This window comes from Choristoneura fumiferana, chromosome 23 (assembly GCF_025370935.1).
Source record: "Choristoneura fumiferana chromosome 23, NRCan_CFum_1, whole genome shotgun sequence".
NCBI lineage: Eukaryota > Metazoa > Arthropoda > Insecta > Lepidoptera > Tortricidae > Choristoneura > Choristoneura fumiferana.
In genome coordinates, this window is record NC_133494.1 from 4,408,393 (window position 1) to 4,627,794 (window position 219,402).

General features: G+C 38.4%; 15 protein-coding genes across 17 annotated transcripts in view; 7 read left to right on the forward strand and 8 right to left on the reverse strand.

The window, feature by feature from the left end:
* LOC141441371 (uncharacterized) overlaps nucleotides 1–4,049 on the reverse strand; it is a 7,720-nt gene extending 3,671 nt beyond the window's left edge. The window contains exons 1-2 of one of the 2 annotated variants that reach the window (XM_074106096.1): nucleotides 3,876–4,049; nucleotides 3,525–3,587 (exon numbers count right to left, since the gene is read on the reverse strand). In XM_074106096.1, coding sequence (XP_073962197.1) covers nucleotides 3,525–3,546 — 22 coding nt within the window. In that variant the 5' untranslated portion in view covers nucleotides 3,547–3,587; nucleotides 3,876–4,049. Of the gene's footprint in view, nucleotides 212–3,524; nucleotides 3,588–3,875 lie in introns of those variants that run through there. The other variant, XM_074106095.1, reaches the window with a different exon arrangement.
* A 136-nt stretch (nucleotides 4,050–4,185) lies between these two features.
* papi (tudor and KH domain containing protein papi) lies at nucleotides 4,186–21,187 on the forward strand. Of its 2 annotated transcripts, none has more exons than XM_074106078.1 (13): nucleotides 4,186–4,383; nucleotides 5,371–5,557; nucleotides 7,940–8,158; nucleotides 9,904–10,058; nucleotides 11,203–11,344; nucleotides 15,004–15,161; nucleotides 16,025–16,138; nucleotides 16,790–16,888; nucleotides 17,553–17,684; nucleotides 17,854–17,968; nucleotides 18,796–18,913; nucleotides 19,634–19,722; nucleotides 20,512–21,187. In XM_074106078.1, the coding sequence occupies exons 2-13, from the start codon at nucleotides 5,374–5,376 to the stop codon at nucleotides 20,808–20,810; spliced, it is 1,824 nt and encodes a 607-aa protein (XP_073962179.1). In that variant the 5' UTR covers nucleotides 4,186–4,383; nucleotides 5,371–5,373; the 3' UTR covers nucleotides 20,811–21,187. The 2 variants fall into 2 exon arrangements, with proteins under 2 accessions (XP_073962179.1, XP_073962180.1); XM_074106079.1 differs by having other exon boundaries at nucleotides 11,203–11,311.
* Nucleotides 21,188–38,198: 17,011 nt separating this feature from the next.
* Nucleotides 38,199–50,339, forward strand: LOC141441374 (uncharacterized). Its single transcript, XM_074106100.1, has 3 exons — nucleotides 38,199–38,261; nucleotides 43,395–43,611; nucleotides 45,114–50,339. Exons 1-3 carry the CDS (start codon nucleotides 38,259–38,261, stop codon nucleotides 45,326–45,328), a joined length of 435 nt encoding a protein of 144 aa, XP_073962201.1. The 5' UTR covers nucleotides 38,199–38,258; the 3' UTR covers nucleotides 45,329–50,339.
* Nucleotides 50,340–55,885: 5,546 nt separating this feature from the next.
* On the reverse strand, nucleotides 55,886–75,209 carry LOC141441193 (uncharacterized). Its single transcript, XM_074105869.1, is given in 16 exon segments — nucleotides 55,886–59,265; nucleotides 60,139–60,240; nucleotides 60,310–60,411; nucleotides 60,481–60,582; nucleotides 60,654–60,755; nucleotides 60,825–60,945; nucleotides 66,810–66,935; nucleotides 68,016–68,107; nucleotides 68,872–68,980; nucleotides 69,586–69,724; nucleotides 70,861–70,971; nucleotides 70,973–71,030; nucleotides 71,736–72,355; nucleotides 72,533–72,707; nucleotides 73,644–74,729; nucleotides 74,807–75,209. Coding segments are annotated over 15 exon segments (3,120 nt in total). The 5' UTR covers nucleotides 74,612–74,729; nucleotides 74,807–75,209; the 3' UTR covers nucleotides 55,886–59,072.
* Nucleotides 75,210–75,339: 130 nt separating this feature from the next.
* l(2)10685 (5-methylcytosine rRNA methyltransferase l(2)10685) lies at nucleotides 75,340–85,316 on the forward strand. The gene is made up of 10 exons (XM_074106083.1): nucleotides 75,340–75,522; nucleotides 75,603–75,789; nucleotides 76,072–76,315; nucleotides 76,564–76,742; nucleotides 76,965–77,093; nucleotides 77,537–77,720; nucleotides 82,167–82,287; nucleotides 82,703–82,827; nucleotides 83,656–83,793; nucleotides 84,561–85,316. The coding sequence occupies exons 1-10, from the start codon at nucleotides 75,433–75,435 to the stop codon at nucleotides 84,706–84,708; spliced, it is 1,545 nt and encodes a 514-aa protein (XP_073962184.1). The 5' UTR covers nucleotides 75,340–75,432; the 3' UTR covers nucleotides 84,709–85,316.
* A 1,691-nt stretch (nucleotides 85,317–87,007) lies between these two features.
* MFS3 (major facilitator superfamily transporter 3) lies at nucleotides 87,008–105,804 on the reverse strand. The gene is made up of 11 exons (XM_074106084.1): nucleotides 105,368–105,804; nucleotides 98,644–98,858; nucleotides 96,902–96,992; nucleotides 95,790–95,938; nucleotides 94,807–94,954; nucleotides 93,938–94,104; nucleotides 93,175–93,324; nucleotides 92,071–92,203; nucleotides 91,415–91,570; nucleotides 90,298–90,383; nucleotides 87,008–88,657 (listed from the first exon to the last, which is right to left on the reverse strand). The coding sequence occupies exons 1-11, from the start codon at nucleotides 105,399–105,401 to the stop codon at nucleotides 88,472–88,474; spliced, it is 1,515 nt and encodes a 504-aa protein (XP_073962185.1). The 5' UTR covers nucleotides 105,402–105,804; the 3' UTR covers nucleotides 87,008–88,471.
* A 483-nt stretch (nucleotides 105,805–106,287) lies between these two features.
* On the forward strand, nucleotides 106,288–130,055 carry LOC141441369 (solute carrier family 25 member 16-like). Its single transcript, XM_074106093.1, has 6 exons — nucleotides 106,288–106,915; nucleotides 107,405–107,631; nucleotides 118,566–118,754; nucleotides 119,624–119,780; nucleotides 121,498–121,639; nucleotides 124,497–130,055. Exons 1-6 carry the CDS (start codon nucleotides 106,852–106,854, stop codon nucleotides 124,672–124,674), a joined length of 957 nt encoding a protein of 318 aa, XP_073962194.1. The 5' UTR covers nucleotides 106,288–106,851; the 3' UTR covers nucleotides 124,675–130,055.
* Nucleotides 130,056–131,242: 1,187 nt separating this feature from the next.
* Nucleotides 131,243–154,851, reverse strand: mts (protein phosphatase 2 catalytic subunit mts). Its single transcript, XM_074106094.1, has 7 exons — nucleotides 154,594–154,851; nucleotides 147,602–147,811; nucleotides 141,544–141,848; nucleotides 138,096–138,281; nucleotides 136,573–136,626; nucleotides 136,059–136,138; nucleotides 131,243–134,439 (listed from the first exon to the last, which is right to left on the reverse strand). Exons 1-6 carry the CDS (start codon nucleotides 154,693–154,695, stop codon nucleotides 136,066–136,068), a joined length of 930 nt encoding a protein of 309 aa, XP_073962195.1. The 5' UTR covers nucleotides 154,696–154,851; the 3' UTR covers nucleotides 131,243–134,439; nucleotides 136,059–136,065.
* Nucleotides 154,852–161,583: 6,732 nt separating this feature from the next.
* LOC141441368 (small ribosomal subunit protein RACK1-like) lies at nucleotides 161,584–163,853 on the forward strand. Its single transcript, XM_074106091.1, is given in 7 exon segments — nucleotides 161,584–161,786; nucleotides 162,039–162,247; nucleotides 162,623–162,674; nucleotides 162,677–162,769; nucleotides 162,772–162,827; nucleotides 163,040–163,291; nucleotides 163,601–163,853. Coding segments are annotated over 7 exon segments (954 nt in total). The 5' UTR covers nucleotides 161,584–161,677; the 3' UTR covers nucleotides 163,784–163,853.
* Nucleotides 163,854–164,083: 230 nt separating this feature from the next.
* On the reverse strand, nucleotides 164,084–165,812 carry Mvd (mevalonate diphosphate decarboxylase). The gene has a single exon (XM_074106088.1). It carries the CDS (start codon nucleotides 165,380–165,382, stop codon nucleotides 164,204–164,206), a length of 1,179 nt encoding a protein of 392 aa, XP_073962189.1. The 5' UTR covers nucleotides 165,383–165,812; the 3' UTR covers nucleotides 164,084–164,203.
* A 1,280-nt stretch (nucleotides 165,813–167,092) lies between these two features.
* On the reverse strand, nucleotides 167,093–168,374 carry LOC141441367 (uncharacterized). The gene is made up of 2 exons (XM_074106090.1): nucleotides 168,197–168,374; nucleotides 167,093–168,102 (listed from the first exon to the last, which is right to left on the reverse strand). Exons 1-2 carry the CDS (start codon nucleotides 168,266–168,268, stop codon nucleotides 167,110–167,112), a joined length of 1,065 nt encoding a protein of 354 aa, XP_073962191.1. The 5' UTR covers nucleotides 168,269–168,374; the 3' UTR covers nucleotides 167,093–167,109.
* A 1,480-nt stretch (nucleotides 168,375–169,854) lies between these two features.
* On the forward strand, nucleotides 169,855–205,577 carry SCAR (wiskott-Aldrich syndrome protein family member 3 SCAR). Its single transcript, XM_074106082.1, has 10 exons — nucleotides 169,855–170,079; nucleotides 193,855–194,006; nucleotides 195,929–196,080; nucleotides 196,566–196,834; nucleotides 201,149–201,347; nucleotides 201,656–201,787; nucleotides 202,963–203,110; nucleotides 203,972–204,093; nucleotides 204,664–204,897; nucleotides 205,371–205,577. Exons 2-10 carry the CDS (start codon nucleotides 193,885–193,887, stop codon nucleotides 205,568–205,570), a joined length of 1,578 nt encoding a protein of 525 aa, XP_073962183.1. The 5' UTR covers nucleotides 169,855–170,079; nucleotides 193,855–193,884; the 3' UTR covers nucleotides 205,571–205,577.
* On the reverse strand, nucleotides 177,261–179,830 carry LOC141441373 (15-hydroxyprostaglandin dehydrogenase [NAD(+)]-like). The gene is made up of 5 exons (XM_074106099.1): nucleotides 179,674–179,830; nucleotides 179,358–179,594; nucleotides 179,084–179,257; nucleotides 178,839–178,993; nucleotides 177,261–177,463 (listed from the first exon to the last, which is right to left on the reverse strand). Exons 1-5 carry the CDS (start codon nucleotides 179,776–179,778, stop codon nucleotides 177,310–177,312), a joined length of 825 nt encoding a protein of 274 aa, XP_073962200.1. The 5' UTR covers nucleotides 179,779–179,830; the 3' UTR covers nucleotides 177,261–177,309.
* On the reverse strand, nucleotides 186,231–188,467 carry LOC141440796 (15-hydroxyprostaglandin dehydrogenase [NAD(+)]-like). Its single transcript, XM_074105340.1, has 5 exons — nucleotides 188,304–188,467; nucleotides 187,830–188,066; nucleotides 187,566–187,739; nucleotides 187,336–187,475; nucleotides 186,231–186,427 (listed from the first exon to the last, which is right to left on the reverse strand). Exons 1-5 carry the CDS (start codon nucleotides 188,406–188,408, stop codon nucleotides 186,274–186,276), a joined length of 810 nt encoding a protein of 269 aa, XP_073961441.1. The 5' UTR covers nucleotides 188,409–188,467; the 3' UTR covers nucleotides 186,231–186,273.
* Nucleotides 205,578–211,640: 6,063 nt separating the features above from the next.
* Ing5 (inhibitor of growth protein 5) lies at nucleotides 211,641–214,559 on the forward strand. The gene has a single exon (XM_074105321.1). The coding sequence runs from the start codon at nucleotides 211,916–211,918 to the stop codon at nucleotides 212,738–212,740; it is 825 nt and encodes a 274-aa protein (XP_073961422.1). The 5' UTR covers nucleotides 211,641–211,915; the 3' UTR covers nucleotides 212,741–214,559.
* Nucleotides 214,560–219,402: the final 4,843 nt, after the last annotated feature.

A 219,402-nucleotide genomic window follows, 5' to 3' on the forward strand; every position in this document is an offset into this window, starting at 1 on the left:
TACTCGCAAACTTTGACAAGAACGAATATAAATTAAATTGGATCACAGACATTCACACACATATGATAACCCAAGATTCAAACGTACCTAATGCTACCCAATGCCAAACAAGGGCTTAAAGTAATAGGTACAAGGTAGGGTACAGGGCCTGTCCCGCTGACGCTATTATTATTTTCTCCAACTTGCTCGAAAATGTTCTCTTTCACGTTGAAAAATTCGACCGGGTAGTCCATCGTTATAATGCGTTGATGCGATCATAAATTAAAAAAAAGTGGCATTACTTCCCGGACATGTCCGGGAAGTGTTTAATATTGTGCAGGTTTTTTACTTTTAATTTAATCAAAGATCGTAAATTCCAGCCAGCCAATTGTCCCATAGTCACGTACAAAACCGAGATTTAAAAAAAACTTTGTTTTCTGCGTTTAGCCAATGCCAATAATGATTGTGTCCAAAGTCATAATAAGGTATATTTAGACTTAATTATCTTCTCGGACTGCTAAATATTTTGTAACAAAGATATGTTTTTTTTTATGTTGTGAGTTTAGGAATTGCCGCTTTAACTAAAAGTAAAAATGTATAATATTTATATTTACTAATCCTATAAGTTTTCTTTTAATTTATTTTTGAGTACTAATATTGTATGTGGAACCTCTTATTATACGCATATATGTATTTAACAATCTACGTACAATATAAACAAAATTAACACTTTAATAGTATGAAATTTACTTCCTGGAAAGTAACGGGTTTCTTTAAAAATTTGTAAACAGTCATAAACAGCGCGCGGACCGAGCGGCAGTGTTGGGTGTAGTTAACTAGTATTTTGAAATGGGTCCATGTCATCACTATCATCATCATCATCACCGTCATCATCGTCACCATCTCAACCAACCATCATCATCACCATCAACGACCATTATCATCATCATCATCATCAAAATCATCATTAACAACCATCATCATCATCACCGTCAACGAACACCGTCCTCACCATCACTAACAATCATCATCGTCATCATCATCACCATCAACCACCGTCATCATCAATTCATCATCAGCGTTATCATCAAAATATTTATTGCCAACCATCATCATCATCACTACCATCATCATCATTATCACCACCATCAACTATCATGAATCATCAACATAATGATCACCATCACCATCATCATCACTATGAGGCGTCTTTACCTATAGTGCAGGGTGTGCGTTGCACATGGGCGCAGCGGTGTTAGAGGCGCCGGCCGCGGCACTTTGAACTTATTCCATTTTGACCACGCGCTTCCTAGATGGCGCTAAAGTAATAATTGCACAGGGCGCTTCATTGGCTAAGCCGCTGTCACTATCATCATCATCATCACTATCATCATCATCATCCTCACCATCATCATAATCCCATCACAATCACCGTCATATCATTATCACCATCATCATCATTTTTGAGAAAAGCGCTATACAAGCTTCGACCAGTAATCGCCATCCTGACCTCGTATCATTGATGGCCTCATCTGATGGTTCGGCCATTAATCATCTACTCGTCCAGGTTGGCTTACATAACTGGTCTCTACAGTAATGTTACATTTGAGTCTGTTGGATTCCCAGATGAAGCAAGCACTTTTAAAGCTTTACATAACATCTCTAAAAAATACCCTACTTATTATCGAGGCCTATACCTACCTACTTACATTTAAATGATTAACTTGCATCCTCGTATCTACTTTATCATGGTCCCTGTTGCAAATCGTGTATTCAAATATGAAGCAACATTTTTATGGAAATGGGAAAATAGCATGGTGAAAAGGAAAGGTCATGGATACTTACATGATTGATATGACTTGCCAATGAATAAAATAAATTTAGATAATTCAGATACAAATGATCTTTTCACTTCTCATGCTTGTAAAGTTCGTGTTTGTGCTAGATCTAGGTGACATAAAAATTGTATCTACACCCATATAGTAAATCCTCAATTATGCGTTCAAAAACCAATGACCAGCATTACGACATTGGATTCTATTATGAACACGGCTGTATCGTAATGAGATTTCATACATCATTACAGCACGGGCACGAGCAGCAACACATCGCGCGCGCAGCGGGCGCAGTTCGTGGGGCAGACATACCTACCTAGTTCTCGTTAATGCAGGTCATTCTCAATGGTTCTTGAATACATGATAGAGGATTTAATATATGGATATGGATAAAATATTGTATGCAACTGTACGTAATTAGGCCTTAAAACACTCATGTGACCCTTTTATGAAACTCGGCTACGTCTCGTTTCATAAACCCACACTCGTGTTTTAAGGACCCCTATTACGATACAGTTGCATAAAATACTATTATGCTCTAGTGCATAAAGTAAAATCTTCGTCTAAGACCAAGGTAATCAGGTGTCAACAGCCACAAACATAATAGTTTCTATATATTTTTTTTAAATATTTTTTTATTTAAATATAAAACTAACAATCAATCAAATAAATAAATAAAACTAAAAAAATCTAATTATGTAGTAAAGCATAAAAAATAAAAGGTACATAGTAAGTGAACAATGGGGAATGTCTGAAAAATTTAGGAACGCTTGAAATTTTTATATCAATAAGAATAAATAACCTTTCTAATTAACAGAAAAAATATCAGATTTTTAAGTAGCATCAATTAATTAAAAAAAATGAAAGAGTTTTCTTTACCACCAAATTACGACAGTCCGGTCGGTTACGGTTTGTTCCATAGTCCAGAATAAAAAACATTAAAAAAATAATTTATGTCTTTTGACTCGATCGTTTTGACAGGTGACACTTTACCGGGCCGAATAATTCTTTTGTAATGTTTTTTATTCTGGCTGGACTATGGAACAACCCGTAACCGACCGGACTGTCGTAATTTGGCGGTAAAGAAAACATTCACTTTTTAAAATTAATTCATCCTACATAAAAATCGAATATTTTTTTCTGTTAAAGAGAAGCCGTGGTGGCCTAGTGGTTTGACCTATCGCCTCTCAAGCAGAGGGTCGTGGGTTCAAACCCCGGCTCGCACCTCTGAGTTTTTCCAAATTCATGTGCGGAATTACATTTGAAATTTATCACGAGCTTTGCGGTGAAGGAAAACATCGTGAGGAAACCTGCACAAACCTGCGAAGCAATTCAATGGTGCGTGTGAAGTTCCCAATCCGCACTGGGCCCGCGTGGGCACTACGGCCCAAGCCCTCTTGTTCTGAGAGGAGGCCTGTGCCCAGCAGTGGGACGTATATAGGCTGGGATGATGATGAATTAGAAAGGTTATTCGTATCGATAAAAGAGTTTCAAGCGTTTCTAAAATGTTCATCCATTCCCCATTGTTTCCACTGTTGCTATACATTTCCTCGCAATAGAAGTGAAAAGCAGTGTAAAACGCGAGTATTAAACCCACTTTCCCCTCGACATGTCTATCCACTCTCGCCGTACCGGCTCGGGTGGCTATATGAACATCTTGGATAAAATGACTCGTTTTATGCTCTTGTTGTACAATCTACTATTATTTACCTAATGTAACGTCCCAGGTCATTTTTTGGTTGGAATTCTTCTGTTGATTTTAATACATAATAACTGAAAGAAAAAATATTTATGTTCAAATTAATAGGTAGGTACATTGGAAAACAAAAGGAAGGATCGTGAGAAAGCCAAAGCTGCAAAAACAAATTGGCCAAATTAAATTACAAATGCGGAGACTGTTATTCACAGCCAAATTAAGAATAGATAGGTACATTCTTAGTCACGCAAACGTCCAAGGTTATTTTATTTTGGAATTTAGTCATAGCTCAACGAAAAACTTAACATTATGTAGAAATGCTGAAGCTGAATCAATTTGAGATGTAAATTGTTTAAATAGCATACCTTCCATGGAGTTTTCCTGTAAAATTTAGAGGTAAAGATTAAAAATTGAGAAACGAGCAAATTATTTTTATAAATCAAGTTGTAAACCAATTTGTAAACAGTTAAAATGACAATGATTGGTACTCTGTGTGACGTATTGATAATCATGCTAATCGAACCGAAAATTTTGCGTGTTATATTTCAAATTTGCCGCTCAGACTCAAACGCCCTTCATTGTCACAATCGAGGTTGTGTTAAAAACGCCCAGACAATATTACTTCATTGTCTGTCAGTCAGAGAACGAACGAAACGAAACAACGAAACGAAATTACTTTTGCTCTTCTTTTGCTTGCAAGCAAACAACCAACGAAACGCACAAGCGCTATTGAAAGTTGCGCCTTTTTTATTTCATATCAAAGACTATAGTATCTCAGTATATATAGTTTCATTCAATCTATTTACGATTTTCATGTGGTGGTGTGTTATGATAAGGATAAGTTGAACTAGTCGCAAAACTTGAAAGTCAACGGTAAGAAAGTTTTACTGTTCTATAATATATTATCTTTCAAAAGTGTGATGATTATTGAGTTTGGCTTATTGCGGGTGTCACATTACTTTCTATGAAGTAATTTTTCGCTGTTATTATGTCATAGCTAGTAATAGAATACCGAAGTAATATCCTAGCTTCTGTAATAATTTAATTTTTATTGCTGTTGAGTACAAAAAAGTTAATGTTTTGTTAGGTGAGAAAAATCCTATGAGTAGGTACATTCACATTGTAATGTCCAAGCCTTTGATTGACATATTTTGGAAACACTACACTTACTATTTGGTTTCTAGTTTACAGTGAAACTAATATGTATTGACGTGCAGTGTTTCTGGTAATGTGTTACCAATTACAAGGCTATTTCTTACTTAGGTTATAATAAGCCTTGAGACAAGCTTTTGTCACTGAAAGGCTCTATTGTGGTAACAACTTCACCAGCCATGCTTTGAATTTTCATTTGATTTAGAAAACTTTTCTCCACTAGTACACACTTGCATTGTCCAAAAGTTTTATATTCACTTAAAGTTAATCATGATACAATTTTTCTACTAACCTTCTTGCCATGTGATGTATAAATAAAAAGCAAAATAACTAGACTAGTAGTTATGTTTATTTGTATGAAACGAATCTTGAGCATTGGTGAATTCATTTATAAATTAACCCTTTTCCAGGCCTTGCTAATTAAGATATGCTATTACAAAATTAATCTTAGTTTTATATTGTTTACCTATGAGAAATCATTTAAAAATGAATAATGTTTTATAGCATATTGTTAATGTAGCAAGCTAATATTTATGTACATTTACCTATGTGGTTGTGGTTTATTTTAACATTTTAAACTTAATGGTAAAATTTGGACTAATGGTAAAATTGTGTTAACTTCTATAATAAAAACATAATAAATACTGCTAATAAATTTACGAAGTATAATCCTATGGATATTTTTAATAATAAAGACTTTTCTTCCAGAAAATGCCTGCCGCTGCTAAGCTGATATTGCCAATTGGTCTTGGCCTTTCCTTAGTAACAGTTACAGCCTTTGTGGTGTACTATGTCTTCAAGAAAGATGAAGAGAAGGAGGACAGGCCCATTGCAACTTCAAGATTCAACACCATTGAAGTTAAAGTTCCTAAGAGCCTGGTCCCTGCATTAATTGGTATGAAATTTACAGCCGTTTGTTATGTTATGTGATTGATAACTGTATGTTTTCTTCATACTGCCTTCTTTGTTTATTTTGTTCAATTAAACCGAGACAATATTACAGTTATTAATTATTCAGGTAAAATATCAGGAAATTACTAGAGCATCATGATACGGGGAGGCACAGAACGTTAAAATGTAATACAGATTAATAGAAAAAAGTTAATTTCGCGACGCGGCGCGGTACGCACGGTATCTTTTTGGTAAATAGTAGGGAGAATTAATTAACCCTTTTCCAGGCATAGTGCATATAAATACATAAATGTACACAAAATATTCAACCTTGCTAAGTTTACAATATGGTACAAATTGAATAGAAGTTGTTAAAAATATTATTCATTCATGACAACTGGATAGCCAAGTGTCTGGAGAACCTGACTACGAAGCTTGAGGTCCCGGGTTCGATTCCCGGCCGGGGCAAATATTTGTGTGAATAACACAAATGTTTGTTCTCGGGTTTTTTATGTTTTATAAGTATGTTAATCCATTGCCTAGTATCCATAGTACAAGCTTTGCTTAGTTTGGGACTAGGTCAATTGGTGTCAAGTGTCTCATGATATTTATTTATATTTATTTTTAAATTAATCCCTCATTGTACAAAACTATGATTAATTTTGTAGCAGCATATCTAAATCAGCGTGGCCGGGAAAGGGTTAGAAATGATAGGTTAGAAAGGGTAGAATTAATAATAACGAACATTAACAAGTCCCATCCAATTATTCAATCCATGAATCAAAATGTTAACTTAGTTAATTAGCAATTAATGGATAAACAGTCTTGTGACGAGAAGCCGTATTGTTGAACATGCTGGTGTTTGCAATCGTCTTATACCGTGTGACAGACAGGAGTGGTGAAAACAATGGTCATTCCAAGTTCGTTATATAATAAGGCCTCAGCTCTGGCTATATGTCAACAACTAGAGCTATAATCATTAGTGTTGTTGGCACTCATGTAAAGCGCACCTTTTGACGCTATGACATCTCAGATATAAGTAGAACTGACTAATATCTTAGTCATAAATATTTTAGCATCATTACTTCAATGGACTTATGAAAAAAATCCACTTATCTATGCCATAAAGTACACTTATCCTTGGAGATAACTGTCCGAAATAACTAATATGATTACATATTAATAACTGATGTTAATACTTATTTATATTATTAAGATTTGATATTGAGGACAATTGTTTTTTTTTATTCAACTGGATGGCAAACAAGCAAGTGGGTCTCCTGATTGTAAGAGATCACCACCGCCCATAAACATCTGCAACACAAGGGGTATTGCAGATGCGTTGCCAACCTAGAGGCCTAAGATGGGATACCTCAAGTGCCAGTAATTTCACTGGCTGTCTTACTCTCCACGCCGAAACACAACAATGCAAGCTGCTTTACGGCAGGATTAGCAAGCAAGATGGTGGTAGCAATCTGGGCAATTAGAGTCAAAATGTATTTATTAATAATTTAGATTTTTTTTCTATTTTTTGTCTGGGCTTGATTTATGGTTTTTAGGGTTCCGTAGCCAAAATGCTAAAAACGGAACCCTTATAGTTTCGCCATGTCTTCCTGTCTGTCAATCCGCGGCTTTGCTCAGAGACTATCAATGCTAGAAAGCTGTAGTTTTGCACGAATATATATGTAAACTATGCCGACAAAATGGTACAAAAAAAATTCAAAATCATTTTTTTTTAGAGTAAGTACCTCCCATAGACGTAAAGGGGGTGATTTTTTTTCTCATCCAATCTTGAACTTTGGGATATCGTTGGATAGGTCTTTTAAAACCATTAGGGGGTTGCTACAACGATTTTTCGATTCAGTGATTTTTTTGCAAAATATTCAACTTTAAAGTGCAAATATTCATTAAAATTGAGCGTCCTCCGCCCCTCTAAAATCTAAATTCAGGATGGTAGTAAGTATATCAAACTTACAACGAAAACTATAACGGTTAAGTTTTCTTGAGAATTATTAGTAGTTTAAGAGTAAATAGCAGCCTAAGGTATAAAATATACCTAAACTTAGATTCCGTATAAAATACGAAATCCTTAGAAAAATATTACTTAACTTTTTCGAAATGGCTACGGAACCCTATTTCGGGCGTGTCCGACACGCTCTTGGCCGGTTTTATGGAAGCTGTGATTGCCGCGTCGTCCCGACTTGATTGACGATAAAGTTAATTTTGCCTTTTTAGATGAAATTTGCTACTTTGAAAAATCCCTTAGTACCGCGAATTCCCTCAAAATTTGACGCGAAATCATAATCTTAAATCTTTGCCTTCAACAAGACTTTGTTTAGTTTTATCATTCTTCCAATAGGGTTGATGTTTTATCTCATCCACGCAGGCCGCAGCGGATGCAACATAAAGGAAATAGAAGCCAAGTCGGGCGCGAAGATCAACTTCAAGAAGTTCAGCGACAAAGACTACGACGTGTGCGTGATACGGGGGGAGAGCCACACCTCGCAGACAGCCGAGAACCTGATACATGACTTCATGAAGCAGCAGCCTGTCATTGTAGAGGACACCTTGGTTGTTCCCAATTGGGCTTGCGGACGCATTATTGGTAAGTCTCTAATACACTAACCAGTTTTTTTTTCATGGATGCATTTTTGCCTCTGATGGGAATTACAGCTTAATAGGAGAGAGTGTGAGCTGCCAAACAAAGGGAAATTGTAAACTTAGGATGCCTTATGGGAACCTATTGATTGAGCCGACCCACATATATTAAAGGTGGGGTGGTAGATGGCTAATGGCTAGGTCGAAAGTTAAAAATAAGTAAATTTTGCCCCCTCTAATTATTTTGCCGCTCTGGGCAAATGCCCGGCCTGCCCTCCCTTAGATCAGGCCCTGCTGTCAATAGCGATGCGAAAGGTTCGCCAAAAACGTGAATGGTAAACAATAGTGGTTTCATTATCACATGTTTGTCTCGAACGCTTGATTGATTGAGTGGTAATCTAATATAGTGAAGTGCAGGATCATTAAAAATGTGATACGGATATGGATTATCTCTAGATCCGCGGAAGTGAATATCGATACGGATATTTTTTTTTACTTAATCACGCTCATTGTGACCGTGAACAGGGAAAGATGTGAAATATGCATTAGTTTTATTTAAATACATGAGATTAGAAAATATTAGCAGGTAACTTAAATTTAAACGTCATATTGCATGAAAACACATGTGTCGCACAAAAATAGCTGTTTTAAACACATATACATATATGGTACATTAAAAATGCAAACATTGAATATTTCACATCTTCAGCTTATCAGCAAGGCCATAAGAGCGAAACTTAATAGTAACTTAGTTAGTTAATAGAAACTTAGTAGTTAAACATTCCACATAGATGCTTATTTAATTACAGGTAACCACAAGTCATTTTTGTAACATTGAACATACCTACTCGTATTATGTTTAAAATGAACAAAAAGTGTAAACGGAGAATTTGTATTTAGCTAGATTTAGCATCGGTATTGTCCTTAGTTTTCATAAAAATGTAACCCTGAGCATCATCTCTTAATAATACTTTCCGAAACGGCAATGACGATAAAAACGTCGCAAAACACGGAATATTTACATTAATAATTCACATTACATTAATATTTTTATTTACATTAACAATAAGGGTAAACGCGAAATATTTAAATGAACTAAAATAATTTCCTTGCTCACCCGCGACCTTACGATAGCTAAGCTTATGCAAAATATGCGTGTTCATGCAGTTCCGCAGCAGCGAAATATTTACCCTTATTCTTAATGTAAACAAAAGTATATTCTAATAAATAAACCTATGTTTTCTACCACTACTTACTTGTTTTATTTTTACAAAGTAAGTATGGACCTGAGTTTCTTGCGGCGCATTCTTCTTGGCAATGATGGTCTTTCCGAAAGCGCTGGTAGTTTAAAAAATAACGTGTAAAAGTACCCATTGCGGCCTATTTACTGAATAAATGATTAGAATTTTAAATTTGCATTTTTGAGCCCACGACAGTAAAACCTAGTTTTTTTATAATTCAAACAATTTTTTTTATAATTCTTAATTCAATGCATTAAAAGTAAAGATCTCTACCCACTACACCGTATCAAACCATGACCGTAATAGGAAAGTGTCAGACACGTTATGTAACGCGCATACATGACACTCGACGGCGACGGTAGGTTAAGAAACGTGCTAGTGGGCATAGTCTCAAACTTTTAAATATAAAGAGTATATTTTTGCCCGTCACGTTGCTATTACGGTCATGGTATGATACGTTGTAATGGGTAGAGAAGTTAACCTTCGTATCAATTTGCTATTGTTTTTGAAGGTGCAGGAGGCGACAACATAAACGACATCAGCCACCGCAGCGGCGCGCGCGTCAAGGTGGAGGGCGGACCCGGCGATTCCGGCCTGCAGCGGCACATCAGCTTCCGCGGGACGCGCGAACAGATCGCCGTCGCCAAGGGACTGGTCGAGAGCTGCGTGAGTGAGCACTAATACTGTATCACAAAATACACGTCACACACAATCGACGATTTATTGGAACCTATTAACTGATAGCGAGCTCGCAATAGCGCGCATTTGTAAGCTCAAGTCTCGAACTAGCAAACGCGCACTGTTGCGAGTTCTCTATCAGTAAGGTAATAGGTCGACGATGTCACAACTCTTCTCTGTCACAACTCACCTCGGTCTCCCTTACTTACAGGTCGATTCACAGGAGCTGGCATGAACGGATTGAACGAAAGTAATGTTACTTAGATATTTTTGTAGGAAAATGACAGATGTATGACATTTTCATGTTTGTGTGAAGTGTATTCAAATAGGTAACACAGATACTATCATTCGATCACTCATTCAATCCATTCGTGCCAGCTCTCTTGTATCAACCAGTAACGTATATAGTATATGCACTTAAACTAGTTTGCAAATGTTGTACGGGTCTTTGTCTTTTTCAAAATCAACGAGTCCCGAGCGACTTTAACATTCTACTTGTATTGTATTGTCACATGATTGTCACCTGTATTAATATCTGCCATAGCGGAGCGTGCAAAAATATCTGACACGTCCTGCCGGCCCTACCGGCCGTATCAGATATGCACGCTTTGTTGTGTCAGATCAATATCTGAATAGCACCAAGTCAAACAAACTGATTAATGTGCCAGGGTGGAGCCTTTTAATAATTAATTTCACTATGATCGCCTTGAAAAATGTAAACCATAACATCTACATACATACATAACATCATTATGATTGGTTTTTTGGAGTCTTTTTGTATTTTTTGTTTCAACTCCAAATTCCAGCAGTGGTGTAGGGGTTATAGCACGCAGCACGGATTGCTGAGGACCTGGGTTCGATTCCCAGTGCTGGTCTCTTTTTCTGGTTTTTCTGTGCATCCATGTCTCAGTTTGTATTTTCGATATACATAACATCATAACAAACACTCTAATCTAGTAAATAATATGATTCAGATTGTTCGACTGTGCATTACTCCAACTGTCACATATATTGCTATAGAAACTGTCATCCTAGACTTTGTATTATAAGTTTGGTATTCTTTCGCCTCTGCCTACACCAAAACAATACAAGTAGGCGAAATACCATAGTCATATTTCCTCATGATTGCCAGGTCGCCCAAGAGAAATGCCGGCGCGAAATCGAGCAGTCAAAGCGCAGTCCGCGTCACGTGCCGTACGCGCCCGCGTCTGCGCCCGCGCCGGTCGCCGACGACGCGCCAGGTGACCCCAAACGCGTCAAGTATAAGCGGCCTGGTAAGACTTGCTAACCGCATGGTGTGCTTGTGATGTTTATGTGTAGCCTGGGTAAAATAAGATCCGCGAAACTTCAACTCGAGCCCTTTCATGTAAAGTGAGAATGATTTATTGGTCTGCCCACTGCTATTGAACTTATTACAGCACAACCAGAATGTTAATTTCGCTCGGGACGGGACTCGTCGGTTTTCTTTCGTTCGTTCGTTTTCCTAAAGGTTCGAATGAGACAAAAAAAACGATCTTTTGTTTCGAGTACCGAACAATATTAGCAAACTGGTTTAAGTGTGAAGTTGTGTATAGTCGCCTTGACCAACTGCCACGTTGTCAAGTGTCTGTTGACTTCCTGTTATCATGCTACTGTGTCACGACTATGTACAAACTTACTGACCGAATCAAAACGTGACATAGTGTATGAATGATCAGGTTTGAAATTCGGCTGCTTTACCTGTTTCTTTGCGTTGCAAACAGCGCTTTTGATTAGAAACCCGGTAAAAATTTACCCTGGCTACACATACAAGTGGTGTATTTATTAACTATAACTATATAAAAATCAAATAAAAGCTATCTTAAAATCGTTTCAGAATATTTTTGGATTCAAAGTATACTTAGCCACCCCTTTGTTACACTTTGAATGTCGATCAATGATAAGAAATATTTGTCGGCCACAATAAAATTGCAGGTGGTAGGACCTTGTGGAAGGTCCGCCCGGATTGCTACCACCATCTTGCTTGCTAATCCTGCCGTGAAGCAGCAGTGCTTGCACTGTTGTGTTTCGGCGTGGAGAGTAAGACAGCCGGTGAAATCACTGGCACTTGAGGTATCCCATCTTAGGCCTCTAGGTTGGCAACGCATCTGCAATACCCCTGGTGTTGCAGATGTTTATGGGCGGTGGTGATCTCTTACCATCAGGCGTACCCACTTGCTCGTTTGCCATCCAGTTGAATAAAAAAAAAAACGAAATAAATTACGGGGGTATTTAGTTCAACTAACCGAACCAACTGCTGGAATATTCTGGTACAATCTCAAGTTCTAAGTATAATAAGATTTATTTATATAAAAAAATATGAACGTTTTTTTAAATAATGTCACAGTCAATAGTTAACATTTTCGTTGTAATATTTGAATAGTAATCTTTTTTTTATTGTAGAACATTTACAATGATACGTTACGTAAGGGACACCGTTATTCTTGTTCCACGATTAACAAATTTGCCTGTTTTATTTGTTCGTCCAACATTTGTGTACTGTTACAATATTACCTCACTCAGACGTGCTAATTTGTTCTACTGAGTCACGCATTTTTACTCAGGGACATTAAACAAGACAAATTGTTATACAATGGATCAAATTTTATGTATTTTTAAAAAATAAAGTTGTGTTAAATACTTGTGATGTATAGATACCATTTAATAATATTGTAAATCTGTTTAAAAAAAATACCTTGTTGAGTTTCTTGCCGGATTCTTCTCGACAGAGGTTTATCCGAACCAGTGGTAGATTTTTCTTGACATTCATAAGTGCTTGTTATAGCCTAATATGAATAAAGATATTTTGACTTTGAATGCCATTGCTGTGTTACAGTCGAGGGCGTAAATACTCGTATTTATACAGCCATAGCATCAAATATCAACATCAAATATACTTTAACCTTATGGTTAGTGGCATAAAGGTGTATAGATATTTTTAACGTATTGGTAACATACATAAAATATAGTTATGCCCGTTCCCGTTACTGTACAACATAATCTCAGTAAGTTCTCTATAATGCTCTAAAGCGTTTGCACTCGTAAGCTTATACGTATTAACTAGCAAATTCCTACCCGCTCTCATCTGTAGGTATAGACTGGATAAGCGGCAAAAGCATGTGAACGAAAAATGTTTACTCTGTCTGTATACTTTCTGGATTTTAGTAAAATATTGCATTTCGTGCCATTTGCAAATCAGGCCATAGCCCAGGTTTTTATATTTGTTTGTCAGTTCGAAGCAATTGAGTAAGTTATATGTTAACCCCTGTTGTGTTGTCCCAGTGTTGTGACGTCTTAACTTCTCCTGATTGATTTTGCGGTTTTGTGGTAACATTTTGAAGAAGTATTTTATTGGTTAGTGGGGCATTGATAGGGTGATTTGTGGTACTCGTAGATATCGCGATAAGGTTCTACAGCGGGATTGAAATTTGAATGTTAGTTGGTGGTGTTGGTTGATAAATCTTAAGGTTTTTTTTCGTTGTTTGTTGTGTGTGTTCTTGTTTTGAAAAATAGCTTGCGTGGTTATGCATGATAATTTCAAAACAATACATTTAAAAAATCAAAAAACCCGACTGCCTAAAAAATACTAAAAAGAAGAAAACAAGTCTAGTGGGCTAGAACTTTGTTAAGTAGCTAACTTGAAGTTCAACAGTCGGGACCCATTAGGTAAGAATTGTTGAGCGTCACGATTTAAATGGGTCCCGACTGTTGAACTTCAAGTTAGCTACTTAACAAAGTTCCAGCCCACTAGACTTGTTTTCTTCTTTTTGTATTTTTTAAGGCAGTCGGGTTTTTTGATTTTTTAAATTTATTGTTTTATTTCACACTTTTCTGTGAAAATGGTAGGTATATTAAAACGGTATAAAATATATTTTTAGAATGGGCTAATTATTAGCTTTCATTTGACACCCCACTCGATAGGTTTAAATAAAAATCATATTCGCCAAAAATCCGCCATATTGATTTTTGAAGAATTTCATGTAGCCAGTGTCACTCGCGTCATTAAGACAGATGAATTCAATGACGTATCATTTATCAAAATCGGTTCAGCCGTTGAGTAGTTACGAGAGGACATACGAATAGACATATATATACATACATACTTATATACATACATACGCGTCAAACACATAACCCTCCTTCTTCGCAGTCGGGTAAAAAATGGTTAAACAGGGTATGCGAAGTTTTGATAGCAGGTATTTAGCGTGAATCATAGTTGACAAGTAAGGATATTATGACGACCTATTTTAGTCGATAGTTATTTTCTCCGTGAGCGATATTGTGGGATCAACTAGTTTATTTGATTGACTATATGCTGCAATGTACACACATCATAATATCTGGGGATACTCATTATTTTGATTGCTATTTAAATGTATTATATTTGTTTTGAGAAAGTTGTAGCGTCAGCTAATACCTAATAAATGAGGCGGTGAACAGCAAGCACTAATTTGTAAATTAATCAAAGAACAAGATCTTCACAAAATTAGATGTTCAACTCAAGATTATAATAAGTCAGGAACAGTCCGACAAGTTTCGATATTTCCGGAAGATCTTTCTTTTATCAAATATGTCTTACAACAGCTTAAATAATATTATTATTATATTATAACAAAATCCTCTTTTGTCACAAAATGAAACGGAAACGATAGCTAATTACAGAAAAGGGGTAGAAAAAGTGGAAAGAAAGTAAAGAATCAAAGCAGCTGACATAACATTTACAAAGCACCAGTTTTGAGCAATACAAGACAGTGACAGGCAAACAAAATGCTTCTTAATAAAAAGCAACTTCAAAGAACACAATCATAGACAATATAAAATAACTATTTACAACTCTAACACAAAAAGATATACATTGTATTAAAATAAAATCAATGAGTTCTAGATTCCCTTGACTGTATTAACATGTACACAGAAGCGGCGAGCTCCAGTATCGAAGTGTACGTATCAGCCGTGTCGTCCCCGGGCCGCTTCTGGGTGCAGCTCGTCGGGCCGCAGGTGGCGCAGCTGGACGACCTGGTGGGACACATGACGGAATATTACGGGAACAAGGACAACCGACACGCGCACAAGGTCAGTGACACACCCATCATCATCATCATCATCAGCTTACCTTAATCCACTGCTGGACAAAGGCCTCTCCAACTGCATGCCACTGAGCACGATACTAGGCCGCTCATCCTGTTCATGCCAGCCACCTTGCGAAGATCATCGCTGCACCTAGTCTGAGAAATCATTTGTATGATCTGCTAACTCTATCCTTCACGACGAAGGTAAAAATTAATTAGAAAGGCACTATGCACGGTTCATAGTTCATAGCTATGAATTACTAGCCTACCTATATATGTACAAAAGTGGATGAGCGGCTACGGTGCTCAAAATGATCTATATACGTCTCTACTGCCAAGGCAATAAGAGAGTGCTTAGATCATTTTGAGCATCACAACTGCTCACCTACTTCTGCTGCTGACTGTACAAAAGATTATACTGAAATAACTAAAATTCAAGCAAAATTTGCGATTATCGCGAGTGGCGTGCATTGGGTCGATTCCAGGGTAAGCAGCGCGAAAAAACATCAGTTTTTCTTTTACAAATATACAATTTTACTCGCAAATGTGATGAAAAACATTGTATGTCGCACGGGCGGTACTAGAATTACGAACATCGACTCATTAAAGCCCTCAGTCTTCGACTTCGGGCTTCTAATAGAATCTCGTTCGTAATTCCTTGTTTACCGCCCTTAAGACACAATGTACTATTACCGCAGAAGTGTCGATCGCTGCGCGCTGCCATTAATGGCCGCTACAAGCTGCAGTAATTATAAATTGTTAATGTTGAAAAAAATCAGCAGTGTGAATCGAAACAAGCCTTTATAAATAAGGCTATATTGCCAGCAACTTGTCAGTGTTTGAAGTCGTATTATATTCTGTTGCCAGCTATCTTCAGTGAGCGTGGGGCAGGTGGTGGCGGCGGTGTTCCGGCACGACGGGCGCTGGTACCGTGCTCGCGTGCACGCCATACGACCCAACGAGTTCGACGCCACCAAACAGGTACCTGCAGACATAGGCCAAGCGCGCACTACGTTTTTTTGTCGTGCGATAATTTTGTCGCAAAAATGCAACGTATGTGTTTATAAATGTAAATGCGAAAAAAAAATCGCAGCGATTTTCTGCGATTACCTATTACAGCGCGATTCTAAAATCGTGTCGCAAAAATTAAAATCGTAGTGCGCTCTTGGCCATAGGTACAGTAAAATTTAGATCAGCCAGTATGGGAAAATCTGAAACTATAAGATATACGAAGATCTGTTATTGGGAACTATGTCATCTATTTTAGTAAAAAGAAAAACTGCATTCATACAATAAAAAAAAACTTGTACTCAGCTCAGGAATCGAACCCGGACGTTTTGAAAAATGAAACTTACATTATTAAAGAATATGAAATACAATGAATTTTATTCTTTCTAGATATCGTGTTTCATAGTAACATTTTTTGCTTATGATTATGACCTACACTATCGATATCCAAATAAAAATATAATGTGAGTTTTAATTATTAAAACGACCGGGTTCGTCCCTTTAGTGCAAGTCTTCTAGTAAGATATTGCTAATATTGAACATCGAGTAACCAACTACCACTTCTTCCTAGTCTGAAAAATAGCGAGTTGAAAGCACATTGTACATTGATTAAATAACTTTCAGGTGGCAGACGTGTTTTACCTGGACTACGGCGACAGCGAGTACGTGGCGACTCACGAGCTGTGCGAGCTGCGAGCTGACCTGCTGAGACTGCGGTTCCAGGTTCATATTTTATATTTACGTGAACAGAAAATACTTTAAACCGTGCTCTTCTAAGTTCATTTTTGGGCAGGTATGTACCGTCACTTGTATTAGTCTCCCACAGTGGAGCGTGCAAAAATATCTGACATATATCCTACCGGCCGTGGAAATAGAGTCGTATCAAATATTTATGCACGCTTTATTTTGTCAGATATTGGTGCTGGCGTCTATACTATCAAAGTCGTAGCATTTGTAATGAAAGTGAATATTATGGTTCTCTATCGTTTGCCCGAATTTCATATGCCCGAATGTATCGCTTTCTAGAATTTTCATTTGCCATAAAGTAATTTATTTCTGAAATAGTAATTTCTTCAGAGTTGATATTAAACTAACCTAACCTATCCTACTGCATTCTAAATGATGACATTAAAAAAAAATCTGAAAACAGCACGGTTCTATATATTTCATGGCAAACGTTGGTATGGCAAGTGAAATTCGGGCAAGTAAAGGTAAACGGAATATTATACTTAGCAAACTAATAGGTCCTCAATGGCGCGATCTATAAGAAGTACCGACCCGTCGTCTTTAATATTGATCGAAGCAGGTAGCTGTTCAATAATATACATAGACCTTAGTTTTATTATAGTACATCATCAAGTGTACCCTAATATTTGTTTTGTAACAGGCCATGGAGTGCTTCTTGGCTGGAGTGCGGCCAGCGGGGAAAGAGGAAGACGTGGTGCGAGTGACAGCTACTGGCCAGCGTTGGGACCACTGGCCCGCGGCCGCCGTTGAGCGGTTCGAGCAGCTCGCACAGGTCAGTGCCGGAGCGGGCGAGTGACAGCTGCTGGCCAAGGCGTGAACCAGTGGGTCAATTATCAAATTTGTAACAGAAGATGACGATCGACAACACCTGCTTTTTATCTAAAAACATTACTGACTAAAAACTGACTTAGCTTGAAAATAATTCTGATGTTTAATCACAGGTGGCTCGATGGAAATCTCTAGTGTCGAAGACGTGTTCGTATAAAAAGACCGCGACGGAAGACGGCCAGAAGGAGAAGGAAATACCTGGGATAAAGTTGTACGACGTAACTGAAGGTAAAAATTGGTATTTCGAACACAAATGTACTAAAACCACCTACATGTACATTCATTAGCGGTATTTATTATGTTTTTAGTATAGAAGTGAACACAATTTTAACTAGTTTCGTTGTTTCATTTAAAGGCTGACCATAATTATAAAAAACCTCGCCCTATTGCGGAAAACCAAAATTGGTAACACTAAATTCAAATGTCATCTGTCTATTGCTGTCAAAGTTTAACGTTGTTTGCGCGTGGTATTTTAAAGTGTTATTTGTGTTTTTGTGCGTTAAATTGCCGAAGATTATCTTTGCTTTGGAAGGAAAATAATTCACAATGTATAAAAGTATTTGTCATAGAAAAAGTCTGAGGGATTAGAAAATATTCCTTTAAATAACATCACCGACACCGTTGTCAATATGACTGATAGGTATAGCATAGTAAGTGTAAAGAATGTTGCAATAATATAAAACGTAGAAGTGCTGCCCTCGCGTCAGGTTTTTATATTCCTGGTCAGTCTAGAACGTGTGCAAATTTTACCGTTAAGTTTCAAATGTTAAAATACATGGAGTATATATATTTTTAATTGAATCTAATTTCAATTTGTTTTTGTTTGTTGATTCCATTTTAGATTTTTGAGATAAGTATAGGTAGTTACTCGCCCTCGCCTCGCCCAGAACAGCAATTGCTAGCTTTGTATTATTTTTAAACCAATACTCGGCTAACAATTGCTTACTTCCAGGCCTAAGCATTAAAGTGCTATTAACAGTCCATTGGGGATTATGGGGGAGGCTTACAGTGGACGTCCTACGGCTGAGATGATGATGAACCGTCGATTGTTACAGAGGGTGAGCTGGACATCGGCGCGGTGCTGATAGCGGAGGGCTTGGCCGTGGCAGCGCCGCCCTCCCCCCGCAACTCGCCGCCCCGCGCCGCGCCCTTCGGCGACCTCGGCAACTCCAGGTGACAACATAACGCAGTCCTGTCGCAGTTAATACTTGACTAACTCTTCAACTGCTGGCTTCAACAGCCAACTACGACCGGGTTTCAGCTTACTAGATAATTAGATAGCTTCCTGCTACGATTCAAAATGGTAATAACGAAAAAGGCTTATAAAAAAACAAGTAACATTATGGTGGTGTACAAAAACAGACTATGTCATCTGTTTTTTAAATTACTGATTTAAAATGGTCAACTCACTCCACCTGTCGTGCTTTTGTTTTTGACATGCTGCATGCAGGAAAAAGACAAGTAAGCAATTTTTGTATAATAACCCTCCTTGAAACAATTAATTATCAATTTGAATGTCAATCACCTGGATCTCATTACAAGTGTCACGGGACACACTGTGCTCTGTGACACAGTGTCTATGATGTATATAACACTAAGGGGCTGTTTCACCATCCATTGATTAGCGTTAACCAACGGTTAAATGTGATGCCGTCTCCGTCTATTCGAACAAAACAAATAGAGACGGCATCACACCTAACCGCTAGTTAACACTAATCAATGGATGGTGAAACAGCCCCTAAGACTCAAATAAGGATATTCAGTATATCAAGATTAAGGTGAATTTGTTTAGCTGTTTCACCACTCATTGATAAATTTGAAGCGACAGATATCTGGTCTCCGTTTGTTTTGTCCGAATAAAGCATGAGTCATGAAGATTAAATTTTTATACAGGGTGCTCGGGATGGTAGAGGGCCGCGCCTCCTCGCTCCCCAAGGACCACAAGGACGATGGTGGCGACTGCCCCAACTCGCACGCCACAGGTAAACACACACATTATAAGCAACATCGGATTTTTTTTGCTTGACTTTTAACCCCCGACGCAAAAAGAGGGGTGTTATAAGTTTGACCGCTATGTGTGTCAGTCTGTGGCACCGTAGCTCTTAAACGAGTGGACCGATTTGAATGCGGTTTTTTTTTGAAAGCAGGTTTTCTAGCGATGGTTCTTAGACTTGTTTTATCAAAATCGGTTCAGCCGTTTCAAGATTATCAGCTATTTTGTTCGCTGCGGTAGAAATCTTAGACGCATAATGGGTATTTAGTATAAGTACCTAGTAATATTTTTTTTATCTAAGCGTCGTCGGTGTCGGGGGGACCGCTAAGGTAATACTTTAAAAAATACAACATATGTACTTTAGTTTCCTGTTAACCTTAGCGGTCCCCCGACACCGACGACGCTTAGATAAAAAAATATATTACTAGGTACTTATACTAAATTAACTTGGCTAATTTTGCGGGAAATCAGCATTCCCCGCGGGATAGGGATAAAGGAATTCTTCGCAGATAAGGTCGCGGGCAACAGCTAGGTAGTGCATAATTATTTTTTACTTTTTAGTTATCTTTTTTTGGCGGCGTTTTTTTTTCGTGTGTCGGGGGTTTTTTAATTTTTTTTTATTTCATCTATGTCGATAGTTATTTTATTAGTTAGTCGATACAAAACGGTCTACAAAATTAAAAATATGGCTATGGGAAAAACCGAGCAAAATGTGCCAGTGGGGCAATTTAAGATTGTTTACCGACATAGAGTTTTCTAACTAAACCTTGTATTTCAGCTAACGTCCTACCCACATCACAATCTCTATCCGGCGGGCTCGACGCACCCCAAAAGCCTGTAGCGGTCAGCAACTTCGACCTGAGCGAACCCACGCCGAAGCCAGTCAATGGTTCTCACGACTTTCTCGACAACGAGCGACGGATGCAGGACGGCAGCGCGAGTAACGAGACAATAGTACCGCACCCACACACGCCCGACCTGTCGAAATCCCCATTAGACGATTTCAAAGCTAATATCAATAGGATTGGCTCACATCACAGCAATCTGGAGGCTCTGGACAGATTGCACGAGTTATAGTTCTTTGTTTAATGTGCAGCAGCTGTACTTTAAAACGTCAATTAATATTTGATCGTCAAGCTCAGTTTAGAACTGCAACAAAAATCATGCAAGTTACGAGATGGAAGTGGTCAATCGAGAGCCGCAGTGTAATGCAACTTGCACGACTTTTCTTGCAGATATAAACTGGTCTTTAGTCGAGTATTTTTTATGAAGTTAAGTATTTAAGTTAATTGCTTTAAGTACGGCGACAGTTTAAATCCTTCCCTAGTAGCGGTTTTCTATGACAAATCGTTACAAGCGAACGACAAACAACTTATGTAATAACTCCACGACAAGAGATTTATCACAGGGAATATGTTTCGTCAATACATTGAAAAAAGTTTTTTTTCTATCACCAAGCCAATGAGTGCACAACAATGCTGTCACATGTCAACTACGTATATCCGTCTCTTTCTCCTGTTGCTATGATGCTGAGACAAATGTAGTAAAAGTTTTGCTAACAAGCGCACAGTATTTAACTTGTCGTTCTGTGTGTCTTTTACTGATATGATATGTTATGCGCGTATTATTCATAGATCGATAAATCGACTCGACTTTTTGATCGATAAATAAGTAAATATTTAAGTCTAATCACAATTTTCTAATTTGTGTTGTGAATAACTTGGTGAAAAAAAATTCTTTCGACGATGTTTTGAAATCTTCTCTTGTAAACTTTAAACTCGAAACTTATTGTAGCTTTAAAAATAACCTACCGAATTAAAAGAGATCGCGAATAAGATTTTTTTCGTCTTTATGTATCGTAGAACAATAAAAATGGCGTTTTAGGGAGTTGTATTAAATAGTATCTTTGCTAACCCCGTGAATTAAGGGTTAATCGACCCACTGAAACCTTTTCATAGATAATGTCAGTGATATTGCATTGGCTGCAAAGGAAAATAATTATGACGTTTACTGTGAAAACGTTCTAGGCGGGTCAGGAGTCATATGGTTCGAAAGTACATTTTATGTCGATTTGCTAATGCTGTAAGGCAAACTGGACAGTAGGTATCCTATCCTGTTCCTAATAATTTAAATAAATATTATTTAATAAACAGGTGAAATATGGATCTTAAAACTATTTAATTTCTAGGTACCTAGTAAAAACAACGTATGTACTAAAATAGTATTTACACTATAATGTGTCCATATATTTTAATATACTCGTATATGTACTCTACATCTACAATGTTTCGCAAGTGAAAAACAATTTGTACCTACCCACATTGATTATGTATATTCACGAATTAAAATTAAACGTAGAAACGTATCTACTTTCAATTAACTAACAATAAACAAGTATTTTAAGAATAATATCACCGAATTGCGATTTTACTGATGTAGTATTTTAGGGTGGTATTCCACTTATAAAGGGCTTTGTTTCATTCATCAAAAATTAAATGATTTCAAAGATGAGCTAGTCTGGTCTTTTATCTTATTGTACTTAATTGAAATTGCTTTTTGAGAAGTCGAATACTTACTGTAAGCTATACGTGAAGATATGCAAAGGATAGTTAGGGGTCATCCATAAATGATGTCACACATTTAGGGGGGTTAAGCGGTTTATGACACAGGAACAATATTTTTGCAATTTTCCTAACAATACGTGTGAGGGTTGGAATGAAGGGGCTGGACTTTACATGGTTGAAATAGGTGTAGCATACTTCTTAGATGGTCCCAGTGTGTTATCCGATATTAATCTGTGATTTTGATGGTTGATGTCCGTAGGCTGTAACTCGCTGCTTCATAGATTCCTTAGCTTATACCGGGTGGGCCCTGTAACAGGAGCAAAATGAAAACACAGGTTCTGCTACTCAAATGCAACTACTTTAGTTCTGCAACTTTCAAAAATTAAGTAATTTTATCATTATGTTTATTCCAAACAAATTAAATGGCATTTTCACTGTACGGCATCCAATAGCCTAAATGACATCGCCTGTCACGTAACAAAATGCAATTTTCGCTATGCGTTGCTTGTCCAATTAAACTTTAAACTATATTAAAATTCATAATACAAGTTATTTTCAAAAATTGTGGAACTAAATTAGCTCAAGATTAAGAGTGGAAGCTGTGGTTTCATTTTTTGCTCCTGTTGCAGGGCCCACCTTGTATAAGATTTTGCTTTTGTATCTTGTTAAAGCATTTGTGTATATGTATTATTACATTTATTTCTCACCGGTGCTTAGAATAAAAAAAAAGGATGCATGGTTGTAAAATATTTGTAATCTATGTACTCTGGGAGTGTTTATAGTAGCTTTGTATTATAATTGTTTAAAATTTATAAAAATGCAATTTGTTGCATGAATGTTAAAAGGGGCAGTCAATCGTCTCACGCTGCAAATTCCAATATAAAACTAAGCTTTGTATTATAGCAGCCTAAGACCGGAAATCTACTGTCAAATGTTTTGTATGACGCGTACGCTGCCAAGCTATCGCTCCTACCATCAACTAAGAATAATATGCAAACGCCTTTAAACTTCAACAGAAAAGAGCATCTTAAATGTAGTGCAATCTGTTCAGGCATAAAAGTTGTCAAATCATTTTTGCGTCTTTCCTGTGCAATAAAGCAATTTTCCGGGATAAAAAGTATTCTATTCAGAGGCCTTATTATCTGACGCACTCAGAATTATAATCGTTTTCACCGCCTCTTTCTGTCCCTTGGTGTAAGGTGAAGGTAGAAAGAGACTTTGAATGTAATCATGAGCGCCTGCGCGTTAGACTGTGTGCCAAGTTTCCTCCAAATCTGTCCAGCGGTTTAAGCGTGACACAGTAACAAACACACCCTCACAAACTTTTTCATTTGTATTATAAGGATGAAAGTTCAATAATAAGCAAATTACATTGTAAAAAAATGAATTATGTAGGCAATAAGTATTGTCTAAGTCTAAATATTAAGATGATCTTAAACCAGAATCTGGTTGAAAGACGAATTAATGATGTTGAAGGTGGAGGACGATTGACAGTTGACTTCTCTTCGTGGTCTTAGGCCTTATGTATATTTACCCCCTATTTCACCACCCATTGATTAATTTTATTTGGTGGATAAATGTGATGCCGTCTCTGTTTGTTTTGTTCGAATAGACGGAGATGGCATCAATTTTATCCACCAAATAAAATTAATCAATGGGTGGTGAAACAGCCCCTAAATGTACATAATGTTCTTCCTTAACTTGGTTTGTTCAATATTTCGCAAAAAAAGTAGAATACCATACAGCACATTCGAAACAATTTGTTTATAACGTGATCAAATTTAGAAGTTGTTAAAAACGTCCCGCGTTTTATTGTTATGTGCCCTTTAAATTTTGTTTATTTTTTTATAAAATAGCAACAACTTAAAAGTAACGTTATAGAAATGAACAGGTGCTAAAAATAACTATATATGCATTGTACTGTCAATTTTACTGTAATTGTAAGTTGTTTCAATATTATCGTAAATGTTTTTATTTTTATTTTAAGATTTATTAGTCCTTGTTCGTAGAGGTCTTGTTTTTTAAACGCGATTCTTACTTGTACATAAATTATATTGTTTTTGGTGCCATAACCTTCAGTACAAATTTTATTTCGAAGAAGTTTTCATGCTGTTATTTTTTGTTATAATTTTTTCGTTCAATATTAAAAATTATGTTTTGACATCCGTTCAAATTGTGACCCAGCATACGACCGACACAGTGAGTCGTCCCTGTACTATAAAGCCACTGTGACTTTATTAAAAGGTTCTACTGCGGGTCTCATTTAGAAATTTCTGTTAAAACTGTATGTAGAAATAATTCTGTTTATGTGTAGACATTTATCGGATGTTAATTCTTATAGATATTATACTATGAGTCTCAAATGACTACACGAACGTACGTGTAGTTTCACTATTTGTAGTCATTTGTCTGAATAAAGCAGTATCAGTAGATATTCTTTTATTTTGTTAATGGAAATTTATTTATTAAGCGCCATACTTTTATTAACTCTTCCAGGCATAGTGCATATAGCAACCACATACATAAATGTAGGTACACAAATATTCGACCTTACTAAATATACAATATGGTACAAAATATTTGAATTCGTCAAAAATATTATTCCTTTTTAAATTAATCCCTCGTAGTTAAACAACCTAAAACTATGATTTATTTTGTGGTAGAACATTTTATGAACATTAAATGCGCGGGGCCTGGAAAAGGGCTAAGCACTGTTATAGTTATGACGTCTTACGCAAATATTCTAAAAAATTACAATTAAGTAGCCTTGCATTAAAAATGAATCAGATTATTACCCTCTACTTGAAATCAACAACTGCATAACCAGTGTTACGTACAAAGCAGTAAAAGTAGAGTTCCCATCGGCAATTAAAACTAGCTCAGCGACGAAACTTAGCTTAGTGCAATTTGCAAACAATCGAAACGCGTAAACAATGGTTTGACGCGGTTCGGCCTCGGAGCGTCGCAGAAAGCGGCTCTCTCCGCCTAAATTATAATACTGTCCACAAGACTTCACCTGCAGACCTATACCTAGCATTAGATTTAGCGCATTACTAGACGAGCGAAGCGAGGTTCTGTTCAGTGGTGCGAGTCCGCGCTTGGATGTTCGGTGATACTGAAAGTTGTCCTTAATCTCAGCTCCATGAGTTTTGTACAGAGTAGTTGAGGCAAAATTACTTTTCTTCCAACTATGATTTAATTTCATCATAACCGTACTAAATACCCAGCACAAAGCGGGACTTTTCTGCTCTAGAGCAATATATGAAAATTGCATTGTTTTAGTTTTTTTTTAATTGCACAGAAGAGGTAAACAAGTATATAAAGTAAAATCTTTATTTGTAAACACAAGAATGCTATACATGCAAAAAAAGTACATACAAAAACAAGTTTTAACTTTAACTGCACCACAAAGAGGTAACAAGTATTTGCTATAAAATTAATATGTACTTAAATCTAAGGTTGGTACTGGCGGTCTAATGAAATTTGACAGATTGCGTACAAAAAATCGTTGCTAACAATCATATCAAAAATAGTAAGTAGCCGTATTAAAAAAAAACTTTGTGTGTTTGGTTGGCCAACCTGGCGCCCATACGAAATTTGACAGATCGCGGGAAAAAATATCTAACTACTAACACTGCCAAAAAAATTAAGAAATTAAAAAAAAAAACAAATTGGCGGGAACCTTCTGAATTTTCCGTGGTCATTTTTTGAGTAAACTTACAAAAATCGCTAACGCTCGGGCTCCAAATCGGCACTCGGTGCAATAATAAATAACTTTCTGCTTGGTGCAACAATCTTCTATTTTCACTTCTCATGCTCGTAAAATTCGTGTTTATGCTGGATCTAGGCGACATCAAATGACTTTTTATGCTCTACTGCATAAAGTAAAATCTTCGTCTAAGACCAAGGTAATCAAGTGTCAACAGCCACAAACAAAAAACAATTCAAACAAACCAAACAACAACAAACAAACAAAACAATTGTTTGATCCCCTGTTGACATCTATGGACGTTAAAAGCCTAATAATAAATGATTTTTATTTTATTTATTTAAAAAAGTTTCTACATATTTTATTTATTTATATACAACTAAAAATCAATCAAAATAAATCAATAAAACTAAAAAATAATAATTCTATTATCTATAATGTCATTATCATGACAAATAAAAGTTACATAGAAAGTGAACAATAGTTTCCACTGTTGCTATTTCATTTCCTCACAATCTAAGTGAAAAGCAGAGTATAAAACTCGAGCATTAAACCCAATTTCCCCTCGACGTGTCTATCCACCCTCGCCGTACCGGCTTGGGTGACTATATGAACGTTCTGGGTAAAATGGCTCGTTTTATGCTCTTGTTGTACAATCTACTATTTCACACCTCTCATTCAAAAAAGTAACTTTTCCTCCCTAAATGTTTCTTTGCAAATGCAATTTTTTGAAGTTGATAATTGTAAAACCACGCCATTTTCTATGCTGGTTGCTTTTTATAATTATATTTAGAATTGTTTTATTTCAATTTTCGTCATACTCGGTGTGAAAAGTTGTATGAGTCACTTGGGAGACAAATTATTTTCATGTTAGGCGTTAACACTTGACTCGCTCATTACGCTCAGGATTCTTCTTTAGAATCCCACGCTACGCTCAGGATTCTATTGTAGAATCCTTTCGCTACATTCTGGATTCAATGTGCCGCCCTCGCTGTAAATAAGTACATCATTTTGCTCCCTTGTGACAAATAACTATTTATTGTCTAGTTACCAAAATCTAAAGCTTGTTTTGCTTTTTCAATGTAACGTGACCTCGTGGTCACCTATGCGGAGTAGAATAAAAATCGAGTGAGGGTTGAAGCTTAGAAACATAGGTACCTACCTAAAGCAAAGTTTAGACTGGCAAAAATAATCGTGCAAGTTGTGCTACATCGCGAGGCCACAAAGCTTACGAGATTCAAGGGGTTAATCGAGCGCTGCAATGTAATCAGCGGCGGCCTTACCCATTGCGAGGCTCCTGGCGGCAGCAGGTCTTTGCGAGGCCCTTTGTCCTTCGTAAAAAGTATGTGATGTGATGCGAAAATATAGTTAAAAAATCTATATTTTTTTAAAATTTGCTTGGGTTGTTGCGCGAGGCCCCTGCAAGAGCGAGGCCCCGGGCGATTGCCCTGTTCGCCACCCCCTAAGGCCGCCACTGAATGTAATGCAATTTGCATGATTTTTCTTGCAGGCATAAACTGCGCTTGAGGATGGGTCCATATTTGTGTAATTTTCTCATATCGAATCTCCGTCGCGTAGCACTGACTATTATCGTTAGTCAGGACGCTTGAATCACACGGCGAGTTGCATCATGGCGTATCCTTTCACGTAAAATCTAACGATCATGCATGAAACTCGACGGTGCTTAGCGACAAACAAATGTGAAGAAATGTAAAACATCACCGCTCTGGTGGAAACGGCTGAGCGGAGCCAGGCGGCGAGGTAAATGAAGCGTTCCTATTGGTCCATGGAAAAGTTGAAAAACACATTCTTCGCTACACATGCACGCACACCTCTTGTTGAAACGCAGAACTAGACTCAACTATACAACAGCCCTTACGTATTCGAGCGTACTTGCAACAACAAATCATCGGCACGATAAATTGTCGCAACGAGACGAATCGCTAGAAAGCGTTATGCAAAACAGGCCCGTCAAATGCAATCTTCCACTGGCTGGCTCTCGCACAAAGCCGTCCAGCCGCCTGGCCCGGACCCCGACTGCAATTAGCCCCTCGGTTCCGTATTATGATCTGTGGCGTAACAGTCTGTCTCAGTTTCATTTCACCGTATAGTTTTTGTCTGAAAATAAAATAAAAAATATTCAGAGAATTACTTTTTAATACATACTGTTCTGGCGTAATTGGGGTCTCGCGTAATAAACTAGAAGGCAAGTAAATTGCTTTGCGAATCGTCAAGGCACCTACCTACTTCCTTTAAATTTTTTATCCTCAGTCGCTCCGTTTTCACTGACTGCAGTGACAGAAAGTTAACAGGTCCACAGTCCCGAAGCAATGTGTCAGCCTTCTTTCGACACGTCCCCATAGTAATTTACTATTTAACGACATTAAACGCTAATAAAGCTTCGTATTAAGATACGTTATTGCCATGAGGACTCCTCATTAAGGAACTGTGCCGCATGGACGTACCTACCTACCTACCAGTGAAACCACCCATGAGCATATGTCTCATTGGACTGTGAGCCTGTTAACTAGATACTTCTGTGCATCGAAAAAATACCAAGTTGAAAACCCTAGGGCATTGAATAAGCAATACTAGATACACGTCCTAAAGTGTTCCGAAAAATACAAATAGGTTTCAACAGCGCACGTCACTGGCTCTCGTACCGTCTCGTGCATCACGACATCAAACTTTAGAAGACTAGAATACCTACATGTTGTGTTGCAAGAAATATACGCAAGTTGCGTTACATTTCCGCGCATTACTTATAAATCCGCAGCGCCGCGGTCCCGCATTGTAACCCAACCACCACCAAAGACCACACTATCACACAGATTAATCTAATAGTCCAGAACTTCAGTAAGTTCAAAGACAGGTCAACAGCCGGTCTATGACCCAGCCCTACCTCGTGTTACGTGTAAAGCCGGCTAGGTTTCCTGGCGGTAATTATACTTCACGGTATCAGACATTATAATTTATCTTGAGCTGTAGAAATCGAGAGTTAAAGTCAGTAACACTTGTAACCTAAGTTTCCCTTCACGCCCTGTAGAATTACATAAACAGCCGAGGAACCTGAATAGCTTCAGGGTGGAACCTTTTCTCTGCAAATGTTATGTTGACATTCGCCAAATAAATGATCGTGGAAAGGTTCATCCAATACGCATTTCAGTTTCCTCGACGTAGTTATCAAAAAAGTAATTTTAACAAATGCTACCTTATTTGTGTTAACCATGCAGTAATAGTAAATTGTGTCTTAAGGGCGGTAAATAAGGAATTACGAATGAGAGTCGATTAGAAAGATGCTTTTGAGTCTATGTTCGTAATTCTAGTACCGCCCGTGCGACATACAATGTTTTTCATTACATTTGCGAGTAAAATTGTATATTTGTAAAAGAAAAACCAATATTTTTTCTAAAATTGCCGATACCTATATATCTCAGATTGCCGACTACGCTCTTGGCAGCGCCAGCCCCCCTCCGCCCAAGCTACAGCTACCAGCTACACGCCATATCGGCTCTGAGCTAGAAATGCGGCAACAACTTACGAAAGCTAGACCGATTGAGTGTAACCAGTAACCACGCAGGCGATAACATGAAACATATCTCTTTAAACACCGAATGCAGCCATTTTACACAGAGCTCTAGTGTTTTTAAAAAAAAAATTTTAAACGCTAAAATAAAAGTTACATAATGAAATTGAAACTTACCCGCAACTGCTCGGTTTAATGCATCGTTTATTACAGATTGAGAATTATGTAACTACTTAAAGGTAGGTACAGTCAAGTGCAAAGATATCGACACGGACACAGTTACAAAAATATGTATACACGACCTTAATGTTTAAGTACATAAAGTCGTGTATACATATTTTTGCAACTCCGGCCATGTCGATATCTTTGCACTTGGCTGTACTTTAACCAGCACGCGATTTTACGCTGCAAAGTGTCTCGGAGTGTCGGAGTCGTGAAAAATAGATAGGTAGGTACCTACTAGGTATATTACGGAACCGTGGCAAAAGCGAACTTCCCGTGACTAAATGTTCAATGGGTACGCATAATTAGAATGTAGGTACGTAGGTTTGTCTTAGGAATCAAAAAACTTAGCATTTGATACAGCTTTGAAGCTGCGGCACGAGTTAGTGATTCCAAATTAAAATTCTATTGTGTAACTTTAAGAGAATAAGATGTATATAACGGCGAGGCGAAGATTTGGCCGTAACTTTTCCACTGCTAAATTATAATGCAGTGCCTAATTTATGCTTTTTTGACTGTGAATAGGGAAGTACTTTTTGAACTAATTTATTTTAGTTTGCATTTCGTCAATCAAAATGGTCTTTCGATAAAATGACAAACATCTCTAACATCAGGCCCTATACCACGAAATGCAAAACTCGAACTTCGTATGTTGCCGTCCCGCTGACGCTTATGTCATTTAATACGCGAGTGAAAGGGACAATGCGATACGAACTTCGATTTGCGAGTTTTGTGGTAGCCCTACTGGAGTCTAATGGTGATTATGATTGGTTTTTTGGAGTCTTTTTGTACTTATTTTTTATATTTCAACTCCAAATTTGTTACTTTTACGGGTATCCCGTGAAACCATATCGAAAATACAAACTGAGACATGGATGCACAGAAAAACCAGAAAAAGAGACCAGCGCTGGGAATCGAACCCAGGTCCTCAGCAATCCGTGTCTAATGGTGATGGTAAACGGTTATGTTGCTCCGAAGATGAGCTCTGGTTGAGTTCGAAACGCGTCAGTGTAGTGTGGTGGTGGTCATAGATGGGTTTGTGTGATTTGTGTGTGTTCTTACAGTGCGGAGGTGGAGGAACTGCAAGAGCACACATTTCTTGCATAAACGTAGCTATCATAAGGTAGCGGGTGAGCCAAGTAATTAATTGTTTGAGTTCATTAAAATTAGAACACTTTCTTCTGAGTAAAACTCGCTACACTTTTGACGAAGTAAGTGGACGTGATTGTTAGTCGAAGATAATTTTTATGTAGGTACATTTTCTTTTTCCTCTTCCCTTCCACACCGTTGTTGGAGTGTGGAGTTCGTCGAAGTTGGCAACAGTGTTGCTGTCCACTCTAACGTAGATTGAGTCCCGAGGAAGGACATCTATAGGATAGTTTTTATCCCGGACGATAGAATATTATAGTTCCTTCGGGATAGAGATAAACGAAGTCTACGCGGGCGGAGTCGCGGTCAACAGCAGTATTAAATAATTTTGTTTCTGTATTCGCAGTGATTGACGCAAATGTCCCGATGAAGTGGTGGCTTAGGAAGCAAATTGAATGACTGTACCTTACCTTCATTATGCAGGGAACCCTAGACAACACAACTATGCTGCAAAATGTATGAGCTGGTGGCCACAAATAGCTACATCCCAACCCATCCCACTAATATTATAAATGCGAAAGTTTGTAAGTCTGTTTGTTTGTTTGTTACTTCATCACTTCTAAAACACTGAACCGATTTAGATGAAATTCGGTATACAGATAGTTTGAATCCCGGAGAAGAACATAGGATAGTTTTTATCCCGGAAAATTGCGTAGTTCCCGCGGGACAGCGATAAACGAATTTTGTGTGAACGGAGTCGCGGGTAACGGTCGCGGTTTAATCATAATTTAAAATATTACTTTGTTTCTCATTGAAAATGGCATCACGATTTTCCCAGAGAAGCTTAATAAGGCGTTCGCCGCAATCCAAACCTCATACATACCAGTTTTTAGTCGAAGAGCAATTTTGCGGTCGTCATACACGACACCATAACTCGCGCCATACTTAGTCTATTGCGTCACGGATTTGCGGAACCCTGTCGGCATTCCGGTGATTTACAATGGTCAATTGCTGTCTGATAAATCCTTGCCTAATTTTCGATTGATTGAAAACGGATCCAAGAGTTTAAAAAAAGTAAGCTATTGTGTAGAGTTAAAGCAAGTGGATTCAAATTGGTAGGCATTTAAATCAACCCAGCCGCCGTTCTCGATATTAATCCACTTGAATTGCGTATTTAAAATGTTGGCTATATAAAATACTCTAAAACAGATAAACGCAATTTTAACCTCGTAAGTCCTCGCGAGTTACTTCAAAGGGTACAAATCAATTGTAATAATAACTGCCGAATGTACTAGGTGGAGTAATTTCTTTTAAATGAAATTAGAACTTAAAAATTTTTGAAATCATTTTCAAAATTATAAAACTGTGACTTCTTGGCTCAGTCTGTACATATATAGGCATGTAAAAAAAGTCAGGACTTACGAAGTTTATAATGTGAAATGTTTATGACGCCACGGAGTAAGTATAACTTTATCTTGATAAATAAGATCCGTCGTAAGTCGCAGCGGCGAACTTTCAGTAGGTACTTTCACATGCGTTGGATTAATTGTATTGTATTGTATCATTTGTAGAGGTGATTTAATTAATTGTTGCAGGAATAAGAAAATAAGTAATAAACTCGTGAACCAATTAATTATATAATTTTATCAACATTCTTATAAATTTAAAGTGTCGAAAGTCTAAACTAAAATTTTAAGTCTGTTTTTCTTTGCGCTGAATGTACACCGTAGGTAGCACATATTTGTTTTTAAGACCTAAGTAGTTGCAAAAGATTTTGGTTTTACAAAGGAACAACTTTTGAGCTTTTTGCAGCATATGTACCTACTCGGTTTTTGTAAGAGACTGCCTAAAAAATAAGACTATTATTCAAACCTTATACCTAAACATAAATTTATTTAACTGAGTATTTTTTGATTCATATCAAGGGCGACGCTAAAGGAGCGCATGGAGGAAAAGCTGATCCCTAGAGATTCTGACTGATTTAGACTGTACAGTCAAAGGCAAAGATATCGACACGGCCAAAGTTACAAAAATATGTATACACGACCTTAATGTTCAGTGCATAAAGTCGTGTATACATATTTTTGTAACTTTGGCCGTGTCGATATCTTTGCCTTTGACTGTACAGTCTAAATCAGTCAGAATCTCTAGGGATCAGCTTTTCCTCCATGCGCTCCTTTAGCGTCGCCCTTGACTGTACCATCAATTTATACTTTTTCCATCATCCATATATCAACATGCCCCTACCTCAACCATCGGCCGAGTCGGCCGACGATGCCCTACACACTTGTACTTGTATATCTATTAAGTATATTTATATTCCTAAAAGCAACCTACGTGCCTTCATCTTCGATTTCCCTTTTTCTCTCGCCTATTGAACCAAAACAGACAAACCCAAAAAGGTAACAATTTATTCCATAGTAGAAAATTGTGAAAGAACAATTTGTTGGTATTCATAGCGTGTGGTGCTGCGGTTGCGGCGGCCGGCGGCCGGCGAGCCAAGTATTGCGTGGATTAGAACCAAATGTATCTATCTCACATTTACAGTGGGTAATCTCAGTGTTGCGGAACGAAAACAAACAACGTAGAACTTGTAAATCAACGAGATTTACACATAGGAAAACGTTTTGCACTTTGGCTAGATTTTAATCTACATACCTATCGGCGTAGTATAAGGTAGTTTACTAAAACTCTAAACTATATTTTTTTCTTTGGACTTTTAGAATTAAGCTTTTAGACAAACTTTTAAATGCATAATATCTGAATCAATTTGGATAGTTAGCCTGCAATTGGTTTGTAATATTCTACTCGAGTATCTTTCAGATCTTACAGCGTTACTTCGTTTAGCTGACTTATTAATATTAAATGATATTGTAACGGATAACTCACGTTTTAAATGGAGCAGAGCGGTGGCGCGTAGTGCGCGGTTTGCGGCAGCCTTTGAGTCGCGTGCTCCTATGAAGAAGGGCTACGAAATAGCCCGAAACATGTCGAGCTAATTTAATATGAGTGAGTCTCAAGGTAGTTTCATGTTCAAAATGACTTGTTAATCTAGTAATTTAGCTACTCTACTTATTAAGCTGAACTGAAAGTCTCCTCGCGACTGTCATCCGAATGTCTGCGCAGGGTTCTTGAATACTTTAGCCACATTGCAAGGAAAGACGGTGACAACCGTAAAGTGGATGGGAAGAGGCCTCGTGGTCGCATCCAATGCGTTGGTCTGACCAGATTCGCACCGCTCTTGCATGACTCTACAGTTCATAACGCCCACCACACCGCCAAAGACTGAAATAGATGGAAAAAGTTCGTGCGAGAGAAAGTGATTCAGAAGGGTGGTCACGACCCTAATTAAATTACTGAGGAATACGACACAAGGAGGAGGAGGACTTAAGCTACTCCTTAGTACCTACAGTGGCGAGGCGTCGTAACAACTTAATTCCCACCGGGTTGCCCAAATTTTTTACATGACGTGTTCTGACGTGAGAGTGATTCTGAGAGGCTTGTGCCCAGCTCTGGGTACGTACAGTCGTCATCAGATATAACACGGCCAAGGTGATCAAAAATATGGATACATGAACTCTAATACCTTAATAATAGATTGCCTGTTCCGATAATTTTGACTACCTTAGCCGCTCCGAAATATCTCATAGCAGCTTTACCTATACAGGTTTGGATGATGATGATGAGAATTAGAAGTGGGAGATCCAACCGAGATTATATCTAAAGCATATTGCCGAGGGGCAAATTTCGATGAGAGTAAAGTCATTAGACAGTACCTAAGCAATTAACTTGTTATGATAACATAACATAGCGTTGTTTACTGATGGTATAATATACGGATAGCCCGTGTCCATAGGCTGTGTATGCGCATAAAATAATAATAATGCCTCGGTACTCAAAATGTATTTCTAAGAACCGCTGGGTAGTGACGGTTTCTAAAACATAATAGAGCGATAATATGCTAATATGAATTAATCAAAGCATAATAAACAGGACCAGACCGGACGGTGGTATAAGGCTGTGTTTCCACCAGAGATGTGCGAGGAATGTGTTTTTTATGAACCAATAGAAACGCTTTACTTAACTATACTCAAGATTGGTTTTTTGGAATCTTTTTGTATTTTTTATTTCAATTCCAAATTAAAAAAAAATGTATGCATCTATATTTCAGTTTGTATTTTCGATATGGGTTTTACGGGTGACCGTAAAAGTAACAAAAAATTTGGAATTGAAATAAAAAATACAAAAAGATTCCAAAAACCAATCTTAATTTGATTGCTTAAAACGACATCTCTTGTCCGGGTGAGCGGTTAGTTCCAATGGGGTGCTGAAAGTTTCTCGATGAGGGCTACAGCATAGATGTCGCTAGTGTCGCTGCTTAAGTGACTAAGTAAGAAAACAAACAAGCTGAGATATGTGGTTCATAGGAGAAATTCGTGTCTGTATCACTGCCCACTGGTGGTGTAGTGGTATAGCACGTGGCACGGAATGTCGAGAACCTGGGTTCGATTCCCAGCGCTGGTCTCATTTTTCTGATTTTTCTATGCATCTATATATTTCAGTTTGTATTTTAGATTTAACTATACTCGCTCAGCGCAGCTCTGGTGGAAACAGAAGGGCTACTACGAAACTCGCAAATCGAAGTTCGTATCGCACCGTCCCTTTCACTCGCGTATTAAATGACATAAGCGTCAGCGGGACGGCAATATACGAAGTTCCAGTTTTGCACTTCGTGGTATAGGGCCAGATCAGCGGAGCGAGGTTTTTGCATATATAAGTACAAAACAAGGGAAGTATGAGTGCGAGGAATGTGTTGAGAAGTACTCAGTTCGCCTCACCGCAACCAGTGGCCCATTTCACGAAGCTACAAGTTAAGTACATTTTACAAGCGGAAGTCTGTTTTCAATGCATACTCTTAAGAGCGTTTATACCTGCTGAGCTGGCAACGTTGCATTTTTGTTAGTTTTCTCAATGATTCCATAAAAATTGAATGAAAATAGAAATATTTTCTGATAGAACACTTCTTAATATATAAGTTAATGTGTATAAGTACTCCAATAATTATTCGTGATAGACTTTTATATTCCTTAAAAACGAATTAATGTTTATGACTGGTTTTTAAAGAAAATAAAAGTCTACAACGAATAATTATTCGAGTAGACACATTAACGTACATATTAAGAAGTGTTCTATCAGACAACATTATTAATTTTCATTCAATTTTTATGGAATAATCGAGAAAAACTAACAAAAATGCTCCGCTCAGCTACCTCGTAAATCTCTGGTGGAAACGCATCCTAAACGTAGAAAAGCGACAGCCGGCATTTACATCAGAAAACTCCCTTTTTCCCGTAGTGCCACCAACTCGTTCCGCCAGCAGCACGAGAAGGAATTATTGTCGTTCCTCATCGTACCACTGAATGCAGATACTTGCAGTGAAGGAGCTCTACAGGGATTTAATTTACTGAAAACTACAGTCAAGCTCAAAACTAGTTAACCCTATATAGTTAGTACTTACTTTGTCATGACTATTACTGGGACAGTTTCAAATAGTGACAAAGTACAAAAGGGTTCAACTACTTTTATTTTGACTATACAGCAGGGGTCCCGTATCCGGTTACCTCCTTCCTCCTTGTGTACCTAGGAGCTGCTCTCCTCTAGACTCGTTTAGGTGATAGCATTTACTTGAGTCCGTGCACCCTGGGTGTCTATGGAATATGATCAGTTTGTAAAATGCGAACAAAAATTAATTGAAGTGCTAGGGGATAAGTTGTCATTGTAATTTCAAACGATTTTTCTCGCATTTTGCGATCCCTGAATATCATTGGCGTATAGCTTTTAACCACACATGGGGACTATTAACGTTATGCCTTTTTATTCGACACGTTTCTTTGCTTCTATCTAAATGTGCATAAGCTTTTATTTAATTTGTCGCGTAGGTTAGTTGATTAGTATGTAGTGTTCAAATTTTGCAAGTCATCCGTATTGACTTGAAATTTTAAAATTTCATGTAAGTACAGTCAACAAAAACTACAGACAGCAAAAGGAGGATTATTTAATTCAGAATGAAATTCTTAGTGGTTTGGTTACTTATGTAATTAAAATTACATCCGAGTGTCTCTGTAATGAAATAAATACATAAAAATTACTTAATTAAAATTTGGCATATTATTTTACTTCGACTGCACTATTTCCTAAATGATATCAGAATGAAGTCACACGCAATCAGCCTTACAAAATAAATTAAACAAAATACATACTTTAGCAATGAAATAGCACATTGTACACAGCATAGGTATAGATCGAGCAATATAGCAGTGCTGGTGATGAAACTACTATAATAAGCCATTAATTAATTATTGTATGATAAAGCATGCTCTAGTTCTTCCAATGGCGCTTGATGCTGATTGCGTTATGATTGTGAGACTTGGTGACAGATGTATTAAAGCTTGAGCTGAGAAACAACTAAGCTAAGCTAAGAAGCGAAACAAAACTGGCCAAGTGCGAGTCTGACTGACTCTAATCTAATCTAATCTAAGAGAGTAGAGAACATCGTGTATAGGTTTCATAGAACCATGTGTACAAACTATGGCAATTGTGCTCCTTTATATTGTGCCCCTTTGGTCATAGGTATGCGCGCTATGTAGCTCTATATTACTCTTCTACTATTGAGTAGAAAACAAGTGGTAATATAGTGGTAGTACCAATGTGTTATTTCGAGCAACTATAAAGAGCCGCCGAGTGATAAATGTCATTGCCAAAGCAGACTGTAAGAGTTATAGTGTGCTCTATCGCTAATTTTTAAGGTCGTGGTAGAGCTATAGAATTTTAATGCTACATATATGTGCGACACATATATTAACATACAGAACCCGCCCTCCTCTTCCACACAAAACTATACATATTTCTCACAGGCCTAACTATCCCGAACATCACACAAATCCACAGATCCGTGTGCTTGGGTGTATATTAAGCTTTAATAATGAACCCGTGAAGGGTTTAAAACGCGAAGATGCAGTTGTGGTGCACGGTGAGTAGCTGAAAAGAAGGGTAAAAGTCTTAGAGCCGAAAAAATATAAGCAAATGCTTATATATACTCTAAGGGTAAAAGTACTTATTGCAGTTCATTTATATCATACTAGCAAGCAAGCAAGCAAGCAAGCAGGCAGGCATGGCAAGCATGACATTTCTGAGGGCGCCTGTCCGGGTCGGACACACCCGGGGGTAAAACCTTTGTTTACCTTTAAAGGCAGCAGCACGGCGCCCGTAAAAAGTGGATCATGTTCGACCGGACCCAAGTAGAAAGTGAAACTGCTTCGAAAAGGTTGCTATAAAAATTGTAGCAGCCGCTATAGCGAGCTCAGTCGAGGCGAGCGCGCCCCAAGTGACGTAGTGCCAACGTAGCGGTGAAAACAATGGTCAGTTACACTTTCGATTGTTTGATTTTTTAAATAGATTGATTTTAGTGATGTAATTTTGTAACGTTTTTTGTTTGTGAGTTACACCGGTGATTCGTTTTTTAGTTTTTGCCGTTTCCTTTTATTGTAAGTAGGAGATGTAATCGCAGTTGCTTATTTTTTTAATATTCCAGATTTTTGGAAACAGCACAGTTCTCTTTTCAAAAGAGCAAACTAGTTAACAGTAAACGTAGGAGGTTGTTTATTCGTCTCTACGTATCTACTGATTTTTTTGAATTATGTTTGGTAGATACTGAATTTTGTCGAGGTCTAATTGAAATATTAATAAACATATTCAATTGGTAGAGTTTGTCAATGTTAAAAAAATACCATTAGATTAATGTGAAGGTATTGCACGTATTTTATAATTTAATCTATGTCTAATTAACTAGTTTATCTCGCGATTTCCTCCTCTCAGAATTATAATTTAATATCTTTCGCATCGAACTAAGTAAAAATTAGTCTCTTGGTTTTTTCAGTCAAATAGATCAAAGCGTTTTAAAAATTTTCAACGACTGTAAACGGTTCAAGAAAACTTTATTCAACATTCTAATTTATTTCACCATTCCTAAGGGTTGATTTTACATAATCGCTAAAACTATTTATTTATTACCTTTTAATTCTTTATCGAACATTTTTATTTTACTTTCATAATTTCAGAAACAAGAGTTTTGGCATATGAACTTGCACCTCTATGGGCCAGTACAGACAGACTGCATTCCAACTAACCGCAACTGCCGACTGCCCATACATTTTTCGTTGCAGTTCGATTGCAGTCAGCACAACTGCACTCTGACTGCAATTAGTTACGTTGCAGTGGGAATGCAGTCCGTCTGTACTGGCCCTAATTTCTTCCGCTTATTACTTGTTCAGGAGTGGATTATGTTTTCTTAGGAAATAAAATAATACGTTATTAGTCTTGACTATATTCCTGAGAAGGCAAGTCAGCGGCTTATGAAAGTACAGTTACCAGCACCAATATCTGACACAACGAAGCGCGCATAAATATCTAATATCTGGGGGAAATCGAAGTTCGTATCGTACCGTCCCTATCACTCTCGTATTAAATAATGTAAGCGTCAGTAGGATGGCAAGATACGAACGAACTTTGCACTTCGTAGTTCAGATCTGCAGGGCTACTACGAAACTCGAAACTCGAAGTTCGTATCGTACCGTCCCTCTCGCTCTCGTATTAAACAGTATAAATGTCAGAGGGACCGCACGACACGAACTTCGAGTTTCGAGTTTCATAGTAGCCCTGCAGGCCCTATTACAACTGTAGTACTGTATTTCTACGGCCAATAGCCACGTGTCGGATATTTTTGCACGCTCCGCTGTGACAGACAAGTCTTATGATTGAATACATGCTTATGATATGAATAGCATAGCACTAATGAGTAAACCAATTAAGTAAACCAACGTTTCGCACAGGAAAAATGCGTAATTATGAAAACATATTGTTTGACAACGGCCGGGAAAATGCAGCGGCCAGCAAAGTTGTGCAAAGTGTTAAATTACGGCGGCCTTGCCCGACCACGCTCTACTGACTGACTAATTACCGCGCTTTGTAATAAGTAATTAGAACAATGCAACGGTAATTAATTTAAATATGGAATCGGGTTATTGTGTTTAATTTAATGATTAAAGGATACGTTTACACTTGGCTTCTCAGGAATATACCTAATACGGACTGTATTATTTTATTTTATGGTAAATGACTACGTATACCTTTTGAATATTTAATTATAGACCTGGCTGTAGGTAGGTATAGACGATATTTGCAAGTAAAATAGATTCTCATAAATAAAGTTAATGTCATGCATAATGTTAAGTAGTTACGTAATGTATTATATTGCTATTAATTTGTACAAGGTCAAAGTTGCAGCTTGGTTAAGTCAGTGAAATTTATTCATCCGATCATCCGATATCATACTACCTACTTACTGTACATTTGATAGCAGTATTTCCGGAGCGGTACAACTTAGGGATCTTTAAAAAACGAGCTTATCAGTCTCTCAAAGGGCCGGCAACGCACCTGTGATACCCCTCGTGTTGACAGGTGTTCATGGGAGGCGGTGATTGCTTCCCATCAGGTGACCCTCATGCTCGTTTGACCCCACTTATATAAAAATAAAAAACTTCTATGCATGGTTAATAGTTAATATAATTATGGTATAACTTAACCATTATAAGTAGCTAATTTTTGTAACATAGAAAAAGTAATTTAATTTTAAAATGATAACTTTGGGCTAAAACTTATTTCTCATGGGTTAATTTATCAGTAATAGCACAATCGAAATTAAAACCACAATTCGATTCCTTTATTAGGCACGATGGCTGAAACCTTCATTTCGTTCAAGTAAATTGAACTTTTTACAAGATTCGTTCCACAATGATATGGCCTTGATTGTTATTATTTTACTGGTGATATTGCTTGGCATTGAGCCCTTTCACTCGGAACTGCTCGAAGGCGAGCGGGAACGGGCGTTGGCTGCTGAAAGCCGAGCGTACCCATTGTATACCTACATTTATGCAGTAGGCACATTTGAAAGGTAACTGGTTGTGAGCCGATTAATTTATACTCGCGAGCCAACGCAAAAAGTAAGGTCAAGTTCTAGGATATATACATACGAGACAGCTCCTTATATTGGTTTAAGGTCAGATCAGCTGTCTCAATTTTAACTTCTTTGAAGAAAATTAAATTAAATTTTCAAACAAAGATATCAAATAGGTAGAATGTAGATACTTTAGTAGACGAAACTATAAAATAATTGAAATACATCAGTCGTTTAAATGAGTAGTACCTAGTCCTTATCAATCAAGTAGGTAGGTAGTGACGTAAAACCTCTACAAATAAGAGTCACAGGTACAAAATGCAAAATTTGCAAAAACCATAATAAACTAAATGGTCATTTGGCCTTGCTACATTGACACGAATCATTTACCAGTACTTATTTCAATTCCGGCCACTTATCCGCACCATGAAATCGAATTTACATTTACTTACTTTCTAAAAGCAAATATCATTGTGTTGCCACATTTTAACAGTAACAGCATGGCGGAGTTTTGGCGCCAAATCAGCCGTGATCTGTTCGTTACGTAACGCAATTTCGCTTTTAAAGAGACAGTTTGAAAGCAAAAAGCGAGTGACTTGCAATTGAACGATATTATTCGAAACTCGTAAAACGTGTTGCGCGTTAGGATAAGTTTAAACAAACGATTTATTTGGTGCAAGGATACATTTAATGCAAGGTTACGTACTAAATGTTTTGTAAAAATAACAATAGTTGGTTTAATACCTACCTACCTAAATACATATGACAAAACGACCTAAAATAAGATGATTGATGCAGGCTCGTGGAGGTATATGTCAATGAAATACGTCAATACAATATTTTTACCTTGTTTCCCGCAACCAAATGCTTTGATTTACTAAAATGAGATGTACCTATCGTTTGCAGAGTCTGCCCAGTCGACTAAAAGCATAATATATTACTATTCTATTTAACTAGTTAAAAACTTGCATAAAAGTTTGTCGTTCTCGTGACCAGATAAATAATTAGTTTTATGTTCTTTGTTCTACTTTATGTGTAGGCGGAAAATACCTTCGCTCTCGATTGCCATTAAAACCGTATAGTTGGGAAACTGAAAGGGCTGTGTAGGCGCCGCGGCCATACGTATAACTCCCACGCCGTGTTTACAATTTTATATTTACGTAGGTATCTATTTGGTGGGAGTCTACTGTAAAGCGGACAAATAATATTATGGTGACTGGCTCTTACGTCACTGTGCATTCTAATCTCCAACGTAAAATACTAATTATTTATAAACATTAACCCATGGAATTGTCCTCGCCATCAATACTTTTTTTTGGGCCGGAGGTTACCTCATAATAAACTCACTCAAACACGCTATTAAAAAATAAGTATAACGGCCATAGAAGCGACTCTTTTTGGATTTTGTGTGTAGTATAAATAGACGTTTTTTTTTAATGAATTAGTTTTATTTTATTAAAGCCCACGACTAGTGATGAGAAATCACAGTTGAAATTGACTCATGAGCGTGAAAGTACGTGCGTTCGCACCATTTCCAACCAAATCAGCCATCAATTATGAATGTCACAGTCCATATGAACGCGTAACGTAATGTAACAGCTTCTCTGCGATCCAATTGCGTATAGTTGCGCAAGCGACACTGCGACGTAAATGTAAGACAGTTTGCTGTGACGCCTAACCACGACAATTTAAACAAGAATTAATACTGCTACACTCCGAGTCGGGATTTATCCAGTCCTTTATTGGTGACGATTTTCTGTTAAAAGTTGCCTTGGAAATTCAATGCTCATTGACTTCTTTAGTTCTTTCTTACTATAGAGAAGATCAATCATACGAAAAATAGACCTTCGCTTTAATAACATCGTCAGATGTACATATAATTGTAATTTTAATTTGTTGTGTGCAATAAATACATAAATAATAAATCGGAAGCATAAAATATGGAAATCATCTTAAAAATTATAGAGGCATAACTCTATTTTTTAAGGATGCGAAGTCACTTATTGCGTACGAAGCTGGTGGTACATTCACTAAACACCTACCTAAGGATGAAACTAATAAGGAAATAAAAAATATCTACACATATTAAAATGAAATATTTCCGTAGGTTCTAAAATATTTTCGACTCTACATATTCCAAGATGCAAACACAATACATATTTCCGCGTTGCGATTATAAAAAAAGAAAATAGAAACAAAGAATAACACAACCATCTATTTAACTCGCTCGCTAGGTATATCTTACCGGTGTGTTTGTTCCGACGTGGAGAGTGAGACAGCCGGTGAAATTTCTATCTTACTTATCTTAGAGTATTCTATCTTAATATTTAACAGGCTGACTACGCATCTGCCATCTTCTGGTGTTACAAGTGTCCACGGATGGTGGTGTTCACCATCCAATGACCCATGTGCTCTTTGCCATTCTACTTCAAAAAAAATGTATTCAATCATCACACTGTCTAAGGACCTAACTAAAATACCAGAATAAGTGTGATATTTTAAAACCTCCGCCAAAACTAAACCTTCCAATCTTCCACAGCACGCCCTAATCCTCTTAGCCGCCGCAGCGACCGCCACAGCCATGCCGTCCTTCATAGCGGTGCCAGCAGACCAGATAGCGTTCGTGGATCTGTCAGCGCTGCGCGTGCGCCGCGTACCGCGACAGACGCTCACACCACCGCCGCCGCCGCCGTCGCTACCACAAGTGCTCTACAGGGAAGAGTACGCGCCTGCCCCGATCCAGTACCAGCACCAACGTAAGTAGATCGGCTGTGCTGGCTGGACCAGTCGCTCTACGCTTCAGTCAGATGGCAAGGGGCGCCAAATATGGTGTGTGACAAGTGGCGCTGAAAGCAATTTATACCTACGGCAGTTTTGAAACACCGCGCTATATTTCAGACGAACTCCTTAATCAAAGAACATCCTAACTCTGTCCCAACCAAAGACGCGACCGGTGCTACCATGACAGCGCTCAATAAAATTTTAAATTATAAATAGAGATTTGTTAGGGGTGACTCGTATAGGCCAGATTTAATTTCTATGGTAATTTATTGAAACTATGATCTTCTTCATTATAAAAACATGGGTGTGTACTGAGAATATTACGCCTTTGGGGTGTAAGTTTATTACTGCGGTGTAGCTGACTAAGGCTTCTAAATCATAACGACTACTCAGGTTACTATTTGTGGTTAGGTTGCGTTGATTTGATACAATATGTTCTCATCATGTGAGCTGACTACCGAGGTTATTTGATTCTTCTTCCCGCAAAAGTAACGTAAGATACGTAACGTCATTAAAATAATAACGGTTACACGGTTGTCGCACTGCTGTTACGAATTTTACTTACTCGAACCAACTAAACAACACAAGTTTCTCTTCCGAAATCATTTATTAACTACTTAAAGTATTCGTACCTACCTACTCGTAAAAAAAATACAATATTGATTTCAAAACTTGCAAAACTCTCGCGACGATTCTTATGACTTAATTTGTTTCGATTATCTATAACATTGTAGTTTCAATTCGACTGTTTTGAGGTTAATCTGTGATGACGTCATGGTAAGGCGTAAATCGCTTGATAACTAGAAACTTTTGCATAAATCGCACACAACGAAAAGTATAGCGAAAAGGCCACGCATGCACTTCCAGATGCACAATTCACTTTCGAAATTCGCAAACTTCATCTAACCGAAGCCAAATGTCAAAGTCATCGAGTTGAACGGATGATCTGCTCTCTGTCTGTCAAGATATCATTGTGACCTCCACTTTCACTGCATTACAAAGGATTAAAGGCACTTTCTAGAACACCGATACCGTAGCGTAATTAACTTGTTCCACACTCAATAGCTGCTTACTGACTTCATTACCATTACGTGAAACTTTTGAAGTCGTTTCAAAATGAACAAAGGCGAGTTCTCGCTTTGAAGTTCGCTTTCTTCCATTGTTACCTTTGAACGATAGCATCAAACCACTAAACATCTTACGCAATGGTCTAAGTTATGTACGCATGCAAATTACTTAGATTTGCTAAATATGCTAAAACATTGTTTCCGGTAGTGAAAATGGTTTAGGTAAATTTCGCGTCCTAAATTGTGATAGGTGTCTGTCTACTATGAGGTAATGTTAACTGATCGGGACAAAATAATTGTTAAATGATTGTTACATAAATTAAACGCAAGTGCCAACTACTCTGAAAATATGGTAGAAATAGGCATACAATTCCCTCACCTGTATTCAATAGCTTCTATGTCAATTCCAGCTATACAATTGGCCCCAGAACCAGAAGCTCCTGCGAGGATAGTACAAATACAAGGGCAGCCCGACGCAGCAAGCTCAGCCTCAGCATTAGCCGAAAGACCACCAGACTTTGGAGAATACGTTGACTTCGGCGCTCACACCGGAGACAACGGAGCCTTCGGATGGTACGCTGACTACCCTATCAACAATCACGATGATTCTAGCTACAGGAAGTAGCCATAAGTAAAAACCCGACTGCGACAAAGTTTGTAAGTTAGGACCACAATAGCATTTACTTTATTTTGTTAGTAGAATGAATCCCACATTATGTGAAAACTTGCAATTTTGCGCGCAGTCTGGTAAAAGCCTGCCGTAGTGTGCTTGCCACTTTAATTAGCACTGCTACTGCTACGTTATTTAAATTTTGTAGGATTATTGCCAAAGACAGTATTCATTCAAAGTGATATTATGTTAGATTAGTTAGAGCCGAATTACCGCACATTTGTTTCAAACGGTTAATTCCGCGTTGCACTTATTAATGTTCAATGATAGTTTCGTTGTTAGCTTAAGATTTTTGAAGAACACTGTGATACGTACCAACTTAGTACTTAACTATTATTGCTTCCTTCTCTTTTTTATTTGCGTTTTCTTCATCTATGCTTTTCCTTAATCTTTTTTCTCTATATTTCGCTTAAATTCTTCATCTATCTTCTTGCTTCTTTTCCTCATTCTAATATTTTATTGACTTTATCAATCCTTCACATCACTTCTGTTTAAAATATTTCCAATACTCTATCTAAGCTCATTTTCATGCAACTCTTTATAAAATTGAATTTTCTTCTGACTTAAGCAAAGTAAATTTATTGTTTGTCAATCTGTTGTTCGATCTATTTCCATCAACTTTTTTGTTTGGGTATTTCTTTTCTATACTTATTTTGTTTAAACTTCACATCACTTATCTGGATAAACCCTTTTGTTTATGCTTGTTCATATTCATTTCTTATTTTTTATAATTTATTTCTTACATATTTTTTTTCTTAATTATTACTGTATAACAGACGCTGTTCATTTTAATCTAATATCTTTCCATACTGTCTTTCATTCTTTTAGAAACTATTTTAATTTCTTGTGTACTTTAATTATTTTTACTTCTTTGTTCTCACAATTACTTTACTTTTGTAACTTACTATATTATTCATCTTAATTTCTTTCAATTACTTCAGTTTCACTGGTTTACGTTAGTATAATTTCACGCTATTTTTCATTTATATTCATCACAATGTCTTGTAAAAAATATTTTCTCTGTACTACTTCGTCTAGAATCTTTCTCTTCGTTCTTATATCTAATAACTTTCTGCAATTTCACTGTATTACATAATTTCCATCTTACACTGTCTTTCATTATTGTCTTACTTCAACTTTATTTCTTTCTAGTTATTATTATTACTGTATCTAGTACTATCTTTATTACTTAATGCTCTTACTTACAATTTATATCTTACTTCTACTTCACCAGTCACATTTCATGCATAATTTATCTCATCTGTCTCATCGCACACGCAAAAAAATGTACTTTCTTAATATCTGACTTGATTTTACTCATCTCACTATTATTTTTCACTTTGCACTTTTCAGTGTCATACAGCATTAAAAAAAACATTTTTCGGACGTGAGGTACTAAACCACGTTTATAAACATGTCATATTATTATATTATTATTCGTAGTTTGGTACTTCTACATTATACAGTTATATTCCTTTTACTTTTCTTCTTTTCTTTCTACCTAAATTTGTTGTTTCATCTTTTACCTTTTTCCCTTTATCAATACTATATTATGTTTCTTTCTGTTCTTTCCTACTAAGTTCATACTTGACAATTATTTTTCTTTCTTAAAGGACCTACTATATCAGCAGAAAATATAAAATAATTATTGTTTCTCATTCAATGTTTTCACCGCATTTTCTTCATAACTTTTTTAGTATCCTATATAGAGATTATTCATACTTTCTTTTCTTTCATTTAATATTCTATAATGTTCTATTTTCTTACTTAACTTGTAAAATTTCCTAAGTTTCGCTATTTCTTCGTTTTCTTCTTGTCTTCTTATGTATGTAGGTATTTAAACTCTTTATTGTACAAAAGAAAAGAAACCAAATACAGTATTCCTTCGTATTTTTCCTAATTATTAATTCTTATTTTTCTTCCTTGTATTGTTTCCATTCTAGTTTTTTAATTGTATTCTTATTTTCTTCTTATCTTAATACTTTTACACATATTTTTACTTTTCCTATCTCATGTTTTTAATACTTCACTTCACGTTCTTCTAAAACCTGTGAAATATTTTTGACTATCTTTTTGCTCTTCCTATTACTTTCTCCTTTTTTATCATATGAGAGCCCTTTTTATTATTTCCTCTTTCTCTTAACTGTCGAACTATTCAACCGAGGGAAACAAGGAAGAAGCTTTCCAAACAACGCGTATATTTTTTTACTTGACTACCTAAACTATACCGTACTCTCATATCTAAGTAAACACTAAATTTCAAGTCCTCTATCTTCTTGTACACATCTCTTTCACGTTCACTGAGTTTAAAAAAATCTAACCTTCAATTAATTTCTTTATTCCTTCTTCAGTCATATATCTAATTCTTTCATGCCCTTACACTTTTTTCAATACTTTCTATATCACATTCTTCTTCTTTAAATATAACACTAAACTTTGGATGGTCGTTGTGCAGTTTCCATTTTCAATATTTAAGACATGAATTTTTGAAATGAATGTGCAAACATATTTTCTATAAGTGTGGTCGTAAATTTGCGAAAAAGTTAACAGGACATCAGGTAGAATGACCTTAACTCTTAGTGTAAAAGCGATATGAAATTATTCTTGTGTGTGTGCATAAAACGTACCTGCATAATTGTTCTTGTTGTTCTGCATAATCTGAGCTTAACTTAATCATCTTACTTTTAATTTCATTTCATAGTAAATTCGTGTTCTGTATGCTACTTTCAACTCAAAGCAAAAATTATTTTTCACATTTGAGCGTCATTCTTCAATTACTTCTTATTTTCTTTTACTTGTTTTATCTATCACTTTACTTGTTTTCAACGTCTTACTTGTTTTCATATTTCTTTTCTATTTACTTCAAACTACATTAAATATTCTAAATCCGTTGCTCACAATTCATCATTTACACTTCAATTTTCTTTTTCATAAAATTAACTACCAATTTTTTTACGTATGAATCTTCAGTTTTTCTTCCTAGGCTCTCATTTTCAATTGTTGTTTAATATTTATAATACTATTAATTAATCATTCCAATTTGTTTTTCTACACTCTTATTGTCGAACTGTTATAGAATTCAAGTTTAAAATCTTTTTCTTGTGACATGGGTTTGTCGTTTTCTCTTTTTCTTTGCGATGCCCGTGTTTTTTGTCTTAAATCTATTTACAAATCTTCTTCAGTTATCACTTTTCTGTTTTCTTTTTCGTTTAACTTTGAGTTCTTCTACACTCTCAAATTTAATATATCTTAGAAATTTACCAAGATTCACTTATCCGCTGTTTAATTTATTTGCATTAGGTAGGTACCTAGTATTTCTAACTACAATTGCTTGCTATCTTGCTTATTTTCTTATTTATTTATTTTTCTTGTTGTGCCGAATTTTGGCAAATGAATTTATTTCCTTCTGTTCTTTCTTATTTCACTTTAGCTTTTCTATTCTTTTTACTCTCACATATCTTTTACAAGTTAGTCCACTTTCGTCTTATTTTACTTTCTGTCTTATTTCGCTATAAGTAGTTATTATTATTACTGGTATCTATACAAGTATTAGTTCTACTACTTCCACTATCCTTCAACAATATCGACAGTTTCTTAATTTATTTTCGTATTTCTATTTTCTTTTTCTACTTTCATGCATATTTTACATTATCTACAACTTCATCTTTGTTTCTTCAAATTTTTCTTTCCGCCTTAATATTTCTTCTATAGAATAAGTACTTATACTTTTTATTAACATAAAATTATCATTAAATACCTTTTTTGTTACCTACATATTTTCTCTACATTAGTTTCTCAAAATTCTTCAATATTTCTGCTTCTTCATAACAGCGAATCACGTCTTGTCTTTCTCTTCTCTGTCTGTGTTTTAATGATTTTCTATTGTGGTTCTCTTAAAAAAATGTTCTTTGATTATTTTTCAATTAAGTTTATTTTCAGTTTATATTTGCTAACTATTACTCTTACTTTACTCTATTTTTTCTTTTTCACATACTTTTTTCTAGTTCTCATGGATTTAATTACAGGAATGTATGTATTTTTCCTATTATTGATCCATCCTCGATTTAATTTATTCTTCACTATTTGTTTAGCTACATTCTTGAACAAAAAATAGATCGATATTTATTATTAGTAGTACTTTAATTTCCTATTTTAATCTACTTACTCCTTTCTTCATTTTCTCTTTAATTCCTTACCGCTTCTTTGTTAATTACCTCTTGTTTGATGGAATCACGAGTAAAAATTATAAAGCACATCTACATTGAGTTACCATCTTATGTTTTATCTTCTTATTTTCTTTGCGTTTTTTCATCTTTTTCATATTTTATTCAATACTTTAATTTGAAAAGCATACCTACATTTAGTTACCGTCTTCTTGTTTTATCTTATCTTCTTTCTTTGCGTTTTTTCTTCTTTTGCATATTTTCTTCAATACTTTTATTTGAAAAGCATACCTACATTGAGTTACCGTCTTGTTTTATCTTCTTATTTTTTTTCTTTGCGCTTTTTCTTCTTTTACTTATTTTCTTCAATACTTTTATTTGAAAACCATACCTACATTGAATTACCGTCTTAGGTTTTATCTTCTTATTTTCTTTCTTTGCGTTTTTTCTTCTTTTTCATATTTTGTTCAATACTTTAATTTGAAGTTTTTTGTTCATTTCCTTCTTGTCACCGATTTTCAATCACTGTGAAAGGGATAAGTAACTGGAAGAAATCCAATATTCAATAAAGAGTTATGATATAATAAAATACAATGCAATACTTTTCTTCCTCTTCTATTTTCGTTTTACTATTTATGATATACTACTATCACTTTAATCTTCTCTATTTTCTGATCTGTTCTTCCTTTTCTTTTTTTTTCTTCGACTTGGTTGGTACACTTTAGAGAAATAAAATATACGCACAGTATTGTTATTGCTATTTTGATTTGTTTAAATGTTCAATAAAAATATTTTGTTGTTAATGTGACATTATTATTTTCCAATAAACCCAATCCTGAAAATCAATCAAATAATTTACGAGAAGAATGACTACATCCAGACCTTTCTCCAGCTATGGGACAGGACAATAGCTAAAATATGGACTATGGAGTAAAAATTATAAAAACGTTTTTTAATGTGAATTTTAGGTTTTATTCTCATACAGATAGATAACATATACTTCGTACAATGATATTTAAAATAGATTTCTTTAAATCTCGTCAACAGTACACAGTTTACAGAATAGGTATGTACTACTGGGCACCGGTCTACTGTAATAAATATAGGTAAGTAGGTACTTAGTAGGTACAAGTATACTTAACTGGTACACACCCATACATACATATACAATCATAGTTGAAGTATTAGAGCCGAAGAAATCTAAGCTTTAGAAGGTAGGCGCACTCCATACATCGTTGGTAGGTACAGTCAGCGTACGTATAGTACGTACCGTACGCCAATTCAAGCCATATTTAAAAGGAAATCCGTTAATCCGGAATTTTGACATGTAAATAAAAATTTGAAAAAAGCCTCCAGTCAGGCTCCAAATGAAAGAGACGAACGATCACTGACAAGTTGGTACTCTTTTCGGTGATTGTCAAAAACAAAAAGTCGAATCTTATGACGTGTTAATTTATTTCGCACTCAACTCGAGATTAAACCTTAAACCTTTTACATAAAGCTCAGTTTTCTAGTGTGTCCCATACTTTTGGATATTATGGCTGCTACGCTACCAGTGGTGATGTGCGTGCTCCGATTTATTTGTACACGATGGATGCCCTGAGCAATTTGATCGCTTTGATTGGGTCAATGTTAATGACTATTTGGATGTTTCCAAGTATTTGGTTATCTTAACTGCTACGTACTATATGACGCTGACTGTACATGGGTAGGTAGGTACTTGTGTATAAATCATCCAATTATTTGAAAGCTAAGTATGGCAGAGTTTTTTTACGATGATTCCTTTAACCAATACGTAAATCTTCATCAAAAAATACCGTCGACTTTAGACATCACTCTATAAGAGCCACATGTATGTGCCACAGAGTCACAGAGAACAACATAAAATCACCTACTCTACCATAGTAATTCCTACTTTTTATTTTACACAAGTAGCAACACCTTGTATTTACTACGCACACGTTTTCTATTCAGAAGAGCATATGTTCTTAAACAAAACTTTTTATTAACGTTTGGCAACCTATATGGATATAAAGGACAAGGTATTAAAATACGAACCCAAAGACAATTAAAGTTTATCGTTAGGTGCACGACCAAAATACACCTCGGCCAGGTGCGTCCTATCGCACCCAATGCTATTATATTAACAAAGATATTTGAACATTTAATTTCATTGACAAATAGCCAAGTTGTTTGGCACATTTTGATGAACACTAATTTGGAAACAAATCCGCTATAACATTAAACATGAAATACATTCAAGAATTTAATTTTCTTAATCAATTTTGTTCATCATTAATTTAGGTAGGTACAAGAGACTTTTGGTTTTACTTTTAATACAATTAAGCATAGATTTCTTTCTCCGGCCATTCTAGTTTACAATTATTTATTTAACAGCTGCAAATAATACAACCTTAGAAGCGAAACACAACCACTGTTGCAATAAAAGTGTATAAATATAAATATTTAAGTTAAGAGGCCAAAGTTGCATATTTAGTACCAGCTTATTTACATAATACTAATTACGTAGATATTATATGTATATTGTGCACTGAACACATTTAAAAATATAATGTTGATACACTAATACCTTAAAGAAAACAACAAAAACATTTAAAAGATTATAAATTATAAATGAGATCAACAATAAAATCACATGAAAATAATACTGAACTAATGAACAAGTTTATCCTCTTACTAGTATTCAAATACGTTTGAAGGTCTTGCTTTAAAACACATTTATAACTTTAACACAACACCACAGTTATTACCACACTTTAACACGGCTGAAAACAAGCTAAATATAAATAAATATGGGCAAATAACTTTTCCCGAAGTATCACATCCCAAAATATTTTACTCAAATTATCATTTGGCAAAAAATAATTTGCTAAAACAACTTATCGCAATTTTACAGTTAGTAAATTTTTGTTTGGCAAATTATTGTTTCATAAATAATTACTTAGTCATATTTCATACTTCCAAGTATTATTTAGTCAAATGTATCGTATCGTATATTGGCTTAATAACCTACTTTTCTGGTCGCAGTTCGTTTCTGTGGCGGACGCAATTCTAACCTAACCAAACCTACTTTTCTGATAGCAGTTTGTTTCTGTGGGGGAAGCAGTTCTAACCTAACCTAACCAACTTTTCTGGTAGCAGTTGGTTTTTGAGGATGGTTCGTGTGCGAAGTGTCATTTTGAACAAACATTTTGTTTGGAATAAAATATTAGCCATAAGAAAACGTTTGCTTAATAAACTTTTGTCGTAATAAAACTTGACAAAGTAAAATTAAGCTAAATGATAATTTGACCGAATGAATAAAATGCGAAATGTAAATATGCTAAAGATTCGTTTGGGAAATGAAACTACTGCGATAAGTTTTTTGAGAAGTGAAACTTGGCGAATAATATTTTGCCGAAACGACAGTACACCGGTAAATATAAATAAATACCTATTTATATTCCCTATCTCCATTAAGTATATTAATGTAAATTAAAAACATTAATTGGGTAGCTTAAGTTTTCTGGTATGATCTATATTATATTTTTATCGATAGTAGACTTATAATGTAGCTCACTTCTGTACATAGATATTTTTTTTTACTTTCCATTTTTTTGTAAAAATAAATTGAAACTTTATTTCGGCAAACTGCACGAAAAAATTACTTAGTTTTTTCGTAATGGCTACGGAACCCTATTTCGGGCGTGTCCAACACGCTCTAGGCCGGTTTTTTAAATGAAACAGACCAAGGCACAAAACCTGTTAATCCCACAAAACGTGTGGTTTGCCGATAGTTTCCAATTTATTTTTACAAAAAAAAACGGCAAGTGAAAAAAATCTATCTACATTAGTGAGCTCCATTATAAGTCTACTATCGTTAAAAAATATAATATGGATCATCCCAGAAAACTTAATAGGTACCTACCTACCCAATTGTCAAACAAAATTTAGGAGCAGGCTTCCCCACTTTGACTAGGTTACTAAAATACGTTCCAAAAACGATTCCATGCAATTAAATACGAACTTTGTCTTCAAATCCGTACCTACGTTCATTTCAAAGAATCCTATTTAAATTAGTATTAATAATTCAGTGGAATTCTGACAACTGACATAATCAGACGTTTCAGGTGTAACAAACATTTTGGTACTGGACTAATTATTAGGATACCTACCGTCCTTTCTTTAATCAAACATCAAACTTGCTAGGACATTCTTATTTAAAATTATTTCGATCAAAAAATTACATCACAACACTTTCTATAAATAAATAAAACAAAAGTTTTGAATATCCTTTATTCACGATCTAGACTGGTGATGGATGTTGCTTCTTCGTTTTTATTGTATTTTGCTTAACCTTTACTATGTAGATTAGGTATGCCAAAATATATTAAGTTATAACTTTAGTATTAAGGTTTGTAATATATGATAATTGTTGAAGTAATTTATTTTCGTATTATTTTAAAGTTTAAACCAAATACTAGGTAGGCGATATTAGAATACAGTATACGCAAAAAAAAATAGTTAAGTACTTATTTCAACTGCAATACTTATTTTTCTTTACATTGCTCACCACATTTTGTATGGAACTTTTTTGTCAGGTTTTGCGAAATGTCAGGTTTCCATAGAATTACTAATAAGTTATAATCAGTGGAATTATAATATTTTAAGGACTTTTTAATTAGGAATCTCTTGGTTGTTTCTCTTTACTGCCTGACGTTACCTCTATCCAGGATCCTATATCTATTCTAATAAGACACTGTCACACAATCACATCGTGTTTCCATTTTACATTCCATTGCAATTCCTAACACGCTTCTACGAATACTACAGTCGCCATGAGTGGCGTGATCCTATAAACGAACCACGTCCACGGATTCATTGCTGCGCTCGGTAGACAGTTATAACTAGACCTTTTGGCTAGCAGGCATATAAGGAGTCATTGCAGCACTCAATATTAAGAGCGTTTATATGAGCTGGCAACGTTGCAATTTTGTTAGTTTTTCTCGATTATTCCATAAAAATTTAATGAAAATTAAAAATGTGGTCTGATAGAACTGTTCTTAATATACATATAAGTTAATGTGTCTACTCCAATAATTATGCGTGATAGACTTTTATTTTCTTTATAAACCGTCGTAAATAAACATTTGTTCGTTTTTAGGGGTTCGTAGCCAAAATGGCAAAAACGGAACCCTTATAGTTTCGCCATGTCTGTCCATCCGCGGCTTTGCTCAGGGACTGTCAATGCTAGAAAGCTGTAATTTTGCACGAATATATATGTAAACTACCTCCCATAGACGTAAAGTGGGGGTGATAAGTCTTTTAAAAAGTTATCTATTGTTTGCCCGAAAGTTTTATGCTATAATTTCATTTGCCCGAACTTCATTTGCCCGAATATTTCGTTTACAAGAAAATTTATTTGATATATTCTTATTTTCCCGAAAATTAGATGCTATAATGATACGGATGCAATACGTACCTATTGTTTTCCATGTTATTAAGTGCAATAATATTATTTAATAGAATATTCAAACGCCATACTAAATAGTAGCCCTCTTGTTCAGAGAGGAGGCCTGTGCCCAGCAGTGGGACGTATATAGGCTGGGATGGATACTAAATAGTGTTATTAACAACTTACATTACGATTATTGATTAAAATTGTTTTTTTCTATTACTAATCTATTTTTTTATTATCCGAGCTGCTATAAAAAAAAACCTAACATCGAAGGCTACGCTCCGCTTTGGTCCCGCCTTAGCCTTCTGAAACTAACCTATCCGAGTCGCTTCTGCTCTGGACCGTCTAGCTTGCTCGCTTCGCTCGCTCGCACAAATCAAATGTTGCAATTCTAACCTAACCTAACCTATGCGTGGGTAAAATTTACCTGATTCAAAGGCTTGTTTGACGTATGGGATTTATCAGTAGGGATATAGTATCGATAATCACTATTTACATGGATGGCAAATGACAATATGGCATGTGATACTTATAGATTACAATGATTATAAAAAATTAAATTATAGAAATTAATATTATGGGAAACAAAGATTCTCTCATTTGATTAATATGGTAAACAATGTGTAGTGCAAATGAATTTCTAAGAAACAATATTATGGCGGTTGAATATTATAGCACATGAAATTCGGGCAAGTAAAGGTGTAACCCTTTTAAAACCAGTCGGGGGTTGCTAAAACGATTTTTCGATTCAGTGATTTGTTTGCAAAATATTCAACTTTAAGGTGCACATTTTTATTAAAATCGAGCGTACCCTCTAAAATCTAAACGAGTTGGAGGAATTAAAAAAAAAATCAGGATGGTAGTTAGTATATCAAACTTACAAGGAATTTTTTCGTAATGGCTACGGAACCCTATTTCGGGCGTGTCCAATACGCTCTTGGCCGGTTTGTTAAAGAATATAAAAGTCTATCACGAATAATTTTTGGAGTAGACACATTAACTTATATACTTACTTATTAATAACAGTTCTATCAGACCACATTTTAATTTTTCATTAGATTTTTATGGAATAATCGAGAAAAACTAACAAAAACGCAACGTTGCCTGCTCAGCAGGTATAAACGCCCTTAATGTCCGTGAAAGACCAATGCAGAGTCAGCCCTAGGCGTAATCGCCGTGGGCCGCGGCCTACGGCATCGCGGTCTAAGAGGCCGCGCGCCTCGAAATTTTTTCGTTTCTTCGCTCATTTGAAAATCCGTCTTCTAATGTGCGACGAATGGCGCCCGCGGACCGGGAGACGAGTTGTCGGCAGGCCTCCAACAAGATGGAGCGACGACCTGGTTAAGATCGCGGGATCGTGGTGGATGCGGAAAGCACAAGACCGGTCTGAGTGGACGTCTTTCGGCTGACATGATGATAAATGTGCGGCTTGCCATCATAAAATCGAGTTCCTGCGCAGGAACTGGACGCCTGGTTACGTATAATGCCTTCAAGCGAACGGTTCAAGTTATGATTGTCTGCCGTGCCGATCAATGGAGGAAAGTTACACGCCAGTTACCCGAATAAGATGCATAAGGCTACGTACGCACTATGCGGTTAGCCGCGCAGTCTCATCGTGCCGTCCCTCTTCAAAGTATCGCTTGAGAAAGAGACAGCGCGTTCAACCGCATTGTTAGCCGCAATGCGTACGTAGCATAAGAGGGTTTTTTTTTTCTTTTGCTTTTCTGTGTTTTACTACGCATCTTATTAAGGGTTTCAGATAGTAATTAATTATATTGGAGCGGTGAAAATGCACAAAACTCTATGAACATGTTCAAATACTCTTGATCAAATTTATTGGTCCGACGCTGTTGCGTTGCGACTGTACACTTAACGGACATTCTTAGCGCATGTTCCAGAAAATATGTGTAACTGCAGATATAACAGTTGCACTCTCTAGCTAGTAACATATTGTCGACAGATATGTTCACGTAACACACCACCCTAGCTTGAGCCAAGCATAATACTTCGTATACTTACAAACTCGAATAATACTGGCATGATGGCAAAAAACGCTGCACGCTTAATTAAAAAAAGAAATAAATTAAAAAATAAAATTTCTACGCTTTTTACAAGACTAGGTGCTAGTTCAAGGTTATTCGAGATCATTTTGTGTAAATATGTTGCTAATATACACTATACATAAAATACACTTGTAAAGGCCGCTAATTTAAAACAATATACATATCTGCTTATACACATGACTATACATTTATATTTTCATTATGATATGCGGTAGAAGTATAAGTAAAAAAAATGTGTACAATATTATAAGAAAATTAATATCTGCTAAAAAGTTTATTGTGGTCCAAATATGTTTTGTGTGCGAAATAAAAACATGCCTACTCAGTAAAGAGCTCAGAAAATATTGCTTTTATGAATGAAGCAAATATAAAAGTAATTAGGCTAAAAGTAGAGCACCATAAGTAATTTAGAAAATTGTGAGCAATATTTATACAAACATATACATTATGTTTACAAAATATATTAGATAAGTACGTATGATACCAGAGATCCGTAGACTTTGTAATCATAAATATTTCCTTCAAAAATCTCTATCACCTGTATATTGAAGAAATATAAAGGCAAGAGATATAATGGAAAGCTTGCCACTCAGGCATATATTTATACACACGTACTATGCATATAACTAGCCTACAATCGTTACGTTGAACACACATTTACAATCAATTTTAAACAATCTATATTTAGGAACAGGGTGTAAAGTACCTTATAATATTTTCTTTCCGACACTTGATTAGGTATAATAGGCCTAACATATATCATCTACGTACTAATACGAGTATGTTAAAATTTGAACTTTTTTGAAAAATGAAGTCTTTGAAAACTTGCTTGATAAATCGAGTCTGGAACGGTTCACATTAATATAATAACATATGCTATGGCCACATATAGTTAAATGGGAGATGGTAGGACAATACAACAAAACAACATATACATCTGAACATCCAACTAATGTCTATGCCATACATAATACTGAAGTACGGAATAATGTCCGAAGCCGTACAAACACGTAAAACAACATGTAGGTCGTAATTGTAAACATCAAAGTCTAAAACTAACATTAAGTTGTATATCATTTGGGTCTGAATTTCACACGTGTAATAATAAGACGTATGTTGTTTTGCTTCACTACGCTACGTTTACTTGATCACACTATAAGTTGAATCACCAATTATGGTTTGAGCCGGATTATAATTATACCATATTTTAAAAATTAGAGAAAATGTCTTCAATTGATTATCGTATATTTAACATTAATTTCAATCTAATACTCACTTTAATACTTTTCTTTAGGACAATTTCTTATGTTAAAGATCCCCCTTAAAAGCACGGATGACTTAGCAATCATATTTTCATTTACACTAAAATAAAATGCTTTTAATACAATTTCAATTGTCACTTAGTAAACCCGACTCATGGACTTTCGCGTACAATTCAAACACGCTGGGCGATCTACACGTTTATCGAATCATATTGACGTAGGTAATTTATCGATTTTAGTCATCGACGATTTTTTTTTTCACCACGGGCATTGAACATAGCCTGCTGAGCTGGCCCCATTGGGCATCATAAAGTACAAGAGTCGTTTTATAACTCTTTCGAAAGGGGACTCACCCCTCCAAATATTCCCTCATACCTAAGTAGGCCATTAAAACCGCTCATAACAAACGCATTGACCGCTGTCAGCTTCTTTTATCTTCACACGGCACATCACACCGCACCCGAGGCTTTTACGCTCCTACAAGGACCCGTGTACAGCTCTTTCGAATCCCCTTCCTCCCAAATATCGACGGTTAAAATCTAAAAATGCGATAATTTCAAGCCAATGTCCTTGGTGAAGGACCGGAAGTAACGTCCGGCGTTTATATCACACCACTGCCATAGACGTGCACTGTCAATTTCAGGGTAGCTAGCGTTAGTTTGCGCCGCAACACCGCCCCCCCCCCACTCCTCTGCTGTCTACTCAAATCACGAAATTGAACACTGCCCATAACAATCATGTTTTAAGCCGTACCTAGTTGGCCCAGGCCATGACGACTTTAGTGAAGGGCAGGAAGAGCGCGGTGTGGTCGGGCGGCGCCAGGAAGTACCGGCGGGCGCGGTGCGTGCCGTCGTTGCGCGGCAGCCCGGGGTACTGCGCGCGGGGGAACTCCGCGCCCACCATCACCGCGCTGGACGCCGCCGACCCGCCCGCTATGCCCACGTACCTGGTTGATCAATCACAATCATTAATAGGGATGTTGACACCACCAATCAACTGACGTACTTTTTATGAGCTGTCAAAACACAATTCTCCCATAGAGTGTCATCATAAGTCGCTATTTGTTCGCCAACTCTATCAACTAACTATTTATTTGTTTTAAAGCAACAAAAAATCTAATTTTACAGTAAATCGAATATTAATCTGGTTTTCAGGGCTAAAATAAAGCGTTTTTTACTGGAGTCGTGCCTTCGAATTATTTTTTAATGGCGTCAACATCCCTATTAACAATACATAATGAAATAATCAATCATGATAATTAAGTAATAAATAATACATAATTAATTATTCAAGCATAGCATAATTATCAATTAATCGTAATAATTAACGGATAATAATCAATAAAAAATAAAAATAGGTATGTTTTTTGTATGCAAATTTGGTTATTTACCTACTGCAATGCTCTAATTTTTTATTGATACATAAATAACAATAAATGCCTTTAAAAAAAAGTAACACTACTGACTGCAGATAAAGTAATAATAATAACTCATTTCAGACATATTCCATAGCGGGTTAGTTACAGTGATATACCTATAATCTTACTAAGAGTTAGTTACACAGAACAAATATTAAATAATAGTAATAAAAACAAACCCTAAACTACTAGAGTTATAGAGTTAAAATCTGACGGACACATTCCATGAGGATAATCGAGATTTACAGAAATCTGTACCTAAATTCGGTACCGTTGACGACGTGTCCGAGGCGCAGCTGCCGCGACTCGCTCGGGATGCACGGAGGCGCTCCTCTAGACACATTAGTATAGTCTTGTGGCTGACCTAGGTGTGACACTGTGAGCCAGGGGTAGTCAACTCACCGCACGCGGCCGACGGCGATGCGTCCGTGCGGCGCGATCACCTTGACGACGTGTCCGAGGCGCAGCTGCCGCGACTCGCTCGGGATGCACGGAGGCGCTCCTCTAGACACATTAGTATAGTCTTGTGGCTGACCTAGGTGTGACACTGTGAGCCAGGGGTAGTCAACTCACCGCACGCGGCCGACGGCGATGCGTCCGTGCGGCGCGATCACCTTGACGACGTGTCCGAGGCGCAGCTGCCGCGACTCGCTCGGGATGCACGGAGGCGCTCCTCTAGACACATTAGTATAGTCTTGTGGCTGACCTAGGTGTGACACTGTGAGCCAGGGGTAGTCAACTCACCGCACGCGGCCGACGGCGATGCGTCCGTGCGGCGCGATCACCTTGACGACGTGTCCGGGGCGCAGCTGCCGCGACTCGCTCGGAATGCACGGACGCGCTCCTCTAGACACATTAGTATAGTCTTGTGGCTGACCTAGGTGTGACACTGTGAGCCAGTAGGGTAGTCAACTCACCGCACGCGGCCGACGGCGATGCGTCCGTGCGGCGCGATCACCTTGACGACGTGTCCGAGGCGCAGCTGCCGCGACTCGCTCGGGATGCACGGAGGCGCTCCTCTAGACACATTAGTATAGTCTTGTGGCTGACCTAGGTGTGACACTGTGAGCCAGGGGTAGTCAACTCACCGCACGCGGCCGACGGCGATGCGTCCGTGCGGCGCGATCACCTTGACGACGTGTCCGAGGCGCAGCTGCCGCGGCTCGCTCGGAATGTACGGACGTCCCGCCTGTTGCGCCGCGCGCTCCTCTAAACACAAAAATATACAGAGTTCATGATTTCCGCCAAGACGTATCCGTCGCGTCGACGGTGAGCCCTTCCACGAACGAAGTTGGTATTTTTCGCTTAGTGTCACAATCTTCAAAATGAGCTATTTCGAAGCGCTCAGTTGACTATTTTACGGCACTGCGCTAGTCAGATCGGCAATGCGTAAGCTCTTCCCAACCATCACACGGTATATTACAAGATTTTAAATGACGTTTTAGAACATCCTTGTAACGTAAAAACTGCCTTCTGGACTTGCACTTTGATTAATATCTTTCAACTTTTGATCACCGATTAAAAATCATAGTCAACTTTTTCTTGTTTGTTATTCTGTCCCGTTTTCCAAGAGACAACAGTGACAGAGTTTCTTCAAAAAAACTGTTATATGTAAGAAAGAAAGAAAGAAAGAAAATACATTTATTCACAACACAAGACACAACAATAGTATTAAGTACAAATAGACAACACGTAGGAAAGTATGTGTCATTGCGGTTGTGAATCGGACACTGGCTCAGCATAATGCTGAAGCGTTAATAATAAACACCCCAGCGCTGATTTTCAGCCAGCACCGTTGGTGACCCTCGGACCGCTACAAAGATATACTACACAGTTTTATTACTATACATAAGACTACATAAATAGAAAATTTGTAAACAATGAAACATATTATTATTTTATGGCTTTGAAAGACATTAACATTAGTACATAAACATAATTATTATAACTATTATACACTCACTTGCCAAATATACAACACCGTTAGGTACGCGAGCTAAAAGGAAACATGAAATTAACAACCGAAACAAAAAGAAGTTTTGTGTAATAGTGCTGGAAGGGAGAGGAATTAATGGAATTATAGCTTTTGAAATGCCAACAAATAGCCTTTAAGCTTTCGCCCAAAGGTGTACCTGCTAGTCACTCCGAGTATAGGAGGAGGTATGTCATTCCAGCACTTAGACGCCGCGAATCTGAAACTACCTCGAAACGCCGCCGTCCTGTGCGGAGGCACAATAGCCTTAAATCTGCGCACACTTTTTGACCATGTGATTTTTTCAAAAAGGTACGAAGGTGTCTTGTGCCGCACTAAACCGAACAAAAGGGTCGCAAGGTGCAAGCGCCTGCGAGCGTGCATTTTTAACAGATCAGCAGCATTCAAGTACGGAGTGACATGGGACCGAGGAGGGACTTTGAAACAAAAACGAGCACATGCGTTTTGAACTCGTTGAATCAATCTCCTAGAACTACCAAGTATACAACCATCATAAACGACATCGCAATAGTTCAATCTAGACAATACGAGTGACTCACACAGTTGGACACGCAAATCCACACTGAGGTAGTCACGAATATTGTAAAGAATCCGGAGGCGATAGAAGCAGCTGCTAACTGATTGAGTTATATGGCTCTCGAAGCGTAACTCACCATCCATAGTTAGCCCAAGATTTCTTGCTACATCTACCCTTTCTATTGATTCGCCCATAATAGCAACATCCCTGGTAGCCAGATTTTTCAAAGTATTACGAATCTGATGCTTAGATCCAAAAATAAGGTACTTGGATTTTCGGGGATTAAGAGCCAGACAGCTCCTCCTCGACCAAGAGAAAACGCGATCAAGGTCTGCATTAATGTTCTCCACGTTGGTGACTGCATCTGAAGGCATACTAGATGCATAAAGCTGCAAGTCATCGGCGTAAAGATGGTATTTACTGCTCTCTATACTAGAAACGATATCGGCGCTATAAAGTATAAAGAGCAGTGGACCCAAGATCGAGCCTTGCGGCACTCCTCTGCTCAACGAGCTAAGGGAGGACCGCAAAGCACCACCATGCATTCCCCGCAGCTCAACCGCTTGTGCTCGGCCGGACAAGTAACTGTCAAACCACTTAATCGCCGTAGCCTCAAAACCATAATATGACATCTTAGATAATAGCAAGGGCAAATTGATGCAATCAAAAGCCCTAGAAAAATCCAAAAGAACCAAAATGGTACTTTTACCAGCATCCCTCGCCTGTAAGATGTTATCGACTACGTCGAGTAACGCAGTAGCAGTCGATCGACCCTTGCGAAAACCCGACTGTAGTTTAGGCAAGATGCTGTTTTTCTCTAGGTATTCCGACAGCTGATCACAAATTACCCTTTCCATTATCTTCGATGTACAAGGGAGGATACTGACAGGACGGAGATCGGATAGGTCAGCGGGATTCGGTTTCTTAGGAATTGGGGTCACTCGAGCGTTTTTCCAATCTTCTGGAAAAGTATTAGTTGTAATACTTTTGTTAATAATGTATGTCAGAATGTCAGAAGTCTTTGAGAATGTCAAATGAAGCATGTCAATAGAAAGCGAGTCCAGTCCCTTTGCTGTAGATTTTATCATAGCAATAATTTTAGCGACCGTCGTCGACGTCGTTGTTGTAAGTTTAAAAGTCGAGTCTCCATGTCTGTGAAATTCGTAGAAAGTCAAGTCTGAAATAGCCACTTCTGACTGCCCTGGTACGTTAAGAAAATGGCGATTTATTACGTCAGGGTCATTAAAATGTGTAGGCAGGTCGTTTTGCATTTGTGGCTCTGGAAGAACTGCGCGTTTCAAATTTTTCCAGAGAGTCTTACTGTCAGTTGTGTTATTGATATGTTGTTCGAAGAAGGCACGCTTCTCGTTGTGTATTGCTGCAATGACGAGGTGCTTCAAATCCAGGTAGTACTGTTTATGTGAGTCCAACTTGGTTCGCTTAAACCTTGAGTGAGCTTCGTTTCGTAAACTCATCATAAGCCTCACATTACTGGTGAGCCATGGTTTTGGTGCCTCCTTCATCACAAGCGTTTTCTCCGGTGCATGTTTGTCAAAAAGTTCCAGTAGAAGGTCATTAAAGCGTCTCACCATTTCGTTAACGTTTTCAAGGCGATAAATCTGGCTCCAGTCCATTGCGTCAAGGTCACGGTAGAATTCAACAAAGTTTATGTCTTTTAAGGGTCTATAAGTGATCATGGTTGGTGTCTGTTTTCGCTTTTTAATGCATAACTCGGTTGTGACGAAGGCATGAGCACCGAGTTCCGGAACATGCCTCACCTCCACATTCTCAACGCGAGCGTCAGTACATACAAGGTCTATGGTCGTTTCACTATGGCTAGTAAAGTGTGTCGGTTCATTTACGTACTGCGTCAAGTTAAGTGTAGTCAGAAACTGCATCAACTGTTTACATTTACTGTCATTTTGATCGGAATAATTTATGTTAAAGTCCCCAAGTAAAATCAAGCGGTCATAGTTGGTAAACGATGTAACTGAGTCAGTAATGGCGTCAAAAAAAGTGTCAACACTGAGCCACGGAGGTCTATACGCGGTGCCTACTATTAATTGCTTACTATTAATTGTAAGCTTAAGCCACATTTGCTCGACCATCGCGGCCGGAGGATGCGGCAGTGTACGCGCGTTCATGCCTCGACGTAAATAAAACCCCACCCCGCCTCCTCTAGCGCGGACGTCAGGTGGCCGCGGCACGTGTCGCAAACGATAACCGCGCACGGTGGGTGCACGACCCTCCTGCCCGGAGCGAAGCCAAGTCTCATTGATACAGACCACGTCTGCGTCAGTGTCAGTTATAGTTTCAGTCAACTCGTCGTGCCCCGTACTGAGGGATCCAGCATTATACAACCCAACTTTAAAGTTTTTAAAATGGAACATGACAATAATAATAAACTACGGAACAAAAACAACAAGCGGGCAGCTGTATACATGTAAGTAAAGTGAAACTTGAGATAAATATAAAAAATGTAACGTAAGCACAATTGGTTGCTTGAGTGAGAAGTGTATGTGTAATGTGAATACAAGTAAATAGAATATTAATTATATCGTTCCAGAGTGAACTACCTAACAGTGCGTGGATGAGTGCAAAATTCACATCCGCAATGCCACCAAAGAAACAAAAACTTTCACGTAGAAAAGCCATGACACGAAAGCAAAACTTATTTAAAATACAAATAGAAAAGAAAATTGAATAAAACAGAAATACTACTACAGTGACTTCACTATTACAGTGTTTCCGAGCACAAATACAGAAAATATAATAAAAACAACTAAGCGTCGCTGCGATTGCCACTCTCGGACCTAAAAATATCCAGGTCGAATGGGCGACGCACGCGGTGACACGGCTGTCCATCCCTCTGGCGAGCAAAAATCTTGCCATCGCGGGTCCATACATAGCGCCAGGTGGCGGTGCGCGCCGCGTCTCGAGCGCGCTGGAACAGCTGGCGGTTGGCGGGCGTCAGCCGCTCGTTGGCGTAGAACCGCTGCGGCGCCGCGTCCAGGCCCAGGCCCTCCGTGGTGGCGCCGCGGCGCACGCGCGCCTGCCGCAGCAGCTCGTCGCGGACGGCGCGCCGCGCCAGGCGCACCACCAGCGGGCGCGGCCGGCCCGCCGCGCGCTCGCGGCCCGTGCGGTGCGCGAACACCACGTCCCGCGCGTCCAGCTCCACGCCCAGCTTGGCAGCAACCCGCACGACCAGCCCGACCGCGCTCTCGCCTGACTCCTCCGGCACGCCGGATAGCTGCACGTCGTTCACCAGCAGCTCCTGGTCCCGCTCGTTCAGCTCCGTTTGGAGGGTCGCGATGGCCTCCTCCATCGCCTTGGTGGCTACTGACGCTGCGCTGTCGACGACCGCTTTTTCCACAGCATCGACGCGACCCTCCAGAGCATCCACCTTCGCATTGATGTCTGCCATGCAGGCCCTGACATCCTGGAACTCCTGGCGGAACTCCCTAAGCTCGTGTCTCAGGGCCTGGAGCTCCCGTCGAAACAGATGAATCTCATCACCAAGTGACACCGGCGAGTCCACCGTCCCAGCATCCGACGAGACCTTAGCAGCGGCGGGAGGCACCGATTCAGCGGGCGAAGCGCTGGCGGAACGCGCAGCGGCGTCTCGGCGTGTGTCGGCGTGGCTGTCGCGCGGCCGGGCCCGCTTGCACGTCGGGCAGCTCCACTCCCGGGGGACCACCGCGCCGGCAGGAACCCCCACGCAAGTGCAGTGGTAGTGGCCGCTGCATTTTGGGCACACGACGGTTCCACTACGCCCGGTAAACTTAGCACAAGCCGCGCACTTGGTGGACATAGCTGTTTTTTTTTTTTTTTTTTTTTTTTTTGTTGTGGGTAGTTTAAAGTGTGTAACTAGGTCAATAAAAATTAACAGTGGTTTTTCTTTTACAACACTGCACTAAAAACTTCGCGCACAATGAATGTTGTTAATTAGAAAGTTATTGTGAATCACTTAAAGGAACAGAGACGAAAACACTTTTGTTTTATTTTTATTATGACAAAAAATATTTAGGCGCGTACTTCTCGTAACGTTTCGAGGGTATCGAGGGTATGTAATACAATGCTACTAACGTGCTTAGAAGATGGTCCATAAAATAATGGGCTTGTAATTGTAACTACGACAAAAATTTACCCTCGATGAATTTTAACCACAGAAAACATATATCATGGTTTTAAAGATGGTTTTTTTTTATATACCTGTATTGTATGTTAAAATGGTTGATTGCACTTCAAGTATTTTGATATATTTTTGCCTGTAAATATGTAATTGTCATTTTATGCGTCCTTGGGTGAGAGCCTGGTGATCTGTAATACAGGTACCCACCTAGTTCAGACTCCAGTCTCTCGCAAAGGATTCTTCATGTTTGAAACTTGCGTAAACAAACTTTTGTGAAAATGTATCTAATGTGGTCCTTTGTGAGTTGATAAATAAATACATTTTAATTAAAAAAAAAAAGAGTTGTCCAGGGGACGTAACCCAGCAACGACACGTAGATACAAGAAAAAGTTGATCGACCTAAAGTGACAGAGCACTGTAACTGCACTGACCGTGGCTGGGCACGTCGCGGAGGTTATCGATGGAGCGTCGAAGATACGCCTCAGCTTCCTCCAACAGCTCTTCAGTGTCGTCCCGCCGCACGTCTGGCAGAGAGCCGCGCCACAGACGGCACTCCGCTACAAAATAGTACATTATGGCTGAGTTTCCGCCAGAGAAGTGCGAGGATGCGTTGCCAGGATCAGGATCCGGATCCTCGCTCCGCTCAGCTGTGTCCACTAGAGAGGTGCTGTGCGAGGATAGGTAAATGAAGCGATTGTATTGGTGCACGAAGAAAACATTCCTCGCACATCTCTGGTGGAAACGTTTCGGTGGTAGTTTTTTTTTTGACATTCAGAAGTGTTTGTTATAGCCTAAATATATTTAATAAAGATATTTTGACTTTGACTTTCAGTTCAGATGCGCGACGATGTGTAACGAAGAATATGTTTAAACGCTCCATTTTACAAAAACATGTTCCTCGCAGGGCATCCTCGCTCAGCTCTGGTGGAAACCCAGCCTTTTGCAAAAGCCAGGAAGTAGGCGATTGCCGTACGAGGAAATAAAAGGCCGCGCTACGCTACCAAGTCCGGCAATCACTGTTCCGGCCGAGGTGAATGAATATATATTATTCTTTTTTTTCAAACATTGTGAGAAATTTAAAAATAGCTCAAAAAGTTAAAAAAAACTTACACAACGCACGTTGTAAAATAGATCAATCTTTCGTTAAATTTCCCGCCCCTCCTTTTTCTCATATTGCTCCATTCAAATACCATCAGCAAAAGACTAATTTTAATGTCAACAATTAAATCATAGTAGGTAATTAAACAAATGCTAACGTTGAAACTAATAAATAACATACCTATTTTGCGAAAATACAAACTGAGACATGGACATGGATGCACAGAAAAACCAGAAAAAGAGAACAGCACTGGGAATCGAACCCAGGTCCTCAGCATTCCGTGCTGCGTGCTATAACCCCTACACCACTGCTGGACAGGAATCTAGAAACGATTTTTTCCTATGCATAAATATCTCAGGTTGCTTATTTCTTTTCTGTGCATCCATGTCCATGTTTCAGTTTTTATTTTCGATATGGTTTCACGGGATACCCGTAAAAGTAACAAATTTGGAGTTGAAATAAAAAATACAAAAAAAGACTCCAAAAAACCAATCATACCTATTTTTGCCTCTTAAGATAAAATAGTTGTTGTATTTACCTCCACTAGAGGGCGTGTACACATTCTGCGGGAATCGATCGTAGCTACGGTCGATACTGACACACGGTGACCGCGACAGAAATCTGGAAACACTAAAAAAAAATTATGTAAGTAGTATTGGAAACAAATTTGGCAATGATTAGGGTAGGTACCCTAACTGACAAGGTACTAACGGGGAAAGGACATAGGGTAGTTTTTATTTCGGAAAATTGTATAGTTCCCGCGCGATAGCGAAAAACGAATTATACGCAGACGGAATCGCGGGCAACAGATAGTATACGTAGATATTTTTTTTACTAAGGAAACTACCCAATTTATGTATACTGTCTGACATTCGATATTCGTTTATTTATTGCCTATGTTGTATGTTGTATCACACAGCAGACATCTGTTTCTGTTTCCGCAACTGCAGAAGTTCCGCGCGCTTTTTAACATCCGTTTCCGCTTCTGTTTCCGCAACTTTTAACGCAAATATAATCGGGAGTTTACGACGGTTGAGTGACAATTGGGACTCTCAACTCTCACTCAGCGTCCAAATAACTTTTCATAAAACATCACTTATCATTACTTAATTTTGAATAGTAAAAAAAAATTGCATCTTTTCTGTTGTGTATTTCTAGTCTAGGTTTGGTGTGTATTTGATATTTAATAAAAAATATATTTGTAAAAAAATAGGGTTTATACAGTATTTACACATCCGTTTCTGCATCCGTTTCCGTTTCTGCTAAAATTTACTTTTGACATCTGTTTCCGTTTCTGGTTCCGCTAAGAGACTTCCGTTGCATCACTACTATGTTGTATATAAAATATCAATAAAAGTGAATTAATTTATCTATGGTATTAGTAGTGTTAGTACTTGGAGGGTTCCGCGGGCGCTATGTGCCGCTCGGTGCTGCCCGCGCGCAGACCCAGCGCCCACACCGGGTCGGCCGAGCGCGACAGCTCGGGAACCATCGACGTGAAACCTGTCACCGACACAAGAGGAACTGCCAATAAATACATGTCTCTGATCATGAGGTGTTAAAATGCAAGGTTCGATTTTATTCGCATTACTGAGGTAGGTACTTTTGTTTTGTTACTTTTTCAAATAACTTGAATTTAGATAATTTATTATCAGTAGGCGGTGTTATCGCTGACTTTAAATAATAATTATCTGATCCATTTACGAACTCTAAACATTTTTATGGCCTAGAGGAAGGCCGAAGAGAGAAGTACAGAAATGAAAGGCACATACAACTGGGTTTATCTAGATTCATAAATGTAGTCATGTGTTTCTTCTTTTTTTGTCTATATTTACATTTTTAACGGCGTTTTTTACATTTAGTCGGCAACATACGACAGCAGGCGCCATACGTCGACATATCGTAGCGCCCATGGCACGATTTTCAGCCATTGTTTTTGTCGTGTGTTTTTCAAAACTGCATGACTGTGGCGTTCAAAAGGTTAATGAAATTAACTATATTTAAAGTTATTAATTATATAACGTTTTTTAAAGAATTGCTTTTTTATTTAATGTTCATATATTGAACAGTGATGATGATGATGGTTGGTGGAAAGTGTGGTAACTGACCGATATCGCTGAGCAGCACGCGGCGCGCGTCTTCGCCGGGCGCGGGCGCGGGCGGGCGCGGTGCGGGCGCGGCCGCCCGCCGGCCCGGCGCCGCGCGCGTCGGCAGCGTCGGCATCGCTGACTTTGCCGGCATGCTCATCTAAACACAAGATTTCTTAGTAGGTAATTATTCAAAATTTCGATACCATATCCGAAAGGTAGTGTGATAATAATAGTAGATTGTACAACTAGAGCATAAAACGAGCCATTTTACCCAAGACGTTCATATAGCCACCCGAGCCGGTACGGCGAGGGTGGATAGACATGTCAAAGAGAAAATGGATTTAATGCTCGAGTCACTCTGCTTTTCACTTCGATGGCAAGGAAATGAAATAGCAACAGTGAAAACAATTGTTTACTCACTACGTCAATTTTATTTTTCATGCATTACTATATAATTATATTTTTTTAGTTTTAGTGATTTATTTTGATTGATTTGATTGTTTTTTAGTTTTATATAATTAATAAAAAATGTATTAAAAAAATATAAAGAAACTTCTTTGTTTGTGGCTGTTGACACCTATTTACCTTGGTTTTAGACGAAGATTTTATTTTATGAACTAGTGCATAAAAGTCATTTTATGTCGCCTAGATCCAGCATAAACACCAACTTTACGAGCATGAGAAGTAAAAAATATTTTTTACTTCTCATGCTAGTACCACAGGACCGGGTTAGTACAACACTCTCACAGAATACTGGCGTGAAATAGTAGTTTTGCTACTGTGTTTCGTCCGGTGAGTGGGAGATCCGGAGGCCCAACTCCCCTCCCCCTTCCCCCCCCCCTCCCTCTCTCCTTTAGGCCGGCAACGCACCCGCAGTCCTAATAATGCTGTGTGTCCATGGGCGGCGGTGATCACTTACCATCAGGTGACCCGCAGTTTTCCAGCTATTTAATAATAATATAATATAGTAATACATGAAAAATAAAAGTTACCTAACCTACATAGTTAGTGATATGAACAATTGTTTCCACTGTTGCTATTTCATTTCCTCGCAATCGAAGTGAAAAGGCTGAAAAGCAGAGTGTAAAACTCGAGCATTACATCCATTTTCCCCTCGACGTGTCTATCCGTGACGTGGCTGTATAAACGTATTAGGTAAAATGGCTCGTTTCATGCTCTTGTTGTACAATCTACTATTTGGGGTGTTTTAGGGTCTTATATTAACATGTAAAGTTAGGGCATGCAGAGCATGTAGGCGCGTGCGTGTCAGTTTGGGGGCTACGGACAGGGTACCTTGCGGGCGAGGTACTGGTCGGAGCTCCAGCGCGGCGGCAGCGCGCACACGTCGGTCTGCGCGGCGCCGTCGCGGCGCGGGCCCGCCTCGCGCAGCACGCGGGCGCGCGCCCCCCGCGCCCCACGCCGGCGCCTTCAGCGGCCCGCGGGACAGCCGGTGCGCTGCCGGCCTGCGGACGCAATACATCGGTTACACGCTCATTATGGCATCATTTTCCTTGATATTGTAGGTTATAATGTTGAGGTTATTTCATGAAATGTAATTTTTCGCTTGATTATTTCATATTCCTGAGAAAGCAGTGTCAACAAACAAACGCACCACGCACAGACATACAAACAGGTGAAAGAAGCTCCTGTAAGAGCTACATCTTATCCCAGGGTTTCTCAAACTTATGGCTCCACGTACCCCTGTTAAAGTTTCTAGACGACAGCGAACCCCTACCAATAAAATACCCTGCCCTTCAATAAAAGGTAACGAATATAGATAAGAATCGTCTTGCCAACGAAAATACAAACTGAAACAAACAACAACAAATAACAAACAAATAAGTAACAAAGGAGTTGAAATAAAAAATACAAAAAGACTCCAAAAACCAATATTAATCATCTTGCCAGTCTTGCAGCCACCATCACGTAAACCTTGTCGCGAACCCCCTACCGTCGAATAGCGAACCCCTAGGGGTTCGCGTACCCCACTTTGAGAAACCCTGTGACTTATCCTATTGGGAAATCTAAAATACCTTTAGAATTAAAACCACTGGATTGAAAGTAAACTTAACATATTCCATTAAAAACTGCCTTTTCCGTGGGTCGTTAAGAAAGACAAATGAAACAGCCAAATTATGAAAACGATAAAAGACTAACTGAAAACTCACCTATACTGAAACGGATTCGGACACGTATTCCTTCTCACATTAATGTTACTGTACAGGTCATCCTCCGAAGTCCCACACTTCGATATATCCCTCTCAGCAAACACCGAAAACCTGTGCCCCAAATGACACGTCTTTTGGAAGCTATCAAGGCTCTCGTCTCTATGGAGTATATCCATACTGGAGCCAAGCTCGAAGCTAGAAGACTTCGTGTTATCAAAGCTCAAGCCTCGGTTATACTCGCATGTTAAACTGTCTACGCTGTCTAGCCTCCTAGTACTTGTGTTGGCACTTCGTTTATACAGTGTGTTGTCCGAACGATTGTCGCAACTTTTTAGTATCCCTCTGCCTGGCAAATCCAAGCTTCCTTTACTGTTGAACGCAACATGCCGTATCTCTTTATCGTTGGGTAGAGACACTCGTTTGTTCTTCAGACTGGAGTCAGCTAGGACCCCTTGTAGAGTGCTGTTCTCCTGGTTTTCGTTTTCGGCGTTGTCCGTGGTCTCTCCCGGCTGGAAGTCCGGGTCTAGGGTGTGGAACTTGATGAGCACTGGCGTGGAGTGAGTCGTGGATGCAGAGGGTGGCCCCCATTGGTCAGTTTCACGGATTGAGACCAGGTCCTCCTGTAAAGTTAAGAGTTCACAGAAAACTAGGTAGTATTCGACGCACGAGATTGATTGCTTGTCGCTCAGTTCGTCTTCTTCCCCTGGTCTAATTAGAAAGGGATGCACGTAACTTCATTAGGTCCATAATTCGTTCTCAATTTTACATTAAAAAAAATACTCGAAATCATTCTTTACCTGCAAATTGCTCATATCTTTAGACTCGTCCGTTGTAAATATGAGTTCTATATCGTCGACCTCCTCCGACTCGTTGCCGCTGGCATTCTCTGTGTCTCTCTCGTCGGCGGTGCGGGGATCGATGGGGGTAGTCACCCCTTCGCTGAATACAGAGTTGTCACCTTCTGATAACGACCTGGAAGATTAGCGTAAGTTATGTAGAAAAGCATTTAGCCAGCTAGTTGAGTTGATTAATGCCAATTAATACTATTATTCAGCCCTCCTAAGCCAAAAGGCGCTATCTCAGAAAAAACACTTTTGAGTTATTAATACTATTGTGTAGCTTAAAACATTCTGCATCATTGGTATACCTTACCAATATTCTTCATTTACTATTATCATTAGTATACCTACAGAAAGCAGTGAAAGTATCGAGGGGAGGCCTTTGCTCAGCATTGGGACACAATAGGCTAACAATAATAATAATAAAATAATATTGATTATTATTATACCTAATTTATTATCAGTAGGCGGTGTTATCGCTGACTTTAAATAATAATTATCTGATCCATTTACGAACTCAAAAATAAATAAATAAACGCGATAAAATGAGCGCGGTCACTGTAGGTAGCTATGAACATCTGTATATAGTTAAGACTTTAAATATGAGGGCAAGAGTGACAAAGTACAGTCAGCAACATAATCCTTACTCTTTACTAACATTATAAATGCGAAAGTGACAGTCTGTCGGTCGGTCTATTATTTACCTTTTCACGCTCAAAACGCTGAACCGATTTAGATAAAATGTGGTATGGAAATAGTTTGAGATGCTGGGAACAACATAGTGTAGGTAGTAGGAAGAATAGTTTCATCACGGGAAAATACATACATAATTCCCGCGGGAAAGCGATAAACGAAATCTTCGGGAATATAATCGCAAAAAAATAATCAGTGGTTAATGTCCATTATAGTATTTAACTTCAATAATTGAATAAAAAAAGTAGCTGTAATTTGGTTGACATTTTTAACTTCAAAATTGAAAAACTAGATCAAAAAATGGTACAAGGCTTGAAAGCAGCCAGATATCTATGTAATTGAAAGACAAATAAAAAATTTAATAAAAAAGACAAACCGTAAACTCAAGTCGTCCACATCCAAATTTAGTGTGTCTTTCCTCCGACTCCTCTCTGCATGTTCTTTCACCACCAAGTTCTCTTCAGAGGTAATTCGCACCTGCACGTCAAACTTGTCCGTCTTCTTAGCATCCCCCTCTGGAACAGCCATCTTTACAGTCTCAGAAACGGTGTTCAACCTGCTAGCTTGAATTATCTCTGTATCCTCAAAATGCTCCCTACGTTCCTGAAAATGGAAACTAGCATTTGAATCCGCTGATTCCTTTCCAGTGTTTCTATCCTTTTTATCGTCAACAGTAGAACCACTCTCTGATGTAGTGCTTGATAGAACTGCGCCTTCTTTCAATGTACGAACTTTGATTCGGACATCAAATTTTGAAAGGAGTTCCAATTTAGTTTGGAAACTTGATTGATTGTCTTTGGATTCTTGTTTATCGTAACTTGTTATTTGGCTTACAGGATCTTCAACTGGGATGTTTGCTTCATCAGAATGTTCAGAATTTGAGTTAACTTCAGGTGTTTCAAAATTTTCTTCAGTCTGAAGACGCTCTGATGAACAAATGTCAATATCACCCTTATATTCAGGATCAGGGTCAATAGTATCTGTAGTATCAATAATGTCACTTGTAGCAGTTTTAATCACTATTTCACTTCCACTGTAATCGTCTACATTTTGAGACTGCGGACTGTAAGTCACTTGGAGTTTCACTCTCGGTTCATTAATGTCCTCTGGACCAGAGTCTATTATTTTACGCCTTAGGATATGATTTTCTAAAGTTAACTTTTCTATAACATCAGCATATTCTATACAATTGGAGTGCTGTTGGTATTTCTCTTTCAGCTCCTTCAATTCATTCTTGGATATTTCTAGAGCCGTCCGCAGAGACACCACAGTCTGGTGCAGGGCCCTCACAGTGTCCAGGTGCACAGTCCCCGGCGGGACTGCCTCCAGCCTGCCGCTATCCATTCCTTAATGCCCACAACTCCAACTACCAAGATCCCATACATGACTATTGTTATATCTTCCAAACGCACTTCAATTCATAAGCTCCAAGGCCTCCATTGCCGCGCCGATGTTATCAGACCTTTAATAAACAAACAAATAATAATTCACAATATTGTTCACAAAACTGTCACGAAATCGCACTTTAAAATTACTTACGGCTGACCCAAATTCCCTTCCGACCGTGTGACAATCGGCGACGGATCACGACGCATTTTTAGATCCTTATCGAGGCTCGTACTAGTTCCCAAAATTCACCAGCGTATCGGGGCACAAGTGGGGCATGCAATCGATAAAACAACTCGACCCAGGCAGAGCTAATTAAGCTTTTAAAGCCCTCAAAAGTTAGTTTGGCGCGGTGCACAGATGGTACGGACAGCTGATAAGGCTTCAACACGTAAGGTTGTAATTAAGTCGGGATATTATCTTTTAATCGCTTCAGCAAGGTCGTAGGACATACCTATAATTATAGAGTACTTGAAAAATCTCTTGGTTCACTCCTTGTAAACAAATCAATAATCCAATTTGCTGTTCGCGGGCGTAAGAGAGAGACGAGTGATGATATCCGCTTGTTCGTGCACTGTCAACTGTCACTGTCAATTTTGACATAACAAGTGTTTTTCAGCTTTAAAAACTGTTGCTTCAACGGTGTTTTTTGCATATTTTTTTTAATTAATGAACTTTTTTAATGAATAATGAAATGTCAGTGTCAACTGTCAGTGTCAAAAACATAGTTGCAAGTTATAACCTAAAACGTTGTTTTGATTTATTTCTGTTAGTTATTTATGATGTTATCCGTTATAAATGTATGCAAAAACATGTACAACAGTTCATTTCTAGCCTTACAAATTAGATTTAAATCAAAAACACACTGGGTAACATATATGTCCTTGTTCACTCTTTTTGGAAATCTAACGAGCGTTATCATGAATAATTACTTTATTTTGTCTTGCAGGCTAAATTAAAAAAGAAAACTAGTGCAAAGTACAAGGCTCAGAACCACTTTGACGAGTTCTACGGGTCGGTTTTCGGTGACAAATGGAAGCCCATGAAAGAGGCGATGTTGCGGCGCTCCAAGTACGTCGCAGTCGTAAATAACTACGGCGACGCCGAGGAAACGGTCGAGTATCTCACTAAAAGAGGTAAACTGAAATCATTTAGTGCATAACTATTCCTTTTTCTTCTCTTATCACTTTATTCTAGTTTTTCATTATGATGATGTTTTCCATACTGACGAATTCTCCAAATGGGCAAAGGTATGTCGACGCTGACGCTAGTTTTAGAGAATTTTTTTCTTCTCATAGTTATTAACTCCTACGTACAATCAAACAAAAGGACAGATAAAAATTTGTAAATAAATACAAAATAATTTATATATAACTTGAACATTTGATATCTACATAATATTTTTTTCTCATTTGCAGGTGCACACTGCCTAAAAACCTTGATGTCTGTACAGCAAGAGTTCCACAAGCAGTATCCACCCACACCATCACCCGTGGATACACAACACTCACACACTAATAGCAGACTAGAACAATACACAACTAAGCTGCAGTCTGATGAAATATCCAATGTGTACTCACAGAAGGATGGTGTTCCAGAGAAACTAGAGTTACGTGATGTTACTCTTCGAAGCAGTGAAGAGGAAAAGAAAGTGGATAGAGGGTGGGTAGAAAGGCAAATACATGTATGTCTAATTGTAACAATGAACACACCTTTACCTGTTTTTTGTTGTCATTTTTGTTTATTGAAGAATTTTTTACAAGGGAGCATAATTTAACTCCCTTTCCACTTTATTTTATGACCCGTCAAGATATATGGGCTAATCTTAAAATATTAAGAATTAAACACCTGCATGGAAATTTTGCATAAAATTAAATTTGTTTTGTATATTTTCATTTCAAATTCTTTAGGAAATCAACAAGCATTACCTTGGAGCAGTCTCTAGCGGAGGCCCAGATAGACACCTCGCGCATTGTGGACCCATCCATGGGGCTCACATCAGAGGCTCTGTACCAGTACCTGCCAGCCACACAGCTGAAGGGCATGGATGACTGGGTACCAGAGTCACTGCACTACTCTTATTTAACCAGTAAGTTTTTGTAATAGATTTTATAGGAAATTCCCAAAAAAACATTATGGTCATGTATACGAAAATTCAGACTCCGTGGGAATATTGGGGTAAAAAGTAACTGTTATTCCAGAGATCTATTTACATGCCAAAATTTATCCAAACTCGTCCATCACAACTGATTTGCATAGCAAAAATAAAAATGTTTGTTATCGAAAGCATCTTTTTCTTTTCTTATTCCAGAAGACAAAGATTTCCCTCTAGTAATAGAACCAGAGACAGAATTTACGTTTCCTGAACACTTAAAAGTTTATACATATGAAATGGGCAGCGACTGGACCATGTTCCCTGAACCAAAGAGGTGCAAAACCAGTAAGTATGTGCAAGAGTTTTCATTTTCTCTAATTTTGCATGTGTTTGTCTTTAGATTGATAAGTTTTCCTTATCAATCTTTGTTTCGAAAAAACGTTTGAAAGAAGATTTTCAAACTTATTTGATTAATATTAATTTACATACTTTTTTGCTTTGATAATTTAATAATAAATGAAACTGAAAAGTCAATAAACTTTCCTCACTTAACATAAAAGCTTGTATTAGATTTTTTTAACAAAATTTTATTACTGAACTATTTGTTTTAAAACATTGTACGGAGGTGCGGAACCCTTCATGCGCGAGTCGCTCGCACTCGCACTTGACCGATTTTTTATTAATGAACTAAAAGAATTTCCTTGCTCACCTTATCCCTACCCTATTTGCTGCTGATTTTTATTGTATTTATTGTTTCAAAGTCAGTCAGTAATAAAGCAACGTTTCAGAGGTATTCAACTACTACCCAATGGACTGCGGCAGCGTGGCGAGCGTGCTGGCGCTGTGCCTGCGGCCCGGCGAGCGCGTGCTGGACCTGTGCGCGGCGCCGGGCGGCAAGGCGCTGGCCGCGCTGCAGACGCTGCTGCCCGCTGTGCTCGTGTGTAACGACGCGTCGCTGTCCCGCGGCAACAGGTGAGCGCGCCGCCCTGTGCTGCGGCCCGGCGAGCGCGTGCTGGACCTGTGCGCGGCGCCGGGCGGCAAGGCGCTGGCCGCGCTGCAGACGCTGCTGCCCGCTGTGCTCGTGTGTAACGACGCGTCGCTGTCCGCGGCAACAGGTGAGCGCGCCGCCCTGTGCTGCGGCCCGGCGAGCGCGTGCTGGACCTGTGCGCGGCGCCGGGCGGCAAGGCGCTGGCCGCGCTGCAGACGCTGCTGCCCGCTGTGCTCGTGTGTAACGACGCGTCGCTGTCCCGCGGCAACAGGTGAGCGCGCCGCCCTGTGCTGCGGCCCGGCGAGCGCGTGCTGGACCTGTGCGCGGCGCCGGGCGGCAAGGCGCTGGCCGCGCTGCAGACGCTGCTGCCCGCTGTGCTCGTGTGTAACGACGCGTCGCTGTCCCGCGGCAACAGGTGAGCGCGCCGCCCTGTGCTGCGGCCCGGCGAGCGCGTGCTGGACCTGTGCGCGGCGCCGGGCGGCAAGGCGCTGGCCGCGCTGCAGACGCTGCTGCCCGCTGTGCTCGTGTGTAACGACGCGTCGCTGTCCCGCGGCAACAGGTGAGCGCGCCGCCCTGTGCTGCGGCCCGGCGAGCGCGTGCTGGACCTGTGCGCGGCGCCGGGCGGCAAGGCGCTGGCCGCGCTGCAGACGCTGCTGCCCGCTGTGCTCGTGTGTAACGACGCGTCGCTGTCCCGCGGCAACAGGTGAGCGCGCCGCCCTGTGCTGCGGCCCGGCGAGCGCGTGCTGGACCTGTGCGCGGCGCCGGGCGGCAAGGCGCTGGCCGCGCTGCAGACGCTGCTGCCCGCTGTGCTCGTGTGTAACGACGCGTCGCTGTCCCGCGGCAACAGGTGAGCGCGCCGCCCTGTGCTGCGGCCCGGCGAGCGCGTGCTGGACCTGTGCGCGGCGCCGGGCGGCAAGGCGCTGCCGCGCTGCAGACGCTGCTGCCCGCTGTGCTCGTGTGTAACGACGCGTCGCTGTCCCGCGGCAACAGGTGAGCGCGCCGCCTGTGCTGCGGCCCGGCGAGCGCGTGCTGGACCTGTGCGCGGCGCCGGGCGGCAAGGCGCTGGCCGCGCTGCAGACGCTGCTGCCCGCTGTGCTCGTGTGTAACGACGCGTCGCTGTCCCGCGGCAACAGGTGAGCGCGCCGCCCTGTGCTGCGGCCCGGCGAGCGCGTGCTGGACCTGTGCGCGGCGCCGGGCGGCAAGGCGCTGGCCGCGCTGCAGACGCTGCTGCCCGCTGTGCTCGTGTGTAACGACGCGTCGCTGTCCCGCGGCAACAGGTGAGCGCGCCGCCCTGTGCTGCGGCCCGGCGAGCGCGTGCTGGACCTGTGCGCGGCGCCGGGCGGCAAGGCGCTGGCCGCGCTGCAGACGCTGCTGCCCGCTGTGCTCGTGTGTAACGACGCGTCGCTGTCCCGCGGCAACAGGTGAGCGCGCCGCCCTGTGCTGCGGCCCGGCGAGCGCGTGCTGGACCTGTGCGCGGCGCCGGGCGGCAAGGCGCTGGCCGCGCTGCAGACGCTGCTGCCCGCTGTGCTCGTGTGTAACGACGCGTCGCTGTCCCGCGGCAACAGGTGAGCGCGCCGCCCTGTGCTGCGGCCCGGCGAGCGCGTGCTGGACCTGTGCGCGGCGCCGGGCGGCAAGGCGCTGGCCGCGCTGCAGACGCTGCTGCCCGCTGTGCTCGTGTGTAACGACGCGTCGCTGTCCCGCGGCAACAGGTGAGCGCGCCGCCCTGTGCTGCGGCCCGGCGAGCGCGTGCTGGACCTGTGCGCGGCGCCGGGCGGCAAGGCGCTGGCCGCGCTGCAGACGCTGCTGCCCGCTGTGCTCGTGTGTAACGACGCGTCGCTGTCCCGCGGCAACAGGTGAGCGCGCCGCCCTGTGCTGCGGCCCGGCGAGCGCGTGCTGGACCTGTGCGCGGCGCCGGGCGGCAAGGCGCTGGCCGCGCTGCAGACGCTGCTGCCCGCTGTGCTCGTGTGTAACGACGCGTCGCTGTCCCGCGGCAACAGGTGAGCGCGCCGCCCTGTGCTGCGGCCCGGCGAGCGCGTGCTGGACCTGTGTGCGTGCGTGTGTGTGTGCGTTTCCACCGGAGATGTACGTGGTAGCTGAGCAGCACGAAGATGTGGTTGTGACTGTTTCGACCAAAGATGTGCGAGGTAACTGAGCGGGGCGAGGATGCATAGCAAGGGCGTGTAGTGGGCTCTTTACAAATAAGCGAGCGAGGTGCGGTGAGGCGGGAGCGCCACTGGCCGCAACACTAGTGACTGAGTATATTGCAACAAATTCCTTGCACGCATCTTTCCCTTGTTTGGTATATACAAAAACCTCGCTTTTGTAAATTTTTCGATTCTGTTCAATTGAACAGCATTTAGCATCGATTTTCTTACTATAGTCCATTCGCGTTAAGAAAATAGTGACTCATCGTTGTCACTCAGCTTAGCCACGCCCCTTGACCAATTAGAACATAGTAAATTAGAAAACCTTGTTCACATTGACCATTTGAAGTAAGCCCTTCAGACAGTACAGACGTGTCTTTTGTCAATTTTAAAAATGGATACCTCACCTGTTCATATTAGTTGACGAAACCGCCAAAGCAAATGGAATTGACATCCTCCGCCTACCATCGTACCATTGTAAACTCAATCCAAAAGAGTTGGTTTGGGCTCAAATATAAAAATATATTGCTGTCAATAACTCCACATTTAAAACTTAAAGACGTAGAAAAAGCTGTTTTACGACGGAATAGTAACAATAGACTTACAAATGGAAGAAATGCCTGGAGCACGTGGTCAGTGAAGAAAAAAACATGTGGGACTTAGACGATATTATGGAACTCGCAGAACAGAATTCTTTTATTATAAACTAGCTTTTGCCCGCGACTTCGTCCGCGTGGAATAGTAACTTTGGAAAGTATTTAATTTATTTAGGGTACCTATTCTGCCAATAATAGCACATAGAAACTTCTACGGTTTACTGAAAATAACCTATTTTAATACATTGCTTTATATCTAAACTATTTTTTTTGTTCTTCCATTCTTTGGTAAAACATAAGTATTCTACCCTGCCAACACAAAAGGACTAATTCTTTATAGTGAGCTCTTGACATCTTACGTCTTGTATGTATTGTAAGTTAGGAGGGTAGGATTATAATTAAGACGGCATTCTTACTAAGCATTGCTACACATATTTCTATACTTATAGTAAATTTGTTTGGAATTCCTTACGAACTTTCATCCCCATATTTTCAAGTAGGTATGAAAAATGACGAAATTTGAAAAGAGCCGGAACAAATGTTTTTTAGGGTTCCGTACCTCAAAAGGAAAAAATGGAACTCTTATAGGATGACTTTGCTGTCCGTCCGTCCGTCTGTCTGTCAAGACCCTTTATCCCGTAAACGTGCGGAGTATTTATCGAGTTGAAATTAAAACCTAAACTCAAAAAAAGTTATAGGGTACTTTCGGCTGTCCTAGAAAACTTGAAATTTTGTATAAAGGAAGCTCTTATAGCAAATTTTATTCCTTTATAGCAAAATAAGTAAGAAAAATCTGAAAATCATAATTTTTCATGTCTGACTGTCTATGTTAATAAGCCATGTAAAATGACCCCACATTGCGTACATTTTGCTTATGAGCTTGGCTCTGCTAACACTTGATATTCATAAATACCTATGCACGGACCCTTGACGCGCGAGTTCGAGTCGATTTTAACCGGTTTTAAGAAGAAGAAGAATTAAAAAAAACGCTCGAACAATTATTTATCTCTTATCACGTGCCCAAATACCAAGTTTCATAAGGAAACATGGATTTATCTCGATAATGACGACCTTCCATATGAGCTTTCATCCCCTATTTCATCCCCTCACAGGTCGAATTTTCAAAAAAGCTAAAACACATACCGACTTATTTCTTATTAAGTGCCTAAATGCCAAGTTTCATGGTTTTATTTCCAACAGCGACGAACTTCCACCATATAAACTTTCACCCCTATTTCAACCCCTTAAAGCCTTTTTTTCGCGATAAAAGATAGCCTATGTTCTTTCCCATGGTCTTTTCTATCTCTGTACCAAATTTCATCCAAATCGGTTCAGCGGTTTTTGCGTGAAAGCGTAACAGACAGACAGACAGACAGACAGACAGACAGACAGACAGACAGAGTTACTTTCGCATTTATAATATTAGTATGGATAGTATGGATGTGAATGAAACTTCTGACGATTTTGATTTTTTTTTAAATAATTACGTAATATTTATATTTGAAAATAATGTGTAATATAAGACTGCTTTTATGAAATAAATAGTTTTATTTTGAACCCCAGTATGAATACGGCTTTAGTCTGCAGTTGCACTGATGAGTCACTATTTTCTTAACGCGAATAGACTATAAACCTTTGATATTATTGATTGAAGCCTAGAAATACGCTTGACCAGCACACTCGTCAACAGAATGGGCCGCATATTCCGCGACTACCTGATCGACTTCGAGACGAGCAACCTGTGGCGCGAGCGCGTCGTGCTGTCCACGTGCGACGGACGCGACTTCGTCGACGACGTCGGTTTCGATAAGGTAAGAGCTTATCCGGTTCGAAGGACCAACATTGTCATTTTATTTGTAGCTTCCAAACTATACAAGGCGTCTTGAAATGATTCCAAAATATTTGAAAAAACTGATCGATTTTTTTGGCTGAACATTCTAGTAAATATTTTTCGAGATTTTTTTAATGCGGTATTTGACAACTCTTGCGTTTAGCATGTCCTATTTATTATTAACGTCACATACTAGTATTTCTTTCTCTGTCTAATCTCGAGTTCAAACCTTTATAACTCTTTCATATGTAAAGGTAGTATAAAATTGTTTTTTTTGTTTGATAGCAATGTCAAATTTTAATTAATAAAATAAATAAAAAATAGTCAAATAACGTATTGCATGGATTTAAGAGAAAAACGACAAGACAAGATGACGAATTGTTTATTTTGTTCAGGTGCTAGTGGACGTGCCGTGCACAACAGACAGACATTCGATGAACGAGGACGAGAACAACATATTCCGGCCCGACCGCATCAAGGAGCGCCTGCGCATACCCGAGCTGCAGTCGCAGCTGCTCGCGTGAGTGTCAGCCCAGGTTTACACGGTGCCAGTCAAATGCCAGTAGCATTAGGACGTTTCCAACATTTTGACTCATTTAACTTGTACCAAAAATAAAAAATAAAATAGGTCTTTGCAGGGTTACACTAGATCTGTTGCTGTTCGAAGATAGGTACTTAAATGAAAATTTCTATTGCTTCATGACAAACACATTCCTCGCAACACGTCCACGCACATCTCTAGTGGATACGCAGCCTTAAGCGGCAATTACACTGCGTCGTTCACCTAATACGGTCGCCGAACTTGTTTCAAACTACTTCGGCGAACGACCGTCGTCTTTACATTAGTCTGTCCGTCTACTGCGGCGGCCATATTAAGGCGGTGGCAGCTGTCGCTCGCCGAATGCGGCCGACTACCGTGTTCTTTACACTTTTCAGTATAATACGGTATTTGACAACTCCTGATTTTGCCATATCTTAATATTATTATGAAAATATAGATAAACAGATAGTGTTTAGCAAAGAGAAAATTTAAATCGGTTGAAAATTGGTTTATAGTGATTTTTTGAAAAATCTATATACCTGTCTCTTTCTCAAACGCTTTTCTCTATGCAGCAAGTATGGCGGTACTGGCGTGTGACGTCACATGCCAGTATGTCTTTTCTGTCTAATCTTGCATTTCAAACCTTTATAACTTTGTTATTTGTAAAGGTAGCTTTAAAATTGTTTTTCTATTCGATAACAGGAATTGTGTAGTTTTAATTTATAAAACATATACAAAATAGTCAAATACCGTATTGCCGCTTTAGGTGCATTGCCACAGCGGTAATAACAACTCCCATTTGTCCAGTAACGCGCTGCAACTGGTCCGCGTGGGCGGCGCGGTGGTGTACTCCACGTGTTCGCTCAGCCCCGTCCAGAACGACGGCGTCGTGCACATGGCGCTCAAACACGCCTTCGAAACGAACAACATCGTGGCCACTGTCAAGTGAGTTTATCTAATTGATTTAAACATCCTATACAAGGTATCTTCCAATTCTAGGATTCGGGAACACAACCTGTAAACAAGCGTCGGAATTTTGATTCAAAGTGCGCGTTCTTCTTGGCAATGTCTTGGTCTTTCCGAGAGCGCTGGTAGTATAAAAGAGTGACATGTAACCTTTGTGGCCTACTTACAGAATAAACGTTTTGATTTCGTTTTTTTTTTCAATCAATTTAATAGTTTTTGTGAAGTTCCCAAACTGCACTAAAGGGCTGCGGCCAGCAGTGTGTATATGCCGGAGATGAGAATTCTTCGTTTAAACGACCGGATGGCCAAGTGGTTAGGAACCTGACTACGAAGCTTGAGATCCCGGGTTCGTTTCCCGGCCGAGGTAGATATTTGTATGAATAATACGAGTGTTTGTTCTCGGGTCTTTAATATGTATTTAAAAGTATGTATTTATCTACATAAGTTTATTTATCCGTTGCCAGTATCCATAGTACAAGCTTTGCTTAGTTTGGGACTGGGTCAATATCATGGGACACTTGACACCAATTGACCGTTAATTGGTGTCAGTGTCCCATGATATTAATTTATTTATTTAAAAAGAAACCTTGCCAAGGTGTATATCTTACTGCAGTGGATCCATTTATTTTTCCCTGTAGCTATTTTATCAATTGATGATTCCTAAATTTTAGATATGTTTCACGCACGACCAACCCTCATGTCGGCAGTAGAATATTGACTAAAGTGCCATCTCTCGGTTGTTACAGAGACCTCAGCGGCCCACTAGCAGGCTTGTCCAGCACGCTATCGCTGTGCGCGGGCGGCGCCGCGCCTCGCTATGGGCAACTCGTCGTCCCCACCATCGAAGCTAACTTCGGTCCTTCGTATATCGCCAGGCTCGTTAGGGTCAAATAGGTAGGTATGCTCAGAACTGTAGATTTTAAGCTATCCACCAAAAGTTGCGAAGGAAGACTCTTAAAAGCGAAGCTTGACTTGAGAGAGAAAAACATTACACATTTTCGATACATAGAAAAATTATACATTTGAATGAAAAAAAAGGTATAATGAAACTTGATGGTATCACAAGATTTAAAATGGATAATTGATCAATTCAGGTGTTGCTGAATGAACTCGTGCAGCGTTTCGGCGTTAGCATTTTGTTTTGTGTTTCTGATAGTTGGGTCTGTGTGACACTAATGTTTTGATTTCTACATGAAAACACATGTGTCGTACAGACGTAGCTGTCTTATACGTGGGGAAGTGGAGCAAGTCTTAAAACGGAGTCTTTACAATATTTTTTAAACACGCTGCCAGGAAAACACAAAATGTCCAGAATCTTATGTAACACTGGTCGTGCCATGCTTATACTTCTAATTGTCTGCATTATTTAAGACTTTATGCTACATTAGTCAATCTTAAACTATTTCTCTCGAACACTAGATCACTAGTTTAATATGTTATATGTTCATGTTTTATATATCGATCGTGTATATGAAATAGGAAATAAAAAAATGTTGTGCAGACATCTCTCCTTTTATTTATGATTCATTGGTTAAACCCACTGCTCGTTTACATAATTATGACGTAAAGCTCGTGATCCGCGTTATATAATACACGAATAACTATGACGCCTAGACTAAACAGCGTTTTGATTCATTGCCCAGCAAAATGTAGACATAGCAATTAGATCATTCTATTGATACGTGCTGAAAATCATGTGTTACTGTAATAAAATGACGCAGTCATGGTACAGTTTACTACACGTTATTTTCTTAGTTTATTTATAGCTTACTTCCTTATAATTATTTTTTCCTTAAAACAACAAATAGGTAAATGACATCAGCGGTAAATAATTGACATATAAAATAAGTATGTGTGTACACAGGACAAATCAAACAACTTTATTATAGTAAACATCGATTTATTTCAATAAATATTTTTTTAAGTTGCCTATCCAGAAATACATGAGTTGTAACTTAGATTGTAAATAATGTTATTGTTTTAATTCTATAAGTCGACGTACGTGCTTGTTTCATGAAAATAATAACAAACTAACTTACTGTTAAGTAAAAAGTCTTACACGATACAAATAATGCCACAAAAAAGATAGAAATTATAAAATTAATTATCACTGCCATTAAACTTCCACATACAGTGTGGAAAAGTAAGTCGGGCCCTGGAGGGAAACTACCTTAAATCCTTAAGTTGGCTCATTTTCCTTAAAGGAGACATTCCTTTATTTTTAAAAAGAAACAAAACTGCATTTAAAGATTTTCTAAAACTCGCTTGTCTCGCCCGGGACTCGAACCAGCTAAAATTGAAAAAACAAATACTCGCTATTTTATTATACTAATCGATAGGATTTATCCAGGATAAAATTTCTCTAACAAACATTTGGTCTTACTCTCGTCTGTCGTACAAGATATCCATTAAGAATACCTATTCTGCAGACTTGCTGGACTTCTTGCAGGCCATCTAATCGTCCCGTTTGTACCTATCCAGACATTTAAATTTTCATTGAAGTAAGCCCTGGAAATTCTCCTATTGTGGGCAGGTGCACCATCTTGTTGAAAAATTATATTATTATTATCAGTCTTTCAATGTTACAGAGATGAGAGAACTGTAACGTGTCTTTTACTTGTTGAAAGTGAACAGTAAGTACTAGGTAATGTTCATTAAAGAACTTGAGTACTAAATAGGTATTCTTCATGGTTATCTTGTACGACAGACGAGAGTAAGACCAAATGTTTGTTAGGGAAATATTATCCTGGATAATAATCCTATCGATTAGTACAATAAAATAGCGAGTGTTTTTTTTTTAATTTTAGTTGGTTCGAGTCCCGGGCGAGGCAAGCGAGTTTTAGAAAATCTTTGTGCAGTTTTGTTTCTTTTTAAAAATAAAGGAATGTCTCCTTTAAGTAAAATGAGCCAACTTAAAGATTTAACCCTTAAGTTGGCAGTGTATGCCACAACTAACATGATTCAAGACTATCTTATTGTATTTTATTAAATGTAGAATTTTTTGGACTATACGGCAACAACGAGGTTTGAATCATGATTTTTTTTTTTAATTTTGTCAAATTAAGGGTTAAGGTACTTTCCCTCCAGGGCCCGACTTATTTTTCCACACTGTACCTATATCCGTGTCTATATACAATAAATCTGAATATTTATTTATTGGTGTCAAAAATAATAAAAAGTCTTTTTAAAACTAATGATGAGCATAAAATCTAAATGAAATTATGGCTTTAAACTTCTGTTTAGGTTAAGTAAGTAAGTATATTAAGTACTTATAGTTAATTAAGTATCTAAAACGTATAAGTACAAAATGTCTTTGGTAAAGTACCTTACGTTACATTATAAATAGGTAAAAGCTGTACACGTACAAATGAGTAGTAGATGTACAAATTGACACCAATCTGTATCTTAAGGGCGGTAAACAAGGAATTACGAACGAGAGTCTATTAGAAGCCCGAAGTCGAAGACTGAGGGCTTTAATGAGTCGACGTTCGTAATTCTAGTACCGCCCGTGCGACATACAATGTTTTTCATCACATTTGCGAGTAAAATTGTATATTTGTAAAAGAAAAACTAATATTTTTTCAAAAATTGCCGATACCGCTGACTGCGCTCTTGCCAGTGCCAGCTCCTCCGCAGCATGTGCCCGACGTGCGCGCGCTCCTGCAGCAGCGCACGCAACACGCCATGCAGTATCAAACTCTTTTACCGACCTTGGGCTTGATGACAACAAAATTAGTACGGGCAATGACTCATTTACCGACCACGGGTTTCATGACAAGCGCATTAAAGTCGAGGGTTTTATTTGGGGGCTTACAACCAAGGTAGCCTGCATGTTACGACACTGTTTACGAGCAAGTGTGATGAAAAAATATTTGTGTTATGTTACTTATGTTCTATCACCATTTTTAGACAAGGTATGTAATAAAGAATTAAATTTTCTTTTTATCAATGAAACTTCGTGGCCCCTATTTTCTTTTGGGTAAGCAGTAAAGTTTTAACTTTAATCCGCGCAAGCCCGTGTATGTGTAACGTTATACGTTAGACGTGTTGTGCTCCTTGTAGTTTTGCCGCAAATTTAAAAAATAGAAAAAAATTCAATAAATTTCTTAAATTTAAAATATTTCTCTGCTCTGTTACAATACAACTTATAGGTTAATATACATACGGAGTACTTTAAAATGTCAAATGTGTACATTATCAAAATCGTCACTTATCTGTTTGTTATAAATAATACTGTTACTATTAAAATCAATCAATTATTTGATTCTTCTATCATCATTACTAATATTATAAATGCAAAAGTAACTCTGTCTATTACCGATTTAGATGGAGGTCGGTAAGGAGACAATTTTTATTCCGGAAAATCGCCTAGATGCCGCGGGATTGCGATACTTAACGATTTCTGCGCAGAAACTTAACGATATTTCGCAGTTTTGTAATTTGGATTGTAATTAAGTACTAGTAGCATGGTAGCCTTTGGAATTAGGTACCAACGTCTTGTTATAATGTGTCAAGGTCCATATTTATATGGCAAGCACTCTTTGAAATTAGTAGTACCTACTAACGATAATTAGGTTACCAGAAGTCCGAGAAGACCTAACTGATGCTTTTACGCGATATTTATGCTTGTATGTATCTGAGCTTCAAGCCAGATGTCTTAAAGATGTGTCTTGTCACCGTCGTTATTGAGCGGCTTAGTTTCCACATTCTCTTCGGTCCTTTGCTCCTCCGCCCTGTTCCAAGGCTGTTCTTCACCGGAGCCAAATGTCGTATACGCCAAAATCTCCAATACGTACAAACCAATGGTGACGAAGAATATTTTCTGCCAGGCGGATATTGTTTTCTGAAAGTAACATTGTAAGGTACATTAGTCATTTGTGTTTGCGATAAAAATGCCGCAGGGAAGGAAAACAAGTTTTGGTTTATATTTCCTTTTGTTTGTTAGTGACTGACGCCAATTCAAATTGTGTAAATTTCATTTATATTTATGATGTGCGTATTTCCTGTAGAAACAGTATAGAGGTAACTTATTTACCAACCACATTTTTAGGAAAAAACCGTTTTGTCGGTCACATACACAAGTAGTTAGATATGTAGATGTACAGCTGTTCCTTCTTCCACCTACCCATTCACTATTAATATATTTAGGGGCTCTTTCACCATCCATTGATTAGCGTTAACCGACGGTTAAATATGATGCCGTCTCCGTCTATTCGAACAAAACGAATAGAGACGGCATCACACCTAACCGCCAGTTAACACTAATCAATGGATGGTGAAACAGCCCCTTAAAATTTTAAATGTGAAAGTAACTCTGTCTTTCTGTACTTTTCACGCTGCAACCGCTGAACCGATTTAGACGAAATTCGGTATAGAGATAGTTGGAGTCCCGAAAAAGGACATAGTAGGCTACTTTTTATTCCGAAAAATGCATAATACCTACGGGATAGCGATAAGCGAGTTTAACACAGATTGAGACCCCAGGAACAGCTAGTAAGTAGTTAAAAAACTTTAGAAAGACCTTCTTGTATCTAGAAAACTGAGGCCGTATTGTCTAACGCGCCGACGTTCGCGATCGTATCCACCATCTCTTTCTACCCTCGTCTTATACCGTGTCACAGAAAGAAGTGATAAAAAATATTGTGATTTCAAGTGTATTAGACAATAAGGCCTCTGATAAGGGACTTAAGTCAAAATCAAATATGGCACATCAACTTGTCTGTAACCACGGACGCTCTGCCGTACTCGACCTAAAGTCGTCTGGCAGTGTCTTATCCAACCTCGACATTGGCGAAATCATCGTATCGTTCGATGGGGCCATTATTAGCCCAAAAATTGAAGTTGAACTTGTCTGTATGGACACGTTACACTACTACAAGCGAGAGGGGTATTTTATAAAGTTTTTTACATATCTATCTATATTGGTGAGCGTGTTCACTTATAAGTAGAGGCGCTATGGTAGTACCTAAGGTTATCAGTAATTTGTATAGTGATATACGGAACGGCGAACAAACAAACAAAGAACACATATACGCAAAGGGCATTATGGAATAGTTATTTGTGTCACAAGGGAGCAAAATGTTGTATTTACGGCGAGGGCGTACATTGAATCCAGAATGTAGCGAAGGATTCTGCAATAGACTCCTGAGCGTAGCGAGGGATTCTAAAGTAGAATCCTGAGCGTAATGAGGGATTCAAGTGTTAACGCCCAAGATGAAAATAATTTTGCTCCCGAGTGGCTCATACAACTTTTCACACCGAGCATTAAGAAACTTGAAAAAAAAAATCTAAATATTATTAAAGAACAACCAGCATAGAAAATGGCGTGGCTTTACAATTATCAACTTCAAAAATGGAATTTGCAATAAAACACTTAGAAAAGCCTTGAACAGAAAAGTGGCACTTTGCTCCCTCTCGTCAGGGAGGAAAAGTTACTTTTCTGAAGGAGAGGTGTGAAAAGTTAATGAGTTGTTACAAACTTACGTTGCCATCAGTGAGCACTCCGACGAAGATGGGCACTACTATGCCGGGTATCGTAGCCACAGTATTGGTTATAGCCATGAGGGTCCCTGCAAACAGTAACAGCAATGAAAACAGAAGCTGAGTTGGCAGGGCGCTAAGTATTGTTTGTCGCTAATGGAGACTCCTTGATACTGGGCCATGGACTGGTTCCAACCACGTTGTGTAACCAGGTTGGGCTCATCTATAGGGTGACTTTAATGTCCGTCCGTCTATCTGTTTGTCTGTTTACCGGCCAACATTCGCAAGAAAAAAGCTGGGTACTTTCCATCGACATAGAATTGTGGAATTTCACAAGAAGCAAAGTAAAGGCTGCTTAAGTAGTCCTTCCTAAAGATAACCTTTAGGAAATGCGATTCGCCCCCACCGTTTGTACTCGTACTTCCGAACAGATTCTACATAAGTTTATTTTTCAGTCCGTTTTGTTTTCACTAGTCTCCAGTTATAGCAATGACTGGTGTTTTCACTTTTTAAGTATGAACTGGAGCAGTTTTGTTATATAGGTACCATCAGCCAAATATGTGGTCCACCACCCTAAAATTGATAATCGTGTACATGTTATAAAACAATAAGTACTTAATGCCAATAGATGTGTCTGTCAACTTTAGCGACATATTCATTTGATAGGAACTTGTTTAAAAATTGATAGACCATTTATTTGGCTGATGGTACATCTTATTTAGGTGCGAAACCCGCCATGCGCATGATGCGCAGGACTGACTCTTAACCTCGTAGGGCCCAACGTCCTAAATTTAGGACATACGTCAAAGCTAATGTCAAACTTCACTAATTGACTATTAAGTTTCAAGTTTTAATGATCAAAATTTGACGCCGGCCTCACGACGTTAACCTATTAATTGCCGAGCGCCAGATTACGTACTTTAAATAAATAAATGCCGACGCTTCTGTAGACAGACGCCAATCGGCGTCTGCAGCATTAAATTAGGGTCACCGAAACTCCGATGGATAGTGGAAACTAACTCAGACGTCCAAATTTGGTAAAGTTTAAAAAATAAATGGAAATTGTTTATTGTCTTAGAATATGGTAAGTACAAGTTGCAAGTGTAAGAAGTGCACTGACCGGCGTAGTTGGGCGCGATGTCGATGTGGTTGGAGAGGAACCCGCAGAACATGCCGCCGATGCAGGTGACGCCGACGGCCATCAGCGCCACCGCCGCGCCGCGGTTGCAGCCGATGAAGCTCACCGCCAGCAGACACGCCGCTGGGACCACTGACGCTGTTGGGTGTACATTCAGATTACAGATGGTACTCGTAGGACTGATGGCCGATGGGGTCAGAAGGTTCTCCAATGGTGTCCGCGGACCAGGAGACGAGCTGTCGGTAGGTTTCACATCGTATTACATTACCTCGGAAATGTTCGTATTTGCCATGCTACTTTAGTCAGTCTCAGTACACATCAAGGCAGCGTAGGAGAAGGTTGCATCGAGTAATTAATATTAATCGACACGTAAAGTGGTTATCACCTAAGTTAAGATTGTTATTAAAATTTGGTTTACACTTCATTCTCTACCTACATATATCTCTATGTTTTCGTTATAACATCTCAGTGTGTTGTTATACTTCAAGCTCCATATCTCAATATTTTAGTATTACCATATTAGGAAGGTTACATTAGTAATGACACTGCTCTACATACATTGTATGGTACAAATAAACTACGAGCGTAGTACTGAAGTCTGTGTGAAATAGAGTCCTCTCTCTTCACTTTCAACCTACCAAATAACGTGCCGATCTTGCGAGCGACAGTAGTGGTGATGGTTCCTCGGCCGCGGAGATAGTCCAGGGTCTTACTGAGACCCATACTGAAGAACCACAGCGTCAGGAAGGGCAGGGCAGTCGTCACGGCGTTCTGTTCAACATTGTGCTTATGTTAAAGAGTTATTTGTCTATGCACTTGTCAGGGCAGGCGACAATAGAGCGATCTCTCCAGGCAAATTTTACGCCTGGGGGGGCCGAAGTTTCAAGTGTGAGAGTTGGATGCTGTATTTACCTACCTATACATGTATATAAGTTAAGAAACTTCGATTGCAATGAAGAATGAAGCCATTTCTACGCTACATTACATTAGTATCATCAGCCTCCTTTGACAGCCAGCGTTGGGTAGGAACCTGGGTAGGTAGGATAGGGCTTAATTACATTTGTGAAACATTAGATAGACTTATGTCGAAGCTTAAAATGGCTATAAATTGAGAAATGCATGAATTATATCAACAGTATGAGGCTATCATGGGTTTCTGTGTCTACTTTAAGATAGGATTGGGAGTATGAATTTAAGGGAGTGTGAATCACGTTCCTATACCGACGACATTATAATACTTATCGGCACACACACAGACTGTGACGACTCATTTGCAATTTAAAATATGCCGACGCCAATAATGTGCCTACTGTGCCCGCATCGTACGTACCAAATTAAGCAGTACCTAAATAAATTAACATCGATTTATTTATTGACACTATGGTTTTATTTGATTTGTGTGCTACCGGTAAATAGGTACACAAACTCCGACCGAAGCACGCTTTTGACACGATTAATGCTGGTACTGCAAGCATAATGGTATGTACATTTCCTTTCGATATTAGCACCTGAAGAACCTTTGAACCAGTGAAGACGTTTAGATACAGTCAAGCAACTGAATCTCGTACTAGCATAAGGACTTTTTCACAGTAAACTTTAAGTGATTTCTTTGGCAGTTATTTAGATTGTCAAAATGGCATTTGCAGATTCTCAGCGGGAAGACTCCACCTCCGTATCTACGCAATGCAATTCACAAACTCTCCCTGTCTCTCTTCAGTTTCGTCAGGTAAATAGTCACTGACCTCAGTCATGTTGAACTTGAGCACTTGCTGCATGTAGAAGGGCAGTTCGATGAGCAGCATGTACCAGCCCCAGTTGGAGCACGCGTGGGCCACCAGGATGGCCAGGAACGGCGGCGACGTCAGCACAGCACGCCATGGCACAGCCAGTTTCTGCAACCAGGGAGTGAATCCATTACATCATTAGGTTCTCCAACTCTTTGTGGGCGTTGAAGGATTTCAGGCAAGCAGTGGCAGTAATAAGCTCAGAGTTTAGGAGGCGTTATTTGAAATTGAAGGAAAAGAGGGAGCTTCAGAGTATAAAAAACTCAAAGGAAACAATAGGTATAGGATGAGAGCCTATGAAATACATAGAGTACCAGTACAGGAATCACGCCGATGCCTATATCTATGTAAGTACTTGAATGATAAAATGTTTATGACCAACCTATCAACTCATTCAGCTGCTCAAGATTCCTTAATGGTACCTATAGTGGTTTGCCACACCACCCCTGCTTATACAACAGTTCCCTAAAGTTGAATACAACATTAAAGTGGAATGGTAAGAGACGGTAACATGTCGAAGAACCTCGCGGTAGCAGGAGTTGAACTTCTATGAGTTACCTAGTGCACCAGCACAAGGGTGCTTATAATTATTTGCAAGGTTCACTGGGTATTGTTTAAACCTGCTCTGCTTTCAATAGTCCAGAAATCACACAGTTAATCCCAAACCAAATTTGAAATTTCCTTAGAGAAAGAAAGACCGAGGTTTCCTTTCGAAACTAACCTTATGTCCGTGATCGTCAGTCTTCCCGCCCAGCGAAGTGACAATCATGTTCCGCTCTTCGGCGCTGATGAGTCGCTGTTGCTGCGGCGAGTCTTGGACCAACACCACCCACAGCAGACACCAGATGGCCGCCAGCCCACCCATGACGTAAAACACGCTTTCCCAGCCTGGAACAAAAACTATAGTTACCAGTCACCATATCTATACAGTGAGTCTACTCCATGTCAAGTAGTTTTGGCTCAGTGGTCTTTGGGCGAAATAATGACCCCCTAAACCTTAGAAGCAGTTTTTTTTTCCTTTACGCCGGGATGCTTCATAAAGGGGTAAGAAGAAAGTTGCCATCAGACATGGTGAGTAGGTATAAAATTGGTCGGAGTAGGTAAAAATAAATAATAATAATAAATTCATTTATTTCGGGCAACTTGGCCCATACAGTAAATACCTTACAGACTAACATACATATTTATAATCAATATTTAAAACTAATTTGGTGACAAAACGGCGTGACCCCGTTGAGTCACCGTCCCGACGTCGCATTCATCTGCGGCATGGTGCCCGGTACCGCCGGAACACAACGTCTTTCGGCCAGAAGGCAGCACTCGCGATGGTCCCCATCAGCAGCCGTGGCACGCGCACCACAAACGCAATGGTAAATGGTACATTTCTCACCACCAACCACAGTATTACCTACTGTTTAACCTGGTGAGGCTCTCGCTAGGTGCAAGCAAACTGTAATCCTCTACAAGTTACGTGCACGACACCGTTCGCAGTTTGACGAGCCTTGTACTACTAAATATTACCACTTGTACTCAGTGGGATATTCTGTGCCGTCTAGACATAATATTTTACTCCTCTTCCTTATCCCTTACCTAAGTTGGAAGTGAGTACTCCAGCCATGAGCATAGAAATGACAGTTCCGAGCGACGTTCCCGCGTAAACCAGAGCCGCCATGACACTTCGCTCTGCCGGGGGCGCCCATTTTGACAGCAGCACATGCATGGCTGGGAAGGTTACACCCTGAAAAAGTAAGCATTGAAATCTGCCACCCATTCCGAAGTTTCTGAATTTATTATACATACGTTTATTTATTTATTATACATTTATTTTGTAACTTGTCGGTCGACCTGCTCCACTGTGTAGAGAGTAAATCAATTTATGTAATTTAGACTCTTATCCATGATCGCGTACTTTAATTTCAGAAAATTGATCAACAAACGCAATGTTTTTTATCGAAACAGATCAACTTCAATGGGCCTGAGTAGGTACTATCTCAAGCCAAGGATCTGACATGTTATACCGTAACGATTTCCAAGGATCAATCAATCAATTTATTGTGAAGAATTCGGGTACAGTCCATAGATGTTCAATCGTCGTCGTATTCGTATCGTGAAGTATTCTACTGTTCTATTATCATAATACTCCAACTAAATTAAAAAACCCCCGACACAAAAAGAGCTGGAAAAGGAGCTGTTGCCCGCGACTTCATCTGCGAAGAATTCGTTTATCCCTATCCCGCGGGGACTGCTGATTTCCCGCAAAATTAGCCTAAGTTAATTTAGTATAAGTACCTAGTAATATTTTTTTATCTAAGCGTCGTCGATGTCGGGGGACCGCTAAGGTTAACAGGAAACTAAAGTACATATGTTGTATTGTTGAATCCTCGCACGGCCGAATGTACTATATAAAGTACAAATTGTTCATTGAATAAAGAATTCTAAGAATTTTGAAATAATATCCAAAATAACAAAGGAGCAGGTCAACACGTCTAGTCTAGGTCTTAAGCACTATGTTTGTTAAAAAGTTTCAGGACTCAGGAGGATATGTACTTATTCCGGGATCAAAATGTACTTACGCCACCGATGCCCTCCCCGATTCTCATGATAACCACGGCGACGTAGTGCCACGACGCCATGACCGGAGTCAGTAGCGTGCACACCACGTTTATGGTCACGCTGAAGAACATCACCCATTTCGCTGAGAACAACTCTGCGACGCGGGCGCCTGGACAAAGATTGACAAATTAATTCAACTTTTGATGGTATTTTGATTATGAACATGCCTACTAACTTGAGATGAAAGTCAAGTCACGATTTTTTACTATGGATACTCTACATGGAAAGTACATAGTAGAGTGTGATGGAAAAAATAATAGCAAGATCTGAGATAATGAGGACATGAAAAAGTGACAAGATAATTTGCAATAGCATGGGTTAAATAGGTAGGCGTCCATATACGCTTGTTATAAACTTAAAACTATATACAAAATACTATTACTACCTTAATCTACACATACGTAAACACAAACATCTACTATTAATTTCTCTAGTTTATTATCTAGTTGTAATTAATTTAACTCTAGAATTTATTTTTAGCATAATCACGACCTTGTACGAAAGAGCGAATACCTCCTAATACAAGTGTTAAACTTAAAAGGAGGATTCGTCAACAACTGTAAACACATTGTTAGAAAATAAATGATTTTGATTTTGATTTTTTGATTTTGATATACTAAGTTGACATGTTTTAAATAGCTCTATAACCTATATGAGTATGACCGAAAGAAGCGCCACTACGCCATTTGGTTTATAAAGGAAATAATCGTACGTGCGAAGCATTCAAATTTTTGCAATTAGGTAAGTATGGTTTAAGTACACGCATAACTCGAATCGCACCAACGGTTGACAATATGGAATCTCATTTCGTTAGAGGAAGAGATAGTTTATTAAGCATCAGGTTTATGTATTTATACCGCTGCTTCATCTTGCATTTGAAACAAAACTGTGACATTTACCCTCTATTCAATTGTATCATTTCTACTTACTTGAAGGGTCATACATAACTTATAAGTATACCTAACATAAAAGCGTGTAACAATACGTCAGAAATTGCGGCCCCGTCAATGACACGACTCCTACGTCTTTTATAGGGTTCTATTTTAGGCGATAGCGACCGAAATAAACTTACCAGGAATCTGCGATATGAAGTATCCCCAAAAGTAGCAGCTCAGCACGATGCCCTGAACTGGGCTGGGCCAGATAAACGGACCATTGGCCTCCTGTAAAACGTATTAAGTATATGAAATGCTGAAACAGTACGACGAGCAAAAAAGTTTTCTAAATGACCTTAATTCCAGTGGGAGCGATGACTCCTTTATATTTATTGGAGGAGGAATGTCGCAAAGTATATTATTAGGTTTTATTGTCCACGGTACTATCGCGTGCCCCAATAAAGTGCCCAAATTTACTATAAATCTGACATGTCAATAATCTTAATTGATTGGTCGTTTGTCTCCATTAGACCTTATTGAAGGTTTGACGCGTAGCTCTTACTAATGGGCTTAGGACAATCAACCGAAATATCTTTTTTATCAGTAGGTAAATCACGCATACCGTTGACCAGATAGTCTGAGCGAACAATTAAACTGGAAGTGTTTGGAATGCTTCCAATATATTATGGTATTTTCACGTTTACCAATTAAAAACCCGTTTAATTAATGTCAGGCCTTATTTTTCAATGGGTGTAGGTGTAAGTAAGTACACATACTACGCCAAATAACTTAAAATGTTAAAGCACATTAATTCGGAAAATTTACACTGAGTAATCGTCAGAGCTCACGCTGAAATATCTGGAAAAGACTTAAAGACGGTCCCGCATGTACCTTGACTAAATTATTGTAATTAAAATACCGGTATTTAAAGAAATATATCCGGATAATGCAAAATTTAAATCGAGTTTAGCTCGACATAACAAAACACAGTTATATTATAACAAAAATGACGATGAAAACGTGGGTAGTTGTGCGCCGGTAATGGCTGGTATTAGTTTCGTCGGGGAGTCGCGCTAGCAGAGGGGTGGCGCGTGTTGCAGCAGCCGCTCTAAGATAAAGGGCTACGAATTAGCCTGAAAATGTCAAGCCAAACTCGCTTTAAGACGTGAGTTATCCGGATATATTTAATTAAATATGAGGGAGTCTCACGGTAAAATCCCGGTCTTTAAAGGGACTATTACAGAACTCTATCTCTGTTACTATAAAGAGATCTCGCTCCCCAGACAGATGTAATGCCCGGATATACGCACAATACGTTGCGCACACGCATAACACTCGAGCGCCCATAAAATGCAATGGAAGCCCAATTGACACGAGCTGTTCGCCCCAATCGGCACATTGATGTGTTTATGGCAACATATCCGAAGTTAGCCTCAATTCGTCTTATTAATTCGCTAAGTAGTTTGTTGACCAACATTCTGGAGTAAACAAAATAATTTATTAAACTCAAATATACATTATAACGGCTAACGTAACTACTATCTAGAACTATCAACGGCTTGAGTTCATATGACTCGTCATTCTTTTTTAAGCCAAATTAATCTTTCATAACTATACTGTTTTATGAATTGCTCCTCTACCACTCAAAGGTTGACTGGCAGAGATCCCTGCAGGGATAAGTCCGCCTTTGTACTTAACACAACTTTTATTTATGTAACCTTTTTGTTTTTCCTTTTTGTACAATAAAGAGTAAAAACAAACAAACAAACAAACAAACTATACCTAGTTATTAGTCAGTTGGTAGGTAAAGTAAGTCCTGGGAGTGGTATTCATTAATTGCAACATTATTAGAGAAGCGGAATAAGATGGAGGAGGCCTTTACCTTTGGGGATTACTAGGTGTATAAAAAAAACATAATATAAAGTGGAGATAGTCTTACGGTAGTCGTGCTATTCCCGCCAGTCGGCGTGCATTCTTCCACGACGCTCTCGTTGACCGCTGCGTGGAGGGACGAACTGTTCTTCTCCATCGCTTTGATGGCCGTGTGATTCAACATGCCCACCATGGCCACTGACAGGTTTACCTTCAGACCGTACACGATAGCCATTCCCATTGAGCCTAGGACGGCTAGGATGTAGCGGGCTGGGACCACCCCTGAGAACAAAGAAGTTTAAACTTTTACAAGATCTAGTCCAACAAGATGCTGCTTCCGGCTGTCAAACTTGATACTTCTTCAGATCCCGCAAACGCACATGTGCGTTCAAATAGTTACAAAATTATGATAGTGACATACTGGGTGAAAGTCTCGAAAACCTGAGGACCTGGGTTCGCTTCCCAGCGCTGGTCTCTTTTTCTAGTTTTTCTGTGCATCCATGACAGTTTGTATTTTTGAATAAGTAAGATTAGAGTCCGTGGATCCTTAAAATCTTTACTCTGCCTGAAGACATAGCCAAGCATTCTGTAAGCTTTTGACGCAATTTTGTCAACATGTAAAGTTAGTTGACATTCGCTATCCAGGTAGGAGTGGGACAATTCACAATAGTCGTCTACCTCACCTACATACTATGGGTTTCAATCCCTCCTGCTGGCTCGTGCTGAGTCACCGACTTCAAGCTAGTACGTACCTATCTACTTACCTAGAAAAATATTTTCAAGGGTTTTGTAGTCGGTTCCATTTTTTGTTATTTTTTTATTTTTTTGGAGTCGGTTTTACTTTTTTGTTAAAAAAATTCTTTATTTGTATTTCCGAAACATGGTTATTGCCGGATATATCTTTGACACTGAACTTTTTGACGCACGTTATAATGTATACAGGACCGATCGCAATTATAATTAATTGCTAAATATACACATACACAAATAGTACACATTTTTGTTAGTGTGATATTTAGTTGTGATTTTAAACAAATACTTGAAAATTGCGGTAATATACTGCATTTCTTGTATTTCTTAGATAGTACTTTTGGAAACTATAGGTCTGTAATAGTTGCATATAAAATATTTGTAACCTTGCCTTTGTGTGACTGTTTGTTTCACAATAAATAAATAAATAAAAAATATTAATAAATATATCCAAATTACCATAGGTGTCCCTACAATATTTGAAGAGTTCCCTCGATTTCCTTAAGATCCGATCATCAGATCCTAATTTGCTGCTTATGGGACCTAATTGAAAGCATTCCTAGACGAACTCAAAAAAAATTTTTCAAATCGGTTCATAAATGACGGAGTTCTGAGGTAACAAACATTAAAAAAAAATACAACCTTATTGATAACCTCCTCCTTTTTTTTGAAGTCGGTTAATGAAATCGTAGTTAAATTGTAAGACATTGGGAAGGAAATCATTAGTCTTGGTTCGTAGTCCTCGTGCATTCTGATAATAAAACTAGTGAACGTGAAAAGAGATAAAGCAAATAATTGTTCTTGTGAGCAGCATTTCTAATAACATGACATAATGACTATAATAGGACTAATAACATTTATTGTGACATAAGATAATGGACGTCCCATTTCGTAAATGTGTTTATATTTCGTTTTATTTAATAGTACATGATTTAGAGCGGTTTTCCAATAATTATCTGTAAAGATATTTAGTTTATCTTTTAAGTAAATATGCGCTCCTAGGTATTTGTCAAGCAAACTGTCCAGCACCTTTCCTATTACAGTAGCCAGCGAGATAGGCCTATAGTTTGACAAGTCCGAAGCATCTCCAGTTTTGTTTTTTATTATGGGCACAACAAGTGTATACATAAGGTCCTCAGGCAGATAACAATGACTGACACATGAGTTAAATAACAAGGCAAGTACCCCGGCAGGCGTACTCCGGCATGCTTCAGGTGTTCGACGCTGAGGTCATTAAGGAACTGATATATTTAGCGATAAGGCCGCCTATTGCTCACCTTGTAATTTTTTTTACTCTGTGTATCTGTTTTCTGTATTGCTTACTATGTCTGGTGTACAATAAAGAGTCTTTGTATTGTATTGTATTGTATTGTATTTATTAGGTGACAGATCTATTATTTTGGGGATCGAATTTTGATAATCAAGAATTTAGGATACAGGTTTACATTAATCTGATGACTCAGAGACAGATTTGATTAATTTGATGACCTTTCTTAGGGATAGATATAATAATTAGGGTATCGCAGTGACAAATCTAAATTTAAGTGACAGAAAATATAGTTCCCATATAAATAATCGGAGAAGTTTCAGTCAGTTTTGCGAACTTGTATAGTGCAATTGTGAACCCAGCAATGCGCATATTGCTTCTGAGTTTTTCTAATCTGAGCTTGTTTGAGAAGGAATTTATTAAAACTAGATGGTCATTGATATAGACCCGATTCGCGTTATTAGAAAAGCCCAAATCAGACGCCTACAAGTTTTTTAATTTGCGCAAGGACGAAATGAAGTTGTCCTCGTTTGAATTTATAACGAGCCTGTAATTTAACAATAATGGGCTTGGGTTTGTTGCTATCTTTATCGTTTTTAACAGCCACACGAATTACGAAGTTCCGCCAATGTAGACAAAATTTCGCAAGCGCTGCCCTATACAGACAGTGAAATTTATAACATTCATTACAGCTCAACATGCGCTGGAAATTTCAAAAAACAACGACATTTACAGACAATAAATTCAAAGGTTAGCTGGAATAGATCCCTTTAAGGGATAAGTTAGGCTCTGTACATCTTATTCTCTTGTATCTTTTGCTATTTCCATGTGTTTGTACAATAAAGAGTTAGGTACCGATACAATACAATACAATACATGTATCTATCTATACTATCCTATTATCTGCTTTTGTTCTCGTAAGCGCCAACCAATTCTATTAGCTTATTCTGCAGTCTATTGTTTAAGGAAATAGAGTTAATAATCCATATATAAATTTGCAAAGCGTTTATAATCTGCTTTTACTGAGGTCGTTATCTTAATTTGTGGCTAACCACTTAATGTGATTATAGCAGTCAAAGGATGAGCTCACTTCAAAAAGTTTAGACTAACTACTTTATTACTACCTGTTTAGTATTCAAAAAATACATCAACGCATAATACCCAAATGCCTTTTTACGTATTAATTAAAATTAAGGGTGTAATGGGTTTGTACTACTGGACGCGCAGCTGCTGAGCTAAGCAGCAGCCCCCCGCGCACCTCAGCGCACCAAAATAAAATATTATGTCCTTACAAATATTAAATTTTACTCACAAATGTGATGGATGAGATGAAAAACATTGTATGTCGCACGGGCGGTCCTGGAATTCCAAACATCATTCATAAAGCCCTCAGTCTTCGATTGTCTCGGCTCTCATCGTAATTTCTTATTTACCGCCCTTAAGACACAATGTATTATTGTTTCTAAATTGTGTAAGTAGGCCACAAAGTTTTTATACTACCAACGCTTTTGAAAAGACCATTGCAAAAATGCACCGCAAGAAACTTGGCAGTTTTTTTTTTCAAAATTAAATTATTAAACATAAAGCGAGCATAACAATATGCCTAACTATACAAAGTGATAGAAGTAACGATTGATAAGTAGTTTTGGTTAGTTATCCATATCACAGTGCCCACGCAATCCTCTTAACTACTGGTGCAGCGGGGGCAGCGGGGCTCATGTGTAATAATGTCGCAATATTTACCATAACGGCTCATTTACCTGTGCCGTTAAATCAGATACCTACACAAAACCATGATGTGGATAACAAAGATACCTATGATGAAAGAGTTTTGTGATTAATAAAGTCAACTCCAAGCTAATATTTCTTTTCTTTACCCAAGTAAATACAATGAGGGCTATCGCGTATGAATTCGCCGCTAGAGGCGCTAGTGTAGCGTGATGTCTCCGAATGTCCAATCTCAGTTCTTGCACAATACACACAACTAACAATACAAAGAATACTTGACCAAGGAACAGCTAGATACAGGCACCTATCAGTTGCTTGCAACGCCTGCCTGATAATTTATATAATAATAATAATAATAACTAAGTTACGTATACTTTGTTACGTATATTGTGGTTCTTGGGTGAGCTACGCGGGTTTATTTATAATTTGAATAATTTTGTGAATATTTCGCATTACTTACCTGAAATATTATGGCAATTATGCGTTACGGGGCAATTAACGTTCTGTGTTATGAGACAGTTTTGTCTTTCGGAAACTTTTGTCCTCCCTTTTTTTCCGAACAAAACAGGACTACGCAACACTGTGGTTGCTCGATATTTTTATGGTACGGTTTTAAGGTGTATTAAGTAAATATGATTTTAATCTACTTAAACTTTGTTTTCACGCCCGTAATAACCGACTTTGAAAGTCACACTTCAACCTCACGCTACAGTGGCGCCATCTAGAAAGACAAAAACCGGCCAAGAGCGTGTCGGACACGCCCGAAATAGGGTTCCGTAGCCATTACGAAAAAATTGAGTAATATTTTTCTAAGGATTTCGTATTTTGAACATGAAACTACCGTTACTATTAAATATAATGACCCGGATAACTCACGTCTTAAATCGAGTTTAGCTCGACATGTTTCGGGCTAATCCGTAGCCCTTCGCGTCTTCGGAGCAACGCGACTCAGCGGCACAGGGAAATTTTTTTTAGTTACATCATATAATAAAAATATTTTTAATAATTTGTACGGAACCCTCGGTGCGCGAGTCCGACTCGCACTTGGCTGGTTTTTTGTTTTGTGTGTATTTATATCTCATAAATAAACATTGCATTTACAGATATTCAACTATACATGCATACCAAATTCAATACAAATACATCCAGCCGATTCCAGCCGCTTTAGCGTGACAAAGTAACAAACACAACTAGCAAACTTTCGCATTTATAATTATACGAGTATAGTACCTCAGTATTAAAAATACACAAGTAAGATAACTTTTTATCAGATTAACAAAGTACAATATAAACTTCTAAATTAGTACAGGTAAAGTAGAGCTTAATACGACAGTTTGGCGGCAAAACATTTACATCAATGAAACTTTGTTTATAACTTTATCTTGGCACTAGAAATGAGGATCTGCGGAGTCCTACCAAAGTTTAGGCGTCCTACCCCCTCCCAGTGGTATAGGCAGGGGCCAAAGTTAAAAAAATACAAATTTTATGTATTTTTTGGCACAGAATCGATTGAGCCCATACTTATACACAAACTTACAGGACCAATATTTTGCCAGATATTAACGGTGTTTGTTGAAAACATAGAACAGTCTAAAAACCTAAGTAGTTTTAGCCTAAGCGTTGCCCCGGCCTGTACATACCCCCTGGGAGGGGGTAGGACGACTAAGTTTTGGGAGGACTTGGCAGATCCTAATTTCTAGTGCCAAGATAAAGTTATAAACAAATTTTCATTAATGTACATATTTTGCCGCCAAAATATCCTATTTTTCCTGTACTAAATTCCAAATGTCCTTGATATAAGTAAATTAAGTAGGTAGGTAGGTATGTTCAACAACCTTTCACAAAATAAAAAGATTCGTATATTTACATAGGTGCAAGTGTAAATTTATAAGCTAAGGTTTTCGTATTGTGTGGCATGCTATGTAAATTCTAGAGATGTACCTAATCATACCATAAGTACCAACTGTATTTTTGGTATCAAAAATCGTTATAAAGTGTGCATGTTGACGATCTTGTAAACAGATTCGTTGTATATTTAATACAATGCCCTTAACCTTGATGACCTTGCCACCTATCCACCCAGTGACCGCGCGACCTTCAAATTCTGTAAGGACACTCCTATTTTGTCAATAATAAAACTCAAATTGTGTTTCTTAGGAAATAATTTTCTAACACAAAACAGGATAACTTATTTGCCCCAAAAGTCCAAAGTAGAAAAGCCCTTGCTTGGGGTAAATGAAATGAAAAATAATACAATTATGTAGGTACAAATATAAATTGCCGGAACCGGAAATATTATAGTGATTTTCGTACTAACACAAAATTACATGTTTTTAAGTTCCTAATTACTAGGCACATTATTATATGTAAGTACTAAATACTTCAGAAACTTTCGAAATTTAAAGTGTTGTTTCTCATAATTACCCAATCTTTAGAATAATTAGATCATTTATATCTAAGACTTAGAGATACTTAAATTCTAAGTAATAGGCCTACGTGGTTTTAAAACTTGTTCCCAATAGCAAAGGTCATTGAACTCGTAAATAATATAAATAATGCCATCAACACACGTGCGTAGGCTTAGAGATTCAAATAATTTTGTTATACGTCACCGCTTTTTAAAGAAAGTGGAACTTTTTAACGAATTGAATGTCTAAAACTGGACCTACCTACTTCATAATATTTTTTATGGGTTGTGTAGGTATTCTGAACTATACCTGCTCTTAAAAGATAATCTTAATTAATTTAGTAGACATAACTTTATATCAATTTACCACTTGAAGCTTGGCTGAAGTTTTATAGGTACGAATTTTATGATGAAATATTTTTTATCAATAGGTAAGTATTATTCAATTAGTTAGATATATCAGCATTATAGCATACCTATTTGCATTCAAATAATATCAAATCAGTTCTCTCTTTAATCTACTTGACCCTCTTTACCACATTAATGTCATGTGTTTGAAACTAGAATTTTTAATAAGTAGGTAACTTTTTTAAGAATTACGACGCTAATTGCAGAAAATGAATTAAAAGTTACACTTACGTCCTAAAACGTTTCCCTTCGCAGGCTCCTCCATGATCACTTTTAAACTTTATTTATTCTTTACTATTAATTAAACCAGTAAACGTTCAACAAACTTCACAACACCGCTCGTGAGTCATCTACTGGAACTCAACGCAACCACCCACCAACATGGTGAAATCTGTTCTGACGAATTTCAAATTTATTTACGTTATATATTTGGATTTTACTACGTGCCCGCCGACATGCACCGAAGCTCCCACAACGTATGGCATGGCGCTACCCGACTTGTTCCCATTTGAGCTTTCGCGCTCAAGGTGACCTTCACAAGCACGTCAAGCGGGATCAATGAAACTGGAAAGCATTTTCATTTCATCATCAACTTCACTAATCAAAAATACCTCGCGTAGTGTGACTGAAAACAAGACCAACTCTTTAGCCTTCGTGCTAGCTTAAATACTAGTTAATATACGGGTGATTAAAACGAACTCTCCGGTTCTAGGAGTGGTTTCCTATTTTCCGCTTTCCTCCTGGATTCGTCCTGGAAACATCTATATAGCTCGCTTGAGACATCTGTCAGGTTTTTACTGAAACATTTTGATGTGATCACTCGTATCGACGGTGTGCCGACGGTGTTCAAATAGTTCCATAATTTTTAAAGAGATGGCACTGTTATCGTAACGTTTCGTTTTATGAAACTTTTGTTTCCAAAAAGATAAATTGTAATACAAATAAACCTGAAATAAAAAAAAACCGATTTGTTACGTACTTTATAATGTTTTGAACATTACTATTTAATTTATGTTTTTGGGAAAATAATTGATGTTTTAAGCATAACAATACAATAATCATCAAAACGAAATGAAGCCCACACGTCAGCTGTGAACTGTCATACTCGACGCCTGTCAAGTGAAGTGCGGGATGTTCTTGTAACGCGGCACAAAAATTATCTACTGTTTGTCCGTCTGCTATTGGTTGATTGAAGACAACTTTCCCAAACAATGGACCATTCCTCCAATAGAATGTGGATATATATTTCAAGTTCACAACCATGATAATAGGAAACAAGAAAAGAATAGTATTTTATTTTTATTAGTTCGAAACACGTTAACGGGATAGCGTGTATCGTGTTTTGTTGTTTAATTTATTCAGTTTAATTATTTTTTTACTGACTCCTTTACGCTTATGAATGTGTCTCCGTACCAAATATTTTAAGGATAGTTCGCAATTTATTTTAAAGTGTATTGTTCTTATCACTTAGATAAGTCATTCAAAATATTCGGAAGAAGCTAAATACATTATTACCTGATTACTGGTGAAAGTGGTGATGAGCGTGCCAAATGGCAAGTGGCGAATAAATTAAAACGAGATTTTTGAGAGCATACCATGGATTAAAAAACCACAATACCTAAAACTAATAAATATCTGCTACCTTGCAGTGTAAATAAGACAGTTTTTATAATAATTTTAGTAAACATATTTAACCGGTCGTAGCAATCCCAAAAATGGCTTTGAAAATGGAACAGAAAAATGATCTTGAATTTATTATGAAGAATTTGTTAGCTGGAGGTAAGACAAGCTTCATTTTATTATTATTTTGTGTAATTACCAAACTATAAATATTACACATTAAAAAGTTTTATGAATGTTGCTGCACGTTTTTGAATTATCTTGAACAAATTAACAATGCCTTATTTTATTACTATTTTTTATAAATAACAGCTAGGTAATTTTAAGTTTAAAATAAGTTTTTGGTAAAAGTACTTACGTTGTTACCCGAACTACATTTGCATACCAAATTTCAAGTTAATGCCACTAACCATTGAAGAGTACCATCCTGCGGAGACAATCCTGGCCGAAATATCAGGATTTCACTACCAGATTATTGGATTGTCATGCAATTTGCATGCAAGCACCCTCACAAGTGGGTCAAATTTAACTTGCAAGATTTCACCCGCACATACATAGATACATATACAAGATACATTGCAAGTTAAATAAAAGCATTTAATTAGCTTTTTTGCCAAATAAACTTTAAACATCTCTTTTTGCTATTAGGTGTTGCTGGCATGTGTGCCAAGACCACAGTGGCTCCTTTGGACCGGATCAAGATCCTGCTCCAAGCACAGTCTGTGCACTACAAGCATCACGGTGTTGTTGGTGGCTTGACAGCCATAGTGAAGCAGGAGTCACTGTTAGCACTCTATAAAGGCAATGGGGCTCAGATGGTCCGGATATTCCCGTATGCTGCCACGCAGTTCACTAGCTTTGAGATTTATAAAAAGGTATGTTGATGAAAATATAGAAATTTATAATTATAAAGTTTTAAAGTTGATGATGATGTCCTGTGCAGAGACATTGACATGTATTAGGAACTTCCACCCAGTGGCAGGCTAAGCTCATTTGCGATTAACAAAGTTAACTATTTTATTTGGTTAACAGTGCCTAGCTGTGTTAAAAACTATGTTAACCCTTTCACAACCCATCATGTTAGCAAGATACAAAACAAGTTTTCCTGGACAGATATTTTCTGATAACATTTACATAAACCTTGTGGTTTACAATCTCGCATTTGTATTCAATACATGTAGGGTACTCTAGGTGTGCCTACTAACATATTCTTAGCTTATCTTCTTTGGAACACTTCTTGACAATACCATTCGCATAAATAAATAGATCAAAAGATTCATCGTAAATCGTAATATTCTAATCTTTGGTGTAATGTATTTAGGGGTTTCCCAGGAGGAAAAACATACTTAAATGCATGCAAATACAATTTTAGATGAACACAATATATATAATATGGAATAATATTATTATTCTAAATGGGACTCAAAAATTAAATTAAAATACAAATAATTTATATTACTAATATATTACTTTGTGGAGGTCCATATTGAACTTGAACAATTACTTGTTCACCCGCGACCTTATGATAGTGTGTTAATGCAGTTCCTCCACCTCCACATTGTAAGAACACATACAAATCACACATTCCCATCTATCAACACAATACAATTTTTTTTTTTCAATTGAGTCTATTGTTATAGATTCCAAGAAATATCCAATAAACTCTATAATTAGCTTAAGAAGTACGTCACTATGATATATTATATTAACCAAGTAGTAATGTTTCTCAAAATTTAAACAAGTGTTTCACAAGGTAGCCATGTTTTCAGAAACAGCTTAGGTAAGTAACTTATCAAGTTGACTTGGACTAACTACGTCAAATTAAGTGAACAAAGAGACGAAGCGTGTGTGTATACAGCTGTGGAATTTAACGTTTATCTTTCGCAACTAAATGTCAATTAATTTAAATCAAATGTATTAAGTAATAATAATTATCCATCATTATTTAAAAATCAGATGCCGTTTTGTTGCCTCAGATTCTGGTTTTTGTAGCCAAAACTACATAATAGATAAAAACCCAGGGGATCTACTCCTATCGGGAAGTAGATACAACTATTTAGCCACCCGGAAATATGCATAGAAAGAAAATTCGCATTTACCCCTATTAATCTTACGCAAACATTCGCAACCTAACCATCTCGGCTGTAACGTAAAACCAACAACACCTTATTAGCACTACTCTAAACCTATAGGCTTACAACTAACAAACTATCGCAGGACATTCAATAGTCGGCCCAATCCTTTAGAGCATGGAGTTCGGCTGTGTGGTTACATAGTGGTTGCAAACATGCGGTGTTTGAACACAGGCCGGATTCGGTCACGGTCGGAGGGCCGGTAACCGTTATTGCGAATTGCGCTGCATCTCGTACCTGTGTACCTGGATCATTATTCCAGCGTTTATTCAGTTTGATTTTCGTGAGCACATTTTTGTTGACATATAGGAGAGTCTGTTACAGTTTCCAGGTTATCTGGTATATAGAAGTACCTACTGGACGTCTAAATAAGAAGCGAAAATGTCATCAAATTCTACATTCTATTCATAAAAACCGGCCAAGAGCGTGTCCTATAAGTAATATTTTTCAAAGGATTTCGTATTTTATACGGAATCTTCCAAGTTTAGGTATATTTTATACCTTAGGCAGCTATTTACTCTTAAACTACTAATGATTCTCAAGCAAACTTAGCCGTTATAGTTTCCCTTGAAAGTTTGATATACTTACTACCATTCTGATTTTTTTCGAAATTTTCCACCGACCTGTTTAGATTTTAGGGGGGGGGGGGGGACGCTCGATTTTAATGAAAATTTGCACTTTAAAGTTGAATATTCTGCAAACAAATCACTGAATCGAAAAATCGTTTTAGCAGTGATGGGCTAATGATTTTAAAGGCCTATCCAACGATACGTCACACTACAAGGTTGGATGAGAAAAAAAATCACCCCTACTTTACGTCTATGGGAGGTAAAGTAAAAAAATATTTTTTTAAAATTTTTATTGCACTATTTTGTCGGCATAGTTTACTTTACATACATATCCGTGCAAAATTACAGCATTCAAGCATTGATAGTCCCTGAGCAAAGCCGCGGACAGACAGACAGACATGGCGAAACTATAAGGGTTCCGTTTTTGCCATTTTGGCTCCGGAACGGAACCCTAAAAACGGACTACAAAAATGAGGCTGTTGAAACGTTCGAATATTGAGCCATCTACATAAAAGCGGTTTGTATCAATATTCTTTTAAACATTCAGGACTAAGTACATACATTTCCCACAGTGTGTCAATGAGGGCTATCGCGTATGAATTCGCCACTAGAGGCGCTAGTGTAGCGTGAGGTCTCCGAAATGTCAAATCCCATAGTTTTTGGGTGAGCTACGCGGGTTTATTTATAATTAGAATAATTTTGTGAATATCTGAAATTAATTATGGCAAATATGCGTTCCGGGGCAATGAATGTCTGTGTTTTGAGACAGTTTTGTCTTTCGGAAACCTTTGTCCTCCCTTTTTTCCGAATAAAACGGGGACTATGCAACACTGTGGCATGCTCGATATTTTTATGGTACGGTTTTAAAGTGTATTAAATATGATTTTAATCTAAACTTTGTTTTCAGGCCCGTAATAACAGACTTTGAAAGCCATACTTAAAAACCTCACGCAACAGTGCGCCATCTAGTGAGACAAAAAACGATAGCCCTCATTGAGCTATCCGCAATTAGTAGGCTACTTGGTAGAAAAATGGCTGCCAATTGTCTAGCAAAGTAGGAATCAAATTTTAGTCTACATAATAGACAACAGCTTAGAAGCGTGGTGCTGTAACAACTCGTCCCTCCGATGTCATTTCTTTTACTTTACAAGTTATAATTTATTTAAGGGCTGTTTCACCATCCATTGATTAGCGTTAACCGACGGTTAAATGTGATGCCGTCTCCGTCTATTCGAACAAAACAAATAGAGACGGCATCACACCTAACCGCCAGTTAACACTAATCAATGGATGGTGAAACAGCCCCTTAGTCCTTGCACTTGCGTGCAATCATTTCTCGACAACCATGCCAAAGTATGTACGTAGGTTTTAATAATTTCAATCACGTTTACGCTGCAAATGGTTCTGTGCGCTGGCAAAAGTGAATAATAAATAGAAAGTATTGCATGATTGATTGATGATGATAATACACGCGACAGGACTTGTGTAACACGCGTTTATATTTTCTTAAGTCAATGGTCCAACGTTATGCAATTCTTATAGTTATTCACGTGCGTGGTCATAGGGACAAGATAACAATAGAATTATTGTCCGACCGCGATGGACAAGACTATTATAATTTATTGAATCAGGCGTTACTTTGCGGAGGTCCATATCAATTAACTAAAATAATTTCCTTGCTCACCCGCGACCTTATGATAGCTAAGTCTATGCAAAATATGCGTGTTCATGCAGTTCCTCCACCTCCACACTGTAAGAACACACACAAATCACACAAACCCATCTATCACCACCACCACACTACACTGACGCGTTTCGAACTCAACCAGAGCTCATCTTCAGAGTGACACAACCATACGCCATGCTACCAGTTGTTACAACCACAACCACACAACCATACACCATGCTACCAGTTGTTGTATTTTAGTTCAAGACTATTATAATTATCACCTCTTCCTTGAAGACAATCTAAAACCGGCTAAATGCATGTCGGACCTTGCACAGTGGGTTCTGCACTAAAGATGCGGGAAATATTCAATGCTACATAGCCCTTTTTAGGGTTCTGTACCCAAAGGGTGCCAACGGAACCCTATTACTGAGACTCCGCTGTCTGTCTGTCCGTCTGTCACAGGGCACTATCTCTTGAGTCATAATAGTTAGACACTTCAAATTTTCACAGATTATGTATTACTGTGGCCGCTATAACAATAAATACTAAAAACAAAGTAAAATAAATATTTAAGGGGGGCTCCCATACAACAAACGTGATTGTTTTGCCGTTTTTTTGCTTGATATTAATAATAAAATAAAATAAATATTTAAGGGGGCTCTCCCTAATTGCCGTTTTTTTGCCAATGTCTAATGTTGTAACCCGTTGTAAATGGTGGAACCCTTCGTGCGCGAGTCCGACTCGCACTTGGCCGGTTTTTTTTTGTTGGCCTGTTTAAGTGTTCCACTGCTACGCAAAGGCCTCCCCTTTCGTTCGCTATTCGTCCATAGGGGGGGAGGAATCGATAGCGATAGCCTTTATTTTATTATCTGTTAATTAATTTAATCTGTTTTATGTAAGTACAATCAAGTTATGCAGTATAATACAAAAAATAGGCCGGATTATTATTCCTGTGTCACCTCAACTTATTTACTACTATTGACTGTGTGGAGTCAAATAGAAATCTAACTACATTCATCCTAATGAGCTTCCATTTCCACAACAATTCTTATGTGGCATGCTAATATCAGCCGTGAAATTAATTGTTATTGTGGAAAAATTCAGATAAGCGATTCAGTTTGCCACTGTATCGCATTCACATTCCATAAAATCTGTGACATTAATGTTTAGTTCCCTTTAGTCACGTTTAAATTTTAATGGACTTGCGGTTAAATGCAGCCCGACTTTGCAATCGTGCCTCCATTGTTATTACGGTCATTAAGAGGTTTAAGTGTTTCGCAGACATTGCAGATTTGGGAAGATTGTCTCGTATAGCGCTGTCTGAAATGTCGGGGAACGACGTTTGCCTAAAAATAAACTATTATGCAAAAATAAAAATCACTGTAATGTTGCCAAGAAGTACGCGGATGTGCCGATTGTAGTTCCGTCTACAGCATTAAGCTTAGATTTAGGCCTAAAATGACAGTTTTCTGTGAACTTATATGTGTCAAAGACATGTTCAACGGCTGTCTAAGTTTTTGTGTTTAACATTGTACGGCGATGAAACCCATATATATAAAGAAATTTTTTAACAAATAAGTTAAACCGGCTCCAAAAAAATAACAAAAAATTAAACCGGATGGATTGAAACGCATAGTATTTAGATGAGATAGGCGACTATTGTTCGATTCCTGCTGGCTCGTGCTGAGGCACCGACTTCGAGCTAGTAGGTACCTAGTGCTAGAGAAATATTTTTCGATTTTCCGTTTCCACAAGGGTATCGGAGCACATACGCAGTATGAGGAAACAGGACGACAAGGGGTCTGCTGTGGCCGAGCACTTAATGGACTCGGGTTCGACGCACTATATCATATTTGATAGGGTATTTGTACTTGCGAGAGAGAAATTTTTCATTCCGCGGAAAGTGCGTGAAGCCATCGAGATTAGTCGTCGTCCGAATTTCAACCGGGATAGTGGTTGGACGGTACCTCCGAGTTGGAAAACGGTGTTAAATACTCGTGCTGCGTCATCGGTGTGTGTGAACGTGCCTTTACAGAGCGATGTTGTTAGTGTTGTGTGCTACCCTACATTTGACAGTTGTAATGAAAATGTTGATGAAAACGTGGGTAGTTGTGTGCCGGTGTCAGTTTCGTCGGGTAGTCGCAGGCGGCGCGCAGTGCGCGTGTTGCAGCAGCCGCTGAGTCGCGTTGCTCCGAAGACGAAGGGCTACGGATTAGCCCGAAACATGTCGAGCTAAACTCGATTTAAGACGTGAGTTATCCGGGTATTTAATATGAGTGAGTCTCACGGTAGTTTCATGTTCAAAATTGTAAATGCTTATCTTAATGCTAAAAATGCCAAAATCGCCATAGGTGTGTCTACAAAATTTGAGGTTTGCCCTCGATTTCCCTAGGATCCCATCATTAGATCTTGACTTGGTGACAATGGGACCACCTCAAAAGAGTACCCTTTCGAATAAAAAAAGAACTTTGAAAATCGGTCCACAATTGACTGAGTAATCATACATAAAAAAAAATACAAACATTGGAACATAGAACCTCTTCCTTTTTTGAAGTCGGTTAATTAGTGACAGCAAAACTGTCACTTATGGACATGCTAAAATTTGGTAGATATCTATTGATCATTCTATTAGCGCATCCGGTTTGCTCCTAGCGACAAATTGACATAAATGAGGGCTATCGCGTATGAATTCGCCACTAGAGGCGCTAGTGTAGCGTGAGGTCTCCGAAATGTCAAATCTCATAGTTTTTGGGTGAGCTACGCGGGTTTATTTATAATTAGAATAATTTTGTGAATATTTTGCAATATCTGAAATTAATTATGGCAAATATGCGTTCCGGGGCAATGAATGTCTCGTGTTTTGAGACAGTTTTGTCTTTCGGAAACCTTTGTCCTCCCTTTTTTGCGAACAAAACGGGGACTATGCAACACTGTGGCATGCTCGATATTTATATGGTACGGTTTTAAGGCGTATTAAATATGATTTTAATCTAAACTTTGTTTTCACGCCCGTAATAACAGACTTTCAAAACCATACCTACTTAAAAACCTCACGCAACAGTGCGCCATCTAGTGAGACAAAAAACGATAGCCCATATTGACGATAAAGCCGAAAATCTTTCTTCTCTTAAAGTCAAAATTTTCATATCGATTTTCGTATCGACGTACTTTTTTTAAATCTCAATTTGACAACTGTACCTACTTGCGAAATTGCGGATAAAACCCAATCAGACAAGCAAAAGTGCGCTGGATGCGGATGGCGCTGGTCTTATTTTATCCAAGCAATATACAGCTATTCATTTACTCAAGAGTTCTACTGACAGCTGACACTAAAGGGTTCTACAAAATTCAGTTGGGTGAAGCTTGCCCGACGTAGTAACAACAGTACCAAAATAACCTTTATAATATTTTTTTTCTCAAAAATGTCCGTAAAAGTTGACATTATTCTTTACATATCAGAAGGTGAAGTGCATAGTTTATGGTCAGCGAAAAATTAAAAAATTAAAAAGATTGCAGGCGCGCTAGCTCGACAATAATGAATTAGCGCGCCTGCAATCAGTCACTTTTTTTTTAAAGTTAAAAGGCCATGGAAATGTTGGCACAAGTCGTATACAGCCAAGTCTAATGGCCGGTATCAGATATTTTGTTGGAACTCCGGACTTTTTCTATTGGGTCTGAAATAGCTTGTGGTGTTTTCGGTGGAAAAATACACCTGCAGTTCATTTTTAATGAAAAAAGGCGGGAAAGCATAAGAAAAATATTATAATAAAATTAAACTTTATAATATATTTTGAGAAAAAGTTTATTCTATTTCAGAATTATTTACCATTTTTGAGAAAAGCTTTATATTAGTCTCGGCTGGAATAGCAATTGCTGGCTTCGTATTAGTTAAACGGACTCGCAAGCTCGTCCGTTTAATACTCATACTCAGCCAGCAATTGCCTACTTCCAGGCCACGACAATAATCTACTATTGTCATGCACTTTTGCAGTTACCAGTTAGTTTGTCGCACGAATAACTGTTTAAAATAGCAACGGCAAACACATCCCTATCGCGAATAATGAGATGACTCATTCATTCAATAAATAATTCGCCATTCGATGGCCGGCGGGTGTTCAACTCGACGAATGAATGACCTTTTGATCTGAACCGTAGTAGGTAAAACTTGTTTATTGCGAACAAAGCTGAACTAAACAACACTGGAAAATTGGACAATCATCGTCAACCGCAACTATGTGGACTACATTGATATGGAAACCTATACATACTTCCTCGTATATTTAGGTATAAATAAAGTCCTGACTGAGATACTGACTGAGAAACTTTTAGCTTTTAGGTGTACAGTTTAAAATCTAAATTATCTAAAATATTAAATTATCTGCGCCGTACTAACTATAGTCCGACAACATCGCGCGCGACCCTCCCTAGGTATGAGACGCGGTAGCGGGGGCGAGGTACTATAGACGTCAGCGGGGGTGGAAGGGGTAGCAGGGAGTAAAACCGCGCGCAATGCACGGCGCTCCCATTCAGCCAATGTTGCGACTTTAGCTAATTTTTAGCTAGATCTAGCCACATTTAAGAAATAGTTAGCTTCAAAAAAAAATTTAGTGGCCAAATTTTTTAGCCACACTTTCTAGCTACTTACAACAAGTAAGTTACCACTGTTTACCACGACATATTGCACTTGAGAAAGCAGGTTTAGGTTCTTATAGCTCCTTCTCTATGCTCATTTAATTTTATAATGAACTTGCTAATAAATGCTTTTGTAAGAATGTCAGTCAGATATGAGCATTTTATAATACTGTTATAAGCCTCTTGCTCTTACAATAACATTTACCAAGACTAATGAGTCTTTCTAACTAATGAGGTTTTCTTAAGTGCAATGGCACTTAAGAAAACCTGCTCTTATAGCACCATTCCTGCGCTAATTTAATTTTACAATGGATTTACTAAATGCTGTTGTAAGAATGTTACACTAATATCGAGGGTATTCTGGCAGAACCGGATAAGTGCACAATATTTATTTTTACACTGTTTTGCTAGATAAATAAAGCACAAAAAAATTAGTATGCCTATGTATGTAACTTTTTTTTTTTTTCAAATTGCACTTGTTTGCCAGAATACCCTTGATATCAGCATAGCATTAGAGCACAGTAAGTACGCACTTTTCTGAACTTATCGAATGCTAAAATAAGAGCACCAGCAGTGGTTTAGTAAGATATTAAAGTAATATTGGATATACCTATATTATTAGTATAGTAATATTGGATGAACATACTTACAATACAAAACACATGATCAGTATAAAGCGGTTTCATCTTAAATTAATTTTGGGAAGACAATTGTAAGAGCACAATTTAGTTGACATATATTTGGGGTTAAGCGATCAAGTTAGATTAAAAAACCAGACTTAAGGAATAAATTGAGGTTCTTGCTTTACCTAAATTTTTATGTAACCCTAATTTAATTAATATGGCCACGCTATTAGCTTTCAAGAATGCTAATGTTAGAAGATTACAATAGTATAAAAGTGCACTTGAAAAATGCAGCTATAGCAATGACGAATCGTGAAGACAATAAATATATAAAATAATTAAAAGAAGATACGAAATGGCATTGATTAAGTGCCTAAAATTTTAAGTGAAAAACAGGGTCTACTTTACAGAAAAGAATAATTTCCACGCGAATAATTACCGTAAAAAAACGCATACCATTAATAACGTTAACGTTGAGTTTCTTGCTGGATTCTTCTCAACAGAGGTTTTTCCTAACCGGTGTTAGATTTTTTTTGACATTCATAAGTGCTTGCAGCCTAAATTGAATAAAGATATTTTGACTTTGACTTTGAACGAGCTCGTTCTTATAAGTAACTATATAATTATAATCTGCACTTAGTACTTTGAACTAGCAGTAAAAACAAATGTTTACGTATACAATAATATTTGTTTAGACACAAGCACTCGGCGGCCACATGACTGAATGTTGTAAATACCATCTGATCTTACAAAAAAACAAAATAAGCTTGTTTAGGCTCACAAGATTCTAACGTTGGACCAATATAAGCTTACCCAGGCTTTCAAGATATCTACGTAAAAGCGATATTAGCCTAAGGTGGCTTAAATTTGTTTTGGTAAGTTACTTTAAATGCGAACAGCATTCAATTGGACTGATATTAGAACGATATTAAAATAAATGTGCTTATAAATGGTGCCCAAAACAAGCTTATACGATATTATAGGATCACTGTAAGAGGGAAAAAATAGTAGTCTTGAGACTGTTGTACTGCTGGTTTTTGCTAGTTGGGTAGGTAACCATGCATTACTCGTTCATCAACGTATCCGATGACGTCAGCTGGGCTCGGCCTGCTGACCCTTATGCGAAGACTTTCGCTAGCAGAATCAATGTTGTTTCGCTGTCTCCGCCTAAATTGTTACGAATGACACAAATGCCGTTCCTGCTACAATAAAATACCTGATACATGAGTGTTGCGGTCTTCTCTTAGAAAAAGCGTTGATTTGATTCAGAGAAAGACCCGTACAGAACTGGGTAAGTACATACCTTAGTAAAAAAAACTGGGCAAGTGCGAGTCGGACTCGCGCACCGAGGGTTCCGTACACATTTATAGGCAAGTAAGTAAACGGGAATCGTGTCTTGAAGATATTTCTCGCTTTTTCCGAGTGATTTAATACATCCAGTGTATGCAGAGCCATACTCTTAAGCAAAATGTACACAGTGTGGGGTCAGATTATATTGGTCATTGATATTTACAGACAGACATTAAAAAATCAAGATTTTCAGACTTTTCTAGTTGGTTGTGTTATAATAGCTACTTTCATACCAAATTTCAAGATTCTGAGTTCACGGGAAGTACCCTGTAGGTTTTGATTCCCTTGCGAGTTTCGAAAATTTGCAGCATAAACGGCTGCATCTTTTGATTGCGTTGGCTTAGAAGTTTGATTTTTTTCACAGCTCCAAGGGACAGTAGACCTCAGTATTTGATATAAATTTCACCTTGATACCTCCACGCGTTCCCGAGAAAAAGGGTCTTGACAGACAGACAGACGGACAAAAAGTGATCCTATAAGAGTTCCGTTTTTCCTTTTGAGGTATGGAACCCTAAACATAGTACATTGTTGTAGAGGCTAGAAAGTAAGCAATAGATGAACGAGTTATTAGTTGAGTTATGTTATTCTCGTGCCCTTATACAAAAAACTCCGGCCAGCATTAAACATGGCCCAGTTCCAATTCCTAACATATCATAGAGAACTCTAGACTTTCTGCCAGCAGGGCAAATGTAATTTAATTTGGAAATAGTTCTAAAATAGACTATGTACTAGACTCTTTTTCAGTCGAGTTTTTTGATAATTTGATTTTTTTGCTCTCTTTGTGAAAAGCGTGTCAAAGGCTATAACTTTTAATAGTTATTACTTTTTTTCTAGTATCTAAACGGCTTCAGCATACCGCTGGTCCAGCACGGCGACAAGTTCGTGGCGGGCGCGGGGGCGGGCGTGACAGCTGTCACTTTGACGTACCCGCTCGACACCATCCGCGCGAGGCTCGCGTTCCAAGTGACAGGCGAGCACCGGTACACTGGCATCGCCCACGCCGCCTCCACCATGTTCCGAACGGTCAGTACACTAATAGCGAAATCTATGGATAAAAGGCGATTAGTCGAGCGTTACAACCGTCTCATTTTTCTGGACACTTTTTTGTAAAAATGGCCGAATATTCTGATACAGTTTTTTAGTTATTACTCTAACAAATAATCGAAAATGATATCAAAACCTACAGCCAATCCGTAAAAAATGTGGCCAGAAAAATAAGGCGGTTGAAACGCTCGAATAATCACCCAAATCACGTTTTGAAAGCTAAGAGCGCTTTTTAAACGCGCGTCGACAAAAAAAAGCGGTGCGCAACAGTCTTTATTAGAAATACGCCGATAGGGTATTTCACACACCATTAGCTCACCAATAATACCTCACACTATGGTTAGACAAGGAAAAAAAAACATCCCCACTTTACGTCTATGACAAGTACCCTAAAATTTTTCTTACATTTGTTTTATCACTTAATTTGTCGGCACAATTGCGATATATCCATTCAAAATTACAGCTTTCTAGATTACGTTTCTAAACTAAGCCGCGGACGGCGTTTACCTTTACTTGCCCGAATTTCACTTGCCATACCAACGTTTGCCATAAAATATATAGAACCGTGCTGTTTTTAGGTTTTTTTTTAATGTCATCATATAGAACGCAGTAGGTTAGGTTAGGTTAGTTTAATATCAACTCTGAATTACTATTTCAGAAATAAATTACTTTATATGAAATTCGGGCAAACGATAGAGAACCCGCGGACGGACAGACAGACATGGCGAAATTATAAGGATTCCGTTTTTGCTATTCTGGCTACGGAACCCTACAAATAATAATGTCATCTACCCTATATCTAGTTATATATAATGGTATTAAAGCTAGTATTATTGATGTATCTTTAGGAGGGCGGCATACGCGCGCTGTACCGCGGCTTCGTGCCCACTCTCTGCGGGATGGTCCCGTACGCCGGCTTCAGCTTCTACTGCTTCGAGTCGCTCAAGTTCTTCTGCATGAAGTATGTGCCCACCACGCTCTGCCGCAAGTGCGAGAGGAATACTGGTCAGTGCTTATTACCTAATAATAATCTTGGGGTAAATTACAAGAGGGTTATCGCGTATGACACCACATCGCTCGAAGAACAGATAACCGTTGGGGGAGAAAAGTCCTCGAGTGGCGACCACGAACCGGAAGACGAAGCGTTGGCAGGCCTCCCACCAGGTGGACTGACGACATCGTGAGAGTAGCGGGAAACCGGTGGATGCAAGTGGCAAGTTGTCGTTCATTGTGGCGTTCTAAGGGGGAGGCCTTTGTCCAGCAGTGGACGTCTTCGGGCTGATGATGATGATGATGATGATCGCGTATGAATTCGCCGCTAGAGGCGCTAGTGTAGCGTGAGGTCTCCGTAATGTCAAATGTCACTGTTTTTGGGTGAGCTACGCGGGTTTATTTATAATTTTGCAATACCTACCTGAAATGAATTAGCAAATATGCAAGGGGCAATGAAATTTGAGACAGTTTTGTCTTTCGGAAACCTTTTTTCCGAACAAAACGGGACTACGCAACACTGTGGCATGCTCGATATTTTTATGGTACAGTTTTAAGGTATTAAATATGATTAAGATGTAAATTTTGTTTTCACGCCCGTAATAACAAACTAACCAATATACTTCAGGCAGGACCTTTGTCTACAGTGGCGCCAACTGGTGAGCGCCAAAACGGGCTACCCACCTAGCCCCAAACTAAACAAAGCGTGTCTTGTTCTATGTATGCTACACAACGGATAGATATACATATATAGATAAATATATACTTAAATACATACAAAAATCCAAGACTCAAGTACAAACATTCGTATTAATCATACAAGTATTTGCCAGTCATGGGAATCGAACCCGCAACCGCTATCCGGCCGTGTATATATGTATGTCAGTTAGAAACTTAAGCTGCATTGCCACCAGAGATGTACGAGGTATGTTTATCATGAACCAATAAAAACGCTTTATTTAAGTACCTATCCAACCTCAGCTCATTTCTAGTGGAAACAGCCAATACCACAACAAGTGGGTGAAAATCCATAGTTACAAGAGGCACTAACATAAGCATGTTAAAAAAAGTTAGTTAAAGCTCCGTTTCCACCAGGGACGTGCGAGGAATGTGTTTTTTTATGAACCAATAGGAACGCTTTATTTGCCTCGCCTCACTCCGCTCAGCTGTTTCCACCAGGATGTGCTGTGCGAGGATGGGTAAATGAAGCGTTACTCATGTTCATGAAAACAAAATACCTCGCAACACATCCTCGTACAGCTCTGGTGGAAACGCAGCTTAAGGGTCTCCCCACATCTATCGTCGAGGAATTGGCAAAAGCCGATCGGAAAAAAGCTTTATGTCCACGCAATAAGAGCTAACAAGGCATGGTTCGGTTCGGTTCGTCCACAGTCCCATTTCGTTAACTTCTTAAATCGTCAGCCTATAATTCCTAAATCGTTACCTTCCTATCTCGACCACTTTATGATATCGTTCATATCCCATTTTGTCTACATTCCTATTTCGACCACAGTGTCAGTTAACTCGTCCACTTTCTTTTATAGACCACAGTACTGCTTGGACAGCAGTGCCAACTCGTTCACGTTTACCAGAAGTTGTCTCAGAGATATGGTCCATTATTGGTAATGTGGACGAAGTCATCCTGAGCCCTTATAACGTGGACTTACATTTTTTTTGTGGCTTTTACCGATTCGTCGAGGCGTCTAGAGGTCCCCTACTGTTGACTGTCCAGGTGGGCTGGTACTGACGGTGCCCGGCAAGCTGGTTTGCGGCGGGCTGGCGGGCGCGGTGGCGCAGAGCGTGTCGTACCCGCTGGACGTGACGCGGCGCCGCATGCAGCTCGCCTGCATGGACCCGGCCACCTCCAAGTTCGGGTGAGGCGTGATACTCACGGAAGAAGTAGGGGATCTTCAAAGAAAGAGCTTTTTTGAATTGGACGTTATCGGTGTCTGTGGGCGGCGGTGATTGCTTTCCAACAGGTGACCCGCCTGCTTGTTTTCCCTTATTATATAAAAAATAGAAAATAACAAGAGGAAATGGCATAGCAAAGAAACACGCTGAATATAAATAAGTCCAATTGAGAATAGTTACGTTAATTTTGTAGCGACTCCTAGCGCCATCGATATTCGATAGCGCGATGTAGAACATGGTCGGAGTTTCTATTGTTGTTCACTAGATGGCGCTAGGAGTCGCTACAATTTCGTTGTCAAATTTGTTGACAATTCAAGTAGCATCCGGTAATTGCCCCTTTATGTATTCAGCAGTGTTGGATCGAATCTAAATGCTATCGCGTAGAGATCATTTTTCTTGCAAGTCTAAACTTAAAAAGCCTCCGCAACACCCTCAGGGTTTGCTACTCACATGTGAAATAACACCGATTCGAATACAATGTTTAGACTATCGCGGTCATTACTAATTTTATGATTTAAATTCGGATTTTGTTCCGCGTACCTTGATTTTAGAGAAGCTCCATATCACGGTATGGAGCTCCACAAACTACGAGTCTTATCTACTTAACGCCATTACATACCACGATTAGTTAGGGAAGCTATCGAAATTACGAAACACCCAAACTTTAATCGAGAAGATGGTTTTAAGTTGTCAAGTAACCAGTGCTAAATATTGTTAAACCTGATCGTTTACGTGATAATACGAAAAAGTGAGTGATACTGTGAGTGTATTTTGCCGTGACTTTAAAGCGAGTTCGAGTTCCAATAGTAGTGTGCAACTTGTTAGGAAGAGGGTAGATCGGTTACGTCCGATTTATTTTCGGACTGACAGTTATACCAGCATGACGAAATATCGTCGAGCTTTCTCTAAAACCAAGGTACGCGGAACAAAACCCGAATTTAAATCATATAAAACCAAATCTAATATTAAAATTTGATTCATCTGCAAAATAGAACTTGACGCAGAAATGCCTTACTCATGTCGGTAATGACGTCCTTCGGCACAATACAATAGCTGGATTCGCGTTGATTGCCAGCGACTCGTTAGCTCAGTAGGTTAGAGCGCCGATATAATAACAAAATATGATCATCGGAGGGCGGAGGTTCAAATCCTTCACGAGTCAGACTTGTTTTTTTAAATTTTTTGTGGAAAAAATGTAACATATATATTAACTGGAATATGAATTTAATGACTATTGTTACTAATCTTTAAAGGCTGAATAGGGTATTTGACACAATCAAATAATTACATTTTAAGAGCTGAAAAAACAATAGTTTAATTATATTGTAATTTTTCGCGCTAGGCAAAGGCAATGCCTTTAATGATAATTGTTAAATAAATAAAAATATTCCCATAGATTTTGTATGGCATTAATGAGCTTTGACATCACTTATTTGTCAACTCGATGATCATTCATTTGATTTCAAAGAAATAAATAGCAACTAAAAATCAAACTTTTAAAGTTAATTGAAAATCTGTTTTTTTGATTGAATAAAGTGTTCTTTTATTTGATTTGTGTATTGTTTAAAGGTGTCAACTACCCTATTGCTAGGTTTGGCCGTAGCTTATTATATCTTGTAAATAACTTTATTTTCTGCCACTAAACTAATTAGATATTCCATGCAGTCTACTGGAGGGGAACATTTCGTAGCATAACGGAAGTCGCTCATACTTTTAGAAGCTTAATTTCGTTAATTGTTGCATAAGCTGGTTGATGTGTCGGCTAGCAAAAAAAGGCTTCGCTCCTTATCGCTCAGTATTACCCTTTTTACTGCCACAGTAGGAAAGAGACAGATATATACTGTGCTTGTCTTTTTTAAACGATCTTTCATGTTTGAACGTTTAGGCAGTTTGGGGGGCACATAATATGTACTTCCACTAATTGGAAATGTATCAATTTCGACAGATTTTGCGTTTAGATTGGGTTAACTCTTTTATTTTAATGTAGGTATTTCTGATAGTCTTCCCTACAGTATTACTAGCACTCTGCACTCTTGTCTATTTGGGATGTGAATTAATTGTATATTTTTGGATTGCATGAATATTGCACATGGTGACGGCGGCAATGCAGAAGGTAAGTTGCAATCTGTATTAACATATGTTTTTCTTTTGTTAACAAAACTCGATATTTTGGTTTGAGACAAACATTTAATAATTTTTCCGAAAATTCACTAACCAATTGTAACTAAAATAAATGTGCTTTATTTCTCTTATCACTCAATCATGTAGAACCGCGTACCAAGGCGGAACCTTTTCACCATCAATTTAACGATTATTTTAGTTTGGCAGATGTTTTAAATGCCAATGACGTTTGCAGTGTAAAAGTTCTCAGTACTCAATACTTTATTGCTCTTCCACAATGTATGGTTACAGACAGATGTTACAATAGGATATGTGATCATCTGGACCCTGTTGGGCACAGCAATATTTATACAAGTTCCACTAAATATGTGCCAGTTCAGTTTCGAATGTGCACTTACGAATAAAGTATCTAACCCAACTACGTACAGCCTAACTGCTACGGTTACGGCGGCGTATGGCTCTGAAAAGCGTACGAGAATCAGATGTTATTGAGTGCCCGATTTAGTTTCCACCAGAGATGTGTGTTTGAACCAATAGAATGCTTCATTTACCTACCCTCCCTCAGCGCAGCTCTATTGAAAACAGGTCGGCGGAGCAAGGATAGGTAAACGAAGCGTTTTTATGGGTTCATGAACACATTCCTCGCACATTTCTGTGCGACCTGTGTCTAATTGCCCTAACGAATTTGTTTCCCACCAGCACCGGTATGGTAAAGACCCTGACCCTGATCTACCGTGAGAACGGCATCAGCCGCGGTCTGTACCGGGGCATGAGCATCAACTACATACGCGCGATACCCATGGTCGCCACTTCCTTCTCCACGTACGAACTCATGAAGCAGCTGCTCCAACTCGATACTGGAATGAAGGTGTCGTAGGAATCGAGACATTCCGAAGGATGTTAAATAGTTGTTACGAATTCGGTCTGTTATGTAGTGCGTAGGCGTTGTTTTTGTTGATGATTTGGTAAAACGCACATTTATTTCCCACGCGCCTCATTTGGTCGCCGTGTAGTAACAGTTTACTTCTTTTCTTTACACAAATGCAATTTGCAGCCAAGTCATATTTACCGTTGCGCGTGCTGCACCCTCTAAGACTATGCGGTTATTGCATACAAATCAAGATTCTACAGTCAAAGTGAAAAAATAAATGCCTAAATGTCCCAGGAACCAGTTGGATGTGGGCAGCGCAGGACCGATTGTTGTGGAACTCTTCGGGGAAGGCCTTTGTCCAAGAGTGGACGTCTATCGGCTGATATGATGATGATGATGATATTCTGAACTGGATTTTACAACTGTCACTTACAGCACAAACTATACTAAAATAGTGTAACAGCATTTAGATCTTAGACTTAAAGTAAAAATTATAATAAAATCATCAACAAAAACAATAAAAATTGTAAAGACTTTAGAGACTGAACCTGCTGGTTATTGAATGATATGATATGTGACTTACCGAATACATTTTCTTTTTATATTATATTAGTTCGCGTTTAGATAAAATTATAAGTATTTGTATAGGAGGAAACTATTTTAATTTATTTGCTCCTGGTCATTTGTTGATGTCAGATATATCGCGGCAACCTGTGTCCAAATCTGTCATAAAACGCTCTAAGTTATTGACATAAAGCCTTGTTCCGATATATTTGGATATCTGATTATAAATACTTATGCGTATTCAGCAGGTATATGCAGTATATGAACGATATAAATTCTCAAATATTATGAGCAGAGCAAATTTTATTATTTTTGTATCTTAGAACGTTATAAAAAATAATGTTGTTTGTAAATACTGCAACATTTAATATTACAACTAAGTAGGTAAATATACAGTGCTAAAGCGTCAATTTTATTCGATTACCTAGTTTAAAGTAGGTAAGCTATATTCAGTTCTATATTCATATAATTCACGCAGTTTCCAACACTTATCTGACCATTCATGCACTTATTATCTGACAAGCTTGACTGCTTGAATGGTCAGTCGTGCAGCTTGGCAATTGTATCTATATTGGTGTACAAGGTATTTGGTTAGATACAGATTCTTATCACCCAGACACGTATCATCACCCGATTGAGGCGTGATTATATCTGTTATGTATGTCGGGTGCAACTGAATAAGTTACAGTATTTTTAGGCGAAGTACTGTTTTTTTCTGTTAAGTATAACAATCCACAAGTCATAAAATATAGGCAGACTGTTTTTGTTTTAATTTAACTGAGTTATTTTTTACAATATGTATACTTAAATGTGTTCTCATTGATTACATTTGTTATCATATTATTATATTAATTAACGGGTGATAACAAAAAAAACCGGGCAAGTGCGAGTCAGACTCGCGCACCGAGGGTTCCGTACACATTTATAGGTATGTAAACGGGAATCGTGTCTTGAAGATAAGATAAGATATTTCTCGCTTTTTCAGTGTGATGTAATACTTCCAGTGTATGCAGAGCCCTACTCTTAAGCAAAATGTACGCAGTGTGGGGTCATATATATTGGTTATTGATATTTACACACATACATAAAAAAAACAAGATTTTCAGACTTTTCTAGTTGGTTGTGTTATAATAGTTACCTTCATACCAAATTTCAAGATTCTGAGTTCACGGGAAGTACCCTGTAGGTTTTGATTCCCTTGCGAGTTTCGAAAATTTGTGGCATAAACGGCTGTATCTTTATCTTTTGATGCGTTGACTTTGAAGTTTGATTTTTTCAGGGCTTTAAGGGACCGCAGATTTGAGTATTCGATATCAATTTCAGCTTGATACGTCAACGCGTTCCTGAGAAAAAGGGTCTTGGCAGACGGACGGACGGACAACAAAGTGATCCTATAAAAGTTCCGTTTTTTCCTTTCGAGGTACGGAACCCAAAAATGAGAATAGTTTTCAGTAATAAAAAAAATCTTCTGTGAGATGAGATAAATCATGCTTAGTGTTTATTGTGCAATTTATACAATGTTTATTATTTACAAAACTATTAATGCATATTACAAAAAGGCCCGTGATCAGCAGTCCGACGAAACTTAGACATAATCCTAGAACAAGACCGTTGGACGGCATTTTTGTCCATTGTCCGCACACAATTTTTAATTCTTTATTAATGGGCACAATTATCAGCTCCCCAGTTGTTCTTGTATACTAAAGAGTTCAAATAGCCGAAAAAATCTTCATTCGGCCGACATTGTGGAAGTTTTGTGGGGTTGCGGATTTTTGGCACAAATAGGATATTACACAAAATAAACGATTTTCCTTTGTAATTTGGGTCATCCCTTCGGATCATCATGTGACATCCATACTAATATTATAAATGCGTGTGTGTGTTTGTATGTTTGTCCGTCTTTCACGTCGAAACGGAGCGACGGATCGACGTGATTTTTGGCATAGAGATAGTTTATGAGCCAGAGAGTGACATAGGCTAGGTACTTTTTATCCCGGAAAATGCACAGTTCCAGAGGGAACAGCGCGCGATAACCGAATTCCACGCGGGCGAAGCCGCGGGCAAAAGCTAATTGTCACGTAATGGTCGATTCTTGCTTGAAGGTTTCTCTCTTTTTCCGGCATTCTATAATACCTATCTTTTTCAAAGATCGGGAAATGCCTTTGAAATAGGTAGAACATATTTTTTTTTTTCGCGGCATTAAGTTGGATCATCGAATCTTTATTGTCAAAAGTGCTATGAAGCAGTTGCAACTTCCTCTTCGTCATTTTCTTGGCCGGGCCACCGCTACCACTTTTACGAGCTACAGCCAAGGATGCCAGAAACTGGTACCTACCTTTTCTTTACTAAAATGGTCCACTGTGTACTTCTTCCCTAAGTTTAAATTTTAATTATAGAAATTTACTACATGTTTTCTTTTCTCAAAGCTTCTTGTTTCGATGACGCCATTTTTTATGAATATTAGAACATGAAAAAAAAAATGAAACAAAGGTTTTAAAAGGGGTTGTACACCATAAACAAACTTTTTCCTTAGGCCAGTAGTGTTTTTTAAAGCTTGGTAAATACGTTCTCATTTTTTTGTTATCACCCGTTATATCAGTTGTGAGATGATTGTAAGCAGGGGCGTACCCAGTTTCTGGCCTATGGGGGCAAGTCAGATTTTTTAGGTCAGATTGCCCGCGCTTGTTTTGTCATACACACTACACAAAGACATCTACATGAAACACAAGGTATATGTAGTGTGTAGGGATCCTGCTTCATAGGTAAACGGAGCATAATATATTGTAGAACATACAATTTCCAGGGGGGGCAGCTGCCCTCCCCCCCCCCCCTGCGTACGCCCATGATTGTAAGTATGTATAATATTGTGTACTGTAAGATAACATGACAAAACCTTATTTCTATTTAAAAGTACAGAAATAGTATTGAGCTAAGAAAATAGCTTTAATTATTTTATTACATGTTAAGAGTATTTTTTACATTTCTTACCAAAACATATTATATTTATTTAAATGCATACAAGACGCTACAAAACATTACCTAATGTTGACTGCTGTATGTAATAATGAGCTTATTTTAATGTAACTTTTTCGAAATGTCTTGTTCTTGTTGTATAGTATAGACTATAGGAACTCGAATAATCGATACAGATTAATCCTTACTGATATTATATAACTCTGTCTGTCTATTACCTTTTCGCACTTAAATCGCTGAACATGGCTGGAGTTACTGCAGCTGAAAATTATCCCAACTTCCACGTAAATGGAAAATATAAATAAACGTAACGCGTTAAATTCACAGCAACGGATTCAGCCAAGAGCTAGTTCAAGTCTTGTCTGTTATTTTCAACCGACTTCAAAAAAGGAGGAGGTTCTCAATTCGAGTGTATATTTTTTTTTGTATGTTTGTTACGCGATAACTCCGCCAATTGTGGGCCGAATTTCAAAATTCTTTTTTAGTTCTAAAGGACATACTTCCGAGGTGGTGGTTCCATTGATTCCAAGACAGGATCTGATGATGGAATCCAACCCTCGAACTTTTAAAGCACACCTATAGCGATTTTGGCATTTTTAACACCAAGTCAAGTATTTACTTTCAGAAAGTATAATTTTGTGAACTGGAACTGATGATGAAGACCGGTACTTTGTTATAAAATCATATAACTATGCCGTGTTTAAGCGTGAAATCGTTGAGATGCACTTTGGCTGCAAATCACTAAAACTATGATTAAAAAAAAATTACAAAAAATGGAACCGACTTCAAAAACCTTGAAAATATTTTCTACTAGTTTGAAGTCGGTGCCTCAGCACGAGCCAGCAGCCAAATACATATGTAGGTGAGGTAGACGACTATAGTTCCATAGTATTATTTTCAAGGTTTTTGAAGTCGGTTCCATTTTTTGTTCAAAAAATTTTCTTTTCATGTCAGCCGAAAGACGTCCACTGCTGGACGTAGACCTCCCCCAAGGCTCTCCACTCAGACAGCTTTCCGCATCCACCGCGATCCCGCGATCTTAACCAGGTCGTCGCTCCATCTTGTTGGAGGCCTACCGACAGCTCGTCTCCCGGGCCGCGGAAGCTATTCGAGAAACTTCTCACCCCAATGGCCATCAGTTCTGCGAGCAATGTGCTCCGCCCACTGTCACTTTAGTTTCGCGATTCTTCGGGCTATTTCGGTAACCTTACTTATTAAAATAACAACTTGATGAGAACTATATTAGACAGTCCAAAATAGTCAAGGTTTAAAAAATAGCCCTATAATATAGTTTCTTTACCTGTTTGGTTTAAGGGCCCACGCAACGTATCGCTGCGAGTTAGCTGCGTGTAGCGTCGACGACGCCCATTTTTATTGTACGAGTCTACAATATGGCGTTTTTGGCACTACATGCAGCTACCTCGCTGCGCGCTCGCGGCGAATTCGTTACGCGCTCGCCTCGCTTTCAACTCGCCCGGAAATCGCCAGTGTGATAAGGCCCTTATTGTCTATTTTTCAAAAACTTTATTGATGGAGGTGTAATCATGGCAAGATTTTTGTGCTTATTTAAATAATATATTCTCTTGCGTCAAGACTTGATGATCAAGTATTTCTTTAGTGAATGTTTGACATTTAAATAATGTGTACTTTCTTCCAGGTTGTTAAATTTAGTTTTTTTTTAATTAATGCTTATTTTTGGTCATTTTTATGTAAAATATTAAATTATTTTGTGTAAATAACAACATAGGTATTGATCGATTTGTACTAAAATTGGGATTTATCAATACCAAAGATACAATTTTAACTACAACTGCAATTTTTATTTAAAATAATAAATAATTTATTTCTTTCATGCAAGTCTTTTAATGAATACCGGTCCTGTTTTCATACATGTTTAGGTCATTTAAAAGGGAGCAAAATAAATGCGATGTTTTAGAATTAATTTTATTTATTATCTAATTCCTATCAACGGGCATAATACAGTTGCAAGAATAAATTTGTGTATCCGGTTGTGTTTACATTATTATTGCCATTATGACTGGGTAGCGATTCGTGTTCATTCTATACTTATCAATAGCATAATATTCGCATTTCCCTTGAATCCTAGATATAGTCGAAAACTCGGCTCTTACAAAATGTCATTATAGTTATTTATAAATATATGCCGTTTGCAAGGAAAGCCTTATTATAAATTTTATTAGAGCTTCGAATGAGGGAAATAAAAATCCAAAAAATTAAGCAGTCAAATCAACCTTACGCGTACAGTAATTAGTTTTAGGTTCTACGATTTATATTTCGCTCAGACGAAGCTCTCCATCGTACTTACTCTTTTTTTGTATTTTTGGGTAGTATAATTACTTTTTTTTTACCTACAACTTACATACTTAATACTTAGATCAACGAAACGTGTGGCTTCAGGTGACATTGGTGGGTAGAGTCTTTGTATAACTTGTTACACACGCGTTTCAATCAAAGTGCAATTTTAAGAAGTACATAAAACATTGTTTTTATAGTTTTGTAAGCCTGGAATCACAAATAAACCATCAGCGAAAGCCGAGACAAACAGTCCATTTTTAAGACAGTGTCGAAATTATATAATTTTTAAAACGTAATGGAATAGATTTTTGTTAAATCTATGTAAATAAATTCTACGTGAAAAGAAATGCCTCACTAAACGCCGAACGAGTTTTCTACTCGGTACAGTCGGGGCAAGTGGCCTGGCTCAGAATAGGACACTGCCGACTTATCTCTTGTTTATTTAGTCTCCCCGGGTTATGAATATCCCAAGTGGGACCCATTTGTACAAATCATTACCAATTTCAATACTTCACGCTTCCATCATATAAAAATTGTATCATTATATAAGTTTACATACTTACCTTGCTTTATATAGTAGAAATTAAATATTCTAAATCTCGGGCAAAACACTCGAAACTTATTTTTAAATAATAACAACCTATGCAATGCCTTGATCTTTAGGTATTTACACGATTACCCTAAATAAAATCATTACAAAATAAAAATAAACTATTAAAGCTCCACTCTCGTGAAACGTTTATTTTATTGTTGTACAAGTACTGTGGCACAAGAAAAGGAGAATTTAGTATAAATTAATAACTCGAAAATGCTCTTCACGCTTAATTTTACGACAGAACTATCTCACTGGGCATGTTCAAAACATAAAATAATGCTACTGCTATTTAAGGACTTTACAGCCACGTAAAAATACTCTAGGATAAATAATTTAAATCGCCATTCCGTCGTGAAATAAGCGCGTTGTTAGTTTTTGTCACATGAAACAAATTCAGGGCGCCGATACTGCAAGTGTTAGACTTGCTTGCTGGAAGTGTGGTGTGTAAAAAAAAACAAAGTCCATAATAATAAAACAAGCTATCAAACAGTTCATTCATTCAATAGTTCAATTATAAAAGAGAAACTAAAAATAAAAGATACAAAACGGACTTCCACAGGATTTGATCTACAGTAACCTAGTTTTGCAAATAGTTTAAAAGATAGGGAAGGGGTACAGTATGTGGCATGCAATGTTCATGAATGCACAACACAACACAAGCGTAGTACGGTGCTTTGGGTCGCGTAGTCGCGAGGGCTGTCACTACGGGCCATTATGGTGGTATGTGCATTGCCGGCGCGGACGGCGGCTCCTCGGATGCGAAATAAAACGACTGGGATAGCAAATGCACGCTGTTTAATGAGGTCTAAGTGTCTTTGATACATAAGTATACATACAATAGGTCTATTGGACTTACAATGAACATACCAGCATAAATGACGGCGGCGGCCGCCGGCGGGACGCGCGCCTCTACGGCTGAATAAGTAGACACAAGTACAGGAATTATGCTAAAACTAACTGCCGCAACACACGCCAGCAACACCACCGGCGATCGGCCTTCGCCTCCAATTCGTAGGTGTTGATTGTCATGTGTTACACTTCGAGTAGACTCCATCAACCACACGCTTTAATTTAAGCGAAAGTAGACGCAATGGATGCGTCCGTACCGGTCGTCGCTAAAACAGACGCACGTACGGATTTACTTCGTTGTCAGGTAGTAACATGTCGGCGATGGAGTATACTCGAATGCTATACGGGGTGACACCGTCCGGATTACAATATATGCGACCGCCATCAACGGTCCACAGTGTTCGAGTCTATAAAACTTGGAGGCACTGATCGCATCGCGCTCCAGGGAATCGCGGCCACTCGAACTAACAAGCGTTTCTCGTTAAAAACGCAGCGGGCAAGGTGCCATACGGTACGTATTATATGATTATAGTTTATAGCGTTATTTCATCGCTCCAAGAAAACTAAAAACAAATTTAATTTAGCAGCGGTTGTCTGTGATGATTGTAAGAAAACGTGGTAAGCATATTTCCTTTAGCAAGTCACGAGGAATAAAGTTTGCAAAGAGACCACACGCATTGCACAAATTTTAAATCTTCATTTTGAAAAAGCCAAAATCTATAGAAAAGTACCGCGAAATTTTGCAACTACTACGAAAAAAAGAGCGTTTTGCAATTTTAACAGGTTTTTATTTGAGATTAATTAATTTATTCGTATATCATAATATTAACGAGCCGTTAGCACGGTGGATTATAGTAAACAGGCTACAGACCAGTGACAACTAATAATACAAATATTTTGGGCCTTCCACAGGCATCAACACGACAGAAGGGTAATGGGCAGGTGTGAAATCAATATGTCTCCCAGAACCACAACTGCGACGCCTCACGACAAGCCTATTTGCCCGACACGAGACATCAGAGGTCAATGCGATAAGATTGACTTGTTACTCAACAAGGACTTTAGATCCGTTAGTTTACTGCTGGTGTTGGTATACTACGCAGTGTAAGCCTGCAACCGGGCATCGGCACGCGATCGACATGTAAGAAATTTGTGTACACTCTACAACTAAACCATAAAACCGGATCGGACGGGCTGCTCAAAAACTGTCTTGATACGTTTTAACCCTTTTAAGTGTTTACTTTGACATATTTCTGAGCACCACACCCAGATCCGTTAAGGAAATTTAGCTTATTTTGCTTCGACTGCATGTTAATTGCGGTTTGACAGGATTCCGCCTTTCAACAAAGGCTTGCTATTATCGTTTGTCGCCGAGAGTTTTCCTACCCGTTTCTTAGAAAACACACCTAGCGTTAAACTAGCAGACCGCAGAGCAAGTGACGTTTTATGCACCATCAAACATAGCTACTATTTTTTAACAAAACGCACTGAAACAAAGATAGAAAAGCTCAGCGTTTTTATCGACAGACCGAGATACACTTAAGAGCCTTATATATTGTTACGTATTGTTATGCACAAATGAAATATGCAGCTCTGTGGCCGAATGATGCACAAACATACAAAAGCACACAGTATGCGTGTGTTCTTAAGGCCAGTTCCAATCAATCCACGGATAGTTTTCTTTGGCAAAAATAACATTTTGACACATTACCCGAAGAAAACACATCGAAATGTAACTGGATACGTAAAACTATCAATGTCATAATTAAAACAACAACCACTCTACTCGTCTTTTCTACTGTGACCAACGCCACTGCAATTTGACCGAAAAGTCGAGGTAATTTTAGCAATATATCGTGATTTCTGGGTGTGGTATTAATTACCAGTAAAAAATTACGAAAATTTTGAACATGTATTGACTGGGACCGATCATAGATACACATATATTGCAGCTTCATTCCTCTCGGGCATAACAGCTGCGAAGCCAAGTTTTCAACAGTTTAAACCATCCGAGTAGCCTTAGATTGCGGAGCTACTGAAATACAAATGTGATGGGTCATTCAATCCCCGCAATGTATGCCAGTCGGGTTATTATATTCCTATGAAAACCCAGCTATGTAGCCGTTACGGACGGACCGCATTCTAACTACAACTGGCGACTGGCCATATATTTCAATCGCAGCCAGCGTGCAGTTTTGCCGACTGCAATGGAAAATATTACAGTCACGTTGTAATTGGTATGCAGCGTGCCTTGGGGTGATGGTGTTGTTGCCAAACCGCGAGCAGGGTGTGCGGGTGTGGTGAGGTTCCCTGGAGGCGGGCAGGTCAGCCGGTGGCGAGCCAGTGCGCGACGCGCGCGAGGCTAAGCACGTGGCGGGAGCGCGGGGGGCCGCGCGGGGGCCGCGGGGGGCCGCGCCGCCGCCGCCGCGCGCCCACGCGCCCACCCAACACCGACTGCTTGGTATGCGCCTCCTCTGAAACAGCGCAACACTCACTTATTACTATCGAACTACATTTTTTTTATTTTTGTTTGATTGTGTAACTAAAATATATCGAGAAAATCAGAAAGGATAGAGCTACGCTCGAGGAATTGCACGTACCGCCTGCCTAGCTTTGTAGTCAAGCTCGGTATAAGTATATAGTGAGCACACAACACGGAATGTTCAAGAGCCAGGTACGATTCCTGGAGCGTAGCCTTATCTTTACTGATTTTTTTATTGTATTCTAGTTACTGTATATCTTACAGTAACTTCTGCAAATAAAATATATTTCTATTTCTATTTCTATAGTGAGAATTGGTGATCAAAAATTCTGAGAAGTTACTGGTTCCCTTTTGTATGCTTAGACATGGACCCCTGGACCCGTGCATCAAATCTTGCAAGTAGATTTCACCCATTTGTAGTGATCAGATTCATTTGAAATTTGTTATGGATGCGTTAGATTGGATGATAATGTAAGTACAGTCAAAAGCATCGCGAGTACAGTTCTGAATGCACCACTCAGCAACAAAGGTATCATTGATTGATTCAGGCGTTAATTTGCGGAGATCAATATCAGTGAACTATTTATTTTTTCTTGAATGTCCATATCCCCTTTAGCCGCATATTAAATTAGGAAGCGACCACACGACGCCACCTTACGGCATCAACCTTAATTGAAGCCATACAGAATCATGAAATCAGACAGCAGCTGCATCTGCTAAATACTCGGGATATGTTACACAGAAAATTTTATCAATACAACCATTTCTTATCATATTCCACTCCCGACAACAATGGCCGACAGTTAAGTCACTATCTATGTGGGTTTTATTTCAATACCGGATTCGTATCCAATACAAAAAATGCCCACTGAAGAATAAATGCCCTTATAGTAAGTATAGAACAAGAAGCCGACTTGAAATAGCTATTTATGCAACTGTATCGTAATAGAGGTCCTTAAAACACGAGTGTGGTTTCATGAAACGAGGCGTAGCCGCGTTTCATGAAAGGGTCACATGAGTGTTTTAAGGCCTTATTACGTACAGTTGCATACAATATTTTATCTACATCCATATATTAAATCCTCTATAATGTGTTCAAGAACCATTGAGAATGACTTGCATTGCAACCAGAACTAGGACCTTCACTTTGCTGGTAATAAATTATGAGTCATTTCCTTCGCCGCACCTAAAATATCGGGCGGAATCAAATTTTCTTCGCATTTACTCATATCAGACATTTTAAAGCGAGAACAAAATTTTCCCACGAAAATTCGTACAAGAAAACGACACGCATGAATGCAAGGAATGGCGCTAAAACCCAGTACATCACTGCGCATACGCTAAAGCGGGCGCTGCCACAGACAAGTGAAAATTGGAATCAAAACTTGGTGATTTAAAATTTTTGGATTTGACCTGTATCGTAATGGTGAAAAAAATGTATTAAAACATTATTTCATTAGAAGAAAAGTGTTATAATGTGTTTTTGTTTATATTTCGTTATTGTGTTTAAAAAGTATGTAAATATAACCTCGTTTTGAATTTTATAATTCGAATTTTACGAAACAAGAGTAGATAAAAGATTTTATGAAAAAAAAGTGAATAGATACTCACGTGCGCTCTACATGAAGTAATCCGGCGTCCGCCGTGTGACATGCGGCTCGCCGCGCCGCGGGGCCGGGTCGAACTGAAGGCTGCACACAAACAAGACTCATCAACACACATTCACACGACAACAAACCAGCCACTATCCACGTCCACGGTCATAAACTTCAATATCCATTATGCAACCGGCAAAGCCGATTAGTATAAACTTGATCACCACAATCAAATCTATATCGTCATCACTTTGCGCTTATAATCACACCGTTAAGATAACTTCTGGCAATTCCAGTTCCTTTGTGAATAAATTAAAACCTCTAAACGAGTTTTGATGTGTAGGTACTTCGAAGTGTACAAATGACTTCGGAACCGCCATAATCTGTTTTATTTTCGAATTCCTATAAACTCATACTATTTGATTAGCAAATATTATTTGTTATTATAAGGCGGTATTGACGCATGAATGCCTTTTAAGTATTTGACTCTTGTATATTTGTAAACAGTAATAATAGTGAAAAGAACTTACAATGAGTACTTAAGCGCATCATCCAATTCCATAATAGCCGCTTGATTACCACACCTGTAAAACACAATTAAATTAGACATGATATTGTAGTACTGCATTCTCGCAAATAAATTTATGATTTAGACACAAACGTCCATTGTCCTCCCGGCTCAAGCCTGCAGCAGTATGCTCGACTGCTCGTCGCTTACACAATAGGTAATTGGATGAAAGCATTACGTCCAGTAAAGTTCTAGGTTTGTTATAGAGGTACTGATACTTTTACAGCGTAACAAAAATCATAATGAATATTATTGAATTATTATTATTTTTAGTGTTTTAATATAAAAATACAAATTAAAAACCAAAAGATACAAACAGTGACATTAACGGCTATTAAGAGTTAGTTTTCCAAGACAGCCATGTTAGTTTAGTTTTTTGCCACATTCATTAAAATCTTTCGTCCCCCACCCGCAAGTACGCACACATACACCTTCAAACGATTTGGTGTGAATTTTTTATCTAATATATTATTATTATTATTATTTATTTATTCTCAAAAAAAGGTACATAATTTTAATTACATAACTAATTTCGCCAAACTATGACGTTTATAAAATTCTCGGGTCACAATATTTGTAACCACTCCTCCGAAACGGCTTGACCGATTTCTATGTTTTTTTTTTGTATACTCGGTAGTCTGAGAATAGGTCGTAAGCTATTTTTCATACATCGACGCGGACGGAGTCGCGGGCAACAGCTAGTATGAATATAATTTTTGTATTCTGTGTATTTCTATGTAACTTTCCTTGCCTCATTCGCGCATTACGGACGCCATAATCAATTTTACGCAAACATAACCCAATATAGTGTAATTAGAAACATGATGTCCTCAAATAATGATTATAATTAAATTACTTTCATTAGCTTCGATCCAAGAACTTCGGAAGTGTTCATAATATCATCATCGGCGTACAGATTTAGGGTTGTAGAGTTCTAAAAATCCTATCAGTAATTGAAAGCTACACTTAGGGGCTGTTTCACCACCCATTGATTGATTTTAATTGACGGATAAATGTGATGTTGTCTCCATCTATCGAACAGAGGCGGCATCACATTTATCCGTCAAATAAATTTAATCAACGGATGGTGAAATAGGGGGGTAGTCGACACTATCGCTGATTAATACAAGCTACAATTTATCCTTGAAAATAGTAAAGTTCGCAGTTGCGAGTAACTATTAATATTACCACATTCATCATACTAGTCGAACGGCATGATGTTTATAAACACTGATTTACACTTTGATGGAGTGTTTGTGAGTCTATCAACTTTTTCTTGTACCTCATTGCCATGGTTACTGTTGGTTACGTCCACGAAAACTCTTTAAAACCATGAATTTCAAGCCCATTATTTTATGGACTATCTCCTAAGCACATAAGTAGCATATACATATTATAACAGTTTTTTTAAGAAACTCGACCAATATTGTCCCTTGGACAACGGCAAAAATAACAAAAGAAAAGTAGATCGTCCTTTGTACTGACCTATAGCAGTAGTTGGGCGCCGAGAATATGGTGACAACATTCCGGTCGTGGCACCAGTTGTAGCCCTCCATGACGAGCTGGTGGGCGCGCGACACGAGCGTCAGCCCGTTGCTGTGGTTGAACGTCTCGGAGATGTCTTGCCCGAAAGTGTAGCCGGCGCCGCGCGGAGATATGCCCCATCCGCCTCTGTGATACATACGACGTACAAAATTATTCATTGAACAAAGTTACAAAGGTATCCCTAACTCCCTTTCAACTGTGAAGAAAAAATTTGGCATTTGATGCACGTCGATGGAGGTCGCTACTACGAAATTCGAAGTTCGTATCGTACCATCCCTCTCACTCTCGAATTAAATAATGTAGCGTCAGCGGGACGGCAAGATACGAAGTTCGAATTTTGCACTTCATAGTATGTTGTTATCAAAGCAAAAACAAATACGGGTAAGGCTTGAGAGTCTATACAAAACGATTATTTCCCATTTCCACTGCAAATTTAGTACTGTTTTTAGTCGCAACAAAAGTAAAGGTTATTAGTGCGCGCTTTCCTGTTATTCATTCAGTATCAATATCAAGTACTTCTGACGTGGCCGTAGTTTTCCGGTGTGAGAATCGTCAGTAATTATCATACGCAATGGACAAGGCGCTAATCAAGCTAATGAGTCACTCCGCAATACCAACTGGGGTTGCACCTGCAAAAAGTGCAAGTGCGCGAGCGAGATTAATGGTCGAATCGAATGGACGAGATTTGATTTTTTTGACACCTGAAAATATACAGGTATCGAAAGAGTTTTGCCTCCCGAACACGGAAAAATATTTATTATAATTTATTTCTCCATATTTAAAAAAAATGCAAGAAATTAAAAATATACATCTGAATTTACCAATACTACCACTGAAAAGATATGTTTCCTTTGCCTTTTTCACAAGAAAAGAGCTGTCATAATTTTTAATTTGACATTAATGATTGACACTTGACTTGGCGAATAACCTACTATAATGAACGACCGACGTGTTAGTGTTATTGATTCAAACAAGATTTTAGCAGCCTGTAGTGATCGAAATGGATAGACCCGAATGGAAAGACGAAGTATATACCCCTCCGAAATATACCAAACATTGTTCCGTACCTAATTGCAAAAATGATTCATCGAAAGCACCGGATAAACATTTCGTTCCAAATCGTCAATGTTAAGATCATCCGCCGTATCCGTAAGAAAGCCAGGTGTCGTATTTATATGCAGTCCAATATCAGTATCGGTTATTAATAGCCAAAATCGTCGTAAAAGTCTCATATTTAAAATCAAAGCAAGAAAGAACCAAACCGCCTATGTATGCAAACCACACGCCACGCACAAAAAAAAAATTGACAACGTCAATGTCAGGTTTACGTCATTGCTTTTTTTTTTAATAGAGACTAGACTAAAGTAATGGATCTATTGAGTTTTGGAGGTATGGCCTTTTAGAATGAGCACATCTTAAAAAAATTGTAATAAATGAATTAATAACCCTAGTGAAATGTTAAAACTTTTCAGCGTCTGTCTCTTTCCAAACAGAATACAGAGAACTAATCAAATTATAGTCTTAGAAATATGAAATCTCGTCAATTGTTATTCTTTGTATGTATTAATTATAGGTATGTACTTAGTGGCTGAATTAAAAATAGCGCGATACCGATGAAACTTACCACCATAGAAATATGCTAACTGAGACGTTTCGAATACTTTGGTCACATTACTAGAAAGGAGAGTGACCATGTGGAAAAGCTTTTAATAACAGGCTAAGTACATAGATAGAAAACTACGCCGCCGAGGCAGAAGCCCAATACTTTGGGCAGAGTAGATCCCCTCGTCTGGACACCATAGTCTGTGATGCCATTTATAATGCCGACGGATAGAGGAAAGAGCAAATGGCGCGATATATTCCGTGAAAAGATTATTCATGTCAGGTAACGACTCTCGGCATTGAGGATATACGATGCAAGAAGGTGGAATACCTCCAATTAATTTAATTCAGAAAACTACGCAAGTAATAACGGAGCTTGATTTGCTTGAGAGTCCTTTTAGGCAAAAACATACTGAGTGGGATAAATGCTGTCATCGTTTATGATCCGTTCGCTTTCATAGGTAACAAATAATTCGCTGTAGCGCAAGCGCTATTTAGAGGATGGCGGCACTAAGTCAAAGGACGCCGGCTGCGAACGTACGCACGCAAAATGGTGAATTTGACATTTACTATCAGTTTCAGTGAAATACTAGGTATAATCATAATGTGAACGATCAAAACTAAACGAACTTCGTGTGATAGAACCGTCCGTCATAACTAACCTTTCAAGGCCAGTTAAGGAAAAATCTCTATAACAACAGGTCAATTAGCAACTTATCGCAAATATGAATATCATGTAAAAAGGATCAACAAACTCATCATAAAATCAATACGACTGTAGATGCTTTCATCGTACCAGATAGCAGTTATCGACTAGAGCGAGACACAACAATATTATCTGAAGTACGAATTATCTCGCTTTGTTAATTGGATCATGGCACGCGGAAGATGGTTCTTGCGTACCTACCCTTGACTTAGTTGATGAATTTGATCGTTCAAGGAGCTTAAATTGTTGATCGGTCAGTGGCACACATTTATGTTGATAAAATATTACAGTTGCCGAATTAGCTTGACGAAGAAGTTTGAATAGTTCAATGCAGTGTACAGTGTGCAGTAAAGAAAATTGTGGCACGGCCATAGGGCCCTAAGACATTTTATGTACCAATTAAGTACCCTACCATGTTGCAAAAGTGACACAGATATTTTGGGTGACACTCTTTCCCGGCCCGGATAATACCGGGATGGAAATACCGACCCTGTTTTTCGTGTACACGCCCATAGAAGCTCCTGTCAGTTTCTATGGGCGTGTACACAAAAAACAGGGCCGGTATTTCCATGTCGGTGTTATCCGGGCCGGGAAAGAGTGTCACCCGATATTTTGATTTGAATTTCATACAGAGATAGGTATCTCAGTGTTGTTATCAGTTGGTGACATGGTTATCTGATGTAATAATGTCTAATTGATGTCTGTTATTTGCTTAAAAACAAACATTTTAGCGTCGCCGGAACTAATTCTTTATAGTGGTTGTGCTTGCTTATGACGTGTCGTGCTTTTAGAAAACATATACTGTAATATTAATAGGAATATTACTACAAAATTGTCATCATGCATGTGTACCGCTGCAGTCATCACGTGCTATTTATAAGCCTTTATCTCAAGGGATTACTCCCAGTCCCAGTAGTTCCTTTCTTTTCACACTAATAATTTTCTTTTTTTGTACTGCCAAAGGAACTACTACTAATAAACAACGATTATTGAGTCTTAATTTTTTATAACGAACTAAAATTACTAAATTCCAGTTCCACACATAGCAGGTGAAGCAAAGATAAAAAGTTTACAACTGACCTATCATCAGGGTCGCTCCAGAGCAGATCGCACATGGGTCCCTCATGCGGCACCTCCTGCAAGCGATCCAGGGCTCGGATGTGGTCCAGGGTGTCAATAGACGGGCTCAGGCCGCCGTGGAGGCAGAAGATCTGGCCGTCCACCAGCGCGGTGAGGGGCAAGAAGTCGAAAAGGTCCGTGAAATGCTTCCACACGGACGCGTTGCCATACTTGCGCAGGCATTCGTCGTAGAACCCGTATACTTGGGTGATCTGGCGGGACTCGTGGTTGCCGCGCAGGATCGTTATTCTCTCGCGGTATCTGACCTGGAAACGTTAATTTGTGAGAATAGGTTTGTTTCATATATTTAAAGCCTCATTTAGAAGGTAGGTGCAAGTTTCAAGATGTAATATCGTCGACGATCGATGATATAATAAAAAGCCGCGGAGTATAACGAAACTCATACCGTCTAAATGCTGTTTTAGTGTAAATCTAGATTATATTAGCACAAAATGAGGAATTTTGTAATGATTATTTCCAAGTATAATGAAAGAAAGATTCCTGCGCAATAAAGTAAATCAGGTGCACACCACAAAATAACTTATAATGTTATTTCCTAAACAACATAAGTAATTGTGATTTCACGCGCTCGCAAATTATTATGATTCACGAATTTGCATTCTTCAACCTTTCAATGTCACAGGGTGTAGAAAAGTTGTTATGAGCATCTAGGCTATTTTAAAATGGCTAAAAACGTTGGGTACGCAGGTCACCGGTCACCGCCTACAACGTAATACGTAAAAATAAAGGTGAACCTCACGTTATGTCATGACCATTCATCGATCCCTGCCGCGGCCATTACCTGCTTTAAGGTCCAACAGTCACGCTAAACCCCCTGCATTAACTAATCAAAACGGTTCCAAAATAAAACTAAGGCGTGCCGTCGTAAATGTAAACAAACAATTTCACATTTTCGAGAACCAATGAAACGCCTTATTGTGATCTCTGATTATGAAAGTATCTGATAGTCCGGCAGATAAGGCGCGATGTCAACACCGCATTATCAGAAAGTGATAAGAAAGTAGTCTCCTCTCACGTATGCCAACTGTGCTATCGAAAGGAGGTTCGTGCTTTCTTTGGGAGATCGTAAACTATGATTGTTTGGCGAATGAACAAAAGTAAAGCGAACCGTAGTTAGTCATCTTCCGCAATTAGTAAATGTTTAGAATCGGAGGAAATGAATATTTATAGAAATCGCTTTAGTTCTTCTTTTTAGGTAGGTAAGTATTGGAAAATATTAAAATCACGTCTGGCGTCTCACGTCTAATGAAATTTCGTGTATTGCATACTAAGGACATAGGACGGGAAATAAGATATTAAGCCGAATGTTTCCTTCTTTGACCTCCAAAGGTGTGCATCCACGCGAGGCCGCGAAGTATTTTGCGCTAAACAAGACTAATTAGTTTCGCAAAGCGAACGCAGACGACTTAACATTACCTAACTTGATTTCAAAAAGGTCAAATAAATGTCGAGATGGAATGAATCGCGAGCCGAGTACAGCTGTTTCTCTGATTGTATACAAACATATAACGAGCGTGTGAAAATAACTGAAAGGCAACCTCCGGCATGAGAAACGTTGCAAAAAGAGCGTTTTTTGCCAACACTGGCTTGTTCCCTCCCGTGTGTGTTATCATTATCGTCGACGTAAAAACGCTTCAGAAATTACATGAAGACATCGGTATGTTAGATGGGAGCGCTTGCTTAACTCCGTTCATAAATACAAAACGTTAATTCCACACGTCAGTTTTGGTAAAACAATAACGAAACGAAACACGTGAAAACTTATTGATTTGCAGGTTGTGCAAGGTCCGCCCGGATTGCTACCACCATCTTGCTCGCTAATTCTGCCGTGAAGCAGCAGTGCTTGCACTGTTTTGTTTCGGCGTGGAGAGTAAGACAGCCGGTGAAATTACTGGCGCATGAGGTATCCCATCTTAGGCCCCTAGATTGGCAACGCATCTGCAATACCCCTGGTATTGCAGATGTTTATGGGCGGTGATGATCTTTTACCATTAGGAGATCCACTTGCTCGTTTTCCTTCCAGTCGAATAAAATAAAAATTAAAAATAAAAAAGATTTACATAACGCTTTGATTAAACTGGTGGCATTAATTAATAAATTTAGTTGTTGCCATATTCTTACTAATCACCAAACATGCTTTGTTTTAGAATCAGTGCAACGTGACTGACTGTATCATATCAACCCTATTTCTTTCTAAATTAAGCTTAACAATAGCCACGGAATAAAGTGACGTGTGTAAATTTCGGTAGATAACAGATCAACAGCGCCATAAAGAAAATGTACGATACTTTACGGTTTCTAAATATGTGCCACTTGACAAGTCATAAAATCAGGAATGAATTTCACGGATTATTAATCAGTGCTGTTGTTATTTTGGAGCACTAATCTCAGCAGCTCGGTTCCGCACCGATTCGGTTAAAATTAACAGGTCCGATAAAATTATCAGCATTACAACTCGCAAAACGCGTATTATACTTGATGGCCTTGATGAGTTTAAAAAGTAACAGTCCTAGTGTAGAGTATCAGAGATGCCCTAACTAAGAGGCTCTGCAGAAGAAATACGAGGGGCGGCTGAAATAGTATAAACAAGGGTTGAAAGTGACCCATTTCACCCGAGATTCGTTCGAGCGCCAATAGTTCGTGGGGAAATGGGGATGGGAAAACCCGAGGTTTTTCATTTCGATTGTGAGGAAAGTAAAATACTACACGAATATTTTTATAAAACAAGTAAAACCTAATAATAATCTTGCCGCCCTCTACCATGAGCTATATAATTAGAAGGGTTATAAAAATAAATAAACTTAATTGCTCACATTTCAATGAACGGTTTCAAGTTCAATTACACTACAAACCAGCTTAGGTTTTCCAATAATTTATTTTATTGTTCCACGACAACAGTAATAGTTACATTCACCCACCGTGAGGTTAATGTGACTATTAGTTATAACATTGTTGTAATCAGTAGCCGTGCCAAAAGCCGTGGTGGCCTAGTGGTTTGACCTATCGCCTCTCAAGCAGAGGGTCGTGGGTTCGAACCCCGGCTCGCACCTCTGAGTTTTTCGAAATTCATGTGCGGAATTACATTTGAAATTTACCACGAGCTTTGCGGTGAAGGAAAACATCGTGAGGAAACCTGCACAAACCTGCGAAGCGATTCAATGGTGCGTGCGAAGTTCCCAATCCGCACTGGGCCCGCGTGGGAACTATGGCCCAAGCCCTCTTGTTCTGAGAGGAGGCCTGTGCCCAGCAGTGGGACGTATATAGGCTGGGATGATGATGATGATGATGTAATCAGTAACTATACGTTGGGGGATAAGAGTACACGTACATTCACGCAAGACCTATCCGAAGATGGTATTTAGTTGCTGAGAATAGGGCTGTCTCCAGCAAATTCTTGTTTAAATTTTTATGGGGTAAATGCAACTATCTTCCCGTGTTGGTATACTACTTATCGACAAATATTTGTGAATTAAATTCAATTTTTTTTTTTTACCTTGCCCTTCTTTGACCTGATATTTCCATGACCTCAGTATTTGTTGAAATATTTAGCTATGCAGCTTGAATTTTTATTGCAATTTGAATTGTTTGCTGTTTCAAACCATCTGAATAACGTTTTTATTTGTCAATTTTGAGCTTTTTTTTATTTAAGCTACTTCATTTGTCTTTTGTTATAAAGTCTTACATGCTTCGCACCAATTGCAGATATTAAATAGTAATAAAATAAATGTGAAATTCATTTATCGAAATATCGACACGGGACACCACTAGCGAATGACATTCATACTAACATACTATTGCAACTGTTATAATGCGAAAGTCCCTCTGTCTCTGGTCTGTTGTTGTCTGTCTGTACGCTTTCACGCCCGCTGAACCGCTTTGGATGAAATTACAAGATAGAATATACCTTGGAAAGACACTATCTTTTATCGAGGCTTTAGGGGTTGAAATAGGGGTGTTTATATGGTGAAGTTCGTCGCTGTCGGAAATAAAACATGAAACTTGGCATTTAGGCACTTAATAAGAATAAGTCGGTATGTGTTTAGCTTTTTTGAAAATTCGACCTGTGAGGGGATGAAATAGGGATGAAACCTCATATGAAGGTCGTCATTATGAAGATAAATCGATGGTTTTTATGAAACTTGTATTTGGCACGTGATAAGAGATAAATAATTGTTCGAGCGTTTTTTAAAATTCTTCCTGTTTGGGGGTGATAGGGGATTATACAAAATCGTCATTTTCGAAGATCGATGGTTCTTTATGAAACTTGGCATTTGGGCACGTGATAAGAGATAAATAGATATATTTTCGCGCTAATTATTCCTGTGTGAGGGTGAAATAGGGATGAAAGTATGGAGGTCGACATTGTAGAAGATAAATCGATTTTTTATGAAACTTGGCATTTGGGCACTTGAAAAATAAATAGATATTTGTTCAAGGTTTTTGAAAATTTTACCTGCGAGGATGAAATAGATGAAAATTATATGGAACGTCGTCATTATCACAGATAAATCGATGAATCTTTGTGTTTAGGTATTCGATAAGAAAAAAAAAAACCGGTTAAAATCGACTCGAACTCGCGCATCAAGGTTCCGTGCATAGGTATGTATGAATATCAAGTGTTAGCAGAGCCAAGCTCATAAGCAAAATGTACGCAATGTGGGGTCATTTTACATGGCTTATTAACATAGACAGTCAGACAAAATTATGATTTTCAGTTTTCTTACTTATTTGCTATAAAGGGTAAAATTTGCTATAAGAGCTTCCTTTATACAAAATTTCAATTTTCTAGGACAGCGGAAGTACCCTATAACTTTTTGAGTTTAGGGTTTTAATTTCAACTCGATAAATACTCCGCACGTTTACGGGAGGGTCTTGACAGACAGACACGTACGGACAGAAAAGTCATCCTATAAGAGTTCCATTTTTTCCTTTTGAGGTACGGAACCCTAAAAAACCGTTTTCAATTCGCATACCTATTGAAAATATGGGGATGAAGTTCGTAAGGAATTCCAAACAAATTTACTATAAGTATATTTATCGAAATATGTCTAGCAATGCTTAGTAAGAATGCCGTCTTAATTATAATCCTACCTCCTAACTTACATAAAGGACGTATGTCAAAAGCTCACTATGAAGAATTAGTCTTGTGTTGCAGGGTAGAATACTAATGTTTTTTTTTTGATTAGTTTAGATATAAAGCAATGTATTAAAATAGGTTATTTTCAGTAAACCGTAGAAGTTTCTATGTGCTATTATAGAATAGGTAAATAAATAAAATACTTTCCAAAGTTACTATTCCACGCGGACGAAGTCGCGTATAAGCTAGTTTTTCATACAAAAAGTATGGGCTATTGCAACTGTTAATTCTGTCCTCTCGTCTCATATTAATAGTGTCGCACGACACGAGCTTCGAGTTTCGGGTTTCGTAGTAGCTCCTGCTGAAGTTTGTCGAGCAGCAAACATGTCGAGCGAGTTTATTTTCAAAATATTTTTCCGTCTTGGTTATTAATTCTGATTTCTTCTCTGATGAAACTTAAGGGCAACAACACAGGAGCGGCGCGGGACTAAGTCACTAAATTGGCAACATTGATAGCCGCTGGGGCCCGTCGCGGATACGACCCGCTCTCTGTGTGAATACAACGAACCGCGCGGCTCACGCGGCGGACACAACCCGACCCGCGCACGCTTTACGAAAAAAATAGCAGCGCTTGCGGTAAATATTTTTATTCAGGCAGTTCATTTACCTAGCATACAGAAGCGCTATTCTTCAAAATTCATAAATCGAAGCTCGTGTCGTACCGTCCCTCTCACTCTTCTGTATAATAGTATAAGCGTGAGCGGAACAGCATTTTGAACTTCGTAGTACCTATAAGGCCAAAGCGTCCTAGACTGGATTTACTATATACAAGTTCCAGAGACTCCCAAACGTTGTCACTGACTCCCGTCTCTTCTGTAACGGGCCCGTTAGAAAGGGGTGCCCTTGGTCAAGAAATCTTACCTTAAGCGCAACCAGCAGTGTGACAGTCTCTACGCTGTAGTATCCGCGATCGACATAGTCGCCCATGAACAGATAGTTGGTGTCGGGCGAGCGGCCGCCGATGCGGAACAGCTCCATCAGATCGTGGAACTGACCGTGCACATCGCCGCATACTGTCACGGGGCATTTCACCTCCTGGACGTTCGACTCCTTCGTCAGAATCTCCTTTGCCTGTAAGAGGGGTCACAATGTATTGATTTTACAGTGAAAATGCATGAACGAAGTTTTTAATTGGAAAGGTAATGAAATGAGACACTTTGTGTAATGCTGGACAAGTTAGCCCCATTAAAAGAAAACAGGAAGCTTGGTGCAGTTGTACGACATGACATATTACCTAGTGTAGAGTAACGGAAGGTATCTTTTTGGTAGTTCAGAAGGTATTTTTATGGGTATTTAAGAATTCGACAGGCGTCTACCTATCCCACTGCGTTGCAAGTATTTGTCGTCGGAATTCCTTCTCCCGCAGCGTATACTTATCTCTCAAATTTAGCCAAAAGCACTAACACCTCATAATAATCCAGGTAACACGTAATTAAGTCCTACTGGCCACAGTAGGTCTGTTTTTATGGCGGGAGACGGACATAGTTTTAGAAAAGTTCAATTGCCGATTACTAGCAAGCAACGTGCTTGTTTAGGTACTCTTCACCAAATAGTGCACGACTTTCAATTCATTATCCGCGCTAAACTCCCTTCAATGTTGACAACAATTCAGGCGCGTAAGATTTGAGATATCATAAATAAATAAGTAAATTTGTTAAAAAATTAATTTTTAATACAAGCTTTTTTGCTGACTGTACTTGCATTGTCGTATATCCGTACGTACGTATAATAATAATAATAATAATGTTTATTGACAAAAAAGTTACATTGTTAATAGTTATAACATGAGATGTAGGGTGATTAGTCTAAATATATACGACACCCTGGTGTCTAAACTAGGCTGAGCCTGTATCTTAGACACCAGTTTCTTCCTATGACATTACTAATTGGCGAATGCGATTATTAACTACCATAAATAGTGCAACAATAAATAACAGAAAATAAAATCAATTACGTAAAATTAGAAAAACATTGTGGGTATCAACCTAATATAAATTAATATAAGAGGGTAAGAAGCATTGAGTTCGTATATATACGTATATGCATATCCGTACCAAATTTCCAGTCTGTACTATTAACTATTGAGGAGTTCTCTCCTGCGCAGACGACCCTGGCAGGACCACCAAGATGTCACTACCAGATTATCGTATTGTAACCAAATTTACGTAAATATGCCAAATTTAAAGTCAAACGGACCGCTGGAAGTGGGTCAAATTTAGCTTCCAAGATTTGACGTAAACAAATAAACAAACAAATAAATAAACAGGCCAAGCTAAATAAAAGCTTGTAAAAAATACCTAACGGATTAAAGAATTTCTCGATATAGTCCAGAAGGGTCACGTAAGCTGAAGTTCAGTCACCTAATGTTTGCGTCTATGGTACGTTCAACTTGGGGTTTGTTGTATTATATCTATCTACGAGTACATGGACAATGCGAATGCCCGGACCTGAATTATAGATCGGGTGATAATGATAACGACCGCGTCGGCCTGTCGCACCCCCGTTCCGAAAGCGGAAATTTGGGCGCTACTCAAATGATTTAGGTATTACGACAAGGAAGCGCACCCTGATTCTCTATTTTATGGAGAAAATAAGGAGGGCTCTGTAATCTAAGACTAGATTGTAGGAAGCGTCAATGAAAAGTGTAGTATGAAAGAAACAGAGAGACAAGAGTAGAAATTAAGTTGTTACGGCGCCACATTCTTCGTATTATTATTTTTTTAATAAGAGAGGGCGGAAAACGAGCAAGCAGGTCATCCGATGGGAAATGATCACCAATGCCCATGATTTGAGTACCAACTACTCAAGGAGAGTCATTGGTCCGTTGTCGGCCTTTTATGAAAGTATAAGCCCTTTTCTTGAAAGCCCCAATGTCATACATAGCTGTCTGGCTTTCTGCCCGGAAACACTGGTGACGGAAGTTGATTCCACAATTAGACTGTTAATGTTAGTTTGACACGTAATTATGACAACAATTATGTATGGGAAATGTTAGTTCCTCTCTTATCCGTTTTTACTCTCTTTTTAGGCAAGAGTCTACTCTTATGTAAATTTATAGACATTTTTTTAAATTATATAGAAGTTCGAGGCTAATTCGTAAGTCTCGTATTCCTCCTTGGTCTTGCCGTAATAGGGTGAAGGAAGAAATTAAAATATGTGGCCGCTATCACTGCTGGGCACAGGCCCCCTCTCAGAATAAGAGGGCTTGGGCTGGAGTTCCCACGCGGGCCCAGTCTGGATTGAGAACTTCACACACACCATTGAATTGCTTTGCAGTATGTATGTATACGTTAGCTATAAAAGTTAGAGTAAAATATTGACTCATTCATTGTTTTCAAGGTGAACAATTGAATGAAAGCTGCAGATAGGTAGATACAGTTGTTTCATAACATACGAAAACGAGACGTTATACCATGATAAGCTATGCGGGTATATTATATTAGAGATTAGATAAATTAAAACACATTTACTTTTTTCTATCTAGTATTTTAACGAGGCTTTAGTACACCAAATGTGACTATGTCTGCCTCATGGGGAGCCTCAGTTATATACACCACACTACAGATATTACGCTCTCCCTTACACTGAAACCACGTCTCTGGATGCAAAGGCCTGTCTAATGAATGAACCTGTAAATCAGCATCGCTTCTTCTAAAAGTGGTTGACTTAGAATTACATACACCTCCATTGAACAAGCCCATACCATCCAAATACCTGTCTCTGATGTCCTTATTCTGATCACATTCCAAAAGAAAATGAATAAGGTCTTCAGTCTCATATCATTGTTCCGACTACTGAATTATTGCCATATAAATAAGAACAATAGCGCCTTCTTGACAATTTTTGCATTTTCTTATGAATGACATAAGAATAAATAAATTATTATTACTCATATTTTAACAGAAATTCAAATTGAATAATCATAACATAATCACAAACATCTGCGTATTTTGAAGTTAATGCGTGTGTGTGACATTTCCCCTCCCCTAAAATAGTTCCGCAAACCACAGGATGTTGCGACAAACTGGTGAATACACATTAGGTGCCACAGGCTTAATCAAATTGCCACAGTATATAGCTCCTTAGTGAAATAAAGATACCGTCTGTTCATTAAATATAACCATATTGTGAAAGTTGGGAAATAGCATTCCACTGGCTAATCTAATTCAAACTGTTTTTCCAGATCCAGTTCCTAAACATATAAATACATATCAGCCAACCCTATATTCAACCAATGAACCACTTTGCCAACACAAAACAATTGTTCAATTAAGTCTGCACCAGCTAAACACTGATATATTCAAATTAAGGCTGCCACTTGTCTGTATTCAGCTGTGATTGCACTGATTCAATCATTTATCCTGGTTTCAAGGTCAGGGTACCAATGGCGGATTTGTAGTCTTGGCTGCTCTAGGCCCCAGGCCATGTATTAAGTATCAGCCACCCCTTTCTCAGCATTGTTATCATCATAGTGACTTTTTATATCTCAATTAACGGCCCAAGGCCCCTTACCCACTACTTTAGAAAGTCTTTGTGGGTGGAAACCAAAAAGTTTAAATATTAGTTAACCATACAAGACTGAATGAAAAGTCATTATTGTTTGACAAACCAGTAATGGAAGATTTTTTTAAATATCTTAAAATTGTCTACTAAAATACAAATGTTTTAAATTGTCAATTAGACAGTGTCATACAACATGAACTGTCACATATAACACAATAACCATAGAAAGCTAATAAATTTCATTAGAATTGAAACTAAAGCTTAGGGCAAAAGTGTGCAATGAGGGTAGACAGCAATCATTGCGTTGCATGCCCACGCCCACCCACCAGCACCATACCAGAGCCAGGGTGGAGATTTAAGAGAATGTACTAATAACATTCATGAAATCAACATGCCAACCTGTTCCCCTTATGAGTATTGTACTACTCTCTATTGTACAACAAACTTTGAGATACTTGTACAAAAAGGCGAACTTATCCCTTTAATTAAGGGATCTCTATCAGTCAACCTTTGAGTGGATGAAAGGAGCGATCAGTTGGGGACCAACAAAGAGTGAGTTTAAGGGGCTGTTTCACCATCCATTGATTAGTGTTAACTGACAGTTAAATGTGATACCTTCTCTGTCTATTCGAACAAAACAAATAGAGACAGCATCACATTTAACCGTCAGTTAACACTAATCAATGGATGGTGAAACAGTCCCTAAGAGTTGAAAATTGAGAAAGCTACAAAACAGTGCTTTAAACTACTTTAAAGAATATAATAAGTCATAAAAAAAACAAATAACTAATACATACAAATAAATAAATATATTATATATCTCTGCTCTGTTATCCAGTAAATGAAATTCATCTAAGTAGCATATAAACATGCTTGCACTATGCTCCCTTGCTGAGCGGCCTGTCTTGCTCTCTCTCTAGTCTATTAAACCGTCAAAGACATCTGAGGCTAACAGCTGCAGTCTGTAAAAAAACTTGCACTATGCAGATTCAAATCAGGCATTTTACAGGAGAGTTTGTCCTATCTGACCTATGTAATACCAAACTAACTTGATGAGCGAGAAAATTTGTTGAAAATAACATACATATCATCAACTCATATAAACAGCATGGCTGATTCATCAGTTCATCGCGCAAGTTGATTATTGAATTCCTTTTTGTTAGGAAATAAGTTTTAACCCTATCTTTTTGTTTTTTTTTTTATTTAAATCAGCAGAATTTGTGCTTAATAAAACAGATGAGACTAGAATGCAGTACTTTTTAGTAGTGTGGTCAAATCAATCTGATCACTACAAACAAGTCAAAAATAGTCAAAATTTTAACAAACAAAAAATTATTATAATGGCAATCAAAATGGCATTAAATAAATACAACTCTGAATTATTTAATCAAGCTTTAGGCTTAATATATCTAAACTCATTAAAACTAGAACAATGATTACAAAATCATTAATTCATTATATTCACTGGTTAAGATGTATGTATGCTAATAATTCAATCAAGGTGATTTGGATTATGTACTATGTATCACCTCAAATCATATTATTACTTTTAATGATCAAGATAGATAACTAATGCTATTGCATTAGCTATAGATCTGCTTGTATCCATATGGTCCAATTAACAAGAGGTACTTGCATAAATGACATTTTTAACCAATGAAAATATACAAGAACGCAAGGGATGGACCAAAATTCGTTTTACATTTGGTTTAAATGCTAAACATTCGGCACTAGAAAAAAAAAGAACCTACTTGTACTATTTCAACTGAAATTAATAGATAACATGTCTGTCATATCAGTAAAAAAAAATATGCAACAAAAATTAAATAAACTTAGTACCTATTCTTTTAATAAACATCTTGCGAATCGAATTCATAAATTAAATTTAAAAAAAAGTATTCAGTTCTCAAACTAAACATTGAGAAACATTAGGTATTTTTAATTATAAACCCCTCATACCTATGCGGGAGCAGTTTCAGAATTTGACACCTTGGTGTGGCAACTTTACGTCAGTAGAGGTTGCCTGCTTCGTAGATTTGGAACGTATCCATGCTTACGCAGTTCATGGACTGGCACGGAACATACAAGGGGTTAAAGGGTGTTTTCAATGATCAAATTTAATAATCTCTTCTTATAAATCTCTTAACTTTAATATTGCTTTGTAGACAGTGCAATAATACTTTTGAGTGCAATAATAATTTATTATTCTAAATGCAAAAGAAACTGTCTATCTGTTACCTCTCTGTGTATCTGTGTGTGTGTTGTGTTATAATTATGTATCTATTCATAGATGTATTTTCTGATCTACTTTTGATGCACCACCTGTTGTAAACTAGTCCTTCCTTCTTTCTGTAAAAAAGGTTGCCTGGAAGATATCGCTCTTAAGCAATAAGGCCGCCTATTGCTTACCTTGTATTTTTTTTTCTCTGTGCATCTGTTTTCTGTATTGCTTACTATTTCTGGTGTACAATAAAGAGTCTGTATTATATTATACCTCATCATGCTTAAACTGCTGAACTGATTTGGATAATATTCAATTTGGACAACTAATATACAAACTTCTATAAATTTCATTTAAGCATGGTAAATATTTATTATATATATTTGGTAAATATTCCCAGTTTAAACCTAAAACCCTAAATAATACCACGATAATCAAATGTTGTGTGACTCTTCTCAAACAATTATCTGGTGTGGTGTAAAGGATCAGATAGTGCCATGGTAAACTAACAACACAGCAAAGTACCTAGGCTACTACTACTATTAGAACTAAATAAAATGCAGTGGGAATTTAAAAGAAAATGCAAAAAAAAACATGAATGTACCATTACTTGCATTTAGGTATATAATATTGGAGATTTCAGATATACATACTTTACCTACCCCATGATAGATATAGATTAATTAGTCAAAGATGAATAACAGATAGCTTATCATGAGGAAACTAATGCAATAAAGAAAACAGTTGCTGGTCGCGAATTAATAAATAGAGAACATCATTTCCGCGAGTCGTCTAAAAATATCCATTTCAATTAGGCTTCACACTGGAGGGAATGATAGCTGGGTGTGGTGTCTAGCCTAGACAAGCATTTCAAGCGTATGCATTCGCCAACGATACGACGCCGACCTGATTGACAACCCTCCGGTACTCCAAACATACTTAGGTCCCCGACGGAAAACACCCGCTCCCACTTGTGTCGGTTCGGTATGCGACATCATAGAACTTCACCATGTAGGTATATGAATCATACAACATACACTTCGATCGACATCAAAACCTCACAACACTCACTGAAACATACACAAAACACTTCACCCGACATAAAACATAACTAACAAAGGTACGTTACCTTGTCGCATAACGTTTTCACTTGATTTTCTGTCAATTGCTTGCATTCGTTTAGCTGCTCTATCCATTGATCCAATTCTTTTAACGCTGCCTTGTCCTCCATACTTTTGGATTGTGAAATTAACGTACGAGACGTTAAATAAGGTTTAAAAGTGTCTTATCTTTTAATCGTACACAAAACCATGCGAATAAACTATTTTTCACTCTATCGAGAAAACTGACTACGGCGGACACTTACAAAATGGCGTACTACTGGCGTGACGTCAGTTATTACGAAGAAGCTATTTCAACATTCAGAAAACGTTCCGATACAAGCAAGTTGGTGAAGCATGAGCCTGCCGAATGTTGAATGTGGTCATAAATTTCTATCGAAAATCTTCATGCACCCAACAAAATAAGAAGTCAGAAAAGATGGACAGACTTTTAACGTTTTAACACTAGTATTTTTATTATTTTATATGATAGGGGAGAAACAGGCAGGTGACAGAAAACAACCACTGCCGCCCATGGGGGTGTCCATGGGCGACAGTTAGGAATATAGCAGTTGAGTTACGAATGCGTTGCCGGCCCTTATTGATCAGATGGGACTATGGGAGTCAGAGATCTTATGGATCAATCGATATGAAACACCGATCTTTTCTGTAGACTTCCTCTGTCATTAATCAAGACACCACCAAGAAAGAACAAGGAAATTAAAATAAGCTGGTCCATAATATTTATGGGGGTACAAAAATATCTGATACATCCCGGCCCTACCCGGCGTACGGCCGGCCCTAGAAATAGAGTCGTTTTAGATAGTTGCACACTTTGTTGTGTCAAATATAGGTGCCGGTGACTGTTCATGAACTGACTGTGACGTACACGTGTAGAGAAATCTCTCTCTCCGGGCAGATGTTTTAAGCCTGGACACAATGGATCTGGGGACCAAAGTCATTAAGAATTGTTAAAAATATAAATTGTAATGGGATGTAGAGCATGATTAGGTACCTTCAATGAGCTTCCGATATTTCGATGCAGTATTGAATATCATGATTACTTACTAATGATGATTAATAATCATTAAAATAAATCTGAGTTTAATGTTGTATTACTTTATTATATATTAGGTTCAGAAACTTTGAAAATACAATGTAGAACTAGAATGGCCCCACCATCGCTAGCGACTCGTGCTCTATTTGTAGCAATAACACATCTTTTTACTAACAAACAAGTAAGTACCTATTAAAAACAGGAATCCAACAGGAATCCTTGAGCAATGGGCTGCCATAGAATTATTAATAATTTATCTATACAAATTTTTAAGCCCCATAATTACTTTTAAATTGAGACTAACGTAAAAGTTTGTTCATCAAAAAAACTCATTTCTTCTTGCTCTTATAAAGGTTTTTTTTAATTTATAGAGGAAGGTAAAACGGGCAAGCGGGTCAACTGATGGCAAGTGATTGATCACAATCAATCATGAACACCCATCCATCAGCAACTCCAAGAGAATCTACGCTGGTCAATTTCTTACAGATAATTTTAACCTGAGAGCATTTTCAGATTATCCGATCCGATATCTATATCGGACGCCAATACGATATCGGGGCAAGTAAAATGTATGAAATATGATCCGATATCGGATCGGATAATCTGAAAAGACTGAGGGTGAAGATTACGATACGACCCCGTTCCGTTCTTCAAGTAAAACACATCACTCACAGCCGTCAAATGTTGTTTATGGTCGAATTGGATATTTCCACGTTAGTTTTTATTATAGTTTTTAACCATAGACGCAACGCAGCAGGGCTACCACGAAACTCGAAACTCGAAGTTCGTGTCGTGCGGTCCGTATTAATTACGAGAGCGAGAGGACCACACGACACGAACTTCGAGTTTCGAGTTTCGTAGTAGTCGCGGGCCCTATGCCACGAAGTACAAAACTCGAACTTCGTATGTTGCCGTCCCGCTGACGCTTATGTCATTTAATACGCGAGTGAAAGGGACGGTGCGATACGAACTTCGATTTGCGAGTTTCGTAGTAGCCCATCTGAACGATATCGACATACGAGAAAAATGTTATTTTTGTATTTAATTGCAAACAGAAAGAAAAGATTTTCGTACAAAAGTACTTTTCTTCGAGAAATTTCATTGAAAATTGTAACCTAAACTTGACACACTAAAGCAATTCCTACTTTGCCTGTGGTATAAGTTTGTCTATGGTATGTTAAAAAGTGTTGCTAGAATAGCTAATTTTTGGCTAATTTGTTCAATTTTATAGTTATTAATCTCTCGATTTTCTCTCATAACCATAACCACTTCTCACTAACACACGTCGTATCGTAATATAATATTAATTAAATTGTCTTGTCGGTTTGGGTACGTTGTAGGTCACTAGTTAACTGAAATTAAGTATACATTACATCATTTAACCACGCAAGTTTTACAACAATATTATTACACTGATAATGTCCACTGATTTGTCATTATGTTTGATGTCTATCACTGCATTAATAAAATGATTATACTTTGTTATTGAAATCGCCACACCAGTAGGGTTTCAGCCGCCCGGGGCGGAGAAAAATTTGCCACCCTCTTGTTTAGATTTTAAAAAAGCCCCTAGCCTAGCGCCATCTAATGAACACATATAGAAACTTCAACCGTATTCTACATCGCGTTATCGAAGTTTCACAACTCGTACGCATATATACAACTTCCGATGCTCGTCCTTCGGACTTCGGTCCCCAGGCATAACACCTGCCTAGAGAGAGATCTCTCTATTGGAGCCTCCCCCTTCATAAACGCAACCTTCGAAGACATGCAAGATAAGGACGCAGTCTCACAGCAGGCCAGACTAACCACACCGTGCACCACTAGCATGTAACTACATATACCTGGTGTCTACAGTGTGACAACCTCAACTCAACGCTATTAATGTATTACTAATCAGATGAACTCTGCCTCCTATATTAAAGAAAAACTCTGTAAATCAGTGCATTCTGTAAGACTAATTTTCATTAAGTGACACTGTCTACAAACGAAAAAACCGTTGCTACGACACAGAAACCATAGACTTTAACACTTTCCCTCACTTAACTAAAACTGAAACAGATGCATGGATCTACACTCATACACACGATTGTCTTGAGACTTCTCAGGCGTCAAAATGCTGGTCAATTCTGCCCCAATTACTTCTCGGTAAAGTTGCTCATTCTTAGTTAGGTACAACTTTCCCTTTCTCAACAGTACCTGGTTTTTAAGGATTAGTTTTGCAACTTTCCTCTTTAATAGTCTCTGTAACTATTATCTGAAATTTGCTCTAGAGAAATAAAAATGCTCAGTTCATTGATTTTTACACCAACTTCTTATGTGAAAACTAACCCTTCAATAAACTTTTCATTTGATAGTCGTCGAATTCTGATGAAATTTTGAAAGAAATTTATTAGGTACGTTAGATGCATTATTCGGCTTGAATCTCATCTACGCAATCATAAAATTCATCCTCATCTTCATCTTCCACTTCTCCCTCAAATTCGACCGATTCTGACGTCTTTTCCACTAACGGAACAAAAACATCGCATTCTACTATGTTATCCCCCTCTAGTCCAATAGGATTTTCATGATCTTTCGGGGACTCTTCTTGTTCTGATAGTTCTTCTTCTGGGTCTCTCAGCGTAGTCTTGCAATCCTGTGACTTTAACACAAATTCGTACTTCATCGTACCTTTTTCTATAGCATTAGACATCAGAGGTGACTCCTCAAAAATTACATCTCGCGATCGAACCAGACGACTTTCTTGCCGTCGGTAACCCATATACGATAGTCTTCTTCATCATATCCTATAAGGAACGCTTTAATGGCTTTCTTATCCATTTTTTTACGTATCTGTTTAGGGACTTGCACGAAAATCTGCTCCCTATTACACGTAAATGTTCTTTGTTTGGTTCTTTTCAAAACCAAACCTCGTATGGGCTTTTACCCTCGACTCTCGATGTACCTGTCCGGTTCAGTACATAAGCGGAGGTGTTCGTCAATTCTGCCCATAAATCTACTGGAAGTGGCTCTTGCACGGTCATAAGTAACTTAGCTGTTTAGTTAGCTTACCATACCCAATCTGCTCTTTGGTGTAAGGCATAACCAGCTTTTGTTTAATACCATGCTTATTCAGAATGTTTGTTACACATATGTTATCAAAATCTCCCCCATTTTCAATTACCATGGTTTTATTATATGACCTTGAGCTTTAGCTGTCTCGATCATGACATCAAGTTTATTCTTAACTTCGTCTCTACCTTTCATAAAATAAACCAAGCGATAGTTGGAGTAATCATCTTTGAAGACCACATAGTATTTGAACTTTGAATGGCTTTGCTTGAATGGTCCACATAATTCAGTGTGGATAACTGCACCAGGCTTATTAGCTCTCGTTTCTGCACTGACGAGCTTCGATCTGTGAGCTTTTCCACTAACGCAGCCTTCATGCGTATCTTTATCTAAAGCTAGGTTATCTAACTCTCTCTTGACAACCGACTTCAAATGCTTCTCCTTATGATGTGCAAGCCCTTCATTGTATACCTGCTTTGTAGCTACTGCCATGTATACTTTTACTGGTTTAGATGGTAGTACATTTTCGACATCTAACTTGTACAATCCATCACCGTTACTTCTACGTCCTGTCAAACATACATTTTCGTTGATACTCATCTCACACACGGCTTTCTTAGATTTAAATACTGTATTTGGATTGCTGTCATGCGCAGCTAATACTGAAAAGAGGTTTCTCTTGATCTCAGGAACATACCAAACATCTTTTAGGGTAATCAAATTTGTCTTCGACTGTACGATAATGTCTCCTTTACCTTTGGCACATATGGTCTTCCCATCAGCTATAGTGACAAGGTGAGACTCATGAAATCGTTCAAAAGATGTGAACAAATCATACCTATTTGTAATATGGCTTGTTGCTCCATTATCTGCAAACCAACTGTCCTTATCGCACTCAATCCCGAATACTTGTGTATTATGTGTATCTAGAGACAACAAAATCATGCTTGTTCCTTCGGGAGATACAGATTTTGATGAATTACTCTTAGGCGGCTTACCATCACGTATCCACTTCGGACAGTCTCTCACGCGATGTCCAACCTCAAAGCAGTAATTGCACTTCAAAAGTCTGTCTTTTGATTTCTTGCTCTTATTACTAGTGCTTGCATATAGTGCTTCTTCGTTAAGTACAGTTTCCTTACTTGATAAAGCTCTCTCAAAAGCACATAGGTGGCTGGTCAGATTCTCTACAGTCCTCTCAGTTTTTGACATTAAAAGCCAACTGCTTCTAAATGCAAAGTATTCCTCGCTGAGTGTATCTAAAATCTTGCAAACAAGTAGCAATTCTGGCAATGCTGTATTATCATCCGTAGTGATTTCTTGGTTTAAATCATTCCAAATGTTTTTCAGCTTTGACATGTGAGTTGCTATATCGTCAGCTGGATCCCGTTTTGCTCCAAAGAATTTCATGCATAAATTATAGGACTTATCTTCGCTACTGCCGTCAAACAGCCTGTGTAACTCCAGCCATACCTCTCGAGCCGTACTAAATCTCATTACCTTCTTTAAGGTCTCGTCGCTCATAGTTGACGTAAGTATGAGCAGAGCCGAACTGTCCGCTCGTATATACTTTTCTAATTTCAACTCATGTGCGGCGTCACCTGTACCTTGTTGGATTGGCTTGGTCATTGTTCCCTCTATTACATCCATAGCACCGGGTGTGCCTCGCAACATAATCGAAACTTTATACCGCCACGTTTCCCAGTTACTTTTCCTTCTAGGAGGCCGATCTGCACTTTTGCAGCAAACGACTCCATCTTTCACACTAAAAGCCCATAACCTATTAATATATTACTAATCAGATGAACTCTGCCTCCTATATTAAAGAAAACTCTGTAAATCAGTGCATTCTGTAAGACTATATTTTCATTAAGACACTGTCTACAAACAAAAACCGTTGCTACGACACAGAAACCATAGACTTTAACAAAACGCAGCTCACCGCAGCTCGTCGCAGGTCACGCAGTTCAACGCAACTCAGCTCAACGTTCGCCAACAAGGCTCCGAGCAATCACGCACCCAAGCAACTGGCACCTGCAAGCGCCCACATGACGCACAGACTGCATCGCACTCGATGCCGACCTCCGGTCTTAAAAGGGGGGCTAATGTAGCGACTCCTAACGCCATCTAATGAGCACATGTAGAAACTCCAACCATGTTCTACATTACATCGCGCTATCGAAGTTTCACGACTCGGACGCATATACAGCGTGTATATTTGATACTACCTCAAACTTTAACCAGACGAAGATTTAAGTGCTGTGAACCGATATAAAAAAAAAAAATAGAATTAACTACCAGTGTAATTAATTTTTGAAATATTTTGGAGCAGCAATTTAATGCGTACAATAATGAGATACGAAAGAGAAGCGTTCTGTGATAGCTGTCACGTCAACAAGTGCGACGTTTGAATAAAAACAAATAATGATACATTGAGTGCATTGCGTGCTAATTAATTTTGAAAGGAAAATAATAAGTATAATTTTTTCACTAAAACATAATAAAATGCGATTTTTGGACCTTCACTAACTGCCCTTAAAGTTTGAGTTCGACGCTCGTCCGTCGGACTTCGGTCCCTAGGCATAACAGACTGGAGATAGATCTCTCTATTGGAGCCTCCCCCTTCAAATTAAATTTAATTATTGCAGAAAGTTATTGATCTATACTTATTTATAAATAATATAAATTTTCGGGTTCATTCTAATCGGTCCGAATCGTAGGTGCGACAAAATTGTGAAATATATAATTATCTAGACATTATTCAGTATTATCTTATAAATTAAAAATAAATGATTTGTATTTGTAAAAATCGTTAGCTAATTGTCGAATGTTTTACATATTTAGTTGGTTATTTTAGGTTTCTGCAACTGGGCAACACTGCTTGTCTGTCAATTGTTGTCTGTGGTCTTCCGTCGTTCGTTCCGTCTGTAGAAATCTTTCTTTTCTTTCCGTGGCGTTGCTGAGTGTCGTCGGCCGGTGCTCAGCCGTGATTAATTTAAAAAATGACTGAAACATTGAAGCTAAGAGGCACTCTTTGTGGCCACAATGGGTGGGTTACGCAAATTGCGACAAATCCTAAATACCCTGACATGATCCTGTCTTCTTCACGAGGTGAGGTTTTATTTTGATTTGCCTTTATCCGTGCCTATCACTTGAATCACCATAGGAATAAGCTATATTTTATTTTTATTAGAGCCTTCTTGATGTATAATTTTAACATCATTGTATATTTTCTTAACATGATGACAAAATCTTTTGCCACGCGATTCCTGAGCGGCAAGCGGATATGGGGCTGATGTTGACTAATTAGCAACGTCGCACGCCGCCTCCTAAAACATGTAATATATTAGACTTATGTTTCAGACAAGACCCTCATCGTATGGAAGTTGACCAGAGACGAGACCAACTACGGCGTTCCTCAGAAGCGTCTGTACGGTCACTCTCACTTCATCTCTGATGTGGTTCTGTCAAGCGACGGAAACTACGCTCTGTCTGGTTCTTGGGACAAGACCCTGCGTCTGTGGGACCTTGCTGCTGGCAAGACCACTCGTCGTTTCGAAGACCATACCAAGGTGTGACAGGATTACCTATTTTTGTTAGTGATAGAGCCGAAGCGCGGCAGAAGATAGTTGGCGCCTTTGCGAGGCAGAAGATATGAGGATGTGTGTTTAGTGTTAAGCGCCTATGCGAGGCAGAAGACTGAACTATTACGCTGATAGCCATTGTCAGTAAGTAGTAGTTTCTAAGTCCCAATTTTAATTAGAACATCCTTTTTTTTGAGCAATGTGCAATGCGATGCCAACACACAAACTGGTGACAAACTTTTGCAACTATGTGCTATGGCACTCCTACTTTTTAACCTGAGTTTTTAACACTGACAATTTGTACTAATAGCACTAGATAAATAACTAGGATTCAAGCAGTAGCTAACATTCTTTTTCTCACAGGATGTCCTCTCCGTGGCCTTCTCTGTGGACAACAGACAGATTGTCTCTGGTTCTCGGACAAGACCATCAAGTTGTGGAACACCCTTGCCGAATGCAAGTACACCATTCAAGATGATGGACACAGTGACTGGGTGTCATGCGTGCGATTCTCCCCAATCATGCAAACCCCATCATTGTGTCTGCTGGCTGGGACCGTACCGTCAAGGTTGGTGTAGTATTTGGACATTTGTACTTCTAATTTTAGTTGTGATAAATTTGTCACACCATTTTTAATAATTCTAACAGTCAGTCAATCTAAGCTCTCATTTATTTTTTAGTTCATAGGATATTATTGAAACTGCCTGAGAATATTTGCAATCTACAACAAACTAAATAAATAAATGACAAATTTAGAATTTTAACTTTATTTGTTAACAGGTCTGGCATCTTACCAACTGCAAGCTCAAGATTAACCATCTTGGTCACTCAGGTTACCTGAACACAGTAACTGTCTCCCCCGATGGCTCCCTCTGCGCCTCTGGTGGCAAGGATATGAAGGCTATGCTCTGGGACCTGAATGACGGCAAGCGCCTTCACACCCTTGACCACAATGACATCATCACAGCGCTGTGCTTCTCGCCCAACAGATACTGGCTGTGTGCTGCATATGGACCTTCCATTAAGATCTGGGTATGTAGTAATTTAACTTTCATTCACTTCTAATGTTGTTTGGCGGAGATGCCTTAAAGGGAAAAGTTTGGCTCTGTTGTATCTTCGTGTTGTCTATTAGCTGACCTACTAGTAAAATCAAATGCTATTCTCATCCATTCGAAGGTCTACCAGTAGAGATTGTTTAAAGGCTTTATAGATGTATCTTTATTTTGGTCAATAATTGACATAATTTACTGTTATTTTGGTAGGTACAAAAAGTGTATATAGTATTCCATGGCACCAACGTTTCAAATGCAACAAAATTGACATGTTCTTTATTTTGTTCAGGATCTGGAAAGCAAGGAGATGGTGGAGGAACTCCGCCCTGAAATCATTAATCAAACACAGAACTCCAAGTCGGACCCGCCCCAATGCCTCTCCCTCGCCTGGTCCACAGACGGTCAGACCCTCTTTGCTGGTTACTCCGACAACATTATCAGAGTATGGCAGGTGTCAGTCTCAGCGCGATAAAGTGGTTTCATTTATTTTTGTGCTTCTAATTTCAATGTGAATGTGAAAAAAATAAATGAAAGGACTGACATGAATTTGTTTTCATTGTAATACCATTCTGTATATACATAAGTAAATGATACCATCACTATTGACATCAATCCATTGGTATGTTAAGTAAATGTAATTTGGTTACTCAATGCTAGTCTGCATAACAATAATTTGTTTGATCAAATGTAGATAAAAGTATTCATACATAATTCATTTTATATCCTTCATAATGTGTACCAAATTAGATGGTATGAAATGTGTAAATAATAATTCTATAAATAGTTAGAATTTGTATTTTTAAGTTAATTAAAATAGTTATTTAAAATACCCAAACACATGCTCTTATTAATAATACTATTTCACCTTGAAGTTGATTCCATCACCTAAAACTTATTCAATATTGTTCAATGGCAGACCATGCTCGTCTAAAAGGTGTGATCCATCTGTGACTTCAGTTGGTCCTTGTCCAACTTTGGTGTAGATTACATTTTTTATCAAGTCCTTCTTGGTCTCTGCTGTTACTGCCAGCTTTTCTAGAAAATCACTGCTAACCAGCTCTGATGTTGATTCAAGACCAGTGACCAAGTTATCTGGTGTAGTAGAGGGAAAAAAGTGTTTTATAATTGAAATCATTTTTGGCACTTCTTCCTCAAGAAGGTACAAACAGGCATTAGGTCCTGCATCAAAGGTATAAGCCACTTTAATTCCACCACAAAGATCATTGTATTTGTGAATGATCTCAATTATCTTATGAGATACTTCTGTCAGGTACACAAAAGGTGGATAGGAGTCCATACAAACAGCATGAAATTGGTTGCTGTCTTTCATGGTAATCTCTGCAAATTTTGGGAAGTTTCTTTCCTTGATTGACTGGATAATGCTTGTAGTTCTTTGGGGTACACAATGCTGAATGCGGTGTTTGAGGAGTTCTGAAGTCTGGGCTGTAATATTCATGCCTCTTGTAGAACTAGTTTTCTTGGCTTTGTCACCTACAACAAGGATAAGTGCTCTCATTTCAGGCCAATGTGAAGCTTCAGCAATCTGAGTTGCGACCGAGTCTTTTCCACTTGGGTCTGTACCAGCGTGCCATTGCACAAATCCGCCGTAAACACTTCTGCATGCGCTGCCAGACCCCAATCTTGCTACACAACTCACGTCTGACTTCAAATTATACAATTTCGCCAACGCTGTTACTAAGCAGGCATATCCTGCTGCAGAGGAAGCCAGACCCGCTGCTGTTGGAAAGTTATTTACAGAGCATACGCGAACATTCCAAGAAAGAAAATCGTCATCGACACTTTTTTCTTTAGCTGCTATGGACTTAATGGCATCAAGACAATTAATCAGTCGTTTATTTGAGAACGATTCTTTTTTGCCGTTGAGCCATATCTCGTTGCAAGTAATATTCGAACTAGCAAATACAGATGTTTTAGCACACATCACACTTGTGTCTAAAGTAGCACTCACGGAGTCATTTAACGGTAATATCAGCTCTTCGTCACGTTTTCCCCAGTATTTTATGACGGCTATATTAACAGGGGCGACGACCGTTACTACCGAACTACTCATTTTTTTATTTTCAATACCTGCGTTAAAATAATTTCAAACACGTCTACACTGGCGCGGAAATTGACGATATTGCTTATGCTCATTGCTGAGTACGCAAGTTTTGACACAAGTCTAGCTTTCTTTTTTGTTTTGACGTGGAAGGTGTATAGATTTACCAGCCCGGATAATACCGACCCGATTATTCGTGGACACACCCATAGGAAACGTCGCCCGAATTGTTGACACTGTTCTGTTCGAGTACTCGTAATAAACGCAGCAGTCTGTCTGCACAAATCAATAATTAGGAAATTACTTGTTTGATCTCGTTCGTAAAATTTAACTTAATTACAATAAAACTCTACTACTAATAAATATGTTTACTACACCCATGAATGGTAAATATTAATTTTAGTTTTGTTTCAACGAACAACGCCATCTCTTAGCAGATTGGTGTTTTTGAGTCTCGAAGTCTTGAATAAGCAGATAGTGCATTTTTGTCTTGCATTCCGGGTCGGACAGACATTAACGTGCGTTTATTACCGCATCCACTCGTTCTCTTCCGTATACTTTTGTGTTATCATTATCAATACACACAATCATTAACTTTTATGTTGGCTTTTTGTGATGGGTCAATAGATTAATAGTTTCTTTACAAATGTTAAATATTTATTTAACATTATACAATTTTACAAAATGTTTAATTTTGTCCATACTTGCCTAACTAGACATTGTATCATCATCAATCATTCCAGCCTATATACGGCCCACTGCTGGGCACAGGCCTCCTCTCAGAACAAGAGGGCTTGGGCCATAGTTCCCACGCGGGCCCAGTGCGGATTGGGAACTTCGCACGCACCATTGAATCGCTTCGCAGGTTTGTGCAGGTTTCCTCACGATGTTTTCCTTCACCGCAAAGCTCGTGGTAAATTTCAAATGTAACTTAAAAATGTAAAAAAATCCGCACATGAGTTTCGAAAAACTCAGAGGTGCAAGCCGGGGTTCGAACCCACGACCCTCTGCTTGAGAGGCGATAGGTCAAACCACTAGGCCACCACGGCTTAGACATAGTATGTTTACTCATAAAATGATTTGATAAAATCTTAAAATAGTACATTATCCAGTAATTTTTAACATACCAGTTGCAAAGCAATTTTAAATTGGCCATTTATTTGGGTAGAGTGGAAATATGTAATAACGAAAATACAAACTGAGACATGGATGCACAGAAAAACCAGAAAAAGAGACCAGCGCTGCGTGCTATAACCCCTACACCACCGCTGGACAAAGTAACAAATTTGGAGTTGAAATAAAAAAAAAAATAAAAAAGACCAAAAAACCAATCATAATATGTAATAAAATTGTGACAAACTATAAGGTCCGTTTATTTGTAATGTTTTTGAATGACTGTAATGGGGTACAGTCATCAGCAGAAGTTGATAAATAGTTGTCCTCAAAATAATCTACATACTCTCTTATTACCTTGGCAGTAGAGTGTACTTGGATAATTTTAAGCACCACTACAGGCTCATCCACTTCTGCTGCTGACTGTACTTCAAGTGATTAGTGTGTGAGCAACACAATAATCATAACATGTCAAAGTTTAGTTTGCTTGTTGTAGTGAGTGTAAATCAATGAGATAAAAAAAAATTGTTGCATGCCTAATAAATAGTTTGCTGTACTTAAATCTCTACTACACATAAATTAACATTAAATATAAAAGAAATATCTTAGAACATTAAAACCTTTGTTTATTTCAAGAGCACAAGGTATTCACAGAGCTCTCTCATCAAACTTGCATTGTTAATCTCCTTAAATGTGCTGGTTTCTAAAGCACTTACATTCTTTTTAATGAATTTCATAGCTGTAGCTTTTAAATCGTCCGAGTTGTACATGTCAGCTACTATGAGAACCTCTAGTACATTATCTGTGGTCAGTTGCTGGCCCAGTGCATGCTGGGATAGCTCTCTGAGGCCTTTGAGGTCATATTTATCTGCTAGCATCAGCAAATTAAACCAGTTACTGTTCTCTAAATCTTTCACAGTCCCAGTGTAGATAAACTCCAATATGCAACTAAGGTCCTCTTTCCCCACATCTACCAATTTAACATAGTTGTTTAGGCTCTCAGCTGTAGCATCCTTCAGCATGGCTTTAAACACCTCGCTGTGTACAGCCAGAATTGCTTTATGTACTTGGAACTTTTCCCCATCAACTGATTCTATAGTGAAGTCGCAACCTATGGACTCTGATAGTATTGCACCAAAATCATGACTAGCTTTAACATCTTCAATGATTTCGCGATTTATACCAATGCTCTCTGGATATGAGATAGCTATGTACAATTTCTTATCTTTTAGTTGATCAACATCTAGTTCAGAAAAGCTGTAGGTGGTTATGTAGTTTATGGCTCTCTCAGGTACATTGTCAAATTTGTGTTCCTTAGTGATTGAAGAGAGGAAGGCCTTGCCATTCTTTTTGTCTACCTTTATGTCATTGCCCTCGTTGACTGCGATTGTGAATGAGCCCTCATGGCGATTTGTGACAAATAGGTGAAGGAGAAATATGGACCCAATATTTTCTATCTTAGCAGTGAATGAGTAATCCAGTACGTCGTTAATATAAGTGTTCCCGATGTCGTAAAAGTGAGGACGATGAAGCTTCTCGTAGATCTTCTCAAGAGCCAACCACCTTGTGTCCCGTGTCTGACAGCTCCTGCCGCGCCAGCTCACAATATCGGCGTTTTCCTGGAAAATATTTGGGATTGATTACGCATGTCGCACAAAAAGTATGATTCATATCATAACTATTGGAAGAAAAAAGTAAGTATCGATACTTTACCGGCACATTATCCATACTATCTTCGTCCATATTTTCAACAGTGCTTTTCTTGCTTATTTTTGGTGAACTCATTTTTTTCAAACAAAACTAACTATCTGTTATTGCACCACTAAATTACAATAATGTGAAACACCACAGAAAAAACATTGCTTGACAGTTATTTGACATTGACACTGAAAGCACGTTTTTTAATGAGGATTGAGGGCTATCGTTTTTTGTCTTTTTAGATGGCGCCACTGTTGCGTGAGGTTTTTAAGTGTGGCTTTGAAAGTCTGTTACAAAGAGTATTGTAATGTATAGGAGTGTCTGTTATTACGGTCGTGAAAACAAAAATTAGATTAAATTCATATTTAATACATCTTTAAACCGTACCATAAAAATATTGAGCAACCACAGTGTTGCGTAGACCCGTTTTGTCCGGAAAAAAAGGAGGACAAAAGTTTCCGAAAGACAAAACTATCTCAAAACACAGACATTCACTGGCCCGTGTAACGCATAATTGCCATAATTAATTTCAGGTAACGCAAAATATTCACAAAATTATTCTAATTGTAAATAAACCCGCGTAGCTCGCCCAAAAACTATGAGATTTGACATTTCGGAGACCTCACCTCACGCTACCTACACTAGCGCCTCTAGCGGCGAATTCATACGCGATAGCCCTCATTGGTACTTGCATGCAACATTAAGGCGCGGCCTCATGCAAGTCGCTCGACGCTCGTTTATAAATCTGGTCACGTGACATATAGCGATAAAGCTGAAAATGTTGAGCAACTTACTGCTGTATGCAATCGCTCATCGCTACAGCAGGGTTACTACGAAACTCGAAGTTCGCGTCGTGCGGTCCCTCTGACACTTATACTATTTAATACGAGAGCGAGAAGGACCGCACCACACGAACTTCGAGTTACGAGTTTCGTATATAGCAATAAAGCTGAAAATGTTGAGCTTCAAAATGGGAAACAGTAATGTGTTGACACTGATAAACCCATTTTTGGTACTTCTAAACAAACGACATTAATTTTAATTAATCAATTTCCAAACAAACACTGTCATATTTTGACAAATAGGATAAAATAAATTTGATAAATAGGGAAATTCAAAATAGGATCACGTGACCAGATTTGTCGCAAACGAGCGACGAGCGACTAGCTGATTACCGATTTAAGTCGCGGGAAATTCAAAATGGGGTCACGTGACCAGATTTATCATCGCTGGAAACGAGCGTCGAGCGACTGTATGGGTCCGCGCCTTTACTGAGGATTGCTCTTTTTTATTTTAAACTATTTTGTTAAAAATAATACTTAAAATGTAAGTTCACTGTGTACTACTGGGTATTCTTATTTTGATTGATGATGATTGATTGATTGCTTGATCATGATCATGAATGCGAAATAAAATAGAATAAGAGGGGAGGACGACAAAAGTGATTGTAGGTGTGGAGAAAGGTAAAAATATTAATTCAAATTCATTGATGAAGTGGACTTGTTTTACGTTGTTGATAAATTATTAATTTTTTCATACTTATTTTATTTGGGACTGGATTATTATATTTTGAAGAACTCGAACAAGATTTATTTTTACTATGAAATTCATAAAATTCATAGTATGAATTTTATGACAGCTCGCGCTATAGCGGCACATTTTGGAACTAAACAAACATTTCTTGTTTTTTTTTTTAATTCGACGCTGCCATTTTCGTTTTGTGGCACGGTTAGGCGGCGTATTTGGTGTAAAAATTGCTAAACTATCTAGCATTTATTTATAAAGAGTGAAAATATAGTGATTTGTGTTGGTTCACCCTCACCGGAGGATTATTGACGTGAAAATTGCTTCTTGTGCAAATAACGACAAGTAATTATTGACTTCCTCGAGTGGCAAGGGTGAGTACTTCCTTCAGTATTTCGTATCTAAAAAGAGATATTAGGTAAAGTAGACTTTTCAGGATATTCTACTGCTATTTTTATTTAGTCACCTAAAACGCATCGACAGGTTCTGTATTGAGAAAATTTAAAATACGCCAATAACTGCAAAATGGGCGTTTGATGTGTGTAGGTTTATCATTGGTAAATTGTCACCACGCCTTTAGGTGATGTATTCATTCATTTAGTCATTCTTTATCATGCGTGCAATGGTTATCTTCAGGTCATGTCTGAGCGCAGAATTACAATATTCGGCGTCTGAAGAAGCTTTTTTCTACGACCTATAGTCTAATGTCATCATGAAATTCGCATTATGAAGAATTGTAAATAAGTGGAAAATACATTGTTATGGTAACTGGTCAGCTTACTTTGTTGTGCTATTCAAAAAATACAGCAAAATTTTAACTAGGTACTTTATCATTCGGGTATTTTGGTCAAAATGAAGCTTTGGTATCACTCCCTGGGAGAGATTAAAAATGTTGTAAACCCATTGCACCATTTCAAAGAGTATTAGGCCCTAGATATACTGTATTATTTCATAACACCAATGTTATTTATAAATACTTACAGACATAATTGATGTCATTAGTAAAATAATTTTATGCATACCACAAGAACAATAATAGGTATAGCTAGCTGTATAGTTGTGGTTATCTATGATTGTCATTTATTTATTCTATATGTGTACCTATGATAACTTGAATTGATAGTAGTGTTTGGCCATGCCTTTGTGTATATAAATGTAAATACTCCCATCACTTCACATCAAAAGTAAATTTTTCTAACATATAAGTAGCCTTTTTTTTATAAATGGCTAAGGAGCCTTCTTTCTGCAAGAACTCAAGGCAAGCACTAGTCATCGGGTGACAAGCAAAAGTCTCTAATTACTACCTAAAGTCAAGAGGGATTACGGATTAGCCAGTCATCAGTCAATTAACCTTGAAGTTTTGAGGCTTGAAAGTACAAATCATTTGTAAGAATAACTGCCATATGTACTATGAGGAATACAAAGTTTTGAACCAAATGAAAACTTTACTTATTCAAATAATTTCCTAAGTCTCAAAACTAGAAATTCTGAATTTATTTAAGTTTTAAATAAATGTAATGAAGTTGCTGCTCTTATATTTATGACAGATTTCATGTTCTTATATTATAAACATTATCAAGCATAACAAATTTATTTAAATGTAATGCTGCTCCATAACATTTAAGTAACAAAAACTTTGGGCCCAAGTGAATTTTATGCTCAAACATGTTGCATATGGCCCCATCTATCCCCTATTATATATAATGTCCAATGTCCAACCATCTGCCAAACACCCTGTAGGTATATCTGATGGTGACTGTACCTTAAGAGATAGATGGGGTTCTTTTGAAACACAATATACCTAATACAGACAGTAGATAATTGTATCCTGGGAAATTATGTAGTTTTCTCAGGATATCAATAACAGATTTCTGCGAAGATGTAGTAGTAGGCAGCAACTAAGTAGTGCTAAAATAGAACAAATTTGAATTTGCTTCTGATTATGACTATGTGTCACATCCTGCTTAACCCGTCATGCGTCCAAGACATTAGTCCCTAACTTTTTTGTGCGGGAAATGACCTACAGACTACCAGTAGTCTGTAGGACATTTCCTGCAAAAAAAGTTTATGGACTAATGTAGTCTCTAGGACGCGTGACGGGTTAAACTGTATGATAGTTTACTGTAAAGCCGGATGACTTTGATGTGTATTTGCTGGAATGTGTACCTATTTAATTAGAATTGTGTATCTTTGCCTTGTTGTAGTGTTGGTCTTTTACTGATCATTATGGTATCTTATGAATAATACATTTGTAGATAGTGATTGCATGCAAGTACCATAAAAAGGGGTAGATAGAATTTGCGAGATGAATAGATAAAAATCTAGAAGTTTTTCTAGAATTACTTTATTTACAAAATCATTTTAAGACTAAGACTTTATTTACAAAATCATTTTAAGTACCTAGATTGAAATCCTGCAGTAATGTCCATATTATTACATGTAGCCCTGGTGTTGCAGTTGTCTATGGGCGGTGGTGATCTCTTACCATCAGGAGACCCACTTGCTCGTTTGCCATCCAGTCGAATAAAAAAAAAAAAAAAAATGTGCATTAGGGTGCATCAACATTGCAATCATTGTATATATAACCTAGGCTCAGGCCTGAAATATCCGTTTTCCTAAAATGTATTTTTCGCAAAATGTCTACTTTTCAGAATGTCAACACGTCTTTTCCATAATGTCAGCTTCTCAAAATGTCAGCTATTTAAAATTGCCTGTCTCCAAGAATGACAGTTTTTGTATAATGTTCGCTTTTCAGAAAGTCAAAATATCTGCAACCTCAAAATATCCGCCTTCTTATAACGTTGGCATTCCAGAAAAGTCTTATTCCCGAAATATCTCCAATCATGGTCTTCAAATTTCATCTAAATCGGTTTAGCGGTTAACCGTGAAAGAGTAACAGACAGACGGACTGAGTTACTTTCACATTTATTAGCATTGATTTAAGTAAAAAACTCTAAACTACAAAAATCCCTTCGTTCGGGTACGAAACCGGTTGAGAACGAAAAATATTTGGTTCTAAAGCAGCGTTTCCACCAGAGATGTGCGAGGAATATGTTTTTCATCAACCAATAGAAACGCTTCATTTACGCATCCTCGCATAGCACATCTCTGGTGGAAACAGCTCAGCGAAGCGAGGTTTTTGTAGATACAAAACAATAGAAGGATGTGTGCGAGGATGTGTTGCGAGGATTGATTTGAAAATAAAGCAGACATTATGGGAAAACAAACATAACAAGACTATAGTTTTATTAGTATTTAAAAAAGTGAACATAACGGGAAAGCAGAAATTATAGTAATGCTAATATTATGGGAATGTAAACATTAGGAATAGACGACTTCCTGAGATTGTACACATTTTAAATAGCAGACATTTTGAGAAAGCTGACAAAATAGAAATGCTAACATTGTGAAAACGCAAACGTTTTGGGAATTGTACATTTTAGGAAAACAGACATTTCAGGCCTGAGCCATAACCTAACCAACAAAAAATTGGAAAACCCCCAACATTGTCACTTCAAAGTTCAATATCTCAAAAACGGCTGAACCGATTTTGATAAAACATGTCTAAGAACCATCGCTAAAAACCTGCTTTCAAATAAATAAAAAAACACATTCTAATTGGTTCACCCATTTAAGAGCTACGGTGCCACTGACAGACAGACACACATAGCGGTCAAACATAACACCCCTCTTTTTGCATTGGGGTTAAAAATAGAACTTTGTCATGTTCATGTCAATAAGGTAAAATAGCATTTTATAGCAAATTCATTTATTATTTAGTTATTGTGCTGCCATCAGACTTGTATAGAGTATCCTATTATGGTTACCAATTAGGGCCTGTTTCACCACCTGTTAACTAACTTTAAGTGTCAGATAAAAGTAATGCCATCTTTGTTTATTCGGACAAAACAAACAGAGACGGCATCACTGATATCCGTCACTTAAAGTTAGTCGACAGGTGGTGAAACAGGCCTAAAAAATTTGCACTTGTTTAAACTTTTCAAGTAATGTCAGTTTATAAGACTCGTTACATATATTGGATATGTCTCTGTGTTCTTAGAATTACAATTGAGTTTCATTTCATATATAAATGAATACATTTCGATTTATTGTCAGTTTGCATGGAATAACAGATTGTCATTTAAATTTGGATGAAAGTTGTGAGTTACATAAAAATCCGATTTGCAATTCAAATTTGATCCTAACCAATAGGTAGTAGTCACACATTTTCTCTTATTTAAATTTTCTATTAATCACCACATGCATTATGTTGTATGTTATGTAGCCCTTTTGAACCCAGCCAAGTATGAAAAGAGTTACGAAAATGGACTTTATGTACAATACATGTCAAGTTCAAAATTGAAATGTAAGAGTTATGACAGTTGACCTTAGCAAATTACTAACAATGTATGGATCTTTGTTGTCTGAATAAATAAATGAATTATTATTATTATTATTATTATGTACAATCCATGTCAAATTCAAATGTAAGTAACACGCACAATTGTATCGGCTGGGTTCGAAAGGGATATTAGTAGGTAGCATGTATTTAAATTCAGGTACACTATTTTTTAGAGTTTCATACCTCAAAGAGAGAATATGGAATACAACCATTTTTTTGGTAATTTAGACGACCAGATGGCCTAGTGGTTAGAGAACCTGACTACGAAGCTTGAGGTCCCGGGTTTGATTCCCGTGTCGGGGCAGATATTTGTATGAAAAATATGAATGTTTGTTCTCGGGTCTTGGGTGTTTACTATGTATTTAAGTATGTATCTATCTACATAATTATATTTATCGCTTGCTTAGTACCCATAACACAAGCTTTGCTAAGCTTACTTTGGGACTAGGTCAATTGGTGTGAATTGTCCCATGATATTTATTTATTATTTATTTATTTATTGGGTCACTTTGTTGTCTGTCTGCCTTTAACCCTTTTCCAGGCATAGTGCATATAGTGACCACATAAACATACACAAATATTCAACCTTGCTCCATGGTACAAAATCAATTGAAGTCATTAAAAACTATAATTGTTTTTAAATTAATCCCTCATAGGTAAACAACATAAAACTTTGATTAATTTTGTAGTAGCTTACCTAAATTTAGCAGAGCCTGGAAAAGGGTTAAGACTCTTTTACTCAGGAATGCATGTCAAGTATCAAGCCAAGCCTAATATCAAATACTCAAATCTCTTGATGCTGTGAAGAATGATCAAAATTCTATGACCACAATCAAAAGATAGTCATTAAAAGAAGCACCCCCATATACAATACCCCGGAGAACTAAAATATATAGAGTACTTTCAGTTGTCCTAGAAACTTTGTAAAATACAATAGAGGCAGCCCCCTATATCCATAAATTACGTCACCAATTATGACCATTTTTATATTATGCACAATACAGACTTATCTTAGTATTTTTTTTTTCTTTCTTTCTTTCTACAACTTTTCCATTAAGGTACCGACTACACATGACTTTGCATACTAATTTCTGTATTATAATGTCCATTAAGTATCTTATATTATACACGTCGGGTTGCGTTCCCTCATTTACATTACCCAACGCCGGATATAGACAGACACAAACACTAGATTGATGATATTTAAACCTGAGTGCGACAACCCATGTTTGGAACTAAAATGTCGCTTCTTGCGGCGACACGGCCATTTGAAGTGCTTCCGAATGGGAATGGATTAGTCCAAAAGACTAACTTCCAAATGTTCGCCCTTTTCCAACTGAATAGCAACTGACTTATTATAGATAAGTAGGTACTTTAAAATAACAGACTTCTCAACTTTTCAACTTTTTTAAGTCTGACTATTTAGCGCGTGCTAAAATAATGAAAACGATAGTGAGGGCTTCTGTATTTTTTATTTTATTGTCGACATCACGATTTTGGTTGTATTCTGCCATCGTGACTATTTAAACATCCTATCTTCGTTTTGATCTTAGTAAGTTTGCAGGTGGTAGGACCTTGTGCAAGGTCCGCCCGGGTTTATTTTTGCTTGCGTTTTTTACTCTTTATTAATAAGCAGGGTCTAAATTCTAATTTGACAAAGACACAAGTTTTTAAATCGATTTTGTATGAGTTAAAACATCCCTTAAAGTTTAGTAAGAAAGGGACCATATTGTTGGTGTCGCTCTTGTATGCTTTCTGTGCGCGTTTCGTTTATACTGTATAGTTATCGCAACTGCTCAAATTTAACTGAAAACGCATCTACTGTAAAAGTGAAAGAGTGAGTGTCTAAAGACTCCTTAACGTGTAGAGGTAACAGACAAACAGAGAGAGTTACTTTCGTATTTATAATATTATAATATTAATAAAGATATTATTAGCTAACAACCATCTTAATTAAACTAGCTTTCGATTAAAAAACCCACACTAAAACCCGTCCAGCCGATTGTGACGACAGACTAAATTGATTTAATTTGGTTGCACCTACACACGCGCTATGTAATAAGTATAATGATGATACAGAGATCGAACAGTGCAAAAAGTGTAATCACATGCAACGGGCTGCTCTAGTTGAAGACTCATCAGAGCGGTATAGTCCATAATAACGTTCCGTGCGTGTGGAGAAAACGAATAAAATTAATCAGTTTCTTAAAAAATGCATGCACCAACCATCGATAGCTGACACGTCCATAGTGGATTACTTGGTGGCGTGTGCTAGACACATTAACTATGAACTAAAAGAATTTAGCTATGCTAATCTGCCAATTTCTGAAGGATCGTGTTTTACAGCTTAAACGTTATCTCGTCAATCTCACGAGCTCAGAGGCTGGTACAGTCGCCATCGCGAATATTGGAGCGTCAGGTGCTTATAAATATATCCACGTGACTGTGTTGTCAATCGTGTAAAGCCGCGTATCAGCTCGACCCTGGCCAGTGCAAGGCGGAGATGATGCCTCAACTTGAGGCACGTCGCGCCATTTGGCCACTTCGTCGCCGTTTGCCGAGCCATATTTTGTCTATTTGGCGTACTCGTAAAGAACCATGAGTCGTGTCACAGAATAACTCAAATAGTTAACTTACCGTACAGAAGGGACTCTCTTGAACAAAAGTCAAGTTTAGGTATAAATCGTTCCGTACTCTTACGACTTGCACGCGAAATTGAAACTTATCATGTTACACGAGCGTTCAAATTATGTTGGACACCGTTGACTCGAAACCGGTTTGGCGCCAAGAGCACATGGTTCCCACTCGCCGATGTATAAAGATAACAGTGGGTATTAATATGAATTCAATAAACTACCTTTAATAAATAAGTAAATATACTTTAACCTATGTACATGACAACAAAGCACGACGATGATAACCTACTTGGTATACCTTTACTTGTTCGAATTTCATGTGCTATAATTTTCAACCGCCATAATATTGTTTCTTATAAAGTGTTTCAAATCTTCATTTAAATGACAATAACTCAAAAACTGATCTCTGGAATATACCTTATTCTAATTAGTATGTATGCTTGTGTAGGTACCTACAAATCGGTGAATCATAATTGTAATCAGATTAAGACTCAGAAATACAAAATGAAATTTCAAATAGTTTTCATGATTTTCTAGATTATTATTATTATTATTGATCATTATTTTCATGACAATATAACAACTGAATTCATTAAATCGTAAGCCTTTGCAATAGTATCGGTAATGTCTTGCGCAGGAGCATCGTTTTGCGATAGCCAGACAGAGCCGTTCGCGCCGTTCTTGAACATGGTCACGCACGCTGCAGCAGCAGACTCGGGGCTGTAAAACAAAATAAAACATTATTACTTTCCCTGGCTATAAAGACGATCGTGAGACTACAATCGTTTTTACCACTTTTTTCTGTCACATTGTATAAAACGAGGGTAGAAAGAGACGGTGAATGCGATTACAAACTTTAGGGTTGTACGTTGTTTCGCAGACAACATTTTAATAGAATTTCGTTTAACAGATTTTTTTTTCTCAAATTATTGTTTCATAGAATAATAAATACATGGGACACTTACTTTAAAGAAATTTGTATCATTGATTTTTGTTACAAATAAAATTCATTAAGTATTAGGGTATTCATTTCATAGAATAACGAATCCAATATTCTTTATTCTTATATTATTTAGTTGATATAAAACTTATACAAAGAAAAACATTTCATGTGGTGGTAGTTTCTAAACGTTTTAATTCATACCTGCAACAAAATGCATACCCTCCTATAACGGTAGCGATTCACTTTCTGGTGTGGTCACAGTTCTTACCTAACCTAACCTTCTTTTCTGGTAGCGATTCGCTTTCTAGTGGGGTCACAGTTCTAACCTAACCCACTTTTCTGGTAGCGATTGGCTTTCTGGTGGGGTCACAGTTCTAACCTAACCTACTTTTCTGATAGCGATTCGTTTTCTGGTGGGGTCACAGTTCTAACCTAACCTTCTTTTCTGGTAGCGATTCGCTTTCTGGTGGGGTCACAGTTCTAGCCTAACCTAACCTTCTTTTCTGGTAGCGATTCGCTTTCTGGTGGGGTCACAGCTCTAATGTAACCTATATTAAATTGCTATATTAAAATGTGTTAATTTTTATTAAATTATGGACAACATATCGTCTATTTTACATTTTCGTTAAAACAAAATATCGTGAATAAATATACCGAAAAAAAAAATCATTTCACAAATAATTCTATTTTTTTTTTATTCGTCTGGTTGGCAAACGAGCAAGTGGGTCTCCTGATGGTAAGAGATCACCACTATGGTTTGACACAATTGTTAAATAAAACAATTTCACTATAAAATTCATTGAATTATTTTTCTATCAAATATTTTTCATTCAAGTAAATAGTAATTGAAACAATAATATTCGAAGTAAAAATAAAAGGACTAAATATTATAAGAAACATTTTCTGCGAAAATAAAATTCTGTGAAATTTCTGTCTGTGTAAGAAGGGAACACCCAAACTTCAATGCATTAGAAAATACGGCCTCTGATTAGCTGTCAATCCATAGTTGATGAAAAAGTGTTATTTAATAATAATAAGCATAGTTCAAGTGCGCATTTGCCTAAAATACAGATTTCTTAGTCTTGGCACAAAAAATTGAAATGGAAAAGTCAGAAAAGTTAATGTGTGCTAAAAAAAATATATTTTAATTACCTTTGATTCTTTAGACTGTCAACACTGCTTATAATTGTCTGAACATGCATTGGATCAATCACACGCTCCGGTAAGCCTTCCAACAGAGGCGTATCTGTGGCGCTGAAGCAGATTGTCAACACTCTTACGCCTGTTTTTGCGTGGAAGGGATCAATCTGAAATTGTAAACACACATTATAATTTAATAAATAATTGAATGACAACAATCTATGCAAAATAGAGTAGCAATGCAGAGATGACCTTACCGCGAGACATCTACTGAAGTGCATCACGGCGGCTTTAGATCCATTGTAAATAGGCAAGTAAGGAGTCATGAGAAATGCTGCGATAGATGATACGTTGATGACGGTACCACCGGCACCTCCTTCATCCTTGCGCATGTGCTTAACTCCCTTTAAAGTAAGGGATACTAGCCCTTGCTGAAAAGTATATAAATTTAGAGTTAAAATACCAATACGCCTGATTTCTTTAAATAGGTAGTCAGAAAAATGGGACAAAAAAATGAAACAATGTAATTACCCAGTTGACATCGCAAGCAGTTCTCCAAATGTTTTCAGCGTCGTTCATAATACCAGCGTTGTTTATTATGATGTCCAGTTGTTTTACTTTGCTAACCACTGCATTGAACGCTGCGGTCACACTGTCTTCCTTACTGACATCACATTTCACGAATTCTACTTTGCCAGGGTAGGTTTCGTTGAGTTTGGCTGCAAGAGCTTTTCCTTTGCCTTCGGCTATGTCCAACATAGCTACGAACTGGAAGCAATAAAAATAAAATATTGTTTACCTGTACGCAGAAGTTTAATGTTTTCAAGAGATTAATAATTTTTTTTACCTTCGCTCCCTCTCTTAAGTATGATTCTACGTAAAGTGCTCCAATTCCAGAAGCACCTCCAGTAATCAAACACGTCTTTCCCTTAATTTCCCACTGAGCTGCCATCTTGGTATTTTTCGTAAGGTCCACGGGGATGGACTGCACCGATTATAATGACTTGGCACACGTACACGTCTTTTTATTTATAAAGCCACTTTATCAGAATAATAAGCTGATAGTTGTTATTTACATTGCTTTTATCTTAAAAAATACGCTCGTGGTTTCGATTACTTTCAATATTTTATTCGCGACATCATGCCAGCGTTACTATCAATTTATGTTCACAAATTCGGATAGTAATGTTTATTAAATACGTGAGTTAAGTATGACTAAACATATTGTGAAAGGATTTAGTAGGTAATAAAAATAAAAGCACTGTATCGGACAGTATCGGTCTAAACAATCTCATTTACCACATCTATTATCAAGATGGATAGACACTTTTTTATGAGAGCCAGATGCCAAAAAATAAACTACAATCGAACTTCATCAAAGCTCTGTTCGGAGTATCGCGTGGTATCGCTACGGTCGGAAATCTACTTTGTCTAAGAGGTGGCAGGATTTTTAAAAACGATAATGGAAACGGTTAGATTCATTTTTATGGGTTGTAGTGGTCTGCTGATGTGAATAATTTTGGTCTGCCTGCTCTCAGTGGTTGCAACTTTGAGATATAATGAGATGCTTAATAGTTATCACGCTACCTAATACGTGATAACTATTAAGCATGCTTTTTAGGGTTCCGATTCGATCCGATTCGCTCAATAGTAGCATGCTTTCGTACTAGTAAATATCATGCGTACCTACCAGTGCTCTTTATCTGTATTGTTTTCAGGTTTCATTTCACGTGTACCTGTCTATGCATGCATGCTTGAGCATTGTTTACCACAGGTTCTGGCATAATAACATAAATAACTTCCACTTAAATAAAAGACAGAAATGTATATTATTGCTTAATGTATATTATTTAAATATCAATCATCTTGGATCAACTTTTTCTAATGGATTGTAATGTAATCTTTCTTCCTGTATTATCGTGGGTGTATTTTGGTCGGTATACCCGGTTTGCCGCACGAGTGCGATCATTCGATTAGGGAGTGAATATGTCGGCTAATTGACGTGTCCGGTGCGATGCGACGCGTCGGACTGACGAATCAGTCCTACCTGCAATATCCTTTGGAAGTAACTCCATAATAATCTATGTTCTAACATCTAACCTAATCACGTCCCACCAACCTACGACTGGGTCTATAATGGATTTTTTTTACCATTTTTGCCTAAGTGAATATAGGTATTTTCTTTCTGGCCCGCTACCGTAACATTTAGGAGCGAAAAATTAAACTTTGAAGATACCTTCATCTCTGACGAAAAAAGAAACCAAGGGACACTACTAAAGTAATTTAAAAATTGGTTGGCAAGATTTATTTTGCTTCCGCTGTAAGTGGACTGCCTTATGATGCTTCACTTTCATAACAAAAGTACATTTGATAAGAAATTATTTAACTCTATTGTTTATTAACTAATATTTAGTAAATTTACAATCTAGTTAGGTTGGAATACCTCCTAGTAACGCAAAAGCTGCCTTCACTTGTTCAGTCACGTCCTCGGACAGCCACACCGTTCTTGGGGCTCCTTTCTTGAACATCTCCAAACATGCCAATGCCGCTGACTCAGGCTTAAAATTATTAGGGCACATTAAAATCTACACTTTGGGTAAGCTGTTTCGGATGACTAGGTACCTGTTATGTTTTATAAATAATCTCATTACCTACACCTGTGTGTATTTAACAAAAAAACTATGATAATATCCTGAACTTCAGCCCTAAGAAGACACCAACTACTAAAATATAAATGAGATTATAAAACTTAACGGGTACCTAGTCATCCAAAACAGCTTACCCATTTTAAGTTGACAGAATTATGACTACTCAACAACGTACAGTGTTTACGAGTTTTTGTAGTTCTATCAATAAGGAACTACTTACTTTTGGCATGCCATCGAACCTAGTTTGTCTTGAGTCGCAGCTAGGAACCTCTGGTCATAAACACAGTTCTCTATATACCATGTAATAATGGTGTGGCGTGGCGGTGGCTCCAAAACATACGGTCAAAACTCGAATTCCACATTTTTCGTAGAAGTTACCAGCCTAAAATTAAACAAAAGATCGATAAACTTATAACAAAGGAATATACAAGTTATTTCTCTCTATATGACCGTGCCGTGTTAAAAAAACCGGCCAAGAGCGTGTCGGACACGCCCAAAATAGGGTTCCGTAACCATTGCGAAAAAATTAAGTAATATTTTTCCAAGTTTAGGTATATTTTATACCTTAGGCTGCTATTTATTTACTCATAAACTACTAATAATTCTCAATCAAACTTAGCCGTTATAGTTATCCTTGAAAGTTTGATATACTTACTACCATCCTGAATTTATTCAAATTTTTCCACCCACCGGTTTAGATTTTAGAGGGGGGGGGGGACGCTCGATTTTAATGAAAATTTGCACTTTAAAGTTGAATATTTCGCAAAGAAATCACTGAATCGAAAAATTGCCCCCAATTTACGTCTATGGGAGGTACCATAAAAAAATTTTTTTGAATCTTTAACTTTACAATTTTATCGGCATAGTTTACTTGTATATCCGTGCAAAATTACAGCTTTCTGTCTCTGAGCAAAGCCGCGGACGGACAGACAGACAGACAGACACAGACATGGCGAAACTATAAGGGTTCCGTGTTTGCCATTTTGGCTCCGGAACCCTAAAAACGCGTTTCGCGTGCCGTCAAAATCTCAGTCCTTCACGTCAGCTGTCAAAAGTCACAAGTGACAGCTAACTTTTTAATTCTCGAAGTGCGTTCTGAATACATGCTTTTTGGTTCCAAACAGACGTCATCCGGAGGGCCCTTGCTACCGTCAACGTGCCGGCTATTTTAGCGTACGATGGTAAGCGGTCAGACGGTATGACACTCGTTCCGTGGAAGCAAGGTAGGACACTTGTATGAGACGCCACCTGTGTGGACGCTAGCTCCTTCACACATCCCAGCGATGTCCTCCATGGCCGGCGCCGCAGCAGCAACAGCGGAACAGCTCAAACGGCGCAAATATGCAGCCCTTGGGGAAGGCAGTATTTTTGCGCCGTTTGGTGTTGAGACCGTAGGGGCCAGGCGCGAGGATATCCGCGCGCCTCGTTGATGATTCAGGTGACCAGAGGGCTGGCAGCTATTTTGGGCATAGGATTAAGCCTTGCGATACAACGCGGGAATGCTGCCAGCCTTCTGGGCACAATGAACAGCGACGGTGACCTAGGAGGGATTTTTTATTTATAGGTTAGGCTAGCTTATATATTTTTTGTACATAGTCATATTTTTAAATGTTTAATGTATTGTGTTTTATTGCTTACTAGCTTATGCCCGCGACTACGTCTGCGCGGATCTAGGTTATCGCGCGGTGGCGCCCTCTACCGGAATAAAAGGTATCCTATGTTGATCCTTGGGGTTCAAACTACCTATGTACCAAATTTCATCAAAATCGGTTCAGTGGTTTCGACGTGAAAGGGTAACAGACAGACAGACAGACAGACAGAGTTACTTTCGCATTTATAATATTAGTAGGGATTGTTATAAATAAAATACTTTTTTATACTCCAATAATCACGATTACGTTGATTGATAAATCTTATCGCATTATTTAAACATCATCGTGGCAAAAATAGCTATTAGGTGTGACTGAGCATTGTTGTAACTAAGTAACTTTTAAGAGAATCATCGTAATATTCGTAATCAACATAATGCATGTTAATGAATATTCAAAAGTCGATTCCGATAAAGCTCTTATTGATAGTAAGCGTGTACCTATGTTGGTGCTCGGGATCACGTTATCATATTAATAATGGGTATGTATTATAATACCGATAAACGAAAGACCGAATTTCACAAGACCTATGGACGGAAGGCCGAATATTAAAACGTCGAATGGATATATGACCGAAAGTTTGAAATCCCGAAAGTACATTTGACCGGCAGCCTAAAACCCGAAGACTACAATCCCGAAGATCAAAATACCTACACTCGAAAGGTCGAAAACTCATAATGCCGAACAGTCATAATCACTACAAGTAAAATAATCGACAATCAATATATCGAAAATCAAAATACCGAAACTGCCGTTATACCAAAGACGAAACAAATATAGCAGGAAAAGATGTGTGCGAGCGAGCGAAGCGAGCGAGCAAGACGGTTCGCAGCAGAAGCGACTCGGATAGGTTAGGTTCAGAAGGCTAAGGCGGGAACGAAGCGGAGCGTAGTTCCCGCCTTAGCCTTCGATGTTAGGTTTTTTTTTATAGCAGGCAAGATACTTAACTGCCACTAAGAAAGTAGGTTGGACAAGATTCAACAGCAAAGATCATTTGTGAAGCAATATTATCCGGGCTGCTATAAAAAAAAAACCTAACATCGAAGGCTAAGGCGGGAGCTACGCTCCGCTTCGCTCCCGCCTTAGCCTTCTGAACCTAACCTATCCAAGTCGCTTTTGCCTCGAACCGTCTTGCTCGCTCGCTTCGCTCGCTCGCACATATCAAACTTTTTTTTGCTTTCGGTATTTTGTACTTTCGGTATTTTGTACTTTCGGTATTCTGAATTTCGATTTGTTAAGTGTCGATATTTCGACTGTAGGTAATATGATTTTTCGGTATTATAATACATACCCCATTTTCGGGATTTTGTACTTTCGGTCATTTAAAAATAGATATTTCGACCTTCGGTGTATCGGTTGTCGGTATTTTGTACATTCGGTATTCTGAATTTCGATGTGTTATACGTCGACATTTCAACTGTAGGTATTATGATTTGTCGGTCTTATAATACATACCCTTAATAATGGATGGAAAATGACTTTTCAAAAACAACATATAGTTATTTATTTCATTTATGTATGTAGAAATTGCAGAATGTGGATGTGTTACAGATTACGAAGCCCGTGAGTGTTGGGGTGGACAGAGTACATACACGGTTAAGGCTACGATACCGCCATTTTAGCACGTCCGAAAATATTATTTTTTATCGACATAACCCCTATCCATGTCGGTGGACAGGGATGAAATTAATTCGCAGACTTTTCACGAAACGTACTTTGCGAACGTGGGCATCGGGGATTAATAAAATTCGCGAAGTATTATTTATGTGGAGGAGTTGTACATACAGTGACTCTAAAAAAAAAAGGTTTTTATTTTTTATTTTACCACTTTGCCGGCGTGACTAACATGTATGATATATTCATGCCAAATTACAGGTTTCTAGTACTAACGGTCTCTGAGCTTAGCCACGTACGGACAGACAGACGGACAGACATCGCGAAACTATAAGGGTTCCTGGTTGACTACGGAGGCCTAAAAACAGAGCCGTCTTTCACCTATTAGAGGCCCCGGGCACAACATGATGCATTCGGTAAGCCTGATTTTCAGGCAAGAGTTGAGTATATAGATATAGCTATCGGTTATCGTTTGGTAATGGAGTAGGATTGCTGGACAGAGGCCTCCCCCTTAGAACGCCACAATGAACGACAACTCGCCACTTGCATCCACCGGTTGCCCGCAACTCTCACGATGTCGTCAGTCTGCCTGGTAGGAGGCCTGCCAACGCTTCGTCTTCCGGTTCGTGGTCGCCACTCGAGGACTTTTCTCCATGGATTCTCCCAACGATTATCTGTTCTTCGAGCGATATGGCCTGCCCATTACCACTTCAATTTGCATATCTTTTAAGTAGGGACTAGGGGGTCCCAATACATCACGGGGCCTTGGGCACGTGCCGAGTGTGCCCAGTGACCAGTGGGGAAGAGGGGCCTGCCTAAAAACTACAGTAAATGGTATTACTTGGTATTGCTTATTGTTTTATTTTACATTAAATGGGCTTATTTTTAACCTCCTAACGCCCAAGTCAATTTTTTGATTTATTAACATCAAACTTTGTCATTTATAGAGTTTGATGTTCAAATTATAATAAATCCTTTATAAAGGACTTTGGGCGTTAGGAGGTATGTGTAATGCTACTTAGTGCAGTTTTTTTTACTGCAAACGACCTAATTCAAGGGATGATTTTGAAAAAAAAAAAGTTAGCTCACAAATGGCTCTTATAGCTTTTTTTGCTAATCAGGATAAAACAATGTTTGTTCCCAGGTTTTGGTGTTTAATATGTATTTTAGCAGGTGTCTATCTATTTAAGTATGTTTGCCCGTTGCCTAATTTACCTACTTACTCCGTGTTATTTATGTATTTTAAACATACAAAAATAATTACCCCGTGTAAAAGCATAACTTTTCAGGAATATTTGACAAAATTTACAAATTCTTGCATTTGAAACTGTGACAAAAAAAATCTTAAGTTGAGAGAGGAATATTTAGTTTTTATTTAAATGACAATAACTCAAAAACTGGTTTCTGGAATATACCTTATTATTATTAGTATGTATGCTTGTGTAACTACAAATCGGCGAATCATTACAAAATGAAATTCCAAATAGTATTCATGATTTTCTAGATTATTTTTATTATTGATCATTATTTTTATTTTCATGACAATACAAGAACTGAATTCATTAAATCGTAAGCCTTTGCAATAGTATCGGTAATGTCTTGCGCAGGAGCATCGTTTTGCGATAGCCAGACAGAGCCGTTCGCGCCGTTCTTGAACATGGTCACGCACGCTGCAGCAGCAGACTCGGGGCTGTAGAACAAAAGAAAACATTATTACTTTCCCTGGCTATAAAGACAATCGTGAGACTACAATCGTTTTTACCACTTCTTTCTGTCACATTGTATAAAACGAGGGTAGAAAGAGACGGTGAATGCGATTACAAATCTGTGTTATGTTATTTTCATGTGTGTTATGTACAATAAAGAGTTTTACAATACAATACAATACAATACAAACTTCAGTGCGTTAGAAAATACGGCCTCTAATTATAATAAATAATAATAATAATAAATTCATTTATTTCGGGCAACAAAGTCAGCAAAGTTATTGTATGCTAAAATAGTAGATTGATAACCAAGGGTGGAAAGTGACCCATTTCACCCTAGATATTTTACTTCGACTGTGAGGAAAGTAAAATACTCCAAAAAAGATGAGAATAAAAATAAATTGAATTTACTTATATCCAACCTCCAACGGTACCCTTTCGACCTGGCCAAATGCAACGGCCGACTATAAAAAAAAATCGAGTTGGTCACGACCATGTCACGACCAAGGAGCTTATATACAAAACTGGAGGTTGAACGCCGAACGAAGAAGTTTGACCTTTATTACTTATTTATATTATATTCCATCTCTTTCTTTCAGATTTTACGAATGACTTCCATCTCTTTCTTAACCTGTGTAAAGAAAGAGATGGAATATGTTCGTGTCGTAATAAAGATCAAATTACTGGTTTCAAACGGATGTTCGGCGTTCAACCTCCAGTGTTGTATATGTAGGTATATAAGCTCCTTGGTCACGACGTGCATCTAGATGGCTATGCCGAAACGTGAAAAAACTTTCCACCCTAGAGATGAAAACGCAATTTTCCACCCGGCTATCTACCCATGAAAATTAAACTTTCCGAACAGGAAAGATGAAAATAATATTTTAATTACCGTTGACGTCCGAGAACACTGCTTATAACATGCATTGGATCAATCACACGCTCCGGTATGCCTTGCAACAGAGGCGTATCTGTGGCGCCGAAGCAGATTGTCAACACTCTTACGCCTGTTTTTGCGTGGAAGGGATCAATCTGAAATTGTTAACACAAATTATAATGTAATAAATAATGGAATGAAAACAATCTATGCAAAATAGAGTAGCAATGGAGAGATGACCTTACCGCGAGACATCTACTGAAGTGCATCACGGCGGCTTTAGACCCATGGTAAATAGGCAATTGAGGAGCAACTAAAAATGCTGCGATAGATGATACGTTGATGACGGTACCACCGGCACCTCCTTCATCCTTGCGCATGTGCTTAACTCCCTTTAAAGTAAGGGATACTAGCCCTTGCTGAAAAGTGTATAAATTTAAAGTTAAAATACTAATACGCCTGGTTTTTTAAAAAGGTAGTCAGAAAACGGGTTAAATCAAAATAATTACCCAGTTGACATCGCAAGCAGTTCTCCAAATGTTTTCGGAGTCGTTCATAATACCAGCGTTGTTTATTATGATGTCCAGTTGTTTTACTTTGCTAACCACTGCATTGAACGCTGCGGTCACACTGTCTTCCTTACTGACATCACATTTCACGAACTCTACTTTGCCAGGGTAGGTTTCGTTGAGTTTGGCTGCAAGAGCTTTTCCTTTGCCTTCGGCTATGTCCAACATAGCTACGAACTGGAAGCAATAAAAATAAAATATTGTTTACCTGTAGGCCGGTGCAATTACTGGCACTTGAGGTATCCCATCTTAGGCTTCTAGGTTGGCAACGCATCTGCAATACCTCTGGTGTTGCAGATGTTTATGGGCGGTGGTGATCTCTTACCATCAGGAGACCCACAGGCTCGTTTGCCATCCAGTCGAATAAAAAAAAGGCAGAATTTTAATGTTTTCACGATATTATATATTTTTTACCTTCGCTCCCTCTCTTAAGTATGATTCTACGTAAAGTGCTCCAAGTCCAGAAGCACCTCCAGTAATCAAACACGTCTTTCCCTTAATTTCCCACTGAGCTGCCATCTTGGTATTTTTCGTAAGGTCCACGGGGATGGACTGCACCGATTATAATGACTTAGCGCACGTACACGTCTTTTTATTTATAAAGCCACTTTATCAGAATCATAAGCTGATAGGTGTTATTTACACCTGTTATTAACTTTTATCTAAAAAAAATACGCTCGTGGTTTGGATTACTTTCAATATTTTTTTCGCGACATCATGCCAGCGTTACTATATCAATTTATGTTCACAAATTAGGATAGTAATGTTTATTCAATACGTGAGTTATGTATAACATATTGTGAAAAGATTTAGTAGGTAATAAAAATAAAAGCACTGTATCGGGCAGTATTAGTCTTAAACAATCTCATTTACCAAATCTACTATAAAGTTGGATAGACACTTTTCTATGAAAGCCAGATGCCAAAAAATAAACTACAATCGAACTTCATCAAAGCTCTGTTCGGAGTATCGCGTGGTATCGCTACGGTCGGAAATCTACTTTAGCCACTTGGCCACTAGGTCAGGCAGGTAACAACCAAGCAGCTACATATATTAGATACTTCAATATCGCGGAGAAGAATTAACCGAGATTGTTGTTATCAGTAAATAAACAAAAATAATATTGTATGCAACTGTACGTAATTAGGCCTTAAATACTCATGTGGCCCTATTATGAAACTCGGCTACGCCTCGTTTCATAAACCCACAATCGTGTTTTAAGGACCCCTATTACGATACAGTTGCATAAAATATTATTTTGCATAGAGATAGTTTCTGGGCCAGAGAGTGAGATAGACTACTTTTTATCCCGGACAAATGCACAGATCCCCAGGGAACAGCGCGCGATAACCGAATTCCACACGGGCGAAGCCGCGGGCAATAGCTAGTAATATAAATAAGAAATTAATTATTATTCGTAGCGTTGTTTCTTGTGATTCGACAAGCATCAGAATGGCACTGACATTCTGTAACCCGTGCCTGTTCCGTGCAGCACAGCACCTTTCATTTCTCAGCTACGTGTTATACTACGTATTCATTATGATTTTAAGTAGCAGGGGTTATTATTATTAATATTATGTGCCGCGCTATAAAATAAAAGTAAGTTGTAAAGTTGAATAATCGATGTAAATTACTATTCATTTATGTTAATCTGTTGCTTTCTATTTATAATCATAAACGCTACGGCCGCTTTTCTCACTGATGCTAGAAGGCATCCTTTGGATGACACGAATAAATTGATAATGCTCTGGTCCAGTCAGCGTCATATAGTACGTAGCAGTCAAGGCCACCAAATACTTTGAAGCACCCAAAATGTTCATTAACAATGATACAGCCAAAGCGGTCAAATTGTTTGGGCCATCCATCGTGTTCAAATATAGCGGAGCACGCACAACGTCTAATACTTGGTGACATCCAAGCCAGCATTAGTCCCGTGACAGCCACATCGCCACTGGTAGCGTAGCACCCAGAGTATTCAAAAGTGTGGAACACATTAGAAAACTGAACTTTATTTTAATTAAATTAAAATTGAATTTTAATTCACCTCGTGTTAATAATATGTTGCTTCACACTCACTACTGATAAAGTGAGAAAAAAATTGACATTTTAGAATCTTTGTGCCATTGACGTAAGATCCAATTCTGCACGACTAGTTTTATTTTTCACTAGAGTTATGCTCTATTTGAATTGTGTTACTTCAATAGAATCAATCAAACCGTCATTAATTTAAAACCTTGAGACAGACATATGCAATGACGGCAATGACAAGTCTGCACTGTTTTCGAGAACTGTTGACATACGAATAGATATTAGAATGAAATAACCATTATTTGTAAAAATATTTTATTTCAAACTAAACGAAAAATACATTATCATTTTATCATCATTTTTGACCTATACTAATATTTTATTAATTAATATTCTATTAGTACCTACCTACTTAAATTTAATTCCACGCGAACGAAGACGTGAGTAAGAAGTAATTGGAATCAAAATTGTGGGGAAAGAAAAGTTAAAAGCGGGTATATCCACCCTCAGCAATAATAAGCCTTTGACGCATGGATCGCACAGCATTGTAGCAGAAAACATTACCTCTTAACGATTCCCATGTGGCAATGACATGTTGTCGTAAAGATGCTGTGGTCCTCGCTTGAGTGCTATCCCAAACTTGAACCATTTTTTCCCCACAAGTTTTCGATAGGGTTCAAGTCGGGGCTAAGAGGTGGGAAAACAATTTGCTCCAAGTCCCTTGTTTGGTCGAGATAGTTACGTACTATCCTACTGTTATGGACGGAACTGTTGTCCTGGACAAATTTTATTATTTGGTCGGGGTAAAATACTTGGGCTGTGGGCAACAATACATCTTCAAGAATTCTACTTCTACCAACTCTCCGGGCCCATCTTGTAACATCCACCCCCAAAACCCTAGAGTGATTCGTCCACTTCTATTGTTAGATATAACATTTTTATCTTCATATCGAGTATTGTTCATCCTCCACAGTGAAAGGCGACCTCGTGCAGATGAACAGAATACTTTTTCGTCTAAGAAAACGACATTTTCAAAAATTGTAGTTCAAGTAATTTTGGGCAAATTGTAAACGCAGTGCTTTGTGCCTCGGCGTGAGTGCAGGTTTTTGGCAGGAATTCCATGATGTAATCCGTTCTCGTGAAATCGCCTTCTTATTGTCGACTGTGACACACCAAATTCCTTAGACAGATTGCTTGAATTTACAAAGCGATCAATCTTAGCCCGCTGTATTATTTGTCTGTCTTCGTCCACGTTTGTCCGACGTGGACGTCCAAACGTCACGTGATTTTTCAGATTTCTATCCATATCCCATCTTCTATCCATCGATATACCGAATTTCTCTAAAATAAAAACACATGGGATATTGAATGTTTTGATGGGATTCAAGTTATTAAGTTTAGGGACCTCATACATTTGAACAAAGTGGACTCGAGAGGAGGACGGTGGGCAATACCGCTAAACTCGGTAGATACTTAAATATTTCTCAAAATAAAAGGATTGGATTGTCGTCTCAAGATATTTATGTAAAAATGTCCCAATTTATTTGTTTTTATTTATTATTATGTATCGTATGCGTATATACCGTTATGCGTCGGGACGTAATCTATTTACTATTTATAGGAAATCAATAAATATAAATAAACTTACGGATATACCAAGCTCATTTGAGATATCTGTCACAGAAACGTTTTCTTCTCTCAAATAAATAATCTTGTGCCTCATTTCTTCGCTTATATAATTATTCATATTTAATGATAGCAGAATTTCTGAACAAATACTTAATACGAAAACATCTAATCAGTAAGTTGTTCATTCAAATGCACTTGACGTTGAAGATGGTTATGTCACGTCAGTCTGTAAGGATTTCTTTTTAAATATGCTTTACCAGTCTGTTAATGTAAAAAAATAGTTCTTATTATCTACCTACTCGAAGATAAATTTGAAATCGGAACACCGTCTGAATTGTATTGAAAGGGAATTATAGGTATGATGTGTTCCACACTTTTGAATAGTTTGGGTGCTACGATACCAGTGGCGATGTGGCTGCCACGATACTAATGCTGGCTTGGATGTCACCAAGTATTAGACGTTGTGCGTGCTCCACACTTTTGAATACTCTAGGTGCTACGCTACCAGTGGCGATGTGGCTGTCACGGGACTAATGCTGGCTTGGATGTCACCAAGTATTAGACGTTGTGCGTGCTCCGCTATATTTGAACACGATGGATGGCCCAAACAATTTGACCGCTTTGGCTGTATCATTGTTAATGAACATTTTGGGTGCTTCAAAGTATTTGGTGGCCTTGACTGCTACGTACTATATGACGCTGACTGTCCATTTGCAAACCTATTTAAGTTTAAGTGCCTCTGAGAGTCGTCTCGAACCATTTCACCTTTAATTATATAAACAGCTGGTTATTTGGCTAACTATGTAGTCTAGGAAACGTAAGTAGGTTACGCGATCATAACCATTTGAGCTAGCTAGTGCTTTAAAAAATGTTTGTTTTGTCCTGTCCTTACGAAGTAATTATAATGTTTTCGACGATAAGCAGCCACACCTCTTACTAAGAAGCATTAAACGATAAGATTTACACGATATGAAATGAACGGCTAATGTGGACTGTACGTATCTTTAGAGTTTAATTTTGGAGTGTAACTATTATTTCATTTATAAAAGACTCGGTGGATTTTTGTTTTGAAGTTTTATGTACCAGGAACAATATTTTCTCACTAAATGAACGATTTATAGTCAGCAGCAAATGTTCTGATGCCGTCACGGCACGCGAACCGGAAGATAACTTAATAGCGAGTAATTGCAGGGAACAAGTGACGGAATGCAGTGAAACCCGGAAAGCGTGTAACAGTATACTCCATTCTTAATCTTCCGTTCCCGCTGTTTTGGTTTTGGTGTAAATGACTGATAATCTCAGACTGATTGGCGGGGAGTGTAGATATTGCAGATACACAAACGTTGTGTCTCACCGGCCTGGGCAACCATAGTTAAATTTAACTCACTTAAACTGCTCCGCTGACCATTGAGTGTGGTTTATTCAAATTTTTCCTGGCGCTTTTAGGAACTAATTTAAATTAAGCATATCCTTCGGCTTTTTTCACATGTCAGTCAGATGATATAGGTACTTACCTACTGAACTACTCACCTACATACCGTGTAATTCACGTCTGAAACAGTATCTCCATCTCGCGCAGCAAACCCTTTAATATCTATTGATTAGGGGAGCGTTCAAGTATTACGTACCGCAATTTTTTCTTGTAAAACGTAACGATGCGTTATAGGAGTGGAAGGGGGGTTCAAACACGAAGGTTCGAACAACGCGTTACGTAACATTCTTTAAAAAAAATAAAAATATTTTTGAATTAAAATATCCCAGGTTGGCAACCCTTTTCGTTGTATGTTTTACGGGGAATCCCTCGATTGTATTTCACGTAATTTTTATTTTAAGTACATAATAATTTTCGTATATTTTTTACGGGGAATCCCTTAAGTCATTGTTTTTTTTCTGTTGTCAGTATTCGTTAGTGTTATTGCAGAAGCTGTGTCAGTGTTGTTAAAGTGAGTTCATACTATAATGTCCTCAAAAGAGGAAGATTGGGATGATCAGCTGTTGTTCTTATTCTTAGCCTATACAGCCTCTCTGCTAACTTGCCAGCGCAGCTGTGCCTAAACATGTGCCAAAAAGTGACAACTAAATTTGGGAAACGACTTAAGAAAAACTAAAAAAAAATAGGTAAAAATGGTCATTTGGGAGTTACGTAACGTTTAGGGAGGGGGGACGGGGTACAGAAAAACGTTAACATATGGCGCGTTACATGGTGGGAGGGAGGGTCAATTGCGTTGCGTTACGAAATACTTTCGCGCCCCCTAGACAGCGCTTTTATAATAATTTAATATTAATTGTTGTTCTCCCTTGTCGACAGTGATGGTGTTGAGATAGCGCGCCAGCCGCGATGCCGCTGCCGAAGCGATGCGTGGAGCCGGTGCACGTGTCCCGTGGTACGGTGCCCGAGCGCCTCGCGGTGCCGTCCGAGCTCGAGGCCGTCACCAATGGCACCCTGGCCAATACAGTCAGGTACGTAACACTGCAAAGCTATGGCGCAGCGTTTTGGCTAGTCATTCCAAGGCTTGATCGGTTTGCTCTAATCCCTTAATAATAGAGTGCATGTGCCGATATTTTTGACCACCTTGGCCGCTCCGAAATATCTGATGGCGACTGTGTATGAGCATTTAGAATGAAGCCTCATAATAATGTATGTCTTGTGTAGCGTCGTAAATTGGAATGCACCAAAAAAAATAACCTACAGTTTTTATTTTATTCTTGGAAAGAATAGGATATTTTAAGATACCATTTTCATCGATTTTGAATTTGAATGAGTATCTAATTTTTTATATATTTTTTACGAAATACGCTGGATGACGTCACAGTGAGACAGCCACGTTCCATTGCCTAGAAAAATTCAGGTCGTACATAACATACTCTGTGGCATTACAATGTGACAATAATACAAGCACGGTTTAGGGTCCTAAATGAACCACGACAAATAGTTTTATATATTTCTGTTCTTTTCGATTCCTTCGAGCTTCGATTATTCCTATGTTTGTTTAATGGTGTGATAGTAAATAGATATTTTTTATTAAAATCTGATATTTAAATTCTTTTACATTTACTTGTAATTTAATAATTTAATTTGTAAAAATACATTGGATATACTCGTATACATTCGGACTTTACGATAAATGACAACTGTTTAAAGCCGGGTGCGCATCATGCGATTAAAGTTCTATCTTTGTCACTCTTTGCTATTATAAGCAGGACAGCAACATTTCAAACTGTCAATTTGCTTTAGAGTGTAGACCTGCTTTATAACTGCCTTTGTGACGCGACACTGCAGGGGTCAAATGAAGATCATTACTTAAATTTTGTTTATTTAATTCAGTTTATCATATTTTTGGAATCGGATTTCTGAAAACGCTTTACAAAGCCTATTTCTCGCTAAACGGTTTTCGATTTAAGTATTATACGTTGTCAAAAATTGGGACATCCCAATTGGCGTAAAACTTAGCGTAGTTGTTAATACAGTTCACCACCTTTTGGTCTGCTTATAAAACTGTACCACATTTTATGAAGAGTAATTTTGACATGAATGGCTTTCGTTACGCTGCTTATGTGTAATTTTTCATAGACTCCTTATTACAAAGGCGTATGACCGTTTTCTCAAGGGGTATTGTGTTAGAAACAATGATCCTTTGGCATGAAGATGTGGTCCATAATTTCTGTTATTTCTGGATAAACTTGGTTATAAATATTTTTTAAAGACAGCTCTTTTATCTGCTGATGTTAATTATCTACATAGTAATATTTTAAAATAATCGATTATTTTTCGGATTATTCGCGGTAGTTTCTTTGGCTGTTCCTTCAAAGGAACTATTGCTTTTTTCCGCACTAGTTCTTTGACAAGAAATGAAGGAAAAACTTCGTTTATTTTTTCGCCTTCGTTCCTTTCGCCGCTGTAGCACGCCAAAGCAGCAAACAAACAGCCAAAGGAATTACCGCGAAGAATCCTATTTTACAAGCTTTTATTTAGTTTCACCTGTCCCGTTGTCTGTCTGTCTGTAGTCAAATCTTGCAAGTTAAATTTGACCAACTTCCAGTAGTCAGATTGACTTGAAATTTGGAATACTTATGTAAATTGCGTGACAATACGATAATCTAGTAGTGACATCCTGGTAGTCCATCCAGGTACAGTCAACAATAAGTACAGTCAGCAAAAAAAAATCTTGTATTAAAAATGTTTTTTTTTTATGATTAGTTTATTTCAACTTATTCCTCAATAGGTAATGTTAAGGCTATCTACCTAGTGCTATCCACGAAGACGCATGATTTTGTCAAAATTAGCCATTAATGACATTGTAAAGAACCACGGCACGCGTCATCGTTTAACATATCAAAACGCACCGTTTACTGATTTTTATTTCTCCTTGTGTTTGTTACAGACAGTTGTCTTCATTGTCAAAGCATGCGGAGGACATGTTCGGTGAGCTGACGCGTGAGGCCAGCAATCTGGCGGAGAGAACCAACGTGTTGCAGGCGCGGATAGACAGGCTCGCCATCAAAGTTACGCAGCTCGACTCTGGCGTTGAGGAAGGTTAGTCGTTTTTAACACCACCAAAAAAACCACCATAAAATACCACAACACATTCCTGAATATGTACACTTAGGATCTCTCTACATTATTTTAACAAAAGTGTACCGACCGTCTGTATGTCATTCATTTGTCACACTTTGAATGGTGTCATTTAACCAGTAAGAGTGCGATGTTTGAAAATAAAAAGAGTAAAATTGAAAATTAACAAATTTTACACTGAAACTGCAGAAGAGAGTTTATATTAATGTTGACTGATTATTTATAGAAGTACCTGGGCGAGATCGGGTTAAAACTCGGTAAACAGCATTTACTCAGTGATAAGACCAAGCTAGATCAATTTTTTAACCCCGAAAGCCCCTACATATCAAATTTCATCGAAATCGTTGGAGCCGTTTTCGAGAACCCGGAAATATTTACACAAGAATTGCTCGTTTAAAGGTATTAGATAGCATAAACAGTGTTCCTTGTCATCATTTCATTTCCAGTGTCCCTTCAAGACATACAAATGCGCAAGGCGTTCCGTTCATCGCGGACCTTCCAGCAGCAGTTGTTCAGCCGCAACTCTATGCCTTCTGCCATGTTGGCGACATACGCGCGCTGCGACCGCCCGCCGCCGCTCGAACGGCTCAACGAGTTCCGAGACGATGGCAGAGACGCTAGGAAGTTCTACACAGATCCGGATTACTTCTTCGAGCTATGGAGACGGGAGATGCTACAGGATACTGAGCGCATACAGCATGATAGGGGGAAGAAGGTAAGCGGTTTTCGAATAATAAGGCCATTTATTGATTACCATTAGTATTTATTTAGGCATCGCTAGCTTAAAACTGTTTTGCAAACGTCGACTAGACCTGCATTTAGAGATCCACGTTACAATATTAGCTGTTATGGTAAATTTGTGGTAGGTATAATAAACTAATAGAGCTCCTAATGGCCTCGGGAGGGCAAGCAATGTTTATGAACAGCTATTGAAGTTTGTTTCAATTATAATAACAACACTGTTCGATTGTTTGTTGTGAGAATCTGCAGTATTTCATTGTCTTTTTGGAGCATATAAACAGTGCCTGTTTCGATTTTACACGAAGAGATTTCTTGGTGATTACCTGTATGATTAACTAGCTTTTGCCCGCGGCTTCGCTCACGCAGAATTGGTATGTAGCTTAAAACTTTTTTTATCACACAGGAACCATACATTATTTTGGGATAAAAAGTAGCCTATATGTTAATCCAGGATATATTATATTACCTGTATGCCATATTCATGCAAATCCGTTCAGTAGTTTTTCCGTGAAAGGGTAACAAACATCTAAACATCCATCCATAAAACTTTTGCGTTTATAATATTAGTAAGATTGGTTATGATCTTCGCTTCACCGCCTATAGGCGCTTCAGCGCCCAATCGGATAGATGCTTCTCGTGTCTGTGTCAGTAATTTCCTTGATAGTTTGCCTGTAATTTGTCTATAACAAGCAACATGATAAAACCATAGCGCCACATTAGATATTTAAAATTAATTTCATTCCAAATTATAAATTAGAAGATATACATAATTATTACGCATCATGTGCCTTCAGAGTGATAGGATTTTACTAACCCAACTTTCTACATTTGTATGTATGTATGTAAACTCTTTATCCTACTAATATTATAAATGTGAAATTTTGTGAGTGAGTGAGTGAGTATGTTTGTTACTTCTTCACGCTGAAACGGCTGGACGGATTTGGATGAAATTTGGCGAAAAGTTAGTTTATGACCTGGATCAAAACAGGATACTTTTTTATCCCGATATTCCCACGGGATAGGGATAAAATCTCGAAATAACAACCGCTTGGCTTAGAGTCATGAAATTTGGTATGTAGGTAGTTGGACGTCTGGAATAACACATAGGCGACTTTTTGACCCGATATTCCCACGGGATACCTAGGGATAAAATCTTGAAATAACAACCGCTGGGCTTAGAGCCATGAAATTTGGTATGTAGGTAGCTGGACCTCTGGAATAACACATAGGCTACTTTTTATCCCGATATTCCCACGGGATAGGGATAAAATCTTGAAATAATAACCGCTGGGCTTAGTGTCATGAAATTTGGTATGTAGGTAGCTGGACGTCTGGAATAACACATAAGCGACTTTTTGACCCGATATTCCCACGGGATACCTAGGGATAAAATGTCGAAATAACAACCGCTGGGTTTAGAGTATTGAAATTTTGGATAGTTGTTCTTGACACAACCTCAATGAAGACCACGATTTAAATTTTGGGAATTCCCAGAGGAATTTAGTAAAATCCCGGAATTTCAATTGTAACTACTAGATTGAATAGTTTAAGGGGTGCGAAGCCGCGGGTAAACTCTAGTTGCACATAAAAATATAATAAAAGAAATACAAATACACAGAAAGGATTGAGGATTTGGTTCGCGATTTGTTGTTTTTAGGGTTCCGGAGCCAAAATGGCAAAAACGGAACCCTTATAGTTTCGCCATGTCTGTCTGTCTGTCTGTCCGTCCGTCCGCGGCTTTGCTCAGGGACTATCAATGCTAGAAAGCTGTAATTTTGCACGGATATATGTGTAAACTATGCCAAGAAAATGGAACAATAAAAGGATAAATTTTTAGGGTTCCTCCCATAGACGAAAAGTGGAGGTGGTTTTTTTTAAAAAGGTGAGTTGCGTGAGTTACGATGTGAGCTTTAGCGAACATCGTAAGAAAAAGACGCCACGAGCTTTTTTTGACTTGCTAATACATTGTTGCATACCTCCTTGCATACTCGTACAATACTTGTTCTTCGACTGGGTACATTAATAGTCAAAATACCATATACGGGACTTATCACGCTATTTTTACACAAGTAATATTTACCTCGACGTTTCGGCAACGTTACAGTTGCCGTGGTCACGAGTAGACTGAAGTGTGGGGTTTCAAGTCTGCCTAGCAGCGCGAGTTCTTCGAACTACCCGCACTTGATCACTAATAGTACCGGCACTCGTATCACGAACTACCCGCACTTGGTCACTTTTATTAGTCACCCTATCACATCGACACACAACACTAACAACGTCCGATCTTCCGTCCGAACATTCATCCCGACGCCGACACTTATTAATAACAGGATTCCACGAAGATGAAAGCTCATACCCATCGTCCCGGTTGAAATTCTTATGCTTTTTTATTTCAACTGCTTCACGTACCATTCTTAAGTAAAAATGACGTTCCGTAGACAGAATTTTGGGATTGTGAAGCTCAATCCAGTGGTTTGGCCCTGACTCCAACAAATGCGACGACGATACGACGATGACGATGACGATCATCTTGGACGATGGGTACATTAATTACAATACAAAATTAGAGAAATAGTAAACTTTAAACGTTTTCATACTTTAGTAAAAAACATGGCAAGCGCAAATAAATGTATTTCACATTTTTCTTTCTTAGTAAACAACAATAAAAAAGTGAGAAATTTATAAAATGACAAAATTTGTCTAAGTTTAATTTTGTTTTTGATTAACGTTTACTGGCCTGTGACGATGTTAAAAGTACGAGTTACTTATGTTGGCAGGCTATGGATTATGTTCGAAAAGTTTTTATTCTGTATAAAACCATATAATTAATATAGGACATTGTGTCTTAAGCGCGGTATATAAGGAATTACGAACGAGAGTCTATTAAGACTGAGGGCTTTAATGAGTCGGATGTTCGTAATTCTATCTTTTTCATCACATTTGCGAGTAAAATTGTATATTTGTAAAAGAAAAACTAATATTTTTTCAAAAATTGCCGATACCGCTGACTGCGCTAGCTTCCCGCCGCCCCCCCCCCCCCTCCCCCGCAGCATGTGCATGGCGTGCGTGAGCAGCGCGCGCACGGAGCAGCATCACACCATGCAGTAACAATAGTAGATTATTGTCGTGGCCTGGAAGTAGGCAATTGCTGGCTGAGTATGAGTATTAAAGCCAGCAATTGCTATTCCAGCCGAGACTAATATAAAGCTTTTCTCAAAAATGGTGAATAATTCTGAAATAGAATAAACTTTTTCTCAAAATATATTACAAAATTTAATTTTATTCCAATATTTTTCTTATGCTTTCCCGCCTTTTTTCATTAAAAACTAACTGAAGGTGTATTTTTCCACCGAAAACACCACAAGCTATTTCAGACCCAATAGAAAAAGTCCGGAGTTCCAACAAAATATCTGATACCGGCCATTAGACTTGGCTGTCTACGACTTGTACCAACATTTCTATGGCCTTTTTAACTTTTTAAAAAAAATGTGACTCATTGCAGGCGCGCTAATTCATTATTGTCGAGCTAGCGCGCCTGCAATCTTTTTAACTTTTTAATTTTTCGCTGACCATAAACTATGCACTTCACCTTCTGATATGTAAAGAGTAATGTCAACTTTTACGGATATTTTTGAGAAAACTCATTTACACATCATTCACATGAAAATTAGTACGGGCAATGACTCATTTACCGACCACGGATTTCATGACAAGCACATTAAGGTCGAGGTTTTTATTTGGGGGGTTGCAACCAAGGTAGCCTGCATGTTACGACACTGTTTACGAGTAAGTCTGATAAAAATTCATTTACCGACCTTGGGCTTCATGGCATGAAAATTAGTACATGCAATGATGACTCATTTACCGACCACGGCTTTCATGAGAAGCACATTAAGGTCGAGGGTTTTATTTGGGGGGTTGCAACCAAGGTAGCCTGCATGTTACGACACTGTTTACGAGTAAGTGTGATGAAAAATATGTAACTGGCTGCACCTTAGCCTGTCCGAACGTACGAATTAAGAAAAAAAAAGTATATGGGTGCAGTATCGTTTTAGCAACATTACGATATAGTGCTGTTATGGGGAATAGACAATATAGACTTTTCCAGAATCTTGTTATGTATGCTGCTATACTGTTCGTGATTAAGTAAATCACAGATTACAGTAAGTAGGAGTAGAAAAAAATAACAAAAACACTAGCCGCAGCGATAGCTCGTGTTTGCTTGCCTTTGAGAGCAAAAGTGATAGTGCCAAGTTTATTACAGAGATAATGTAGTGTTTTGTTACAGGTGCGTCAACCGCGCAGCGGCGGCGGCGCGGACGGGCGCGGCGCGCGGCGTGTGCGCGCCCCGCACTCGACGCGCGAGCGGCAGAAGGCGGCGGCCGTGACGCGCGGCGAGCACATCATGGCGCCCGCGCAGCTGCGACACTACAACATCGAGCCGCAGCCGCACGCGCCCCAACATCGTCCCGACCCCGTTTATCATGGTCAGTATACTGCGTGTGCGTCATCTCGGCTATAGGCCATCCCACTGCAGAGCACAGGCCTCCTCTCAGAATGTAAGGGATTTGGGCCACAGTTCACACGTTACGCGTATTATTGCGTCACTGCGAGTAGACCACACTGGAAATGTACATTGTATATTGCGAAACATTTTGTAATATATCGGTCCTTTCGGTGATTACTAGCCCTCACCAGCGACAAAGGTGTGCGCCAGCTCGAACAGCACTATCGATCGAAGCTACCCCTTATGCCCTTGCCTTTTTTTTACTTAAAATAAGTTACCTAATTTCAGCGACGAGTGTAACTGACGGCGGGTATCGGGTTGGCCTAAACCGGCCTCCATCATCGCAAGCGGCGCGGCCGAATTCAATCGAAATCGAGAACCAGCAGAACCGACAGACACGGCTGACTGGGAACGGCCATGGTAAATATTTGAAAATTTCTCTTGCAAAAGTTGTAGCTAAGATGAACTTAATAAATCAAATATGATTTATTAAAGTTTTGAGTAGCTCTGTGGTCCCAGCATTTATTATAATGCGTTTATCGTCGAGCCGTCGGCACTGACAAAAAAACCGTAACTTTCCTCCGCTGATATAAGATTCATGATGATACAAAAGAAAATGAACGAAATACAATTGACAAACTTTGAGATACTTGTACAAAGGTGGACTATTTTCCATTTTTGTATCATGTTCAGTTATTTAACCCTTCTTTGCATGGTGATGGAAATTTCCGTCATAACATTATCCTTTTAATTAAAGGTAGTTTTGATATTTATTTTTAAGACTGTCAAGTTTCAACAACAGTGCAGCATGAAATGGAACATAGTTGTGAAAAATAAATAAACAGAATTTCGACATTTCAAATTTGAATTCGCGGGCTCGCCGTTTCGCGCCATTTACGAAAACTGTTGACCTTCTAGCTGTATTCTGGAGGATATTACTGCAAAAATATTGATATATGCGGAAAAATAAATATGTAATAGGTATGTAATTTGATATTATGTTACTTTTTGTGCATACATTTTCGAAATTCGAAAATAAAGTAACTCGAAGTATGTGATGGAAATTTACACCATTATGCAACGACTTCGCTCTTAAAGTATGGCGAATTATTTATTATTCATACAATAAATAACTAATTGACAGTCTTCGTTTCATCTTGGCCAAAAAAAATAATATTATATTTATATAACTGTTTTCTGAAATAACACATTGATTAAATATTTTGTAACTATTGTATAAAATAAAATAAGAATTATTACCTTCATAAAAAAAGTTTAATTTATTTAGTACTACACTTAAGATCAGAATTTGCATATTTGATATTTCCATCATATTAAAAAATGAGATATATTCCGTTAGTCTTACCTTATATATATTTTTTTACATTTTTACCTTAATGTAGAGGTCAACACTTACATGATCCTGATTTAATTCACATGTCAAAAAAAAACATGCAAAGAAGGGTTAAGAGAAAAGTTGTGTTCCATGCATATTGCCCATTTATGAAAGGCCCCTGAGAAAGAGAGAGTAATAGCATTTAACATTGAGTTAACGTGTGTCAGCGTTTATATCGTGTTAGTGTTACCTGTTTCAGTGGTGATGGAGGAGAGTCCGTACGGGTCGGTGGAGCCGATCTACGGCGGCAGCGGGGCGGGCACGCCGCGCCGCCCGCGCCCCTCCGTGCCGCCGCCCGCGCCTCCCGCCGAGCCCTCGCCCGTCACTCACAACCACACTCCAACAAGGTTACTAAAGCCTATTAACAATAAAGCGGGCGAAAGAAAAAGGAACATATCTTCGTGAGATTACAAGACATCACTCTAGATGTGACAACACGTACAGATGTAGATCTTTGGTGGTTGGTTTTCCATCGTTTTCGCGGAAAAGGTTGTACGAGTATTTATCGTGCTCTCTCAATTAGCTTCAGTACCCATCGTACAGCCGTTTTGAAATTTGACAATAAATAATGGAGTTTAATATTAATGGGTTTAAAAATGTCACTCATCATACAATAATTGATTGACAATTCGGGTGCCTTCGTATTCCGATTCAGATCAGACTTCCTGATAGAGATACATTATCCATATCTGAATCTCCGTTTGTAGTTTGTTTATAACAGTAAATACTAAAAATGCATACGTGTTGTCACATCTATACCTAGTGCCATCCACGAAGACGCGTTATTTTGTCAAAATTAGACACTAATGACATTGTAATATGAACGGGTCATCGAGAATGACTACCTATTCGATTCATATACCAGGGTGGAACCTTTTAATAAATAAATAATTAATTTCACTATGATTTCCTTGACAAAAAAGAATGGGATGTCAAACATGACATAGTAGTAGTTACATAGGTTACCTCCTGGTGCATGATTCAGTTTTTTCGACAGTACAATAAGTCGTCTCCCAAATCAACATAATGCAAGCCTTTCGGTCTGCGCTGTCCGTTGGAACCATCAGGTTATACTGTATAAAATAAAATAAGGGGTAATCTGTAGAACTGCTGAACCGATTCCCCTTTATGCGATTATTCTATACTTCCACTCTCCATATTGACTCGTTATTGTCTGGTTGTCCTCAACTAACGTATGTGTTGTGTAGGTCGACGCTGCCGCCGCCGCCGCCGCCGCCCGAGGCCGCGTCCCCGCCCATGATGAACGGCGCGTCGCCGCCGCACCGCACCGCGCTCGACGCGCATCTGGATCACATGCACGCTGTTATCGGTACTTAACCTGATGCACCACAATATAGAATTTTATGAATTAGCAAACCAACTTCAGCACTTTGTTGTCCGTCTGTATGTCCGTGTGTCAAGATCATTTCTCTCAGGAACACGTTGATAGATGTTTCAAGCTGAAAGTAATGCTCAGGTTTGCTATACCTTGAAGTAGTGATTAAGTCAACGTAATCAAAAGATACAGATTCATAGATATAGTTCGTTTTCTATAATTCGTGTTTTATATTAATAAATAAATGCAATTAAGTAATTTATAAATAATAAGTTTTGTAGAAATAGCAATGCATAAAAAATAAAAATTAGTAATTGAACATGTACTTGCACTGTCATTGTTTAATCTCCTTTGAATCGAAGTTAAAAAAGCAGTGTGTATAACTCGTTCATAAAAAAAAACAATTTTACCCCCGACCTACCAACGCTCAACTACCTGAACTATCAACGCTCGCCTGCGGCTCGGGTGGATATAAAATCTAGGCTAAAATAGCGTGTTTTATGCGCTAGTTGTTCTGCTATTAACGATCCGGCACATCACTGAGCGATAATGTCTGGATGGCAGGCATGATGTCTTCCGAGGAGCCGGAGGCGCTGAGCTCCCCGCCGCCGCCGCCACCGGCGCCGCCCGCGCCGCCCGCGCCGCCGGCCGCGCCGTCCCCTCCGCCCGCCGCCGACCGCCCGCGCCCGCCCTCGCCCGGCGCGCTGCTGCGCGGTGCCTCCGCGCTCAAGCCGCCGCGCCCCGCCGCCGACCCGCAACCGGACCCGCGCTCTGATCTGCTCAAGGCTATAAGAGACGGTGAGTTACAACGACCGAATCTATCACACTCGCCGGGACCGCCCACCCACGTGGCCACGGCGGGTAACGCTGTGAATTTTCGGGATCTTTCTCATCCCCTAGCGGATGGGTTTAGCGCTCGGCGGGCTAGAACAACCAGTCCTGAACATTCACGAGCACAGCATATAGAAATCGCGGGAGATGGACGGCTGAGAACAACCAGAGGCTTAATAGTTTTGGTTAGGGTCTCTTATACAGACATATAGACACATCTCTTATTTTTATACATCTGTATATATATCAGACATTTTTATGGCTCCTGATTAGGGTACTTCACGAAATTGCTCTTTGGTTTTAATTAGACGTTTCAGAAATAGGCGGTTCAGAAATATCATTAAATTTAACGACTTTCAAAAGTCAGCTGTCTGCACATGGAAACTATGTGTTTGTACAACTGGCAGAATTGTACTAAAGAATTGTTGAAATGTTCCCAGGTATAAAGCTGCGCAAGGTAGACAAGCGCGGCGATGAGACGGTGGGGCGGTACGACACGCTGCGCGGCGCGCCCGTATTCCTGGACGTGGCGTCCATCCTGGCGCGCCGCGTGGCCGTCGAGCTCAGCGATAGCGCCAGCTCGGCCGGCGACTCCGACTCCGAGGACTCGGAACAGTGGACCACGGAGTCCCGCGCGTGACCCCGCGCCTCGCCCCGCCGCGCCGCCCATCCCCCGCCCCACCCGTCGCCTCCGCCCCCGTTACCGCCGTCATCCCCGCCCCGGCTGGCGAGCGCGTCGCCATCACCATCAAACCCGAACGCACCAACAAAGTTGACAAGCCGACTGACTCCGAAAAACTCCCCCAGCCGCAAAAAATCGAGAACGCTCCTAAAGTCCAGAAACCCCCGCCACGAACCTCGTCTATTGACTCCAACAAAACCAAACTCGACGATCAATGCTACGTCAGGAATTCATCGTTCCTCAGCCGCGACATCCAAGCCCAGAAGTCCAAAGTAGAGCCAAACAATATTTCAAACAGTAAACCGGAGTCTCCGATCGTGAAGGACGCGTCCCCGCGGGCCAAGACGGATGCCGATTCGCCGCCGAGAAAGAGCATTCTGTCGCCACCGAAAAAGAAGAGTCCACCTGCCAAGAATGATGTCATGTCTCCTACTAAAACTGAAAGCACCTCCCCACCGAAGATGCGTCTTGTCTCGCCACCGAAAAAAGAATCTAACTCGCCGCCCGTAGCTACTTTCAAAATCAAGAAAAATGAAGAGATAGCTCCCGCATCCAAAATGAGTGTAAAAGAGCCGGGAATCATCAAAGAGCTGCCGTTGAAAATTGATAAATTATCGATAGCTGATAGCGGTACCGCTTTGGACAATGCTATTAATAAGAATGAAGACGCCAACGATCCGGGCGAAGCAGTTGGGAACGCAGGCGCGGCCAACAATGAGGAATCCAATGGAGTCGGAGACAAAATCAAAAAGTTCGAAAAGGCGGCAGAGGATGCCAGTGCGCTGCCCGGTCGCCAATCACGGCCGGGCTCCGTGCGCGGTCGCGGTCGCACCGAACGCCTCGGCTCCGACCCCAAAGAGGACCTACCTCCTCCCGCTACGCCTTTTAAAGATAACGTGCATTTCGAACTGGGCACTCTGGTACGGCAGCAGAGCGTTTCCAAAAATAGCCCGCCGAATCTGCCCAAATGGCCGCGTGAAAACCAACCTGCCGAGGTGAAAAAGCCAGAACCGCAGAAAATCATTAAGCCGGAATTCAAGCCGATGCCGTCACCAGTCGACGTCACGATCCGGTCGCCGAGCCTCGGCTCCAAGCTCCCCGACCAGTTCCCATCGCACGGCACCGCCTTCCGCAACGTGGCGTCGCCCGCGCCCGACGCTGCGCGCGCCTCGCACAAGTTCACAGAGGACCTCGCGTCCAACAACTTCAAGGTCTGCAAGGCGAAGCCCAAGGAGAAGTACTCGGTGAGCAAGGGTTCGAGCTACTTCACGCGCGGCTCCGAGGAGATCTGGCTCGTCAAGAAGAAGGACATCGAGGAGATCGAGGAGCGCGTGCTGGACTCGTTCCGACGCGCCGGCGGCAACGTGTGCGTGCGCAGCGACTCGCTGCGGCCCGCGTCGGACGGCGGCCACGCGCACGCGGGGCACTCACACGCCGGGCACGCCGGGCACGCGGGCCACGCGTCGCCCGCCTTCACGCACGCCACCATGGGCCGCAAGCGGCAGATGTACTCGCGCAGCGAGTCGCTGGACCCGCCGTGGGCCGGCGCGCGCGCGCAGACGCTCAAGCGGCAGACGTCGGTGGCGTGCACGTGCGGGCACGACAAGAAGACGCGCGCCGGCGCCGCCGCCGCCGCCGCCGCCGCCGTCGCTGCCGCCGCCGGCGAGGCCGCGCCGCGCCCGCGCTCGCGCTCGCACGGCGACGACAACAACCACCACCACGTGCTGGACAAGTACGAGACGCTCGTGTAGCATCACACCCGCTCGGACGTGGATCGGCCCTAGTCGCCCGCGGCCCGATCGTGATCTGGCTCGCCCGAGCGGTTGATGTTGACTTTAGACTGTATTCCGCCGCCCTGTTCCGTGCATGATATTGTGATAGCCGGTATTATTAGGAGCGATGATTGCCGCGAGTGACTCGCGGGTAGAGTTAGGTATCTTGGTGCAATGCATGAATCGTTCTTTGATCGCGATTTATATTATATTTATATTAATTAACATAATCAATGTGGTGTATCGAGTTGATATTACAGGGCTAGGCGGCGAGTTATCAACTAGTCTTATGATATGATTGTTCTTCTAGAAATTGAAGCAGAATTGAATAGCGGTGGTTCATGATTCGAAATTAATATTTCATTGTAAACCAAATATGTATACATAAAGATTGTAAAGATTTTAGGATTGACGGAAAAGTAGTTAGAATTAGTATTAAAAATAACTGTCGTCTTTGCTTACCTTTAACAACGTGGTAGTTCGCAGACCGGTCGTGCAAATGTATGGCTGTGTACACAGTAACTGCCGATGCTATTAACGTTAGCTCTTCAAAAATGTAGATTGCAATTTTTGAAAAAAATATGCAGTCTACCGTCTAACATTTTTTTTTCAACTATTTGTTTTATATTATATCCACGAAATTTTTTAACTACGAATTACTTCCGAAGTTTAGCATAATCCCAATTTTAAAATAGCCACATCATTAGCAGGGTCAAGATCCTTCTAACAAGAAAGGGTACCCAACTGTCCGACTCCAATTTGATTTATTTTGATATATGTTATAGAGTATAGAGTAGTCTAAAATAACGGACACGTATTTTTTTTTAGCTGCCCAAACTCAACCTGTTTGGAGAAAATGTCCTTCAAAGTACTGAAAATTGACCAAACCTTCTAATTTCTGTTGAGATTTGTTCAAGAAAAAAATAACTGGTTTCGTTATATGTTGGAGAAAATAATAAAAGTTCAGTTTTTTATATAATAGATCGAACCGCCAAATGTTTTTTTTTGGGACCATGGATCGTGGATCAAGAAGTTTTCAAGCCAAAAAAATAACCAAAGGAAAGTGAGTGAAGCGACGAAAAGTTTGAAAGTTTGTTTGACGTGTTTTTTTATATAAAATATGAGTTTGTGGTGAAATGACAAAACACGCCTCCATTCTTTTTTCATGTTCTCCAACATATAACGAAACCAGTTATTAATTATCAATTTTCTTGAATAAATCTCTCAACAGAAATTAGAAGGTTTGGTCAATTTTCAGTACTTTGAAGGACATTTTCTCCAAACAGGATGAGCTTGGGCAGCTAAAAAAAAATACGTGTCCGTTATTTTAGACTACTCTATAACATATATCAAAATAAATGAAATCGGAGTCGGACAGTTGGGTACCCTTCCTTGTAAGTATAAACGCTATCTATTAAATGACAAATAGAACCTCGACTTACTTACAAGTCAATTATGTACGATTAGTAATGTAGTAGTACTATAAACATATTGAAAGCGAAACTACCCCACCTGAGCACAATTTAATTATAATGGTGCTTTGCTCGTTAAAAACTTTGTAACATTTCACTTGGACCTCTTCAAATCTGTTTATATTAGCGGTTGTGAAATTACGTTTTGAGATTTATTTAGATTCTTAATTTACGAGTTATAAAGCTTTATCGAAACTAAAAGTTTTATGTTTATAATATTTAGGCAGGTGTTCTGCTCATATAATATCTTTGTCAAAGTATATGAAGGACTTAGTACATGAATCATTTGTAAATTGGTCAAAGCTATTATATGAGAAAAATGTCACCATTGCGCTGTCGCTAGTCTATGTATATGAATATTTAAAAAATATGTAATCAAGAGATATATTCTATTTAGTATTTCGCATGATCAACTCTACGATACATTTTTTACTTTCATCTTATATTTATTTTGGTGTCTGTTAGGTAGGTAGATAGGTATACATAATCTAAGATTCCATTTTAAAGTAACTATGTACGATTTTTGTATTTTCATATATGTGACCTGTATATGTAGTGCCAACTATATCAATTGTATATTTTGATCGACGATTTAAATCAGTTACTTCCATTTTATAATAACCTTTATTATATTCGTAGCACAACAAGTAAATAACAAGAATAGTGCAGCAAGTGAGCCAACCTGGGAGAATATAACGTTTTCGTACGTCCTTAGTAGTGGTCCTAGTATGGCCAGAGTGGACCCGCTGTAAACATTTCATTCCCGTTCGCATACGGGCAATGAATTATCGTGTATTTTATATAACAAAACGTAATGATCGAAAAGTAATTGAAAAGTAGCGTGTAAGCAGTTGTAAAAAAATAAAGCAGGTAATGTTTTGTAAAATAAAACTGACCTCAATTATCAAAAAATATAGGGTGTTATTACTACTCACTAAGAAATATGCAGAGAATCTCAAGGATTTCTTCCTAAAATTCATAAATTCTCTTTTTTTATATTTCTGCAAGCTTCTTTTATGTATAGTACCTAAATAAAACAATTCTTATTATCAGATTGTTAAATTATGCATTCCAAGTGTTTTGTTGCTTAGCATCCTTTTCATGCAATGCAACGTTTTGTAATCTTAATGTTAAAAGAGCAACGAATGTGTACCAAATTTTCTATGTAATATGAAGATAGTGTAACTAACTAAAATAGGTAGAGATTTTCAATTTTGCTTAAATTAGGTATTTATGATTTTTCTTATGACTTTTGTAGATTATTTTTTATCCTGAACAGCACTTTCTTACATACATACCACCATTTAAAATCACTTCAACGTGGTTTAATTCATTTTCATCACAGATTTGTAAGATTCGGAGCAGCTTTGGTTCTTATGAATATAAGCGGTGTTTTCATAACATTTAGCCATTTTGTCGCACTTGATTATCTTTTTTAATTGTTGCAGTATAAAGGGTATGAGCAACGCTGTAGAGTAGATTAGTGTATTGTATGTACGATCAAGATGCGATCACGATTAGTAACTAAGCCATGTAAATTATAGTACTAAGAAAATAAATAAAGCATGTTTTATATTCTGTAGATTACGTAAACGCCTCTTTATTTTGCCAAATACTGGCAAACGCTGATTATTTATTAGCATTTTTTTTCTTAAATGTTTATAATTTTAAGCTGAAGAATTGTTGTAATCGCTGAAACAATGTCATTATCTCTAATAAGAAAATATTTTATAAATTGTTTATTTGCTAATATGATTTAAGTTAAATTAATACAAATCGAGTTTTATTGTTTACCTTTTACCCTCACTCTAGGCTTTCTATAGGATTAAATAGATATTGTTTGTAGTATAGATGTTATGGATAAATTTCATGAAAAAAACCGGCCACCAGCGTAGCGTGTCGGACGGGCACACCCAGGATAGGGCTCTGTAGATGTTGCGAAAAAATCAAGTAATATATATTTTTTTATAGAGAAACTAAGGGTTCCGTTTTTGCTATTTTGGCTACGGAACTCCAAAAAAGGTTAGGACGATCCAGCCACATCCCACTAATATTATAAAGGTGGAAAGTTTGTAAGTCTGTTTGTTTGTTTGTGATTGTGACCTCATCACGTCTAAACCGCTGAACCAATGTAGATAAAATTCGGTATACAGATAGTTTCGAGTCGCGGGGAAAGGATAATTGTTTTTATCCCAGAAAATTGCATAGTTCTCGCAGAACTAACTAAACCTAAGATGAAGATCGATAAACTAATTCTACGCGGACTACAGCTATGCGCGCCGCTCACGTCATGTTATACCATATTTTATAACAGTGCAATGCAATATGACCCTAATGTCGTCCCCTAATGCACGTGTCGTTTTGATTTATGCATTGAAAGTACTTTATATGGTTTCATATATGTAATATAGAAGTAAAACAACATTGTGTTACTCAACTTAGCACCAAGGGGTCTCCAATGTTCAAATTTGAGGTTCAAATCATAATATGAGTATCATATCGTCGCCACTATTAAATACTATAAGCATGAGTGGGATGGCAGTATACGAGTATAAGGCAAAAGGACAAGCAGGGCTACTACGAAACTAGAAGTTCGTATCGCTCTCGTAGTAAATAGTATAAGTGTCAGAGGAACCACACGACACGAACTTCGAGTGTTCGAGTTTCGAGTTTCGTAGTAGCCCTAAAGTATAAGGCAAAAATGGTACAAAACAATGGATGTTGCCATACAAAAACAAGCGAAAGTGAAGCAAGCATAGACAAGTTGTGTCATTTTTTTTTTGGTGCATTCATTCCTTTCATCCCGAAAAGAAGTTTGTGTTTCTCATAGATGTGAGTGTGTATTTCTGTTACTTTACTTGCTACAAATGCCGATTTAATTTGTGCGAAGTGATTTGTACAATATTTTTGAGAACACCTATAAGAAAAGGTTGGTGAAAGCGTTATTTAATCGTGTTGATGTTAAGGACGGCAAAATCGGTTTGCTTTTATAACAATTTCATTGAAATTCTGGTATCGCAATTCATCACTCCATAGAAGTCGTTACGAAATTTAACAAAATGACTTCGGCACTTTATTTGGAGCATTACCTCGACAGTCTTCAGCATTTGCCGATAGAATTACAACGGAACTTCAAGCTTATGCGAGATCTCGATGATCGGGCGCACGGGTTAATGAGGACAATTGATCTTATGGCTGACGAACTATTGCCCAATATTCCGAAAATGGATGAGGAAGTTAAAAAAGACAAGGTTAACACCATTCAGGGTTTGTTCAACAAGGCTAAGGAATACGGCGATGACAAGGTACAGCTCGCAATTCAAACTTACGAGTTAGTGGACAAACACATACGGCGCCTTGACTCCGACCTTGCCCGCTTTGAGACGGAGATTCAAGAGAAAGTTATGAGTGCACGTGCGGCGCAGCAAGCCGCCGCCGACCAGGAACCGAACACCACCACTGTCAAGAAAGGTAGGAAGAAACACAAAGGCAGCGAGAAGGCCGCAGCCACGACAGGAAAGAAAAAACGTGTCGGAGCCTCAAGCGAGGATGACGCTGCAGCCACAGGCAGATCGGCGGCTAAAAAGAAAGCACAGCGAAAAGGTGCCACCACAACAGCAAATGCTGTCAAAGAGCAAGAAGAAAATGCTGACTTGGACTCTGTTGCTGGCATGGCGCATCCTAGTGATGTACTTGACATGCCTGTGGATCCTAATGAACCTACTTACTGTCTTTGCCACCAGGTGTCTTATGGAGAGATGATAGGATGTGACAATCCTGACTGTCCCATTGAATGGTTCCACTTTGCTTGCGTGGATCTTAAAATCAAACCCAAAGGCAAGTGGTACTGCCCTAAGTGTACTCAGGATAGGAAGAAGAAATGATCCACGGTTAAACCTACTATAAAACCCACAGATAAGACTGTTCCTGTAAAAAAAGAAGTTAAGTGATGACTTCACAATGTCTTTTAACCAAAATTTTATTTGAGTGTGATGTGAATGTCTGATGGTGTTAGTTTAGAAATTAATTATTTGTAAAATTTTATAATAGTAATATAACAATAGTTGCAGTGTGGTAGCTGGCCTTAGTATTATTAAATCAACTTTTAGTAAGGATTCTAAGAGGTAGTGTTCATTTTCTAAAATATTTTATCTACATAATGTCCTCATGTACTTCATAAAGTACACATAAATTGTAAGAATAACTGCCGTATGTACTATGTGCAAATTTTTCAATGGTGAGAAATTTAAATTTATCAAGATTCTTTCCAAAATTACTATGTATGGTAAAAAAAGCAGGCCTTACGAGGATCGTAAGAAATATAAATCAAAAATAAGAATAACTATTGTGAGTACTATATTATGGGATAAAAAATGTTAAGTGAATAAAGAACTTTAAATATGCAGAAGTAGTTTCCAAATTTACAAAACTGGCTAACTCCCGTCTGGGTTTTGGACTGGGGGTTAAAATAAATATCAGTTTTGGTCTGGAAAGTCATGATACATACATAATTATGATATTATTTATTTTTGGTAAAAATAAGATAGGTATTTAAATGATAATATATTGTGACATTACAATTGTAGTGATATTATGTGTTGAGATTGACAATGCCATGTCTGCCATCATATGGTGAAATCGGTGAAACACATAAAACTGTCTAAAAAGAGTTACTTAATAAATCTTTAAATTATACATTGATTGAAATAAATTAGACAGATTGTTAATAAATAAGCAAACCAAAGCTTCCTTTAAGCCTATGCCATGTCCACGATTTTTTACTTTCCTCTTGTCAGAAATAATTAAAAATAAATAAATAAACTTTGGAAGGATTAAACATTGTGAATTCACCCTAACACAACTTGATCTGCATTTTAATTTTAAATTGTATGGTAATAATTTGGTAAGACGTTACAAAACTTATTAAAATTTATACCATTTCCTCGCATGATGGCAGCACTATATGTTACATGACATGATTGTCTACAAGTACTACAGTGATTCAACTTCTGTGGTGATGCACCTTTCTATGTGATTTAGCTTGATTTAAGTTTATTTACCTTCAAATAATGACTGTCTTTATTACATAATGTAATGACTGATAATATTTTCTATTACTTAGAGAGTGGTATCATGTATTTGCAGAGTATTGCCTGTTCCCTAATATAAATAGCCACTTTTACATATTTAAGTGCAAATAAAAGTGGACATTTCTGTAACGGAACTGGCTAGGTACTAGTAAATCAACATAAAAAACTGGTACATTTTTTTAAGTTTACATATCAAGGTTTACAGGATGCAGCCCTAGAACAAACAGATGTATTGGCAATGGAACCTTAGTGGTCCGATAGTAATAAACTGATTGGTTCGATGAGTTCTACAGGAAGTAAAGACACATGTCAAACGAATGTAAAAGACTCAAAAACGAACCTGCTGGGTATGGAACTTGAAAAAAAAATTTCCACCAGCACAAATAGGTACCTAAAATTCAGAATCTTATTAAAGTTTTGTATGACAAAGTTGGGAGATAGTGGAGGGGAGGATGTTCTGCATTAAAATTCTTGTGTTTATTAATATCACTGTAGTTGAAAATTATTTTGTCAATACCAAATGATGTTGCAAAGATATGCAAAAGAAACTGTATTTTATGTACTGTCCGATTTAGAATTAAACAGAGTGAATAGTCATTCTATTCAATACTTATATGTTTTTTTTTATTTTTTTTGTGTATTGCAGGATCATGTTTTTCACAAAATGAATTTATTTACATATACACGTTTGCTGGGAGACAAACAAGCGAGTTTTTGGTTACACTATCAAGTATTAACTTTATAAGTTACTGATTTGTAGACTGTCACAGGATTGTTTAATATTTCCTTTATTTAAAAAAAAAACTATATTTTACTATTTTGCCACTCGTCAGTATGATTTTATTTGCTGCAACTGTATTTTAAGGACACTGACTGCAACACTCAAGTTAAGTCCATTAACTTCAACTGATACAGATCTGTTCACTCACATAGGAGCTAGCGCCCCTCCACATTTTATAATTGTATTTGTAAACGTATCCGTATCGTATCTGTGTACGTAGCTCGAACGTGGCATTTTTTTGGTGTCCATACCGTTCAGTACGGGCACACAGACTACATGTAAGAACGAGGTAAATTGATAAGCTAAGGGGCCTTCGTGAGTGAACAGATCTAATAAACTCACTTTTTTATGAGTAAACAATTTAAAGTTAATTGAAGCCATTGTGTGCAGCAAGTAGGTCAGAGAAATTAAATAATGCAATTCAGTTTGTAGACCCAGATTGAGAGGCAGTTCAAGTCAAAACTCTAATTCAAATATAGTGATTTATCATAGCGTAGCTGTACTCTTAACAGGAACAACCAGACCTTTGACAATGTACTCGTAGTATTGGTCCGTAATCTCGTCCTTTAGCAAAATGCAGAACCGTGCCTTACACAATACAATATATGCAATACGTTTAGCTCTCTTAACTTGTTTAAGGCATCAAAGCTCAAAGTTACAAACAATGTTTTCATAATTCTTAACTTGTTCACCTAGCCTCATGCACGAGTCCTGACATACTTTATAAAGAACACAAAAAGTTGGAAAACCTCCGACTTTGTCACTTCGAAGTTCAATATCTCAAAAACGGCTGAACCGATTTTGATGAAACGTGTCTAAGAACCATCGCTAGAAAACATGATTTCAAATAAAAAAACCGCATTCGAATCGGTCCACCCGTTTAAGAGCTACGGTGCCACAAACAGAAACACATAGCTGTCAAACTTATAACACCCCTTTTTGCGTCGGGGGTTAAAAAACAGTAAGAGTAACTGTCGAATGTACATACTTCATTAAGCACATTACTTTGAAATATTATCTCAAATAACAATATTATGTTAAAAGAAGTAGGGATATCGGGAGCATTGGCGTGAAGTGAGGGTAGGGTAGGCAGCGCTAGCAGCTGTACGCGCACGCACCTGCCGCCAGCAGCAGCAGGGCACAGTGCCACCACCACCGGATTATTGCTGCCTACCCTCACTGCACGCCCCAGCTCGGAAGGACATAAACATTAACTATTTTGTTAGTTGGAATAACACAACGTGAGCCCTAGACCAGGGCTTGTGCTACGAAGTGCAAAATTCGGACTTTCTAATCTAGCCATCCCACTGTATTTAATTCGAGAGTGAGAGGGACGGTACGATACCAACTTCCATTTTCGAATTTCGTAGTAGCCCCCCAGGGCTTCCCAAACTTATTTGTACTTATTTTTACTGTAACACTAGTACTAGTAATCAGTTTGAAAATTGCCACTCTCATTTATTTTTCTATTTACGTCTTTTTTTGACCTGTACTTGTTCTTTGTTACTTCTCACTCGACTCGGTCCCATAGACACGCGACGTCCCAGGGCGGCGCGACGCACAATTTGGGAAGCCCTGCCCTAGATGCATCTTATCATTACCTTTGTAAATAAGTTTACATAGTTACACAATTTTTAAAGGAGAAATTAAAATTGCTTTATATTACTCCGCAAAAACTTACGGAATAGGTAGATAGCTAGACAATTTATTTCTGTAAACGTTGTGGTATAGGTACATGACTTAATTCAAGAAATTAGGGTCCAAATTCCACTTGATAATGAAATGTTAAAAAAATGTGTCTGTAATGTGTCTTATTTTTATTTACTAGCTTTTTACACGACTGTCCAAAGAAAAAAAGTACTTACCGATTGTTTTCAGGGTTCGTGTAATTATGAATATAAGTTAGCTCAAATTTTGATTTGACACGTTCAGAAGTATCTTCCAGTTAATTTTAGGTACATGGGCAAAGTGCAAGAAGTGAAATTAGCTATTTTGTTTTAAAGTATATATATGTGGATAAATAAAAAATAATTCTTTATAGTAAAACTATTTAAAACTCACTTGCACGCAAGTTATCTAACTAAGATGTCCTTAACTATTGGTTTTTCTACGAAAGTACGGAATGTTTTGGAAACTTGCCAATAAATAAATAGCCATAATACAAATGAATGCTAGGCTTGTTGTAAAATGTTTAAAAAATTAAAAACCTAGCTACTCAGTGGGTATAAAGTATTTGTAAATACCTCTTTATGTATATGATTATTGTATTCGGAGCGGGTAATGTACAATCCGGAATATATCATATAATTGAGCCCAAAGAGATCGACGTTTTTATTTTCACAATAAAGTGCTAAAATCTTAGGAGTAAAATTGCAACTGTATGAGTTGCGAATTAAAATATCAAAGCAATAAATAGGTATTACTAAAACATGACCTATTTAAGTTTGTGACAGTAATTATGTTTTTAAGTCTAGTACAATATAATGAAGTCAATATTCTAAGTGAATTTAATATTATATTTAACGACTAATGGAACATCTTGTATTGTTAAAAAAAAATACCATATTTTATGATCTGTAGTTATAAAAGAAGAATCATTTTATGCTTTATTTTAAGACAAATATCATCACATCAAATGCAACTTGATTGAAATTTAACTTTCAAGTAGGTACCTACTTACAAATAGGTACAGATTCTCGCTGGACACTTACATGGCGCTCAAAGTGTGCTCAAAGTGGTGTATGTCGATGTCGACCCCCAGCGGTCGTCGAAGACCTGCAAGCGGGAAAAATTAAAATGGATTAAGCACTTTGTAAAAAAAAATTGACCGGATTGGGGTAAGGTTCTAGGAGACAAAAAGATTGGGGAGTTCTGCTATAATTAATACTAATTGTACGATAGTAGAACAGCTAAAATCTCGCTCGCGCCGGTCTAGTAGCATTTTATATTTATATCAAATTCAAAAAAAATCAAATTCAAATTAAAAAAAAACAAATGATTTATTCAGTAAATAGGCCGCAATGGGCACTTTTACACGTCATTTTTTAAACTACCAGCGCTTTCGGAAAGACCATCATTGCCAAGAAGAATGCGCCGCAAGAAACTTGTCCACACTACACACATCACATACATCCACACTATATGTCGATGATTAGATTACGATTGATTGACCAGGATTTTAGACTAAGATTTAAGGTCAGGTGTTTCTACAACATGCTTTAATATTCAACTACACAAAGGAAATAAAAATTAGGTATGAGAAGCAGGATCTAATATAAATCGGACAGATGCTACTATAAAAATGAAAAAATACGTTTTTTTTAATCTGCATAATGTCGTCTGTATGTATACTGTTCACAACGGGCCCTGCACTGGTCTAGTATAGGCGCTTTGGTAACCTGCATTTTGAGGCGGAAAAAACTTCAATTGACCTTCTGTATACAAGCGGTCAAGGTCACCGCTTTAAGTGCACATAGTTGTACACACTGTAACGTTTGCATGTGTACAGCTATGCGAGACGTCTTAGTTCTTAAAACGCACGCTACCTGTAATATTATATTATATTTTGTGCCTAAGCGCACACTAAGACGCATGTGAGGGTCTTTTAGCAGCAGAGCATGTTGGATTACCGTGCGTTTCACATTTATTACAACAGGGCCAAAGTAGATTTATAATGTTTTTGTTGTATGGGTACGATATTAAAAAACGAAAATTTGAATTACAAAGTTTACAAGTAAGCGTAACTAGGTATTTATTAAGCCTGCGCTAGAGCATGAAACATATGATAACATGTAAATGATTCTTTTGTTATTGCCATTATTATGTTCATAAATCACATTATAAATAAACCGTCGTCTCATTTATTGCACCCACCGATGAACAGCTTGAGGCAAAGAAGCGATCATTTGTTTAATCTGCAATGGTGATCCAAGTGAACCAACCTTTTCGCAATAAATGCTTTCCTAGGTTTTAATAATAAACGCAAAAGTTTGTGAGTGCGTCTGTTTGCATGTTATTATTGTGTAAAATTTCGAGTAGGATAGTTTAAACGTGGATTAAAACAATACTAATTTTCGGTATGGATATGGATCCCCGATAAATGGCATCTTTGCATACGAAGTCGCAAGCAGTTGCTATAAGTGATACGTATGTATAGTCACCCAAAAAAGTGCTTTACCAATTTTAATGACAGTTCCTACTACAGAAATAAAACAATAAGGCTGATGATTGTCATTGAGCTGTGAGTAAAAAGTGAAAATAAGCTTTGACGTTTTAAGCGCTACAAATGAGATAAAACTTTGGTGGTAGAGGAATTTCTCGGTCGGCCATACACTCGAACCAGCTGAATCGTGACCCACTGTGGAGCCCTTTCGTAGAAAAAGTCATAGTGACACTCACGTGAGAACGTTCTACGGTGGATCAGGAATCGAATGGTTTGACTGTACTGTCGAACAAACTGATTCATGAGCAAGGGTGGAACATTTAAATTAATAATCAATTTCATTATGATTTCCTTAAGAAAAGTATGGGATGTCAACATGACATTAGTAGCACAAAGGTTCCATCCTGGTACATGATTCAGTTTGTTCGACTGGACTGTACACGTTTTTATAAAACTTCAAAATAACATTAAACTTTTTCAATTAACTTACAAGTTTCTTGTAAACTTATGCGA

Bases quoted from the DNA above. Each gene is read 5' to 3' on its own strand.
- papi (XM_074106078.1), top strand. From the start codon at position 5,374: ATGCCTGCCGCTGCTAAGCTGATATTGCCAATTGGTCTTGGCCTTTCC. The intron at 8,159-9,903 runs GTAAGTCTCTAA...TTGTTTTTGAAG, and splicing joins GGCTTGCGGACGCATTATTG to GTGCAGGAGGCGACAACATA. The intron at 17,969-18,795 runs GTAAAAATTGGT...CGATTGTTACAG, and splicing joins GTTGTACGACGTAACTGAAG to AGGGTGAGCTGGACATCGGC.
- LOC141441374 (XM_074106100.1), top strand. The intron at 43,612-45,113 runs GTAAGTAGATCG...TGTCAATTCCAG, and splicing joins GATCCAGTACCAGCACCAAC to CTATACAATTGGCCCCAGAA.
- MFS3 (XM_074106084.1), bottom strand. From the start codon at position 105,401: ATGGAGGAGCCTGCGAAGGGAAACGTTTTAGGAC. The intron at 98,859-105,367 runs GTAAGTGTAACT...CTTTGTTCTCAG, and splicing joins GAAGGGAAACGTTTTAGGAC to GGGTGGTCCCAGCCCGCTAC. The intron at 94,105-94,806 runs GTAAGGGATAAG...TTTTTGTTCCAG, and splicing joins AGTACTCACTTCCAACTTAG to GCTGGGAAAGCGTGTTTTAC.
- LOC141441369 (XM_074106093.1), top strand. From the start codon at position 106,852: ATGGCTTTGAAAATGGAACAGAAAAATGATCTTGAATTTATTATGAAG. The intron at 118,755-119,623 runs GTCAGTACACTA...ATGTATCTTTAG, and splicing joins CCTCCACCATGTTCCGAACG to GAGGGCGGCATACGCGCGCT. The intron at 119,781-121,497 runs GTCAGTGCTTAT...TTGACTGTCCAG, and splicing joins CAAGTGCGAGAGGAATACTG to GTGGGCTGGTACTGACGGTG.
- mts (XM_074106094.1), bottom strand. From the start codon at position 154,695: ATGGAGGACAAGGCAGCGTTAAAAGAATTGGATCAATGGATAGAGCAG. The intron at 141,849-147,601 runs GTAAGATTTCTT...TAACGTTTCCAG, and splicing joins CACTGCTGGTTGCGCTTAAG to GTCAGATACCGCGAGAGAAT. The intron at 136,627-138,095 runs GTCAGTACAAAG...TGTGTTTTACAG, and splicing joins GCGCCCAACTACTGCTATAG to GTGTGGTAATCAAGCGGCTA.
- Mvd (XM_074106088.1), bottom strand. From the start codon at position 165,382: ATGAGTAGTTCGGTAGTAACGGTCGTCGCCCCTGTTAATATAGCCGTC.
- LOC141441367 (XM_074106090.1), bottom strand. From the start codon at position 168,268: ATGAGTTCACCAAAAATAAGCAAGAAAAGCACTGTTGAAAATATGGAC. The intron at 168,103-168,196 runs GTAAAGTATCGA...AATATTTTCCAG, and splicing joins ATAGTATGGATAATGTGCCG to GAAAACGCCGATATTGTGAG.
- LOC141441373 (XM_074106099.1), bottom strand. From the start codon at position 179,778: ATGGCAGCTCAGTGGGAAATTAAGGGAAAGACGTGTTTGATTACTGGA. The intron at 178,994-179,083 runs GTAAGGTCATCT...TTACAATTTCAG, and splicing joins ACTTCAGTAGATGTCTCGCG to ATTGATCCCTTCCACGCAAA. The intron at 177,464-178,838 runs GTAATTAAAATA...TTTGTTTTACAG, and splicing joins GACAGTCTAAAGAATCAAAG to CCCCGAGTCTGCTGCTGCAG.
- LOC141440796 (XM_074105340.1), bottom strand. From the start codon at position 188,408: ATGGCAGCTCAGTGGGAAATTAAGGGAAAGACGTGTTTGATTACTGGA. The intron at 187,476-187,565 runs GTAAGGTCATCT...TAACAATTTCAG, and splicing joins ACTTCAGTAGATGTCTCGCG to ATTGATCCCTTCCACGCAAA. The intron at 186,428-187,335 runs GTAATTAAAATA...TTTGTTCTACAG, and splicing joins AGTGTTCTCGGACGTCAACG to CCCCGAGTCTGCTGCTGCAG.
- SCAR (XM_074106082.1), top strand. From the start codon at position 193,885: ATGCCGCTGCCGAAGCGATGCGTGGAGCCGGTGCACGTGTCCCGTGGT. The intron at 194,007-195,928 runs GTACGTAACACT...TGTTTGTTACAG, and splicing joins ACCCTGGCCAATACAGTCAG to ACAGTTGTCTTCATTGTCAA. The intron at 204,898-205,370 runs GTGAGTTACAAC...AAATGTTCCCAG, and splicing joins GCTCAAGGCTATAAGAGACG to GTATAAAGCTGCGCAAGGTA.
- Ing5 (XM_074105321.1), top strand. From the start codon at position 211,916: ATGACTTCGGCACTTTATTTGGAGCATTACCTCGACAGTCTTCAGCAT.